This window comes from Symphalangus syndactylus, chromosome 6, assembly GCF_028878055.3.
Source record: "Symphalangus syndactylus isolate Jambi chromosome 6, NHGRI_mSymSyn1-v2.1_pri, whole genome shotgun sequence".
Lineage (NCBI taxonomy): Eukaryota > Metazoa > Chordata > Mammalia > Primates > Hylobatidae > Symphalangus > Symphalangus syndactylus.
This window is the reverse complement of record NC_072428.2, coordinates 138,496,787-138,785,144: the sequence shown is the minus strand read 5'-3', so window position 1 is coordinate 138,785,144 and position 288,358 is coordinate 138,496,787. Positions and strand designations below refer to the sequence as shown.

The 288,358-nt window shown below is 41.7% G+C and overlaps 2 protein-coding genes and 1 non-coding gene across 27 annotated transcripts; 1 reads left to right on the top strand and 2 right to left on the bottom strand.

Annotated features, from left to right (window-relative positions):
* Nucleotides 1–68,869: 68,869 nt before the first annotated feature.
* EZH2 (enhancer of zeste 2 polycomb repressive complex 2 subunit) lies at nucleotides 68,870–145,260 on the top strand. 22 transcript variants are annotated; one of them, XM_055284411.2, is made up of 20 exons: nucleotides 68,935–69,086; nucleotides 105,675–105,798; nucleotides 106,362–106,490; nucleotides 119,775–119,891; nucleotides 122,687–122,807; nucleotides 123,668–123,808; nucleotides 124,977–125,079; nucleotides 125,612–125,775; nucleotides 132,591–132,682; nucleotides 134,169–134,409; nucleotides 134,905–135,074; nucleotides 135,518–135,612; nucleotides 136,764–136,804; nucleotides 137,270–137,395; nucleotides 138,181–138,359; nucleotides 140,598–140,693; nucleotides 142,258–142,339; nucleotides 143,283–143,363; nucleotides 143,518–143,602; nucleotides 144,936–145,260. In XM_055284411.2, the coding sequence occupies exons 2-20, from the start codon at nucleotides 105,682–105,684 to the stop codon at nucleotides 144,994–144,996; spliced, it is 2,241 nt and encodes a 746-aa protein (XP_055140386.1). In that variant the 5' UTR covers nucleotides 68,935–69,086; nucleotides 105,675–105,681; the 3' UTR covers nucleotides 144,997–145,260. The 22 variants fall into 22 exon arrangements, with proteins under 22 accessions (XP_063497761.1, XP_063497770.1, XP_063497772.1 ...); XM_055284410.2 differs by having other exon boundaries at nucleotides 125,612–125,790; XM_055284413.2 differs by having other exon boundaries at nucleotides 68,943–69,086; nucleotides 106,362–106,463.
* On the bottom strand, nucleotides 131,208–131,269 carry LOC129485540 (U7 small nuclear RNA). Its single transcript, XR_008658684.1, has one exon. It is a non-coding gene; the product is annotated as a U7 small nuclear RNA (small nuclear RNA).
* Nucleotides 145,261–151,822: 6,562 nt separating the features above from the next.
* CUL1 (cullin 1) lies at nucleotides 151,823–254,664 on the bottom strand. Of its 4 annotated transcripts, none has more exons than XM_055284405.2 (22): nucleotides 254,445–254,664; nucleotides 223,057–223,357; nucleotides 199,062–199,236; nucleotides 196,036–196,203; nucleotides 193,839–193,889; nucleotides 193,555–193,645; nucleotides 192,701–192,864; nucleotides 186,471–186,633; nucleotides 185,459–185,589; nucleotides 168,932–169,039; nucleotides 168,745–168,851; nucleotides 166,209–166,257; nucleotides 165,694–165,825; nucleotides 164,129–164,246; nucleotides 162,977–163,053; nucleotides 162,362–162,493; nucleotides 160,047–160,139; nucleotides 155,015–155,062; nucleotides 154,854–154,936; nucleotides 154,197–154,302; nucleotides 153,488–153,601; nucleotides 151,823–152,353 (listed from the first exon to the last, which is right to left on the bottom strand). In XM_055284405.2, the coding sequence occupies exons 2-22, from the start codon at nucleotides 223,194–223,196 to the stop codon at nucleotides 152,273–152,275; spliced, it is 2,331 nt and encodes a 776-aa protein (XP_055140380.1). In that variant the 5' UTR covers nucleotides 223,197–223,357; nucleotides 254,445–254,664; the 3' UTR covers nucleotides 151,823–152,272. The 4 variants fall into 4 exon arrangements, with proteins under 4 accessions (XP_055140380.1, XP_055140382.1, XP_055140378.1 ...); XM_055284407.2 differs by having other exon boundaries at nucleotides 254,496–254,632; XM_055284403.2 differs by lacking the exon at nucleotides 254,445–254,664 and adding an exon at nucleotides 254,179–254,420.
* Between the last annotated feature and the right edge of the window lie 33,694 nt (nucleotides 254,665–288,358).

The following is a 288,358-nucleotide window of genomic DNA, read 5'->3' as shown; positions in this document are numbered from 1 at the left end:
GCAGCCTCTGCCTCCCGGGTTTAAGCGATTCTCCTGCCTCAGCCTCCCAAGGAGCTGGGATTACAGGCGCCCACCACCATGCCTGGCTAATTCTTGCATTTTTAGTAGACTCAGGGTTTCACCACGTTGGCCAGGCTGGTCTTGAACTCCTGACCTCAAGTGCCTGCCTGCTTCGGCCTCCCAAAGTGCTGGGAGCACAAGCGTGAGCCACTGTACCCGGCTTTTTTTTTTTTTTGAGACTGACTCTCTCTGTGCCCCAGGCTGGAGTGCAGTGGTGTGATCTTGGCTCACTGCAACCTCCGCCTCCCAGGTTCAAGCGATTCTCATACCTAAGCCTCTGAAGTAGTTGGGACTACAGGCGCCCAGAAGGCAGCGGTTTTGTTCATCAAGGTTGTGGTTCTAAATGACGCATCTTTAAGCCGCCTAGGCCCAATATCTTCCCTCTTTACTTCACACCACATCTTTCTACAGCCTCAGCCAAACCCTATCCGGGTTCCCTAAAGGTCTCTGAGCTTTCATCTCTCCCAAGAAGAGGCCCCAGGGCACACGCCAGCATGAGGTTCCCAAAAGCTGTCTATCGGATGTATCTTGTAGCATAGCGACTATAGGGGCTTGGCCCTTTGACAGTTTTCTCTCAAAACCAGTAGTTTTAAAAATATTTTTAGAATCGTTAAACTCACAGCCATTAAAAAAAAAAAAAACAAGATCATGTATTTTGCAGGAACACGGATGGAGCTGGAGTCTATTATCGTTAGCAAACTCACACAGGAACAGAAAACCAAATACCCCATACTCTCACTTATAAGTGGGAGCTAAATGATGAGAACTCATGAACACAAAGAAGGGAACAGCAAACACTGGGATCTACTTGAGGGTGGAGCGGGAGGTGGGAGGAGCAGAAAAGACAACTATTAGGTACTGGGCTTAATACCGGGGTGATGAAATAACCCGTACCACAAGCCCCTGTGACATGAGTTCATCTATGTAACAAACTCTCATATGAGGATATGTACCCCCGAATCCAAAATAAAAGTTTAAAACAACAACAAGATAAATCATCACAAACTTAAAAACATCATTAAACTCTTTGGGATTCTGATGAGTGTTGTGTCTATGTGTACAAAATCATACACATTCACATATGTGCAGACATCTTGTGTGTGGTTTTAGGGTGTGGTTCATGGACCACCTCCCCCAAACCTTGCCATAAACCCCAGATAAAGAAAATCTGGTGTACCAGGCTGGGCAACATATCAAGACCCCATCTCTATACAAAATTTAAAAATTAGCCTGGCCTGGTGTGTGCCTGGGGTCCCAGCTACTCCAGAGGCTGAAGTGGGAGAATCGCCTGAGCCCAGGGAGGTCGAGGCTGCAGTGAGCTATGACTGCACCACTGCAGTCCAGCCTGGGTGACAGAGCAAGATCCGTCACACACACACACACACACACGATTAAAAAAAAATCTGGTGTGGCTAACTGCAAAATACCATAAGTTTGTTGTCTTCTTTCATCCTTTTCTCTCTCTCTCTTTTTTTTTTTTTTTTTTGAGACAGAGCCTCCCTCTGTTGCCCAGGCTGGAATGCAGTGGTGCAGTATCAGCTCACTGCAACCTCCACCGCCCAGATTCGAGCAATTCTGCTGTCTCAGCCTCCTGAGTAGCTAGGATTACAGGCACTCGCCACCACACCCCGCTAATTTTTTTGTATTTTTAGTAGACGGGGTTTCACCACGTTGATCAGGCTGGTCTCAAACTCCTGACCTCAAATGATCCGCCTGCCTCAGCCTTCCAAAGTGCCGGGATTACAGGTGTGAGCCACTGGGCCCGGCCCTTTCATCCTTTTCTCTACCCCTTGGGAAGCAGTGCTCCTGCCTCCAAAGTTACCCCTCACCCCAGTCATTGAAATCCATAGTCTCTCAGATTAAACAGCCAACAATAGGAGACGTATGAAGTATATTTTTACCTAGCTATTTGAGAGATAGAAAGTTATATAGATTTAAAATTAAGGATTAAGAGTAGCACAATGGGGAGGCCGAGGCGGGTGGATCACCTGAGGTCAGTTGTTCAAGAACAGCCTGACCAATATGGTGAAACCTCATCTCTACTAAAAACACAAAAATTAGCCAGGCGTGGTGGCACACACCTGTAGTCCCAGCTACTCAGGAGGCTGAGACAGGAGAATTGCTTGAACCCGGGTGGCAGAGGTTGCAGTGAGCCAAGATCTCACCATTGCATTCCAGCCTGGATGACAGAGCGAGACTCCATCTCAAAAAAAAAGAGTAGCATAATGGAAAATTCATAAAATAGCCTAAGGGAAAAAGTTCAGTGAGAAAACAAAAACAAAACAAGACCATACTGTGCTTGAAACTGTGGGAGAGCTATACGGGAATAAGAGCAAAGAAAACTGAAAATCGGGCTGGGCGCGGTGGCTCACACCTGTAATCCCAGCACTTTGGGAGGCCAAGGCAGGTGGATCACATGAGGTCAGGAGTTCAAGCCCAGCATGGCCAACATGGCAAAACCCCATCTCTACTAAAAATACAAAAATTAGCCTGGTGTGGTGATAAGTGCCTGTAATCCTAGCTACTAGGGAGGCTGAGGCAGGAGAATCGCTTGAACCCAGGAGGTGGAGGTTGCGATGAGCCGAGATCGCGCCACTGCACTCCAGCCTGGGTGACAAGAGCGAGACTCCATCTCAAAAAAACAACAACAAAAAAAACAAAGAACCGGGCGTGGTGGCTCACGCCTGTAATCCGAGCACTTTGGGAGGCTGAGGCGGGTGGATCACCAGGTCAGGAGATCGAGACCACGGTGAAACCCCATCTCTACTAAAAATACAAAAAAATTAGCCAGGCACGGTGGCGGGCGCCTGTAGTCCCAGCTACTCGGGAGGCTGAGGCAGGAGAATGGCGTGAACTTGGGAGGCGGAGCTTGCAGTGAGCCGAGGTCGCGCCACTGCACTCTAGCCTGGGCAACAGAGCAAGACTCCGTCTCAAAAAAACAAAGAAAGCTCTGAAAATCAGAAGTTTGATGTTTAGGATAGTGTCTGCTTTCTCTTTGTGTATATATCCTCCAATACGAGATTGCGTTGTGGTGCGATTTGTGTCAGAATACTCAGTTTCCCCATTGCAGCCAACTCAGCCAATTAGAATAAAAGCAGCAGAGTGGACACATTCCCATAGAGCGTAAATAACGTTGTGTAAACACCTACATCTGATTGGAATAAAATTCCCAAACCATAAAGGAACCTGAAGAGGGACTTTGTTTAAGCACCCAGAGCGTCTCAGGCCTCTCCTACAAAGCTGAACCCGGGTGGTTCTTAACATGGCTTTCCAACTGGAAAAGGGGGAAAATTGACTTAAACACTTTCCCAGTGTTCCTTCCAAGTTAGTGAACCCTCCCCTTGGCACAGCTTGGATTTTGAAGATTGCACTTGTTATTCACAGACAAGGATGCTAAGGCAGTTGGACGTGGCACCAGAAGGGCAGCCTCGTGCCCAAGGTGGGTGATGGGACGCGGTCGCGTCCCACAGCTGGGAAGGGCCTGGCAGAATCTGTGGGCTTACACCACCCCTTTCTCCAGGAAGATGAGCACGTGGGGTTCCCTTCCCAGAGACTCCCCCTGGAACCTGCCATGCAGCTATGGAAGCAGCCCCAGGCAGCCGCAGGGGCCCAGGTGAAGAAGGCGGCAGGCGGGGAGAACAGAGCCATAAACCACATGGGAACAGGCGGCCTTTCTGTGTGGGCTTTGGCTCAGGCCCTGAGGGAGGGGATAGGCTGTGGCCACCGCTCCCCACAGCCCTGTGGCATTCTGCAAGGTGGCCACTCCGAACCCTGCAACAAGAAGGCTTTGTGTGTTTTGGTTTTGGCAGGTTGACTCGGCAGGGACTTCTTCCTTTTCAAAAATCTTATTTCTTTCTCTTCTGTACTTGTCTCTTTCTTTCTGCTCAGACCTGCTGCTTCATGCCTGACGCACCAGCTCCTCTGGTCTGGCTCCCCGCTTGCAGGCAGCAGCCACGGTGAGGGCCACAGGCGGGGAAGGGCCCAGGCCTGGCTTCCAGGGGCTGGTTTTGGACCCTAAGCTGCCATTGCTCACTGTGCGTGAGCCAGTTCTCTTTGGGTCTCATTTTCCTCCTCTGTAGAACAGGAATAAGAGTCCCACATAGGCCCAAGTGAGCCTGGAGAGGGAACACACATGGGGCCCAGCAGGTTATAAGTTGATGCCCATTGCGGTGCCCACTATTCCAACTCTTGGCTTGGCTATATGTATTTCTCTTTCTCTGTTACTCTTCAAAGCTTGCTGGAAAAGCACCTTGTTCGAAGGCTCTCAGTGAGTTTGTTCTCACTCTCTGTCTCTCTCTCTCTCTCTCTGTCTCTCTCTCTCTCTATATATATATATATAATTATTATTATTTTGAGATGGAGTCTCACTATGTTCCCCAGGCTGGCCTTGAACTCCTGGGCTCAAATGATCCTCTTGCCTTGGCCTCCAAAAGTGTTGGGATTATAGGCGGGAGCCGCGGTGCCCAGCCAGTGAGTACTACATTATTAAGAGTCTTCACTTGAAGTTTTGTTGCCTTTTTTTCTTTATGTAAAAACTGCGTTCCAAGAGCAATCCTTTATTGCTCTCTCAGGACATTCACAGGGTAGGTGAAGAGCAAGGCCTCAGGGCTGCAAGTGGAAGCACAAGAGTAGGTCCTAATCTCAGGCAAGAGAGGTCAGGAAGTCAGGTGTGCAGAGTCTGGTGCTGTGGAGCAGAGTTGGTAGATGAGATGCCCAGATTGGCCAGGGCTGGAGAAACTGACTTGAGAATACATTTGAGAATTCAGCAGCAGGCAGAGGTCTAAGGCCACCCTGCCTGGTACCTTGGGCTCTCGAATTGGGTACAAGGTCCTTATCTTTTCCTAAAATCCTCACAAGCAGAGTCAAATGATATTATTTAAAAACATTTTGTTTATACCAGAATAATTTACAATATAGAAAATATCATGCCTATGAAATAAAGAGCAAACAATAATAATGATCATTGTAATAGATAGCATTAATTTTAGCTACCACTGATCTGGGACTGTACTAAGTACAGTCGTTCAGCCTCCTAACCATTCCATGAGGTAGTACTATTATTACACCTATTTTAATAATGAAGAAACGAAGCCTCAAAAGAGTGACCTGGGCATGTTCATGGTGCTAATAACTGGCAGACATGGAATCTGATGAGCTGTAGCTTGGTCAGCTCCAGCTGCTGTAACAATCATTGACTGGGTGGCTTAGACAACAAACATTTATTTCTCACAGTTCTGAAGGCTGGCAAGTCCAAGTTCAAGGCACTGACTGATTTGGATCCTGGTGAGGACTCTATTCCTGGTTTGCTGACGGCCACCTCCTCCTTGTGTCCTCACACAGCAGAGAGATCATCTCTTTGTGCCTGTTCATAAAAGGGCACGATCTTCATTATGTGAGGGTCCACCCTCATGACCTAATCATCTCCCAAGGACCTCACCTGCAAATACCATCACATTGGGCATTAGGGGTTCAACGTACACATTTGGGGAGGACACAAACATTCGGTCCATAGGAAGGTGGCAGCAGGCTTTTGGTTTCAGCACGTCAATCTTCCCTAGGCACTTAGGATTTTTCTCCTCTATCTACATATGTGGCATTTGGACCAAGACACCTGCAGTTAAGTCATTGAATCCTGATAGCATCTATGAAATGTATTTCTCATTTAGTCAAGAATATCCATGGGGTCGGGGGAAGTGGGGGATGGTTAATGGGTACAAAAATATAGTTAGATAGAATGAGTAAGATCTAGTATTTGATAGCACAGCAGGGTGACTACAGCCAACAATATAATTTATTGTACATTGAAAATAACTAAAAGTATAATTGGCTCGTTTGTAGCATAAAGGATAAATGCTTGAGGTGGTGGATACCCTGTTTACCCTGATGTAATTTTTATGTAGTGTATGCCTGCATCAAAGTATCTCGGCCAGACACAGTGGCTCATGCCTGTAATCCCAGCATTTTAGGAGGCTGAGGTGGATGGATCACCTGAGGTCAGGAGTTCGAGACCAGCCTGGTCAACATGGCAAAACCCCGTCTCTACTAAATATACAAAAAATTAGCCGGGCATGGTGGTGGGTGCCTATAATCCCAGCAACTCGGGAGGCTGAGGCAGGAGAATCACTTGAACCCAAAAGGCGGAGATTGCAGTGAGCTGAGATCACATCATTGCACTCCAGCCTGGGCAACAAGAGTGAAACTCCATCTCAAAAAAAAAGAAGATATGTATCCCATAAATGTATACACAGAGTATACAGTAATTTATGTACCCACAAAAATTAAAAATTAAAAAAAGGAATCTCCATTGTATCTGCCTGCTGTGCACAGGAAGCTGCAGGCATGTGGCCTCACCCCTGCCTGAGTTGTTCTGTTTCTTACTCTCCTGGAGGAGAGAAATGGCTATGACACATTGCTCCAAGGAAAGAAATGCTAAAGCAGGTAATGTTGCCAGATCAGCTCTCTACCGCTTGATGAAATGACTATTTGTGGCCTTACAGAGACCATTGCTCACTGCTATACGAGTCTATCCTCCTCACCGCCTCCAGTCTTCTGCTAACCAACCTGCCAGGGATGAGCACATCCTGCAGAGCCTGAGACCAGCATAGGCCAGTGACATGGATTTCCTATCAGCAATTGACACCCCAAAATTGCATATGTTCTTTTCTCAGAAACATATTCTTGGCTGGGCATGGTGGCTCACAGCTATAACCCCAGCACTTTGGGAGGCTGAGGAGGGCGTAGTCCCAGCTACTCGAGAGGTTGAGGGAGGAGGATCACTTGAACCCGGGAGGTGGAGGCTGCAGTGAGCTGAGATCGTGCCACTGCACTCTGGCCTGGGTGACAGAGCGACTCCGTCTCAAAAAAAAAAATATATATATATGTATTATAGGCCAGGCACAGTGGCTCACATCTGTAATCCCAGAACTTTGAGAGGCTGAGATGGAAGAATCTCTTGAGGCTAGGAGTTCAAGACCAGGCTGGTCAGCATAGAGAGACCCCATTTCTTAAAAAAAACAAAAAACAGATAATATATGTATTATATACAATAAAACGTTACATTAAAAAGATATTTTAGGCCGGTGCAGTGGCTCACGCCTATAGTCCCAACACTTTGGGAGGCCGAGGTGGGTGGATCACGAGGTCAGGAGTTTGAGACCAGCCTGGACAACATAGTGAAACTCCATCTCTACTAAAAAAATACAAAAATTAGCTGGGCGTGGTGGCGGGCGCCTGTAATCCCAGCTGCTTGGGAGGCTGAGGCAGGAGAATCGATTGAGCCCAGGAGGCAGAGGTTGCAGTGAGCCAAGATTGTGCCATTGCACTCCAGCCTGGGTGAGAGAGCAAGACTCCGTCTCAAAAAAAAAAAAAAAAAAAAAAAAAGATATTTAAAAATTCCTTAAATCGATTTACTACCTCAATTTTATCTAACCTGTATGTTGTTTTGAAGAAAACAATTTTTTTCAATGTGATTTTACAGCGTACTTTGGTGTTACTTTGTGGTTCTTTAGAGAGAAACACAGTGTCAGGAAAATTGCATTATTTACTAGGCTACTTGAGGACAGAGGCTGTTTCTCTTGTGTTTTCCTTGCCAGTGTGCTTTGCCAATAGTGGCGGTCAGTAAATATTTGTTGACAATCTTCTTGTGAAAGTGACTGGTGTTTTGCTTCCATGTAAAGGATAGAAAGGGGATGAGAACCCAAGTGTTAGGACATGGATACCTGGATCTCTTTCTGAATTCAGGTTCTTAGGGATTAAAAGATGTGCATTTGAGTCAAACAAGTCCCTGAGTGCAATTATTTATATTGTTAAGTAACACACAAATATATAGATACAAAATCAAATAACCATTTTTTAATCATAGTGTTCAGTAACTACTAGTTTGAAAACTCATCAAAATGGTCAAAGTCATTACCAATTCTCAATCCTGCTGAGTTTCATCAGTATTCCTAGTAGCTTGGAATCTTTAAAAGGTTGGATACAGCAACTCGGAGGTAAAGAGATCGAGCATCTTCTGGTGTTCACGTGATTCCTGAAGTCAACCTAGATCTTGCTTATAGTTGATAACATGGGTCCTTGTTTTTATTTTTTTATTTTATTTTAATTTTTTATGATTTTGTTTTGACTTGAGACAGACTCTTGCTCTGTTGCCCAGAGTGGAGTGCAGTGGCATGATCTCGGCTCACTGCAACCTCTGCCTCCTGATTTCAAGTGATTCTCCTGCCTCAGCCTCCCGAGTAGCTGGGATTACAGACGTGTACCACCACACCTGGCTAATTTTTTGTATTTTTAGTAGAGACGGGGTTTCACCATGTTGGTCAGGCTGGTCTCGAACTCCTGACCTCAAGTGGTCCACCTACCTTGGCCTCCCAAAGTGCTGGCATTACAGGCGTGAGCTACCACACCCAGCTTAATTTTTATTTATTTTATTTATTTATTTTTTTTGAGATGGAGCCTACCTCTGTCACCCAGGCTGGAGTGCAGTAGCGTGATCTTGGCTTACTGCAACTTCCACCTGCCGGGTTCAAGCAGTTCTCCTGCCTCAGCCTCCTGAGTAGCTGGGACTACAGGTGCGTGCCACCACGTCCAGCTAATTTCTTAGTAGAGACAGGGTTTCACCATATTGGCCAGGCTAATCTCAAACTCCTGATTTCAGGTGATCCATCTGCCTTGGCCTGGGTGTCCTTGTTTTGTTTTGTTTTTTTTTGAGATGGAGTCTCACTCTATCGCCCAGGCTGGAGTGCAGTGGTGCAATCTCGGTTCACTGTAACCTCCGTCTCCCAGGTGCAAGCGATTCTCCTGCCTTAGCCTCCCTAGTAGCTGGGACTACAGTTGCCCACCACCATACCCAGCTAATTTTTGTATTTTTAGTAAAGACAGGGTTTCATCATGTTGACCAGGCTGGTCTTGAACTCCTGATCTCAAGTGATCCTCCCACCTCGGCCTCCCAAAGGGCTAGGATTACGGGCGTGAGCCACCATCCCAGCCTGGGTCCTTGTTTTTAAAACAAGCGACTCCTGTGTAGAAGGCATTGAGGCTAATGAAATGAATACAATTGCATACCCACTACTAAAGAAGTTATTATCTATTTGGGGATCTAAGACACATTTGCAAATTATTAGGAAACAGCAAAGGATATGCTAAATGGCAACACACAAAAAAGGAATAAACAAGACTCTTTCGTGGTTTCCAGAACAGAGGAGCAGACCCAAGGGTCCAGTCCCATGAAACCACAGAACAGAAAGGACCTGCCTATTGGTTAGAGCCAGAAGGGATAGACTCAGCTGGACACCCTCACAAGCAGCAGAAGAAAGTCAAACGGGGAGGTTTAGCAGTCAAGGAACCCTCTAAAGTAACTCAGTAGTTCTCTTGAGGTCTCTGGCAGGGTAACAAAGGCAGTGGCTTCCGTAAGGGCCGCCTTCAAATCTGGCATGGGCTCTGATCGAATTGCACTTGGGCACAGCAGCAGCAAGGGTTAGCTGAAGGAGTGGAAAGTTCTAGTCGAAGTCTGATATATTACTAACTTAAAAAAAAAAAAAGTCAGGCTTTACATGAACAGCAAATTCTTAATTTGCTCCTTCGAGCTTGTGCCTTTCCTAGATCTGGCCAAAGATAGTTGCTCTGATTAATTTTCCTTTCTCTTACAGGAGAATGTATGAACAAACAATATCAATTTCATGTTTCACACACTTTCCTAACCCATCTATTTGAAATATCATCTGAGTAGAGGTGAAATTTTATTACAATGAATATTAAGGAACTGTTTGTTATTGTCTTGAACTTACTATTGTTTGAGATATATAACTAGAAAACAAAGTGAACAAATGCAGAAGCAAGTTAGTTTTGTAGTAAAGTGCAAAGTCCCAGAAGCCCGACTGCCTGGATCAGAATCCTACTTTGCCACGTACTTGATGTGTGCCTGTGGGTCACTCCTCTACCTCAGTTTCCTCAGCGATAAAACAGGCATAATGGCACCTACCACATAGAGTTATCATCAGTAGGAAGTGTTATATTTTTGTTAGATACTAAATAAATAAACACAGCACGACTCATTCATTGAGGAATTGGTGCATTAAATATCCAAAGTAAATATTATCCATTTCAAAATAATCACTTGGAAAAATTATTCCAAGGATGTAGCCATTGATCAAAATGTATTCAAAATCTTGGGATACAAAGCTAACCAGGTGGCCTGCGTTGTAGTCCCAACTACTTTGAAGGTTGAGGTGGGGGGATCACTTGAACCCAGAAGTTCGAGGCTGCAGTGAGTCGAGATCGCATCACTGCACTCCAGCCTGGGCAACAGAATGAGATCCTGTCTCAAAACAAAGCAAAATAAAAACTTGGAGCCCAAGGCAGGAGGATCACTTGAGGCCAGAATTTTGAGATCCCTATATATACACATGTTATTTTGAGACGGAGTCTCGCTCTATCACCCAGGGTAGAGTGCAGTGGTATGATCTCAGCTCACTGCCACCTCCACCTCCTGGGTTCAAGCAATTCTCCTGCCTCAGTCTCCTGAGTAGCTGGGATTACAAGCGCGTGCCACCACGCCCAGCTAATTTTTGTATTTTTAGTAGAGGAGGGGTTTCACATATTGGCCAGGCTGGTCTCAAACACCTGACCTCATGATCCGCCCACCTTGGCCTCCCAACATGTTGGGATTACAGGCGTAAGCCACTGTGCCTGGCCACAAAAATATTTTTATTTTCTTTTTTTCCCCAGATACTTCAGAGATGGATACGAAAAATTTTTGTTTGTTTTTTGAGACGAAGTCTCGCTCTGTCACCCAGGCTGGAGTGCAGTGGCACAATCTCGGCTCATGGCAACCTCCGCCTCCCAGGTTCAAGTGATTCTTCTGCCTCAGCCTCTCAAGTAGCTAGGACTACAGGTGCGTGCCACCACGCCCAGCTAATTTTTGTATTTTTAGTAGAGATGGGGTTTCACGATATTGGCCAGGCTGGTCTCAAACTCCTGACCTCATGATCTGCCCTTCTCGACCTCTTTCCAAAGTGCTGGGATTACAGGCTTGAGCCACCATGCCTGGCCTCAAAAATACTTTTTAAAAATTAGCCAGGCACGGTGGCACGTGCCTGTAGTCCCAGTGACTTGGAAGGCTGAGGTGGAAGGATCATTTGAGCCCAGGAGTTCGAGGCTGCAGTGAGCCATGATCACATGCCACTGCACTCCAGGCTGGGTGACAGAGTGAGTTCACAACTCAAAGGTAAATACAATAAAATAATAAATAAAACCAAATGAGTTTGTCTTCAGAAGCTGTGGAATATTCTTTTTGGTATCTCTGGGGCAGCAAATTTTCCTCTTTTGAAGATAGATTTGCTTTTTAAAATGGTCCAGAGTCCATCAAAGTCAAGGATGTTGAATATGATAACGCAATGGGAAGCACTGTCTTGACAAAAATGAAGTGATGTAAAATAATACGACCCATTTTCTTGCATGGGTCACACTTCAACTTTGAAGGAGACTTTCAAAACAGAAGGGTTCCAAATGTGCTTCAGCAATGGCAGCACTTCTTGGTAAAGTGCATGTATTAGTTATTGATGGCTGCATAACTAACAAACTCAACACTTAACAACTAACTTTTATTTCCTCACACTAGCTGTGGGTCAGGAATCTGGCCACAGTTAGCTGGGTGCTCGGGCTCATTTAGCTGGGTGCTCAGGCTTGAAATGAAGGTGGTCCAGGGTTCTGGTCATCTCAAGGCTCAGTTGGGGAGAGACTGGCTGCAGGCTCTCTCACAGCGCTCAGGGCCTCCCTGGCTGTTGGCTGCATGTATAGCTCCTTGCCTCTGTAGGGCTGTTCAGTACGTGACAGCTGGCTTTACCCCGCAAAGGAGAGAGACACTTTACTTTTGTCTTATTCTATTCCTTAGAAATGAGTCAATAAGTTCAGATTACACTCAGGGAGAGGGAATTACACAAGCGCACAAAAAAATTAGTGCCAGGAGGCAGGATCCTTGCATAGTTCCCTGAAATGCAAGGGATGATAACATTCATTTCAACAAGATATCTTTCTCTCTCTCTCTCTATGGTTGTTTTTACATTTTTCACGTTCTGTAAGGATGCTACTTTTTTCCTTATACATATTATATACATAATATATATTATATATTATACACATATATTATTATATATGTGTATTATATAATAATACACATAATATAATTAATTATATCATATACATAATATTTAAATTACATTATACATAATATACAATATAATATATACATAATATATTATATATACAATATAATATATACATAATATATTATATATACAATATAATATATACATAATATATTATATATACAATATAATATATACATAATATATCATATATACAATATAATATATACATAATATATTATATACACAATATAATATATACATAATATATTATATATACAATATAATATATATTACATACATAATATATAATATATTATATACCATATACATAATATATTATATGTAATATATATTGTATTATATGCATAATATATAATATGTATTATATGCATAATATATAATATATATTATATGCATAATATAATTATGCATAATATATAATATACATAATATATTATATATTTTTGAGATGGAGTCTCATTCTGTCGCCCGGGTTGGAGTGCAGTGGTGCAATCTTGGCTCACTGCAACCTGCGCCTCCCAGGTCCAAGAAATTCTCCTGCCTCAGCCTCCCAGGTAGCTGGGATTGCAAGGTGCCTGTCACAACTCCTGGCTAATTTTTGTATTTTTAGTAGAGACGGAGTTTCGCTATGTTGGCTGGGCTGGTCTCGAACTCCTGACCTCGTGATCCGCCCGCCTTGGCCTTCCAAAGTGCTGGGATTACAGGCTTGAGCCACTGCACGCGGCTGAATTTTTGTATTTTTAGTAGGGACCAGGGTTTTACCATGTTGGCCAGGCTTGTCTCGAACTTCTGACCTCAAGTGATCCGCCCACCTCGGCATCCCAAAGTGCTGGTGTTACAGGCATGAGCCACCGCACTCAGCGATATATATTTGTTCATAAAAAATTATTTCACTCTAAAACCTGATCTTACTCATTGTCACTCTTGGGTTTGAGTCATAGGTTGAAATCATAAATGCAAAAGCTAAGTTCTGGTCCGTTTCCTTCACTGTGGACCTCATTTCTGATTATTTGTCACCTGAAGTGGATATTGAAGTGCCTATCACATTTAGCACATTGAACAAGATTCTGGTATTCTACCTTTGTAGACTACCAGCCGTTCTAGAATTTGGGGGCTTTTGTATCTCAAGGCTTTTATACGCAGGACTCAGGTATTAATAGTTTAAGAAGGCTGACAGACACGAAGTGCCCGTTTTCAGCAAGCTCTCAGCAGCTTGTGAATGCTCCTCAGGTCCTTATTAACAAATGATGCCCTTTTCTTCTGTCGAGATTTAGTAATGGCAGGGCCCTTTTGCCAATTTTTTCAAGGGCATTTTTTTTTTGGAGCAAATTTACAATAGAGGGTGCATATTTTTCAACAATGCGGCCAAGCTTATTTGCTAATGAAGAAAGCCAGTGTGTTGGACTTTTTTGATTGAATCTGAGTGTCAACTCTAACCAGCTGCTGGCTGACAACTGCAGACGGAATGGCTAGATGAATGCCAGCGAGGAAGCCTTGCCAGGGAGGTGAAACCGATGAACACCTCCATTCTTACCTGGTTATAAATTGGATATTGATCCGAATCTGTGAACCTATATATTCTTAATTTTTTTCTTATAGCTCTCAGATTTTAAAACCTATATATTTTATATGTGAAACAAATGAACAAGCTTATGCAAAAAATGTACATTATCTGCTCACTCACACCTACACAATTATTGAATTTATGGCAACAAACTGTTTATATCTTTTTTATTTTTCATTTTTGAGACAGGGGTTTTGCCATGTTGCCCAGGCTGGTCTCAAACTCCTGGACTCAAGCGATCCCCTCCCACTCCCAACTCGCCCTCCCAAACTGCTGGGATTACAGGCGTGAGCCACCAGGAGGTGGAGGTTTCCGTGAGCCGAAATCGCACCATTGCACTCCAGCCTGGCGACAAAGCAAGACTCTGTCTCGGGGTGGTGGGGGGGAAAGTATACATACATACATATATGTATGTATGTGTATATGTGTATGTATGAGTGTATATATATATACATACACACACATATATAGAAAATTAACCTTGATTATAAGGTTTATTAAAAGCCGAATACAATATTTAATACATTCAAAGGTAATTAAAACAAAATTATTCCTTTCGTGTAACTTTTCTTCCCAGGCATTTCGAAGGTTAATACTTAACGCTGCTGGGAAGTTAAGAAGCTTATAACCAATAGGCTTCCTTGAAAGTTATTCAAATCAGCTAAAAGCTACTTTTTCATTCAAACTGTCAACTAAAAGCTACTTTCATATGCATTTTGATTAATTTATGTAAACGTCGTCAACTGCTATTACTAGTGCAAAACATCAAGCTAGTCAAGCGTGGTTGTGGGGGGAGACAATGTTAAATCAACTTAACAATAACCCACAACACTCGGACCAACTGCATTAGCCATTGAATCTCTTGTTATTTATAGTGCCTAGTTGAGATCTTTTCTAGATAAGGAGACTTTTCAGAGTCTATGCCATGATCATAAAAAATAAAATGTGTAAAACTTTTTGATTAAACACAATGAAAACAAAACAAAAATGCTCTCTCTTAAGAGAGTTTGTAAGAATTATGTTAATCAACCAAGGTATTTCTGCATTTCATTTTAGCAAATGCATTGTGGGTAGCGCCTAGCTAAATATGAAAGTAAACCCGGCGCGTGGTTCGCAGCCACGCGGGCTCAGCGGAGTTGCGCTTTAGTCTCAGTGGACAGCTTCGCCAGACCTGGGAGCCCAAGACCTGCCGGACCGGGGCCGGGCAGGCCGCGGGTCAATGATCCAGGAAATCGAGTCACTCGCGTGCCTGTGGCTGAAGCGCGGCAGCTTGTCTTCTCCGTTTCGTATCAGTTTCAGGGCTGAGTGGCGGCGTCTGGACTTTGCGGACGCCGAGGGCTCAGAAGCTGGGCTCTGGGGAGGGAGAGGGCGCCGGCCGGCCTGTCCCTCTCCGGGGATTTGCAGGTACCACCTATCGGCTTTGTTTCATCATCAGGAGCCTCTTCGCCCAGAAATCCCGATCGTCTACACCCAGGTCTCTACTGATCAGAGATTGAAAGTGAGTCAACAGGAGTCCAACACGTGACCCCCATAAGTCTACCCTCTTCGCCCCAATACTTGTAGATACCACCCAGTAACACCCGTGTGTGCTAAAAATCCTATTCTGGGAGTTCTTCGGCAGTTTAAATCGCCCATGAATTACTCATATTTTCTCAATCCACCATGAGCCTGGCACATTTCTTTTCAGTAATTGATTGGGAAAGTGCAAGCCATTGGTGACCTTTAGAAGTTTTAAATGTTTAGAATGAAAGGGCTAAGGACAGAGGAGATTACCCAGACCTAAGTATTTTGCACCTTAAAAATGCTAGCAAAAATATGAATTTATATTCCTTCAGGGAGAAGATTTCGTCTGAGGATGTAGGCCGAACCTTGTGTTTTATACGTCATATGAATTACGCTCTGAAACTAAAATATGAAATAGATTCCATAATTAAGCCCTTTGGAATATCAGCCTCATCTGAATTATTTCTAAGGATATTTTTGCCTTTTTTGGTTTATTAAAAACTTTCTTTTGGGGAAACTTGTATAGATTTTCTGCACTTCCGCAAAATAAAGCATTTTATTCGAAATATTTCTTAGAGTTTTCCTAGAACTTACTCTTCTTTCTTCCTGTAAAGACAAACCTAGGAAATTGTTCAGAAAAAGGCCCAAGGTGATTTCCTAATTACCTATAGTGATTAATGAGAAAAACTTTGGATACTGAGGATTTCGGGGTTGAGTTGATAATTTCAGGAAAATGAAGAGAACCTCAAATTTAAGATATTAAAATGTTTAAAAATTGTCTTAGAGAAAATGATGGTACTAAAAGCTTTAAAATTTCTAAAAGATTAAGAGAGCTGACAGTGATTAAAAAAATACATTTAATCTAGGAAAGGCAGTAGATTAAGAAAGATATTAGGAATGTTGTCAAATGTTATCTCTTAAAGGTGGATAATTGCTCTAGTGACACTTATAACTTTGGGATTTTGTCTTATGATTATGGTGGCAATTACATAATAGTCATCATTCTAGATTGTATAAATTATACTTTTTACATTATTTCATTAGTGGTATCTTTTTCTTTAGAATTGATAGAATACATCAGCTTTTTATCTCCCTTTGTAATAGTTATTTAACCTAAAGGAGATCAGAATATGCCACGCCAAAATATGACACTTTGTCATCAGGATTATTTTGAGCTGAAGGCAATTGAGAATGAACATATAGAAAGAAACTTTCTCAGAGCTTCCCTTATCTGACTAAAAGCAGTGACTTCTGAGAAAGGAGGCTACTATAAATTCCCCCTCTGGGTTAGGTCTACTCATAAATGATTCATCAGGGAAGTTTTATGGCCCTGAAGGAGACCACCCATACCTGTCTAGACAAACAGTCTCACAAACTTTCTTATCTCCTGTTTCTTCTCCTGAAAACTCCTATTTGTATTTCCTAAGGAAACCCATTTGTTTTTCCCTCAATAGCCTTTCTCTCCCCTCTTTTTCCTCAACTAAGTTAGGTATATAAGCCCCAAATGCTAACCACCCCTTTGAGTTGCTCATCACTGAGCACTCCTGTGTGTATGTGTATTACACACATAAACTGCTTTTTTCCTTTTGTCAAAGGTACCTGTCTTTTGCAGCTTAATTTGCAAGCCTCCAGTTATTGAACATGAGAGTGTAGAGGAAAAGCATTTTCCTTTCCCTACAGGCCTAAAGGTAGCTACATGAAATATTAGAACAAGTACTGATTAAAGGCTGGGCGCGGTGGCTCAAGCCTGTAATCCCAGCACTTTGGGAGGCCAAGGCTGGCGGATCACGAGGTCAGGAGATCGAGACCATCCTAGCTAACGCGGTGAAACCCCATCTCTACTAAAAAGACAAAAAAATTAGCCGGGTGCGGTGGCGGATGCCTGTAGTCTCAGCTACTCAGGAGGCTGAGGCAGGAGAATGGCATGAACCCAGGAGGCGGAGCTTGCAGTGAGCCGAGATGGCGCCACTGCACTCCAGCCTGGGCGACAGAGCGAGATCTCCGTCTCAAAGAAAAAAAAAAAGAACAAGTACTGATTGAAAAGGTTAAGGGGTTGTGTGAGGGGAGGGGAGTTTTGTTGCCCAGGCTGGTCTCCAACTCCTGAGTTCAAGGGATCTGTCCGCCGCCACCTCTCAAAAGTGCCGGGATTACAGGCATGAGCTACTGTGCCGCCTCTTTACTGTTTTACTGGGGTGTACCTCCATGGATCTTCACTAGTATTATATCATTTCATCCTCAAAACAGCTCTATCAGGTAGTTAAATCAGATAAAGTAAATATCTTCCCAGCTTATGCCTATTATGGGCATGGTGGCTCACACCTATAATTCCAGCACTTTGGGAGACCAAGGTGGGAGAATCACTTGAGGCTAGGAGTTGGAGACCAGCCTGGGCAACATAGGGAGACACCCCCATCTCTAAAAAAATAATAAACGATATTAGCCGAGCGTATTGGTGCATGTCTGTGTGTGCCTGTGGCCTCAGCTACTTGGAGGCTGAGGTGGGAAGGATGCCTGAGCCGGGAGGTCGAGGCTGTGGTCAGTCATGATTGCACCGCTGCATGCCAGCCTGGGTGACAGTGCGAGAACGCTGTCTCAAAAATAAAAAATAAAAATAAAAGCAAAATAAATATCTTCCTCTAGGACCACAGCTGTAAAGAGTGGAGCAGATTCCCTCTCAGCTTAAAAGGCTAATGCTGATGTGCCTGCATGCTAGTGCTTGGCCCATGCATCTTTCTCTACCTCAGAGATATTATTGTAGGGGTCAAAGGTACCTAATCTAATGCCTGGGATATAGTACCTATGCTCACTAAGGTTCATTTGAATTTATTTATTTTTATTAATTAATTAATTAATTAATTATTTTTTTGACATGGAGTCTCGCTCTGTTGCCCAGCCTGGAGTGCAGTGGTGTAATCTCAGTCCACTGCAACCTCTGCCTCCCAGGTTCAAGCGATTCTCCTACCTCAGCCTCCCGAGTAGCTGGGATTACAGGCATGTGCCAACATGCCTGGCTAATTTTTGTATTTTTAGTAGAAACGGGGTTTCACCATGTTGGACAGGCTGGTCTCGAACTCCTGACCTCAGGTGATCCGCCCAGCTCAGCCTCCCAAAGTGCTGGGATCACAGGCGTGAGCCACCGCTCCCAGCCCATTTGAATTTATTAAGTAATGACCATTGAATTTGATTTTTCTGAGTTTTAGTTTTTTTTTTTTTTTTGAGATGGAGTCTTGCTCTGTTGCCCAGGCTGCAGTGCAGTGGAAGGATCTCGGCTCACTGCAACTTCTGCCTCCCAGGTTCAAGCGATTGTCCTGCCTCAGACTCTCGAGTAGCTGGGATTACAGGTGCCAGCCACTACGGCCAGCTAATTTTTTCGTATTTTTAGTAGAGATGGGGTTTCACCATGTTGGCCAGGCTGGTCTCGAACTCCTGACTTCGTAATTCGCCCACCTCGTGCTTCCAAAGTGCTGGGATTACAGTCGTGAGCCACAGCGCCCGGCCTGAGTTTTAGTTTTAAAACTGACCAACACTACATTTGTGTCCTCTTTTCAACTCCTATTATCCAAAGCATTTATGCTAGTAATACCTTCTTTTTCTTTTGGCTGTTTAGTTGAATATAACCAGCTTTGTTCACACCGCTAGAGAAAGACCTACAGTCAGCCCTCTGTTTCCATATCCGTGGGTTCTGCATTCATGGGTTCTTTTTTATTATTATTTTGAGACAGTCTTGCTCTGTCCCCCAGGCTGGAGTGCAGTGGTGTGATCATGGTTCACTGCAGCCTTGACCTCCTGGGCTGAAGCAATCCTCCCACCTCAGCCTCCTGAGAAGCTGGGACTACAGGCACATGCCACCATGCTCAACTTGCTTATTTATTTATTTAGAGACGGAGTCTCGCTCTGTTGCCCAGGCTGGAGTGCAGTGGCATGATCTCGGCTCACTGCAAGCTCCACCTCCCAGGTTCACGCCATTCTCCTGCCTCAGCCTCCCGAGTAGTTGGGACTATAGGTGCACGCCACCACGCCTGGCTAAGTTTTTGTATTTTTAGTAGAGACGGGGTTTCACCATGTTAGCCAGGATGGTCTCAATCTCCTGACCTCATGATCCGCCTGCCTTGGCCTCCCAAAGTGCTGGAATTACAGGCATGAGCCACCGCACCTGGCCATTTTTTTTGTTTTGTTTTGTTTTGTTTTTTAACTGAGGCTTGCTGTATTGCCCAGGCTGGAGTGCAGTAGTGCAGTCTTGGCTTACTGAAATCTCCACCCACCAGGTTCAAGCAATTCTCATGCCTCAGCCTCCTGAGTAGCTGGGATTATAGGCGCTCACCACCACGCCCGGCTAATTTTTGTATTATTAGTAGAGACAGGGTTTCACCATGTTGGTCAGGCTGGTCTCGAACTCCTGACCTCAAGTGGTCTACCCACCTAGGCCTCCCAAAGTGCTGGGATTACAGGAGTGAGCCACTGCGCCCGGCCTAATTTTTGTACTTTTTTTGTAGAGACAGGGTTTGCCATGTTGCCCAGGCTGGTCTCGAACTCCTGAGCTCAAGCAATTTGCTCACTTCGGCCTCCCAAAGTGCTGGGATTACAGGTGTGAGCCACTGTGCCCAGCCTAATTTTTTTTTTTTTTTTTTTAAAGAGACACTGGTTTCCCTGTGTTGCCCAGGCTGGTCTCAAACTCCTGGGCTCAAGGGAACTTCCTGCCTCAGCCTCCCAAAGTGCTGAGATTACAGGCATGAGCTGCTGTTCTGGGCCATTCGTGGGTTCTCCATCTGTGGATTCAACCAAATGCCCATCAAAAATATTTGGAAAGAATATTTTCCAAATGTTTACAATATTAACATTGTATTAGGTTATTATAAGTAATCTAGAGATGATTTCATGTATACAGGAGAATGTGCATAGGTTATATGCAAATATTACACCAATTTATATAAAGGACTTGAGCATCTGTGGGTTTTGGTGTCTGAGAGGGTCCTGGAACCAATCCCTTGAAGATACAGAGTAATAACTGTATTGTATTGGCCAGGTGGGTCACATGTAGGAATGAGTCAACTCAGGTTGTGGACACATAGTGGCGCTGGGAAGAAGGCAGCCTGTTTTGGCCCTGCTGTGGCTGTTCTGCCTCTGGCACCATCTTTCATACCAATGCATGGTGGCTGCAATTTAAATCCGATGTGGAAAATTCAAGTAGGGAATAAGAGCCAAGTGGTGCCGAAGGTTGGCCCTTGTAGGCCTGGAGGGCCTCAGGCTCAGTGTTGGCTCAGTGTTTCTTGGCTGCCCTTCTGTTGCTGGGCATCCCAGGGCCCACATGCCAGGGTACACAGGCGTTCTGAAAAAAGTGCAATTGCTGCTTCTGATTAGAAGAGCAATATATGATTATCGATAAAATTTGAATGTGCAGAAAAATAGCAAGAGGAAAATAAAAATTACTTGATACACTCATTACTCAGAGTAGTTATTTTCTTCCAGTTCATTGTCTTTGCATTTTTCTTTAGTTGCAATCACACTTAATAAAATTTTCTTACTTTGTTACATTTGCTTGAAATATATATAAATTAGCTGGGCGTGGTGGCTCACGCCTGTAATCCCAGCACTTTGGGAGGCTGAGGCGGGTGGATCACCTGAGGTCAGGAGTTCGAGGCCAGCCTGGTCAACATGGTGAAACCCCATCTCTACTAAAAATACAAAAATTTGCATGCCCGTAATCCCAGCTACTCGGGAGGCTGAGGCAGGAGAATTGCTTGAACCCAGGAGGTGGAGGTTGCAGTGAGACGAGATCATGCCATTGCACTCCAGCCTGGGCAACAAGAGCGAAACTCCATCTCAAAAACAAAAAACAAAAACAAAAACAAACGTTAAAGGCTGGGCACAGTGGCTCACGCCTGTAATCCCAGCACTTTGGGAGGCCGAGGTGAGTGGATCACTTGAGGTCAGGAGTTCCAGACCAGCCTGGCCAACATGGTGAAACCCTGTCTCTATTAAAAATACAAAAATTAGCTGGGCATGGTGGCAGGCACCTGTAGTCCCAGCTATGTGGGAGGCTGAGGCAGGAGAATTGCTCGAACCCAGGAGGCAGCAGGGGTTAGAGTAAGCTGAGATCGTGCCACTGCACTCCAGCCTGGGCAACAGAGCAAGACTCCATCTCAAAAAAAAAAAATAAATAAATAAATAAAGTTAAAGCGGGCACGCATGGTGGCTTATGCCTATAATGGTGGCTCACACCTGTAATCCCAGCACTCTAAGAGGCTGAGGTGGGAGGGTTGCTTGAGTTTAGGAGGTCAAGGCCAGCCTGTGTAACATAGTGAGATCCTGTCTAAGTTAAAGCACTTCCCCATACCTTTAAAATCTCTTCATGGGCATCATTTTCCTTGCTGTGGCCAGCCCGCCTTTTACTCAGTCATACCCCACTGGCAAACACACCAGTGACTTCCAGTTTTCACTGTTTTACCTAATGCCAACACGTACATCTGAGTTCATGACTCTCATCTGGGTTATTTCCTTAGTATTTTTGGAAGTGAAATCACCAGGTCTCAGCATACTCTTCAGGTTATCGTAACATCTTGCCAAGGACTTCTCAGAAAGACTGTGAGAATGAATAGAGGGTTCTTGACTAGTGCCTCACCTTAGTGAGGTTTTTGGGAATGACCACTTTTCTTTCTTTTTTTTTGAGACAGAGTTTCGCTTTTGTTGCACAGGCTGGAGTGCAGTGGCATGACCTTGGTTCACTGCAATCTCTGCCTCTCGGGTTCCAGTGATTCTCCTGCCTCAGCCTCCTGAGTAGCTGGGACTACAGGCGTCTGCCACCATGCCCAGCTATGTTTTTGTATTTTTAGTAGAGACTGGGTTTCACTATGTTGGCCAGGCTGGTCTCAAACTCCCAACCTCAGGTGATCCACCCGCCTTGGCCTCCCAAAGTGCTGGGATTACAGGCGTGAGCCACTGTGCCCAGCCATGACCATTTCTCTTTTTCTTAATCTTTGAACATTTGAAAGGTGGCAGTGGTTTCCTGTGGCCTTAATTTGCATTTTTAATTTAATTTAATTTTTTTAAAAAATTTTTTCTTTTTTCTTTTTCTTTTTTTCTTTTTTTAAAATTTTTTATAATTTAATTTTTTGAGGCAGGGTCTTGCTCTGTCACCCAGGCTGGAGTGCAGTGGCATGATCACAGGTCAATGCAGCCTCAACCTCCCAGGTTCAAGCGATCCTCCCACCAGTCTGTGGAGTAGCTGGGACTACAGGTGTATGCCAGCATGCCCAGCTCATTTAATTTGCGTTTGTTTGATTTGCAGTCAGCATGAACTTTTTCCATGTTTACTAAACATTTCCCCTTGAATGCTTTCCTTATTATTTGCATATGCTCTTATATATATATATATATTTTTTTTTTTTTTTTTTTTTTTTTTTCTTGAGATGGAGTCTCATGCTGTCACCCAGGCTGGAGTGCAGTGGCACGATCTCAGCTCGCTGGAACCTCCACCTCCCAGGTTCAAGCGATTCTCATGCCTCAGCCTCCAGAGTGGGATTACAAGCTCGCGCCACCACACCCAGATTTTTTTGGTATTTTTAGTAGGGGTTTCATCCTGTTTGTGAGGCTAGTCTCGAACTCCTGACCTCAAATGATCCACCTGTCTCGGCCTCCCAAAGTGCTGAGATTACAAGCATGAGCCACCACCCCCCGCCTCTCTAATATCAATTTTTGAATAACTAGCTGAATCTGTGGCATAGGCTGAAAATATTTCCCTAGTTTGTTGCTTGCCTTTAATTGTAGGATGTTTTAATATATAAACATTTTAGTTTTTAGCAGTCACATCATTTACTCTATGATTTCTTCCATTGTTTTTAAGTTTAGAACGTTCTTCCCATTGATAATTCAGTTAAATATTCCCTTACCTTTTTTTTTCTAGATTTGGCTCTTATTTTCACTTAACTGTTTAATAATTTAATTTTATTTCGGTGTGAGTGATAAGAAACCAGCTTCTTATCTTTCTGGCCTAGCCCTTTCCTCTTATCTTAATTAAGATTTCTAATTTCTACGGTATCTCTTAGCTTCAAAACATCTCCAAGTAGTGTTAAAAATAGTTAAATTTTACTACACTGTACGTTATTTTCTGAGAACAAATTATAGTCTTTCAAGAACTAACAGGCTAAATGACTTCAGTCAGTTCTTTTCACCTCTCTGGGCCTCAGAATCTGTAAAATGAGACTTGGAACAGATTCGCTTTTCTAGCAAGTATTCCAAGGAGCACAAGTTTGGTAGGGTTAAATGAGAAAAGAATTTTGTGGTCAACTCTGTTTGGGAAATTCTCAGTTATATTAAGTGTAAGAGGAATTTTCTTTTCATTTTATTTTACATTCAGTATTATCATTTATTCAAAAGCATTTATTGAATGCCTCCTAGGCCAGGCGTTGCTAGAGATAGAGCCCTGAGCGACAACATAGTCCTTGTCCATTGAGCAGGCCACGGATTTCAAGGATGTTATGAAAGAGGAAATCTGGGGTCAGGTGTGGTGGCTCACGCCTGTAATCCTAGCACTTTGGGAGGCCGATGTGGGTGGATCACCTGAGGTCAGGAGTTCAAGACCAGCCTGGCCAACATGGTGAAACCCGGTCTTTACTAAAAATACAAAAATTGTCTGGGTGTGGTGGCGGATGCCTGTAATCCCAGCTACTGGGGAGGCTGAGGCAAGAGAATCGCTTGAACCCAGGGGGCGGAGGTTGCAGTGAGCTGAGATCGCACCATTGTACTCCAGCCTGGGCAAAAAGAGTGAAACTCTGTCTCAAAAAAAAAAAAAAAAAAAAAAGGAAAATGGGAGTGCATGGCAGGGGGCATCCTCAAAGAAGTGCTGAGCCCCGCAGGATGAGGAGGAGTTGCCCAGGTTATGATCGAGAGTGGCAGAGAAAAAGAGCAAATGCCCCTACTGAGAGAGCATGGAACACTGGAGACACTGGGGACGTCCAGCCTGAAGCCAGATGGATAGGGAGCTCAGAGGCCTTTTTAGGGATTTTGAACTTTATTCTCAGGGAGACATGGAACTATTGAAGATTTTCATCAGGGGGAGTGATATTTCTGTTTTTCTGAGAGCTTCTGGCTGCTTTGTAGAGAAGAGGGAGAAGGAGGCAGAACCATTAGGAGGCCCAAGGTGTTTTAGGGGAGAGACGTCACGCTGGCAGTTCTGAGTAATGGAGTGAAAATGGGGCAAAAGTGGACAGAGTTCAGAACAGTTTTGGAGATGTAATTGCAAGAAGTAAGAGAAAACGAAAAATCAGAAACGACTCCCAGATTTCTGGCTTGTGCCATTGGGTGGATACCATTTCCTGGAGTATGGAAAAAGTGATATTGACATGGAGACTCTGAGGTGGAGGGCGGGATGTGTGGAGACCGATGAGCTCTGTTTTGGAGCTGATATTGTGAATCCCTAAAACAAATAGTATGTAGCATCTGTCACGTTTATTTGACCCATATGCATTTCTGTTTTTCAGACAATCTCTTGGGGCCAGGGTTCCACGGAACACATGTTGGTAAAGGCTAGTCTAGCTACTCTCAGAGGTCCTTCCCAGCTCAAATATTCTCTTTTCCCATAATGCTAATGAGAACCAGAAAGCGAACTGCATTGGCTGATGTTTTAAATAAACTTTTTAATTGAATTGTAAAAAAGACGTAGAAGATGCTCACATCCTAAGTGCAGAGCTTGATGTATTTTTACACAGTGTGCATACCCGTGTAACCACTGCCTAGAGCAACACAGCATACATTATTGCAGATGCCTCCCAGAGTGCTTGATTTTTAATTATGAAAAGCTTTGGAGGGATGGGCCATTTGGCTGAACCATCGCTTCCATTCTGTCTTCCGGGACAAGTTTGAGGATACAGTGGTACAGAGCAGCTCAGACTCTGAGTGCAGCAGGAGTCTGGTGCACTTGGCCTCTTTTTCTTGGAAAGGGCATTAAAAACTAATGGATGAGGTGAAGGACGTTCATCCAGAGTTGGCCTCACCTGCCAAGTGGCCTTTGTGTGAAGATCTCAGGAAGGAAGGGAAGGTCCCTCTTCCATTTGTCAAATAAGCCCCAGCAACTCTTGTTGCCTGAGGTTAACAATGACACGGTTTAGGGTCGACAGATATTGATAGGGTTAATGAGTGAATGACTATCAGAATCTCTGCTTCCTGCCCAGGTTCTAGTCTGCAGATGCCAATGCCTCTGAGAAAGCAGCGTTCACAGGCAGCTCAGTATCAAACTCCAAATGAGAGAGTAAATGAACACATGAATGAATTCATTTCCTGGATGGAAACGTTCCTCCCCTGCCTCTTTCTCTGATGACTCTTCTATCTGCCTGGCCCTAATTTAATTGTCTCCCCACTCCAAGAAGCTATCCCTGAGCCCAGATGGTGTCAGGCCCTCTCCTCATATGCTCTCCTACCACCTTATACTTCCTAATGCTTGCACCACTGCTGTTATCAACGGCTCGCTGCCCTATATGCACAGAAGCCAACAGCTAGACAGGAAAGGCGTTTTGTTTTGTTTTGTTTTTGTTTTAATTAATTAATTTTTTTTTTTTTTTTTTTTTTTAGACAAGAGTTTCGCTCTTGTCGCTCAGGCTGGAATGCAGTAGAGCGATCTCGGCTCACTGCAACCTTTGTCTCCCAGGTTCAAGAGATGCTCCTGCCTTAGCCTCCTGAATAGCTGAGATTACAGGCATGTGCCACCACACCCAGCTGATTTTTGTATTTTTAGTAGAGGAGGAGTTTCTCCATGTTGGCCAGGCTAATCTGGAACTCCTGACCTCAGGTGATCCACTCGCCTCTGCCTCCCAAAGTGCTGGGATTACAGGCATGAGCCACTGCGCCCGGCTGGACTTTTTTTTTTTTTTTTTTTGAAATGGGGGTCTCACTATATTGACCAGGCTGGTCTCCAACTTCTGGCCTCAAACGATCCTCCCATCTCGGCCTCCCAGAATGCTGGGATTACAGGCATGAGGCACGTGCCTGGCTGAGACAGGAAAGGCTTTATTGCAAAACCTGCCAGCAAGGAGATGGGAATTGGGCTTAAATCTGTCTCCCTGACTTGGGGTTTGGGGCAAGTTTATGGGCTCGGAGGGAGAGGGAAAGGATTTGGGAATGCTGGCTGGACAGGGTCCAGTTGGAAGGCTTCAAATTTGGCCATTTATGTTAAGGTATGTGGAGGCCAATTTTAGTCCCGGGTCGTCCGGCCACTGGACCCGTCGCTTCTGGAAGAGTTCCGGAGTTCGGGTTCCGGTCATCTCAGTCTTCTTGGTTCCGAAGCAAGGAATCGTAGGTTCCAGGTGTCGTTAGAGGGTCCAGCGTTTTCTATTGCGCCTGCCTGAGCTCCATGACGTGAGAGCTTTTTGGCTGTGTTGTACCTTCAAGGTAACTGACCATTTTGTTATCAACAGAGTAGGCCCAGTGTGGGCTGGTCTCAAGGTTACACAACCGTCAGCAAATAGAAGGCCCCTAGAGGTTGTCCCATGCCTGAGAGGAAGCCTAATGAGGAAGCCGCCCAGAGCAGGGCCACTGATCTTGGGCTTCCCGCGCTCAGGTCTTGGCTTCCTCTGTTGCTCACCAGCTTGTGCCTTTGGACAGGTTACTTACCTTCCCTGTGCCTCGGTTCCTTTATCAGCTGAATGAGGACGAGTACAGTACCTACCTGAGTCATGCATTAAAGGATATTATTAGGAGATTAAAGGAAAGGATATTAAAGGAGAGGATATTTATGAAAAGTGCTCAGTGCAGTGTCTGGGGCATGGGAGGTGCTCAAAAAACCCTTGCTGTGTGAGTGAACGTTGAGTTACTGTTAGACTGAGGGGAGGTGGAAGGTCCTATGGGGTCTGAAATAGGAGAGAGGTGGAAAAAGCAGGGGTTTGGGGGTGGGAAGGAGGGTGACAATGAAGGAGAGCCTGGGATAATGCCAGAGAAGGAGACTGCGACTTTTTTTTTTTTTTTTTTTTGAGACGGAGCCTTGCTCTGTCGCCCAGGCTGGAGTGCAGTGGCGCCATCTCCGCTCACTGCAAGCTCCGCCTCCCGGGTTCACGCCATTCTCCTGCCTCAGCCTCCCGTGTAGCTGGGACTACAGGCACCCGCCACCACGCCCGGCTAATTTTTTTGTCTTTTTAGTAGAGACGGGGTTTCACCGTGTTAGCCAGAATGGTCTCGATCTCCTGACCTCGTGATCCACCTGCCTAGGCCTCCCAAAGTGCTGGGATTACAGGCGTGAGCCACCGTGCCCAGCCAGGAGACTGCGACTTCTAATACACACTTTCATTTTAGGATAGGGCCTGACTTGCTTTTACCCATTAAAAAAATGCTTCTTAGCATTTGCCCAAGTTAGAATGAATCTGGCCTTGGAGATAAAGAAGCAATTGTTTTCATGTAGATGTCACGAAGTCTGTCTCTTCTTACTGCTAGTTCCTGCCTTGGGAATTTGGGCAGGGGGATCACCTAGGTTGGACTAGGCTTGGCTGCTGGTGCCTACCCTGTTGGATAACCTGGCGATGAGGAGAGAAGAAAGAGTGGGGCCCATCCCAGAGTGTTTACCTGTGGTCCCTGCAGATGTTCCCAGTGGGGGAAGTACTCATGGGCCATCACACCTTCTTCTCCAATTCCCTTTATATTTTTATTTATTTATTTATTTATTTTTGAAACGGAGTCTCGCTCTGTCACCCAGGCTGGAGTGCAGTGGTGCGATCTCAGCTCACTGCACCCTCTGCCTCCCAGGTTCAAGCGATTCTCCTGCCTCAGTTTCCCGAGTAGCTGGGATTACAGGTGTGCGCCACCTTGCCCGGCTAGTTTTTTGAATTTTTAGTAGAGATGGGGTTTCACTGTGTTAGCCAGGCTCAGGTGATCTGCCCGCCTCAGCCTCCCAAAGTGCTGGGATTATAGGCATGAGCCACCGTGCCCGGCCCAATTCCCTTTTTAAATTTAGATGTTTCTGGACTTAATCTCATTCTACCTGAAAATATTTTTAAGGGTGGGAGGTGGAAGCAGAAAGGGATTTACGGAAAAGATACATTTGGTCATTTATTTTCTGGCCTACTTAAGATGTGATTTTGAAGACAGCAGGAGGCCTATGATCTGTTGGCTCTCTAGATGGCTTCCAGCCCTGTGACTGTATGATCTAATAGAATTTATAGCATTAAATATTCCAGTAGTGACTTGCAAAGATTGCTTTGAAGGGATTACAGATGGTTCTGTAAGTATATACTTTTAGAAGAACATAATGCAATTTGCTTTCTAGCCCAAAGCCCTAAAAATAATTAGGTAGGAGTTCAGACAAGTGTTAAAAGACAGTTGTTTCTGGTGAATCCAAGTGGCTTTAAAAAAAATCAATTTCACTTCTCATCAGAGGAGGGCTTGCATTTTAGATTTCTCATGGTTTGTTGAATAGCGACACCCAATGAAAACACTGGCATTTAAAAAAAGTAAGCAATGAGAAAAATTAGTGTGATATTCCAAGCTCAAATTAAGTATAATAGAGTGAGGAGAAAGAATTTCAGAATGCTGGAATGAGTAATGTAACTGAGACCTAAGCACTCGCCTTTAGGGATTCTTACTTGGTCTGATTGTGACTTTAACATATGTCTTCCATCTGTCTCTGTCTGTTGCCCCTCATGCCTTGGAATAGTTCTGGCCCATCTGGTTTCCTTTCATGGGATCCGAGGGAGACTTTCTCAGTGAAGTGCGGGTCAGAGTTCAGTTTTGGCTGCACATAGAGAGGTGGAGATCACTCAAGGAGGAAGAGAAGGAACTAAGGACATGCCAGCAGTGAGGGTCCGGCTGCCAAGGGCTCTCGGGGGTGGGCCCCTGAAGATATTTGGCGGGCGAGAGGGAACCATTCAGGAGCTTTCTTTTCCACAACTTTTTATAATAAAAAGAGCAAAACGTTAACATAGAAAAACTAGAAAAAAACAATAGTATAAAGAGGGAGATAAACATCCCTTGTAATCTCATCTCTCATTGTGGGGTTTTCTGTTTTTCTTTTTGATTAGGGAGAGATGTGAAAGTGAAACTCTTAGAACAGTAACTTGTTAGATGGTAGTAGGTGTTATGGGACAGGGGGAAATTCAGTAAGGAGGCAGATTGGGAGTGTAGCAGGGCTCAGGGTGAAGTGGGTGATCAGGGAAAAGCCCACAGACTGGGGATTTTTAAATAAAGAACTGAGGCTGACTGGCCACAGTGGCTCATGCCTGTAATCCCAGCACTTTGGGAGGCTGAGGTGGGCAGATCACTTGAGGCCAGGAGTTCAAGACCAGCCTGGCCAACATGGCAAAACCCTGTCTCTACTAAAATTACAAAAGTTTGCTGGGTGTGGTGGCACATGCCTGTAATTCTAGCTACTTGGGAGGCTGAGGCACAAGAATCTCTTGAACCCAGGAGGTGGAGGTTGCAGTGAGCCAAGATTGCGCCACTGCACTCCAGCCTGGGCAACAAGAGCGAGACTCTGTCTCAAAAAAGAACGGAGGCTAGGTGCTGAGGCTCACGCCTGTAATTCCAGCACTTTGGGAGGCTGAGGCAGGGGGATCCCTTGAGCCCAGGAGTTAGAGATCAGCCTGGGCAACATAGGGAGACCTTGTCTCTACAGAAAATAATAATAAAAAAAAATTAGCCAGACATGGTGGTACTGACCTGTGGTCCTGGCTACTTGAGAAGCTGAGGCGGGAGGATTGCTTGATCTGGGAACTCAATCTGGGACCTGGAAGTTTTCTAGGGCCCAGTGTGCCAGAGGGCTTAGAGGAGAAAAGGGACTAAACAGAGGGCCTGGTCAGGAGATGGCAGATATAATCCAGAGGAGAGGCCACGAGGGCTCCGCCACTGGCTCTGGGAAGGTCAAAGCCCACACTCCTTTCTGGAGCTCACTGGGTGATAAGCTGCCTGCAGCGAGCAAAGGAAAGAGGACTTAAAAATGACTCCAGGCGTGCAAGCCTCAGAGTCAGGCAAGACCCGCACGGTAACCTGTAGGAAGAAGGGAACTATTTTTATAAGTTCAATCTGTAGCTTGTTGAATCTTTATAAAGTCCATATTTAGTTTGCAGTCTTTAAATTCTAATCACGGAGCTTATAGAAATGATAGAAATGAGTAGGATTTATGAGCATTTTGGACTTTCTTCTCATAGCAAAGATGGACTTTAATTGCTGTCAGCTTCAGGTTACTGCTTACCTTTTTCTCTGACAGCCATTTTCATTTGTCTTAGGATCTGCATTATATTATATATAATTGTGTAATGAAAGTGTCTTAAAGTTAAATAAAATAGCTTTTAAATGGCACTTACAAACAGTTTCTATTGAACCCCCAACCTAAATCATAAAAGCTTAAAACTCTTAAGAGCACTGTGTGAAGATAGTATATTGTGAAACATTTCAGATTGCACAGGATGTGTTTAAGAGGAAAAGGAAGGCCTATGGGCTTACGGAGGCTTAGGAATAGAAAGAATGATATTTATGTTTTAAAATTCTCTCTGTGTGCTTGTGTACATGTCTATATACAGAAATGCATAGAAGAAGGGAGGAGGCCCCACGGGGGGAGGGGAGGGAACATTCCCTTTTCTCCTGTATGTTCCTGTGTTGTTTGAATTTTAAAATGGAATATATTCAGGAATTACTTGTGAATCAAAATTAAAGAAAGATGGAGGCAAATCATCAAGGCCAACACAACTGGCACAAGCAGCCTGATCCTGGATGGACAGACACCCACACCTTTTGGAAAATGATATAGGTCAGCTCATCTTCTTAGGAACACCGTAGATAGCCTTTGCTTTTTTTGTTATCTTTTTTTTTTTGTTTGAGATGGAATTCTGCTATTGTTGTCCAGGCTGGAGTGCAATGGCACGATCTCGGCTCACCGCAACCTACACCTCCCAGGTTCAAGCGATTCTCCTGCTTCAGCCTCCCTAGTAGCTGGGATTACCGGCATGTGCCACCACGCCCAGCTAATTTTGTATTTTTAGTAGAGACGGGGTTTCTCCATGTTGGTCAGGCTGGTCTCGAACTCCTGACCTCAGGTGATCCACCTGCCTCAGCCTCCCAAAGTGCTGGGATTACAGGCGTGAGCCACTGTGCCTGGCTGCTCTTTTTTTTTTTTTTATCTTAAGTAAACTTTGTCTTTCTTCTTTTTTTTTTTTTTGAGATGGAGTCTTGCTCTGTCGCCCAGGCTAGAGTGCAGTGGCACAATCTCGGCTCACTGCAACCTCTGCCTCCCAGGTTCAAGCAATTCTCCCTGCTTTAGCCTCCAGCAGCTGGGATTACCAGCACGCACCACCATGCCTGGCTAATTTTTGTATATTTAATAGAGACGGGGTTTTACCATGTTGGCCAAGCTGGTCTTAAACTCCTGACCTCAGGTGATCCACCTGCCTCGGCCTCCCAAAGTGCTGGGATTACAGGCATGAGACACTATGCCTGGCCTGTCTTTATTTCGTTTGGCATTTTGAGGAGTAAAATCAGTGCTGCCTTCAAAGCTTCTTTGCAAGGACATAGCTGGGTGGCGCCAGGCTGTGCCGGGGTAGTGCTGGGCGAGCCGGCTGGGCTTTCCCACAGGCAGCACAGTGTGTGGTGGGTGCTTCCATTTGCTGCTGTTCTCACAGTGTAAGATCGCGTCCAGAGAGCGAGATACTAAACACCCAATGACACGGCGAATGAGCACCCTGCTCTTCCTAAGCTTTTTTGATAACAAAATTGAATAGACCCAAATATAACCTGGGTTTGATGGGTTTTTCCTGCCCCAGTTGTCTCATCAGCCCTCCCCATGGTCCCGTGATGCGTGCCCTGCTGCTCATTTGATGCAGTTGGGAAAGTCTCAGAGAGGTGATGGGGGGACACATCTTGTGTTACCAGGCTTCTATAGGTACATTCGTCACCTGGCGCTGCATAACAAAGTACCACAAACTGGATGGCTTCAAACAACAGAAATGTGTTGTCTCACAGTTTTGGAGGCCAGAAGTCCGAAATCAAGGTGTCAGCAGAGCCATGTTCCTGGCACTCCTTGATGTTCCTTGGCCAGCAGCTGCAGCGCTTGGATCTCTGCCACCCTTGCCACGTGGCCTGCTCCCTGTATTGGCCTCACACAGCTGCTTTCCTCTTCCAATAAGGACATCCATCACATTAGATTAGGGGCACATCATCCTGTGATATGATCCCATCTTAACTCTTTGCATCTGTCAAGACCCTGTTTCTAAACAGGCCACATTCATAGGCCCTGGGCATCAGGACTTCAACATATCTTTTCTGGGGGACACAATTCAACCCATAACAACAGGCCATGGCTGGAATTTGAGTTTTAATCTTTCCTTCCCAACAAACCAAACTTATGTGATTCACTTTCTCTCCTTACTCACTTTAAAAAATATTATAGTTAGCCCTTGGTAAATAACAGCATTAGGTGTGCCAGAAACTTTCTGAGAAGGGATAATCTACTGGGAGGACCTGGTACCCTGCTGGGGAGCAATCCTGGATAGTTACAGGAGAGAGAGATGTTCCTGCGGATTTACCATTTACCACGGGGTGACGTCCCAGCAGGAAGTGGTAGTACCACCCTACTGGCTGCTGTTAAAACAACTTGCTATTCATCTGCAGATTTTGCCAGCCCATGAAATTACAGTAGCCATGGCTGATGTCATTCAGAATTCCACAGGCTTGAAACCTCATAAATGTAGTGACTCTGTGTGTGTGTGTGTGTGTGTATGTTTGTGTGTGTGTACATGTGTGTTTGTGTGTGCTGTGTGTGGGCAGAGTGTATGCATGTGAGGCTGAGATTTAGGTGTGCTGATGACATCAGTTGACTGTCTTTTCAGGACTGAAATCAAACCAAAGTTTCTACAGATGTCCCTTGCTAAGGGACACCTTGTAACCTAAAGCCTGGACACTTGAACATTTAGCTAATTCTAGCTGGGGTTTTATGGAAGTGGTTTAAGTGAGTTTCTTCTTTTAGGGAGTAGTAGAACTAGGACTTGTTGTTTCACAGGCCTCTAATATGCCCACTGGACACAGGCTTTTTGGCTGTAAACTCTGAGTGCAGAAAGAAAGACAGAAAAAGCTAGATAAATGCTGAGCTATCACTGCCATCAGGAGCTTGGAGGGAGGAGGAAAAGGCTTACAGAGAGGAGGGAGGGAGAAGAGACAGGAGAGGGACAGACTGAGGGAGAGGCCTACGCCGACCTGAACTGGGAAGCACATAGACCAGGGTTCCCCAGGGATCTGACATCAAAAATAGAGTTTCAGTGAATTAAAAAGATTATCGTTTTAACAAAGGCCCAGGATACGATTAGAGATAGCATAAAAGCTGTTTCAGGAAAAGTTCAGAACTAATAGAAAAGATTCAGTTATGTGCTGTAAAGTTAATATAAATTATTTGCTCAAAAAGTGTATCATCTTAAACGGCACTTCCAGTAGCCTAAAACAATCTGCACACATAAAGATGTGTTTTCCATCAGACTGTACGTAGTGGTGGCATCTCTAATTACCTGGCAAGGAAAATGAGTGAAAACCACGGAATCCTTGGAGCTGCCTCCTCGTGACAGCCATGATGGTGTCTGTCGGGTCAGATTCACCAGATGACTTAGGAGAAAAGTGTATTTTTGTTTATTTATTTTTAACTTTTAATTTTTTCAAAGTGCATTCAGACTTTAATTGCTTTTTAATTGCGAGAGGAAAGAAACGTGTTTTTAGAAGTGAGGCTACTGCACTGATAGTAAGGCTTGGATATTAGACTCTCTAGTCTCAGGAAACTAATCAGCTACTTTCTGTCTCTTTACCTGATAAACTGATAAGACAAAAGTAAGTTCTAGAAGTGGAATTAAAGGAAAACTCATTAAGAAATTGCTTGAGAGTTACAGCTAGACATGCATAGAGGTCTAAAGCTGAAGTAGAATTTAACGGAATCCCAAAGCTCCAGGAACGACACTATCTACACAGGGTGTGAAACAGACACAAATGACACTGTCAGGGTTTCAGGATCGATTTAGACAGATTTCATTTTGCAGTGATGGTCATGAGGGCATTTTCAGAGCCAGCTTTAGTAAGTAGATAAGCCCTTTACAGATGAAGAGAAGAAACTTTTAAAATATGGCCAATATTATTATCATTAATATACTAATTCAATAATGAGAATTTTTTGAGTACTTGCTAAATGCTGTACACTGCTAAGCATGCATTTTCAGTACGTGTGATTTCTAGATGCTTGATTTTTAAATACTAATTTTCTTTCATTCAAAGATAAAGATTTTTTTCAGAAAGCCTATCTGATTTTATAATAGAAGGATTTATTTAGCAGAAATTCATATCAAGGAAACTAAAATATTCTAATCCGTCAGGTGAGATATGTCTATACTGAGAAGAAGATAATTAATATGCACCAAAGCAGCAAGAATGCTTGCTTGAAATCCAATAATTTTTTGATATCCAGTACATGAGCTTAAGTCACCAAATATTAAAAAAAATTTTTTTAAGTGTATTCTTTCTTAAGGAAACTCCTAAGAAATCTTTGCAAGGCAGAGACTATTTTAATCATCTTTGTGTCACCCATGGCACCCAGCTCAGAGCTTCGAATGTAAAACATGCTCAAAAAATATTCTTTGAAGGAATGTTTGATTTGGGAATCCAAACCTGACAGTGGCATTTATTTACCTGCAGTCATCAATGCTTGCTTTTTTAAAGTGGCAATTTTTTTCCTGCCCTCCGTGATAATTAATGCTCAGCTCAGACTGCAGGGTTTGAATGAAGAAATCTGAACAATAGCTAGACAAGACAAAGCCTGTGAAATCTTATGCAGGCTTCTCTATTAATGTGGTTTAGAATGATATGTTAGGAGCACTGTATACCAGAAGAATATTGATTGCATTTCAGATAATGCAATTTACAGTTAATAAGATGGTTAGGCTGGTCCAGGGAAATATTTGTTTTCTTCAACAATGTTAGGCAGAAAACATACATTTTAATAAATACTACATGAGAACAATCCTTCTGGGTGAATTTCAAGGAAACAAACAGACTACCATATGGCTACACATCAGTGGATTTTCACATTTCTAAAATCTGGATAAATGTATTATCAGTAATACTTTGCTTTACAAATAGATTTGTTTGAATTATTCTTGCTTTAGTACCAGAAACCTTTGCTGACATTTTGTATGTAACATTTAATATCTAAGGATGATAGTTCTAGGACAGAATATATAATGTGATCACATTTGTTTTTAAACACACACACACACACACACACACACACGAAAAACTCTGGAAGACTAGACCCCGGGTTTCATAGGGGTTATGGTGAAGAACAGAGCAGAGCGAGATTATAGGGTATTGTTACTTTCAGAGTTAAATATTTCTGTGACATTTTAATTTTTATAATAAGTATGTATTGTTTTTGAAATCAGAAAAAGATATTAATTTACGGGGCTGACACTGATGATGTTGACAGTCAAAATAGTATTGCAAAGAGCCTGAAAGTAATCTAGCTGCAGAATCATCTACCAAAACTGATTCCTGCCTGCATGTACAAGGTGGATGCTGCAGCATTGCTCAGAGTGGCCACAGATCTGCCACTCCTTGAGAGTCCATCATCAGAGGGAGAGAAAGAGGAAGTATGAAGGCGTATCTGTCTGCATAGACTGGGAAAATCTTGCAGAGGATGAGAACCCAGTAACTCTAAAGCCACTGGGGACTGTGGTTTTTCAATTTGGTACCATGTGCTTGGTCCACATGTTAAAAAAATGGTTAAAAGATCATATTTTTTAAAAAAGATTATATTTAGGTTCACAAGCCACAAGATAGCAAAAGAATCTGCTGGGATATTTTCTGTCTCCTCTCAGCGGCCTTCTTACACATAGATGTTGGTTGTATTCTTCCTCCGTCAGGGCTTCTAAACCCATCCATGGTGAAAGGCCAGTTTTGTTTTGCTTTTTATTTCTCCAAAGGCTTACAGACTGATACTTTAATACAATCAATAAAAATGAATTACTGGTAAAATGAAATTAAAAAACAACAGAAACATACAAAATTCAAGGTCCAATTTAAAAATTATTAGATGGAGCACAATACCATTGCTCTGTCAAATTGCTTTGAAACAGTGGTTAGTGGTTCTAAACCACGAAGAGGCAGGGAGGGCTCTTGATTTTGCCCCTCCACCTCCGAGGACATTTGACAATAGCAGAGACATTTTTGCTTGTCCCCCCTGGGGAGGGGGATGCTACTAGCATCTCGTGGGCAGAAGCCAGAGATGCTCAGAAGCATCCGACAGTGCAAAGGACGGCCCTCACAATAAAGAATTATTGGGCCCCAAATCAGTAGTGCCAAGGTTGAAAAATCCTGCCTTAAAAGTTTCTACATTGCTAATCTCAGTTTTTTGTATTTATCTCTTGGCAGAATGGTAACATTTTTGGACTGTGGTCCACAGACCACATTTTGAGATGACTGTCCTTACATACTTGAACTCTGACCCAGTAAGGTTGCCAGAAAAAACACAACTGGATTCTCTAATCCTTTAACTTTGTGAGGCTTCTGAATAAACAAAATAAGAATGAGCACAAGGGAATGGAGCTTAGTGATGTAATCAAATGAAACATAAATTATTCTCTGCAGCCTGCAGGACTGGGGCTTAAAGCCTAGCTTTGTTACTTCTTAGCTGTGTGAGCTTGGGAAAGCTATTTTTAAAAAATTTTTAAATTTGATTTTTTTTTTTTTTTTTGAGAAGAAGTCTTGCTCTGTCACCCAGGCTAGAGTGTAGTGGCATGATCTCGGCTCACTGCAATCTCCAACTCCCTGGTTCAAGTGATTCTCCTGCCTCAGCTTCCCAAGTAGCTGGGACTACAGGTGTGTGCCACCATGCCCCGCTAATTTTTGTATTTTTAGTAGAGATGGGATTTCATCATGATGGCCAGACTGGCCTCAAACTCCTGACCTCAGGTGATCCAACCACCTCAGCCTCCCAAAGTACTGGGATTATAAGTGTGAACCACCACACCTGGCCTGGTTTTTAAAAAAAATTTTTTGGTGGAGATGGTTGGGGGGAGGTGTCTCACTATGTTGCCCAGGCAGGTCTTGAACTCCTGACCTTAAATGATCCTCCCGCCTCAGCCTCCCAAAGTTCTGGGATTACAGGCATGAGTCATTGAGCAAGGCTGGGAAAGCTATTTAATATCTTCAGACTGTCATTTTCCCCTCTGTGGAGTGGGGATAATGCCCTCTTCATATGGCTGTGTGAGGATTAAGTGTGATTTTTGGTATGGAGAGCGCCTAACCCACAGAGACACCTGATAGTTGAACTTCTCCATCAAAGGTCACTGAGAGCCCCAGAGCGTTCTTCTCAGTCTTTTTATTTCTGCAGTGGAGCCTGAGGCAACACCCCTCACATTTCCTCCTCCTTCTCTGAAGAGTGAGGCTCACCAGGAACTTTGAACTGCCAGGTACCTGAGTAAAGGGCAGGTCCTAACTCTTCAGAGAAGATTCCAGGAAGCTGCTTTGTGAAGTGGAAAGTGTGATGCAAATGTTAGGAATCGCTTCTCTGGTTTCGCTGATATTGACTGGGCCCCTACTAGATGCCCTTAATATAAAGCAGTGGCAGGCTGGGCACAGTGGCTCACACCTGTAATTCCAGCACTTTAGGAGGCTGAGGTGGGTGGATCACCTAGGGTCAGGAGTTCAAGACCAGCCTGGCCAACATGGTGAAATCCCGTCTCTACTAAAAATACAAAAATTAGTGGGGCATGGTGACAGGCGCCTGTAGTCCCTGCTATTTGGGAGGCTGAGGCAGGAGAACTGCTTGAACCCGGGAGGCGGAGGTTGTAATGAGCCAAGATTGCGCCACTGCACTCCAGACTCTGTCTCAAAAAAAAAGAAAAAAAAAAAAGAAAAGAAAAGCAGAACTAGGCTCCCATTTGTTCACTGGTATTAAATAAAAATGATCAGGGAGGAAGGGAAAAGACGATTCACAAAGGAGCTTCTAGTCTGAGTTATAAGGTAGCCACAGCGCAGTCAGCTCAGGCATTGGCAGGAACTACTGGGGGGATGTCACCCAACAAATTCCACCTTCACCTTAAAAAGTAACTGTCCAGCTGGTCCTTGCCCTCCTGCCCAGACCCAGAGCAGCAGGGCCTATGCACCTGGCACCTGACTTGCTGCAGAGAACCACAACAGTGTGTTCCTGTTCTAGGAACTGGGAGAGGGGTGAAGGGTGGCTGTGGGCCCAGCTGGAATGCTGGCCTTGGTGGAGGAGGTGTAGAAATGCCTGGGCAAAGCCAGGGGCAGACCCTCCCATCAGCGGGGAAAGGCCCTTGGCAGGTGGCACTGGAGGGGGCCACGTGGTAGTGTGCCCAAACAGGGGCCCAATAAAGTCTTTACTTCCCTAGTTCTCTTTCTTGAGAATACTTCCCTCTGTGTCATAATTGGAATGTGTGAGTCATGCTCTAGATCTCTGAAAACTCAGTGCTCTCGGTTCGTCTGAGTCCGTAGCAGGTGCTGCAGGGGAGGCTGCGGGAAGCCGAGGACCTGCAGCCACCAGGGGCTAGAGCTTCCCTGGACAGCACCGAAGCTTGAAAGGCATTGCACCGAAGACAGGGCTGGGTGGGGAGAGGTATGGCTACAGAACACACCTGTTAACTACCGGTAGCTTTCTAGGGGCAGAATCTGTCTAAGCCCCCCAGGATTGCAGCCACCTCTCCCATCGCAGTCCTGCCACTGCTTCTGCTGCCAGGCAGGGTCTGGAGATATGGCTCTTGGTCACCTTTAGTACACAAGGTACGGGCAGGCCCTGATAATGAGGAGAATTAAGACAGTTTCTCTCCCACAGACACTCACAGCCTAGACGAGGAGATGAACCATCAACAAATAATTTAACAAGGATTTGGGAACAGAGTGGCAGAAGCTATTCCTCTGTCCAGGAACAAAGAATCGCTCCTTTCTGTTTCCATGTGGGCTCCTGACACAGATACTCAACAAGCAGAGCCAACATGATTGATCTTATGCCCTGATTATGTGGCATATGATTTATGATTGTTCATTTTAATTCATATTATCAGGTTTTGCTACTATGGCAGAACATAACGGTCTTAAACCCTGCATGTTAATCTCAGTTATCCAAGACTTCCCACGATACACTATAAAAATGTCTTTTTACCCCACACATGCTTGTGTCACTATCTTATATCTTATACGACGTGCCTTTCATTTCTAAAAGCAATTCATTCACATAAATGTTCCTGCAGATTGTTAAAGCCTTAGACTCTGGGACCAGGCATAATTGGAGAATGAATCAGATGTATGTTTCAAAGAAACAACCCCAACACATATCCAAACAACATTTAAGATTTCTTCCTATTTCACAGGAGATGACTTACGAGTGAATACTCACCCTTTTTTGGTATGTTAGTCTCATATTATCTTTTTCTATTAAACCAGGCATGGGTACACTTTCCAGGGCTGAGCTTTTTGCACATGAGCCCCGTGACTCAACTTTGCCATAACCAGGTATTTTGGGGGCTTTTAAAAGTATGAAGACATTGTTAAGATTAGTAAAAACAGAACCTTCAAAGTCATGAACACTGAAAGTACAGAAATAAATCATTTTAGCTTTTGATGGTTTGATGAAACTTTCTATTCACTGGCTTCATAATTCATAAGCATCAAAGTAAAGGAAATTGTGGTGACATGATTTTGCAGTCATAATTTCTGAGCCTCAGAAATGCATTCAGCTGAATTGAATGTAGTATCTTTCTTTTAATTTGAAATGGGTAAAATACAGATCCACAGTTTAAGAATCAAATTCAGTTGAACAATTGGAAAGAACCTTTGAGAAACTGTGTTCCAAACACATTTTACAGATGAATACTATCAGAATACAACCAGTTGATGATCAGGCAGGCCCCTTAACTTCCCCAGGGCTCAGCTTCCTGATCTGTAAAGTGAGGGGCTGGGCTGTATGAACCCCTAAATCCCCTTTCACCTCAAATGTATTTCAGGATTCTAGTAAAAAGGTGCTGAATGAATGAAGCTAATCCCGAGAGAGACTTGGATTTGCTTGAGATCAGACAGTTAGTCAGGGACAGACACACCTCCTCTGACTCCCGGCCATTGCTCTTTACAGAGAACAGGTTTAGGGTAAAGATCTTGAATTAAAAAAAAAATTACACAGAGATTAATGAACAGAACACCTGATTAAAAAAAAACAACACCACACAACTCTATATGAAAACCAAGTCACGCAAACTTCTGAGCAATATATTTCAGTAACCTGCACTTTTAAATCATAGACTGGCAGCTATGATTTAAGCACCCTTAAACATCCAGCTTGTGTCCCTGGCATGTCCAGGTGTGCACTGGAGGAATGTCAGCCAGTGTACCGGCTTCTGCTGCTACATCATGAACTTCTCCAAAACGGAGAGACAACAATTCATTATACCATGACCTCTCATTATAGATTGAAATGTATCTCCCAAAACGACATGTTGAGGCCCTGACCTCCACTACTGTATCTGTGAATGGGACCTTATTTGGAAATAGGGTCTTTGTGATATAATCAAGTTAAGATGAAGTCATTGAGGGGTGGGGGGGCTAATCCAGTATGACTGATGTCATTATAAGAAGAGGGAAATTTGGACACAGGGAGAAGATGGCCACATGAAGATTGAGGCAGAGATTGGAGTGATGCTGCCACAAACTAGGGAATGCCCGGGGCTACCAGAAGCTGCAAGAGACCAAAAAAGCGTCCTTCCCTAGAGCCTTCAGAAAGAGCATGGTCCTGCCAACACCTTGATTTTAGACTGTTAGCCTTTAGAACTGTAACACAATGAAATTGTGTTGTTTTAAGCCACACAGCGTGATACCTTGTTATAGCAGCTCCAGGAAACAAATACACCTCTCATGTCTCTGTTGGGTTGACTGGGCTCACTGAGTCCTTCTCACTCAGGGTCTTGCAGAGAGTGGCTGGAGCTGGCATCACCTGAAGGCTCAACTGGGCTGGATCCAAGATGGTGCACTCACATGGCTGCAATTGATGCCGTCACTGGCTAGGGGCTCAGCTAGGGTGTGGACCAGCACATGGCCTCTCTGTGGTGTGGAATTATCAAAGTATGGCAGTGTCACTCCAAAGAGGCAGGAAGTAGAGACTGCTGTGCCAGTAAGGCCCTGGCTGGGAATGGGTGCGGCATCTGTTCTGCTGTCTTCTATTAGTCAAACCCATTAAGGAGGTGTAGCAAGGTGAATGCAGAAAAGCATGTGGGTTGGGAGAAAGTGCTCAGCCATGATTGGAACATACAATCCAGCTCAACAATGTTTAATTGGATAAGTGAATGTGAACCTACTAGAAATCACGTAATTCACTGTTAAGCCAAAATATTAGTGGATTTAGAAAGTTATTTGAGATATTCGGAGCCATTGCTTCCCTCTGTTCTTTTTTTTTTTTTTTTTTTTTGAGATGGAGTCTCACTCTGTCACCCAAGCTGGAGTGCAGTGGCACAATCTAGGCTCACGGCAAGCTCTGCCTCCCAAGCTCAAGCAACTCTCCTGCCTCAGCCTCCTGAGTAACTGGGACTATAGGTGCACACCACCATGCCCTGCTAATTTTTGTATTTTTAGCAGAGATGGGATTTCACCATGTTGGCCAGGCTGGTCTTAAACTCCTCACCCACCTCTGTCTCCCAAAGTGCTGGGATTACAAGCGTGAGCCACCATGACTGGCCCCTCTGTTCATATTGATTAACAAGATTAGGTTGTAGGAAACATGATTCCTCAGGACAGTTACTGATATCCTGGGACCCAGAGGAGCTAGTGCAGCCCCCAAGGGTTCTATATGACAAGGAGGGCTTCTTCAAACCAGTTTTTCCCCCAGAGTCTTCATCACCCCTGAATCACAGCTCAGGAGACTGGAAGAGATACTTCCTCTCCCTGCTTGGAATCGTTTGTTACAACTGTTATACTATGTTCAGTGATCCCCCAGCTGATGGGGAAAGATTCTCCCTGAAGCGCCTAGCAATTCCTTAGTCAGCATGCCTTTGTTAAATGCCTTCTGGGGGTCAGCATTGTGTTGGCTGTTGATGCCTGCAGTCTTGAGAGATGGAGCTTTGAAAACTTCTGTATTCCCCCTCTTTCTTTCTCCTTTCTGAATTATAGGAGGTGTGGGAGCTCTGAGTCTTGGAGCCATCTGTGTCATGTCTCTGTCTTTAGATATTCTTTTTCCCACTGTGTGGGCCTGAGGAGGCCCCTGGAGCCTGCAGCAGTGAGGCCGGATCATTCTAGGCTATCTGCTTCCCTTTCCTCTGACAGGGTAGGTGAGCTTTTTATGAGATGGAAGGTCTCAGGTGGCGCTAGCACCTGGAAGGGCCACCCTTTGGAAGACAGATTCCTGCTACCTGTTTGGGGGAGGATGTTTAGAAGAAAGAAAGGCTGCTTAGAAGGGTGCCAGAAACAGGTGCTTAGAAGAGAGAATGGTGCAGCAACCATTTGGAGAGGGCTGCTTTTGGGTTCTTGTTCTGCTTGTGGGGTGGGGGTGGGGGATTGTGAGGCAGTGGCTTTTTTTTGTTGTTATTGTTGTTGTTTCTGAGCTGGAGTCTCACTCTGTCACCCAGGCTGGAGTGCAGTGGCATGATCTCGGCTCACTGCAATCTCCACCTTCCAGGTTCACGCAATTCTCCTGCCTTAGCCTCCTGAGTAGCTGGGATTACAGGTGCCTGCCACCCCGCCTGGCTAAATTTTGTACTTTTAGTAGAGACGGGGTTTCACTATGTTGGCCAGGCTGGTCTCGAACTCCTGATCTCAGGTGATCTGCCTGCCTCAGCCTCCCAAAGTGTTGGGATTACAGGCATGAGCCACAGCGCCCAGCCGGGGCAGTGGATTTCATACTGTACATGTTCAAGCCCTTAAAGACCTTTGGTGGCATCAGGGACCACCCAAAGGGAGGAGTGAGTTAAGAAGGGGGAGGAAACTTTGGACCCCTTATTTAATTTTTTTTAAAACAGACTTTATGTTTTTAGAGCCTTTTTAGGTTCACAGCAAAATTCAGTAGAAAGTAGAAGCTTCCCATATACTCCCTGCCCTTTGCCCCACTCCCCCAGCCTCCTACACCACCAACATCTTGCATCAGAGTGGTGCGTTTGTTACGACTGATGAAGATACATCACATGTCATTATCACCCACAGGCCATAGGTTAATTAGGGATCACTCTTGGTTGGAGTCATAGTAGTAGTTTCACTGCCTCAAAAATCCTCTGGGCTCTGTCCCTGCCTCCTCCCAGATCCTGGCACCTGCTGATCTTTTCACTGTCTCCTTAGTTTTGCCTTTTCCCTCACCACTTTTCGACCAGAGCTGATCTGTTTTCATGTTGGTCTTTTGTTTAAAAATTCATTCGAAGACTAAATTATACTACTTAAAAAGAAAGAAAGGAATAAGGATACAAGTTATCAGGCAGTCCCATTCCTTGTTAGCTGTGTGATCCTGGGAAGATCACTTCACCTCTCTGAAACTCAATTATTTCATCCATAGAATGGGAGGAATGATGGCTGTCTCGCGTCAGTACTGTTAAATATGGCAAGTATCTGACAAGCACCTGGCGAATAGCAGAGGCTCAACAAGGACAGTTTCCCTGCCTCTGCTCATCCTGCTCCTTCTCCCATTCAGTCACTGAGTTCAGCCCGTTTTGCCTCTAGAGTTTAGAATTTCTCTCTTCTCATCCTCATCACAACTCCTTTCTAGTTCAGGCTTGATCTTATTCAGAGTGTCTACAAACAATGATTATCCCACACATCTGTGCCAAACGCTCACCCTTAATGCAACACAATGTGTAGATACTGCTTGGCAATTTGGAGATGAGCATAGGTAGATTCCTAGGGGTTGGCCGGTGAGTTCTGCTGGCTGTTCCCCAGTGCTGCTCTCTGGGCTCTTTTCCTTCACTCTGACAAACTGCCAGGGGACTTGGGTGGTTCCTTTAAGGGGCTTTCATGGTGGTGGCAGGCTATCCATTTAGAATTCCACTTCCCAAATTCCTTATACACCAAACTATTACACAAGCTAGCACTAATCTCACAAGATACAGTGTAACAGCAAACAACCACACCACACACACATGAGACCTTAGCGGGGCAGCTTCCTGGATGGTGTCTCCTTAAATTCTCACCTTTGGGTGTCTTTTGAGTAAGCCCTTCCAAATAAAAGGCCCTCATCGTGTCTCTCATTGGGACTGCTCTGTCATCTCCGGAGTGGTCTCTAGCCCTGCCCCCAATCCGGGATTTGAGAAATAGGTCCTAAGATGAGCAGAACTGGGTAACTGACTGGAAGCTGGAGATGAAAGAAAATGTGAGAGTGAATCCCGGAAATGGTGGCAGTGTCACCAAGTAGAGCAGGGAACACAGGAGGACCCGCAGCCCACAGGTGCGGACCCCAGGCAGGCTGCCGGATATGTGCATATCAAGCTGAGTGAGTCCTTTGCGGGGGGGCTTGTTTTGATCCACCTGATTTTCCCAGTCTACCTCTTTGGAGACATCTGTTTCCTCTTATTTCCAAGGTCTGGGGAGGGAGCAAATCATTCTCACCCTATGTCCTGTCTACAAGACAATTCTTGTATGGCTTGGCATTTAGTGTGATGCTTTATGCTTTGTGATGTGATACATCTAGTGTGTAGAAACGTGAAATACTGGTTTATCCTTTAGCTGAACTGACTAATTGTGTTTTGATACTGTGTATTCATGCATATTACAAATTCACACACATGGCCGGGCGTGGTGGCTCATGGCTGTAATCCCAGCACTTTGGGAGGCTGAGGCAGGTGGATGGCTTGAGGTCAGGAGTTCAAGACCAGCCTGATCAATATGGCGAAACCCTGTCTCTACTAAAAATACAAAACTTAGCCAGGCATGGTGGTGCACGCCTGTAGTCCCAGCTACTCCGGAGGCTGAGGCAGGAGACTCACTTGAACCAGGGAGGCTGAGGTTGCGGTGAGCCAAGATGGTGCCATTGCACTCCAGCCTGGGTGATAGAGCGAGACTGTCTCAAAAAAAAAAAAAAAAAAAAGAGAGAGAGAAACGGACGGTGAGAGAGAAAGAATGCTAAAGCCAGCGTGGTAAAATGTTAACATTGGGGAATCTGGGTGAAGGATATATGGGAATTTTTTGTACCATTTTGCCAACTTTTTTTCTCAGTCTAGAACTTTTTCAAAGTTGAAAAGTAAAACAGAAATTAGTTTAATATATGCTATAGGACCCTTTAAGGACTGAAACGGGGTGGTGGAGTTCGGGTGTGTGTGTGTGTTGGTGTTGGAAGTGGGTAGGGAGCACTAAAAACTTGATGGCATCATCTCTAAGGAAATTGGTAATCACCCAACGTAATCGTAGACAGTCACCTCAACTTCTCAGTTGTTTTGAGAAACAATCTTTTTGCTTTTTCTAGATGCAAAGAGGTATAATTGAATAAGTCACAGCAGAAAATGAAAAGATTATCTGTTTTCTGTTACAGCGATTGTGAAATGCACATAAATCTCAGCCCAGAAGGAATTAATTTGACTAACGTAGATGTAAAATCAAAATTAATAGAACTATAATCCCTTTGGTGATCTGCATTTGTTCTGAATGATCTTATCAAACGTTCCTGGCGAGATAGGACACAATATTATTGCTAAGACACCAGGAGTGGTGAGGGCAGTAAGTCAGATGGAGAAAAGATACTAGATGTCATGTGCTTCCCTTGCTTAGAGAAAATGGATGAAGAGAGATTGAGATACCAACTGTAGAGCCTGGACTGCCGAACCAGGATCCTGACCTTAGGAGCCCCTTCGTGATATGAATACACCGGCTCAGACTCAGATGTGGCCAGAGCATGTGGTCCTGATTTGTATCAGGGCACTGGAGGCTTATGAATGATCCCCAGACTCAAAGGAAACAGAGCACCCTTAATTACTTAAGTCTTGTTGAAGTCCAGTACCATCTGCTCCAACAGGTAGGTTTCACCAGGAAGACAGTCAGGGAGGGTTACTTATGCAACAAGTATTTATTAAGTGCCTTCTATGTATAAGGCACAGTGCAGAACGATGGAAATAAAATGGAGAATAGGATCTATGCCATCGGAGGACTCATAGGCTGGAGACTTCTGACCAAGGAATTCCCATACAACCCAGTTTCTCCATGTGTAAAAGGGGAGATCTACCTCCCTCACATGCTAAACATGAGATTAAATGAATTGAGGCCTGGTGCGGTGGCTCAGGCCTGTGATCCCAGCACTTTGGGAGGCCAAGGTGGGCGGATCACCTGAGGTCAGGAGTTTGAGACCAGTATGGCCAACATGGTGAAACCCTGTCTTTACTAAAAATATAAAAAGTAGCCGGGCATGGTGGCACGGGCTTGTAGTCCCAGCTACTCAGGAGGCTGAGGCAGGAGAATTGCTTGAACCTGGGAGGCGGAGGTTGTAGTGAGCAGAGATTGCGCCATTGCATTCCAGCCTTGGCAACAGAGTGAGACTCTGTCTCAAAAATAAATAAATAAATAAATAAATAATTGATGTATGTAAAGCAAGCAGTAAACACTTGGCATATATCCAGTGCTCAGTAGTTGCTGGTTCCCCCTCTGTCTCTTCTCCAGGGTTCTCTCCTGCCTGAGCCGTCTTTGGTTACTCTGAATCTTGCCGGCTTTGGTCTGTCCCACCAGGATGGTTCCATGGACCCAACTCTTGACCCTCTGCTGTTGTTTTAACCCAGATACCCTAACAACGCCTGAACTTGTCCTTACAGTGCATCCCGCCCTTGTACCAAGACCTCTCACTATAGGGCTGACATTTATTTGGTTAGGAAAGCCATCTGGCTTTAAAATATGCATATATCTGGGCTGCAACAGTGATTTCAATTTGTAGATTTCACCATGGTTGTGCTATGAAGCAGTGTTCAGGTTTATTAATTTTATATGCATTGGAGTTTTTGAAATTGTTAGTTCGTATGTGTGGAAATAAATTTTCATGAAACAAACTACAAGTTCTGTTATACAGGACATCTTTAATACCACAGTAAAATAGCTTTTAGATTACTAGAATGTCAGGTTTCTGCTATAAATTTGTGTCACAAAAGGGAAAAAAGAAAGCAAGGATGAAATACAAAAAGAAAAAAATAGATGTGAAGTTACCGTAGTTTTGATTATGTTTAGAGGGCAATTTTTACTGTTTTCCCAGGGACCCAGACCTTTCTCCATCCTACGAAGAAGGCCTGTAAAGGTTGGGGCTATTTATCTCAATTCCACTGGTGCTCAGGAGCAACCTAGGCCAGCTGGAGTTGAGCTAGAGGCTGAGCCAGAAGGAAATAAGAGGCCAAAGTAAGGGCTGCAATTGCAGGTAGCCTCCAACAAGCACCTGGTTAGGTAACTGGGCTCAGACACGGAGGAAATAGGATCTCACAGCCTCCAGGTTGAAACCTTAGCCCAGACCCGCCCAAGATGGAACTCAGCTGAGGCTCTGCTTGCTAATGAGCCCTGCCTGCTCTGTGGACCAAGGGTGGAGGAATATTGATATTTCAGCTTGATGGTTTTCACTGAAATCACATCGATGGCTGTCTGCCTGAGAAAAGGCAGTTTAGGGTGCTCTTTTCTCCTTGGAGTTAATTTTCCCATCTGCCCCAGGCCAGAAAGCCACGGGAGATATTTCATAGCTGCTTACAGAATGATTCAGGTCTTCACAAAATCAAAACTATTAATAGTATAAAGTACAGAATTCAGCAGAAACCAAGAAAAGGAGCCATGGAGAATGTCTGTTGTTAGAGAAGAAATGTGAAGAGTTGAACCAGAAGCTTAGATATTTAAAAAGGCACAAAGTTGCACATGATGCTGCTTTACTGGACTGACAAGGAAATAAAATGGAAAAGCAAATTGTCCTACTTCAGTAAAAAAAAAATTATTTTTACATATTTCCCACAATTTTTGTTCTACTCCCTTTATATACTTCTTTCTCTGCCTAAGAATGAATTTTGAATCATCATTCTGCTGCCAGAAATTTGTCTCACATTACCAAGTGTGTTTGCAAAGTAAGGATACTGATTTCTGCAAATCACGCCTGAGAATCGATGTCATTATTTCATAATCAAAGTATGTGCACTATCTGTTTAGCAGATATAATTTGAGACATTGGCAATCTCTGATTTTACTTGTCAGAATATGGAGTTCGGACTTATTTCAGAACTTTGCATTTTCAAAATAGTTTATACTTCTAAAAGTAATCTTACCTTATTTAATAACTTAATATTATCTGCTGCCCTGCCCCCTTTTGATAACCCAAGTGAGATTATCACTAGATTGTCTCAGATCATACATTCTTTGTCAGCAGGGATTAGACCCCTGCAGTTTCCTGTATATAATATTTTGCAATTAGATGTTTGACATTGATAGTGCTTTGAAATAGGAACTCAGTTTTTAACTTTTGGTCTTTTTATTTCAACATAATGAACCATGAAAATAGTGAAAATTCAATTTTTCTTGTTATATGATTTTAGGCGTTGTCATTTTTTTCAGTTACAAGCTCAGTTACAGAGAGAAGGAATTATACTACCTCATACAGAATCAGCAACCAACAGACTCACAACACAACCAACTGGAAAAAGCAGAACAGCACCCAGAAGCTGTACACTGTGGAAGACCAGGTTGAAAGACTGAGCTGATAGCCGGGCGCGGTGGCTCACGCCTGTAATCCCAACACTTTGGGAGGCCGAGGCAGGCGGATCACGAGGTCAGGAGATCGAGACCATCCTGGCTAACATGGTGAAACCCTGTCTCTACTAAAAATACAAAAAATTAGCCAGGCGAGGTGGCGGGTGCCTGTAGTCCCAGCTACGCGGGAGGCTGAGGCAGGAGAATGGCGTGAACCTTGGGGGGCAGAGTCTGCAGTGAGCCGAGATCGTGCCACTGCACTCCAGCCTGGGTGAAAGAGTGAGACTCCATCTCAAAAAAAAAAAAAAAAAAAAAGACTGAGCTGACTTTAGGTCGGCCTTCTTCATGTGGTCACCCACAGATGGGTTTTAGGAGCTCTGGACATGCCCCAAAATTCCTTGTTGGAAAATTTGGGGGTGAATTAATGTCTGTTGCTTACTCAGATGCTCAAAGAAGCTCAGGTATCCCCACTCCCCTCAAAAAGGTAAAATCACAATTCTGTGTTTTCTGTTTTCCTGCTTCCATTAGATTGAGAAGGCAGAGTGTTTAAGGGCAGCTAAGGCAACGCACAGATGATGCTTGGGTACCTTAGAGTCATTTCCTCTCTTCTTTCTGCTAACAGAACCCTGACTTTGCTCAGGGCAACAGTGTGCCCAGCCTGAGGAGATCATTCATGATATTTCAAATCATGACAAGCTCATTCTCTTTCCTTGTAAATATCCCAGCTGCCCTTTAAGCTAGGATATGTGTTCCATGGACATGTGTTGCGTTTCTTGCCAATAAGATGCAGAGAAGTCTTCAGGGAGGCTTCTGCTTTCTTGATACATGATAAAGTAGGGGCTGACTCAGTCCCTTTCCCTTTTTTCTGCCTTGAATTTACATGTGATACTTGGAACTACAGCAGCCACCTTGCAACCATGAGCACACGCATGAGGATGATAAGCCAATATGCAAAATGAGAAGACAGAAAGAGCCTGAGTCTAATGAGTTTTTATGAAGCTGGCAGACCAATCCTGATATGGACTTTCTCTGAGTTTCTTGTTAAGTAAAGAGTAAACCATCCTTATGACTTAAGCTATGGTTAGTAGAGGGTTTCTGCTACTTGCAGCCAAATGTGGGCCTTAATGGATACAGTGAATAATCTTTTACGGCTTAAAATACAATAAATTGATTCTGTTAAAAATGTACCACTAGATGATGTTTTCAATGAATTCTGCCAACTATATTATTTTGCTAGTCTTCTAACTATGCCTGCAGGAAATGCAAGGGAAAAATCAGGATTGAATAGAGTGATCATCTGCATTTAAATGGTATTCCTCCTGATATAAAAAATAGTGGATTTTATCTTATTTTTGGTGTATAATACTCGATGAATGGAAATAGTTATATAGGCAGAGACTGCATCTCTACTTCCAACTGACATGGACATTGTTTCTATGCTTTTCTGCTCCAAAGATTTCTTTTTCTTTTTTTTTTTTTTTAAACTTTAATTTTAGGTTCAGGAGTATAGGTGCAGGTTTGTTATATAGGTAAACTCGTGTCATGGGGGTTTCTGGTACAGATTATTTTATCACTCAGGTTAGTAACCAAACAAGCATTTATAACTTGATAAAATTCTTGTACTATTTCATCATATTGCCTGCATACAGGTATAAAAGAGCAACCCATTTATTAAGGTTTAAAGTTTTTGGCCGGGCACGGTGGCTCAAACTTGTAACCCCAGCACTTTTGGGGGTGAAGGTGGGTAGATCTCTTGAGGTCAGGAGTTCTAGGCCAGCCTGGCCAACATGGTGGAACCCCATCTCTACCAAAAATACAAAAATTATCCAGGCGTAGTAGTGCACGCCTATAGTCCCAGCTACTTGGGAGGCTAAGTCAGGAGAATCGCTTGAACCTGGGAGGCAGAGGTTGCAGCAAGCCGAGATCATGCCACCGCACTCCCGCCTGGGCAACAGGGCAAGACTCTGTTTCAAAAAATAAAAATAAATAAATTGTTTTGTTTGCATTATATATATATATGTATATATACATGTTTATGTTTTTTGAGACAGAGTCTTGCTCTGTCACCCAGGCTGGGGTGCAATGGCACGACCTCGGCTCACTGCAAGCTCCGCCTCCAGGGTTCACACCATTCTCCTGCCTCAGCCTCCCGAGTAGCTGGGACTACAGGTGCCCACCACCACGCCTGGCTAATTTTTTGTATTTTTAGTAGAGACGGGGTTTCACCGTGTTAGCCAGGATGGTCTCAATCTCCTGACCTTGTGATCTGCCCACCTCGGCCTCCCAAAGTGCTGGGATTACAGGTGTGAGCCACCGTGCCCAGCTGTTTGCATTATATTTTTTTTGTGTTGTAAAAAAGCTGGCTGGGCATGGAGGCTCACATCTGTAATCCCAGCACTTTGGGAGGCTGAGGTGGGAGGATCGTTTTAGGCCAGGAGTTTGAGACCAGCCTGGGCAACATAATGAGACACTGTCTCTATGAGAAAAACAAAAAAGAAAAAAAAGGAAAAAAGCCCCTTTGGACACGTAAACCACTTGGAATTTTAAAATCAACTTCTATTGTATTCAAAGATAAACCATTTAAAAATATTGCGGGAAGGAAAAAGCCACTGAATTAAGTTAGCATATTCTCCTCCAATAAATTTAATTACGTGTATTTCTATAAATTTACATACTACTTTATATACATTTATGTATATATTTGTGGATTATTACTTTTATTTTTTAGAGACTGCGGTCTTTCTATGTTGCCTAGGCTGGTCTCAAACTCCTGACCTCAAATGATCCTCCTGCCTCAGTCTCCCAATGTGCTGGGATTACAGACATGAGTCGCTGTGGCCAGCCAGATTATTACTTTTTTAAAAACAGCTTTATCTATAGTATACCAAAGGTGACAGGGTTGGATATTTATCAGTTAGTACTGCTGTGTAACAAACCCCTCCAAAACTTAGTAGTTTAAACAGCAAAGGTGTTATCACTCGTGACTGCAATTCAGTTGGTCTAGCCTGGGCTTGACTGGGCATGACTCCACACTGAAGGTTGGTTCCAGGCCTGTCTCACTTTTCTTGGACCAGCAGGCTGGCTGGGACTTGTTTTTCTTATGGCAATGGCAGGGCTGTGAGAGGGTAAGAGGACAAGCCAAATGTGCAGATGCATTTCAAGCCTTTGCTTATATCATGTCCCCTGACATGCCATTGGCTAAACTGAGTCATAGGGCCAAGCCCAGCATTCATAGTGTGAGGAAATAGACCTCACTGCTGGGCGGGAGGGACTGCAAAGTTACACGGCCATGTTCACAGGAAGATCCAAGGGAGAACAGGTGAAAACTAGAATGCAGCGTAAGGGAAGAAACACTGGTAACAAAGGCCAGCTTGAGACATTGTTCCAGCTCAGTTTTTAGAAACTGACAGAGCTAAGAGTTAAAGAAACTATCTTAGGAAAGAGAGATGCCTGGTACTCCTGCCACAGAAGATAAAATTCTTCACACTGAACATGTTTAGGCAATGGTTAGAAGAATCACCTTGACAATGCTTTTAAAAAGATCACCATTCACTACTATTGTACTCATGTGCCTTTCTAGAGTGATCCTAGTATTTCTATGTAGTAAAGAAAATTGTTTTGTCATTGTTTTGCCTTTCTGTTAGGCCAGAATTGTACAGATACTGTTTTTACAAAATCCATAATATTTTTTTTTTTTTTTTTTGCGGAGTTTTTTGCTCTTGTTGCCCAGACTGTAGTGCAATGGCACGATCTCGGCTCACCGCAACCTCTGACTCCCAGATTCAAGTGATTCTCCTGCCTCAGCCTCCCGAGTAGCTGGGATTACAGGCATGCGCCACTGTGTCTGGCTAATTGTGTATTTTTAGCAGAGATGGGGTTTTTCCATGTTGGTCAGGCTGGTCTCGAGCTCCTGACCTAAGGTGATCCACCCACCTCAGCCTCCCAAAGCGCTGGGATTACAGGTGTGAGCCACTGCGCCCGGCCATAATATGTTAATGACCATTTTTTTTTTTTTTTTTTGAGATGGAGTCTTGCTCTGTCACCCAGGCTGGAGTGCAGTGGCACAGTCGCGGCTCACTACAACCTCTGCCTCCCGGGTTCAAGTGATTATCCTGCCTCAGCCTCCTGAGTAGCTGGGACTACAGGTGCCTGCCACCACACCTGGCTAATTTTTTGTATTTTTAGTAGAGACGGGGTTTCATCCTGTTAGCCAGGATTGTCTTGATCTCCTGACCTCAGGTGATCCGCCTGCATTGGCCTCCCAAAGTGCTGGGATTACAGGCGTGAGCCACTGTGCTTGGCCATGACCAATATTTTTAACAATTAGGAGCCAAAATAACAGCCATGTTCTTCACATGCAGTATTTCATATTAATCTTCACAGCAACTCTATGAAGTAGGAATTATGTATTATTATGTTTTACATTATTTCTGTTTTACAGATGAATTGAATCTTAGGTTAAGTAACCCACTAAAGATCACACTTAACAGTCAGGATTTGAACTTAGTTCATCTTGGGTGGGTTGGGTGGCTCATGCTTGTAAACCCAGCACTTTGGAGGCCCAGGCAGGAGGATTGTTTGAGCCCAGGAGTTTGAGGCCAGCCTGGGCAACATAGCAAGACCTCACCTTTCTTTAAAAAAAAAAAAAAAAAAAAAAAGAAGATGAATTTTGATCATCTCATTTAGGATTAGGACCCACATGCTTAACAGGACACACACTGCTTCTTGTATCCCCTATGTGAAAACAGTGCCCATGCTTTTGTTGTTCTAGTGCAATTTGGCACATGAAACCACAACCAAACTGAGACCATGAAATATACATGCTGTAAAATAAAATAAGTTACACATCTCTGTTTCAGCATTTTGGGTGTCGTATCACACCTGTAGTCACAGCTATTTGGGAGGCTGAGGTGGAAGGATCGCTTGAGCCCAGGAGTTTCAGGCTGCAGCGAGTTATGATCACATCACTGCACTCCAGCACGAGTGAGAGGGCCAGACCCTGCCTCTTAAAAAAACAAACAAAAAATAAATCATTATTACAACTCTTTTTCAGTGTTGGAATACAGAAAATAGCCCATCTAGATTGCTTTTGAGCACTCTCTCCTGCAGATCTTGGTTGATTGTTGGAAGAATGCATTTTATGGAACACATGTTAATTTTCTAAGGTTCTGAGCTCTCTTATTTACCAGGGCCAGCAATATCACTGGCCTCATTGGCTCCTTAAACCAGTTTGGCCTGGGCTAGCCATGCCCACGGTGGACTAGCGATCTGAACTCTTGTTCCACATGCCCTGCCACCCTGTTTTGGCAGGTCCCAGCCCCAGGACTCCTTTCCCCGTTGCTCAGGACCACGGAGGAGTGTGTAGGCAGCTGAGTCCCCACTGCTGCTTTAAAATGTCTATTTTTTCCTCTCTCATTCTTGATCATGTTCTGCCTACTTTTCTGAAACCTAGTGTTAACTCAACACACAGAGAAACATTTGAAGAAACTTCTCACAAGTCAAACCCAGAATTAACCCTTTAGCCTCCAGCCCCACTCTTTGTTTGCTCATGGATCTGAACAAAAGTAATCACTGGGTTTTAAAATGTTTTCAAGAGTCATGAATTACTGTCTTTCTCAGTTGTTTTAAGCTATAAAAATTAATTCCTTTAAAAAGGGTATTCTTAAAAATACTTTTGATATGAATGGTAACAGTAGAACACATGCATTTCACCTAAAAGAGTTTTCGTGTAACAGCAAGCCAACAATTATTCATTCAGCTAGCATGTGATTTTTTCTTCTTTAACAAGAGTGGTATGGTTTTGTGGGTGCTTTGGGGATGGCTAATAAAAATGAGAGGACATACCTGGTTGATCCTGACAGTAGCAAAAGAAGAAAATAATAAATTTTAAAAAGAAATAGGAGGATTGTCAAGGCCTTTGCTGGGGTAGGTAGGGGAGGTGGAATTCAAATTTTTGAGTAACTGACAATGGCACAAGCACTGACCACTCAGACTGGACACTGGTCATAAACAGCCTGTGTGGCTGTATTGGTGTCACCTTAACATTAGATGGGTCGACCTTCCTTTGGTGCCAGCACTAACTGGTTTCCAGCTCCATCACCCCAGCTCTGGCTATAAACTTCTGTTAGGCACTTTTTTTTTTTTTTGAGACAGAGTCTCGCTCTGTCGCCCAGGCTGGAGTGCAGTGGCATGATCTTGGCTCACTGCAAGCTCCGCCTCCCGGGTTCACACCATTCTCCTGCCTCAGCCTCCCTAGTAGCTGGGACTACAGGCGCCCGCCACCATGCCTGGCTAATTTTGTTCCCTTTTTTTTTTAAGTAAAGATGGGGTTTCACCGTGTTAGCCAGGATGGTCTCAATCTCCTGACCTCGTGATCCGCCCGCCTTGGCTTCCCAAAGTGCTGGGATTACAGGAGTAAGCCACTGCACCCAGCCAGCACTTTTGTGAACAAACGCTACTGTTGAAAGGAAAGGATTTGTCACCATTTGGGAGATTCAGTTCCTGAAGGCAATTTCAAAATATTTTCAAAGAGATTTTGAGCACTTTCTAGAAAAAGTTACCCCTTCTTAAAGTGTGCTGCTGATTGAGAACAGAAATTCCAGCATACTTAATCAAGGATGTCCATTGTTATTTTTATTTTTTTGAGACAGTCTCACTCTGTCACCCAGGCTGGAGTGCGGTGGCACAATCTTGGCTCATTGCAACCTCTGCCTCCCAGGCTCAAGCGATTCTTCTGCCTCAGCCTCCTGAGTAACTGGCATTACAGGCACCTGCCACCATGCCCAGCTAATTTTTGTATTTTTTAGTAAAGACGGGGTTTTGCCATGTTGGCCATGCTGGTCTCGAACTCCTGACCTCAGGTGATCTGCCCGCCTCGGCCACCCAAAGTGCTGGGATTACAGGTGTGAGCCACCACGCCCCACCAAGAATGTGCACTGTTATTTTGTCATACTTCCTGGTAATTGGTATATTTAGTGGTGGTTTCCATGAAGTGACTATCATTTTATTGCAATGTCAAGTCAGGTGGCAGTGTCTGACTTAGCTGGAGAACCTTAAACCTAGTGAGAAAAGGAGGTTACTATTAGAGCAGTAGGCGTAGAAGTATCACACTGTAAAGGAGAACGAGTTCGATTTGGAAAGAGCAACCAGATATCACAGTTTTGACAACCAGCACTAAGGAGCACCGTGCTGTTTGCCTTCTGCATGTTGGTCGCTGGATGGATGGAGTCCATAGGAACAGAAACAGGTTCCCTAAACAGAACTGTCCTGAGCTCACTCTATCTCAGTGCTGCTTCTGCCCTCCATGCTTGGGATATTTTTTTCATAGTGAATTTGCAAGTTTAGAAGGTGTCTCAAAATGGAGCTGAGTAGAGGACTTGGGAAGTAGGCTGGCTCTAGGGCTCGTAAATATGGTATGAGAATTCCACCAAGGAGAGAGGATTTCTGATTTTTCTTAATTATACTTTCCTGTATTATCTAAATGGTTTTTTGTTTTTGTTTTGAGACAGAGTTTCACACTGTCGCCCAGGCTGGAGTGCAATGGCACGATCTCCGCTCACTGTGACCTCTGCCTACCAGGTTCAAGCGATTCTCCTGCCTCAGCCTTCTGAGTAGCTGGGATTACAAGTGCCTGCCACTATGTCCGGCTAATTTTTTTTTGTATTTTTAGTAGAGATGGGGTTTCACTATGTTGGCCAGGCTGCTCTTGAACTCCTGACCTCGTGATCCACCTGCCTCGGCCTCCCAAAGTGCTGGGATTACAGGTGTGAGCCACCGTGCCCAGCTATGAATGTTTTATAATACATATACGTTTTATAATCTAAAATGTGGTATTTTAAAATGTTATGGTCTGTAACAATTAGTGAAGTACATTGTGCAGTTTTACTTTTTAAAATTACAGAAGCAATGCACACATTCTTATTGTAAAAGAGTCAGGGCAAGCCATAACGGCACAGAGCTGAATGGGAAGGTTCCCTCCTCACTGTCCTGTTGCTTCCCCGCCCAGAGGTGACACAGTTTTGTGCACATCCTTCCAGTCCCTTTCTATGTATTTTTCTTTGTATATATGTGCATGTATCCTTCTTATATTTACATAAATGTGGTAATATTATACATACCGTTTTATGAATTACATTTTTCATTTTATACCACATCTTACAGATCTTTTACTATCAGTATATACAGATTTACCTTATACTTTGTTCAAAAATTTAATAAATTTTATTCATTTGATCTCAATAGCTGCATAGTATTAAATATATAAACACATTTATAATATAGCTGTACCATAATTTATATAAATCCTGAATTACAGATATCAATTATATCCCGAATGATGGACACAAAGCCCTTTCCTGCTTTTTCTTAATGTTTCAGTGACTATCCTTATCCTTATGCGCATGTAGGATACGTTTTGTTGGAAAGGTTATCTAGCAATGGAGTCTCTAGCTCAGAGAGTGCGCACAAATTCAGTAACAGCAAACACTGCCCAACTGGATTCCTAAACACCGTGTCACTTTACACCCTCCACATGGATGAGTTCTGTTTCCTCAGATCCTAGTATTTTGCTGACATTGTATCTTGAAAAACAGCGAATTTATCAGGTGCGTTTGTCACATTTCTTGAATGCGCATGTCTTCCTTTTACAGAGAAAACATGTTTTAAAATCACACGGAGGCTGGGTGCAGTGGCTCACACCTGTAATCCCAGCACTTTGAGAGGCTGAGGCAGGCGGATCACCTGAGGTCAGGACTTTGACACCAGCCTGGCCAACATGGTGAAAGCCCGTCTCTACTAAAAAATACAAAAATTAGCTGGGCATGGTGGTGCGTGCCTGTAATCCTAGCTACTCAGGAGGCTGAGGCAGGAGAATCGCTTGAATCCGCAAGGCGGAGGTTGCAGTGAGCAGAGATAGCACCACTGTACTCTAGCCTGGGTGACAGAGTGAGACTCTGTCTCAAAAAAAAAAAATCTCATGGAAATGTCGCTTTTCAAATCTGAAAGCAAAGACACCAAAATGGTAAAAGTGGTTCTATTTGGGAGATGGGCTGTAAGCAATTTTCATTTCTTTTTTGATCTGAAAAAAAGGACAGTTAATGAAAAACAAGAATGTTACCATTCAAACATAGATGTTATAGAAAAAAAAATAGTGGTTATGGAAAAAAAAAAGAGAAAGAGAGAAAGAGAAAGATACCAAATAAGTCCCTGTGCATTTAGCCATTGAACTAGAACTGGAGAACTGGTTTGTTTATACTGCAAAGTAATGCTAGCTTGGGCTTTCAGGACACAAAAAACATTTATCCAGGATAGACGTTTGAGTAGATCTTTTAATATGTTATGAAAACACATATAATTATTACAATCTGAAAGTAGAAATGATTTAATACTTTAGAAAAAAATTAATAATCTATTTCCTGCTAGGATCCAGCCTACTTTAAAAGAACACTGGTTTGTAAAATAATACAAGGTGTGCCATATAAGAAAACTACTGGCAAAAACGAATGCCTTTTTACTGAGAAGTTTCTGCCAGTTCATTAACTATTACACACTATTTTCTTTTTCAGTCATAAGATGTAAAATATTGAGCAACTGATAATTCTTTTAAGATTATCCTAGGATAATCTTTGTATAAGAGTATTCACAAGTGAGTTTACAAGGTCAATTTCCTGTTCAATATTCTAAGTTCAGTAATTTTTTTTTTCCAAAAATTTCACAGGTCAGATTGTGTGACAACACTGCACAGTGAACCAGCTCTATCACTTGATATATTGCCCTTAGTTTAAAATGGCTGCTTTTAAAAACATATGGCTCCCAGCTGAAGTTTTATCACTGCTGTTTTTCTTCCCAGAAGATTCTATACCAATTTGATAAATTTCATCAGTGGGAAAATATTTTCTCAAGTTAGGATTGAATTTCTGTAATTGGAGATGTTTCTCACATGTAAAATACTGAATCAGAACATGTTCTTTTAATGTCAGGAACGTCTTTAGCCAGCAGTTATTAGTACACCAAGAATTGCAAAGCAACATGTTAATAGACTGTCATAGAACTTGTACAAAACTAGAGTTGCCTTGTCTTTCCAGCGGGTGTCCTGGGCCAACAGGCCAGATATCAGCAGCGAGTGTGTGCGACGGTGCTCTGCCTGCCGGCCCACGTGCCTAGGACACAAGGTGACAAGAGAACTTTGCAGCTCTACTCCCCAAGGACATGCAAGAGTTTGAGGAGGGCATCACCCTGGATTGGGAACAGTGGATAAGATCAAGTTCAGGAGCTTGACGACAGAAAGATCTTTTATCCAGAGAGTTAGATTTCCAAGCTCACTCACTCTATCCAGTAACCCCATTCCCACCAGGAATGCCTCTGTCAGAAATCTGATTTCTGTCCTGGTTTCAGGTTCCAGGTCACACAAGCTGCCTTGAGGTGCTAGGTAATGATGACTCTAGGGGTAAGGGAGTTAACTGCCCTGCCAATCGTGAAAGTGGGCTGCTGAAGGCACCCAGCTCACTCTGGTCTTGGGAGCAGGTCTAGGTTGTCCTATCGCTGACCTGGCCACCTTCTTACCTTGGCATAGCTAACTACTCCTCTGCTCCAAATCCCACATCCCTTCCTTGCTTTCCTCTTGCTTGCTTTCTTGAGGAATCCTCTACATCTCCATGACCTCCAACTCCCCATCTTTATTCCTGTAGCTGGGACTACAGGGCATAAAACAAAATAAGCACTAAGTAAATGTCTTTTGAATGAATAAACGAAGGGTCATGTATAGCCCAGACTTTCCAACATTTTTGCAAACATTTTAAACTGTTTTACGTTTGTCTAATTATACTGTTTTTTTTTGGGGGTAATGAGTTCTTTAAGCTAGTTACCAAGTCAAGTAATTCTGAACTGTTAACAGTAGACATTGCAGAGAATGCAAGAAGTGCTTTTTAGTTGAAACACGTTGGAAATCAGTGAAAAAGAAACTGGGTTCATTTTGTCCAGATAGTATATATTTTCAGATAATTTGAACACTTGATTCACTTCTCGACCTTTGCATTTTCAGCGTAAAGATCAATCCCTTGTCTTCATTTAACAGAATCTCTTTTCTTTTCCCTCCCTAACCCCTACCTCACTCTCTCTCTCTTTTTAGGTGCAGTGATCAAACATGCTTATAGTATTTATTTTTGTAGATACCTCCAAATTTTTTTTTTTTTAAGTTTGATCATGGCTCACTGCAGCCTCAACCTCCTGGGCTCAAGTGATCCTCCCACCTCAGCCTCCCACACAGCTGGTATTACAGGCACAACCCAGCATGCCCTGCTAATTCTTATATTTTTTGTACAGATGGGGTTCCACCATGTTGCCCATCCTGGTCTCGAACCCTAAGCTCAGGTGACCTACCCACCTCAGCCTCCCAAAGTGCTGGGATTACAGGTGCAAGCTACCACACCTGGACTGTTAAGAAACTTAGATAAACAAGATCATATGATAAATATTCTTTGTCTTCTTTCACTTAACATAATATTTATCAGATTCATTCACATTGTTGTATGCAGCTACAGATTCTCTGCATCATTGTAGGATATTCCAGTATGTAAATTAACCGCAATTTATTCATTCTACTTTTGACGGGCATTTGGATGGTTTCCAGTTTGTATTATGAACTTTTTTGTACATGTCGTTTGGTAAATGTATATACATACAAACATATACTTGCTAGAGCTACACCTAGAAGAATGGCTACGGTATGGAGTATTACATATTTGTTCAAGTTTCATAGATATTATCTCTTCTCAAATTTCCAAAGTGGCTGTACCAACTTGCGCTTCTATTAGCAGTGCATAAAAATTTTCATTGCTTCATATCCTTACCTACACTTGGTATCTTCTGTATTTTTTCATTTTAGCCATTGGGTGGGTATATAGTGGTATTCCATTATGGTTTTATTTGCATGTCTCTGATAACTAATGAAACTGGGCACCTTTTTATATGCTTATTGGACATCTGTATATCCACTTTTTTGGCTGCCAGTTTATTAAGGGTATCTCCCCTTTGGCCATTTCCTAACATTTTCTTTTTCAAATCGCCTTGTGGTTTATATGATCTGGATGACAAGTGTTTTGTTAGATAAGTGTATTGTGAATTTCTCCTATTCTTTGGCCTGCCGTTTGAATATCCTAATGGTGTCTTTTGACAAACGGAAGTCTTAAATTTAATACAGATCAATATATGATCAATGGATCAATATATCACTTATTTCCTTTATAGTGAGCACTTTTTTTTTTTTTTTTGAGACAGAGTCTTGTCCTGTTGCCCACACTGGAATGCATGGCACAATCTCGGCTCACTGCAACCTTTGCCTTCTGGGTTCAAGAGATTCTTGTACTTCAGCCTCCCGAGTAGTAGTGAGTTCAAGACCAACCTGGCCAACATGGTGAAACCCCGTCTCTACTAAAAATACAAAAATTAGCCATGCGTAGTGGCAGGCACCTGTAATCCCAGCTATTTGGGAGGCTGAGGCAGGAGAAATGCTTGAATCCAGGAGGCGGAGGTTGCAGTGGGCCAAGACCATGCCATTGCACTCCAGCCTGTGCAACAAGAGTGAAACTCCACTTCAAAAAAAAAAAAATAAATAAAATAAAAAGCCAGGTTTTGATATTTGGTAGTAAAGTTGCCCAGTTTCATTCTTCTTTAATTCTCTTGGCTCTTTTCGGCCTTGTGCATTTTGCATGTATTTTAGAATCAACTTGTCAATTTCTACACACAACACAGATGCAAACACACTCACAAATCCTGCTGGGATTTTAATTGGCATCGTGTTGAATCTGTGCATCTTCCAGATCATAAAAATGACATTCCCTCTATTTAGGGCTTTAAAAAAGTTTTCCTCAATATTGTTTTGTAATGTTTTGTGCATAGGTCTTACACATCTTTCATCAGATGACTAGATATTTGATATTTTCCCAAAGGTAAATGGTATGTATCACTTTAAAAGTTTAATTTCCTCTTTATTGTTAGTACACAGATATGGACTTTTTTGTAAACTAGGTTTGTATCCAGTGACCTTGTTAACTCCACTCATTAATTCTAATACTTCAAGATTACTTATACAATTGTGCAGTTTTGTTTCCAAGTCTTATCCTTTCCTAAAACCATTTTTTTTTTTTTTTTTTTTTTTTTGAGGCAGGCTTGTTCTCTTGCCCAGGCTAGAGTGCACTGGTGTGATCCCAGCTCTTTGCAACCTCTGCTGCCCAGGTTCAAGCAATTCTCGTACCTTAGCCTCTCGAGTAACTGGGACCACAGGCATGCGCCATCACACCTGGCTAATTTTTGTGTTTTTAGTAGAGACGGTGTCTCACCACGTTGCCCAGGCTGGTCTCGAACTCCTGAGCTCAGGCAATCAGCCCACCTCAGCCTCCCAAAGTGCTGGGATTACAGGCGTGAGCCACCACGCCCGGACTTTAAAAAAAAAAAGATGGGGTGTTTTGTTGCCCAAACTGGAGGGTAGCGGCTATTCACAGGCATAATCCCACTAGCAGTGATCAGCACAGGAGTTTTGACCTGGTCCATTTCCAACCTGGGTCGATTCACCCCTCCTTAGGCAACCTCGTGGTCTCTAGCTCCTGGAAGTTCACCATACTGATGCTCAACTTGGTGCAGACACCTGATCAACACAGCCCACTACAGCCCAGCACTCCTGGGCTCAAGTGATCCTCTACGTCCTCTCTTTGTACAGTATTTTTTAGTCTTTATTGAGCTTCTCCTTTGTTATAGCCCAGAATAATGGTAAGATTAATAAGTTCTTTGCTTCCCCAAATCCTCAATAGTCTTTTACAAGACAGATGTCACATCTGGAAAATGATACTCTGCCTAGGAGTTGTTTGTAACCATATTTTGGCTAAGTACTCCTCAGTTTCACACTTGAATTTGTTTAAAACAGCCAGGTAATTTCTAGATAGTCTAAAGGCTTTTATCTATTTTAGTCTACTTATTTTGTTTGATCAAATTTCTTTCTTAAACGTCTTAAAATGGTTAACATCTTGATCAGTTTAGCTGAAACTCTGTTTGGGAAAGTGAATAATACAATATGGCTGGAACTTAGGGTGGTGGAGCTATGAGATAAAGCTGAAACAGCAGCTTGTTACAGCCAGAGGAAGGGATACGGGAGCTGGGAGGTCACGATCTCCTCATTATGTAATTTTGGGGATAACATCCCATTCCTTTTGTGGCCATATCCTATTAGAAGCAAGTCACTAGGTCTAGCCCACAACAAGGGAGAAGATTACACAGGCAGTGAATACCAGGAGGTGGTGTTAATAATACGGGAACATTGGCCGGGTATGTTTGTTCACGCCTGTAATCCCAGCACTTTGGGAGGCTGAGGCGGGCAGATCCCCTGAGGTCAGGAGTTCGAGACCAGCCTGGCCAACATGGTGAAACCCCATCTCTACTAAAAGTACAAAAATTAGCCAGCATGGTGGTGCACGCCTGTAATCCCAGCTACTCAGGAGGCTGAGGTAGAACTGCTTGAGCCCAGGAGACAGAGGTTGCAGTGAGCCGAGATTGTGCCACTGTACTCCAGCCTGGCCAACAGAGCAAGACTCTCTCAAAAAAACCAAAAAATAAAAACAAAACCAAAAAGGAGCATTTTAGAGGCTGGCTACCACACCTTCCTTGGGTTTTCTAGAAGTGACTCTTTCAAGCTGGTTCCGAAAAGGATCAGGTTAATTTCAATCACAACCAAAAATTAAGTTATCTTTATTAAGGTTTCTCAACATGCCACACATCTCCTGGCCCCAGCCTGGGGTGTGTTCCAGGCTGTAGTATAATGCCACTCTGGCTTTTCATGAGAGCTCATCCCTTCTCAGGCTTCTTGTATTGAGAACTGATACTCCTTATATGCAGTCTTTCTTGTATCCTATATCCAATCTGTCAGGAAACTCTTGTTGCTTATACCTTCAAAATATATCCAGACTCTACTTCCCACCAGCTCACTGTTACCACTTTGGTCTGAGCCACAATCATTTCTTGCCTGGCTTATTACAACGGACTCATCACTGTCCTCTCTGATTTGGCCCCGGCTCCGCTTCAGGATCCTTTCAACACAGGAGCTAGAAGTATCTTGTTTAAATGATCAAATCGCCTTTCTGCTCAAAATCCTCTCATTTTGTAAAAGATAAAGATCTAACTATGGTCCACAAGGAGCTGAAAAATCTGCTTGTGTCTCCTCCATTCTTCAACATCATTTCCTACTTTTCTTCCCCTTCTCATCCTAGAGCACATCAGCCACGCTTCCGCCTCGGGCCCAGGCACTGACTGGCCTTTCTCTGCCTAGAACAGTCTTCTCTCAGTAAATGCTCCCTCAGCTCCTTCAAGTTTTTCTTCATATGTCACCTTCAAAATGAGGGCTTCCCTAACCAAGTGGTTTTTAAAAAATTGTTTTATTCCCAGGCTGGAGTGCAGTGGTCCCATCTTACTGCAACCTCCGCCTCCCAGGCTCAAGCGATCCTCCCACCTCAGCCTCCAGAGTAGCTGGGACTATAGGCACTTGCCACCATGACCGGCTAAGTTTTGTATTTTTGGAAGAGATGAGGTTTCGCTATGTTGCTCAGGCTGATCTAGAACTTGTGAACTCAAGTAATCCTCCCATCTCGGTTCCCAAAGTGCTGGGATTACAGGCGTGAATCACCACATCCAGCCCCAAGCTGTTTTAAAATTACAGCATTTGCACCCAATACTCCCCTCTTCCCATGCCTTATTTTTATCACCACCTCATGTTCGGTATAATTATCATTCACAGAGTAAGCACTCCATAAATGAGTGCTGTATAATGTGTGGGAAGTAAATCCCATTTTTGGGGTTGAAAGGGAGGTTCTGAGAAGTGAAAGGATGGAAAGGAAAGTTTGGTGACGCTGACAGCCTTAACTTTGCACTTCATCTTCTCCAGTTCCACCAGGACAACCCTGAGAATCAGCTGTGTGCCGGGAGCGCTAGGCCCTGGGGTTACGACTTTGGGGCTTAACTGTTTTTGATTTCATCTTTTAACTTTAATACTGAATCTTTGTTGTTCACACAGGACAGAACAATCTTTTTATTTTTATTTTTTTTTTGAGACGGAGTCTTGCTCTGTCCCCCAGGCTGGAGTGCAGTGGCACGATCTCGGCTCACTGCAAGCTCCGCCTCCCGGGTTCACGCCATTGTCCTGCCTCAGCCTCCCGAGTAGCTGAGACTACAGGCGCCCGCCAACACGTCTGGCTAACTTTTTTTTGTATTTTTAGTAGAGACGGGGTTTCACCGTGTTAGCCAGGATGGTCTCGATCTCCTGACCTTGTGATCCGCCCGCCTCGGCCTCCCAAAGTGCTGGGATTACAGGATTGAGCCACTGCGCCCGGCCGCAATCTTTACACAGAAATGAAAAAGCTTGGTGACCCTCAACCTCCACATCCACCTTTGTGTTTAGGCTGGCTTTCTGCTTCATCTAGGCCCCTTGAGTAACTGGCATTCACACACTTGCTTATGTTTACTATTCATTACACACATTAAAATTTTTTTTTCCCATTGAAATAGTCATAGAGGTCTGTTAAATAGGCCTGTATATTTTCTTGCTTTCCTGGGTTAGACATCTTCAGACAGTTTTTTTTTTTTTTTGGTAGGAAAAGCAAAATACTTCTTCCCCCTCCTAACTTTGCTGTATTTGTCATATATGCAAAGCAGTCGCAAGACATCATGAACCCCACATACAATGAATTCCTTCTGGAATATTTTCAAATTATCCCCTTTTTCTGCCATTACTGTGGCCTAAACTACCTTGCTTAAATGGACAATGTCATCACTGAATTAAGAAAATACTGTGATCCACTGGCATCCCTTTTCACCCTAGCCTTCATATTATATTAAATGTCTGTTATATATATTTAATATCATCCCACCTAGCTCTTTAATGGTTAGAGTCCAACCTACACACTCTTCCCAGTGGGAATGGTTGCTCTACAAAGTTCTTTGTACGTGTTTCTTTTTTTCCTAACATTCACTTGGTGCCAATAATTATATTTTGTCCAATCACTTTTTTTTTTTTTTTTTTTTAAGAGATAGGGTCTCACTCTGTTGCTCAGGCTGGAGCGCAGTGATGCGATCATAGCTCACTGTAGCCTTGAGATCCTGAGCTCAAGCAGTCCCCTCACCTCGGCCTCAGGGGCAGGGGGGACCATAGGTACTTCTGTGCCACCACACCCAGTTATTTTTTATATTTTTTGTAGAGATAGGGTCTTGCTATGTTGCCCAGGCTGGTCTTAGAGCTTCCCACCTCGACTTCTGAAAGTACTGGGATTACAGGTGTGAACCACTAAGCCTGGCCTGGAACACCTTGATCCATCCATTCCTTGATTCTTAACGTCCAAGCAATTTATATGACATTTCACACCATGTTGCATAGTTATATACTGCTTTGATTTGCTTTATGGTAGTCTCTAATTTCATTGATCTTCCTCTTAAAAAATGCCTTGTTTTAATATTTAATATTACAGGACTGATAAGTTCAGTAATTTGATAAGCAACTTAGGAATAAGTAGTTAATTTCTGAGGTTTAAATTGCTGGTTTTAAAAAACTGTAAATTGCTGGCCTAGACAGATGCATTTTATCTTGGAAAATGAATGTATTGGTGACTGTAAGTAATGACAGCTATAATTCGTTACGTTATTTTACAGTCACATCTCAGTTGCATAACCTATTTACTTTCTGCAGTCTTATTATCATTGATTCACAAGATAATTTTGCTTTTATCTGGGCACATGATTGCTTGTTTCTCCTTATCTTTTAGCTTCCCTTCATATATACTTTCCAACATTGGAGTGGTTCAGAATATATGTGAGGAATGGGATGGTGATTTAGGAAAGGCGGGAAAATTATGGGCTAAATCATCTGATGAAAAATTCTGGCCCGGTGCAGTGGCTCACGCCTGTAATCCCAGCACATTGGGAGACCGACGCGGGCGGATCACAAGGTCAGGAGATAGAGACCATCCTGGCTAACACGGTGAAACCCAGTCTCTACTAAAAACACAAAAAATTAGTCGGGTGTGGTGGCGGGCGCCTGTGGTCCCCAGCTACTCCGGAGGCTGAGGCAGGAGAATGGTGTGAACCCGGGAGGCGGGGCTTGCAGTGGGCTGAGATGGTGCCACTGCACTCCAGCCGGGGAGACAGTGTGAGACTCCGTCTCTTAAAAAAAAAAAAAAAATTCTGGCTAGTTATTAAAATCATTAAAAGTATTTCTTCAGATTTTTACCCCAACAGTTCATAGGTGACCTTTTTTCAGTTACCAGTCTGAACTCTCAATATGGAATCTCAGGTTACATGACAATGGTATTTTACCCCATAGATACATCCTAGTAAAAATAAATTCGGAATACTCTTAACTGCATTGCCACATGAAGCAATAGGAGAGATTGTATACTAAGCAGAATCCCTCTAATTCCTCTGGGTTGAGGCAGCTTGACCCCCCATAACCAAGCAAGATCAGTTTTTTTTTTTTTTTTTTTTTGAGACGGAGTCTCACTCTGTCGCCCAGGCTGGAGTGCAGTGGCAGGATCTCGGCTCACTGCGAGCTCCACCTCCTGGGTTCACGCCATTCTCCTGCCTCAGCCTCCCGAGTAGCTGGGACTACACGCGCCCGCCACCACACTCGGCTAATTTTTTGTATTTTTAGTAGAGACAGGGTTTCACCGTTGTTAGCCAGAATGGTCTCGATCTCCTGACCTTATGATCCGCCTGCCTCGGCCTCCTAAAGTGCTGGGATTACAGGCGTGAGCCACCGCGCCCGGCCCAAGATCATTTTTTAATCACTAAAAAATATTGCAAATATCCTCACACTTTGCAGAGGCGGCAAGTGAACAGTGCTCATCTTGTTAAACGATTTTTAACATTGACACTTGCTTGGAACTATAAACAGTGGAAGGGTCTGAAATGTCTGAAATGGCAGTAATGTCGCCCTTTCACAGGTTTCTAGGGCGATAAGCACTGCTAGCTCGGCCAGCCAAAGTCCAGCGGCGGGGGGAAAAACGTCGAGGCAGCAGCAGACATAATCAACAGGGCCCGGGTCGGCCGCGGTGGCTCACGCCTGTAATCCCAGCACTTTGGGAGGCCGAAGCGGGCGGATCACCTTAAGTCGGGAGTTCGAGACCAGCCTGACTAACATGGAAAAACCCCGTCTCTACTAAAAATACAAAATTAGCCAGGCGTGGTGGCGCATGCCTGTAATCCCAGCTACTCGGGAGGCTGAGGCATGAGAATCGCTTGAACCCGGAAGGCGGAGGTTGCGGTGAGTCGAGGTCTCGCCATTGCACCCCAGCCTGGACAACGAGAGCGAAACTCCGTCTCAGGAAAAAAAAAAAAAAAAAAAAAAAAAAAAAAAAAAAGAAGTAAGGGATCCGGCGGCAGCGCGCGGGCCGGGCGAGCGTCACCCCGCAAACGCGGCGCCGCAGCAGAGCCGACCTCCGGGGCCCGCGCCCTCCCCTCCCCAGGCACCACCAGGAGCGGCCAGCCCGGGACTCGGCTCCGCGCGCGGGGAAACGAGCGCGGCGGTTAAAACCGTTACCACCCCGGAGTTTTGAACTGGTTCAAACTTGGCTTCCAGCCCCCGCCCCGCCCCTCCCCCGCCCGGGAACTCTGCGGCGCCGGTTCCCGCCAAGAGCCGCCGGCGCGTCGTCCCGCCCTTCGGCCGGTTCCCGCCACCTATCCTCCCCGCCTCCCGTCCACGGCGGGCTCCGGGCCCCCGCGATGTCTCCCGGTCCCCGCCTGCCTGCACACCGCCTTCCCGAGAGGCGCCGTGTGTTCAGCGAAAGAACAAAGAGACGGCGGTGGCGCTTCCACACGGCCAGTCGCGTCCCTTAGAGCGAGCCCCGCCGCCGCCCGCGCGCGCACGCGCCGCCAGTGCCCGCCCGCCCGCGAGCCCTGAGCGCACTCTGCGTGGGGCTGGCTCGGCGCCTCCAAGCCCGGCGGGCCCTGTGATTGGACGGGCGCCCGCCTCGCGTCCCGCCAATCGGGGCGGCGCTTGATTGGGCTGGGGGGGCCAAATAAAAGCGATGGCGATTGGGCTGCCGCGTTTGGCGCTCGGTCCGGTCGCGTCCGACACCCGGTGGGACTCAGAAGGCAGTGGAGCCCCGGCGGCGGCGGCGGCGGCGCGCGGGGGCGACGCGCGGGAACAACGCGAGCCGGCGCGCGGGACGAAGGTAACGCGCCGCTGCGGGCGGCCCGGCCGGCGGGGCTCCGGGAGTGCGAACCGGGAGGCGGCGGCGCCAGGACCTCCCCGCCACTGCTGTGCCGGTCCCTAGTATCGCCGAGCGGGGCTCACCGGGGCGCCGCATTTGTAGGCGTGCGGGGGGTGGAGGGTGAGGGGAGACCCCCCTCTCCGGAAGAAGCTGTGAGCTTCGGGCTGGCCCGCGGGACCCTGCGAGTGGGGCAGCGCGGACCCCCGGAGCTGCGGGGCGGGGGGCGTGTGGGGGGCTCCTTTCCCGGTGCCTGCCCTGGCCGGGGCGTCGGGGCCGGGGTCGGGGCGTTCCGGTGCCCGGTCCAGGGTGGCAGCTCGAGCCTCAAGTCTCCTTTGTGTGGCGCGGCCGCGGCGGGAGCGCCCGGGTGGGACGGGACAGACACAAGTTGGTGGGACCCAGCCGCCGAGTCCGCACTCAGACAAAGGACGGACTGTGTCTCCGGAGGGCTCGGCGCGAGGGGAAGGGGCATGACACCCGGGCCCGCCGGCAGGCGGGAGAGGGGCGTGGGGAGGCGCGGGTCGCTGCCGGGGTGGGCAGGGCTCGGCCCCCGCCTCGCGCACGCCCCCGGTCCCGGGCGCGCCGACCCCGGGCTGGGGCCGCGGCGCCCGCGGGACGACGTTCGCGGCGGGGAACTCGGAGTAGCTTCGCCTCTGACGTTTCCCCAGGACGCACCCCGAAATCCCCCTGAGCTCCGGCGGTCGCGGGCTGCCCTCGCCGCCTGGTCTGGCTTTATGCTAAGTTTGAGGGAAGAGTCGAGCTGCTCTGCTCTCTATTGATTGTGTTTTTGGAGGGCGTCCTGTTGAATGCCCACTTCATTGTGTACATCGTCTTCCATTGCCCCCAAAAATCTGTGCCACAGGGTTACTTTTTGAAAGCGGGAGGAATCGAGAAGCACGATCTTTTGGAAAACTTGGTGAACGCCTAGTGAGTTGCCACTTTCTAAAGAATCGTAATCCTTAAACATTACAAGCTGTTTTGGCCAACTTGTGTGATACATTTGAGAATGGCGACAGGTGCTAACGAAATCAACTGTCATTCAGCCAGAGATTATTCCCCAAATCCCGACGGGTTGATTGAGGATGAGGTGGTAGAAGTAGGTGATCAAAATAGAATGGCTATGACAAATGTGTGATTATATGGTTAGCAGTTTCTTACTAATTGGTCTCGTTTTCTGTGAACAATAGCTTTGGTGATTCAGAAAAGACTGGATGGAGAAATGTTTGTTGCCTAAGAAATTTAACGTGTGCTGTCCACAGTTAAACTTCCTTTGTTTATCACACAGGATCTGTAACATTTAAATTCATTTGGAAGTAAAAATGTGTCTTTGCTATTTACTTAAAGCCTTGCTTTTTAGGGTTCAAGCAAGTTATTATTAGCTTAATTTTGTGGCGTTTTGATGTCACCATAAAACAGCATTTAATAAACCTTTGAAAAACACGAATGTTGTCACAGTTGAATGTAGTCTATACTTTTAGGGGTTTTGGAGTTTATTTTCTATTGCTCTTCATAAGCATTAGCAACTAATTCATATTTAGGAATACTGATCAAGTGTGTAATCCTAACTTGTTTATTTGTAATTTTATTTGCAGGAAAACAGAAGTATTTAAGATATATTTTAATTTTCTGTTCATGGTCTTTAAAGTTAGGAATAGGTAGGATTCTAGTCATAGATATAAAGCATCTTGTTCTCTCTTTTCGGAGGTGTGTTGGGTTATGTAATATTTAAGGTTTCCCGGAAACAGGAACATTGCATCTTAAATTCTCGTTTTTGTGGAAAGTGAATATATTCCAAGAAAACAAGTTAGAAAAACATAGGCGTTCTTCTGGTTGCACTGTCCTATATGATAAAGATCTAATGTGCGTCTGCTAACTTATGGTTTCATAAAAATGGAGACAAATAAATGCAGTATAAATTTATTACATATATTTTGGAGAGTGTTGACACCACTGTACAGGCATTCCAGGTGCTGGTCTAAGTGTTGAGACATTATAACAAAAAAGTAACGTTTATATTACTAATAATTCTGTATTTAAAAAATCCTATTAATAATCTTGTCCATTATGAGATAAGCTAGTTATGCAGATTTTTGGCAGAAATTCGGATATTTTAGGATTATATATATATATATATATATATTTATTTATTTTTTGAGACAGAGCCTTGCTCTGTCATCCAGGCTGGAGTGCAGTGGCTGGATCTGGGCTCACTACAATCTCTGCCTCCCGGGTTTAAGGAATTCCCCTGCCTCAGCCTCCCGAGTAGCTGGAACTACAGGCACGCACTACGACACCCGGCTAATTTTTGTATTTTTAGCAGAGACGGGGTTTCACCATGTTGGCCACGCTGGTCTCGAACTTCTGACCTGAAGTGATCTATTCGCCTCTGCCTCCCAAAGTGCTGATCCAGACGTGAGCCACCACGCCCAGCCTAGGATAAAAATTTCTAACTTTGGCCTTGAGTGTTCTGTATTTGATAATTACTATTTTGTACTTGCCATGAGATATTTTGAAAAACATCTCTTCGGGGAATTGGTTTAAAAATTCATATTAAATTATTTTCTGGTACAACTGAGAATGTATTTAGTCAATTTAAGTAGCAGTGACTTAAAAAAAACACACTTGTTGATCTAGTGTAGTTAGAAAAAGTTCTGATACTTTGATACCTAGCTTTGCCTTGCACAAATACATTTAAGTGAATGTCTTTATGTTGGCCATTTAAAAATTTTAGGCAAATTTCTCCAAGTCATACTGGAATTTTCCCAGGATAGCTTTCTTCTTTTGAGGTAGTGTGCTCAAAGATTCTGAATTTATTTCAGTATTACCCTTTACATGAGCAGTGATTGAGAAAGTTGATCTGCTTTTTAAAAACCAACAAGGACAAATCCTCCAATATAATGTATTCTGTGGTTAATTAGCAATGATTTATGGATTAGCCTTGAAGTCTTTGTATCAGTATAGATGACAAATTTTCTGTAAATCATGATAGATTCTATATGAGTAGGTGAAATCTTCGGGGGAGAGCATAAGTGAACAGCAGCAATTCATTAAATTCAGAGAAAGGTTCATGGTCAGATGATACATACTTTACCTTCTGGAGGTCTTCCCTGAATTCCCACTCTTGTGTTCCCACAAGGTTTTGATCATATTTTATTGTAGCATGACTCAGTTGTGTTGTAATCACTTGTTTATGCATCCCCCTCTTCCCTACACTCAAAGTGTCTCCTGGTAGAAGCTCTGTCTTATTTTTTCTTTGTATACCTAGTACCTGTGTTGGTAGTTGCTAGAGAATAGGGGTTTTAAATATAGTTGAATGAATTAAGGAAATATGAAAAATGTAGGGAAATAATTTGACAAAGGAACTTGCAAAGTGAACAGGATATATTACTGTTCATGTGAGGAACTTTGAAAGGTGTTTTTCTCCCTCTTTAATAGGGAATGATTACAAAGAAAAATAGTTGTCAAGGTGAACAAGTTCCAAGTTTTTCCTAGTTATAATCTGTAGTACTGAAAATTAGATATCCTTTAGATGCAACTATTACACTGGGGCAACTGGAGAGAACTTGATGAATCATCTGGATAGTTAGTAATAGTATCTGCTTAATTTGATTTAATGTTGATATTGATGATCTCTTTACAAAAATATAAGGAAGGGAAAGGGCGAGAGAGGGTAGTACATCTTTTAACTGAAAAGCTGTTTTGTTATAATTCATGAGTTCTTTGTTGGAGTAAATTGAGGTAGGTTTTGGAGCTAAAACTGAAGGATGTAGTGACAGTGTAATTGGATCATTTATTGGGATGCTTTTCATCATTCTTTTAAAATGATTTAAATACGGATTAGCAAACTTAGTGATACCTCAAAAGTTACAGCTGGTAAATTTCTAAGATGGTTGCACCATTCCGTATCTTGCCACTGTTCCACTACTTGGTATAAAAATATGACAAATTTGTGTTTAGATTATATGGTTAGCAGTTTCTTAATAATTGGTCTTGTTTTCCGTTAACGATAGCAAGACAGAACAAGATCATAGCTCACTGCATCCTTGAACTCCTGGGCTCAAGGAATCCTCCTGTCTCAGCCTCCTGAGTAACTGGTATTACCAGTGCACACCATCGTGCTGGCTAATTTAATTTTTTAATTTTTTGTAGAGATGGGATCCTGCTTTGTTGCCCACGTTGATCTCAAACTCCTGGCTCCAGGCAATCCTCCTGCCTTGGCCTCCTAAAGTACAGGGATGACAGGCTGAGCCATTGTGTCTGACCCAGATACTTTTTTTTTTTTTTTTTTTTTGAGACGGAGTCTCGAAAGTGATTCTTGTGCCTCAGTCTCCTGAGTAGCTGGGACTACAAGCGTGCGCCACCATGCTCGGCTAATTTATTTATTTTTTATTTTTTATTTTATTGAGATGCAGTCTCACTCTGTCACCCAGGCTGGAGTGCAGTGGCGCCATCTTGGCTCACTGCAACCTCCACCTCCTGGGTTCAAACGATTCTCCTGCCTCAGCCTCTCAAGTAGCTGGGATTACAGGCATGCACCACCATGCCTGGCTAATTTTTGTATTTTTAGTAGTGATGGGATTTCACCATGTTGGCCAGGCTGGTCTCGAACTCCTGACCTCAGGTGATTCACCTGCCCTGGCCTCCCAAAATACTAGGATTACAGGCGTGAGCCACTGTTCCCAGCCTCAGCTAATTTTGATATTTTTAGTAGAGACTGGTTTCACCGTGTTGGCCAGGCTGGTCTTGAACTCCTGACCTCAAGTGATTCACCTGCCTTGTCCTCCCAAAGTGGTGGGATTATAGGCGTGAGCCACCACTCCCTGCTGTGTTGTTTTTGTTTTTCTCACACTTGTTGCCCAGGCCGGAGTGCAGTGGCGCGATCTCGGCTCACTGCAACCTCTGCCTCCTGGGTTCAAGTGATTCTCCTACCTCAGCTTCTCGAGTAGCTGGGATTACAGGAGCGCACCACCACACCCGGCTAATTTTTGTATTTTTAGTTGAGATGGGGTTTCACCACGTTGGCCAGGCTAGTCTCGAACTCCTGACCTCAGATGATCTGCCCACCTTGGCCTCCCAAAGTGCTAGGGTTACAGGCGTGAGCCACTGCGTGCGCCTGGCCTGGATGCTTTTTAAACATTTTTAAATTAAAAAAGTTTTTTTGGAGACCGGGTCTTGTTATCACCCAGGCTGGAGTGCAGATGCATGATTTCAGTTCACTGCAACCTCTGACTCCTGGGCTCAAGCAATCCTTCCACCTCAGCCTCCCAAGTAGCTGGGACTACAAGTGCATGTCACCACGCCTGGCTAATTTTTGTATTTTTTGTAGAGATAGGGCTTTGCCATGTTGCCCAGGCTGCTCTTGAACTCCTGAACTCAAGAGATTTAATATTTGTAAAAACCACCCTGTGTCTATCAACAGGTGAATTAACAAAATGTGGTATATAAACCAATGAAAGCATGAAAGGAGTGAAATAAAGACATAAAAGGAGTGAAATTCTGATGTTTCAGAATTTCAAAAGGAAATTTCAAAATAAAAATAAAAAGATTTCAAAATAATTCAGACATAAAAGGAGTGAAATTCTGATACATGGATGGACCTGGAAGATATTATGCTGAGTGAAATAAGCCAGACACAACCTTTTGTACAAAAATACAAAATTGTATGATCTCATTTATATAAGGTAGTTAGAAGAGGCAACTCTGTGGAGACAGAAAGTAGAATAGAGGTTACCAGGGCTGTGAGGGGAGAGGTGAATGGGGAGTTTAATGAATACAGAGTTTCTGTTTGGAATGGTGAAAAAATTCTGGAGATGGATAATAGTGATGGTTGAACAATATTTTGAATATACTTAATGCTACAGAATTGTACACTTAAAAATGGTTAAAAATGGTAAATTTTACATGATATATGTCTGCATCTATATATATATATCTCTATATATCTATATATCTTACCAGAATACAAAATTTAATAACACACCCCGAAAACCTTTACAGATGAGGAAACTGAAGGAAACTGTCTACAGGGGAGGAGTTAAGAATTTGCCCAGGATTATTCAGCTGGGAATTTGCATTCGGGATCCAAACTTAGTTCTGTTTGACTCCATGTTATCTACTCCATATTACCTGTTCTGTGTTATCTGCTGGCTTTTTTGATGATTAAAGATATGTCAGCTCCAAGAAGAATGAGTTTATTTGAATCATTCAGAAAGTTACATTTAAAAGTACGTAATTGTAGTTTGATGGACGGTACAGTGTGAAACTCTAGACAGACTAAAGGTTAACTTTGAGGATTTCTTTCTCAGCCAGAGTGGTAATAGTACGCATTTGAGAGGGGAGGAGAGTAGAGTTCTAAGGATGTGGTCTTTGGAGACAGTTTCTTGGGTTCCAGTCCCTGAACTACCAATTTGTGTCTGGGGTGTTATCCTCTTGATGTCTGAGCATCCCTATCTGTAAATTGGTGAGGATAATGATAACATTTGATAAGGTGGTTGTGAGGATTAAAGGAATTGATACATGTGAAATCCTTAGAACTGTACCTGGCACAAAGTGTTTGATAAATGATTTTTAGTTATTGTGCCAATATTATTTTAAAGAGTTGATGTACTTTCTCATTAATGGAACCAAACACTTCTCAAGTTAAAACTATGTGCTTAGGACTGGTAAGTTACAAAAATGGTACCACACATGTTTTATCTATTTCAATTTAGAAATGTCTATTGATTAAATGTGTTCAGTTTAAACTACTGGAACAATGTAGACATTTATAAAATGAAAGCGTATTGATCCCTGTTATCTCATTCCCTACCTTTAACAGTTTGATGTATATTCTTCCCCAAATTTTCAAATATATTCATATATGAATATGTATTTTTACATGTTTTATAAAAATGGGACCAAGTTATTTGGTTCTAACATGGCTTTTTTAAAAGGTCAGTACAAAGATCTATTTTATTAAAAATTAATATTCTTTTAGGGCTCACTATATGCTTGGTACTCTTCTAAGTCATTATTTTATATAGATACTATAATATCGAGAGATGGAGAGATTAAGTAACAACTAGTTAGTGGTAGAGGAAGGATTTTAATTTGGGCACGTTAGCTTCAAAGTCCTGATCTCCCAGCCAGGGATCATTTTTTTGTAAGGCCTGCAAGCTGGGAACGTTAACATTTTAAAAAGAGTTGTAAAACACCACCCCACTTCCCTGAAGAATATATAAGGGAGACTAGATACTGCCTGCCAAGCCTAAAATACTTACCATGTGGCTCTTTACAGAGAAAGTTTGCTGCCCCTTGCTCTAAGCCATCCGGCTGTACCTCTTTGGTAAGTGGGATGCATAGTATTCCAGTTTATGAATGTGCATTATGCAGCAAACCAATCCATTGTGATTGACATTGTTTTCTCTCCTGTAAAGAAGTGAACATCCGTATGTATCTTTGAACATTTGTGTGACAATTTTTATATAGAGTTGGCTGTTTCAAGATTATGAACATTTCTAGTTTTAATAGGTGTTGTCAAGTTATATTAATTTTTAGTTAAAACAACTGTATTGAAGTATAATTTACATACAATAAAAAGCACACATTTGAAGGGTATGATTTGAGGAGTTTTGACAAATGTATGCACCTGCACTGCTGCCTCGATCAAGATCTATAATGGTTGCCATCATCTCAGAGTCCTTTCATGCTCCTTTACAGTCATTCTCTCAACTTTTTTTTTTTTTTCCCTCCAAGATGAAGTCTTGGTCTGTCACCCAGGCTGGAGTGCAATGGCAGGATCTCGGCTTACTGCAACCTCCGCCTCCAGGGTTCAAGCAATTCTCCTGCCTGAGTCTCCCGAGTAGCTGGGATTACAGGCATCTGCCACCACACCCAGCTAATTTTTGTAGTTTTAGGCGAGATCTCGGCTCACTGCAACCTTGACCTCCTAGGCTCAATCGAACCTCTCACCTCAGCCTCCCAAGTAGCTAGGACCACAGGCATGTACCACCATGCTCAGCTAACATTTATTATTAATATTTTTTTGTAGAGATGGGGTTTTCCTATGTCGCCCAGGATGGTTTCCAACTCCTGGGCTCAAATGATTCTACCTTGGCCTCCCAAAGTGTTGGGATTACAGGCATGAGCCATGGCACCTGACTTGTAGTAAACTCTCTGAATTAATATTCCATTGTAGGCATATGCTACAGTTTTTAAATTCATTTACCCATGGGTGGACATACAGGACTGTTGTCAGCTATTGATAAAGCTGCTATCACCATTTGTATGTCTTTCCTGGACATGTTTCAGTGGTAAATATTGATTTTACTTTGTAAGAAACCGTTAAACTCTTTTCCAAAATAGTTGTACCATTTTACATTGAAAGTTACAGTTGTAACTGTGCAGGAGTTACAGTTTCCTCACATTTTCATTGACACTTCGTGCTGCCAGTCTTTTAAATTTTGGCCATCAAATGAGTATTAAGTATCTCATTGTGGGTTTGTGTTTCTCAGATGATCAATGATGTTGGAACATCTTTTCATATGCTTATTGGCCATTTGTTTACTTTTTTTGGTTCAAGCCTTTTGTCCGTTTAAAAAATTGGATTGTTTGTCTGGTTGAGTGGTAAGAGGTCTTTATATGTTCTGGGTACATAGTCACATTATCTGTCAGATTGTGTTGCAAATATTTTATTGTTCATTTCTGTTTAATTTTGTGTATTTTTAATAATATAAAGATCAAGTTAAAACTTTAATATGGGAAGCATAATCAGATAAATAATGTGAAACAAATTGTCCTTAATTCACGAGTCATTTAATTAGTGTAACAAAATGTTATGCATTTGCAGAAACATGTAAACTAAAAGGATAGTATTAATATACTGTTAGGTGTATGGCATGATAATTTTTTTGAATTAAACTAGTTTTGAAAATGTATTTAGTAATTCTCTTCATTTTGCATAATTCAAACCTTTTCATTTATTAGTGAGTTAAACCTTAAATTTTTTCTTCAAAGGATAAATGAGAATATTAAAAGTAAAAAGTGACCTTGATCTTAGAATGTGGTATGTAGAAATGATGACTGCCAAACTTAGTCTGCCTACTTTGACAATCGAGTACATTTTTTTTTTTTTTTTTTTTTTTTTTTTTTGAGATGGAATCTTGCTGTGTCCCCCAGGCTGGAGTGCGGTGGCGCGATCTCTGCTCACTGCAAGCTCTGCTTCCCGGGTTCACACCGTTCTCCTGCCTCAGCCTCCCGTAAATTTTTTTATTATAGAAATGGATGGCTTTTCAGAGTATATATACTTGGTTTCTGTACACTATTTTATTTTTGTAAAGTACCAGTTCTTTTGCTCAACACCTGAATTGCCCCCACAATAAATTTTAAGTTTTTCTTCAATATTCAAGTAATACATAACTTTTCCTTTTCCTGTTTAACAGAGAAAAAATATATATAAAGCAAGCTGTTGGACCTCCATTGGGTGTTGTTTACCACCACTGTAGGTGATCGTGGCATTGTCCACCTCAATCTTCTCATGGCTGTGGATTCAAGTTAAGAAATTCCTGAAGGTAGCATTCCAGGTAGTCTGTAGAACAGCCCAGACTCTCTGAATTAGTATTATCCCTGAATTAGTATTATCCCTGATAGTTTTCTTTGCTTTTTTATTTGAGATGGGGTTTTGCTCTGTCACCCAGCCTGGATTTCAGTGGCACAATCTTTGCTCACTGCAACCTCCACCTCGCGGGTTGAAACAATCCTCCCACATCAGTCTCCTGAGTAGCTGGGACCACAGGCACATGCCACCATGCCCAGCTAATTTTTTGTATTTTTGTTAGAGACAGAGTTTCACCGTGTTGCCCAAGTTGGTCTCAGACTCCTGAGCTCAAGCGATCTTCCCATCTTGGCCTCCCAAAGTGCTGGGATTACAGGCATGAGCCGCTGTGCCTGGCTCTGGTAGTTTTCTTCTTATATCTTTCTCCTCTTGATCTCACTTTGTTTTCTTACTAGTCTACAGGACATTTCACGTGGAGATTCTGTGCCTGTCCTCTTTCTGGAATATCTTCCTTATTTTAGCATCTCAAGATGCTGTTTAGCTTCTGGCTTGAAACCACCCCTCTCCCATCCCATCCAAATTAAGCAGCTTCTTTCCTGCTTAGAAGTACCATAACATGTGTATTAATCTTCTATCTTTTTCTCTCTCCTTCCCTTCATTTTAAGCTCCTTTTTATTAATCTGTAGGGCAGAGCTTAGAAAAAGGTTTTTGTACATTGTAAATACTAATAAAATATTTGTGAAATTGATTTGGGACTTGGGAGACCTCTCTTCTGTAAGCAACTCAATAAATACTTATTTAAGTACCACCCTCACCCAGTGTGCTGTTAGCTGCTGTTATATTGATTACTATAAAATTTTAATGTATATCCTTGGTAGACTGTTGGTCAAAGTCAGAAAGCTTGAGAAACTGAGGCAAAAAAAAAAAATGAAGAGCATGAAATGATTCTGCAAACTGATCTTACGATGATCATTCTTTTTTTTTTTTTTTTGAGACAGAGTCTCACTCTGTCACCCAGGCTGGAGTGCAGTGGCACGATCTTGGCTCACTGCAGTCTCTGCCTCCCAGGTCCCAGCAATTCTCCTGCCTCAGCCTCTCAAGTAGCTGGGAATACAGGCACACGCCACTACGCCTGGCTAGTTTTTGTATTTTTAGTAGAGATGGGGTTTCACCATGTTGGTCAGACTGGTCTTGAACTCCTGACCTCAGGTGATCTGCCTGCCTTGGCCTCGAAAAGTGCTAGGATTACAGGCGTGAGCCACCATGCCCGGCCTCTTTTTTTCTTTTTTCTTTTTTCTTTTTTGTACACAGAGTTTCACTCTGTTGCCCAGGCTGGAGTGTAGTGGTGTGATCATAGCTCACTGCATCCTCACACTCCTGGGTTCAAGGGATCTTCCCAGCTCAGCCTCCCAAGTAGCTAGGACTATAGACATGAGACACGATGTCTGGCTAATTTTTTTAATTTTTTATTTTTTGTAGAGTTGGGGTCTTGTATGTTGCCCAGGGTGGCCTGCCACCTTGTCCTCCCAAAGCTGTGGGATTATAGGCTTGAATCAGATCCCAGTGATCTTTATCCCTCAGCTGCATTTATATGGGCTAAATTCATAATAGTATATCAAGATGTCTCCAGGAAGTTTAAAAAAAAAACGGTATCAAAAAGACAATATGTCATGACTGCTTTATCTATTTTAGTGCCTTAGTTTTTGATACTAAAGACTAGACTGGAGAAATGCTTTAACAAATCACAAAAATCTAAGAAAATAGACAGTTAATTATTTTTAGACAGTGGAAGAATTTCAATCATAATCAAAGCAGCTTTTGTATTTTTTGATGTCATAGCCTATAGTGAAATTTCGTACATTCTATTCGTAGATATACGAGTTCCTACCATATGCGTGCACATAATAGAACTAATTACTATTTGTTGAGAACCTGCCCTGTACCTAATATACATGTAGTTTCTAAATCAAACATTTTCCTTTTTTTAAAAATTGTAAAAAGCCCATGGTAAATTAATCACGTTTACCATTTAAAAATGTACAGTTCAGTAGTGTTAAATACATTCACATTGTTGCACAACAGATCTCTAGAACTTTTTCGTCTTGCAGCACTGAAATTCTGTACCCATTGAGCACTAATTCCCACTTCCCCCTCCCCGCAAATTCTTGGCAGCCACCTTTCTACTTTCTGTTTCTATGATTTTTGACTGTTTTAGATACTTATATGCATGGGATTAAACAGTATTTGCCCTTCGTGATTAGCTTATTTTGCTTAGCATAATGTCATTGAGGTTTGTCCATGTTGTAGCATGTGACAGGATTTTTTTCTTTTCTTTAAAGGCTGTATACTATTTCATTGTACGTATAGACTGCATTTTAAAATCCATTTATCTATTGGTGGACATTTGGGTTGCTTGGTGATTTGGTGATTCGCTATTCATGACTAGCCAAGAGTAATATGCAGTAAATGTCGGTATACAAATATCTCTTTGAGATCTTGCTTTGAATTCTTTTGGATATACGGTTGCCCATTGAACAACACAGGTTTGAACTATGTGGATCCATCTATTAGTGGATTTTTTTCAACCAGCCATAGATAGAAAATATACTATTTGGCTAGGCGCAGTGGCTGATGCCTGTAATCCCAGCACTTGGGAGGCCAGGATGGAAGGATCATTTGAGGCCAGGAGTTCGAGACCAGCCTGGACAACGTAGTGAGACCTCATCTTTACAAAAAATAAAAAAGCTAGCTAGGTGTGGTGGCATGCGCCTGTAGTTTCAGCTACTCAGGAGGCTGAGACGGGAGGATTGCTTGAGCCTGGGAGGTTGAGGCTGCAGTGAGCTGTTATTCATGCCATTGCACTCCAGCCAGGGCAACAGAACAAGACCCTGCTCAAAAAAAAAAAAAATACATTATTTGTGGGATGTGAAACTTGTGTATAGGGTGGGTGGGCTTTTTGTATATGCAGGTTCCATAGGTCAGATTTTGGGGTTTGAGTATGAGTGAATTTGGATGTATACAGGTGGTCCTGGAACCAGTCTTATTCTTCTTCTTTTTTTTTTTTTATTATTATTCGTCTTTTATTTTTTTGGAACCAGTCTTCTGCATATGCTGTGGGACGACTGTATATCCAGAATTGTGATTGCTGGATCATATGGTAGTTCTATTGTAATTTTTTGAGTAACCTCAGTACTGTTTTCCATAATGGCTGCACGATTTTTACAGTCCCACCCACAGTGCACAAAGGTTTCAATGTCTCTGCATCCTTGTCAACACTTGTTATTTTCTGTTTCTTTTGGTAGTGGCCAACATAATGGGTGTGAGGTGCTATCTCATTGTGGTTTTGATTTGCACTAACAATGTTGAGTATCCTTCATGTTTATTCACCCCAAATATTTTACTTTTGAATTTATTGAAAATCATGCATTTTAATTATGTAAAACTCAATACCATGCATCATTTGTTAAATGGGAAAAGGAAAATTTGTCCTTATGACTATTATAAAATATTCTAATAGGGTGAACCTTTTTTTTTTTCTTTTGAGACAGGGTCTTGCTTTGTCATCCAGGCTGGAATGCAGTGGCGCAATCTTGACTTACTGCAGCCTCTGCCTCCTGGGTTCAAGTGATTCTCCTGCCTCAGCCTCCTGAGTAGCTGGGATTACAGATATGCACCACCACACCTGGCTAATTTTTGCATTTTTGTAGAGTTGTGGTTTCACCATGTTGGCCAGGCTGGTAATAAGATGAACTTTATACTTTTTTTTTTTTTTTTTTTGAGACAGAGTCCCACTCTGTCACCTAGGTGCAGTGGCACGATGATGGCTCACTGCAGCCTTGACCTCCTGGGCTCAAGTGATCCTCCACCTCAGCCTCTCAAGTATCTGGGATTACAGGTATGCACCACCAGCCCCAGCTAATTTTTATATTTTTTGTAGAGATGGGGTTTCGCCATGTTACCTGGGCTGGTCTAGAACTCCTAGGCTCAAGTGATCTCCCACCTTGGAGTCCCCAGGTGCTGAGATTACAGGCATGAGCCACTGCATCGGGCCAGAACTTTATACTTACTAAACAGTATGCTGATCTACCATTAGATAGGAAAAAACTGCAATCCTTATTTGTAAAATTCTGATCTAAAACGTGTTATGCTAAAATTATTTAATAATGCAAGCAAAATTGGCAAATTTATTTGTAAATCCCATTTTGGGCTACTTCGAAAATTGTTTGTGGATCAGAAAAGGTTGGGAAATACTTTTCTAGAGTAATTGAGCAGGCCCTGTAGATGGCAGAAATGTTGCTTGAACTGGCATAGAGGAAGAAAGTGTTGAATTGCCCCACTTAATTCCTTAAGTAATTTTGCCTCTTTGGAGAATATTTGCCTGAAATAGAGAGCTCAAGTTATGCTATAAAGATTCTTTTTGAAAAATAGAGACAGGGTCTCACATTGCCCAGGCTGGTCTCAAACTCCTGGGCTCAAGTGACCCTTTCACCTTGGCCTCCCAGAGTGCAGGGATTACAGGCATGAGCCATCATGCCAGACCAAGAAGATATTTTGGAGGGCTACATCCCACCAATAGCTTGATGTTGTACAAAGAGTGGTAGGCTCTGTGTGAGGCTCTGCCATTACGCTAGTTCTATTTCCTTGGCAAGTAGCTTTTGTGGATCTCTCCTCTTCATGGTAAGATGAATGAGATGAACAAATAATGGAACAACTTGTGTTTATTGAGTATCTACCATGTATGTGCCTGCAGAGAGGATGTCTTCATTTTGTAGATGAAGTAATTAGTAAATAACTTGCCTAGGTTCCCTCAGCTAGTGGGCCCTTGAAGAATAGGCTTTTATGGCCAAATGCATTGGCTCACGCCAGTAATCCCAGCACTTTGAGCGGCCGAGGTGGGAGGATTGCTTGAGCCCAGGAGTTTGAGACCACCCTGGACAACAAAGTGAGGCCCCATTTCTACAAAAAAATAGCCGCATGTGGTGGCATTTGCCTGTAGTCCCAGCTACATGGGAGAGTGAGGTGAGAGGCTCACTTGAGCCCAGAAGGTAGAGGCTGCAGTGAGCCGTGTTTGCACCCCTGCACTCCAGCCTATGTGACAGGGTGAGACTGTGTTTCCAAAAAAAAAAAAAATAGGCTATTGCTGCCAATAGGGTTCTTTTTAGTGCAAATATTGGGATTCTAAGCACTTGGTTTCTGTTATCCAGGTAAATCTATTTCTCTGGAGAGTTTGATTACCATCACAGGTGATGGTAAGATTCTCCCTAGCTGGCATTTAATCCAGTGGTTATATGCATCTCTCCCAAATTCTTTATCAAGTTAATTCATAAAACATCTAATGCTGATTATAAGCCTATTATCTTGTTTGTGTCTCTGCATTATGGGCATAATAGCACCTAAAAGCTTTTGCTATAATGGACTATGATGTATCTGAATAAATTACCTTTATAAACATTCAAATCTAAATTGGCAAGTTCAGATTTACCCAATTTTTCTTATAGAATTTACCCTTGCAGTTAAAGAAATAATTGTTTTTTACCATTTGTCTGGTATGACTTGTTATTTATGAATAGCATATAACTGGCCAGCAGTACTATACACATTTTCTAGAAAAGAAAATTTCTTCAGATTTCTTATTGGGTGCCTTAGTCTTTTACCCATTAGGGCTATTCAAATAAAGAATGAGATATTCTCTTATTCTCTAGAAAGAGACATTCTATGCTAATGGAAATACCAACTTTTAAATCTAGACTACCAAAGAAAAAGTCATGTTTTTCTACCCTAGAGGCTATAGATTCTTAATGTCAGCCACTCATCTTGGCCCTCTCATTTTCTTCTTTTTCCCATATGGAAGTTCTGGGGTGATATAGTTTGGCTCTGTGGCCCCACCCAAATCACGTGTCAAATTGTAATCCCCAAAGTTGGAGGAGGGGTCTGGTGGGAAGTGATTGAATCAAGGGGGCAGACTTTTCCCTTGCTGTTCTCCTGACAGTGAGTTCTCGTGACAGTGAGTTCTCATGAGATCTGGTTTAAAAGTATGTAGCACCTCCCACTTTGCTCTCTCTTCCTCCTGCACCAGCCATGTATAATGTGTTGGCTTCCCCTTTGCTTTCTGCTGTGATTGTAAGTTTCCTGAGGTCTCCCCAGCCATGCTTCCTGTATAGCCTGCTGAACTGTAAGCAAATTAAACCTCTTTTCTTTATAAATTACCCACCCTCAGCTCTTTATAGCAATGTGAGAATGGACTAATACAGAAAATACATACCAGAGAAGTGGGGCATCGCAATAAAGATACCTGAAAATGTGGATGCACCTTTTGGACTGGGTAATGGGCAGAGGTTGAAACAGTTTGGAGGGCTCAGAACAAGACAGGAAGATAAGGGAATGTTTGGAACTTCCTAGAGGCTTGTTGAATGGTTTTGACCAAAATGCTGATAGTGATATGGACAGAGATGGCTAGGCTGATGAAGTCTCAGATGAAGATGAGGAACTTATTGGGGAACTGGAGTAAAAGTCACTTTTGCTATGTGTTAGCAAAGAGACTGGCAGCATTGTGCTCCTGCTCTAGGGATTTGTTGAACTTTAAACTTGAGATGTTTAGGGTATCTGGAGGAAGAAATTTCTAAAAGCAGCAGTGTGTTCAAGATGTGGCCTGGCTGCTTCTAAAAGCCTGTGCTTATTTGCATAAGCAAATAAATGACCTGAAACTGGAACTTAAAAGGGAAGCAGAACATAAAAGTTTAGAAGATTTGCAGCCTGCCATGTGGTAGAAAAGAAAATCTCACTTTCTGGGGAGAAATTCAAGCTGGCTGCAGAAATTTACATAAGAGGACCATACATGGGGTAAAATGCTTTTTCCTCCCCTAAAAGCCTTGGTATTAATCTGGAAATAGCAGGAAGGTAACTGTAGGAATTATATAATGGGTTTCCCTGTGCTTGGTCATTTCTCTGTATCATTTCCATAGGTCAGTGGAGACTCAGAAAACCAGTTTCTCTGGGCTTTTGATAAGTAATGTTATAGTAATCAACAGATGGTAACTTCCGGTAAAACAAATTGTCTTCATCTGTTTTGTGCTGGTATAATGGAATACCTGAGAGTGGGTAGTTTTTAAAATTATTTATTTATTTATTTTTGAGACAGAGTTTTGCTCTTTTTGCCCAGGCTGGACTACAATGGCGCAGTCTCGGCCCACTGCAACCTCCGCCTCCTGGGTTCAAGTGATTCTCCTGCCTCAGCCTCCCGAGCAGCTGGGATTACAGTTGCCCACCACCATGGCTAGCTAATTTTGTATTTTTATTAGAGACAGGATTTCACCATGTTGGCCAGGCTGGTGTTGAACTCCTGCCCTCAGGTTATCTGCCTGCCTCGGCTTCCCAAAGTGCTGGGATTACAGGCGTGAGCCACCACACCTGGCCAAGACTGGGTAATTTATAAAGAATAGAAGTTGGTGAGGTGCAGTGGCTCACGTCTGTAATCCCAGCACTTTGGGAGGCTGAGGCGGGTGGATCGCTTGAGGTTAGGAGTTCGAGACCAGCCTGGGCAACATGGTGAAACCCCATCTCTACCAAAAAATAAAAATTAGCCGGGTGTGTTGATGTGCACCTGTAGTCTCAGCTACTTGGGAGGCTGAGGTGGGAGAATCACTTGAACCCAGGAGGTGGAGGTTGCAGTGAGACAAAATCACGCCACTGCCCTCTAGCCCAGGCAACAGAGTGAGACCCTGTCTCACAAAAGGAATAAAAATACATATATATACACACATATGTATATACGTATACGTATATAAATACATATATACGTATATACGTGTGTGTGTATATATATATTTCTCACAGTTTTGGGGGCTGGGAAGTTTAAGATCAAGGTGCCTGCATCTCATGAAGGCCTTCTTACTGTGTCTTCATATGGCAGAAGATAGAAGGGCAAGCTGGGAACAACTCCCTCAGTCAGACTCTTGTATAAGGGCATTTACAAGGCAGGAACCGTCATGGTCGAATCACCTCTGAAAGGCTGCACCTCTTAATACAGTTACATTGACAACACCTGAGTTTTTGAGGGACACCTTCAGACCATAGCACAGATACTGACAAGTCTCATCAATTATTAAGTAAATAGTACTTGAAGGGTTTGAAATTTTGTAGTACCCCGGCAGTGTGTTTATATTTGTGATAAATTTTAAGTATAGGAAAATCATGGAAAGACTTACTGCTCTTAACTGTGCTACTTCGTTTACTTCTATCTTTCCCTAAACTACTGCTGTTCTTAGCAAGATCATGAACTGTGGGGCCGACATAAGCCAGAGGAGTTTCTGAAGAGTCTGCTTCAGTGAGGGGTTCTGTTGGTAGCCATAGAATAAAGAAATGGCGCTTTGCAGACATTGGTACTTCCTTGAAAGAACTGGCTGTGGCATATACAGAACTCAAAAATTGAAATTACTAGATAATGGTTACTTGGTTTAGGTTGCCTGCAAATTATGAGAGGCTCTGTAAATGCTTTGGGATTAGTAGTTTGAACCACCTAGTCCATTTTATGATTCTATCTTCAGAATATAGAAGGAATTGCATCTTATTTGGGGATTAGGATATGAAGTTAGTGTACAAGGCAAAATAGCATGTAGGCAAAGTTACCCATGCAGTGTTTGTGGGAAGATGCTTTACCACAAAGCAGTACCTTTTTAGGTTCAAGACCAGCCCATTTTTCCTCTAGAATGAGAACAGATCATTGCTCTTCTGTTGAGCACAGAGTTGTTGGTTTGTACTTAAAGGCAATCCTATTAGAATCACTCCTGAGTGGCTAAATATCCTCATTCTGAGAGACTTGGCCAGCAGGTTATGGGAACAGCAGATTCATGTCGCCTCTCTCGTGCTCGCTTAGGCATATGCTTAGTGTCTGGAATGGTGGGTAGAACCCTTGTATTTACTACCAAAATTGAGCTTTCTCTGACATTTTTGCTCAATGTATGTTAGATTTGTGTAAGTTAAATTAGATGTTGGCTTATGCGTGGTAAAAGATTTAAAATAGACTTCTTAGCAAAAAGAACGTCTGGTATCAGATTGACTTACCTCTTTGTTTTGTTTGCTTGTATTTAGTGGAGTGTTGAAATAACAGGTATCTCATGTCTCATCTTTGAATTATAATGAATTTCGTATCGTAGCTTTAGTTTCTGGTACTTTTTTTTTTTTTTTTTTTTTTTTTTTTTTTTTTTTTTGAGACAAATCTCGCTCTGTCACCCAGGCTGAAAAGCAGTGGCGCGATCTTGGCTTACCGCATCCTCCGCCTCCTAGGTTCAAGTGATTCTCCTGCCTCAGACTCCCAAATAGCTGGGATTACAGGCACCTGCCACCATACCCAGCTACTTTTTGTATTTTTGGTAGAGACGGGGTTTCACCATGTTGGCCAGGCTGATCTCCAACTCCTGACCTCAGGTGATTCACCCGCCTCAGCCTCCCAAAGTGCTAGGATTACAAGCGTGAGCCACTTTGCCCCAGCCTCTGGTACATAATTTTTTCCATTTTCCGTCCAACAGTGTTTCAGTAAACTGAGTATATACTCGATGAAATGAGAAGATTTAACTTATAAAATCGATTTAGTATAGTTTTCAAGAAAAACTTAAACCTTTTTTTTTTCTTTTTTTCTTTTTGAGACAGTCTCACTGTGATTGCCCAGGCTGGAGTGCAGTGGCACAATCTTGGCTCACTGAAGCCTTGGCCCCCTGGACTCAGGTGATTGATTCTCCCACCTCAGCCTCCAAAGTATCGGAGACTATAGGCATATGCCATCACACCTGGCTAATTTGTATTTCTAGTAGAGACAGGGTTTCACCATATTGCCCAGGCTGGTCTCAAACTCCTGGACTCAGGCAATCTGCCTGCCTTAGCCTCCCAAAGTGCTGGGATTACAGGTGTGAGCCATGGCCCCCAGCTGAAAACTTTAACCTTTAGATGTCAGTTCAGTTAGTGAGTCTGTTTTACCTGTTGTTCAAGCAAATTCTTTAAAACACTTAACAGTTCTTCAATTGGTTGAAATTTATATGGCCATTTCTTTTCTGAGCAGTACTTTCAGATGAACACCAGAATGCTGGTCTATGGACTTCAGTTTGAAATCAGTAGTTTACTCTCTTGCTGGAAGGAGGAAAGTGATCTTATTATTGTGGAAAATATATTACTGCAGAATCTACTCACTTTTGCTGCAACGGTCAAGTTAATGTTTTCTATCATTCAGCTAAGATTGCTAAATTAGTATAACTTCCCTTTGCCTCTGAACTTTTTAGCGCTACAGAAACCAGGACTACAAATACGTTCTTTACTTTTTTCTGTTATTTTCCCCTATCATGAGACTTCTTGAACGCAAATGCTGTTCATTATGCTTTCTCATCTGTAGTTGCACGTACATGTAATCCACTGTAGTGAAGGCACTGAAACCTGTTGTATTTTCCACGTTTCGATGGATCTCTCACAGGATTTAACACTTTTGGAATGCTCAGTAAATTATTATCGACTGCTTGATAATACCTCTTTGTTCCTGCCTTTCCCCAAGTCCTTCAACAGAAGTTTCTTCTAGCACTTTGCAGGTCAGTTGAGTGGAATATTTGGGTCCCCCACAGTAATGAGCTTGTGTGTGTTTTTGTCATTCTTTTTTCTTTTTTTGAAAAAAACAATAGAGTCATTTAAGGAAGCAAAAAGGTCCCTGGATCAATATTTTTATTTTACCTTTTATGGTGATAGGGTGTGGTGTGAGTATTTAGGGAGATGGTTGGTAGGATGGCGTTGTCTTAGGGTTGCAGGAGGGTCAGAAGGGTGACTGTAACTACTGATGATATCTTACAGTGGTGAAGGAGAAGATAAGTGAAAACAGAAGCAATTTGTTTAAACAAATTTTAGTAGGTATTTGTCTCTTAATTTGGCACTGACATATGACAGATTATTTCATTTAGATCTGTAGTTTGACAGGTATAATAAAGTACCCTTCATTAAATATTCTTCACATATACTCTTGTTTGCCTTTTTCTAGTTGCAAGAGTGGTGATTTCTACGTTTCGTTACAAATTTTAGAAATATATAATTTGAATATATTGTCTGTTCTAGGTTCTTTGTGAGTCAAGAAAAGGCAGGGTATTATGACTTCTGATTCGTATGATGTCTGGATATATTTAAGGGAGCAGTTCTCAAAGTGTGGCCTGGGATTATGGGATCAAAACTATTTTTTCTTTCTTTTTTTGGAGACAGGGTCTCACTCCGTCATCCAGGCTGGAGTGCAGTGGTGACATCTTGGCCCACTGCAACCTCTGCCTCCCAAATTCAAGTGATTCTCGTGTCTCAACCTCCCGGAAACTATTTTCATAATAATACTGAGTTGTTACTTGCTTTTTTTTTAAAAAAAAACAAACAAACCGTGTTGGACATTTGTACCCATGGTGCAAGAGCAATGAGTAAACACTGTTGGCACCTTAGCACTTGCAGTTAAAAAAGCCAGTTTTGTTTCAGAATGTCCTTGATGAAGTACTAAAAATGATTAGTTTTATTAAATCTTGATCCTTGCGTGCGTGCAATTGTAACATTCTGTGCAACAAGATGGGAATGTGTGTAAAGTGCTTTTGCATATTGAGGTATGTTGGGTTTTGAGCAAAAGCACTTACGTGGTAAAGTTGTGAGCTCCACTAGCCACTTTTTTCATGGAAATTTCATTTTTACTTAAAAGAGGGTCTGACAAACCATGATTATTCAGACTTAGGTATTTGGCAGACATTTTTTAAAATCAATGAAGTGAGACTGTCACTTCAAGGAAAACAACTGACCATATTTGTTGGCAGAGAGAACATTTGGGCTTTCAAGCAAAAATTAAAATTTTTGGAAAACTTTTGTCTGTTAGTGTGAGCATGACAGCTTCCCAGTACTTAAAGACTTTCTGATGAGATTAATGGGTTTAACAACATGATTTTTTGAAATATGCCAACTTCTGGAAAATCTGCGTAACTCAGTGGACCAGTACTTTTTAGATGAGGAATGATGATTTATAACATTGTGCCTGGTTTAAAGATTCATTTAAAGTGAATAGACTAATGAATGTTAATGTGGCAGAGTAGGAAAAGTTCACTGATAAAATTTCAGATTCCATGTTGCATCTAATCTTATAAGAAAGAAATTACCACTGCTAACCGAAGTATGGTGGTTATTTTGAGGAAAAGCACCTGTGAGATTGAGTTGTGAACTGAACTAGCCACTTTTTAATAGAACTGTTTTGGTGTAATATCAAAGCACGAGATCCACAATGACCTCAGAAGGCTATTCAAACACTGCCTTTTCTAAGCTAAGTATGTTTGAGATTGGATTTTCTTCATATACTTGAACCAAAACAACATATTGGAACAAATTGAATGCAGAAACAGTTACGAGAATCTGTTTCCTATTAGACAGATATTAAAGAAATTGGCAAAAATGTAAAACACCACTTACTAATTACATTTTTTTTTTTTTTAAATGAAAGAAGGCTATGTTGCTCAGGCTGGTATGAAACTCCTGGGCTCAAGTGGTCCTTTTGCCTCAGCCCCGCAAAGTGCTAGGATTACAGGCATGAGGAACCACGCTTGCCCTCACTAATTTTTTTGTAAAGGAAAGTAGTTTCTTTTTAAAAATGTATTATTTATATTAATAGGTACAGTTGGCCTTCCATATTTTCAGGTTCAGCTTCTGTGCATTCAACAACTGAAGATCAAAAAATACTTGTGGAAAAAAGCCAATAAAATGATAGAACAGGCCGGGCGCTGTGGCTCATGCCTGTAATCACAGCACTTTGGGAGGCCAATGCAGGTGGATCACCTGAGGTCAGGAGTTCGAGACCAGCCTGGCCAACATGGTGAAACCCTGTCTCTACTAAAAATACAAAAATTAGCTGGGCATGGTGGTGTGCGCCTGTAATCCCAGCTACTCAGGAGGCTGAGACAGGAGAATCCCTTGAACCCAGGAGGCGGAGGTTGCAGTGAGCCAAGATTGTGCCACTGCACTCTAGCGTGGGTGACAGAGTGAGACTCTGTCTCCAAAAAAAAAGATAATACAGTATAACAACAATTTATATAACATTTACGTTGTATCAGATGATCATAAGTAATCTAGAGCCAGATGATTTAAAGTATAAAGGAGAATGTGCATAGGTTATATGCAAATACTACGCCATTTTATATAAGAGATGAGCATCTGTGGATTTTGATATCCATGAAGTTCCTGGAACCAATACCCCCTACACCCCCATGGATACTGAAGGCTTACTATTACAGTTTTTAATAAAAATAAAAAACAGGCCAGGTGTAGTGGCTCACACCTGTAATCCCAGCACTTTGGGAGGCCAAGGCAGGCTGATTGAGCCCAGGAATTCAAGACCAGCCTGGGCAACATGGCGAAACCTTGTCTCTGTTAAAAATAGAAAAAAATAGCCAGACATGGTAGTTTGCACCTGTGGTCCCAGCTACCTGGGAAGTTGTGGTGAGATGATCACTTAAGCCCAGGAGGGCGAGGCTGCAGTGAGCCATGATTGCGCCAGTGCACTTCAGCCAGGGCCAGAGTGAGACCTTGTCTCAAAAAAAAAAAATAAAATAAAAGTAAATTGTAAAAAACTCTTTAGTTTTTCATTTCTATTATGTTAAATGTTAATAGCTATAACACATATAAACTAAACAGGTCATGAGACCAAAATGCTGAAGAATGGTGTTAATTGTGTTTTTACTTTGAACTACCGTTTTTGTTTTTCTATGCTAGCTAATTACTGTGTGAATAATTAACCTCAGTGAAGTTCTCTATTCTCTGTTGTGGCAGTGGCTGATTTAGGGCTCAATTATCTTTTGACCTGTTCTTCCTTCTCATATGATTGCATCTCGATTTTTAATTTTAGGCTTAGTTTTTAATTCTAAAATTAAAAATCTTTTTTTTTTTCTCCTCTTCCCACTGCTGTCAACCCAGTCAGGGCCCTTATCACTTTATTCTTGAATTACTTCAGTACTCCATTTTTTTTCTCATGTGGTGTTTTTCAAACTTGAGTGTCGATTGGAATCCCAGGGTTAATTCGACTTTAATTTTATGAATATGATTTCATATAAGTTCCTTATGATAAAACTAGAGCAGATTTACAAATTAAATATAGACCATCAAATTAGCTACACATATTTAACAATGAGATTTTGTTAGAACCAAATAGTCAATGTTAGAGCCTATAGAATGACATAGCCTCAGGATCAGCTTTATAATAAATCAGTTTTTTTAATTTGGCTTGATAATACTAACAGAATGGCTTATTTGCATAAATATGTTTTATAAAATGGTGTTAACTTTTAGTCTTTGTTCAGGATAATGAGACCTACTAGTTAACCAGAACGGGGCCAGCAAGCAACTCTTGAATGCTAGTTTTAATGGCTGATCAAAATTCTGTAAAGCTGTGTTGATCACTGAGGCTTTGCGGATATACTGATTCTGCATTAAGTGGATATTTAATCTAATTATTTCTGGAATCTTTACCAGAAAACATGTTCTTACCTAGTTTGCTCCTGGGTTTGCTGTTGGTGAACTGCCGTTGTTTGGTGGGATCTCTGTGTCCCATGGGCTTTGCCACACAGCTGGGGCTCTGAATGCTTCAGCTCACATTCCTTTGTGTGCCACCCTTGCCTTAACTCGCTTACCTGTATTGTTTTTTCTCCTATAGCACTCAACATCATCTTACATGTAAACATTTTACTTTGTTGTTGTTGTTGTTGTTGTTAGAGTCTTGCTCTGTTGCCCAGGCTGGTGCAGTGGCACATTGTTGGCTCACTGAAACCCCTGCTTCCCGGGCTCAAGTGATTCTCATGCCTCAGCCTCCTTAGTAGCCGGGACTACAGGTGTGCGCCACCACTCCTGGCTAATTTTTGTATTTTTAGTAGAGACGGGGTTTCACCATGTTGGCCAGGCTGGTCTTGAACTCCTGGTCTCAGGTCATCCACCTGCCTCAGCCTCCCAAAGTGCTGGGATCACAGGCATGAGCTACTGCACCTGACACTTTGTTTTTGACTGTTTCTATCTAACTAGATTTTAGGCTGTATAAGGTCACAGATTTTTTGTCTGTTAATTGCTAATTTTTTGTCTGTTAATTGCTAAGGATTGTTTCTATCCAACTAGATTTTAAGCTGTATAAGGTCACAGATTTTTTGTCTGTTAATTGCTAAGTCTTCAGTTTCTATTGTAGTCCCTGGCTTGTATTAGATGCTCAATAAATATTTGTTGACTTAATAAATGCATATTAACCCTTCTCCTTTTCTTTATTCAACTGCAAACTCAAATGCTCTTTTCTGAGTTTTGTGCTCCCACTGTGGGTAAAGACCACAGTTTTTCTCTTCATTTTAAACACCACTAAACTGGCCCTGAATTGTATAGAATCCTTTTGATTTGTTGTTTGATCAGTACAAGTTCAGTCAGTGGCACAGTTACTTCCCTTGATTCAGATTCTGTAGAAGCCTAAAAGTGTGTTATCTCTTCAAGTAGACATGTCATCATACAGGCTGCTATGGAGATCTTTTTTTTTTCCTTTTAAATTGTTTGTGTAATGTTTTCTGTTTTAAAACAGTGGAATTACCAGCCTGGGCACTATAGTGAGACACTTTCTCTACAAAAAATAAATTTTAAAAAATTAGCTGAGTGTGGTGGAGTGCACCTGTATTCCCCAGCTACTCGAGAGGCCGAGGTGGAAAGATTGCCTGAGCCCAGGAATTTGAGGCTTCAGTGAGTTGCGATTGCATCACTGCACTCCAGCCTGGACGACAGAGTGAGACCTTGTCCCTTCCAAAAAAATTGAAAAAGTAGAATTATATTTGGGAGTGTTTTTCCTCAAATTCCTTTGAAGTTAAGATTTATAAAAGTATGGGAGGCCAAGCTGGGATTATCATTTGGGCTCAGATGTTCCAGGCTTCAGTGAGCTATGGTCGGGCCACTGAACTCCAGCCTGGGCAACAGAGTGAGCCCTGCCTCAAAATAATAATAAAAATAATAATAATGGTACAAGCTCTCTTAATTACTACCTGTTTTTTTTTTTTTTTTTTTTTGGAGACAGAGTCTTGCTCTGTCACCCAGGCTGGAGTGCAGTGGCGCTATCTAGGCTCACTGCAAGCTCTGCCTCCCAGGTTCACGCCATTCTCCTGCCTCAGCCTCTTGAGTAGCTGGGACTACAGGTGCCCGCCACCACGCCCGGCTAATTTTTTGTATTTTTAGTAGAGATGGGGTTTCACCATGTTAGCAAGGATAGTCTCGATCTCCTGACCTCGTGATCCGCCCCCCTTGGGGGCTCCCAAAGTGCTGGGATTATAGGTGTGAGCCACCGTGCCTGGCCACTACCTGTTTTTTTTTAACCCTATGTTTTTAAATAATTCTAATCATCTATTCATATTTTTTGTTTTTCCTATTTAACATTTTATGTAACATTTTTAGATTTTAAAATTTGTTTCTGTTATCACTTCTAAAAGTGAATGTCATTTTTAAAAATGAATGCCTTTACCCTGGGTTGTTATGTAACCTAATTTGCTTTAACAAATAACTTTATTTTGGAATAATTATTTATTTATTTATTTATTTATTTGGGACAGAGTCTCGCTCTGTCGCCCTGGCTGGAGTGCAGAGGTGCGATCTCGGCTCACTGCAGCCTCCACCTCCTGGGTTCAAGCAATTCTCCTGCCTTAGCCTCCCAAGTAGCTGGGATTACAGGTGCTCGCCATCACGCCCAACTAATTTTTGTATTTTTAGTAGAGACTGGGTTTCACCATATTGGCCAGGCTGCTCTTGAACTTCTGACTTCCGTGATCCACCTGCCTCAGCCTCCCAAAGTGCTGGGATTACAAGCGTGAGCCACTGCACCTGGCCTATTTTGGAATAATTTTGGATTTATATAGCTATGGTATATTTGTTAAAACTAAGAAATCAGTATCAGTATGTTGTCATTAACTAAACTCAAGACTTTATTTGGATTTTGCCAGTTATTCCACTAATGTCTGTCTTTGGTTGGTTGGTTGGTTTCAGGATCCAATCCAAGATCCCACAGTTCATTTAGTTATCGTGTCTCTTAAGTTTTTCTGATCTGTGGTTGTTCTCAGCATTTCCTTATTTTTCATGACCACTTAATCGTTTTAAAGTGTATCGGTCAGATGTTTTGGAAGAATGTCCTTTGATTTCGGCTTATTGGATGTTTTCTTATCATTAGACTGAGGTTATGGATTGAGGTTTGGGGGAAGGATACCACAGAGTTGAAATCCCCATCTCATTTCATCACATTGGGGAGTACATAATGACAGCAGCTCATGTTAATGGTTATGGTTTTTTTTCACAGAAACATTACTGTTTCCCTTTCCAGACTCTTCTTTGGAAGTGAATCACTGAATCTAGCTCACGCTCAGGGGGAAGGAAATTGAATTCTACCTCCCAGAATGGGGACATACACTCATGTATCAGTTGGAATTCTTGTTAGGAAGAGTTGTTCCTTCTCCTCCATTTGTTTATTTAATCACTTATTTATATCATATACTCATGAATAATTATTTTATTCTGTTATAATACTGTTATGATTTATTCTGCTGCTCAAATTATTCCAGCTTTGGCCACTGAGGGTTTCTTCTGTTTGCTTCCAGTCTTGGACCTATCCCTGTCCTTTCATCTTTGGAGCATTTCCCTTCTGCTACTGGCTTGCCTTGTAGTTTCCCTGTCCCAACCCTAGAATCAGCTGTTTCTGCAGATCCTGCTTCCTTGTATTTATTGGAGGGTGGTATTTAGAAACAAAAGTCTTGGGTGCTGGGTATGCTTATTGCTCCTGGGGTATCACTGCTTCCAGGCCCTCTGTTGGACAGACCCTGGAAATGCACGTATTTCAGCTAACCCACATGTGCATACATTACCTATGTTTCTGTATATATCTGCATATATTTTAAAACACGTGAGTTCATATTGATATATCTGACTAATTCATCACCACCCCTTGCTTATTTGTAACTTCTTTCTGTGTGACATTGAGAAACTTGGCTCACATTATCTACACTTTATTTACTTATTTGTTTAACCCTAGTGTACATGTATTTTCAGAATTACAGACTGGTACCCTTATGAGAAACAAATTTACCAGCTAGAGTACAGTGTAGATTGTCCAAAGTTCTGTAGATTAGCTCCCCCCTACCTCCTGCTCCTTCCATGAAATTATCTCATAAAATTATAATACCGTTAGACTTGTTGTATAGTTTGCATTCTATCCTGAGATCCCCTGACATCCTGTTTTGTTTTTATTTGCATACAGTTTATCATTTTAAAAAAGTCTTTATATTGAGTTGTTAACTTTTTAATATAAATGTTCCTGGTATCACTCATCTGCCATTTATGTAGTTGATAGTCACTCCCTTTTTTTTTTTTTTTTGAGATGGAGTCTTGCTCTGTCGCCTAGGCTGGAGTGCAGTGGCGTGATCTCAGCTCACTGCAATCTCCGCCTCCTAGGTTCAAGCGATTCTTCTGCCTCAGCCTCCTGAGTAGCTGGGATTACAGGCATGCATCACCACGCCTGGCTAATTTTTGTATTTTTAGTAGAGGCGGGGTTTCACCATGTTGGGCAGGCTGGTCTTGAACTCCTGACCTCATGATCCAACTGCCTCTGCCTCCCAAAGTGCTGGGATTACAGGCAGGAGCCACAGCGCCTGGCTGATAGCCACTACTTTTTTAATGCTGATATAGTGCTTACTATCTGCCAGGCACTGTCTATGCACCGTAAATAAATTTACTTCTCATAAAGACTCTGAGGTTAGATAACTCTTGAATTAGCCTTTTTTCATGAGGAGAGTGAGGCACAAAGATGTGCAGTAACTTGGCCAACTTCACACCCAGCTGCTAAGTGGGAGAACTCGGATCTGAACCCTGGGAGTGAGCTTTGGAGTCCAAACTCTTGCTTTTTGTTTAATACTGTGTATAGGACTTAGAATTAATACGACTAACTCTTCTCTTATTAGTTAGGTTATTATTTGAATTTGGTTTGAAATGGAGAGTGCTGCTACCCCAATTCTTTGCCCCATGTCTGTAACAGGCATTATTAATCATGACAGCACTCTCTCTGCTGAGCTAGAACATGGCCTGGCCTAAGGCCAAGAATTCTTATGGACACAACCCTAAAAGTTGTTGTTCGAGATGAACTCTCCTTGCCATCTCTGATCTTGTCTGTTTGGAATCCTGATTCTAGTGCCCAGTACGTGGCACTGTGTGCCTGTTTCTCCTGGATTCCTCTCTCATGGTCTTCCTTTTTACAGGGATAGGTTTTCTATATTCCCCCTCAGGCATAGGGTCTGTTTGTCTTAAGTAATTAATTTTTATCACTTACCAATAGTTTAACATCTATATGTCTAAGTTCTCTTTATATTGTTTTTCTTATCCTTACCTACAAAATCTCATTTACCATTAATTTAAATTTCGGTATATTGAAACAATGGATTGTAACTTTAAAAATAAATGAAATTGCCAAATGATACTAACACTGCCTTCAAAGCATTTAAACATACAAACAGGCACTATTGAAGACTGGAGAGTTATCAAAATTGGCAATTTTTTGGCAGTCTTGCTGTGAAGTAAACATTTTTAAAAGGAAGGACATTGAGAATATTGTAATCATATTACTTACATCTTGTTGGGTTTGGATTTGACCTTACTTAGGCTGGTATTCAGTTAAGAGTCCAAGTTGCCGCTATTAATTTAGTTGAGAAGGATAAATAGTACATGTAGTTTATTGTTTTCTTTAGACAAATAGAAACAGAAACATTTATTTGGCCAGACCAAATAGGTGGTCATTCCCTTGATTTAGCAAATCCTTGAGGTAGAATTTTTATTTTTTTCTTTTGAGATGGAATCTCGCTCTGTCGCCCAGGCTGGAGTGCAGTGGCACGATCTCGGCTCATTGCAAGCTCTGCCTCCCGGGCTCACGCCATTCTCCTGCCTCAGCCTCCCGAGTAGCTGGAACTACAGGTGCCCGCCACCACGCCCAGCTAATTTTTTGTGTTTTTAGTAGAGACGGGGTTTCACTGTGTTAGCCAGGATGGTCTCAATCTCCTAACCTCGTGATCTGCCCATCTCGGCCTCCCAAAGTGCTGGGATTATTGGCGTGAGCCACTGCACCTCCCGGTAGAATTTTTAAAGAAGCATTTAAGGGCTCTGACAATACCTATGGGACTTTTTTCAAATTATTCAGTTATTGGCAGCTGGGTAAGGAGGGACAGGAACGTCTGATTTAGGTAAAGACCTCTCACAAGTGGAGTAGGGGCGTATCTGGTAGAGAACAGTGCTGATTCCTTGGACTTGTGTGGCCCGGCCACCTGAGAGGTAGGTAGGAGGGTGTGTCTTGGCCATGTCCTGGGGCCTCTGTAAACCTGAGAGGATGGAGGAAGCTCTACCTTTTCTGACGATGCTGTTGGTGATAATGAAGTAGGCTATGAGAGCCCGTCGTCCATTAATTCAGACGTTCCTGTACGGTTGGCCCTCTGTAAATGGGATTCCACATTTGTAGATTCAGCCAACTGTGGGTAAAAATATTTGAAAAGAAACAAAAGTGTGTGTACTGAACATGTACATATTTTTTCTTGCTGTTATTCCCTAAACATAATAGTTTAACAACTATTTATGTAGTATTTACATTGTATTAGGTATTTCGTAATCTAGAGACGGTTTTAAAGCAGGGGTCCCCAATCCCCAGGCCATGGACTGGTACTCGTCTGTGGCCCATTAGGAACTGGGCCGTACAGCAGGAGGTGAGCTCTGCCTCCCGTCAGATTGGCAGCAGCATTAGATTCTCACAGGAGTGTGAACCCTATTGTGAGCTGCACATGTGAGGGATCTAGGTTGCACACTCCTTAAAAGAATCTTTTTTTTTTTGGAGACGGAGTCTCGTCTCACTCTGTTGCCTAGGCTGGAGTACAGTGGTATGATCCTGGCTCACCTCAACCTCTGCCTCCTGGGTTCAAGTGATTCTCCTGCCTCAGCTTCCCAAGTAGCTGGGATTACAGGCGCCTGCCTCCACACCCAGCTAATTTTTGTATTTTTAGTAGAGACAGGGTTTCACCATGTTGGCCAGACTGGTTTCCAACTCCTGACCTTAAGTGATCTGCCCGCCTTGACCTCCCAAGGTGTTGGGATTACAGGTATAAGCCACCATGCCCGGCCATCCTTATGAGAATCTAACTAATGCCTGATGATCTGAGGTGGAACAGTTTCATCCTGAAACCATGTACCCTCTCCCCTCTTTGTGGAAAAACTGTCTTCCACAAAACCAGTCCCTGGTGCCAAAAAAGTTGGAGACTGCTGGTATAAAGTATATGGGAGAATGTGTATAGGTTATGTAATAGTGTACCATTTTATATCAGGGGCTTGAGCCTTTGTGGATTTTGGTATCTGTTGGGGGTCCTGGAACTAATCCTCCATGGATATGGAGGAACAACTGTGTATATGGTCTCAGTAATAAATATGTATCTTAGATACCGTCTGTATTAAGAAAAAAAAAAAAGATGGGGGGAATTTCCGGACTCGTATAACTGAATAGTTCCAAAATTTGTTTGGGAAGGTCTGCCTGACTTAGGGCTTAGGTCATGAGACTACAGTTCTTTCTTGGCTTTGACTTTTGTTTTTTGTGGTTGTCGACTCTGTTCTTTGTAGGCTCTTCTCAATGGTTGCAAGATGGCTTCCAACAAGTCCTTGGGCAAACATTTTTCCAGGTTTAGACCTAAGGGGAGAAGAGTGAGCATTCCTGTCCTAGCATTGCAGGAAACCTGAGATTTTCACTGTGACTGCACTGATTGTGGCCATGTATCTAACCCTGTACTGGTCACTATGTCTGGGGAGATGTACCTTGGTCAGGCCAGGGTCACAAGCAGCTTGAGTCAGCTTCCTCCAGTGTACTTGGTAGTTCTCAGAGAAGAGTTGGTGTGAAGTTCCCAAGAGAAGGGTGAATTGACCCTGGGTGGCAAAAACAACATAGCATGTACTCTAGTGGGATAAAGTAAGATGGTAAGGCATGGTGTTCAGGGTATTTCTGAGTTTGGTTTCATTCACAAAATAGATTGTGAACACTGTAATTGCCCTTAATTTTAGTTAACCTATGTAAATGTAAATCTGTGAGATGTCACTACATTCTACTTAAGCTTTGATGGGCTCCTGCCATATTCTGGTTTGGCTTTTGTATTAAAGAGCCATTGTTGTTTTGGTTTCACTGTATACAGGTAGACTTTTGTTTTAATGAATAGAGGTATAATCTGTTTGAATGGGAAAAGCTGCTTTTGTATTCTGGATAAAGTTCATACTAGTGGGATTTCACCTGTGAAACTAAACAAATCTTTGAGTTTAAAAACCATATGTATTTACACAGTGTCCATTCAGTAGAAGTCGTTTAAATAAAGACTTCTGCCAATATATGAATATTTAGAGCTGTATTTTATTATTTTACTTTTTTTGAGACAGGGTCTCGCTCTGTCACCTAGGCTGGAGTGCAGTGGTGTGAAGACCGTTCACTGCAGTCTCCACTTCACAGGCTCAAGAGATCCTCCCACCTCAGTTTCCTGAGTAGTTGGGACCACAGGTGTGCGCCACTACACCTGGCTTGCTTGCTTATTTATTGATTTGAGATGGGAGTCTCACTGTGTTGCCTAGGCTGGTCTTGAACTCCTGGGCTCAAACAATCCTCCAACCTTGGCCTCCCAAAATGCTGCATTTACAGGCTTGAACCACTGTACGTGGCCTTGAATCTGTGTTTTAATACTATGCTTACTTGGCTGTGGTGTTGTGAAAAGATGACTGAAAATGGAGTCAGAGGCCTGATTTGAGCCTGTCGTTTGTTGTGGGGGAAGGAGGTCAGGGGAGCTAACATCTAAAGGCTCACTGTATGCCAGGCGCAGAACCAAGTGTGTTTGCATGTATATTTCGTTTTTGTCGCCAGACTTTGAGGTAGGTTTTATGGATAAGGTCTTTAAGGCAATATCAGCTTCCTTTTTAAGAAGAAATTCCAGAAACTGAGTTTAGGCTCAAGATCTCTTACTGGTAGGGACAACTGAACCACAGGGTCCTAACTGACCCTGCGATTTATCTCCTTTTGGGGGGGTTTCTTGATAATAGGTGCACTTTACCTCATTTTTTGGCTCAAGCATGGATAGGCCACCCTTCCTTTTCATACCTGTAGCTAAACTTTACAAATGATATGCTGATAAGATACAAGCTACTCGTTATTCATGTGGGTTAACAGACCTGTTTGTTTGCTTGTTTTTAAGTCTATAGCTGCCCCACCCCCAATCTACAATTTCACTTTCTAAGGTTTTAGTTAGTCAAACCGCAGTCTGAAAATGTTACGATATTTTGAGAGAAAACTCTAGCTACATAACTTTTGTAACAATATATTGTTATAATTGTTCATTTTACCATTAATTATTGCTGTCAATCTCTTACTGTGCCTTATTTATAAATTAAACTTCATGGATGTGTACCGTATAGGAAAAAACATGGTGTATTTAGAGTTTAGTACTATCTGCAGCTTTAGGCATCCGCTGTGGGGTTGGCGGGGGGCGGTCTTGGGAGATAAGTGGGGACTACTGTACAATTATCAGGTGCACACAAGCTCTGGGATTTTACAAATGAGTAAAAGTGGTTCTTGCTATTGGAGCACTTACAGTGGGAGTAGAGTGAAATACATTAAAATGTGATTTTAATATGTTGTAAATGCTATGATGGTGGGAGTTTGTTTTGTATAAAACATCCTTTTAATTGGTACTTTAAATTTTAATATTCTTTCACAGATCTACCTATTTAGTCTTACAGTTTCAAAGAACTATCTGGACACTGTAGATTTGTCATGATATACTTTATTAGGTATGTTATTAATGGTAGAAACAGCATGGAAAGTCTTCCAGAATATTAGACAAGGATAGTTCTAGTACTAAAACATAAAATGCTAACTAATGTCTTCACCAAGACATAAAATATATATCTTAAAAAATAAATTGTAGGCCGGGTGCAGTGGCTCACACCTGTAATCCCAGCACTTTGGGAGGCTGAGGCAGGTGGATCACAAGGTCAGGAGATTGAGACCATCCTGGCTAACACGGTGAAACCCTGTCTTTACTAAAAATACAAAAAATTAGCCGGGCGTGGTGGCAGGCACCGGTAGTCCCACCTACTTGGGAGGCTGAGGCAGGAGAATGGCGTGAACCTGGGAGGCAGAGCTTGCAGTGAGCCGAGATTGCACCACCGCACTCCAGCTTGGGGGACAGAGTGAGACTCCATCTCAAAAAGAAAAAAAAATTGTAATAACACCCACATTATACATCAGTGAAAACTAAACACATTACTACCCTAGGCCTTATTGCACAGGGGTGCTACCTCCAAGGAGAAATTTGTCTAGGCAGCAGATGGACTAGAGGTAATTAGCCTATGAGCAAATGAGGCTACAGATCATTCCTTTTTGTCTGATTCCTTTTCTTTCTAGTTCCTAGGCACTTAGAAGTGCTAAGTGATCTTAAGTAATTTGCATAGAATTAGTTAAGTTCATCTGTTAACTAACTAGCAGATAGGAAGAAAACTATTGTCATGAAATTATTTAAAAAAAATAATGCTCCTGTTTCTTCCCATCTTTGATGTCCTTTGGTCCCACCTCACTGCCTTCCTAACACCATTTTCTGCTTTACCTCAAAGCTGAGGTCATCTTGAGTTTAGCCTTCTCAATCCGAGTGACTGTCAGCTTTACTCCACTTTAGCAACTCGCAGGCAAGGCCACACTTGGAAACTTTTCACTTGGAATAGTTCTTGGTGATTTCATCAGCCTTCTTTATGTCAAATATACTCAAATTCCTGCCCATTCTTATCTCTTCATTCCCTTCAGGTCCTCAGTCCTTTTAATTTGTGACTTTCACTCTCCAGGTCCATTCTTGTTAAATGTCTGCCAGCCAGACTTCAGTTGCCCCCTGTCCAGCTTTCTCTTGCTGAGACCTAAGATATCTTTAGGTTCTTTCTTTGCCTTTTGAAATCCAGCTCAGCCTTTTAAGATTGAGTTCCTTGTTACCTTTCCTGCCATCCTTCTGCAGTTCCTAATATTCTTTTCTTTCTCCCAAAGTGCTTTTGTATAAACAGTCAGCCTTCCATATCCGTGAGTTCCAAATCCATGGATCCTGAATTCATGGATTCAACCAGCTGCAGATAAAAAATATTCAGAAAAAAATAAAAGATGGTTGCATCTGTACTGAACATGCCTGTACGGTTTTCCTTGTCATTATTTTCTAAACAATACAGTATATAACAACTGTTTACATGGCATTTACATTGTATTAGGGATTATAAGTAATCTAGAGGTGATTTAAAGTATATGGGAGTCTCTTATATCCCAGGAAGCCAAGTGAAAAAAAAAAGTATATGGGAGGCTATGCATAGGTGATACGCAAATATTACACCACTTTATATCAGGGACTTTGGAGCATCTGTGGATTTTGGTATCCGAGGGGTGTCCTGGAACCAATTCCCCAGGGATACTGAAGTATGTCTGTCTATCTCATACTATATTTTTCCTTCTATCTTAGGTAGAATATCAGCTCCATAGGGGCAAGGATTTAATAATATTTGTATATTCATTTTATTCAAGTTAGTATACACTGCTTGGGTCATAATATTTATTACATGCTTGAGAAAATGAATTTCTTCGCCCCTTTATTACAGCTCTGAGTAAACAGCCATCTGCTTTCTCTGTCATCTGTTGGTGGTTGAGTATTTCTGTAGAAAGTTACCCATTGGCCTCAGGACTGTTACTCTAAATCTTCTTAAGCAGTTTTCTCTGTGCATGAAGTTTTTATGTAAACAAATAGATGAAGCCTGCCCTACTCATTTATTTGTTCAAGCCAGAAAGTCACCTTCTTCTTCACTTTCCATATTTAAATCATCATTTGGTAGAATTTTGGCCTAAGCAACTCTTGAATTCATGTACTTTTCCCTGTCATCGCCAGTGTGGTGTAGAAGCCTCTGTCAACCCCTTGTCAGGATGCTGTGCTGCAGCAGCATCTAACCTGGTTGCAGTTACTCGTTTACTCCCACACCGCACACCCTTTTACTTAAAACACTAAAAGTGGCTTCCCATTGTTCTTAAGATAAAGCACAAATTGTTATTGTGGCCTGTAAAGCTTTGCATATCCTGACAGAGAATGTCCTGCTAATAATTTGAAGGTACAGTATGATTTTAATACTTCAGGAGAAAATGTTCTAGGAAAAGACGCTTGTTTAGACTTAAGGTGAGGACTCTGCAGTATAAATTAGACATCTGGTGAACTATAAGCTGTCCCCGCATTTAAACATAATTGGTTCTGAGAGTCTGCAACTAAAGATAAGGCAGAAGAATTTACTTTACATTTCCTGCATTCCTCTTTTCGCTTGATAGCAGAAACCCCTCATGTTAATAAAGGTGGCACAAGAGGCAAAAATACAGACTTTATCACAGTGTTTAAGGAGAGGTGCATGGTTAAGTGTGTGGGGAGAGAGTACCTTTGTACATTTTATTATATGGTGAACTATATGTTTTCTACTTTTAGTAGTGTTTGTAAGTTTTACTTCTTCTTGGATTTACCTTTTTCAGTTATATTATTATTCCATTATGCCTTGCTCCTGTAACAGCTAATGTAATGATGAAAAACTTAGGATATGTCTTTATATTTTCTTCCTTCCACAAATGTGGATCTCATAGAGTTAAAAACTAGGTTGTGATACAGTATACCTAATTCCTATAATGGGATCATGTTCCTATAATATGGCTGCAATTTAGTGTAGAATTTTTGTAAATAAAAGTGTATTTTAAGTTTAACTTAAACTTTCAATGAAATGTTTTAAGGATTTAACCATGCAGCACAAATGAGCACCTTTCTGCAAATGCCAACAGTGTAATATGTGTCATTTCTTCACTGATTGTTAGTTTGCTGCAGATTAAAACACAGGTGATCATATTCAGGCTGGTTAGATTAGTGATTTTAATATGAAACCATTGCTTTTAGAATAATCATGGGCCAGACTGGGAAGAAATCTGAGAAGGGACCAGTTTGTTGGCGGAAGCGTGTAAAATCAGAGTACATGCGACTGAGACAGCTCAAGAGGTTCAGACGAGCTGATGAAGTAAAGGTATAATTTTATCTTTTGTGAAAATGAATATACAATTAAGGATAGGTTTTTTTTCCCCTCCTAAGTGCAATAAGTTTTTATTTAAAATAATTCTAGCCAAGTTTGTATTTACAATAAGATGAGTGAATACTTGGAAGCTTAGGTTCTTGATCTGTCTTAACATTATACCATGCACATTAATCAGTCTTTGTTTAGTATACTTTTATTTGCATATGCAGCTGCAGGACCTAAATATAAAGGGATGCGTTTCATGATTTTATGTTTCTAAAGTCATTGTGATTTAAAAAAATACACACACACACAGACACACACACACACAAAGTCAACAAAGAAAGGATGGCAATCGTTTGCTGTTCTCTAACCACTTGCAATAAAATAACAGATGTGGTGTTTTTGTATTATTTGAATATGGGAAACTATAGTGTAAAATCTATATGCACCTAAGAAAATGTTCTTGATATTTTTGAGGATACACTAGATTTTTAACCTGCTTTAAAGGTGTTATACATTTTCTAACAATGAACAATTTCTCCTTTCCTCTCCTTCATTTTTTTTTTTTAAAGAGTATGTTTAGTTCCAATCGTCAGAAAATTTTGGAAAGAACGGAAATCTTAAACCAAGAATGGAAACAGCGAAGGATACAGCCTGTGCACATCCTGACTTCTGTGAGCTCATTGCGCGGGACTAGGGAGGTTGGTTAACATAACATGTTGTAGTAATTATCATCACCTTTTGGTTTATGCTATTGAAACATTTGTTTGGTTATTGGGAGGAAATCATTGACCTCAGGGTGTCCATCTTTTTATTGCTATTTCTTTTTAATGTGCAACTGTTAATGGCTGCTGTAGATCACACTATTAGCTATTCCTATAACAGAGTTCTAAGTGTTTGGAATATACTTTGAACTAGTTAGATGCCTAGATTTTATAAGAATGTTGATTTAAAAAAAAAAAAGCTTTTAAATCAAATACTCTTTAATGTCCTCATCAGATCACTATTAAGAGCAAGGTTTTCTGACTCACTGTTGTAACCCCAATTTGAATTAGCCATGTGGTAAGAAATGTTTTCATATTCATGGACAAGAAAGCTTTTTATTATATGTTTTGTTCAGAGGCTAAGCCTCTCTATAAGAATTTTTAAATTTCGTGTTGAGAGATTGGAATTTCTTTTTTCTATAGTACTTTCTGAACGAGGTAGCTCTTAATTACTCCAAGAGTTTCCTATTTTCAAAGAAAGGCAGTAAATCTATGGTAGAATCTATAATTAAATATCCCGTTAAAACATGATTACAGCAAGATGAGAAGAAAATGGCAAAAGCCTAAATAGCTTAGGCATTTCTGTTTTTAAGTGCTTTTGTTGTATAGAAAGACATGGCATAGGATATTTAAAGGGGAGTCGAAGCAAAAGCGGAAAGAGTGAGTTGGAATTAAAATTACACTATGTAGTAGATTGTTTATCTGAATGTCTAAATGTGAGAAGCACCTAAACAATGGAATTTGTTTTAAGATAATTTTTCAACGAGTAGCCATTTTTAATATAACATTATTGTAACAAGCAACAATTTGCTATTGTATGAGGCCTTCTGGAGATTGTGTGACATACGAGCTTCAAAGACTTGTCAGTGATATCCCAGGAGCAACAGACATAATCCTAATGATGATTTCAGTGATATTCTGGTGGTCTCGATGGTGACACTTGGAATGATTCTTAGTCATTTATTCTTAGTCAATTATGTTAGGTGACACCTCTGTAAAGCTCTGACTTATAATTGTATAAATATTGATTATACACTGACACTTTCCTCCTCATCTGGTACAGGCCAGGGCCTAGATGTTAGAGGTCAGTGGCATGGGGGAAGGGGATTCTTTTCGATGCTCATCAGAACCTTCTTAAAGGGAATAAGGATGGGGCTTTTAAGTAATTGTTTTGAAAGTTTTTATCTGGTGACCTTTTAGAAATGTTGAATTGAAAGAAAAACCTCATTTTCTCTCTGGAGGAATAAATCATAGAAATTTGGAGAAATTAGGTAGATTCACATGGAAAACTTATTTTTGCCACCCATTATGAATCTCAGAATGCTACTGAAAGCCAAACTTAGGTTTATAATAAAAGTCAACAGCAATAATGAATTATGTCACTGTGCTAGGTACTTTATACACATTACCTCGTTTAATCTTCATGATAAGGAAGGAGTATTACACTTTTTTTTTTTTAACCCAGGCAAGGAAACTGAGCCTTAGAAGCATTTAGTCAGTTTGCCTGCTCTAAGGATCTGATGTGGGCCCAGAAGAGCACACTTTGCTCGGACACATGAAGTATTAGTGAAGTACATTATTGACATATAACTTGAATTGCTCATAGTATATTTGGCATTAAATTTAAGAGTATTGTTTGTTCAAGTGGATATTTACTAATTGAAATTTTCTTTTAATTTTGTCAAATGGAGACAAGTCATTGTATATAATAATGTTCGTGAGTTTATGTGAAAAATTGTGAGAAGAAATCAGCATTTTAATAAAACAAAATTGTTTTCTAAACTTAGTGCTTCCACAGTACCACACACACACAGATTGAGAATAAACATTTTCACAGAATATGGGGGAAAAGGAGGAAAATAATCCCCAGCCTTAGGAATTCAGTTTTTGTTGCATAGAACTCTGACCTGATTAAGGTCATTTGTTTTTTTTGTTGCTGGTGTTGGTAGCTGATCCTGCTTCAGATGATCCGTCTATTATTTCCCCTTTCCCCCTTTTTAAACCATCACCACTGACTTTTAGAAGCCAAAGTTTATATCGTTTGTGATAAGCTTCTTGGTGTTACACAATAAATCGTAAAGCTTTAGGGCTAAAAAGGACTGTAGTGGTCTCATGGTCCAACCTCCTGACTTTTCAGATGAGAATATATCCCTGTTTATTTTTTCTTTCGTTTAAGCATTTCCATCTACATATTATTTCTTTTATATATTTGAAAGATTCTAGTCTGAAGTAGGTCAGGCAGGAGAAAATAAAAGTGATTCTTGTTTGGCAAAGACTTTCCTAGTGGTAGGCTTGGCAGAATTTCAGACTGCAGTATTGATTCAAACACGTAAAGTCTATAGCATTCAACATTTGAAGTGCCATTATAGCATTGTTTTAATTAACTGCTTTCTTTTTATAAGCTAATTATATGGAAGTGCTGGTGTCTTCAACTTAAATCCTCTGCAGCATGACAAGTCAATGACAATTTTTAGTTCTTTTGTCAGGTCTTAAACTCTCGTTTGTAGTTGTAGAAGTGGATATACTCAGTTTGAAAAAGACTGATTTTCTCCAAGTTATTTTGGTAAAGAATGTCTGACAAAAGTTTACTGAAGTGAGTGCTTTAGATGCTGACTTCAGGTCAGGTTGCTCTGCATTTGAACCCAAAGACCACATCTTCTTACTGTGTGTGGTTTTGTTTTGTTTTTGTGACAGAGTCTTGCTCTGTTGCCTAGGCTGGAGTGCAGTGGTACAATCACAGCAGCCTTGACCTCCTGGGCTCAGGCGATCCTTTCACCTCAGCCTCCTGAGTAGCTAGGACTACAGTCACACGCCACCACATCGGGCTAATTTTTTTTTTTTTTTTTTGAGATGGAGTTTCGTTCTTGTTGCCCAGGCTGGAGTGCAATGGTGCAATCTCGGCTCACCGCAATCTCTGCCTCCCAGGTTCAAGTGATTCTCCTGCCTCAGCCTCCTGAGTAGCTGGGATTACAGGCATATGCCACCATGCCCGGCTAGTTTTTGTATTTTTAGTAGAGATGGGGTTTCATCATTTTGGTCAGGCTGGTCTCGAACTCCTGACCTCAGGTGATCCACCCACCTTGGCCTCCCAAAGTGTTTAGATTACAAGTGTGAGCCACCGAGCACATCTGGCTGATTTTTTGGTATTTTGTAGAGACAGGATCACACCATGTTTTCCAGGCTGGTCTCGAACTCCTGGGCTCAAGCAATCCATCTGCCTTGGCCTCCCAAAGTACTGGGATTACAGGTGTGAGTCACCATACCTGTCCCTTAATGTGTTTTTAAGATACTTTGGGGCAACTCTTTTTTTTGTTTTGTTTTTGAGATTACAGAACCTAAGCATTATTTTTCATAGAATTTTAATACAGAATGTGTTTACTTTTAAAAAACACTTCTGACTTTTTGAAGACAGTGACTGTATCTGTTTTACATTTCTTTTATTCTTAAGTTAATCTTTTAAAGAAGCATCCAGCTTCACACTGTCATTAATCAATGCATACAGGTGGAGGGATGTACATTTTATTCCCATAACATGTCGCTGTTCGTCAAGAAATTGTTTCTAGGTGACTTTCATAACTTTGTCTTGTCAACCAGTAATAACTATGTTCTGTAGGCCTTCATAGTGGTAGTTGTATTCTTTAGTGTGTCTCTTTTTCCGTTTTTAATGAAGAAACTGGTTTAAGAGTTAGTCTTGAGGTTCTCATTAATGTATTTCTTTTTCGTACATCTGCCCATTTCTTGCTGATAATCACAAGACACTTCTCCACTGACTTCATATCAAAATGTTTTCTACTGTATGTGTTATGACTGAAAGAGAGGTTTGCTTAGATAATGCCTGTCTTCTGGGCAAATGGTATGATTAGTTTAGGAATTTAATCCGTCTTGCCAATATACATTTCTAGATTCCCAGGAGAATATGATGTTCTTGTAAGAGTTCTGTATCTTGTTTACTAATGAAAAGAGAGAATATGGTGTATATTCTTGGGGCTTCAGAATGTCTAAAATAGAAGCAGCATCAGAAGGGGATCATGGTCCTCATATGGAGAATTTAAAAACTTTTGGACTTCTAAATAGTTACAGATTTGCGCTTCGTAGTAATATTTGAAATGATTGTAAGTTCATTCCTTAGCATTTGATATTAGCAGATTTTTTTGGGGGGGGAGAAGCTTCTATCAAAATGTGTAAATTATTTTGTATGTTGGCAGTTTGGACTTAACATTTTTGTTGAAGGAGAAGAAAAATACCTGGTTTACATGTAAACACTCGATTGCATTTTTTATTGATTTAGTGATGAAGTTCCTTCAGTTAATTGTAAATGAAAATTTAGTTACTGTTTACAAAGAAAAAATAATATCCTAGTGTATTTCATGTATAATTTAGTGTACTTTACTCAGATACATTCTTTGAGTGTAGTAACATGGTTTCTTTATACATTTCAGGATTATAGGCCCTATAGGTTTAGATTCTCATGAGCCTTTTGAGCAAATATGGCAGAAAGCTGGTCACTTTTCTCATGTCTTTGAATTAAGTGGATGGCTCTTCAAGTGTCTGTCTTACTCTTAGTCTGAACATATACACTCATTCTTATTGCCTCAAGGAAGTGGTCTCTGAGTTGCTTTCTGTGGCTCCTTGCCTCTCTTAATTATTATTGGTATTGGAGAGTTGAGTCTTGTTAGGTTAACTGTCAGTCGTTCCCACCTGTATAACTTGTAAATCCATGCAGCCTTTGCTTTATTTCTGGCTTTATTTAGGCTGAAATAGATGTAACATTTCTTAAATGATCATATAAGGATTTTTTTTTTCCTTTTGAACAGAAACTAATATAAGCATTTTATGCTTTTCCAAAGGGTTAGCTTTAAAAAAAAGAAAGGTCATTTGTGATATTTGAGTTTATATAGCATCATATATTAAATACATGCCATTTATTATGTTTATATTTTAAATTTGATTATACATCTTCAGTTTAAAAGGTGAATTTTAAAAAGTCACATTTAGGCAACTAATAAAACTAGCAGAAGTTGCTTTTCATTTGTAGTTTTTCTCCTAGAATATTGTATATATAGTTTGTGTTTTATAAATTATTGTTATAAAGGTTATGTATCTTCCCCAAATGCAAAACCGAGTTCTGACAACTATTTAAAAATAAAACAACAAATCCAAACAAACAAAAATGCTTGGTTAATCTGGAATATTAGAAATTGTTTTATTCTCTGAAGAAACAAGAAAACTGCATTAGACTGAGGACTTTTGCCATAATTTAGCTTTATAATAGGGATTGACTTAAATTTACTCCTTAGGATTCTGTCTTACCTTCTCTTGGCAGATTTTATGAAAGAATATCATTTGAGTAACATTTTGGGAAGGCTGGGCAGATTTCACAAGCTACCCAACAAGGCAGTTTTATACTAGCTAATGTGACTAACCTGTTGGGCTAATGAAACTAGTTTAAAAGTTTTATCTTTTTCTCTCCACTGAACAGATCATTGTAAAATGATTATTGTAAAAATTTAGATAACACAGAAATAGATAAAACAGAAAGCAAAAATCCCTGTAGTCCAACTGCTCTGGCTTTTATTCTTTCAGATTTCATTTTCTATATATACTAGAAGGTTAATAATATTTTGTTTTTAAAAATTATTGGCCAGATACACATCCTTTCCATTTTGGGCCATCACTTTACAACCTCTGTCCAAATTTTCATTCTTTTAAAAAATGTGTAGTGTTTGACATTATGGATATACCATAACTTGTAGCCCCATTCTTGATGGACATGTAGATTTTTAATTTTTACTTTTGCAATCAGTGCTGTACTGAACTTCATATACATCCTTGCATCTTTTGAATAATTCTGTAGAAGTTCCTAGAAATAGAATTATTAGATCAAGAGGATATGCATATTTAAAAATTTAGCAGGTATTACCAAGTGCACCCTCAAAAGTTTTACATTACACCGCCACCAGCTGTTTATGGAATGTCTGTTTACCGGTATTTTCAACACAATCTTACCAATCTTAATCTTCAGTCCAATAGGTAAAACATTGTTAGAATTGGTTATACCATGTCTTAATTATTCGGTGAAGTTAAATGTCAGTTACTGTTTGTTTATGTTTCTTTTGTGAATTGGCTGTTACAGTGTTGGATCTTGTACAATTAGGTTGGGCTTTTCTTATGATTCATAAGGACTTTTTGTATATTACAAATACTAGTTTTGGCTGGGTGCAGTGGCTCACGCCTGTAATCCCAGCACTTTGGGAGGCCAAGGTGGGCAGACCATTTGAGATCAGGAATTCTAGACCAGCCTGACCAACATGGTGAAAGCCCATCTTTACTAAAAATACAAAAAAATTAGCTGAGTGTGGTGGCGTGTGCCTGTAGTCCCAGCTACTTGGGAGGCTGAGGCAGGAGAATGCCTTGAACCGAGGAGGTGGAGGTTTCAGTGAGCCGAGATCACGAGATTCAATCTCAAAAAACAAAAAAAAAAACAAAAAAAAAATGGTTTTTTTGTCGTATGTTTTGCAGATTTCCCCCCCATTTTGATGTTATTTCTGGTATATCTTGGTTATATAGTTCTTTTTCTTTTAATTTTTGTCTTTCTTAAAGGTTCCAAAAGTCTTTCTTCACTCCAGGATTATAAATTATCTACCTATCTTTCCTTTAGTTCTCTGTTTTCATTTTTATATTCTAATATCATTTAACCCATCAGGAATTTCCTTTGGTGTAAAGAATGAGTAGGGAATTTGGTTTTTAATTTTGTTCTTTTTAGTTTCCTGGTTGTTTCAACACTGTTTACTGAGTAATTAATGAATAGTGAGGGGCAGTTGTAAACTTCTCGAAGATCAGCAGAATCAGCCTTCTTGGTTGGTGGTTCCCTGGGCAGTTCTACCACTCGAGCAAGACCTGAAGTGTTTCCCTTCAGAAACCACAGCCTGTGCCATCTTGCTCACTCCTTTTTTTCTTTTTTCTTTTCTTTTCCTTTCTTTTCTCTTTTTCTTTTTCTTTCTTTTCTCTTTTCTTTTCTTTTCTTTCTTTTTCTTTCTCTTTCTTTCCTTTTCTTTCCCTTTCTTTCCCTTTCTCTCTTTCTGTCTGTCCTTCTTTCTTTCTCTCTCTCTCTCTTTCTTTCTCTTTCTTTCTTTCTTTCTTTCTTTCTTTCTTTCTTTCTTTCTTTCTTTCTTTCTTCCCTTCCTTCCTTCCTTCCTTCCTTCTTTCTTTCTTTTTTTCTTTCTTTCTTTCTTTCTTTCTTTTTCTTTCTTTCGACAGAATTTTGCTCTGTTACCCATGCTGGAGTGCACTGGCGTCATCTTGGCTCACCTCAACCTCTGCCTTCTGGGTTCAAGCTATTCTTGCGCCTCAGCCTCCAGAGCAGCTGGGACTACAGGCATGCACCACCACACCTGGCTACTTTTTGTATTTTTAGTAAAGACAAGGTTTCACCATGTTGGCCAGGCTGGTCTTGAACTCCTGACCTCAAGTGATCCGCCCACCTTGGCCTCCCAAAGTGTTGGGATTACAGGCCTGAGCCACTGCGCCTGGTCTTGCCCACTCACTTGAACTTGAACCTCTACTACTTTGTCGTATTAAACCCAGATCCACTGATTTAAGCAAGGTTTCAAAACAATTTTACTGCCACAGCCTATATAAACTATAGATTTATTTAATACTCTCTGTTCCATTTTAGTTGTTTTTTTTCCCCCAATGACAGAAATTGTTCTGTTTTCTACTCACAGGACTGTTATTGAATTAGAAATTTGAGTTTACATGTGATGGATGAACATCACTGTTGTTACCTGCTTCATGTACTTTTTTGAGTGCTTACATCCTGTGATGATTATTCTATTTCTGATCTTCAGTACTTAGCAAAACTGGAGTTTTTCCGCAAAGCTGCAGATGAGGGAATGATTTACCTTAACATCCCGTCAGGATTTTAACCTAGGATTAACTAGGTTTGCATGTTTGTGATTCCTTTCATTCAGGGCCCGGCTACTGAAGGTAGGATGCAAGGAAGAGCTTTAAGGATCTAAATTTCCTCCCAGCCTGAGCAACATAGTGAGATCCCATCTCAATAAAAAATAAAAAAATGAGCCAGATATGGTGACATGTACTTGTAGTCCCAGCTACTCGGAAGGCTGAGGTGAGATAATCACTTGAGCCCAGGAGTTTGAGGCTGCAGTGAGCCATGATTGCACCACTGAACTCTAACCTTGGCAACAGAGCTAGACCCTGTCTCAAAAAAAAAAAAAAAAAAAAAAAAAAAAAAAGGAGTCTAAACTTCCCGATACTGTATTCCAAATGTCCTATGTTAAATGCTGCGTTATCATTCCCCGCCCTTTGGAATGTAGAAACCGTACTTACAGGATAAAAGTCAACTGAGAAGCAAATACCCTTGTGTTGTAGGGTAGAGGTTCTTCACCCAATCTGGAATTGGTCTGTAACAAATATTGAACAACACAAACTGAAATAATTTACAATCTGATATGAATTACTCTTTTTCATTCCTTAACTCCAACACTTGATTAGTTGCTTTCATTAAATACATCTGTGTCGATATCTTAACAGAGTTTTTTCTTCCGTTTTTATTTCTGCCTCTCTCCTGTTGGAGCGACTCATTTCTTTTCAAGTGTCATCTTCAATCTCCCTTCTCCTATTTTGCCTTCTCAACCTGATTATGAATTCACTTCCATTATTGAGCTTCTCTTTACTTTATCCAAATTTGCTATTTATCTCATTGCAGTTTTTCTTCAGTACTTACTTTGCATAAAAGTAGCCTGAACTTAAATTATATACACAGTCATTTTCACCAGAAGGGCTAGCTAATTTAAAACTTGGGCGTGTTATCTTTTCTTTCCTCAAATCCTGCAGAATATAGGGTAGTTTCAGAAATCACCCTCAGCTTTTCTCTAGACTTGGTGACAGCTGATGCTTTCTTCTGACTCTTCCTCTCCTGGAGTTGCGACCTTCCTGCACCTTCCTCGCTGTTGTCACATGGAAAGGCTACAGGATGTTAGACAATGTCAACAGTTTACTGTGTCTCTGGCATGAAATAAATGGACCAACCAGTATCTGAGAATATTTTTTACTTGGCTAATTGATTGTATATTTTCCCCTACTATATGGAAGTTGGACTTAGCCCTTCTCATGTTAAAGATTATTCAGAGGCAGGACGGCCATGGCTGTTGTCTTTGGGATGTCCTGCTGTAAAATGGGGAGTCATACCTACCTCACAGGGTAGTTGTGAAATTTAAAGAAGCTAACTTTGGTGAAGTCTCTAGCACAGTGATTGGCACATAGTAGGGTGTTTTAATTTCTTTCCCTTCCCTGCAGGCCATTCACCTGCTCTTCCCTCTACGATTTTCCATAACACAGTTTTTACTTGGAACCAGCCTTCTGCCAAGAGTCTCAGTTTGGTTGTGTACTCCTACAACTACTATTTTTGGCTTGACTTCCCTCTCCAGCTCCCAGTGGTCCAGCCACACAGTCGCCTATTGTACCAGCTGGTTGATGTAAGTCTATCCATCCTCAGAGGAACCTGGTTACTTACCAGTAAGCTGTGTTTCTCTGAAAATGTAGCATCCTTGGTAATGAATCTAGTCCCCCCCACCCCCCCTTTTTTTTAAACCATTGATGATGAATCATGTCTAACTTCCTTGTGTGATCCTCAAGTTGGACCTGGAATTAGAGAATCTAATTTGTTGATAAAGGTCTCCTAGTAAGTTCCTGAGTCCAGGACACATGGCTCTGACCAGGTGAAATGTGGAGACCCATGAGGTAAAAATTGTTTTCACTACTCTGAGTGACATGAGACTTAATTATGTAAACTGTCAAGGATGATACATTTTCAAAGAAAAATAAGTTGCTGGTAAGTAACTGGGATTTTTGAGTAATTTTTCTGTAAGTCAATAAATAAGAATCCCACGTTTGTTTTCACCAACAAATGCTTTTGCATTTGAATATTTCATAAATGAAAGGAATATGGTTATTAGTTACGGTTAATAGTTAAAGAATGGGATAGGTTTCTAGAGATACTAGAAATACAATGAGGTGGGGGGTAGACTGTCAGTTTTCTAAATAGGTGCACTCTTAGCTTTAAGCAGAAATTGAAGTCTCCATTAGAGAAAATCATCAAATGTAGTCTGTTCATTCCAGAAACATTTTTTGAGTGCCTACTGTTTTTTTGAGACACTGTGCTGAGTATCGTTTCAAGACAGAGGTGAAGCCACACTTGGCTCAGCTGCTTTTGCCCTCAGAGAGCTTATTTCTTGTCTCTTAGTGACTCTCGCATGACTCAGAACTGAGGCGATGGGATACTGGGGCATGACAGAGGTATGGGACTGGAAGTAGTACGTAGTGCTGCAGCCTGTGCCTTATTATTTTCTGTGCTTCCATAAGTTCTTTCTGTTAATGGGAAAAATCAGCTGACTTCATTCAGAATTTGCAGAGTATTTGCTGTATCACTAGAGCAACCATAGATGAAGCATAGCCAATCCTCCTTCTTTGTTGTAGTTGAAAACTCATTCTCTAACCCTTATGTGCGACTTGGAGTTAGGTGTTAAAGCAGGTGAATAAGTCAGAGTCGGAGAGGCAGCCCACTCTCCCTTAAGCTTTAAAAGCACTTCTTCCTTCAGAAGCCACAGGATTAATTTATTCCTGCCAAATGTAAAAAAAGTCGGAATTTTTTTTTTTTTTTTTTTTTAAAGAAATGAAAATTGTTTTGTACTTTAAGTCCCTGGATAGTATTTGATACTATCAGTATCAGTAATTATATTCAGTAATTGTAAGCACCTCCACCCCTAAATTTACCCAGTTAAGTGGAAAGAAGGAAAGAAGACTTGGTAGTATTAATAAGTTGTTGTTGGAGGAGATGCTCCTATTACATTGTCATATGTCTCTATTTTATTTTTTCATGGTTTTTTTTTTTTTTGAGGCGAGGTCTCCCGTCACCCAGGCTGGAGTGCAGTGGTGCTGATCACGGCTTACTGCAGCCTTTGCCTCCCAGGCTCAAGTGATCCTCCCACCTCAGCCCCTCAAGTAGCTGGGACTACAGGCACGTGCTACCTTGCTGGGCTAATTTTTTGTGTGTTTTTAGTAGAGACAGGGTTTCCCCATGTTGCCCAGGCTGGTCTTGAACTTCTGGGCTCAAGTGATCTGCCCGTCTTGGCCTGCCAAAGTGTTGAGATTATACGCTTGAGCCACTGTGCCCAGCCATGTCTCTGCATGGCTGTAATTGTTATTTTACCTCATGAGCATTGCAAGGGCAAGAACTACAGTGCAGTAATTAATTAAGCTCACGGGTGTTGCAGTCAGACTTTAAATCCAGGTTTTAATCCTGGTTTTGTAATTTGCTACCTTTCTGACTAGACAAATTATAAAACTTCTCTGAACCTCAGTGTCCTCATTTGTGAAGTTTTGATGCTAAAACTACACCATAAGGTTGTAATGAGGAATAATTAAAATAATGTATATAAGCACTTAGCACAGTGCCTGCAACATAGTACGTGCTCAATAAATGTTAACTGTTGTTTTTATTGGATTATCGGATGGATGGATGAAGGATTGTATCAGAGGCCAAATAGCAGGAAGGGGAAAGATTGTGGGCTCTGGAGTGTTAGTAAACTATTTACATTTACACCTTCTTGTTTACTTGAGTTATGAGCCTTATTAGTATTATTATCTTTATCTTTGCCTTTTTGGAAAGCAAATTAATAGACGAATCACTGTCACAGTTCTTCCTAACTACTCCATCTTTAAACCTTTACTTCCACTAAGGAAGGAATTATTTTTGTGCTGCAGTGACTGTGATGATTGAGAGATTATCCCACTGGCCTGATGCAACCCAATGCTGAGGGTCGGGTGTGGCCCATATGCCAGATTTCTACTCTGAATTTCACCACACCTAGTTCTGCTATTTTTAAGACATTTTAAATAAAAAATTTAAACATTTAATATGTATGTGTGTGTATATATATATATATGATTTTTTGGTTTCATTTTACTACACTTCTTTTTTGCTCTATTTTCATTGATTGTGGATTTTGAATGTATGTCTAGGATATTTTTTAGAAGGCTCTGGAGGACTTACACCTGGGCAGTAGTACTCTTTAAGGAATCTCAGATTCGTAGACAGGGTGGAAAGTGTTGTCGTTATTTGGGCACAGAGTTTTACCATATTTCAGAGAATCAAAGATGCAAAATTTTTCACATTTTAACATTGGAAACCAGCATGCATCTTAGAATCACTGTGATAAGAACGGATTATATCTTTGTTTAGTTGGCAGCATTTTTTCTTAGTGATACAGAAGATAATGATGTACCTTGAAATCGCTGTCATCATAGATTGTATGAAATATGGTGTTTCAAGGGACTATGTGCACTGACACATTTTAGCAATATGGTATCATGGCAATATAAGGAGCGGGCAGAGCAGGGGCTCCAGAGTCAGGCTTTTGGGGTTTACATTCTAGCCCGAGAACCATGCGCAACCTTGGGCAAGCTACTTATCCTTTCTTTTCTATAGTTTTCTCACCTATAAAATGGGGGCTAAGAATAGTACCCATCTTACACTGTTATGATGAGGATTAAATAGAAGACATGTAATGTGTTTAAAATAGCCTAGCACATAGAAAGTACTTAGTAATTAGCTAATGTTAATTCAGAGATTACAGTTTTGCAGAATAGATTTGAATTTACTTTGTTGTGACTGAAACACAAACCCATTACCCTTAGTATTTATGTATCATCTGATAATATCAGCAGTTGACACTTAGATTTTAAAAAAGGAAGATAAGGAAGATTAACCTAACAAGTTTTCTTATTCTTGTTAAGTGAGACTTAAGTGGCTTATTTGGTATATATATTACTATTCTGTGTGGTTGGAATGTAAGAGAAATGAAGGATGAGCTAGGAAATAAATGTGTAGCAAAAGCATGGAGCAGTTAATCAGATTGCTGAATCTCACATAAGTACAGTTTTTGATTCTTACTGATATTGGTAAGTATGGGAAGGGTTGGAGGTTTTGAAAATTTGGAAAATTTGAAGCATTTTTGCACCCTAAGTAAAAGAGAGAAGAGAGAATCCTATTTGGTTTATATGACCACTTTACTGTCCTAGGTAAGGACTTTTTTTTCAAAATTAAATATTTAGGTAGGCAGCATCTCTTTACAATATGATGGCTACAGCTTAAGGTTGTCCTTTTATTCTTAAGAGTCAATTTTATTTTTTCTGTTTTAGTGTTCGGTGACCAGTGACTTGGATTTTCCAACACAAGTCATCCCATTAAAGACTCTGAATGCAGTTGCTTCAGTACCCATAATGTATTCTTGGTCTCCCCTACAGCAGAATTTTATGGTATGTAAATAAGATATCTTCTGCTTATTTGATAATAACTTATTTGAAATAAAAGAGCATAGATAATTTTATTGTCAAGGTGAATCAAGACAGTATAAATTCTAAAAAGCTATCAAAATAACACTTGAAGTAATTTTTAAAAATTGATTAATATAGTTTTTTTAAGGCCTGTACAGTATTACTCCTTTCCTATACTCTCCAAAGGAAAAGTGTTAAGCAGTAACCATACTTAGAATTAAAAATATTTAAAAGATAGGCTGGGCATTGTGGCTCATGCCTGTAATCCCAGCACTTTGGGAGGCTGAGGCAGATGGATTACTTGAGTCTGGGAATTGGAGATCCACCTGGGCAATATGGCAAAACGCTGTCTCCTCAAAACAAAAATTAGCTGGGTGTGGCGCATGTCTGTAGTCCCAAGCTACTCAGGAGGCTGAGGTGGAAGGATGGCTTGAGGGAGGCGGAGGTTGTAGTGAGCTGGGGTTGTGCCATTGCACTCCAGCCTGGGTGACAGCCAGACCCTGTCTCAAAAAAACAAAAGGAATGAAGCTTGTAGTTCTTATCCTTAAAAAAGTCAGTGTCTTATAATCTAAGTCTGACTTTGAGTTTTTGTTAATTGAGAACTTATTATTTAAAACAATTTTAGGTAGCATTTTATTGTGATAGTGTACATTATGATGTAATATTCATAGGGCTTGTAAAACATGAGCTGAAACATATTTCCATTGCTAACTCGGACCCAGCAGCTTTTGTAATAAAATGCTAAAGAGAAACTGAAGCATGTGTTCTTGACTTGTATTGCTAAATAAAAAATATATAGTTGTATTACTTAATTGATATATAAAGTGGGAAGGCTAATAAAATGTTGATAGAAGTCCTTGGTGAACCTGCTTTAGGGAAGTTTTTAGTAACTTTTATACTTTGTACAGTAGAGTGTCAACTTCAGTTACTCTTCTGTAGTTGTATAAATTTGAGTGTAGTTTGAGAATTACATTGCATGACCTTGAGGGAAGTTTCACGTTTTCACAGACTGAAATTCTGGAAGAATATATTATTTAAATTTGTCATTAAATATAATTTATGAATCATCCATGGATTTTGCTGGTCTAGCCTGGGTGACAGAGCCAGACCCTGTCTGATTTTGGTGACCAAAGCAGATTAGGCACACAATCTTTATTATAACTAAGATATGTTTTGGAGAGCAGGATGATGTGGATATGATTGAAAAGACAAAATATCTAAGTGTCACTTAATTTTGGCTTAGATATAAAGAAATCAACCCCTAGTTTAAATGAGATTGGTGCAAGTGAAATGAGGTGAAAACAGGCCTCTAGTGTGTACATAAGCTTGAATTTGAATATATGAATACATTAAAATCTGCATTTTAATTATATGCTCCTTTTATCCCACTTTTTCTTTTCCTTGTCTGTCTACGGTACTGTTATCTTTATGAACTTGACAGTTGTCCTGAATTTGTTACCTAGGGATTATTTGAGATTTTTTTCCACATTTCCTGGCTGCTACTAGTCCTGTGTGTGGCCTTTCCCAGCGTGTTCTTCCCTGTGGGCCATGATCATAGTGCCGGGCCGAGTCTATGCCATCTCACCTTTTAAAGAGCCTCTGTGTCCTCCCAGTCAGGCATAGCCAGTTCATTCTGCTTATCAGAATTATCTTTCTAAAATTCTGTTTTCAACCAATACCCTTTTCAAAGGCCTCTTAAGACTTAGACTTGTCTTCACTTGGAATTAGTCTCTTTAAACATGTACTTCAGAACTGTCCAGTCTTTATCTATAACTACTGTCATTTTTATTCTTCATTGAAAATGCTCTTCCTCCTATGAATGTCAACTTTCTTTACCTTGTATTCTTAAGCATTCTATTCTGTCTTAACTTTTCTTTGATTGGCTCTTCTTTCTTCTCTGTTGTCTTCCAAAGCTTGATAAAAACTCATCTATCATCTTTACTAGCACTGTCAACTTTGATATTCATATCATTCATCTAAATATTGAAATATTTTATGTTTTTTGTAGAATGTTCTTATTTTACATATAAGTACATACCCTTTTGGCATAAACTTCAATGACTATCAATACTCTGTATCCCTAGAATTTTATTATATTGGATGTCTTAAATTTTTTTTTCATTTTACCTTAAACTATTATAAGTTAATGGCTGTTTTAATAACTGGATCATCAAGTGGAGTTTGGGAGTCTTACGGTAGTTTTTTGGTATGGGTCTTTATAATTGATCTTGATATACCATATTTCATCATCCTCTATTAACATCTAAAGTGTGCCTTAAAACCGATGATGGCTGGGCATGGTGGCTCATGGTGCCAGACACCTGTAATCCCAGCACTTTGGGAGCCGAGGCGGGTGGATCACTTGAGCTCAGGAGTTCGAGACCAGCCTGGGCAGCATAGTGAGACACTCGTCTCAATTAAAAAACAAAAACAAAAACAGAAAGACAAACGGATGATGTCTTCTCATAATCTAGAGCATCTTTTTCTTTCTTAGAGGTATGTAAAATAATGGTAAGTTTTAATGATTGATGACAGACTAAGTGCAGTATTTTTTCTTGAATTAAATTTTTTTTTCTGTCAACAGTTTTCTCAGATATGCTTATTGGTGAGAGGGGTCTTTCACTTTTTGATAAATTTTAGAGTTTGCTCTCTGACTAGTATTTTAAATCTGGAGAACTAGGTAAAGACATCTACATATGAAAAAAGGTTGTATTTTAGTTATTTCACATTTGATACTTACAGTAAACCTGCTTTTTAAATATATTTTTTTCTTTTAGGTGGAAGATGAAACTGTTTTACATAACATTCCTTATATGGGAGATGAAGTTTTAGACCAGGATGGTACTTTCATTGAAGAACTAATAAAAAATTATGATGGAAAAGTACACGGGGATAGAGGTGAGCCATATGCTTCTTCTCTTGGAAAAAGGGGCTAAAGAATTGAGAGACACTTTTGTTTATGAAGCATATAGGGCATGAGAAAAATTTTAATATTAAAATTAAGTTTTGCACTGAAGTATAAGGGACTGCACCTGGGCCCAGGCCTAAGATTTTCAGTATTTTCCCTAACTATTTTTGGGAAACTTAGTTAGGAGGATCATGTTTGCCACCTGATAATTATGCATAGTTGGTTATAACATAAATTGTAATGGCAATAACATGTAAATTAAATAGAACTTGAGTGTACGTAGATTTTAAGATTCTTTAGTAGTAAAATTAATTAGGATTGGGTCTCTGCTTCTGTGGTATATGGGGGTTCCAGCAGCCCCTACTGCTAAAAAATACCGTTCCTTTAGGGACTACAGTACCTGAAATTCAATCATTAGAGTCATGGTTTCAGTTTTTTTGTGTCCAGGAGGCCCTGTTAAAGTGTCTGAAAAGATAATATTTGTAATATCATCATCCATTGTCATTATCAGCAGAAAGCAGGGTCTGAAATGATCAGTTAAAGGACAGATCCATTGTTTGGGAGGAGGCTAAAGCCACAATCAGTTCCTAGAAGATTCAGTTTTCTACTAGAAACTTTTGGGGAGGGGCTATTCAACAGAAAGTAGCAGGTATTAAAGATAATTTTGCTTCCTAACTTTGCCTAACGCCAGTCTTGAAAATGATCTTATTTTTTCCTCCCCTCATTTCAATAATAATGTTTTAGTGATAGTTATTAGACTATGCCTGTTTTGTCCAAAGTAGAAAAAGGATACATAAACTTTTGACATTACTACTTCTCCTCTGTGTTTCTGACATTTGATGCATTTCAGAATGTGGGTTTATAAATGATGAAATTTTTGTGGAGTTGGTGAATGCCCTTGGTCAATATAATGATGATGATGATGATGATGATGGAGACGATCCTGAAGAAAGAGAAGAAAAGCAGAAAGATCTGGAGGATCACCGAGATGGTATGCCTGATTATTAGGATTCTGTGTAGCCATTACAGCTTTCTTTCAAAAACAGTAGAAAGAGTAGAAATAGGGCTTAGTTTCTTCTTTCTCTTTTTCTTTCTTTGTTAAATATCACATTGATAGCAGTATAATCAAAATTAGCATATTGTGGCCAGACAGGGTGGCTAACCCTGTAATCCTGGCACTTGGGAGGCTAAGGTGGGCAGATTGCTTGAGCCCGGGAGTTCAAGACCAGCCTGGGCAACATAGTGAGACCCCATCTCTACTAAAAAGTAAAAAAATGAGGCAGGGTGATTGCTTGAGCCCAGGAGGTGCAGGCTGCATTGAGCTGTGATTGTGTCACTGCACAGTCTGGCTGGGTGGCAGAGTGAGACCCTGCCTTAAAAAAGAAAAAAAAAAAGCATAATACTTGCAACATTATCTTCACTTGAGTATCTTTGTTTCGTTTGGCTAGCAAAGAACGTAATTTCTTGTGTGCTTCACTGGGCATCATTATAATATATAACATTGATATTCATTATGTACAAGTTGTGTACTAATCACTTCTTATGCACCAGCTCACTTAATCCTCATAATGGCTTCATGAGATGGATGTTATTATCAGATCCATTTTCTATTTGAGGGGATAGATTTAGAGAGGTTAAGTAACTTACAAGATTATGCTATTGGGAAGAAACAGTCAATAGTTGGTGTTCTCTGCTTGGCAAAGCTCATGCTAAGGCAGCATAGAATAATTTGGCGGGTGAAATAGCAATTTCTAAAAAGCATATTTCAAAAAGAGAAAATAACAAAAAGGTACCTTATTGACCTTATTGATCATCTAGTTCAGCTCCTTCATTTTATAGATGAGTAAACAGACCCAAGAGGTAAAGTGATCACTCTCAGTAACAAAATCAATTAGTAGCAGAGCTGGGAGTAGAACCTAGGTTTTCTGTTTCCCAGTGCTCTTAAAACTTTTCATATTTGAATTTGAATTTGAATTTTGTTTTTGACTGACTGGCATTCCACAGACATGTAAAGTATGTGAGAAGTAAGTAAAACACAAAATTGAGATGATTTCTTAGAAAATCAGCTTTGTTATAGAGACATAGTTGGGTGGAGAAAATGAAAGATCAAAAACTTGTTTACTTCCATTCTTTTTTTCCTTTCATATTCTCCCGTTTAGATAAAGAAAGCCGCCCACCTCGGAAATTTCCTTCTGATAAAATTTTTGAAGCCATTTCCTCAATGTTTCCAGATAAGGGCACAGCAGAAGAACTAAAGGAAAAGTAAGATTTGTTCCTTTGAGGCAATCTTGCCCTGTATGGTATGTAACTCACCATTTTGGTTTATTAAAAATGGAATCAATGTAGCGGATGAGCCACTACACTTTGTTTGCAATGTTTGCAAGATACTTGAAGCAACATGTATACTTGTGGTACTCTGCATTACAAAATATTTCCTGTAGATAGAATAAATACATATGTATAATTTATATATACACATAAACACACACATATACACATAACACTTACAGTAGTACATTTACAAGAAAATTATCTGGATACTGGTAGAAATTTGGTGTTTAGTTAAAACTAATATAATATCCTTTTCCATGATACATTTGAATCATATCGATGAATTTGATTCTTGATAACACCATGCACAATATTTAGTTGGCTCTTTATCTAAATGGAGCTATTCCTTTATGTTTTAGGCAAGATAAACATCAAAAGTAACACATGGAAACCTTTTAGAAACTGTTTTCAAAAAAGTGATTTTTGTTTCATGTTTACTTAAATTTTTCTTGGTTAATGTCAGATATAAAGAACTCACCGAACAGCAGCTCCCAGGCGCACTTCCTCCTGAATGTACCCCCAACATAGATGGACCAAACGCTAAATCTGTTCAGAGAGAGCAAAGCTTACACTCCTTTCATACGCTTTTCTGTAGGCGATGTTTTAAATATGACTGCTTCCTACATCGTAAGTGCAATTATTGTACGTTTTCATTTTCTATCTTTGTTGTGGAATGATGTTTTAAAGCAGCTTGGAGAGTGCTATCATTTATTACAACTAGAATTTATCATTTAATCTTGTAGTTACTTTGAAAAATATCTTTAGATCTCAGTATTGTTATTTTTACTTTGTTGCTTGAGGATTGCTCTGAAATCTTTTGCATGTATTTCATTTGGACTACTATTTTCCACTAATACGGAATTCAGGTCAGTGATTTTTTTTTTTTTCCGTAAGTGCTAACTAAGCAGTTGTTTTACAATAAAACTATTATTATGAACTGATAGCCCAGAGCAACATTGCTGATATTGATTAATAAATTGTGTTAAATAAGAAATTGGTCAAAAAAATGTTCAGGTAAGTGCTTGTCGATTTAATTTAATTTAATTTTATTTTATTTTATTTTAATTTAATTTAATTTTATTTTTTTGCCCTCTGGGTAAGTTGTTTTTTTAAAATGCCTGCATTTGAATACAAGTAAAACGTAAAATGTTCTTAGTGAAAATTTAAGTATGGTATATACAAAAGTACTTTTTTCCTCTGGCATTTCTAGGGAATGTGGTTTCTTAGTAAATTTTCCTGGTGATTGAAACTTTTAAGCACAGTTTAAAAGCATCAACTACTTTTGAGGCACGTATTTTGAAAATGTATTTAATACTTCCTAATTTTCCTAGAGTAGTTTGCTTATTATAGTTTGGTTTTTCCTATATCGTATTTTAGTACGTCTGTCTATGGCATGGTAATTTCTTTAGGGGCTTCGACCCATTGTAAAATCGTTTTCCCCTGTACTCAACGGCCCCACATTGCTTTGTTGTTTTGAGTTCCTGTGCCTACCATTGACAGATTTATTCCTCCTCATTCACCAATGATACGTCTTTACGTCTTTCTAAGCTTGCTCAAGCAGCTGTACCTCACCTCCTCCTAAGTGTTTGCTCTACTTGTTTTTGCTGCAGCTAATAATGTGTTGAGTGATGTATACACTGGTCTGGAAATGTTAAGTTTTGTTTTTGTGTGTGACGTATTAGTGCTTTAGTTATCTTAAAATAGAAAAATTTGAAGTAGATTTTTAGAATTATCATTATATTGTTACCTCCTTGCTCTTGTTCTGACTCCTCATTTAGTTTAAATTGATTCGGTAGTTTTAAAAATTCGTAGTAAGTCATCCATTTGTTGCTTCAGCCATTGGACAGTTAAGCCCTTGAAATAGTTGTCTTGAATTTCATTTTAATTCCCCTTTACACACCATCAATTTATGAATTACATCCAGTTTTTATTAAGAATATTGTACATTGTATGTAGATATCACTGTAGCAAAATAATGGAGTGGAAGCACTATTTTGGAGTCGCTGAAAGGTCCTTCCAATTTGTTGTTTATAGATGTAGCATTTAATAAAGTTTTTTGCTGTAAAAATGAACCATAGAAGTAGGACACTACTTTTAAACATTACAAGAGTTTTTTATTGTGCTATTCAGAGATGAGTAATTTTTTTTTTTTTTTTTTTTACTTGAATCTTGAACCTGTTACTTATCTCATTATTCTAGCTGGGGAGAAGAGAGGAATATTTTACTTTAATAAAGTTGGCTTTCATGGGGCTAATTGGCTGCCTCCTCGTAGTGTTTGGTGGCCATGGGTCCAACTGTGCTAGGCCCACTTTTACTTCTTTTTACAGTACAGCCAGTGTCTTCATCATTCAATCCTATTGAGTTCTGTAGGAACTTCATTGTTTTACATTAACTTGGACAAAATACCACAAATGGTATATCTTTCTTAGGTAAAATAAGTTACTAAATAAATCATTAAATATATACAATTATGCATTACTTATGGATGGAGATGCATTCTGAGAAATGTGTTGTTAGGTGATTTTGGCATTGTGTAAACACAGAGTGTACTTACACAAACCTAGATGGTACAGCCCGTGACACACCTAGGCCACACACCCCTGCAGCATGCCACTGTACTGGATACTGGAGGCAGTTGTGACACATTGGCAAGTATTTGTATATTTAAATCATAATAGACATAGAAAATATACAGTAAAAATGCAGTCTTATCTTATGGTGCCACTGTTGTATATGTGGTCCATCAGTAACTCAGATGTTATGCAGCACACGACTGTATTTTTTTTTTTTTGAGACGAAGTCTCGTTCTGTTGCTCAGGCTGGAGTGCAGTGGTGTGATTTCGGCTCACTGCACCCTGTGCCTGCTGGATTCAAAGGATTCTCCTGTCAGCCTCCTGAGTAGCTGGGATTACGGGCGCCCGCCACCACGTCCAGCTAATTTTTGTATTTTTAGTAGAGATGGGGTTTCACCATGTTGGCCAGGCTGGTCTTGAACTCCTGACCTCAAGTGATCCACCTGCCCTGGCCTCCCAAAGTGTTGGGATTGCAGGCGTGAGCCACCGCGCCTGGTCGATTGTATGTTGAATGTAGCATTTTGTGCTTTAGTTTTCTGGTCTCTATCTTGGGGATACGGTAGTACTTCCTTTACAGAGCTGTTGTGAGGATTAGATGAATTAATGTGGGGAAGATACTTAAAATGGTACCTGGCTCTTGTTAGCTGTTGTTATTTTTAAAATAGGTCATCATTCACATGGTTTACGTTTCCAAAACGTATTAATATGAAGATGTGCTGGGTGCGGTGGCTCATCCTTTTAATCCCAGTGCTTTGGGAGGCGGAGGTGGGAGGATTGCTTGAGTCCAAAAGTTTGAGGCTGCAGTGAGCTATGATCATGCCACTGTACTCCAGCTGGGTGACAAGAGTGAGACCCCATCTCTTAAAAAAAAAAAAGGTATGGAAATGTGTACATAAAGTCTCCCAATGACTTTCTTTTCCCCATCTTTCGAATTTTTACCTCACTCCTTCCACTTTTATTAGTAGTTAACCACTTTTATTAGTTCTCTTGTATTTTTTTTACAGTTTCTTTGACAAGTATAAAGATACTCTTTTTTTCTGACCATCTTATTTAAATGGTGCCATAGCATTCAGGCTTTTCCCTTTTTTTGGAATAAGGATAGGATTTAATATTGTAGCTATTAGCTTTATCTGTATAGCTGCATAGCCTGTGCTGTAGGAGGTTCCAGAACTTACTGGACTGGTCTCTAATGGTGACCATTTGGATTATTTTGAGCCTTATGCTGTAATGGTGCCACAGCAAATATCTGTACCCATTTCATGCAAGTTTAAGTTTACCTGATAAACTCTATTTAGGTATTGTCAAATGACCTGCCATATGGGGATGCAGCACTTTAAAGCCCTACCAGCAAAGTCAGAGAGCTCTGCCCATAGAAGGTGTTACCAAACTAATTTTTAAAATTGATTTTATAAGTGAAAAATGGCTTTTAGCATTATTTTTAAATTCTTGTTTTTATTTTTTAATCTCTGCTTCGCACAGGTGATAAGCATTGTTTTAATATCTGGGTTTTATTCCTTTGAATGAGGGTAGGATCTTCCTGTATGTTGAAGAGTGAACTATTTTTATTCTTTGTTTTTTTGATTTTGTGAGACAGGGGTCTTGCTCTGTCACCCAGGCTGGAGTGCAGTGGTGCAGTCTTGGCTCACTGTGACCTCTGCCTCCTGGGTTCAAGTGATTCTCCTGCCTCAGCCTTCTGAGTAGCTGGGATTACAGGTGCGCACCACCTTGCCTGGCTCATATTTGTATTTTTAGTAGAAACAGGGTTTCACCATGTTGGCCAGGCTGGTCTCAAACTCCTGACCTTAGGTAATCCACCCACCTCAGCCTCTCACAGTGCTAGAATTACTGATGTGAGCCACCGTGCCTGGCCTATTTTTATTCTTGGTCTCATAGGTCTTTTTGATGTCTTAGGAGCTTTTTATATAATCAGGGAATTTGGTTTTTTGAAATATGAGTTGCAATTTTTTTCAAGTTTATTTGGTAAAAGTCCCATAAGCAAAGTTTAAACTTTTTTTTTTTTTTTTTTTTTTTGAGACAGTCTTGCTCTGTCACTCAGGCTGGAGTGCAATGGTGTGATCTTGGCTTATTGCAGCCTTTGCCTCCTGGGTTCAAGCGATTCTTGTGCCTCAGCCTCTGGAGTAGCTGGGACTACAGGCATGTGCTACCACATCCAGCTAATTTTTGTATTTTTAGTAGAGATGTGGTTTTGCCATGTTGGCCAGGCTGGTCTCAAACTCCTGACCTCAAGTGATCTGCCCGCCTCAGCCTCTGAAAGTGCTGAGATTACAGGTGTGAGCCACTGCGCCTGGTCAGTTTAAACATTTTTTAAAAAGTAGTTGAATTTCATCAGTTAGCTTTCCCATTCCAAGATTATAAAGGGTTTCTTACTTTTTCTAGTATGTTTTAGGCTTCATTTTAAAAAACATATAAATCTTTGATCCATTTGGAATTTAATATGATGCGGATTATAAATCTGATCCTCCTCCTCACTTCCAAAGTTGCCTAGTTGTTTCATTTACTGAAAAGTTCATCTTTCACTACCTTGAGATATTTCCTTCGTTGCCTGTTGCCATATGTATTTGGGTTTCTCAACATTGTATTCCTTTAGTCTATTCATGAGGCGGTATTCAGAGATCTCCTGGCAATTCTTGTTTTTCTATATGAATTTATTTAGAGAGAGGTATACACACACACACACACACACACACACACACACACACACACAAGGTCTTGCTCTGTCACCCAGGCCGGAGTGGTGCAGTGGCACAATCATGGCTCACTGCAGCCTTGACTTCCTGAGCTCAAGCTATTCTCCTATCTCAGCTTCCTGTGTAGCTGGGACTACAAGCATGCACCACCATTGCTGGCTAGTTTTCGTTTTCTTTTTTTCTTTTCTTTTTTAGAGATAGGGTCTCACTATGTTGCCCAGGCTGGTCTTAAACTCCTGGCCTCAAGTGATGCTCCTACTTTGGGCTCCCAAAGTGCTGGAAGTACAGGCGTGAGCCACTGCACCTAGCCTGTATACATTTCAAAATCTGTTCATCTAGTTCTTTTTTAAAAAAATTAGTGGTATGTTTATTGGAATCCCATTAAATTTAGAAATTACCTAACTTCTTTTTAAAATATAAGGGTTAAGTCTAACTAGCTATACTATCACCTCTCTTTTTGTGTCCTTTAATTACCTCCCAAGTTTTCTTTATGTGACTCTTGTACATTTTTTGTTGAGTATTTCTAGGTATTAAACTTGCTGCTGCTGTTAGGCGTTTTCCACATTTTGTCTTCTGTTTTGTACCCTGCTACCTTACTGCATTGTCTTCATGTTTATCAGTTTCTCAGTACATTCTTAGGAGTTTTCCAGCTGTGTAATTATACTGTCTGTAGTTATTAATGGTTTTGCCTTCTATCCAGTCTTTATAACTGAAGCTTCTTTCTCTTTTCTACCTACCTTATTTATTTATTTTTTGGTTGGGCGGGGGCAGGGAGTGGGGAGGCTTTCTGATAACAACCGGAAAGCCTGCTAGACAAATTCTAAAAGAGCTGTAACTGTCTTTTCTAGCTACTTTAGCTTGTATTTTCAGTACAGTTTAAAAATTAGTAGTGCTGGTAGATAAGAGATAAATGTTCTGTCTCTTCTGGATGAGTTTTAGAAAATTATTCTTTACATCCAGGTTTTGAGATTTATTTGTATAAAGTTTACGTGTTCTCTAATGTTCGTTTTATTTTTGTTAATATTCTTGTTCTCTATATATTTCATGGTCACTTTTTTGTTAAGAAGTGGTTTTTATATTTTAAATTATGTATTTTTTTCTTCAGAGAACCAGCTACAATGTTAGTTTAACTCATAAACAGAAAAATAGTTGTATTAGGGCTCCTGAGCGAATGTAATCCAGCACCAGATTAGTATTGGTGTTAGGCTGTCTGGAGCCTAATTGCTCACACACTTCCAACAGAATCTGAGCCTTGAATTTTTCTTCTTTAAAAACACAACTTTGTCCTTTTTTTTTCCTTCCTTTTCTCATCAGTCTTTAAGTATAGCTTTTTACAAATATTTAAAAGATGATTTGTTTTGTGGAAATGTCACTTGTTTTTCTCCAAATTAATTTTCACCTTGTATAATTCTGAATAGTCCATTTCCAGCATTTCCCTTTTGTATATGAGGAAACAAGTTTTTGCAAGAAATTCTGTGAAGTTTGCACTGCTGTCAGTGTTCACACTTTTCGTGTAGCAGTGTATCCGCATTTGAATCTTTCTGTTGCATTATTTTGGAATTTTAGGTTTCAAATGGTGTGTCTTCCTAAAATCTGCTTTTTTGACATTGTAATTTTCTGTGGCAAGACACTATAAGCTCTCACCAGGTTCTTGGATTGGGTATGATTCACAGGAATTGAGTGTTAGTAATCTGGGGCTGTCCTCTTTATCATTAAAAATGAGTTTTTACAACTGGTGACAAGCTGATTGCTGACCTTTCTTTAGAAATCAAGAAATTGTATGTCAGAATTAAAAATAGGAAATCTGATTTAATTGTAGAGGGACTATCAACTGCTTAAACAGAGATAGTAAGATTCAATTTAAGTAAATGTTTATAACCGTAGTTATGTGCATCAGTTTTACTTGCAAGGAGAAAAATGAGAAATCACGACTCATTCCAGAATTTACTGTTTTTCCTTCCTGCTTAATGGTTGGAAGAGGAGGAATGGAGAATACATTGTGATCATTCAGTAAGAGCCTGAAGGAAAGTTGTATAAAGTAACGTAAACCACATATTAGCAAGATTATAATCCATTAATTGACTTTTCCAGTGAAACTGGAAAAGTGAAAAAGTAAGTATTTTATAGTTATATTAGATTCTTTGTTTCATTTATTTTGCAGCTTTTCATGCAACACCCAACACTTACAAGCGGAAGAACACAGAAACAGCTCTAGACAACAAACCTTGTGGACCACAGTGTTACCAGCATTTGGTAAGACTTAGTGCCTTATTATTGCAGAGGGTACTTGAGAGGACTTAATTTTGCACTTTGGTGGAGGTGATCAAGTCAGCGTTAATGTTGTCTGCACCCGTGCTGTTATGGGCCATATGATAGACAGAGCTTTCTCACCCATGCTGTTTCTTCCATAGCTCATGTACTGCACACTTTAGTCCTTCATTAATGTGGTATTATTCTTTTTAAAATCTGTGTTATCTCTTCAGCAACATTTCAAGGTCTTTAGGATCAAGGACTTTTATGCCTTCCACAAAGTCTATGAGAGTTGCAAGGCACAGATAGTCCACTTAGAAAGCAGGCATGCAGTATTCATACGCAGTAGATCCCAAGCCCCTCTGATAGCCATATCCCTCTGCTTGAGTTTTAGGTGCACTGTCATTTCAGCTATATGATAGGTTCCACAGATTTTTTTTTTAAATGATGGAGAAAAGGTAAGGGGTTAGGAAAATATGAGGTAGAAAAGTTGTTTTTTACGGGTACTCTCTTATTTTTACCATTTCCCCTCTTTGAACCAAGCCACTCCTACCTAGGAACTAAATGGGTATATATTGCCTGTTGGATTTTGGACAGAAGATTCATTGAATGGCACCTGCAGAAGGTATCCTATTTTTAAGCAATTTGGTTTTTGTAGAATGAAGTATAAAACTGTTGGCTGCTGTCAAACTTCTCCCTTCTATTTCCACTAAAAATAATGGAATTCTTGAGCACTTGTTTTATTATAATATTCTTTACAAGGCAGAATTTTGTTTGGCTCATCTAAAATGTTTCTGTGGTCTCTATAAACCATGCTCTTACCATTGTTTTATACTTTGAGACTGGATTATTGTACTTCATAATGCAAGATGTAACCCTCACAGTCTTATTCCTGAAGTTCCTTTCATGTCTTCCTGTGGCTGTGTATCCTTCACAGGAAAAAAAAAAATGTTGGATGTTTTAATAGTAAGACAGGAAGTGACAAAGTCAAGCATGTTTGTGTTTTGTGTTCTTGTATACTTTAAATATTAACACGAACAGGTATGCATTATCTTAAACTCTGCATAGGTAGTCTGACTCCGTACACATTAGGTATATGATTCTTTTGTAAAGATTCACTTTTAAATAGACTGTATGTCCATAGAGATAATTACCTTTATTACATGAAGTATATTTCATACTTTATCTTCTTATATTTTAACTTAATTATAACTAGTTAATATATTTTACAAATTCACAATATAGAACTGTCTTGCCTGATTTTTGTACCATTCTAGGAATATATAGAACCCGTATTTCTCTTTCTGAAATTTTCAGACTATCAAAAGCATATCAAAACAAGTATATTAGACATGCAAGTGATTATTTGTGATACATGGATAATGTGATAAATTTTTTGACTAACCTGGCTTATATAGTATTTTTTTTTCTCTTCCATCAAAATGAGTTTTAGAACTTTGCCCTGATGTTGACATTTTTCATTTCGTAGGAGGGAGCAAAGGAGTTTGCTGCTGCTCTCACCGCTGAGCGGATAAAGACCCCACCAAAACGCCCAGGAGGCCGCAGAAGAGGACGGCTTCCCAATAACAGTAGCAGGCCCAGCACCCCCACCATTAATGTGCTGGAATCAAAGGATACAGACAGTGATAGGGAAGCAGGGACTGAAACGGGGGGAGAGAACAATGATAAAGAAGAAGAAGAGAAGAAGGACGAAACTTCGAGCTCCTCTGGTAAGACATGTCTAATAACTGGGTTTTACTGTTCTGTGGAAGTTCATATTGTGAGGATTAAGGATGTATAATGCATTGAATAATTTTCTTAGTTGGTTAGTTTCAGTATAAAGACCAGAGTCTAAGACCAGAGTTATCTCAAGAATGTGTAGCTGCGTTGTTTGTTTCCTGCCTCCACCCCTACCCTAGCTTGTGGTGTTTGCCCTGCTTGGTGGTTTGAAAGTTGATGATGCACTTTATTCTCATTTTTTGTGCCATTTTCCTTTTTCGATCTTTCTCAGGTAGGGAATAATGAAATTTGGATCATTTGGTTTGATATTCTTGATGTTCTATGAGTAGTTTTGTTAGAAAATGTGAACTACTGATGTTAGTATTTTACCGATTGGATTTTAGTTGTCCTTATCTTTTTGCTTTTTTCTTAAGCACACCCTGAATTTTACTTCTTAATATTATTTCCAATCATTTCTTGACCAGTGCTTACATTTGGTTTTGTAGAAGCAAATTCTCGGTGTCAAACACCAATAAAGATGAAGCCAAATATTGAACCTCCTGAGAATGTGGAGTGGAGTGGTGCTGAAGCCTCAATGTTTAGAGTCCTCATTGGCACTTACTATGACAATTTCTGTGCCATTGCTAGGTTAATTGGGACCAAAACATGTAGACAGGTAAGATATCCGATAAAAATGTTGTTAAAAGAGCTTCAAACGTAGAGATAAAAATGTACTCATTGTCCAAACAAAGAAAATTGTTGGTTATTACTAAGCTCCTATTCATCTCCTAAAAATAATTTTTTTTTCTTCCCAAGAGGGAATTGAATGAAAATTATTCTCCAGGTATGTTACACAATTTCCCCACTGTAGACTTTTAAGGTTAGATAGGAGTAGATTTTAAAAGCTAGTAAGAATTTAAATTTAGCATCACAGTTCTTGACCAGAATATAATTACCGCTACCCCTAATGTGAGGGTAGGGACAGCGATGTGTGTTATATCCCCAGTATCTAGCAGTGTCACAGAAGAGACAAAGACATTTTTCTGGTATGCGTGAGTATAAGAATGGTTTGCCTAAATAAGACTGTCCTCATGGCTCTGTGACTGTGCCTCTTGTCAGGTGTATGAGTTTAGAGTCAAAGAATCTAGCATCATAGCTCCAGCGCCCGCTGAGGATGTGGATACTCCTCCAAGGAAAAAGAAGAGGAAACACCGGTGAGTCTGTCATGAAGCTGCTTAGAGAAGTCAACACAGATAGACACTGCAGGCAAGGCCCTTCCTAAGGGCCGTCGTTGGTTTCTACGTAGTCTGTTTTTAAAAAACCTTAAACTGCCATCAAAAACAGAACTATGGAATCTTATTTCCACTGAGAATTGCTAGTATTTTTCTATAAGAATACAGCAGCCTTGAGTATATTTGGTATGTTAAGAGTCATAAAAATTACGGTTACCAGACTGCATTTGGGTTAAGAAAAACATATTTAGTAGCTTTTGCAGTAAAGGTTACATAAGCAATTACTTTAACATCATGAAATGTTCTGTGTTTCTGATGTGAGCTCTGGGCCAGTTTTTAGAATTATCTTTTATTCCAGGAGCTTGAATTTCTAAGTTGTGTGGCATTGCATTCCGATACTCCTAATTGGGTACCCTAACTTTAAGCCTGTGTGAATGTTATTTTCACCTTAGTGAATGTTTTCAGGCTGATTTGATTTGTAAATGCAGAGCCAGAAAAATTGATGAATGGACTATCTGCTCTAATCTCCCCATACCTCCACCTCACATTTTTAAAAATGGGAAACATAATTGGGTAGGTAAGGGTACAGTTAGATTATGCTTCTTAAATTGTGTACAGGCTCATGTTACGTTTTGTTACTGTAACATTTTGTTACTTTAACAAAAATAAGTGTAGGGCCAACCCAATTTAGAGTTTTTTTAAAGTCAAGTTTTTATTTTTATTTTTATTTAGGCTTTAGGAGATGCTTCTGAAATTTTGGTTATTTCTGACCATGTAGTTCACTTGATTGGTTTATGATGCCTGAAATAAGAGGAAGTGATCAGTGTCATCCACATCAGAATAAATCAACAGGCAGACACACCTGCTGCTTGGTGCAGCATTGGGAGCTCAGAAGTTCTGACTAGGAGTCATGGATGAACACAGGAAATGACGTCTTGCCACACCTGGGGCAGCCTGAGCCATCAAGCTGTTTGAGTTGCTTCAAACTGATGGCAAATATAAACTGGGCAGGGCATGACTCTTGGCTTTAACGCATTCCTGTATTCATGGCACAGATAGATCCAGTTAAGCAGCTCTCTGTTGGATTTGTAGCTTCCCGCAGAAGTTTGGTTTAATTTTCTTTGTTTTTTCAGGTTGTGGGCTGCACACTGCAGAAAGATACAGCTGAAAAAGGGTTAGCATCTTTCCATTCCCCTCATTATTAGCTTAACAATGTCTGCTTTGTTTTCATTTGTTTTAGAATAGTAACTGGATTAGAGCTTGGGTTATTCTAATATAATTGCCTTCTGTATGTTAAACCAATTTGAATGGAGGATGTCTACTGATGAATCCCCAGTCAGTTCTCTTCTGTAAAGTGGAGGCTGACTGGAAGGTGTGAGTCCAAGTCAGTTGAAGGAGAAGTGCTTTGGGATGGGACTGAGATGTAGCCGTGCTGTAGATGGAACTCATAAGCACTTGGGGGTGGGAGAGTATTTTTGCCATCGTTTTGGAAACCGGAATATGTGTAATGTTATGCATTCAGTAAAGGCAGGCCAGCCACACTCCATAGGTAGTAGGGAAGAATGTACTCGTGTTAATTGTGTATGATCGTTTCCATCTCCCTGGATTCATTGGCCTGCATGATGTTATCTTTACTCAGACGGCTCCTCTAACCATGTTTACAACTATCAACCCTGTGATCATCCACGGCAGCCTTGTGACAGTTCGTGCCCTTGTGTGATAGCACAAAATTTTTGTGAAAAGTTTTGTCAATGTAGTTCAGAGTGTAAGTATTTGTTGCTTTGATGCAATTGCATGAGAACTAAATAGGTCTTTGGTTAGCAATTTAAAAAATCAAAAATAAGAACACGGGAGCACTCCCTTGTTTACTTGACGAAACTCATCAATTTGACAAGTATTTATTGAGCCCCATACCTGGCCCTGTGCCAGTGGCCAGTCAGTCGCCTGGGTGTTGTGTGTCTATGTGTGTGAGGCAGGCAAAGTTGTATTAAAGGAACCTGAATTTTATTTTTTTCTTCTTTGATCATTTAAATTAAGTTGTATTAAGGTTGGCACAGATTGTAAGAGGAATCTAGAAGGAGCTACCCAAATAATTTTTGGGCACCAGAAATTGTCAGAGTTAGGAGGGTTTTAGTCTTCAGATTAAAGGAATGTAGTGTAAACATAGTAGATTTTTATAATTGTTTAATGAGACTGCACATGAAGCTTGGGTATTAAGGGAGTGTTTAGAACCAGGGGCTATTAGAATGGTCAAGGACCATGGATATTGTTCCATCCAGACCCTTTATTCACACCTACTTTAAATATGTCCACTATTTAACAAATGAAAAATGGAAAAACAACTCAATGGTGGTCTTTTTCAGTGCAAACAGCTATAACTTCGCTGTTAATACTTCCATTTCCTTGTCTATATAGTAGGGTAATAAGGTGGTTGTGAGGGTTGAGAGTCAGTCACATGCCCAGTACAGCCCTTGCCATGTATCTTTCTGCAAGTTTTTGCATATGGTGATGATGGTGATGAGTGAAGAACCTCCAAATCTCTTTCTGAAGGTCAAAACCGCTTTCCGGGATGCCGCTGCAAAGCACAGTGCAACACCAAGCAGTGCCCGTGCTACCTGGCTGTCCGAGAGTGTGACCCTGACCTCTGTCTTACTTGTGGAGCCGCTGACCATTGGGACAGTAAAAATGTGTCCTGCAAGAACTGCAGTATTCAGCGGGGCTCCAAAAAGGTGAGCAACAAGTTGCTTCTGGAAGATTGTTTGTAGTTAGCTGTTTAGTGATGCAAATGTCAGGATTGTCTTAGATGATTTAGCTGGAGCAAAAAGTAAAAGTGATCCTTGAAAGGTGCAACTGATGAGAAAGTGTTGATGATTTTCTCTGGGTAATGCACCCTTGGGCAGTCTCTTCAGTTTTATATAGAGCACTGTACACTGATAGTAGGAGAAACCAGCACATTCTGAGAAGTAGCCATTCATGGTATCAGATTTAGGAATAAGAGGTATTTTTTCTAGCTGTTTAATAGATTATTTGAATTTCTCTTTTAGTTAATAGAACTAGTAGTTTATCTAGTATCCTTAATGCAAATAAATGGTGATTTCTATCAAAATATAGACTCATTCTCATCAAAGAGAATTTATAGATTCCTTGCTATGTAGAGTAAAAGACACAATTTCCCATGGCAGGTTTTTATAGACTTACTTCTGTTTGTTTAATAACCTTGAAAAAAACCCAGCTAGGAAATATATATTTTTAGTCTGGGGAATTGTATGTAGGTGATTTAACTCTATCAGCCAGGAAGTAATGATTGAGCAAAAGACACTTCAGCAGCATGTATTTGGGAAATTTTGTATCTTTTTTTTTTTTTTTTAGGGCAGATGATAAGTTCTTTCTTCAGTCAGTTCTTTTTATAATAATAGCTGACATTTATTAAGCATGTAAAAATAGCAGGCTTTTCTGAGTGCTTTAGTGGATTCGTTCATTGATTCTCCTAACCCTGTGAGTGAGGAATAAGTGCTAACCCCATTTTACGGGTAAGGAAACCCAAAGTCACAAGACTTGTAAAGGAGCAGGAGATCAAATCCTGCAGGCTCCCATTAACCTGCTCTTACGCTCTGTGTGTGTGTGTGTGTGTGTATGTGGGGTGTAGAGTAGACATATCTTTGTTGTTGGACCATTTATTTATAATTGAGAACACATTTCTTACCAGCAAGTCCCCTTCTACCAGAAATTCTGCTCCAGGCAAAACATTGAAGTTCTCTTGGTTTTGTTTGTGTCTTTGAACCAAAGTCTGTTTATGGCAGAGAGCTGTGCAGGGTGGTGGGTTTTTTATTTTTGTTTTTAGCTGTGACTTTTTTCTTTTCTGTTAGACATTTAGATCATTTTACTCTAGGCAGTTATATGTCCATTTAGGTCATTGGATCACAGTGACTCTGGTTCAGTTTCCGATGGCATACCCGCCCAGACCTAAAAATCTCAATTTCCCCCCCAAACAACTTACCATTGTACTCCTTCCTCACTTTGTTCAGAAAGTGGGCAATTCTATTCATACTGACATGTCCTCTTTGTAAGACATTTTTTAACTCTTAAAAATGTTAAACTATGTAAATACTTTTTACCAATTGGGTTTCATTTGCATAGCAGTATTTAGCTAATTTAGTTTCTGATCAGAAGGCTATTTGGGAAGTTCACCTGACAGGTGAGTGGTAAGATGGTCCAGAATAGGAACAGATAGGAAGCCTTTGTAAAGGTCACAAGAAAATTTTGGATGAAAGCATAATACTGAGCTGTGATGAAAAATTGGCGTATGGGAACACATCCCTAAATACATAATTGACAGCAGTGATCATCTTGACATTTCTGCTGAAAATAGCCTCCTGGACTGACAAGATCATGAGAACACCTCCCAGTAGTTTCTTGTGTTGTCCTGAGGAGGTGGGGCAGAAGAACAAATCCAAAGCCAAGCTGCTATGGGCTTGAGGGAACCAATGCCAGTGAAGAATCAGGGGGTGTCCTGGGGCTGAAAATGGAATAACTATTAATAGAATCACTTGGGGGAAGTAGAGGGAAAGGTATGGAGAGGAAGAGTGATTTGGTGGTGTCTTTATATTAAATTCAGGTTGAAAGTGAATTACTTGAGGAAATCAAGGGCTGAAGAAACAGGGAAGCCAAAAGTGCAGCAGGCCTAGAGCACCTTGTTGAACGATGGTCATTGCAGAGGACCAACACTACCTAAAGGTTTTCTGTAAGACAGAGATTCTTATCTGCTGTATAAGGAAAACATAATGTTCATAGTTAGCCATTCTCAGCAGCTTTCACATTGACTGAAGCTGTGTGCTGAATTACTGCCGTAGAACAAACAGGTCTGAGGATTTAAAGTGATAGCTTTTGTTTTCATTCTGTAGTCTCCTTTGTCCCCAGTCCATCTTCACCCTCCTTTTTTGATTATGTGATTGTGTTTTATTCTCTAGCATCTATTGCTGGCACCATCTGATGTGGCAGGCTGGGGGATTTTTATCAAAGATCCTGTGCAGAAAAATGAATTCATCTCAGAATACTGTGGAGAGGTAAGGCACTGATTACCTGTATTCAGGTGGCATTGTATATACTAACTTTTCTTTATTTTAGATTGATTTTATTAGGTAAGTCTGTGGGTTTGATTGGAAATGAATTGCCATAAACTGCGTTTTCACTCTAGACTTCTGCGTGTTTGTGGATTTGCATGCTTAGTAACTGGATTGTGCTGGGCACAGTGGCCAACTCCTGCGATCCCAGCACTTTGGGAGGCCGAGGCAGGTGGATCGCTTGAGCTCAGGAGTTGGAAACCAGCATGGGCAACATGGCAAGACCCCGTTGCTACAAAAAATGCCAAAATTAGCTGGGCATGGTGGTGCATACTTGTAGTCCCAGCTACTTGGGAGCTGAGGCAGGAAGATCGCTTGAGCCTGGGAGGTTGAGGCTACAGTGAGCCATGTTTGTGCCACTGCACTCCAGCCTGGGCGACAAAGTGAGACCCTGTCTCAGAGGGAAAAAACAAAACAAAACAGGATTGCTTGGTTCTAGCCACATTTAGCTTTTCTCATCTAGGGACAACAGGGAGAACAAGAGCTTTACCATAGAGTATCCTGCTTAATCCACAACCTAGCTGATAAGGACCTGGAAATAACGTCATTAGTTATTCACCTTTCAAATTGTTGAGTTACCAAAAAATCATAGGCCTAGCTTCAGTTTGGAACCACCTCACCCAAATAGTTTTTTTTTTTGAGACAGAGTTTCGCTCTTGTTGCCCAGGCTGGAGTGCAATGGCGTGATTTTGGCTCACCGCAACCTCCGCCTCCGGGGTTCAAGCGATTCTCCTGCCTCAGCCTCCCGAGTAGCTGGGATTACAGGCATGCGCCACCGCGCCCAGGTGATCTGCCTGCCTCGGCCTCCCAAAGTGCTGGGATTACAGGCGTGAGCCACTGCGGCTGGCTTTTTATTTTATTTTTTTATTTTATTTTTTTTTTAATTTATTTTTTTTTTTTTCCTTTTTTTTTTTTTATTATACTTTAGGGTTTTAGGGTACATGTGCACAATGTGCAGGTTTGTTACATATGTATCCATGTGCCATGTTGATTTCCTGCACCCATTAACTCGTCATTTAGCATTAGGTGTATCTCCTAATGCTGTCCCTCCCCCCTCCCCCCACCCCACAACAGTCCCTGGAGCGTGATGTTCCCCTTCCTGTGTCCATGAGTTCTCATTGTTCAATTCCCACCTATGAGTGAGAACATTTGGTGTTTGGTTTTTTGTCCTTGCGATAGTTTACTGAGAATGATGTTTTCCAGTTTCATCCATGTCCCTACAAAGGACACGAACTTTTTAAAAAAATTCAGCAAAAAGACTTTGGTTCCTCACTTTCTCCAAGGATAATTACTTCAGAATGTGGAAATATTTCTGAGTTGGGGTCCTTAGTATATACAGTTATTCTTTATCAGTGTGCAGACTGAATGGGAAGGAGAACTTGGCTGTAGTGACCCTTTTTGTTGCGTTTTCTCCAGAAGGTCCAGTATTCACTCTGCGCTTTTGTGTGTTCTGTCAGGCTTGATCACCTTTATCCAAAAGAATTTTCTCCCATGTCTTTCTTTTTAGATTATTTCTCAAGATGAAGCTGACAGAAGAGGGAAAGTGTATGATAAATACATGTGCAGCTTTCTGTTCAACTTGAACAATGGTATGTTTCAGAGCTGGGAGGCAGTGAGTTCCTCTGAGTTGCATGTGGCAGCCTTCTGCCGGCCGAGTGTTCAGAAACGAGGGTAGAGGTCAGTGAGGTGACCGGAAGGAGGATCTCCTTAGAGGCATGGGGGGCTGCTTGTTTGAAAGGAACTGGAGCAAGGAGTTCCTCAGGGAGCAGATAGACTAGATGTGCAGGAAACCGCCTCTGTGGAGGCCCGGCTGTCTGTGGGTGGCGCTATCCCAGCATCTGGCTGTGAAGGGGACGTTGTGCTCCTGCTGCTCACCTCACCTCTTGTGTTCAGGCAGCTCAGCACACCTCCTCCAGTCAGTGCCTCTGAGTGGGGAAGGAGGGGAGGAGCACTGCACTTGGAACCATCTTCCAGACTCCCCTGGATATTCTCAAAGGACTGAGAGGAAAGGCAGCTGCTTTCATAGCTGATGTTCTGGGGTAGAATGTAAGGCTGTGTAGGGATGTTTCTGGTGGGATTATGTGAAAATGGAGGTAGGCTTAACATGTAAGATATTCAGAGAAACTCTTAGTTGGAACAAGTAGAATAGGTTTTTTTCTGTGAATGCTTTATAGACATTATAATGAAAAAAACTAATTTTAAATGTGAAAATGCCTATGATGTTTGGAAGAATTTTGTCAGATTTTTTTTTTTTTTTGCTATGTTTTGCTCAGTAATATATGTTTATAGTTGATAATTAATAGCTTTTGAATCAGATACCATCTTGAATTATAGGTGATTAATTTTAACCTGGAACAATAGTGTGTTCTTCCAAATGTCATTTCTTACTGAGTGAAGTTGCTTGAATGATTTATTTGCTTTTGCAGGCAAACCCTGAAGAACTGTAACCAGTTGCATTTACAGAATCATAATAACTTGATTTACTTATAACTGAAATTATTCACTGGGCTGTGCTTATTTTTTTCTTTTTAGATTTTGTGGTGGATGCAACCCGCAAGGGTAATAAAATTCGTTTTGCAAATCATTCGGTAAATCCAAACTGCTATGCAAAAGGTAGGTACCTTTGACGTCAGAATCGGAACTCCCTTTTCGATCCTGTGATGATGGACTTGAATACTTCTGGGATAGTTGTTTGTTATGTGAACAAGTCAGTTAACCCCCCGTGGCCTGTCTTCATGCTCACTGACACCAGTGTGTCTCTTTCCAGTTATGATGGTTAACGGTGATCACAGGATAGGTATTTTTGCCAAGAGAGCCATCCAGACTGGCGAAGAGCTGTTTTTTGATTACAGGTTGGTAAAGTACATTTCTAGCATGATCTCTAAGGGCTTTTTCTACTGGATTGTGAACTCTGGACAAAGGAGGGTTTTTAGTTCTTTGCTTCTTTTGACGGGTCACTTTGCAATGAGCATTAGTGGGGAATTAGGTTACACTTTCCTGTTATGTATTCATTATCCATTTATTTATTATACAAGTCATGCTTATTTTAAAAATAGAGTAAAATCCATGCAGAAAGCCCCATTTCTCACCCTGCTGTTGACAGCTGGGTGAGTCCTAGACCTTCTCATACCGTGCCGCATGCTGCATGCTTGCTCATGGAGCGTTTTCCAGATGAGTGCAATCACACTGTCCTGTAGATTTTTCTGCAACATGGTTTTACTTGACAGTATACTATGTATATCTTTATGGATTAGATCTACTTAATTTATTGTTTGCTATAATACTTATTACACATATCATTACCATTTTGTAAGGTGCTATTGGCAAATCGCTGTCTGATCACCCTGTGGGGATGCCTGGGACATGTGGGCCACCGATGGTATCCGTGTGGTTAGGCATTAGGCTGCCAGTGAACACTGTCAAGCTCTGTGGAATACATCTAAGTCAGCCATTGAATACAGATTTAGGTGCAGTCAGATGACTGTCTACTTAATGAACTCCTGTGGACCCGTGTACATCCCATCCGGAAGCTGTCTTTGAGTACTGTGTTCTTGCATATTCAGGCTGGCCTTTAATGGCCGTTGCACAGCGAAGAGCTCTCAGTGAGGCAGACAGGGTCTGAGTGAAGGGCCCACTTTAGCAAAGGCCGCTGCCTTCACTCCAGGCTGGCTCTGAATGAAGAGTGTGGGGTGGAGCTTCCTTAGGATGACCCGGTGGCCTCACCCCCCATGGTGGGCTTCTTGTGCTCCTTTCTGGGTGTCTGCTGCACTCCAGTTCTCTCTTCACCTGGGGGAGCAACTGGCGGGCTGCTCTTTGGCCCTCTTTGCTATGGTCATCATTTTTTCCAGACCATGGTTCTATTTTGCCTTTCCAGCGTCAGGCCGAAACATCTGATGTGGACCAGGCTTCCTGGGGCCACTTGCTTCAGAGGCATAGGGGAGGGTGGTCAAGCTCTGGGAATGCTTGTAGACAGGTTTGTTCAGAACTTGGCAGCGTCTCAATTAAATGGCCAGCAACACAGACCTATGCATTGCCTTCTATGAATGTGCCCTTATGCAGGCAGCTGTGTAATTGGATGGGGTTTTTTAAGACATTTTAATGCACCCACTGTCTTCAGCAGGCTTTGTTGTGTTGTTGGATGGGTGGCCATCCAGCGGACATCTCATCTCCTTCCTGTTGTTTCAGATACAGCCAGGCTGATGCCCTGAAGTATGTCGGCATCGAAAGAGAAATGGAAATCCCTTGACATCTGCTACCTCCTCCCCCTCCTCTCTGAAACAGCTGCCTTAGCTTCAGGAACCTCGAGTACTGTGGGCAATTTAGAAAAAGAAAATGCAGTTTGAAATTCTGAATTTGCAAAGTACTGTAAGAATAATTTATAGTAATGAGTTTAAAAATCAACTTTTTATTGCCTTCTCACCAGCTGCAAAGTGTTTTGTACCAGTGAATTTTTGCAATAATGCAGTGTGGTACATTTTTCAACTCTGAATAAAGAATACTTGAACTTGTCCTTGTGGAGTCCTCTCTCATAGCGTGTCAGTCACTGCTTTTAGGACTGCTCAGCAAAAACCTTTTAAATTTTAACTCCGTGGGTTTTTAGTGTCTTTGTATGAATCTTGATTTAACTAATAAATACTGCCTGTTAATATGTGGAAGACATGAAGAACACTGCTGTGCATCCTGAGGGCTTACCCAGTAAAGGGCTTGATCTTATAGACAAGACAAGACCAGGGTGGGTACATTCCAGTCAGCTGTACAACCTGGAGAAAGTGAGTTAACCGCCAAGTCTGTTCCCCATATATAAACTGACAGAGTAGACAGGTTATTTTTAAGAACGTACCTAGTTCTAAACTCCATTAGTCTAGATAGAATTGTTTAGAAACACAATATAAGTTGGGATTCCTTGCCTACCTTATCACAAAAGGTGATAGGTATAACCAAACTGTAGTTTTATATCTTCTCAAAGGTAAAAATCACAAACTCTGAAAGTGTCAAGGAAACATGGGCCTTGCATGCCTCATGATAATGTGGTTGGTCTCAGCTTCTTGCACCCTCCCCAGCTACGTTCACCAGCATCATCATGGGAACGCTGACACCCGCTGCAAACCAGCCCGTACTGTCAGTTACTTGGTTGCCTTTTCTACAGTTGTTAGATTTTTATTTACAATGGGATTGATTGATTGATAGTATTAATGTGAAACCTAATTAAATTGACTCATCTTGCTTTCCAGTTCCACAGCATTTGCGGGATCAGGTCTCCAACACATCACTGCACAGGCGCAGCAACTCGAGTCCTAAAGTTAGTTTGCCACTTGATTTGGGATTGAGGAGATCCCCCCTCAGCCTCGTCCCATGGTTTCTTAATGACAGTGCTGATCTATTTTACATCTAAATAACTATCTCCACTCTCACCCAGAAAATGGTACCATCCACTTCAGAGCTTGTTGCCCTCGGTGCCCTCATGTTCCACTCGGCACTCAGCAGGACCCTGGGCAAACTGGGCAGCCATCGATCTCCTGAGGCGATTACTTCATTATTTGGGTTAGGTCATTCTCTAGATGGCTCAATGGCCTTGCCTAGGCACAGGCGAATGGAGCCCATCTGTTCTTCATCGCCTGTTCATGAGACCCCAAAGATTACTTGGGCTCAAAAGTACCTGCTGACATGGCTCATTCAGCTACAGCCCTCAACCCGTCCTCAGAGGAACAGCCGGGAAGCAGATCCTTGAGGCCTCCAGTGGGCTCAATGTACCAGAGCCCCAAATGCATAGGAAAGACAAAGTGGCATTGATTGAAAGCAGGAGTTTTTGAGCCCTGTCTGGTGTATTCTCAATACACAGCAAGCTTTTTATACCATGATCTGAAATGGCACTTCTCTAAAAGCCTCTTCAGTGACTTCCATGAACACAGATTTTCTGAACAGAAATCCTTGACGTAGTAACCCATTTGATATAACCTATCAGGCTTGTCTGGCCTGTGGACGGCCGGTTGCATACAGCCCAACACAAATTCGTAAACTTTCTTAAAACATTGAGGTTTTTTGTGATTTTTTTTTTTTTTTTTAAAGACAGGGTCTTGCTCTGTCACTACTCAGCCTGGAGTACAGTGGCGTGATCTTGGCTCACTGCAACCTCCGCCTCCCAGGTTCAAGCGAATCTCCTGCCTCAGCCTTACGAGTAGCTGGGATTATAGGCACGGGCCACCACGCCTGTCTAATTTTTGTGTTTTTAGTAGAGATGGGGTTTTGCCATGTTGGCCAGGCTGGTCTTGAACTCCTGACCTCAAATGAGCCACCCGCCTTGGCCTCCCAAAGTGCTGGGATTACAGGTGTGAGCTGCTCCGCCCATCTTTTTTTTTTTTTTTTTAAGCTCATCAGCTACTTAATACAAGGCTTGACATATACAATAAGCAGGACCTCACCCACAGACTAACTTCTGTGGGTAAAGTTAGAGGCACTTAGAAGCTGTGCTAGGTTTTCATTATTGTCTGGTTCATCCCATCTCCAGTCTCCACCGTATCCGTGACAGGTCCTCACTTCCACTTCTGCCCAAGATGTTCAGCAACTCCACCAAAAGTCAAATCAAATAATGTAAACCCACACATTTAAGCTTGTAGATAGCTCATCAAGACTGGATCCAAAATGTAAACATTTTGAAAACGGTATTCTGTTAAATAATTCCTAATGGAACTAGTTGAAATAAGTGCCTATCCGCCCAATCCCTTGATAGAAACAATTCCAGTGAGGGCTCCACATGGATACCTGGCATTAGAAGTGGCCCACACTCACCTGTTGCAGCAAGGGCATTGTTGGGGCTGCTCCTGGACAGGGTCATGAACTGGACAGATGAACGATGACGGTATGAAAAATGAGCCTGGGCAGCCAAGTGACTGTGATTCCTACAAACAAGAAGCTGTCTTCAGTAGAAGGGGGATTCAGTTCAAATAGCTGAAGGCCAGCAAGCATGTTTTCCAACTGGGGGTGGTAATTCTAAACTTCAAAGGAAAATTAGGTACCAATATTCATCAAGGAGCAGCATCTTAAAATGCTGTCAGTAAAGGTAAGTTACATTACAGGCACCTGTTGGTCCTGTAACCACTGTTTCTTACCCTTCAGATTCCTGTCATGTGCTGTGCCTGGCCAGCATTCCGAGTCTATACCCCATGCTTAACAGAGCCCAACCAGGAGACTTGCCCTCCCAGGCGCTGAGATCAAGGTCCTCCCTTCCCTTGTTCCCTTAGGCCACAGCGATACATACTTAGCCTGTGCATCTGGTCTTAGTGCACAGCCCAGCTCTGATTAAACCACAATGAATTTTTCTATAACCCAGGGGGTAAAATACTGACTTTATAAAATATGAGTTAAAGTTGTCAATAGATTAAACCTTTGTTGCTGTGATACTGTTTCCAACCTCTTTGGCCATGATTCCAAGATAATAAGCCTTGGTCTCAGTGGTAACAACCACACTGTAGAACCCCACTAGGATTTGGCAGCAAATAGCCCCAGATGTTTGGTGTTCTACAGAGAGGCTCCCCTATGCTTGAAGAAAGGGTAAAAGCAAGAGGGACAATGTGAGCACTCTGGGGCTGGATTAGTTCAGTGATACTGTGCTTGGTGGTTCTTTGCAAACTATTTTTCTTTTTTTGACATGGAGTCTTGCTCTGTCGCCCAGGCTGGAGTGCAGTGGCACGATCTCAGCTCACGGCAACCTCTGCCTCTCAGGTTCAAGCGATCCCCCTGCCTCAGCCTCCCAAGTGGCTGGGACCACAGGCGTGTGCTACCACAACTGGCTAATTTCTGTATTTTTAGTAGAGATGGGGTTTCACCATGTTGGCCAGGCTGGTCTTGAACTCCTGACCTCAAATGATCCGCCGCCCAGCCTCCCAAAGTGCTGGGATTACAGGCGTGAGCCAACGCGCCTGGCCACAATTTTCACAATTACAGCTAGTAACAAAAAGCCAATTGTGCCCATACAAGTATTTTGTCCAAGGAGAATAGGGCTTGAGAACTGGGAGGAATGTGACCTTCCACCTGGGTTCTAACCATGCTGCCCACATATAGGGACTGAACACCCAGGGTTTCCAGAAGCCTGGGACTCTCTGCCTCTAAGCGACTTATTAAGTTGTCCTGAAAAAGAAATGCCTCAGAGAATGTCTCCCTTTCCGTGTCTTACCAAAAGAAATGCAGTCAACCTATACACATAAGGGACATTTGGACCTAAACACAGGTCTTGAATTGCCTTTTCTTTCACACCAGTCAACACGATACACTTACCCAGTGCGAAGGGGAGCAGGTAAAGGCCAGGAATCTGAAGGTGTGGGGCGAACTCCTGACTCGCCCATCACTCAGCTCACCTTCGCTTACTGTGAGGAATTTCCATGGGACCAAGGTACTTACCCAAGTGCCTGCTTGATCCCGGAGGAACTGAAGAGACCAGCAAACTCATGACAATATTTCCTATCATTCGCAGGACTGAAATACACAGGCTCTTGAGGCAGGTCTGTGGTGTTCCTTTGCAGCATGCTTTTCTCACAGGCAGAACAATGGACTGGTTTGAGGAAAAGCAAGAGGTGAGCTTTACTCCCAGTCCGGCGCGACAGGGCAGTTGCCGGGCTGTCCTGTGGAGGGTGAGGTGGAGTTCGGAGCACCAGCTGCCTCCTGCCTGGCTTCTGTACTGGGACTCTTCACTAGATTGTCTGAAAAAGGGGATATACTAAAAAAAAGTGTGGGAACCATTAAGTGCTGGGTTTATTACCATTTTACTTTTTAACCTGTGTAACTTTTTTGTGACAGGGTTGCTTTGTTGCCCAGGCTGGAGTGCAGCGGTCTTGGCTCTCTGCAGCCTCAACCTCCTGGCCTCAAGTGATCCTCCTGCCTCAGCCTCATGAGTGATTAGAACCACAAATGTGTGCCACCAAGCCTGGCTAATTTTTGCAGAGACGGAGGCTCCCTATGTTGCACAAGGCTGAGCTCTCTCCAAGTGCTGGGCTTACAGCCGTGAGCTATCTTGTGCCTGGCCCTCCGTTTGTTTTTTTGTTGTTTGTTTTTTGAGACAGAGTCTTGCCCTGTCACCCAGGCTGGAATGCAATGGCGCGATCTCAGCTCACTGCAACCTCTGCCTCTAGGGTTCAAGTGATTCTCTTGCCTCAGCCTCCCAAGTAGCTAGGATTACAGGTACGCACCACCATGCCCGGTTAATTTTTTGTCTTTTTAGTAGAGATGGGGTTTCACCATGTTGGCAAGGCTGGCCTTGAACACCTGACATTGTGATCCACCCGCCTCGGCCTCCCAAATTGCTGGGATTACAGCCATGAGCCACCGTGCCTGGCCCCTATCTTTTTAAACTAACCCGTCAGGTGTCCGAGTTTCCTGAGAAACCCCAGGAACCTGTACTTATTTTGTTAGCTATGCCTTCCCTCCACCTGGCTAACTTGCACTTGGGCACAGGTATGGTGTGCTAAGGATGTTCAAGATTTATCACTTGCAAAACCTGTGAGGTACCTGAAGCTTCTATGAGGAAAACAAAGTTACTGGGAGCAAAGCAGCATCCCCGACCGTGGCTGGGGAGTGAGTGACACGGCAAAGGAGACAGAAGGAAGAAGCTACACTGAGGCGCAGGCAGGCGACATACAGGGTTCCTGGGGGGACTGCTCCCAGGGCTCTCATGATGTGGTTACATCTGTGCCAGGAGGAGAGGGTGGGGTGTGCATGCCCATGGCCCAGGACCTCCTCTCCTTGGGACACACTGGGGCAAACATTCCATTCTCAGGGAGGAGTAACTTTTTTTTTTCGAGACGGAGTTTCGCTCTTGTTGCCCAGGCTGGAGTCCAATGGTGCAATCCTGGCTCACCACCACCTCCGCCTCCCGGGTTCAAGCTATTCTCCTGCCTCAGCCTCCCAAGTAGCTGGGATTACCGGCATGCGCCACCATGCCTGGCTAATTTTTGTATTTTTAGTAGAGACGGGGTTTCTCCATGTTGGTCAGGCTGGTCTCGAACTTCCGACCTCAGGTGATCCGCCCACCTCAGCCTCCCAAAGTGGAATAACTCTTCTAACAGTCACGAACATGGTCCAATTTGCCAGCAGGTACCTGAAAAGCAAGAGAACCTTGGCTCCCTGACGTAGTGCTGGCGCGAGAGTGAGTCCAGGAAGCTTCACCAGTCAAAGCCAACATTTTGATTTCATAACCACCTGCTGCGACTAGAACAGAAGCGTGGACAAGCAGGCTCTGCCGTGTCCCGTGCCCACAACCGGAACAGAAGCGTGGACGAGCAGGCCATGCTGTGTCCCGAGCCCACAACCGGAACAGAAGCATGGACGAGCAGGCCATATTGTGTCCCCTGCCCACGACTAGAACAGAAGTGTGAACGAGCAGGCCCTGCTGTGTCCCGTGCACACGACCGGAACAGAAGTGTGGATGAGCAGGCTCTGCCGTGTCCCGTGCCCACAACCGGAACAGAAGCGTGGATGAGCAGGCTCTGCCGTGTCCCGTGCCCACAACCGGAACAGAAGCGTGGATGAGCAGGCCGTGCCGTGTCCCGTGCCCATGACCGGAACAGAATTGTGGACGAACAGGCCGTGCCGTGTCCCGTGCCCATGCTCTCCATGCCGACTCAAATTCAGGCAGCAGAGGCTGGTGACGACACCAGGGATCCTGGAGCCCGGCCACTCATCTTCAGTCCTACCTCCTCTACTCACTAGAGGCATCTTCCCTCATCTGGCCTCAGTTTCCCCACCTGCAGGAAGGAGGATACTATTTCACACATACGTTGTCAGGTAACTCATTTAGTCCTTACAAGTGTCAACGAGGATCAATGTGTGGTCACCGACTCTCACTGAATACAGTGACACAGTGCATTCAAGTCACCACAGAAGTCACAAAAATAAGCATGATTTTTTTTTTTAAAGAGGATTACACAGGGGCTTAACATTTTAAGATCTTAAAAACTTTTCAATCCAAAGAATACAGCCCTTTTAAACTACAGGAAGACACTAGGAATATAAATTTGCACAATCATTATATCTTTTATTTACATATAGAAATTAGTAAAACTTAAAACAAAACCAAATGCGACTTGTACAGAAATCCTTTAATTTTCTTTATTTTCACACATTAAAAAATGAAACACACTATACAAATGGTTTTCATAGCAGGTTACATGTGGGTCCATTCAGACTTGCTCTCAAAGTGCTGCCAACGTGACAAGTGCTGCCAAGATGACAGCTGCGAATCGGGGAGCCCGTGTATTGACTTAGATGCGGTAGCATGCAGCCCTCGGCATGGAGGGTCAGTCCCCGCTGTTCTTAAATTAGGGTAAATGGCGTTGGTGTCCGTATTTACAGACTTGAAATGTATCAATCCTGAGCAGTTCCGATGTAAATCCGAGACCAGCTGATGGGAGTCTTGGTCTCAGTTTTAAAAAGGGAGGTCCAATGGCGGCAGGCTGGCTGCTATGAACTTGTTTTCATTCTTTCCAACATGAACTATTTGTTGCGGGTCACACAGTCAGACCCTTCCAGAAGGGTTAAGCCAAGTAACTGTAGGTGTCCTTTTCACCATCCACTCGCTCCAAATATTCTTTCTCAATTAGAATGTCAATGCATTTCTGGGTGTTATTTTTAAAAAGGAAGAGGTAGTGAAAGAGAAGAAAAACACAAATTATCATCAGAACAGAGAGAGGCTGCCCCCACCACAAATCTCCCCTGATTCGGAGCTCAGCGGGGAGCAGTGTCCCCTGCCCCAGATCTGTCAGCATAGAGTTTTACTTCCTGGGCAGCTAAGCCTTCATGCATGGAGTTCCTTCAATTTCCATTTCCCTGACACTTGCTGAGGGTGACTCCAAGTCCCTCCTGCACCCGCCCTAGGAACTGGAGTCAGGTGCTTTGGGAGCCCCGTGGGCCAGTCTCCCTTTCTACCACCAAAGTCTGCTTGCCTCTGGGGTGGGACTCAGTCTCACAAGAAGAGGCCATGAACAGGGAACAGGGGACTGTGGAGAACTCCCTGAATAGCCATGAATGAACTGGCACCTGTGCCACCAAATGTAACCCAGGAGGAACACTGGGCCTCCTGCCTGTTGGGGGAGTCACCTGTCAATGCCACCCCTGAGGCTCTCCACTGGCTGTGACTTACCCAAGTGGTTTAGGAAAAGGAAAGTCTTGCTTAGTTACCATTTTAAACAAGCCCATCAGAAATAAGCAAAATGTCAATTAACAGTAGGCTACATAAAGGAAGGTGTGTTCCCATAACAGAACACCCACAAGAGCAACGAAAACGACCCAGTGCTTCTCGATACCGCAACGCAATGAATCTCCCGAAGATACTGCTGAGGAAATTCTTACCAGGCACGGGAGTGCGTGCTCTAGAATCTGTTTATGTATCACGCAAAAGCAGGCAAAACTGTTTTACGGTGTCAGAAGACATGACAGTGATTTTCTATGGGACACAGGTGCTGGCTGGGATGGGTGGGCTTCCGGGATGCTGGGCATGTTTTAATTCTTACCTGGGTGCCGATCACACAGTGTATTGACTGTGAAAGTCATCAAGCTGGCGCTTCATCATCTGTGCACTTCTTTGTATGTGTGTTTCAATAGAGTTAAACTGAAGCTGACTTTCTTTTATAGAAATCTACATACAAAGAAGCCAGCTCCCTTCTTCATGCCACAGCAATCAATCCACTTTTTGCTATATTTTTTATCTTCTAAATTAAGAAAGGAATGTGACTGCCATGTAAGTCCTGTACCTTGATCACAGGGACCCGAGGTTTGAACCTGGAGGACAGCTGAGTGAGGACCTCGCCAAGTAACTGCTGGTGTTTCAGAACCTTCCTCATCTTCATAATTCTCACGATGGCCGCCTATGCAACCAGATAAGGAAAAAGAGGTGCATTTAGAGCTGTGACAACGTCGTATTGATAGTTAAGGACAAGCTGCACAGAGGCTGCCGACGCCTATGCACAGGATCACAATTTCCTAACAGGTAACAAACGTCCTGCAGGTGAGACGGGAGAGGGAACCAATTCTACCTGCCTATGTTTCAACTCTAATGTGGCAAACATTACAATGTTTTGGTCTTTTGAGCAATTTTACCTCAATAATTTAACTCAACCATAAAGCATTAAAAAAAGGAGACAAAATTAAATCTTCAAGGCCATGGAAGCTGCCCATCCTCCCCAGTGAAGAACTCTCCTTCCCCTCATTTCAGCCAAACCTGCCACAATGTTTGCTTTCCAACATTTAGAGCAAGAGGACTGCCCTGTTTTGCCTGGTGACATAAAGGACTAATTCAGTTAACAAGGCCCTGGCTCTTGGCCTTGCCACCTTCTGCCATCACAGACCCATTCATCTGGCAATCACTCCTTCATCACCCCAGCCTACCCCCCATGGCCCGTCCTTGCGAGCCATCCCTGTGTGAGGGACAGCACACTCGGCACAGGCATACAGGTAAGTCACCTGAATCAGTAGTTTGCGGTCTTCCTCGATATTTTTGTGTGTGGTTTCTTGTTCCTGCTTCTGTTCGGTTTTCATTGGCACATTGATGTTAACCCTTAATTTCTTACTATCAAGAAAATTGAGGAAACCGATCACTATGATGTTAAAAGGTAGGCAATGAAGGCTGCTTTCTATTTTTCAACCTTTAAGAAGTGCCCTGCTTCCCTAGACAGAGGGGAGAGTGTTGATTTCTGTGAGCTCTCTGTGAAAATGTCCTCTACCCAGCACTGGGTAGAGTCCAATCATAGCGTAGTTTCCTATTTGGCCATTAACAGGGACATCCACGTTACAGAAAATCCAGGTCCTTAATCTGCTCTCCCAAATTTTGTCAAGTGAAATAAAATCAAGCCACTTGGACATAAAGATCCAAACTTTCTTGGTGAGCCATTTAAGGAGACTTATTTGCCAAATAAAGAAAAAACCCAGAAGCTCAGAGTTGGAGAAACATCAGGCTCGCTGAATGGAATCAAAGGCCTGCCTCACACTCCCAGCTAGTGCCTGTCGCTTCATACTGAGTCCCCGGTCTCCCTCGGTTTGTAACAATACTGAGATCCGTGCTAGGGCTCCCGGGGGATGTGTCTATGGTCTAGGGCCATCTATTTATTAGATTTTTCTTACTTTTTATAACCAAGATATAATTTTATTAAGGTATCTGGCTTCAATTCCACCTCATCAACATTTGCATTTTCATCTTCCAAGACCTGTAAGAAAACAATTGTTACTCTATGATCTCAAGAAAAGCCTTCCTCTAGCGTAAGATAAAAAGGGCACAAACCTACCAATAGCTTCGACTTTAATAAAATCTGCAAGACTTGCGCCAAAATGTCCTGCAATTAAAGAGAAAAAGAAGTTGTTAAAGGCAAAATTCATTTTTCTTTGCAATAACCACCACAGGCAACCTCAAAGTCCATTTTCCATTAAAAAAAAAATCACCCAAAAAGAAGAATATGCTGGAAGGAAAAAAAAAGTTGGTACTTCTTAGAAGTTCACTAAATTTGCTGCTTCCTTCCACCCTGACTTCTAGAAGTGAAATCAACCCCTTTCTGGCCTTGACCACCCAATAATAAAAATGAACAATTCTATTATACTTAAATCAGGCTGAGTAACCCTTATCTGAAATGCCTGGGACTAGAAGTGTTTGGATTTCGGAATACTGCACTGGATTTATGGATTCAGCAGCCCTGATTGGAAAATCCGAAATTTCAACTGCGCCATGAGCATTTTTTTTTTGAGCATCATGTTGGTGCTCAAAAATGTTTGGATTCTGGAGCATTCTGGAATCTGGATTTTTGGATTAGTGATGTTCAACCTGTATTGGAAACCATGCACAATGAAATCTTCAGGAACTCTTCACTTCTTAAGTGCCTGACAGCTCATCTTGGACACTGATCATCACAAAAGAAATATTAAAGAGCTGCCCAGCAGGACTGAAAATAATGCCCTGCTCATGAGAACGATGGGGCTCAGCGGCAGGCGACCTTGTCAACTTGGCTTTGATGCACTCAAGCACGTTGTGTGGCCTCTCACCTGTGAACAGCGGGTGTGGCAAACGCTTCCCAGCCCTCCTTCAGCCTCACAGCTTTATGATCCCATGAAATCCAAGGGGACCAGCTTGAGGACACTCACACAGTCACACGGACTCTTACAACCCATGGACAGTGGAGTCCTGTCATCATCATGGGTACCCATTCTGGTCTGAGGATACGTGGTTAAAGCTGTCAAAGCGAAAGGCCTCTAGCTCTAGTCTAGTAACTGACACAGAACTGCACAGCAGCCATTCGAATACTGCCCGCTGCATCTAGAGTAGGGTGCGGGGGTGCCCACCTCCTGAGCCAGGTCTGATTGGACAACATCTACTGTGGGCAGAAAGGAGAGAGCAGTGGCAGCCTCCTGAAGGAGTTCTAACACTGAGAACCACTCAGGAGACGGGCCTAGAATCCTGATCAGAAGCAGCCAAGCAAAGACTTGACAGTCACACCTGTTAGCCCTGTCCTTGGGGATCCGTCTACACAGCCCTCCCCACAGTCTAGGGGGCAACCAGGCCTCCAACCTACAAAGGCACAAACTCATTTTTTTATTAGAATCTGAGGATACATTTAGGAGTAATTCGAAGAATGACTATAAAATAGGCATTCAAAATGACTTTCCTAACTCATCCATAAGGCCAGGATTAGCCAGACACTAAAACCAAACGAACATCTTGAGAAAACAATAGAGCAATATCCCTTATGAATATAAATGCAAAACTCGAGAAAATTCCGGCAAGCTAAACCCAAAAACACAGAAAAAGGGATTATATACCATGACCAAGTGGGATTCACCCTAAGAACACCAGGGTAGTTCAACATCAGTGCAATATACCATATTAACAGACAAAAAAGCAGTTATTTCGACAGAGTAGAAAAAGCATTTTGACAAAATACAACACTCCTGCACGCTACAAAATTCAATAAACTAAGAATAAAAGGGAACCTCTTTAGCCTGATAAAGGATATCTAGTAAAAACTCACAGCTAACACCATCGCTGTTTAACATCGCAGTTAAACAGTAAAAGACTGGAAGCTTTCCCAGTAAGGGCAGTAACAAGACAAGGATGCTTGTTCTTACCACATCCATTCAACAGCATACCACAAATTCCAGCCAGAAGAATCAGGCAAAAACAAAGACAAACAAAAAAGAAATAAAAGGCAGCCAAATAGGAAAAGGAAGAAGCAAAACTGCCTGTATTTATAGATGATATGACGGTATATCAAAAAACTCTAAAGAATCCCCCCAAAAACTATTTGAGCTAATAAATTAGAGCTAATAAACATTTAGCAATGTTATAGGAAACACAATCAAAATACAATAATTAGTTGTAATTTTTTTTTGAGACAGAGTCTTGCTCTGTGGCCCAGGCTGGAGTGCAGTGGTACGATCTTGGCTCACTGCAAGCTGCGCCTCCCGGGTTCACGCCATTCTCCCACCTCAGCCTCCCAAGTAGCTGGGACTACAGGTGCCCGCCATCATGCCTGGCTAGTTTTGTTTTTGTATTTTTAGTAGAGACGGGGTTTCACCGTGTTAGCCAGGATGGTCTTGATCTCCTGACCTTGTGATCTGCCCGCCTTGGGCTCCCAAAGTGCTGGGATTACAGGCGTGAGCTACCATGCCTGGCCAATTAGTTGTACTTCTATACATTAGCAACGAGCAATCAGAAAGTGGAACAGGCTGGCATGGTGGCTCATGCCTGTGTAATCCCAGCACTTTGGGAGGCCAAGGTGAAAGCGTTACTGGAGCCCAGGAGTTCAAGACCAATCTGGGCAATACGGTGAAACACCATCTCTACAAAAAATACAAAAATTAGCTGGGCATGGTGGCAAGCACCTGTAGTGCCAGCTACTCAGGAGGCTGAGGAGAGAGGATCATTTGATACCACAGTGAGCTGTGACTGCACCACTGCACTCCAGCCTGAGCAAGAGTGAGATCCTGTCTCAAAAAAACAGAAAAAAGTGAAATTAAGAAAACAATTTCGCCAGGCACAGTGGCTCACGCCTGTAATCCCAGCACTTTGGGAGGCCAAGGCAGGCAGATCACTTGAGGTCAGGAGTTCGAGACCAGCCTGACCAACATGGTGAAACCCTGTCTGTACTAAAAATACAAAAAATTAGCCAGGCATGGTGGCACGCACCTGTAATCCCAGCTACTTGGGAGGCTGAGGTGGGAGAATTGCTGAAACCCAGGAGGTGGAGGTTGCAGTGAGCGAAGATTGCACCACTGCACTCCAGCCTAGGAGACAGAGCAAGACTCCGTCTCAATTAAAAAACTAAAAACCAATTCCATTTACAATAGCATCAAAAATAATAAACTAGGAATAAATTGAAAGTAGCAGAAGATGCATACACTGAAAACCATGAGACACAGTTGAAAGAAAAGACAACCTAAACAGATGAAAAGACATCCCATGTTCATGGAGTGGGAGACTTAAAATACTGCTGAGATGGCAATACTCCCCAAAGCAATCTCTAGATTCAATGCAATCCTTATCAAAATCTCAACTGCACTTTTTGTAGAAATAGACAAGCTGATCTTGAAATTCATAAGGTAACATAAGGGACCCAGAATAGCCAATATAATCTTGGGAGAAAATAAAACAAATTTAGGGGTCTCGATTTCAAGATTTACTGCAAAACAACAGTAATCCAGACAGTGTGATACTGGCATAGTAAAGATATACAGATCACTGGAAAAGAACTGAGAATCCAGAAATAAACCCATATATACCTATGGCCAATTGACTTTTGACAAGTTTGCCAGCACCAAACAATAGGGAAAGAACAGTCCTTGGCCTCAGACTAGGCAATGATTCCTTAAAAATGACACCAAAATCACAAACGACACAAAGAAAAAAATAGATAAAATAGGCTTCATCAAAATTAAAAATGTGTGTATATAAGAAAGTAAGAAGACAACCCACAGAATGGGAGAAAATATTTGTAAATTACATATTTGATAAGGATCTAGTATACAGAATATTAAAAGAATTCTTACAACTCAACAACAAAAAGACAAATAACCCAACTGAAAAATGGGTAAAGAATTTGATCAAACATTTCTCCAAAGAAGATATACAAATGGCAATAAACACAAAAAAGATTGTAAACATCATCAGTTGTTAGAGAAATGCAAGTCAAAAACTGCAAGATACTACTTCATATCCACTGGGATGGCTATAAGTTTTTTTAAAAATGAAAATAACAAATGTTGGTGAGGATATGGAGAAACTGAAAGCTTCATACACTGTTGGTGAGAATATGAAATGGCACAGCCACTATGGAACAGTCTGGCAGTTCCTCAAAAAATTCAGCTATTACATGACTCAGCAATTCTATACCTAGGTATATACCCAAGAAAACTGAAAACATGTATTCACACAGCAGCATTGTTCATAATTGGAAACAACTCAAATGTACATCAACTGATGAACAAATAAAATGTGGTCCTCTATACATTGGATTATTCTACCACAAAAAGAAATGAAGTAACAACACATGCTAGAACATGGGCAAACCTTGCAAACAGTATACACTGAGGGAAAGAAGGCAGGCACAGAAAGTCACATGTTATATGATTCCATTTATACGAAATGTCTGGAGTAGGCAAATTGATAGCAAACTAATGATTGTCAGGGGCTGGGAGCTAGTGGGTAGTTACTGTGCAGGTTTCTTTTTGGGGTGATAAAACATTCTGGAATTGGATAATGGTGGTAGTTCTATAAGCTTGTGAATATACTAAAAACCACTTTGTACACTTTAAAATGACTTTTATGTTATGTCAAATTTTATTATCTGAAATATATCTCAATAAAAAATATGGCTAGCAGGAAAAATAATACTAAAGTGGAAATTTAAGCTTAGTAAGAAAAGCCTAACTGGTTAAACAAATGAGAGAAAAGCATGGATGAGGAGTATGTGTGTGTGTGTTACACCGAGTTTTATTTTTAAGAGACAGGGTCTCTGTCACCCAGGCTGGAGTACAGTGGCATGATCATAGCTCACTGCAGCCTCGACCTCCCAGGCTCAAGTGATCCTCCCACCCCAGCCTCCCAAGCAGCTGGGACTGCAGGCATGTGCCACTATGCCTGGCTCAACAATGAGTTTTAACATTAAGCTTTTTGTAATGCGTATTAAAATCCTGGAATAATTTCATACTCATGAGGCAAACATCGATTTCAAATTAAAGATGCCCATATCCTCTCCCTTATCTTTGCTAATAATATCCATGAGAACAAGGAAATGGCAACTTGATAGTACAATGAGGCTGAGATGAGAATACCATTTTAATCTGAGTGCTGTCGGTCAGCTGCTGCACGGTGTAGGCATCTTCCGTGTTGTACTGAAGCAGGATAGCCATCTGGAATGTCGATGCCTTTGCGGCCCCCCATATAAAAGAAAAAGAAGGAAAATTTAAATGCATGGAAACACCTCCCAAAATATATAGCCCAAGTTTGAAGAACTTATTTAGGAAACAAATTCTTTAAACAAGTACAAAAAAAGCGCAGATCTATTAAAAAGGGAATATAAAACGTGGCAATGCCACTACAATGCAACATTTTCCCAAAGTCATTCATTTTCCATGTTTACAAACATTAAAATAACTTGAGGGCTTTTTAAAAAATGTATTGTCTATGTGGATATATACTACAGATATGTCTCCACTCATTTATACAGAAAATCACATATACACATACCTGGTATATATGGACATGTTAAGCATCAATCTCCAAATCTGTTTTTGGCACATGAGCTAAGGAAGATTATCTTTTGGCACATTATTGATGTAAAACAACACAAATATCAAATTATATTTGGTTTTCTAATCCCAAGTACTTTACTATGAAAGTATGAAAAAAGTAAGTAAAGTATGAAATGACAAGTGTACTAAATTTCTTTTTTTTTTTTTTGAGACAAAGTCTTGCTCTGTCACCCAGGCTAGAATGCAATGGCACAACCTCGGCTCACTGCAACTTCCGCCTCCCAGGTTCAAGGGATTCTCCTGCCTCGGCCTCCCGAGTAGCTGGGACTATAGGCATGTGCCACCACACCCAGCTAATTTTTGTATTTTAGTAGAGATGGGGTTTCACCATGCTGGCCAGGCTGGTCTCGAACTCCTGACCTTGTAATCTGCCCGCCTCGGCCTCCCAAAGTGCTAGGATTTCAGGCTGAGCCACTGCACCTGGCCCTAAATTATCTTCTAAAAGACAGGTAGCATGTGTTGGTTCCTGATTGCTGATTGTGTGTGCAAGCGAATGAACGCCCCCTGAGGACTCCTTCCTCTCTCCTCCCTCTTTTCTTGCATAATCGACAGCAACAAGTAATGACCCATGACTGTCAGTCACTGCTTGCCTAGGCAAGACCTTGGTCAATGGAAAGAGAAACAAAAACGCCACATGCCTGTTTCAGGGCAGCCCACAGACAACAGTGCTTCCAGGGCCTTGAACAGAGATACAAGGGAACGAGTGTGTTGCTAATGTTTTCTACTGGGCGCGCTCTGGGCTGCCTTAACACGGCAGACACACCCTAGGCAAAGCCTCCGCCCTGTCGAACACTGGACACTGAAATTCCAGGTACTGTAGTGGAACACGTGGATTCTTCCATGTATATTTGGGGATAAAGGAAACAAAATTTCAACTGTATAGTAAGAAATATTCAAGTTGATAAAGACCTCTGGAGCCAGCATAACAATACTATGCATTTTAAAAATTTTAAGTCACAGTAGATTTAAGAAAAGTTTAAATTAATGAGCAGCTTGAGTCTGCAGAACAACCCATTCTGAAGTTTCTTAATACTTAAACACAGACTTGCAATTTTTCTTAGAAACGCACTTGTGAAACCTTCTCAGAGACTAAAATATGCCATTACTTGTGAAGCCCACTCAGTACAAAAGTGGAAGTAGAAAGAGCTTGGACTTTTTTTTCTTTTTACTTTAAAAAATATCTAGAGATGGGGTCTTGCTATGTTGTCCAGGCTTGTCTCAAACTCCTAGCCTCAAGCGATTCTCTGGCCTCAGCCTCCCAAAGTTTTAGGATTACAAGCATGAGCCACCACACCAGCCAAGCCTGGACTTTAAGAGAAAAGACTTTAACTGAAATTTTGGCTCAGCTACATGTAAGCTAGGATTCAGAGAAATTCACTTAAATTAACCCAAGCCTCAGTTTTCTCCTCTACAAAATGGAAATATTCTTAGTTACATAGTTATAAATTAGGTTGTACTCAATATTGTTGTAAGCACCGAGTGTTATTAACGTGAAACTGCTTTGTCAAAGGTGGAGAGCTGATATAATTAAATGTATGCAACTCCAGCTTTTTAAGCCACTACCTGAACACTTTATGTGTGTCAGGCAGGAGCTGTGCCAAACACTTAATGGAAATGAAAACTGAGGCTCACAATCATTAAATAACTTGCTCCCTAGCCAGAAAGAATTGGAATTTGGCTCATCTAAGTCTTACAACTCCATGCTTTAAACTTGCCACTATTTCACCAGAAGCTGAATTCTAGATTCTGCTGCTGAGTCAGCTGATAATGATTTCTATAATTTGCCTTATGTTCATTTAGAATAGAAAAATTTTAAGATAAAAACGTGATCTTACCTGCAAAGTATATCTGTTTTTGAAGCAGTTAGTTACCAATTCTCCTTTAGACAACTGATATAACCACGTCAATTTTCGGCCACTGTGGCGGCTGGCGTAGAAAGCTGTGAATCGCTGATAACTACGTTCCAACTAGATAAAAGGACAGCATTATATGGAACACAGATCTCACCACGTCCTACAGGCAGCGTTTCTAAGTAAAGCACACTGTTCCAAGCTTACAGTACAAAGGCAGTGCTTATATAAAAGTAAAATACAAACGCCAGGTGTCTGCCTCTCTTGTAAAGCACTTTAAGCACTGGAAGGTACAATCTTAAAAAAGGTTTGTACTTCAAGACCAGCAGGTCCATCGAGGTGTTCATTACAGAACTAATTAGGTTCTACTTTACAAGATAAGGAGACATGTCTGTAGAGTTGGGACAGACAGCCCACCTTTAGACATGCAGACCTGCCCCACTGCACAGGGCTGTTCCCTAAGTGTTGCCCCCACAGTTTACCGTGATGCAGCCAGCCAGCAGGAAGGCCATCTGCAGGCCTGTCCCCTTCCACAGTGAAGGCTGCCCTGCCCCACCCTCTACTTAGCACTAATGGGATGGCAGACAAACCCATCCTTACCTCTGACGGCAAGGCAAACGTACAAGACTGCTGGAAGGGCCAGGACCCGGAGCTCAGCACTTGAATGCTGAAATCCACTGCAGGGCGGAAGAGAGGGGAGAGTGAACATTCTGGAATACACTAATTAGTTTATAAATTGAAAAATTCAATCATTTCAGATGAATGTGGATTGCTCTTTATTAAAAAGCACATTAAATAAAAATCTTGCTTGAATATAAAATTAAGAATTGAACACTTTATTCAATTAAAATTAGCAAAAAGTGCAAGAGCCAGATGTTCTTTTCTTCCAAAGAGTGAGAGTCTTCATTTTGCTTCCACCTCGGAAGTCTGCTGTCACACGCCTGCCCTGCTTCCCTTGCTTTCCTTTTCTGTCCTGAATCACTCAGTCCACTCAAGCCATGCCTGTGCTTGCCCGGCCCGGCAGCATCACAGCCCCAAACTCATGCAAACTCACAAGCAGGAGAAAACCGCTAACTTCATTACAGTGTATGTTTCACTTATTACTGTGAAAAGACACACATGGTCTATAAATTGTAACAGTAATTTCATCTTCACAGATAATTAAAAAGCCCACTGGCAAAACTGTCCAGTTTTACAATGGAATTGTCATTCTGATTTGGGAAAAATAAAATTCTCCATTTTTCATTTAAAAAGACAAAGATGATCAAAAGATGATGTAAGCATAAATCTGCCATCCTACTACTATGCAAGGCCTTAAAATACCAGCCCAGCTGCCTCTCCTGGAGAGCTGAATCACCTGCACCTGCCTGTACTGATCCCTAATCCCAATCTGAAGCCACAGGTCTTTAGCTTGACTGTTACCTATGCGGGCCAAGTGAACATTAAAATAAATGCTAGAATGGATCCAAGCTAAGGTTTACAAGACAAAACCATGCCTGTGAGTCCCTCCCCAGATCCCAACAGGTGGTGACCTTGCCCCAGTAGAGCTGACACCACTTCAGGGGTTGTCATCTCCTCATGTCACACGGGAGTCGGGGGAGGAGGGCTGGGTACTTGGGAGGAATCTCCCGCTTCTTAGTTCTTGAATTTCTTACAAAGCCCCTCCCATTCTCACCTAATATTTTGTCATTTCTTCATTTGCTACAGAGAACTCTGCCTGTAAACACAACATACAGACACGTGGATACTCACAGTCTAGGGGTTCTGAATTTGTCAAGTGCTTTTTGAATTGCTCGTTCAGATCTTTGCTCACGCCAATGTCTTGAAACATGCGCTGAAGTTTAGAGGTGTACTCGAACCCACAAGCTTGCTGAGAAGAACCCAGATGACTGTCTTATTAATTTGTACAAAAATATAAATGTATACAAGGGAATCTTAGAGAAATCAGAGTATACAATATGTACTTAATTATATGGAACTACTAGCAAAGCTAGTAACATTTTGCTATATTTTATAGTACAAATATGCAGGGATTAATATTAATACTCTGTCAAAAAACCCCACAATTCTAATGTTGCACAGTGAAGTCTTCGCACACACAATTCATTTGTGAGCATCTAAGAGCAAGGTGTCCTGATACTGGTAGAATACAATGATGAAATGATCTGTCTCTATCTCTTATCAGAAGCTGAACTGTGTGCCCCCAAACTGCCTATGTTGAAGCCCAAACCTCCAATGTGATGCTGTGTGGAGGTATGCGGTCTCGGGCATGGGGCCTCACAATGGGATTGGTGTGCTTGTAAGAGATGCACAAGAGCTCTGCACTCTCTGCCACGTGAAGCACTGCAAGAAGGTGGCTGCCTACAAAGCAGGAAGAGGGCCCGCACCAGGAACCGAATCAGCTGGCACCCTGATCTTGGACTTGCAGCCTCCAGAATTGTGAGAAACTATTTCTGTTGTTTAAGCTACCTGGTCTATGGTATTCTGTCATGGCCGCCCACGCTGACAAAGATACCTACATAATTTCGGGTCAAAGTAAAATATGCTCCAAGTCAGATAAGAGCACTCGCCAGCGCCGACACACAGGCGCGCAAAGGAGGTGGTGGAGGAAGAGCTGCACGACGGCAAAGTAACCAAGCCCAGAGCAAACAAAACCTCCACTCAGCTGCAGGCCAGCACAGTGTGAAAGTGTGAATGTGCTCCAAGGCTAAAGGTGTGGGAGGCAGCAGAGGCCCCACAGACGGTGAGCCGAGCCCAGCCAGGCCTGGGTAGGATGGAAGCCCCACAGTGGGGTGGGGAAGGGGTCAGGAAGGCACTGGGGCCCCACGAGAGTAGGGTGATAGTTGTGGGAGGCTTTCAGAAGAGCAGTGGCAGAGCTTCTTGTACAAACCACTGCACGAACTCCTCTGCCTGCCTCGTAACCTGGAGAGACTAAGAGCTTTTTTTTTTTTTTTTTTTTTTTCTTTTTTTTTTTTTTTTTTTGAGACAGAGTCTGTTGCCCAGACTGGAGTGTAGTGGCGCGATCTCGGCTCACTGCAACCTCCACCTCCTGGGTTCACGCCATTCTCCTGCCTCAGCCTCCCAAGTAGCTGGGACTACAGGCACCTGCCACCATGCCCGGCTAATGTTTTGTATTTTTAGTAGAGATGGGGTTTCTCCATGTTAGCCAGGATGGTCTCAATCTCCCGACCTTGTGATCTGCCCGCCTCGGCCTCCCAAAGGGCTGGGATTACAGGCGTGAGCCACCGCGCTCGGCCATAGAGCTGTTTTAATAATGACTCAGAAGCTGGGATTTTTCAGGAACAGATGAAACTCACCTTTAACTTGGAGATCATGCTGGCTTCGGCATCATCACTTGCACTGTTCTGGTGGACGAGCCTCTTGGCGAGCATCTTCGCATAGAACTTCTGAAATACGTCTTTGTCTTCTATGTACTTGAAGACAACCATCTGGCAAAGCCAACAAGACAACACACTTAACAAGCGCACACACAAGTTGACAGTGCAGAGCCGACTGTCACCGGCCACAAGCCAGGAGCCAAGATGTGCCCTTGGCTTTGGGCAGGTCTGTACGCCAACGTTTATGATGGCAAAAACTCCGCCCCAGAGTCTTGGAAGTTTTGTGAATCCCTTAATTCAGTGAGTTGGACTGACTATTAATCAGAAAAGTATGAATGCTAAAAGTAGTAACAATTTAGGAAGTAAAACCAGAGACTCAAAATAAAATCAATGATTATTACTTTTCACATTTCAGAGGCCCTCTATAAGTAACATTATAAACAGCTTGTGAAATACACAGCTCCTGGAAATGGGTATGATCATGAAGCACTTACCACTTGATTGAGTGTGTCTTCTAGTTCTGCCTCCTCTGGGTTCTTGGAACTGAAAATTTTAAAAAGATACCATGTTTTAAAACATCAGTACATTTAAACAAGCACCACTTAGTCAGAATGCAGGTTCAAGCATTCAAAAGATCCGTTCTCATCAGATTAGTGCAGAGGAAGAGGGAAGTGGGTGGAAAGGAAGAGGAAAGTGACTTTCTTTACCTACAGCAAATTGGCAGTCTCATACCATAACCCCAACACTGAAGAACAGATTATGAAGTAGTCACTTAGAATATCCAAGGTGAAAACCAACAGGAGATATTTATAAAACGTTTCCAAAAACATTCTGAAGAAGTTTGCCTTGAAGATAATCCACTTAAACTTCAGTAAAGGAAATTCACTTTACCAATTGCTTTCTAGTCTGCTGTAATTTAACTTTGGAGAAATAAAAAGGCACATAGATTCCCTTTCATGGCCCAGTCATTAAAGATGATGAAGGGGTTTAAATTCCTACTAAACTGCTGCTTTCTGTAGTTATATGTACAAGAGATGATTGTCCTTTAACAATTGATTCATTCTATGAACAATAATTCAAAGGTGAGTTAAAGGTAGATGCATTTTTGTACAGGTCTTTTCTACAAGACTGCTTTATAAACAAGACCCCCTAATTCATATAAAACGAATCAGCCACCACAGAAACTCTGAAGAGGTGTCTCCAACTTTAGAACAGTTGGTTCAGAAAACCCAACCCTATTCTTGGCACTCTTGGGTCAGGGGTGTTCCTCTTCCCTTGGAGCAGTTGACCTTAGTGCCTCCCTGACTCCACTCGCCCAACACACGCTCGTTAAAGAGATGCTGTGGAAATGTCTCTGCCATTCTGTCTGCATCAGTGGCCTTAACTAGTAATCAGTAGACTTGACGAGGGACATTTGTGAAAAGACAAAGGATAAAAAGGGTACTAAGGCCAGGCATGGTGGCTCACACCTGTAATCCCAGTACTTTGGGAGGCTAAGGCGGGTGGATCACTTGAGGTCAGGAGTTCGAGATGAGCCTGGCCAACATGGTGAAACCCTGTCTCTACTAAAAAAAAAAAAAAAAAATTAGCCGGGTGTGGTGGCATGCCTGTAGTCCCAGCTACTCAGGAGGCTACGGCATGAGAATTGCTTAAACTCAGGGGGCAGAGGTTGCAGTGAGCCGAGATTGTGCCACTGCACTCCAGCATGGGCAACAGAGTAAGACCAAGTCTCAAAAAAAAAAAAAAGAACACCAAGTGTCCTGTCAAACCAACTGAAGACCCAGTAGAGTATCTCCACAGTCATAATACACAGCTCCCCAGAATGAAACCAAGTCATCAGAGGCCTTCCCATTTAAAGCCCCCTCTCATTTCTGGAAAGGATCTGATCACAATTGTTAAATTACACATTAAACCAGGATTAAATATTCCTGTTTATTGCAAGAAACAGGAAAAAAAAGTCAAACACTCAGAGTTTCTCACTGGCCTTGGGTAAACTGCATTAAGAGAAAGCTATTGACCTTCATCAAATGTTTTCCCATCATTTACCAAAAAGGCCACATAGTTTTTACATGGTTCTCTGTTAATGTAGTAAATTACATCAGACTTGGTACTGCTGGGTTATCCTTACCTTCCTAGAAAGCTATACTATGTTTTGAAGAATTATTATTTAGTTCACTGGGAAATCTGGCTTGTTAATATTTTACTTAAGATTTCTACAACTCTGTTCTCAAGTGACACTTGTTTGTAGTATTTTCATTCTGGTATGTGTGGGTATTTCTCGGTGTTTTTTGTATTGGGGTTATGCTAGCCTTCAAGAGCTGTTTAAAATATAATTGATTAATATCAAAACCAGTATAATTTGGGCGTGTGGAAAACTATTGCAACAGAAAGCCAGAAGGAGATTAGCTTCCTTCATTAAAATATTTAAAACTTATTGCTATGATATTTGGAATAGAGCATTTCTAAACTGAAGGAAACTTAAAGTGAAAGAGAAGCTGAGAAAAACCGGAACACACAAACAAAAAGATCAGTGAGAACTTCAAAAAACACAACGCAGAGGAGAAAGCTATATATTATATTGCTTCCAGATCTTAATACACATAAACTGATAGAAAACATATCAATTGAGAAATAAGATTCAAAAGTAAAGAATATGAAACAGCAACAGAAACTCATCTAACAAAAATAAATTTAAAACTACACAGAATAACAAAGGTAATCTACGGCCATACCACTCTGAACTGAACGTGCCCGATCTCGTCTGATCTCAGAAGTGAACAGGGTGGGGCCTGGTTAGTACTTGGATGGAGAATAACCAAAGTCCCACAATACATTGAGACATTTCTGTTTTAAAAACAGCCAGTGGGAGGGAATGCAGATTTTCAACCAGAAAGATGATTGTGTTTAAGCATTTTCTCGTAAGGTACAAAAATTACAATGTATGTAAAATGTAATGTTAAGTTTTAATTCCTCATATAAAAGCTGAGATTTTAAACAGGCATACTAAGAAAACATAGGGTCATTTAATACCTTTTCTTCAACAAGGAGTCACAGTATCGAGCCAGCAACTCAGGGGATTTACTGGATGACTGGGCCATCTTGGTAACCGCGTTGTTGTTTATGAAGCGACCACAAGCCTGTGTTACACAGAATACAGTTAGAGACAAACGCCCCATCGATATATACTACAGGCAAGTCACAACCGTCACACACCTACCTTATCAAGAGCAGCCACAAAGCCAGCGTCATTGTTGAATGCAGACATCACCAGGGCGTTGTATTTTTTATGAACATCAAGCACTGTCTGTACATACATTTTGGGGTCCTTAAATGGGGGCAGAAAGAGAAACAAAAGTTGGTTATTGGGGATTGTGTATTAATGTATACAATGCATGTACTAGCATATAAAATATTCTAAAAGCTATAGATACCTTTTCAAAGTTAAGAGATAAGATTAAGAAATACTTTTGGTACCATCATTGAAACACATAGGACATTTTGTTTATATATATAAAAGAAAAAACAATCTATTCTCCACACTCAAAACTAAATATTGGTTCCGAGCTTGCATTAAAAACAGTGAAAACTCAGAGATCATGAAAACAGCATTTTCCAAGTGACAGTTCTGCTTTGCCAATTCCTCCTTGTTAAACAGTGGAACTCTGGACTCTGTTTCATCTGGAAAAGGCGTTTAGCTGCCGAGGTCGGTCATCAGCCCGGCTGGGCAGGCAACGCGAGGGAAAGCGGGGCTCAGGGCCGGAGTCTGACTGCGGCCCCCATCCACTGCAAACCAGAGGCGCGGATCCGCGTGGCGCTGCCGGGGGCCACGGCCTCATCGCAGGACGGGAAGAGGGACAGAGCGCGGCACAGGGCAGCAAAGGGGCCTCCCCGAAACAAGGAACAACACGGAAATGCAATGGGAAGGCTGGCCGCAGAGGCTCCTGTGGCCAAAGGAAGGTGGCGACAACGGACCGAGCTAAGTGCTAATGAGAAAAACAGCGCTACTGCTGGGCATGCAGTGCACGCCACCACCACCCTTCATGAGACAGCGACAGCCCACACTGGGAAGCAGGTGCTGTTTTCATCCCATTCTACAGATGTAGAAACTGTCACAGCTAAGTACACTGCCAGGAAATGGCGGCAGGCACAGGCTTGGCTCCGAGCTGCGCGGGAGCCCGGCTGGGAACGTTGGTGGGACGGAGCTCTGGGCCACCCCTAGCCAAGCACAGACCCAGGCGCGGCGGCAAGCCCATGTTTCCACATCACGATACATTAATCTGCAGGGCTCAGGTGCCAGAATTCAGCATTCCCAAATTCTACCTATTTTGCATTTTTTATAACATTTGATTTACTTGTTTTTAAATAATAATGAGTAACAGTAAGGATAAATGATTTTTCTGCAACAGGGTTACACTAAGAGTGCCAGAAGTTTCCTGTTAAAAAAAGCTCTATATAATAAATGCAAGGTTTATTATTATGATGAATATATTGTGGTAAGTTCAATAAGATATAAATATGGTCTCCACCTGACATAAACATTTGATAAGAAAAAACATTAAAAGGGAACTTAATGCAAAATAATTGCCAAATAAAAATCACTTAATATTGAAAGGCAGTATTGCAGATATTTAATATTTTAAAATTACCATCTGAAAAATGTTAAAACACACAGTGTTAACTGCACTACCAGATAGCCTTGCTCTTTGTTTCATAGCTATCCCAGACATAGGGAAACTTTTTCCACTTTGCCTGGATGGTCTTAATCTTCAGGGTGAACGAAAAGCACCTCCAAGTTGGGCCATATCTTACTTCATATAAGCTTGCTTCTTTTAAACAGTGAAAATATTTTCTGCTTGACCTAACTGTGGTTTTGCCACTGAAATAGATATTGCTTCTGCCAATTCAGATTTTAGATCACTTTCAGATTTCATGTCAAATTATTCCAGAACATTCACATATTCTTCTCTCTGCCTTCCTTCTGTTACAGTATTTACAAAGTGCTCCAGCCTACAGCGAGGATTCAAACACTGGAAAATGCTAGAAACGTTATTGGGTAGTTTTCGAATATGGTACATGCAGGATCTCTTAACAAGTTAAGAGCCCTACAAAGAACTGCGTGTCAAAACTGCCAATTTAAGGACTCAATTTGCTTCCAAAACTTGCTATTTTTTGGAAGACCCCTCACAGGATTTATATATAGTATGTTATGTATATACACATTAATACTTATTTTATTTGCAAGAATAACTTCACCCTTAGCAGCAGAGGGGCCACAGATCCACACTTAGAAGGCCTTGCCCACCTGGCAGCCTGACCACTTAGCCTGCACGGCTTCCCTGCCACACGCCTTCACCCTCATTCCCAAAAACGCCAGCCTCGACTTACTCCATGCTCTTGCTTGCAACTTGTCATGGCTGGACCCCTCTGAACCAGTGATGTCTCTATGTTGACTATAACGTTTCCAAATTATAATACTTTTCCGTATATTCTCAAAATTTTTTGGCCATTTTTCCTCAGATTTGGAATTTGGAAAAATACTGATTTCCCAAGGAATTCCAGGAATAACTTCTCACATGGAAAGCCAAATCTCCAGGAGTAAAGAAGTCTTCAGACTCCAGTTCCAAAATTCTTTCAACTACAGCAGTCTGGCTGGTGAGATGGGAGGACTTGAATGGAACCTACTAAGGGAAGAGTGTCGAAACACTGGCCTTGGCCGGGCGCGGTGGCTCACGCCTGTAATCCCAGAACTTGGGAGGCCGAGGCGGGCAGATCATGATGTCAGGAGTTCTAGACCAGCCTGGCCAACATGGTGAAACCCCATCTCTACTAAAAATACAAAAAAATCAGCTGAGGGTGGTGGCGGGTGCCTATAATCCTAGCTACTCAGGAGGCTGAGGCAGGAGAATCGCTTGAACTCGGGAGATGGAGTTGCAGTGAGCCGAGATCGCGCCACTGCACTCCAGCCCAGGTGACGGTGTGAGACTGTGTCTCAAAAAAAAAAAAAAAAAAAAAAATCTGGCCTTGAAAATGTGAATTTAGCATTTGAGGTTCAGAGAAAAGCCATTTAGGAACTGGTCAAGAGGCAGACAACACACTAGAATAATATACGGGAGGGAATTTAAAGGAAGTAGTTAGCAAATAGAGAAAAGATGTTGAAAAGGGGAGTAGATTTAGCATTCAGGAGGTAAACGATGAAGACAGGTTATAAAACAGAAAGGAGAGTGATCAGCTGGATCAAATGGATGATTTTTCAAGAAAACAAAGAACGAACGTTTGAGGTTTAAAAAATAAAGTAGTAATGGGTTTGATTCAGGACCCTCCATATATTCACGAGAGCTTTTCACATGTAAGAAACAGGACATCTCCCAGGGCTTGTCCCTAAGGGCGCATTCAACTCCTACATGATTTCAGTTGTTGTTATACCGAGGACGGAAACATTCACATCTACACCAAACTTCCCCCAGGTGAGCCCGTGTGGCCTGCCCTGGGCCATCATGGGATTCCCAAAGCCTTATGTCACGAATCTGCTCCCCGGTCCTATGTTCTCTGGAGCTCTTCTTGGTAAGTGCCACCACTCACCCAGCAGCTCGAGCCAGGCACCCAGGACTCAGTTCCTGCTTTCCGACTCATGAATCCTCTGAATCCACTCGATCCATACAACCCGTCCATTTCTTTTCAACATTTTATTGTGGAAAAAATTCAAATATATTCACAATTAGAAAGAGTAGTAAAACTTATCCCATGTACTCATCATCCAGTTTTTTTTTTTTTTTTTTTTGAGACAGAGTCTCGCTCTGTCGCCCAGGCTGGAGTGCAGTGGCGCAATCTCGGCTCACTGCAAGCTCCGCCTCCCGGGTTCACGCCATTCTCCTGCCTCAGCCTCTCCGAGTAGCTGGGACTACAGGCGCCTGCCACCACGCCTGGCTAATTTTTTGTATTTTTAGTAGAGACGGGGTTTCACCGTGGTCTCGATCTCCTGACCTCGTGATCCGCCCGTCTCGGCCTCCCAAAGTGCTGGGATTACAAGCGTGAGCCACTGCGCCCGGCCACATCATCCAGTTTTAACAAATGTTGAAACACAAAACCTGTCCATTACAAAGCCAGAGTCTCCGCATCATTCTCTCCATTCCCCCCACGACCAGCCCAGTCTCCAGTGGGCCACTATCACTATCTGAACCACGACAACAAACCTAACTAACCTAACTGGTATATTTGTGTGTTAGTCAAGGTTCCCTAGAGGGACAGAACTAATAGGAGATACATATATGGGAGTTTATTAAGTATTAACTTACACAATCACAAGGTCCTACAATAGGCTTTCTGCAAGCTCGAGGAGCAAGGAGAGCCAATCTGAGTCCCAAAACTGAAGAACCTGGAGTCTGATGTTCGAGGGCAGGAAGCATCCAGCATGGAGAAAGATGTAGGCTGGGAGGCTAGGCCAGTCTCGCCTTTTCATGCGTTTCTGCCTGCCTTATATTCGCTGGCAGCTAATTAGATTGTGCCCACCAGATTGAGGGTGGTCTGCCTTTCCCAGCCCACTGACTCAAATGTTAATCTCCTTTGGCAACACCCTCACAGACACACCCAGGATCAATACTTTGCATCCTTCAATCCAATCAACTTGACACTCAATATTAACCATCACAACTTGTAACCTTTTCACCCACTTTCTACATGGCAGCAAGCACATATATCCCGTCGATTCCATGACTGTGTCACTCTCCATTGGTTTCCTCTTGCGCCCTTAGGATTAAGCCAGTATCATCAACACAGCTTTCAAGGTCTTCCCTGGTCTGGCCAGTCCATGCTGCCTTCTTCGTTCTTAGAATGGGCTGTGTATATGCCCACTGAGGGGCTTCGTTCTGTCTGGGATCCCCCTATGCCTAGCTAGCTCTGACTCTTTTCTCCATCTCAAACACTTTTTTCAGGGACACTTTCTCTGAATTTCCAAGATAGGCCAAGGCTGCCCTGTTAGACTACCTAAACCCCATCCCAATACTAATCACACCTGCCAATTCCTTGCTAACGGCCTTTCTTGCTGGGCACATCTCAGTGTTGCCCACTGGGACCATGTCTGCCTGCTACCACTGCCGTACTTCTAAGTACCTAGTGAAGTGGCATGCATCAAATAATCTCCTAAATGGCTAAACCAAGAACATAATGATAATCATAACTGAATTACGACCTTTTATTCCATACATTTCCACTAAAAGGATAATTCTAAAGGCCAATTTCACGAAGAGAAAATACACGTTAAGAGTCTCACATGGCCGGGCACGGTGGCTCACAACTGTAATCCCAGCACTTTGGGAGGCCAAGGCGGGCGGATCACGAGGTCAGGAGATCGAGACCATCCTGGCTAACATGGTGAAGCCCCGCCTCTACTAAAAATACAAAAAAATTAGGCGGGCGAGGTGGCGGGCGCCTGTAGTCCCAGCTACGCGGGAGGCTGAGCCAAGAGAATGGCGTGAACCCCAGGGGGCGGAGCCTGCAGTGAGCCGAGATCATGCCACTGCACTCCAGCCTGGGTGAAAGAGCACGACTCCTTCTCAAAAAAAAAAAAAAAAAAAAAAAAAAAGACTCTCACATAACTTATCTCACTCTTTCTTAAAAAGGTAAACCGAATATGGCATACAAAGAGGTGTGAGGGCATCATCTCATGGAGAGTTGGTATATATTTACACACAATTTCTGGGGATCAGTTGTGGTTCTAAGTGATACTTTAGCACTCGAACACTTCCTAGTAACCCAGCACCATTCAAGAATATTGCTAAAGAGGAATATTGGGGTGCTACAGGCTCGAGGGGAGCATCCTTCACCATTTCATGTACATAAACTGGTGCTCTCCAGGCTGAGGGGACAGATCTGACAGTCTGTGGAAAGCTGCTCTTACCTACACTACCTCTGAGGGTACATTCAGCCTCCACATCTTTCATCCAGCCAGGGGCTAAAGAGAGCAGATCAATTACAAGAGCTTTAGGAGAGTTCCCTGAGGACAGGCAGTCAACAACAACAGATCAACCTCAGGACACCAGGACCTAGCTCAACACTGTCGACAGTCTTACCTCTAGATAATTTTTCCTTAAAAAGGGGAAAGAAATGAGGCCCCATTAAGTAACAAAAACATATCGTGCAGTTGTTTGGGGGCAGTGTCATTCTTCCCATTAGCATCAGCTTGGTCTTCAAGTAACATTATCTCCATGCAAAACATAGAGAAGCAAAGGCTTCAGAAAAAAAAGACAAACCACAGAGAGTATGTGTGCAGACCACGCACTTGGACCATTATCTGGGAAGGTGCTCAGTGGTGTCCCCACCACCCAGCATGGTTCTGAGGTGCCCACCACTGCCAGTCTGTGCGTGCTCATGGGAAAACATTAATTTTGATATTAATAGGCAAAAAAAAGGGGAGATAAATGTTAGACCTCAAAAATCATTTAGAAATAATCTTGCATTTTCTTAATAGGCCTTTTCTACTGTATCATCTAACCTCTTTCAATAAGCAGAAACCAACAGTTCTTCAGATGGAGCGTGGTTTAAAGTTTAAAATACTGAGACAAAAACACTAACAATTTAGTAAGTGCTCTCTTTTCTCATTCTTCTTCTTTTTTTTTTTTTTGAGACAGGGTCTTGTTCTGTCACCCTGGCTGGAGTGCAGTGGCATGATCTCAGCTCACTGCAACCTCTGCCTCCCTGGTTCAAGCGACTCTTCTGCCTCAGCCTCCCAAATAGCTGAGATTACAGGTGCATGCCATGACACCCAGCTAATTTCATCTTTAGTAGAGACGGGATTTCAACATGTTGGCCAGGCTGGTCTCAAACTCCTGACCTCAGGTGATCCACCCGACTCAGCCTCCCAAAATGCTGGGATTACAGGCGTCACCCACCATGCCTGACCTTCATTATTTTCATGGTGATGTCCTGGCAATGTTAAACAATCCCAGCAAGAAAATGCTCCTCACCCAAAGCCTCTATTGGTCTAAATTCTAAAATGTTGCTGCAGTTGCTCCTGGATTTTAGTCATATACATGTAGGATTGGAATGAGCACATTTTAAGTCTTCCCTTTACTATGCATCATATACTACATGAGAGTTAATTTGGAGAACTCTCCAACACGTGCAGACTCAGCTTAAACATTTGTTTGAAGAAGGAGTTCCTTTGGGTTCCCCAGGACTCACGTGATTACTAATAAACCACTGGTTGACATCTATGGACTACTTCATCCAACAACAGCAGAATATACTTTCTTCTCAAATCCGCCCACCTCAACCTCCCAAAGTGCTGGGATTACAGGCGTGAGCCACCATGCCCAACCTTTTCTCATTATTTTAACCGGCCTACCTGCTGCTTTTTGCTTCAATCATTAATATCTATCTTAGAATCATGGCCCTGCACCTCAGACCATAATTTTTAAATCTTTAATCTCATTGTCACCTTTGGATTCTGATCTACTATCTACACATTCCCGATCCCAGCGCCATAACTGTGTGGGTTTCATTTTGATTCTGGCCTTTGTTACGCCCCCTGGTTGTTCCCCTAGTCCTGGCTGACACCTACATTTTCCTTTAGTTCAAGGTGAGGCTGAAGTCCTTGTTTTCAGCCTTTCAGAATGTACCTGTAAATGTGGAGGCTGTAAGTGGACTAGATTTAGGGGCTGAGTGTTTAGAGACAAAAATGTTAAACTTTGAAAGCAGAACTAAGACTTGCCAGGAAAGACTGACTTCTCTGAAGAGAATGAAAAGATTCCCCAGGTAGAATGTTTCAGAAAGGAATAATTAAGTTAGTTCAGAAATAGTAGTAGTGTATAGGAAGATGAGTAGTAGGGCTGCCTGACTCAGTGAGGATGGACAGGAAAGAGAAGTTCATGGGCAGGGTCTCTAATTGGCCTTGAGCCAATCGAGGGTTACTTCAGTACTTATTTAAACTACAATTTAGTTGATGTGGGTATAAAGTCAAATTTGGGTAGGGATGTGCATCCATAGTGGATTTGCTTGTGAAATGATTAAAGTCTTCCCTACAATTAAGAGAAAGAAGGGTGTATGTTGGATATAAAAATGACAGCCTGGGCCAGGCGTGGTGGATCACACCTGTAATCTCAGCACTTTGGGAGGCCGAGGCGGGTGGATCACCTGAGGTCAGGAGTTTGAGACCTGCCTGGCCAACATGGTGAAACCCCCATCTCTACTAAAAATACAAAAATTAGCTAGGCATGGTGGCACATGCCTATAATCCCAGCTACTCAGGAGGCTGTGGCAGGAGAATCGCTTGAACCTGGGAGGCGGAGGTTGCAGTGAGCCGAGATCATGCCACTGCAATCCAGCCTGGGTGAAAGAGTGAGACTCCATCTCAAAAAAAAAAAAAAAAAAAAAAGAAAAAAGAAAAAAAGCCTGGTTATGTTAGACTCCAAAATGACAACTGTGTACATTTTCTTTTAGGGAAAATGATTATTCTCTTCGTCTCATGCCAAGACAAAATAAATCCAAACCATCCTTGTTTCTCTGAAGTTATGTACCTGTAATTCACAAATTTAGCTACATGCTATCTGAATCAATGTCTATTATCAGCATATATCAGTTTTTTGTGTAATTAAATGTCTGACTTACTATACAAAACCATGCTTCCTTTTGTCCTAAAGACACTCTTTCTGCTTTCCAACATCCACTTAATCAAAACCTGCACATTTGTTTCTTAAAAATTGTTTTAATATACGTTTCAATATGTTCAAAATGAGAAAACAATAGTAAAATCAACCTCCATAAACCCATTAGCCAGCTTTAAGGAATAGCTATGGTTCTAAGAGTCTATGAGTTTCTCATCTGACCCTCTTCCTGTGTGTGTAAGCCGATTTTATCAATGTGTATACTATCTCCTTTGAACAAACCAAGCCGGGTTACACTCCAAATGTAAGGTTATGTAGCTAATTTTATCAATGACTGGACAATGTTCTTTTCTTACCATCCAGAGAATGTTTGCATCAGGACTCAGTTGTTTCATCACGCACTTAACTACAGAAGAGAAAGGGGATCTTGGATGTCTAAACTAAACCCAAACTCAAATCTACCTGAAGTAGCTGGTAGTACATTCGTCTGTTCACTGGTCTAAGTTCACACATGACTGGGCTTTTATAATTATTTCTAACTCAACTTTCCAATCCAGATCACGGAACTTTTTCTGCTAAGGTACTAGGATCTACCCCTTAGTCTTCCATTGAAAAATAACTTGCCAGAGCTACCTAATTTCTGCCTATCAAATTCTCTATCTGACGTGCTGCCTTTTATAAGTATTATACCATCACCCCAATCCTGAAGCCAGCTACTGAGAGCAGCTTCTGAAAATTTCTCCTGTTTCAACACAGCATTTCTCTCAAAACTGCAAATAAAGTTCACATTTCTCCGCAGTCAGTGTCTGCAGCCCAACACCCTGATGTTAGACCCAGCAGCCCTGCCGGGTGTTGAAGTATCTAACAGACCCATCTCTGTTGGGCCATACTGCAACACCTGTTAGGCTGAGGACACTAAATCAAGATATGGTTTCAAAGAGGACTTGTGCTTTTTTGTTGCTACTTCTGCCCTGAAGACCAAGAGTAAGGAGATATTCTCTTACAGCCTGATTTATGTTCACTGATAAAACTGTCTTCGTGGGGGAATACAGTAACATCCAGACTGCTGAGCAATTGTGCTAAACATTCAAAATGGAATCAATTGTACAGTCAAGCATTAATTAACAAGAACTTACAAGTCTGCATTATTTGACCGTTCTCCTGAACTTTATTTTGGCATTATGCTATAAGCTGGTGTCATGGAAAATTATCAAACTACCGAAGGACTGGACATCCTATTTCCTTGTAAGTGTACTGCTGATGATGCTGTCCACGGCACTACCGTGCTTTTTAGGATGAGCCACTGGAGAAAGTATCCTCAGCTCTGACCACCAAGAAAAATCATTCTTCTGAGTTACTAGCCGATTGTACTCCACGGCACTGGCTGTCTTTAGTGGCAAGCTCTCTGTACTGACTACAATGATTTCGAGGCAAATCATGAACTAACTCTAACAAGAGTAATGGACTGCATTGCACACACTTTGAGAATTATATTAAGCTCTATTTTGTGTTTCACATCCTTATTTTGCTACTCTCCGATTTATTTAATTTATCCTATTTTATTTCACGTATTGTGTAAGCAGCCCCAAGTCCTTTTCGGAGCAATAGGAAGTATAACTAAGATGTAAGTATACCGCCACCCTGTTCTTAGCACGATAAGGTGTCATGCTAAGCTCTGAGGACACAAAACTGGATAGAGCCATCTCTGCTACAACAGAGGGACATTCACACGGACATCTAAAGCATAAAGCAGTGCACGTGTCACATAAACAGTCCAATGTGCCATTATTTCAAGGGGGAGATGCTACCATTCCAAGGTGATTGAGAACACTTTTGAGCTGGGTTTTGAGAGATAAATAGGTATTTCAGAGGTAGAAAAAAGAAGGCCTGTGTCTAAGAAGAGAAGACAGAAGAACTAGGAAAGCAGAGTGAGGCAAATTTACGCAATGGTGAGTTCCAGCTGAGACGACATGCAGCGGGGTCAAGAGTCGTGCAGCCGAGACGGCAGCCCTGCAGCAGATGGCCTTCGCCACTATCATCCACAGATCCTTGCTGAGTAAGAGGCTAGGCCCGAAACCACAGAGCATAAAACTATAATGAGGCGTGAGCTTCGCTCTCAAGGGTTGTACAACTTATGGTGCAGTGACAGGAAGCACAGGAAGTTATAAACACATGTACACTTATAATGAGAGTATTACAAATAGGGCTTAGGAGAGAAGAGTTAAGGTCAGCTCTTTCTAGAAGGGAGGATTTGAGCTGGCCTTAAAAGCAGGACTAAGACAAGCACAAGGTAAGGATGACTGTGTTATAAGTAGAGACATCAGCCAGAGTTTTGGGGCAGGGGAATGATATTATAATAGTTTCACTGGAAGACGGGGTTCTTGAAAATGTGGGCTAATTAGAGGACTTTGATTTAGTGTAATATTATGATTTATATTATCACAAGGAAGGGCTTTATTCTGCTTTGTTTAAAACAAAAGATGAAAAGAACACAGAGTAAAATTATAAATGTATTAAGTGGTATTTCTGAAAGATGAAACTGCTAATTATCATGAGGGATGAATGGGAATGGGAGAGGTGTGGGGCCATTTGGGAGGTGAAGTGATAGACGAAGCCCAGATTAAGATGGTAGCCTTGGGACTGGAGAGAAAATGCATAGAAAACAGTAAGAGCCAAGGGAGGAAGAATTCCCATGCTCCACTGACTCATCCCAGGAGACAGAGGAGGAGACAGCTCGCCACTGAGACAGGCAGGCTGCTTATTGCGTTGAGGAGGATTCTGAGGCTATGTCCAGACCCTGCGGGAAATTATACCCTATTCGATTACTAATGCTTATGATGAACAAAGCATGAGGGCAGGGTGACTCATGCTACACAGCTGCCACCTCTGTGCTAAGGAATGGAGAAGAGGTGAGTTTCAAATGAACCTGCAAGGTAGGCGCTAAACTAGGCAGTTGAGGTCATGGAGATGTGACAAGGACAAAGGCAAGGCATTCTAATTTAGAATTCTTGACATCATGTCTACTACAGGAATGCCCTAAATGCTTGCTGAAGAAATGAAACGATTTCAGTTTGATCTGCAAAATTTGTTTGCCTTTTGAGTTGAAACACCAACTACATTATGCAGCTAAAAATACGCCTCAATTTGGGATTATGTTTCAGTAAACCCATCATAAACTGAATGTGTGTGGGTTTTTTTTTGTTTTTTTTTTTTTTTTGAGATGGAGTCTCGCTCTGTCGCCCAGGCTGGAGTGCAGCAGTGCAATCTTGGCTCACTGCAACCTCCGCCTCCCAGGTTCAAGTGATTCTCCTGCCTCAGCCTCTGGAGTAGCTGGGATTACAGATGCCCGCCACCACGCCCGGCTAATTTTTGTATTTTTAGTAGAGACGGGGTTTCGCCATGTTGGCCAGGCTGGTCTTGAACTCTTGACCTCAGGTGATCTGCCCGCCTTGGCCTCCCAAAGTTCTGGGATTACAAGTGTGAGCCACTGAGCCTGGACCTGAATGTGTGACAATATTTTCAACGTATGATGAGTTTACTGAGAGTATCATAAATGCCTATTGCTTTCATGCCATTTTAAAGTCAAAAAAATCATTAAGGTAAGCCATTCTAAGTAGGAGACTATAGTTGCTTTGGTCAACCAAGAAAAATTAAGAGCCTAGCACAGGGCCAGGCACACACAGTGGGCATTGAATTCTTTTTAAAATGACCACGTGAAGGAATGGTCTCTGCTTTCAAGATGCTCCCTTCAAGCCTCACTAAGTGGATGGGGGCCATCGCCTTCTATATTTTAATATAGATTATTTTTTGATACATTCCCAACCTGTTCCTGGGCCAGCAATCATGCATGCGGTCACTTGCCTATTAAACAAGCCATTTCTCCTATTCCTTGCTCAGCTTGAAACCAGTTTTAAATCCCATCCTTGAATATTTGTGTGCAAGGTTCCCAAGGTCCTCCTGGTGCCCCAGTGCAATAGGCTAATTGATCGCCTCACATATCGGTTGAGCACAAATGCCCTCAATCACGAGGCTCTCTGAAGGCTGGAGAGAACACTTCTAAACAGAGCGGAATCCTGATGGACAGTCCCCTCCTCACTCCCAGGTTCGGAAGGCTCTCTCTCCAGTTTCACTTCACTGAGGGCTGCCAGCTTTTAGGTGGCGAGAGGGAGATGCCATGAGGGAAATTCCCCTAGAGCCAGTTTTCCCAGAAATAGCCTTTAATTTTTTTTTTTTTTTTTTTTTTTTTTTTTTTTTTTTTTTTTTTTTTTTTTTTTTTTTTTTGAGACGGAGTTTTGCTCTTGTTGCCCAGGCTGGAGTGCAATGGCACGATCTCGGCTCACCACAACCTCCGCCTCCCGGGTTCAAGTGATTCTCCTGCCTCAGCCCCCCAAGAAGCTGGGATTACAGGCACGCACCACCACGCCCGGCTAATTTTGTATTTTTAGTAGAGATGAGGTTTCTCCATGTTAGTCAGGCTGGTCTCGAACTCCCAACCTCAGGTGATCCGCCCACCTCGGCCTCCCAAAGTGCTGGGATTACAGGCGTGAGCCACTGCGCCCGGCCTGCCTTTAATTTTTAAATTGGTTTTAACTAGGGCAAAAAATGTCTTAAGAAAAATTCATAAGTAGGTTCTAAAACATCGAACGCAAAAAATATTTGACTTACATGATAAATTGGAAACCTCTTAAGAATTTCAGTCTAGGCTAGATATTAGCAGTAAAGCTGGTTTTCTAACCAAATTAGTGGTATAAAAGGACTAGCCAGATTGGAACAGCTTCAGTGTAACATATATAGTGTTCTAGTCCAGAGAAAGACACAGGACTGATATTACACGTTTTTGCACTTAAAAAAAATCACTTAGGTAGTGCCTTCTATGGCATTTAATATGCTAATTAAAAATGATTCTTGTACACTATGATTCAATTTAATTAGGCAAAATTTTTTAAACTTTAAAGATTGTGTTCTCAAGGTAATTAAATCCCACTTAAAATCATGTACAATAATTCTAACTTTTACTAACCTTTTTTTCCTCCTGATTTTTCATAATCAGTGGGATTTTGAAAATAATTATCGTTTGGGTTACAGTGTGTCTTTTACATTTACCACGTAAACGATAAAAACTAAAACCTATTTAAAGGTATTTGTTTTTCAGCAGCTGTGTTTCTTTCTTACAATAAGTAATCAAGCACCTACTGTGTGCCAGGCAATGGCCCGGGCACCCACGCTCCCCCCAAGCTTCAATTCTGTGGGCTTTCCCAGAGATGGCGAATGGAGGTGGCAAGCGTGAGCCCAGAGCAGGGAAGGGCACGAGGAACCTATGCACCAGTCAGACAGCATTCCAACAGAAGGAGTCAACGACAAGCTTACAAATAAGAATAAAACTGGATTTTAGGAAACACTCCTTTTGCAGAAAATTGGAAAAGTATTTGCTTTCCCGAACATTTTACTTCATAAGCACAAGAGTTTCATGAGTTCAATGTAGAAACAGTTCTTATGTAAATAATAAATAGAATCAGTAACTTACTAAAAAACTAATATTTGACTTTTGCGAGTGAAGGCAGATGCAACGTGGGTTTACTGAGCTATAACTCTTCTTCATGGGAGAAAATCTTGTTTTGGTTCTTAAATTCAGGTTAATCAGTGGCTTAGATTTAAGTAACACAAACATTGTTTAAAAGTTTGATTTCTCGTAAAATGTAACTGCTGGTAAAGACAGTTTATTTGTGCTGTCATTGCTGACAGATGAAGCTTCCTCAAACAGAGCAATGATTTTACATAGAAGGTATACTTTTGCTTTAACTGATCGAGTTAGGTAAATGTCAGATTTGAGACTCACTGACAAAGTCAATCAGGCAGCATTTATTCAGTGCCCAAAATATCAGGCAGCTGATTGTATCCAAGAAAGAAAACAATGGAACATGAGAATCATAGTTATTTCTCCAGTTTAGAACCTTACTTTGGTTTGGAAAAGATGAACATTAGAATTAACATCCCATCTTTCCTATAAAACGGAAGAAGTAATTTATAATGCTTTTTTTTCTTTCTTCCTTTTAAAGGAGACAGGGTCTCACTACATTGCCCTAGCTGGTCCCGAACCCCTGGGCTAAAGTGACCCTCCTGCCTCAGGCTTCTGAGTAGCTGGGACTATAGGTACACACCACTACACCCAGCTATCATGTTTATTTTAAATCTAACTATATTCACATAGAACACGAGTTCCCTAAGGCCAATCTCATACCTAGTATATAGCAATTTACATGAAAAAAACAAAAACTGCTTCATTAATCTATCCGATGAAATAACAGACTTCCCACTTAACTCATTTCAAGGAAAGTCAAGTCATTTACTTGGCTCTGCTGCCCATATAGGTAAATTGAGTTCTGAATCAACAACTGGGAAGGCACCTTATATTACTGAAAAAATGTCTTCACCAAATTGACCCCTTCTGAATCACAGGGGGGTGAGCGTTTTGTGTGTGTATGTGTGTGTGTGTGTATGTGTGTGTGTGTGTGTGTGTGAGAATCAGGCCCTTTAAAGGAACATTTAGCTTGGAAATAAAGTCATAAAAACTGAAGGGTAATTTTGAAATGAGTTTTTTAAATTAAAAAAATTGTGTGTACTCATAAGAACGTGCAGCAGTCATCACTGCTGAGCAATTATGTGCCCTGATTTAAGCACTTTACATGTGTTGTTTATTCACAAATATCCCATGGGATAGGCATTATCATTCTATTTAAAAAAATAAAAATAAAATAAAATGACAGAGACAGAAGTAACTCGCCAAGGGTGAGATAGCTGTCAATGGTGGAGCTGAGATCTGAGTGCAGGCAGCCTGGCCGGGCTCTGTAATCACCACACGGTAAAGACACTGTATGTGCCAACACTGAGGACTCCATACTTAAGTTTTTACTAAAACCTAGAGATCTTTTTCACAAAATCCATGGCTAAGCCAGTTCCCTCCCATCTTGTGAGCATAAAATTGTTTTAAAAACCTAAAGGAAAGCTTTATACTCAACCCTTTAATAATTCACAGAGGCAGCTGAGTGCCAGCAGCAACTCCCAAAATTAAACATGGAAAAGAAACCTTCCAAAGATAACAGAAAAATAAGGATTAAAAAAATACTATTTTTGATAATGCTATCAAAAATAATTAATCATTAAGCACAATAAAGTCAAAACAAGAGGCGCTTTCTGCATTCAGATGTAAGAACCAATGTGTTTTAGAAACTTTTCTTCTCGGCCAGGCGTGATGACTCACACCTGTAATCCCAGCACTTTGGGAGGCCAAGGTGGGCGAATCACCTGAGGTCCGGAGTTCGAGACCAGCCTGGCCAACGTGGCAAAACCACGTCTCTACTAAAAATACAAAAATTAGCTGGGAATGGTGGCGGGCGGCTGTAATCCCAGCTACTTGGGAGGCTGAGGCAGGAGAATCACTTGAACCCAGGAAGCGGAGGTTGCAGGGAGCCGAGATGGCACCACTGCACTCCAGCCTGGGCAAGAGAGCAAGACGCCTTCTCAAAAAAAAAAAAAAAAAGCTTTTCTTCTCTATTGTTCTCCCAGTTACAACTGAAGTTCACAATAGGAGCAAAACTGAAGGCAACTCATTTGTGTCTTAAAAACGCAATTATTTCCAATGTGAAATTATCACCTGAATTACAGATGACCTAGCAGGAATATTCTGTGTAGCCCTGGGGAAGCGGAGGGGTGTAGAGAAATGCTATAAACTGCAGGGCCTCTCCAGAATACAGCCCTGTGGTCTTCAGCCAGAGGCTACTATCCAGATCAAAGTTCCTGTAAGGCACAACCTGTGGACTGTGAGTGGCACAGTAACAGCTTCCAGGAGCCTTTTGTTTCTAGGGAAGCAACTTCTCCTAGTGAGTGCAAGGAATTTAACAGTGAGAAGGCATAAAAGGAAAAAAAAATAACATTATTAACGCCTAAAAAATGTGAGGGAAAAACTTACAGAGGTATTTACCAAACAAGGATGTTTGTGAACTATCTACTTCAAAAAGCCAAAACATGGTTCTCAGAGTTCTAATGAAAATGTTACCATTTAGATTTGGAAGTAGGGACACATAACACATGCTTGCAGTTCACATGTGTAAATAATCAGCCCGACTGATTTTCAATGAAATCTTACTTACATTTAAAGCAGCTTCTCCACACTTTTCAATGGCTGCAAGACCCTGATTATGAATGTGTGTCTCCAACAGTTTTTTCAATTCTCCTAGGCCATCCTGGATTCTAGATACAAGATTATACATGCGTCCCAAATCTGAAAGAGGAAGAAACACCTTTTATGCACTGAAACAAATTTTGCATATCGATTCTACTAATTATGTATTTATACTGAGTTGAAAAATACTCTGCAAAAGATAACCATGTTTTTAGACTTTAATAATCAATAGCATTTAATTATAACCAAATATTCTCTATTTGGTATATGTATATTTTGCTAAAAGTAACAATGAAATTATGCTATTGTAAATTTATTTTCCCCCTTACTATGAGAAACCACTAACAGAAGACTAAGCAAAAAAAAAAAATTTATCAGAAACAACTCTAATGCTTCCTAAAATTCTCAAGATTGAAATAGCATTTATGCCTGACACATAATAGGCACTCAAATATTTGTTTAAAAGTAATGAATATATTTAAGGAGAATATGGATTTCTACCTCAATTATAAAAACAAATGAGTCGAGAAAAGGTCTCCCAAATTCATTTAAGACATGTATATAGCATATGGTTACTTTATGAAGACCACAGAAGAAAAATCCAAACTTCAATTGTTTATTGAGCTCCTAACATGTCCCAGTAAAACATGGGAGTGGTTAAGGGAAATATAAGATGACAGTCTCCTCATCTCAGAGAATTTTCAAAGGAAGAACAGTCAAGAAAAAACTTAGGGTAGCATCATTTAATGCTAAAGTGTATGGAGCAAGTCATATTCTAAATATATTCCTCCCCCTAAGTCAAACCAAAATGCTCTGCAGAAGTCTGAAATCGGCACATAACGATGTACAAACACATGCATCTTTTTAAAACTGACTGACATGGGCAAGTAATGCCACTGACTCGAGAGTCTAGAATCTCAAGCAATATCAAAACTGCAGATAATAATAAATACCTACATTTTATGAGTCTTGTGGCTCACCTTCGTTTTTGTCAGCATCCAATAAATTCTGAAATTCTGTGTGGAAAATTTCCAAGTGTTTTTCAATGAGGACTTGTTCACATTTCCTTGCTAATTCATCTTGTGTGCTTTCATGAAGGTAAACCTGAACTCTTCGTTGTTCCTCAAGCAGACGAGCCTCTGCCTGGAGAAAATTAATTCAAGTGAATGGTTTTGATTCATTAGTAAAGAACTATTACAATTCTTTAATATGTAAATTAAAGGAAATTGAATAATGGCAAATTAAATTCACATGCCAGCTCTAATAAACTATGATTTAGAAAATAAGGGAGGGCTAGGCATGATGGCTCACGCCTGTAATCCCAGCACTTTGGGTGGCTGAGGTGGGAGGATTGCTCGAGGCCAGGATTTTGAGACCAGCCTGGGCAACACAGTGCGACCCTGTCTCTAAAAAAAAAAATTAGCCAGGTGTGGCACGCACCTGTAGTCCTTCCTAGCTACTCAGGAGGCTGAGGCGGGAGGACGGCTTGAGCCTAGGAGTTAAAGGATATAGTGAGCTATGATCATGCCACTGCATTTCAGCCTGGGCAACAGAGCAAGACTCTGTTTCTCAAAAAACAGAAAGAAAAAGGAAAAAGTTCTTTGATTTTACGGTAAACAGCAACCATATTTAAACAGCCACTGATGTCTGCCATTTTCTCTGTAATGCGTATTTCCATTTCAAACTTCCTTTTTAAGTGCCCTAACAACATCATCATTATTACCAGTTAACATGTCTTTACATCATTTTGATCCCTCAGAGAATGGTATTTTATCTTTTTGAGGTAATGTCTCTGCCACTCTAAGAAATGAATGCATCTTCTGTGTAGATACTAAGATGTGGTACTTTAGATTAAAAACTACTTGAAGCCAAGAGTCACACAAATATAAGCCCTGAAGTGATTGCATGGAAGTCAACATCAGAAATCAGACTTTTCAACAATTTAGAGAGAAACTACTATATTGTCAAAGCAAGGAAGAAATTTCAATAAATTATTCAGGTGATCTGAATAAAGATAATTATATTTTGAATTATAAAAATGCCAATACTCTCCAAAATGATTTTTGTTTTAAATATATTTTTTTCAGAGACAGGATCTTGGCTCTGTCTCCCAGGCTTAAGTGCAGTGGCACAATCATAGCTCACTGCAGCCTCAAATTCCTGGGCTCAAGTGATCCTCCTGCCTCAGCCTCCTGTGTAGCTGGGACTACAGGTACATGCCGCCATACCCGGCTAACTTTTTAATTTTTTCTAGAGACAAGGTCTCACTATGTTGCTCAGGCTGGCCTCAAACTCCTGGCTTCAAGCAATTCTCCTGCCTCGGCTTCCCAAAGTTCTGGGATTATAGGCTGTCCAGCTACCGTGCCTTGCCCAGATTTTCAAATTTGGTATAATTTTGGAGAAATCTGGAAAAATTCAACTGGTAATAAATCAATACTCAGGAGCCAAGAAAAAATAAAATGAAAAAATGATTAGGCGGGACTTGTACTATCAAGAACTAATAATAATGGGACAATTGTTTAAACCACGTAAGACAGAACCTTATTACACATTCTAAATAGCTAAATGTGAAAAATAAACTTGGAAAATATCTGTAGTATGTATCAAAAGGTCAATATTCTTAATACATAATGATCTCCAGCAAAGCAGTGAGTACATCCAAATAAAAACACAAGGAAGAAAAGACAACTCATAAATGAAGAAACAGAAAAAAGCTTGAAGTTAATACACTTCCAATAAGAGGTAGTTATTATATGTTCAGTTAATGAAATATCATTACCCACTAAAATAAACACCAACTACTAATAACAAATCATTAGTGAACAAGTTACAAAAAACCTATACCATGATTCCAATGTGGTTTATATAATCAGCAACAGTGCCCCAGGCTTGTAGGTTTATGTTATTTGTATTTTCCAAAAAGTCTACAGTTAATGTGTAATTTTGTTTTTCTGATTATAAAGCTATTTTAAAACAATAAATGCTGCTTTATATCTAATGTTCCACTAAGACTGATAACTCAAGAACCTAAAGCTGGTGGAATATAGAACATGCAAACCAAACAGCACCACTTTTTCTGTTTTAAGTTATAACTCTTTCTTGGAAGAACATAATCATCTCAGGCAGCAAAACATAGTTTTACCCCTTCTGAGATGAAAGATTAGGCTTTGATGCCATTCCTGATTCATCCTCTGAGAGGCACAGCTCTCCACCTCTTAGTCTACAGACCCTTCCTGCAAGGGCTGAGGGGGCAGGAGGAGTGAACAGGTACCTAGGTGATTACAGAAACATTCATGGCCGAGGGGCACCAGCTTATTTTATATATTGGCAAGGAAACCAAGGTCGTAGGTATTGTCATCAGGTTTCAGAAAGGACAGCCATTTAGGTTCTCTGTTGATTCCAAGTCAATTAGGCTCCTGATCATCACTGTACTTGGCAGACTGTTGTATTAGAACACCAAGGTCAAATTCAAATGACTAAATAGAAGTATGCAATTAAAGATGGTCTTTATTAATTCACTAGGATTGGTTCTCAGTAAAAACAAAAGGAAAATAAAAACCAAAAAAGACAAGCAAATTAATGAAGTATGGTATATTTTTAAAGTTTTTAAAAAATGACATTAGAAACCTAGAGTAGTCATACAGAGTTTCTGTAGCTCAGATCAGTCTCAATTGCATGAGACAGTCAAATCTTTTAGAAACACTAACATGGTTCACTCTTCAAAGCTATCCTTGGAAAGACAAGCCAAATATTCTTAGATATTTCCTGTAAACCACTCCTAATAGAGAAAAGTGAACACAGACCCAGGGAATTTGAACTGCTCTCAACTGGCTAGAATTTGCAGAGTATTTCTTGAAGGGTCATGTTTTATCTCATTGTTGTTCTATTTCCTGATAGAATGTTTGTTGTAATGTAAACATAATTGCTCCCTAAGTTATTGAGTTAAGATTTGCCACCCTTTATCCTGTGGTTTTGCATCCTCCCAGGCACACACTGGAGGTTTTGTGGGATGTGTATTTGTAATACCAAATACATTAGCCTTGCTCTTTGCCACACACCATTCTAAGCGCCTTTTAACAAATAAATACCTCATGTTAAAATTTGTAAATATTAAAGCTCACTTAATCCTCACTATTACCTATTATTATTATTCACATTTTACAAATAAGGAATTTGAGGAACAGAAGCATTAAGGTCATCCCCCTAATAAATGGTGGGGTGGGGATTTAAAACTAGACTCATAGCTCAGTTTGAGATGCAAGGCTATAGGATGAGGGCAGAATTACATGGTCAAATTCCAATTTTATGCTTACAGACTCTCTGCATTATCATCTTTCAGAATATGATGGAAGTCGTGTTTGGTGTGATCCAAGTGGATTTGGGCCAAACCTTTAACTCTTCTAGAAATGAATCCCCTCTATGGGAACCAGGATGTAGGAAGCACACTGCTTCCTTGAAGGCGGGGCTCATGCTGGATTGAACACATCAAGGCCATTGGAAATTCTTGCTCCTCAACTGTCTTTGGTGTCAGGCCTGGTTTTATTTTTATTCTTTTTTTTTTTTTTTTTTGAGACAGAGTCTCACTCTGTTGCCCAGGCTGGAGTGCAATGGCGTGATCTCGGCTCACTGCAACCTCCGCCTCCCAGGTTCAAGTGATTCTCCTGCCTCAGCTTCCCAAGTAGCTGGGATAACACGCGTCCGCCACTACGCTTGGCTAATTTTTGTATTTTTATTAGAGAGAGCATTTCACCATGCTGGCCAGGCTGGTCTCGAACTCCCAACCTCAGGCAATCTGTCTGCCTCGGCCTCCCAAAGTGCTGGGATTACAGGTGTGAGCCACCGCACCCAGGCTAGGCCTGGTTTTAAAAACAGATTTACCTGTTCTGGGAGTGCTTCAGTAGCTCTGCCCTAGAACACTGGTTTCCTTGCCCTAGAGCACTACTACTTCATCAGTGTGGACAAAGGAGATGACCACAATCCTCTAATAAATCCATAAAAAGAACAGGCTCGCACCACTGTCATGGATGTGCATCTGGGTAAGAGGTCTTTGGGATATATAGTTTTAAAAGAATCACCATGTACAGCAGAGTTTAATAAGAGAAGTGTTTAGGAATACAACACTGTCATATTAAACAATGAAATAACAGGCAATGTTAACATTTAAAACAGACTGTTTCAAAAGTTCATTTGTTAGGCAGTTGTTTGAAACTCTGGGTGAGCTGGTTAGGTTCCAGATCGGCATATGAAAGTCAATTTAGCCCACCATTATACACAAGGAACTATTAATATTCCAAGTATAATACCCTGAATAGTTCCATTTTTGTTAGATTTTGAGATAGCAGAAACTTGTCAAGGACTTTAAACTTCAAACTTCTAAGCCCATTTATAACCACTATCTCCTATAGGAAAACGCATTCAGGTCACCACAAACAAACCGGATAGGACTTTCTCTATGAGGTTAGAGCAGAGCTGTTGCTTTTAATTGATTTTATCTCAGCATATGGAAAAGAGATTCCGCAGTCCATTCATACTCCAAGTGAACAGGGAATAAAGGGCAAGCAGGTGTCAGGCTTGGAAAGATCCAGACTCCTGGAAATCTCCTAGTACAAGGATTCTCAACCGCTGGCTGTGGGCCAGTATGGGTCTGTGGCCTGTTAGGAACTGGGCTGCACAACAGGAGGTGACCAGCAGATGAGTGAGCATTACTACCTGAGCTCCGCCTCCTGTCAGATCAGGGGCAGCATTACATTCTCATAGGAGCTCGAACCCTACTGTGAACTACGCATGTGAGGGATCTATGTTGCACGCTCCTTTGATCTGAGGTGGAACAGTTTCGTCCCAAAACCATCCCCCTTCTTCCCTCAGCCGCCGTCTGTGATGCCAAAAGGGTTGGGGACCACTGTCCTAATACAGCTAGGTCAAGGGTCAGCAAACCGTAGCCTGCAGGCCAAATTCTGCCGGCCTGCCTTTTTCTGTAAATAAAGTTTTATTGGAACCCAGCCACACTCATTTGTGTACATATCCCACTGGCTGCTTTGTGCTGCAACGGCAGAGTGAACAGCTGCAAAAGAGATCATATAGCTCACAAGGCCTAAAGTATTTCCTTTCCAGCCCTTTACAAGATAAGTTTGCTGACTCCAGACCTAGGTCATTCCTTAGAGTCTAAATCCAGGATATCTATATTTCTTTTTCTTTTTTGAGATGGAATCTCACTCTGTCACCCAGGCTGGAGGGCAGTGGCACAATCTCGGCTCACTGCAACCTCCGCCTCCCAGGTTCAAGTGATTCTCCTGCTTCAGCCTCCTGAATGGCTGGGATTACAGGTGTGTGCCACCATGCCCAGATATATTTTTTTGTATTTTTAGTAGAAACGGGGTCCCACCATGTTGGTCAGGCTGGTCTCAAACTCCTGACCTCAGGTGATCCACCCGCCTTGGCCTCCCAAAGTGCCGGGATTACAGGCGTGAGCCACCGCGCCCAGCCAGGATATCTATATTTCTAAGAAAGAGAACAAAGAGTAATTCTACTAGATCTTTACTCTCAGCGGGCCATGGTTACTCACATCTGTAATCCCAGCACTTTGGGAGGCCCAGGTGGCAGGATCACTTGAGCCCAAGAGTTTGAGACCAACCTGGGCAACCTATCTCTACAAAAATAGCGAGACCCTATCTCTACAAAAATAAAACAATTAGCTGAGTGTGGTGGCTCACGCCTTTAATCCCATTACTTCTGGAGGCTGAAGAGGGAGGATAGCTGTCCTCTCATATTAGAATTTAAATTCTAGTTTCAGAAGAACCTTTCCTCTAATATAACACGAAAGCTATATAATAGATTCTTAGGGGTATTTTAGAAGCAAAAAATTAAAGTTTGCAAATCTGAAAATATTTGTCTCTTAAAATTTTCTCATTGACGTGACTGTGATGCCCATTATATATAAATCCACATTCTAGGATAAACAGTTAAAAAAAGTCATGTAGCTATTGTGGTTATATCCTTAGAACAGCAAGGAGAACTCTTAGTCATGATTACCAAATTAATTTATAGAAGCTCCTTGGAGAATTAGGAGAAGCACTTGCACCTGATAAAGACACTCTAGAAAAACAATGCCCAACAAATGACTTGTAAAGAAAGCTGTATATGCTAAAAAGAACTCACTTGAGTAGCAATGACTTTAACTTAAGTCTACTTAAAGTACTATATTTAAGCTTACCTTTTTCATATATTCAGTAACTGGGTTCTGCTGCAAGAATTCAGTACTCTCTCTGGTATAAAATCTCTCTGTGTCAGCCAAAAATTGAGATTCAAAGGATTCTTTATACACTGTTAACGTAGGGCCCTTTGCAAATGCATCATCTTCATTCAGCCCCAATTCCACTAGAAATGAATAGGAGCTATATTTCAATTACCCTATTTTTTTGGTTATATTTCACAGAATATACTTAGGTGTAGCATTCAGTTTAAGTTATGTTTAAAAGGTAAATGTGAAATGGCAGGACATAAGTAACTCTCACTCACTAGTATTAAAGTACACTCTTTCAATAAAATAAAAAAGGAAAAAAATCCAAGACGTATAAAAAGCAAGGAATTCTGACCCATGGCCAGGTATGCTTCAAAATTATGAAGTTCCTTTAGAGAACTTTTGTATTTCCAAAAGCAATAAAAATAACTGATTTTAAATTTGCAAAGAAATACAATGCTACCCAAGTTTTTAAGACATTGTATTACTTTATCAGTTTCTCAATCTCAATTTTTCAAGCTGATATAGATTTCTGGTTATCATTGAGCTCACACGCTAACATATCCAGTAATTCACTATGAGACCAGAAAAGAAAATAATTAAAATGTCTATTTCATCAAAATTTCCTTAAGGCACACGGATCAAACAGCTTTTATGATGGATAAAAACAAAGTCACACTGACTTAAAAACAAATGTAAGCACCTTTGTAAATACTAACAATATCCTTTATAATATTAAAATATTTAAAAAATGAAATCTGTTAGAGCATTGTTGTAATTGCCATTTGATGTGAAAACTTTGAATAAACTAAAGGGAAATTATTTACCGTAAGACTGTACAACTCCACTAATCAATCTTGTATTGATGGTTTCACCATTCCTTTCCTTTTCAATCAGCTTTAAAACAGCATTTGTTACCTTTAGAAAGGATGTAGAAAAATATTACACAGGTTATAGAATATGATATATATTACTATATATCCCTTAAACATTCACAGCCACTAAACAATGTAAGATGGGATAATCCAAAGGAGTGACGAGACAAAAGCTAAGCAACGAAACTGCGAAGGGATTTTAAAAGGAACACGCACACGCTCACACCAGTAGGTACCTGTTTATTCAGTGGCCTGAACAGACAGTCTCTCCAAGTCACCAATGCAAGCTGGAGAAAAAAAAGTACAAAATGTCTATACTTTTACTATGTTTTTCCAAGATTGAAGTCACAGGAAATAATCTAAATCTCAAATTACTTTACCAAAATTTCTAGATTACAAGTTGGTCAAAATCTGCTATCAGGACGAAATCAGAAAGCCACTCTCTAGAGTCAACAACTTCAAGAGGTATCCAAGTACACACATTTGTCAGTTCAACTTCTTTATTTATATTTTCTTTAACTGTTGTTGAAAACAGTATAGGAAAAGTTTAAAAACCGTAATGATTTTTAGGAGTCTGTGATGTTACTGTAGGGTACACATTTAGGTCAAGCAGGTTTCCAAAAGGAAAAGAACCAAGATCATCCTGATTCCTACACTAACAACTTTTGAGTCTCAAGAAAGCATTTTTATGTGAAAAAGAAAAAATCCCATTAACCATTCCACAATATACACATATTTCAAAAAGGCATGGTGTACACATTTTTGTCAGTTAAAAAAATAAATAAAATGTTAAAGGGGAAGCACAAAAACCCCAAATCAAACAATTAAATCTAGAAAGTTTTGTTAGAACTGGATTAACTACATAGCAAAGTATCATTATGAAGCAATAACAGTTTTGGTGTAGAAACTGGAGCTATACAGACAATAAAAACTTGTCATGCATCCGGGATACATTATGCTTTTCTTTTTTTCTTGAGACAGGATCTCACTCTGACCCTCAAGGTAGAGTGTCCAGTGGTACGACCATGCCTCACTGCACCCTCCACCTCCTGGGCTCAAGTGATCCTCCCACCTCAGCCTCATGTGTGGCTAGGACTGTAAGTGCATCACCATGCCTGGATATTTTTTTTGTAGGTCTCATTATGCTGCCCAGCCTGGTATCCTGCCTCGGTCTCCCAAAGTGCTAGGATTACAAGCATGAGCCACTGCAACCAGCATTGTTTTTCTTTTAAATTTGTCAAAAGTGAAGCTACAAAGTACTGCTATTATAGCAACATTCTTGGATATGGTGATTAACTCCTTTATGTAGAATCTGACATTTTAACAACACTAGTTTTAAAGGGCATTGTCTGTGTTGATCTGACTGCCTATGAACAGACTGTTCTGAGTCCTCCCTTAGTTGCTCTAGAACACTGGTTCTTAAACTGGAGCATGCATCAGAATTGTCTGGAGAGCTTGGTAAAACATTGCTGGGCCCCACCTCCAGAGTTTCTCTTTAAGTCTAGGATGAGGCCTGAGAATGTGCATTTCTAACAAGTCCCCAGGTGATGCTGACAGAGCAGGTTTGGGGACCTGATATGGTTTGGCTATGTCTCTACCCAAATCTCATCTTGAACTATAGCTCCCGTAGTTCCCACATGTTGCGGGAGGCACCCAGTGGGAGATAACTGAATCATGGGGGTGGTTCCCCCATACTGTTCTCATAGTAGTGAACAGTCTCAGTAGATCTGATGGTTTTATAAGGGGTTTCCGCTTTTGCTTGGCTCTCATTCTGTCTGGCCTGCCGCCATCTAAAATGTGCCTTCTGCCATGGTTGTGAGGCCTTCCCAGCCACGTGGAACTGTTGAGCCCATTACACTTCTTTTTCTTTATAAATTATCCAGTCTCAGGTAGGTCTTTATCAGCAGTATGAAAACAGACTAATACAGGACCACACTTTGAAAACCAATGGACAAAAAAAACCCCTTTCGTTGACTGAAGAAACATATATTAATGAGGGTGATTTAGTAATTAGTTAATTCAGGGTCCTCTCCGTGAAGCAGGGTTTCCCAGACTCTAAAGCATGGGAGGGCTAATCCTCAGGGCTCGCCCTCAGGTATGGCACCTGATTTGCCTGGGACTGCCAGGACTCAGGACTTTCAGTGCGAAAACTCAGGCAGTTCCAGGCAAACTGTGATGGTAGGGTCAGGTAATTAAAGAAGAAATTTCTAAAAAGCGAATGCAGAAATGGGCAAATTGTATTTAGAACTCCAATTTACCCATTCTTCTACTTTCTTGCTAAAAAATATTTAAGGGACATTTATTGATAAAACAATGAAAATTAGTTTACTATTCTGAAAAAAGCTTAATATTTGCCTAGATTCTCTTACTGAAAGACAATTTGCCATTAGAAAAAAAAACAAAAACAAATTTAAAACGTTTTAAAACTCTTACTGAATAGATTTCATATATTCCTTTTCGTCCTTCATCACATTCACGGCGAACCCAATGTCTATTGAGGTAGGCACAAATTCCATTCAGCACTTTGCTTGAAAATCGATAATCTTCCCATTGTTGAGTGTAGAATTTCAGTACACTCTCATCCATCAAATCTTCTCCATCCTAAAAACAAGTTAACTAAAGCTTTAAGATGACTAATTTGTCAAATTATAAATTAAAAATAAAAGTGAATAACATCTATTGTATTAAAATACATTGATACATGTGATTTTAGACGGCTTCTTTAAATTATTCTGTATACAAAAACATGCTAATAAATATAAACTCACAAGAATATAGTAAAATAATTCTTTCATCTCAAATTAAACTGGAACATTTTTCATGGTATTAAATATGCAAACACTCAAAAAAAGTACCCTGAACATTTGATATGCAGGTAATTCCTTTTTATTAAGAAATGTACCTCAAAATCATCTGTATCTTTGATATTTGTTTAAAAAAAAAATTGGCTGGGTACAGTGGCTCACACATGTAATCTCAGCACTTTGGGAGGCCGAGGTGGGCAGATCACTTGAGGTCAGGAGTTCAAGACCAGCCTGGCCAACATGGTGAAACCCTGTCTCTACTAAAAATACAAAAATTAGCCGGGGCACGGTGGCACATGCCTGTAGTCCCAGCTACTTGGGAGGCTGAGGCAGGGGATTCGCTTGAACCCAGGAGGCGGAGGTTGCAGTGAGCCAAGATCCCACCACTGAACTCTAGCCTGGGCGGCAGAGCAAGACTCCGCCCTCCCCCTTCCCCCCATAAAAAGAAATCAACATGTCCTACTTAGCAATTCAGACAATGAGGCTAATACTATTCAATTTTTAAATGCATCTTCTTCCTTCTTTAAATTTACTTAAAAACCATAAAAACACTTTTTTGTGGTAATCTGTAAAAATAAGGTAAGTACAATAGTGTAACAATATTTCTTCTTTAACCCCTAAAAAAGAAAATGTGCATTTACCAAAATTATTTTTATCCAGATTTCCACAACTTGAGTCACAAATTTTTATTTGAAGGAGACTAACTTGAAATTTTTTCTTAGGGATTAATGGCATCTACAAAGCAAGCCTTACCCTTTAAAAACGTTAATGGCACTGTATGGCAGCACTGCCATTTAGGTGTGTGCAGCAGAGAAGCACGAAAGAGGAAGGTGGGGGCAGAAGGGCTGCAGGAAGGGCTGGGGTGAGCCCACTGGCTTCTCTGAGCCTCAGTGTCTTCAATGAAAACTAAACGGCTACAACAGACTGGGAGCTCCACATGTATAAGGTACACAAGTGACCGAACAAGCCATGTAAAAACCTGATCATCTCTTGAGACAAGTAATTTTTTGTTCATTTAAATTTAAATAATATAAAATGAACTTTAAAATGTAAAGCTAAGCTATTTTGGATGATGGTACTTGACCTTTTTAAAATGCAAAAATATCACTGATGGCATGGTCATCAACATTTTTACTTGGCACAATATACTGTTTCTTACTTTAGTACTAAAGAATAATTAATTAATTACAACATTCACTTTATGATGTGTTGTGAATAAAAAGAACAGTGGCTTCAGCAAGACCTTAGAGACACCATTTGGGGAAGATGAAAATAATACACTAGTCACAACTTGTGGCCAGCCAACTACATACAGTCTGTTAGCAAGATGTTTTAAAGTTTTCAATTAGCTTGCAAAAATAAATTAGGTAAAACAATTTTGCAGCATGCAGAAATTTTTGCACATTGTGTAAATAAAAAATATTTAAAATATATACACAGAAGAGTTCCCGCAAATTTCCCTGGGTTCACAGTATAGATGTTTTCACTCTATGACACTATAGAACCAGATGAGGGACCCACTTGCTCATCTTGTGGCTAGATACAAGGAGTCACACTGCCTTTGCTACAAAGGATGAAGACCAAGGAAGAAAAAGGTGGGAGATGAAGGGGAAAAGACTCCACCACTGCCCAACCAAAGGCTTGGAGTGGGAGAGACCTATGCTAGAAGGAAATGGATATTCACAATGAAACTCATCCCAGTCACAAGCACAATTTCACAGCAGTTTTGAAATACACGTCATGGCTAGGCACTGTGGCTCACACCTGTAATCCCAACACTTCAGGAGGTGGAGGTGGAGGACTGCTTGAGCCCAGGAGTTGGAGAGCAGCCTGGGCAACATAAAGAGACCCTGATTCTACAAAAGATTTAAAAATTAGCTGGGAGGTGGGTATGGTGGTACATACCAGTAGTCCTAGCTACTCAGAAGGCTAAGGCGGGAGGATTGTTTGAGCCCAGGGGTTGGAGGCTGCAATGACCTATGATTGCACTATTGCACTCCAGCCTGGGTGACAGAACAAGACCCTGTCTTAAAAAAAAAAAAAAAGGAAAAGAAAAGAAAAAAAGTACTTCACAACCATGTGTAAAGAGCAAGATCACACTTGAAAAACATGGTTTCCAAGACTGAATAACCTTACAATTATTTCTACACCTTGATAGGGAACACCACATTGGGTTCACAGTAAAATGCAGATAACTGGAATACATATTTGCTTTAAATGAAAAAGTTCATCATTTCTAACAACCAAATCCAAAATGGTTGGTAATTTAAGGAAAGCACTATTATGCTAAAAGGTTATCAAAGCTTTCTAATTTTAAAAAACAGAATGAGCTGGGCACAGTGGTGAGCATTTGCAGAGTCTCAGCTACTCAGGAGGCCGAAGTGGAAGGATCACTTGAGCCCAGGAGATCAAAAATCCAGCCTGGGCAACATAGTGAGATCTCCATCTCGAAAAAACAAAACCCCAGAATATAGTTTATGGTGATTTCATATTCACAGTAGGTAAAAGACTATGCAATAGCAAAACACTGTCACCTACGTTAGTGTCTAAAACATTAACAGATGACAGTGAAAGATTTAACAAGTTAGAACCATTATTTCACTCTTTTTTTAATATCCTGTTATGAATACTCAGTATATATATAAAACAGCTTACCTTAAGAAGATTTGTCAAGTAATTCTTCAAAAATTCCTTAAGTCGTTTATATAATTCCAGGCCAACAAACTGAGCTCCTCCAGGTGTCTGCCCCTTTTTCGACTTAGAAGGAGGAACTCCAGCTCCTCGTGCTTGGTTTGACTGGTGAACACTAGTACAGTAGTTATAAACATGACTTGGAGAAAAGTTAAGGAAACCAACATATATCACAGACATTAACAGTCATTAACATAAACATATTTTCTTATATTTCATTACCAATGCATTCCCAATATATCAACCAAAACCTGTTAAAAACTAGAATGGAACAAAGATCCCATTCACACTATCCATAAAGCTAAAAGTCAACAAGCCCCATTCACAAGGTTGTTGGTAGGCCTTGAGAGCAACACCGCCAAGGTGGTGAAGGGAACATTCCAGGAGGGAGGTTGCCAATAAAAAAATCTGGACATTAGATTATCTAATGTGACTGACCTTGCGGAAAACTGTCCCAAAAGAAAAATGCAATTACTGACTCCAGGAAAAACAAAAAGCTAACAATAAGCACTGTCTATTATGATGCTCAGCTGTAACTTTTTCAGAGGCACAGATTCTAAATATTGAAATAACACAAACTTTACTTTAAAATGACTCAGAGAGCCAAGTCCTTATATTACAGCAGTCATAGACATCTAAAACTTATCAGTGAATGGCAGCAGTGTCCACACACTCCTGAGAAATACAGAGATGTATAAACCACAGCAGAGACAGCTGATTGCAAAACAGCCGCATCTGCAGGGGAAGTGCAGAGAATGAGAAGATGGGGACGGGCAGGGCAGAGAACCACCGTGTTCTGTTGTATCCTTTAAATATGATGAGCTTACCTGCAATGTATTATTAATTGAATAAAATGAATGGAAAGATACTTATACTCAGAAAGATCAACAAAACAGAACAAAACAATATTCTGGTATAATTAAGAATTTACTATATAAAGATACTTCAAGACAGCGGGTAAAAGATAGATTAATAAATGGCATGAGGGCAAGATATTACTAAAAATTCCATGTTATATTCCAAAATATATTACAAATGGATTAAGATTTAAAATATACAAGCTAAAACAGTAAAACCAAGAATATATATGTGAACACTTATCTGTTGTCAGGTTGGAGCGGCCCTTTCTAAGTAAGATCATACAAAAAAATGAATTCAGGCCAGGCACAGTGGCTCACGCCTGTAACCCCAGCACTTTGGGAGGCTGAGACGGGTGGATCACAAGGTCAGGAGATTGAGACCATCCTGGCTAACACGGTGAAACCCCGTCTCTACTAAAAACACACAAAAAATTAGCCGGGCGTGGTGGCAGGCGCCTGTAGTCCCAGCTACTCAGGAGGCTGAGGCAGGAGAATGGCATGAATCCAGGAGGTGGAGATTGCAGCGAGCTGAGATCGCGCCACTGCACTCCAGCCTGGGCGACACAGTGAGACTCTGTCTCAAAAAACAAATAAATAAATTCAAAATTGTAGATTAAGATTAAATACCTTAAACTATCTTTAATAAATTAAGGCAATTTAAAGCAATTTAAAAAATGAATCTCTATGGAAACATGACAAAATATACCACAGAAAATCTAAAAGGTAAAATAAATATATACTAATGCCCCCAAACCTAATAAAATACTCAACCAATCTAGGTAGTAATCGAAGAACTATATTTTAAAACAATGAAAAATTATTAACTATTTCAATTGTACAGGGAAAATCACAGATTACAATAAACAACTACTGTATACTCATGACCCCGTTTTGATAGATCTTACTGCATTCCCACACTTGTCTCATATTCCACCTACAGCCTCCCTCAACTTTTGAGAAAATATTACAGGTTATAAGTGAAGCACTATATTCTCCCTCTTTCATCCTACTCCTTCCTCTTACCCTAGCAAATAGCACCATGATTTGGTATATACCATTCCTATGTTTTTATATTTTGCTGTATAAATATGTATCAAATATATTTCACATGTTCTACATTTTGTTTTTTTGAAATGGAGTTTCACTCTTGTTGCCCAGACTGGAGTGCAATGGCGTGATCTCGGCTCACTACAACCTCTACCTCCGGGGTTCAAGCGATTCTCCTGCCTCAGCCTCCCGAGTAGTTGTGATTACGGGCAGGCGCCACTACGCCTGGCTACTTTTGTATGTTTAGTAGAGATGAGGTTTCTCCATGTAGGTCAGGCTGGTCTCAAACTCCCAACCTCAGGTTATCCGCCTGCCTTGGCCTCCCAAACTGCTGGGATTACAGGCGTGAGCCACCACACCTGGCCATGTTCTACATTTTTAAATTATACAAACTATAATATGTACATTTGCTCTGCCATTTGTTTTTGATGATATCTGACATAGCCACAGCTGTAATATACTGTGTAACACACATTTACAATACTTTATCAACTCTCTTGGTGGTGGACTTTGCTAATGGTCCTTTTGGCAGGTACCTATTTTTTGTGTATTTACAAAGCTGCAAAGAATAAAACTAGCAGGTCTCCTTGAGTAAATGTACAAGTTTCTTGGAGCACAGAAACACTAAGTGACAAAGTGACAAGAGAGGTATATATATATATATTTTTTTGAGACAGAGTCTCACTCTGTCTCCCAGGCTGGAGTGCAGTGATGCAATCTTGGCTCACTGCAACCTCTGCTTCCCGGGTTCAAGCGATTCTCCTGCCTCAGCCTCCAGAGTAGCTGGAATTACAGGCGCCTGCCACCATTCCTGGCTAATTTTTGTATTTTTAGTAGAGACAGGGTTTCACCATATTGGTCAGGCTGGTCTTGAACTCCTGACCTCAGGCAATCCATCTGCCTCAACCTCCCAAAGTTGCTAGGATGTGAGCCACCTTGCCGGGCCCTTTTAAACAATTTTTTGTAGAGATGGGATCTTGCTATGTTGCCCTGGCTGGTCCAAAATTCCTGGGCTCAAGCAATCCTCCTGCTTCGGCCTCCCAAAGTGGTGGGTTTAACTTTATTAAGAGTTGCCAACTTGGTGCTACAAAGCGGCTGTCCAGCAACCTGTAGTGCATGAGTTTTCATCAACCACAACCTTGGCCATGCATTCATACTGTGGTTTATCATGGTTTTAATATTCATTTCTAGGGCATAGACAGAGTTTTTTTTTTTTTTTTTTTTTTTTAAAGAGACAGGATCTCACTATGTTGCCCAGGCTGGAGAGCAGTGGCTATTCACAGACATGATCATAGCAGGCTACTGCCTCAAACTCTTGGTCTGAAGTGATCCTCCCACCTTAGCCTCCTGGGAAGGTGAAAATACAGGCACGTGTCACCACATTGGCTTGACTTAGCATAATTCTTAAGGGCCTTAGGATTTTCAGAATGCTAAGTGATCACTCATTTCAACAAAGTCACCAGCTACATTCACCCCTAAGAGAGTCAGCCTGTCCTTTGAAGCTTTGACACAAGCATTAACTTCTCTCTAGCTATGAAAGTCCCAGGTAGCATGGAATACTATGCAGCCATAAAAAAGGATGAGTTCATGTTCTTTACCAGGGACATGGATGAAGCTGGAAACCATCATTCTGAGCAAACTATCACAAGGACAGAAAACCAAACATTGCATGTTCTCACTCATAGGTCGGAATTGAACAATGAAGACACTTGGACACAGGGCAAGGAACATCACACACCAGGGCCTGTTGTGGGGCGGGGGGCTGGGGAAGGGATAGCATCCGGAGAAATACCTAATGTAAATGATGAGTTAATGGGTGCAGCAAACCAACATGGCACATGTATACCTATGTAACAAACCTGCAGGTTGTGCACATGTACCCTAGAACTTAAAATATAATTAAAAAAAAAAAAAAGTCCTAGGTGGCATCTCCTTCCAATAGAAGGATGTTTTGACTAAATTGAGTATCTGTTGTTTATGCAGCCACCTTCATCAATGATCCTAGATTTTCTGGCTAACTTGCTGTTCTCCATCAGCACTTGCTGCTTCACCTTGCACTACTGTTATAAAAGATGGCTTCTTTTCTTTAATCGCATGAACCAACCTCTGCTAGCTTCTAGCTTTTCTTCTGTGGCTTCCTCACTTCCCTCAGCCTTTACAGAATTGCAGAGTTAGGGCCTTGCTCTGGGTTAGGCACTGGCTTAAAGGAATGCTGTGGCTGGTTTGATCTTTTTTTTTTTTTTTTTTGAGACGGAGTCTTGCTCTGTCGCCCAGGCTGGAGTGCAGTGGCGCAATCTCGGCTCACTGCAAGCTCCGCCTCCTGGGTTCACGCCATTCTCCTGCCTCAGCCTCTCTGAGTAGCTGGGACTACAGGCGCCCGCCACCACGCCCGGCTAACTTTTTTGTATTTTTAGTAGAGACGGGGTTTCACCGTGGTCTCGATCTCCTGACCTCGTGATCTGCCCGCCTCGGCCTCCCAAAGTGCTGGGATTACAAGCGTGAGCCACCGCGCCCGGCCGGCTGGTTTGATCTTCTATCCAGACCACTCCAACTTTCTCCTTACCAGCAATGTGGCTGTTTCGCTTTCTTATCATTTGTGCATTCACTGGAGCAGCGCTTTTAATTTCCTCCAAGAACTTTTCCTTAGCATTCACAACTTGGCTAACTGTTTAGCACAAGAGACCTAGCTTTTGGCCTGTCTCAGCTTTCAACATGCCTTCCTCATTTGGCTTAATCGCTGCTAGCTTTTGATCTAAAAAGTGAGAGACATGCAACTCTTCATTTTACTTGAACACTCTGAAGCCATTGTGGGGGTTAGCAACTGGCCTCAATCCAATATTGTTGTGTCTCAGGGAGGAGGAAGGCCAAAGAGAGATGGGGGAAGGGCCAGTTGGTGGAGCAGACACATGCATTTATGGATTAAGTTTGCTGTTTTAGATGGGTGCAGTGTGTGGCGCCTCAAAGCCGTTCTTTTTATCATTAATTTTGCCAGAGGTGTCTCGGTTTTTTAAAGAACTATTTTGGGTTTTAATAATTTTCATTACTGTATCTTTATTTCATTTCTGTACCTTTTTACTTTTTTTTTTTGAAATGGAGTCTCGCTCTGTTGCCCAGGCTGGAGTGCAGTGGCGCGATCTTGGCTCACTGCAACCTCTGCCTCCCAGGTTCAAGCGATTCTCCTGCCTCAGCCTCCTGAGTAACTGAGATTACAGGCGTGCACCACCATGCCCGGCTAATTTTGTATTTTTAGTAGAGATGGAGTTTCTCCATGTTGGTCAGGCTGGTCTTGAACTTCTGACCTCAGGTGATCTGCCCACCTCTGCCTCCCAAGGTGCTGGGATTACAGGCGTGAGCCACCACGCCCAGCCTACTTCTTTCCTTACATATGCTTTTTCTCTATAAATCATTGTTTTGGTTAACTTTGTAATTTCTTTTTTTAAATAAGCATTTAAAATACTTACATAAAATGTTCATACTACATGGAAAGTATAGGAAAAACTTATACTAATACTAGAGTTTCTTCTATATGCCACTTGGCTGCATCACATAAATCTGATGTGTATATATTTTCCTTATCATTCAGTCATATTTTCTCTTTTCCACTGTTCGTTCTAAGAGTTAAACAGTTTAGATTTCCAAAATGTATTTGACCTTCAAAAAAATTCAATTTCATTTTAAAATTAAATTGCGGAAACATGAGAATGTTATCTTTTTGATAGTTTATTTAAAATGTGATGAGACTTGTTGCCAAGTATGTAATTTCTGCTGGGCCAGAACAGGGTGGCGATTATTTCACATGTGCCTAAAAATAATGTCCATCTCTAACTGTTGGATACAGGGACCCATTAGAGCCAGTCAACTCTATTTTTCAGATCTTCTATATTGTTTCTGATTTGTCTGCTTATTAATTACCAAGAAATTTTTAGTGAAATCTCCCAATGGTTTTATCAATTTATCTTATAATTCTCTAAAATATCTGCCATATTTTGAGGCAGTGTTAACTAATATACATATTTGAAATTATATTCCTGGTAACCTGCACCTTTTATCATTAGGAAGTAACCACGTTTATTCCTAACAATATTGCCTTAGAAACTTATTGTATCTGATATTATTATACCTATCTTTCGGTTAGAATTTTCCTTAAATGTCTTTGTTTCAGCCCTTTATTTTCAACCTTTGTTTCTGTGTCTTGGTGTGTCTACTGTAAACCACCATAGCATAATTGACTTTTTAAAAAAACTGAGTCTAATATTATCTGATAGACGAGTTTGGTTTTAGGTAAACTGTTTTATACTGTTATTTGGATTAATTTCTATGATCCTATTTTGTATTTTCTATTTTAACTCTGTTTCTATGTTTCTGGTTTTCTTCCCTTTCCCCTTCTACTGGAATGGTAGTTTACTTGTTCCCTTATATCTCGTTTTATTTTGGAGTTATACATTCTTGAAATGGTTAATTACCTTAAAGTATGACATACCCACTTTACCTTGCCAACAGTTCTGGAAGATTCTATCACTTCTTCAAATATTTCCGGTCCCCTTTCTATTTTCTTCTAGCTCTTCTATTACGTGTATGTGAGATATTTTCATGTTACCTTCTATACCTCAGTTGAAAATCTTCAATGATCTTCTATCACTTTATCTTTGTTCAAACTTTCTAATTTTTCCTGATCTGCCATCTGGTTAAGTGATTCTCTTTCAGTTGTGTCAAATTTACTGTTTAATTTTAATGACTTCATTTTACATTTATAGAATTTCTCTTTTAAAAACCTGTCTTGTTTTCCATAGTGTTTTTTGCTCCTTGATTCTAAAGACAACTTTCCCCACTCTCCTTATATCCAGAGCTCAGCTTAAATCCTTTAGTAGTTGCTTTCCTGGGAGAGTAGGTCGATGATTATTATTTTTTTCAGTTCACCTATACACTTAAGGGTATTTAGGCTTCTGTCTTCCAGGTTTCCATGGAAACGTCAGCTCTCAGCCCCTCCCAGCCAGGCGTAAGGCTTTGTTTCCTTTTCTGTGTGACCCCTACCGGCCAGCCTACCTTGCGCAAGTCCTTATGCTGCCACACAGAGGCTCACAATGGTTAGCGCCTTCATTTTCAGCTCTCTTCTCTTCTTCAGATGCCTGGGAATTCCCTCTTACTTTTGTGCAGAGCATTACACTTCGCTGTATTTCACACAGCACCCAGTTTTAGGTGCTTGGTTCCAGGATGTTTTAGGTTATTTAGTTCAGCCTCACTTCTGTTCCTTGGCAATCTATGGCTTCCCAGCTACGAAATTAACGAAGGTTTTTTAAAAAACAAACCCAATGATAGCTAAAGTGCAGGAAAATGGGAGCTTCCGTATGTTTAAGAGTGTACACAATTACACCGTTTCTGAAGTAAAATCTGGAAATATTCAAAAGCCTTCAACAAATGCATTCCTTTTGATACAGCAATTATATTTATAAGCATTTGTCACAGGGAAATCATCATGGAAGTGTACAAATACTTAGCTAGCAAACTATCACAGCATTGCTCCTAATGGCAAAAAAACTTATAACAAGTTATTTGTCAAACAAAGGGAATTAGTTAAACCCACTCTTGGATCCACCTGAAGACAGAGTACACAGCTTTTAACAATGTCATGGAATAGATGGTGGTTAAAAAGACTAATATATTTATCAAATTTCAGCTAAGACATCAATCGTAACATGTATCATTAAGTATATCTAAGAAAAGAAAATGCTGCCAACTAGAATGCATTTTCAGCAGATGGAATTTTTACTTTTACTTACTAAAGAATCACCTGTTTTAGACTTAAACAGATTTATCCTAACATTCTTGTAAGTGGATAAAGAAAAGCTAAATAGATTGGCTAGGATATTGCCAAAATGGTTTTACATAGAGTCCATTCTGAATCATTATGACTCTTACTAAGGCTGTCTGTGTTTTTCCACATAACGTTGTCCTCTGAGCCACTAAGTGTGTTAGCACTCCTTAGTAGTAGTCCAAGGCTAATTCTAGGATTTTCTCCTAATCTGCGCCCATCCATTTTCTAAGTCTGATCCTGAGCTTTCGTGATATCCAAAGGTTTATTCTTTCAGGGCAGATTCTTGCAATGGTCCTTAAATAATTTGCTGACAGAAAGAACAAGGCTGCACTCAAGTGTGCACTGATGCAATGATGATGACTAGGTCATCACTGATACCTGGCCAGCTACTGTACTATGTGCACTGACTTTGCGATGCACTCGAATCAATGAATCAATGTAGCAGTTGCTTCTAGAGAGCAGGGCTAGGGGTTTTAAACTTTGGGCCACAGAATCCTTTCATTCTCACCAAGTGTTCTTTGTGGAGGAAAGCTCAGTGCCCAGAACACTGCCCCTCCCCACCATTACTTCCTCCTCCAAGCCCACCCCTCAGAGAGGACCTCACACATACACAGGCAAGGGGCCTCACAAAACAGATTGAAAGGCACAATTGAAACAAAACGAACACCTCTTAAAAGCTGTTTTAAAGTTTCTACTCAGTTTAACATCACATTCATTCCCAAATTAGCATCACTCCTCACCATTATCTAGTCAGGAATGGAAAGCATTAGATGACAGTGGTTAGGAGACTTCCTGCTTATGACAATTTAGGTTCAATGTATATCTAAATTGAAGAGATGAAACAAGCAAAACAACTGAAGAACAAGCCAGAATGTTATGACCCAACCCTCCCCACCCATAGTGGGAACCATCTTTAACTGTTTCTAGAGTTAGTTCTTCATTTTTAGCTGGATATGTACATGTCTTTAAGTCATATGCTTGTTTTGTTCTTTGACCAATCAACGTTTGCGTAAATTATTGATTTCCTGCGAATAGAGAACACATCTCCTTTCTACCCCCTACCTCCAGTCCATCTTCATCCTAATAGTTACTGTGGAGCCTCTGAAACTTTCAATTACTTAAACCATGATTCCAATTTTAAAAGTACCAAAGTACCTAACCACAAGACAATGATCTTGAAGGCACCAGAGAACCACCAAAAGGAGGTGTATACTGAAAAGTGGCCTAAAAGTGGCCTAGTGTTGGAAGAACGGAATGGCACAGTCCAACATTGTTGATGTAAAAGAAACAGGAAAATGAGATCCACTCTCAAGACAAAAGACAATCAACAGAGACCAGCTGTAGTTGACCCAAATGTTGGAATTAGGAGACAAAGACTCTAAAGCAACTATTATAGTTATAATAAAAGATATAGAAAAATATGTTCATAAACAATGAAAATTGCAGCACAAAAACAGAAACCATGAAAAAGAACGTAAAAATTCTAGAACTGAAATACCAGGAAATCTAGAATAAATTACTCATTGGATGGTCTTGACAGCAAAATAAAGACAAGAGTCATGGGTTTGCAGAGAGACCAACAGAAACGATCAACTCTTCAGAGGAAAAAAGATTAAAACTTCTAGAAAACCAAAGGGGGAAAAATCTTGAAAGCAGACAGGGAAAAATAATGTAACACAGAAAAAGAATTCACACGACCAGTAACTTCTCATCAAAAACTACAAAGGCCAGAAGACAGTGCAATAACATGTTTAAGTGATGAAAGAAAAAAAAAATGCTGAAAGAAAAAAAGAAATCGATGTAATTCTATAGCCAGTGAAAATATCCTTCAAAGATGAAGGCAAAATAATGCTATTTTCAGGTAAAATAAAACTAAGGGAATTCATAGTACAGACCTGCATTTTGGGTGGAAGCAAACTGACACTACAATAGAATCCTGCATCTTTAGGAAGGAATGAAGAGCAGTAGAAACAGTAAATATCTGGGTAAATATACTTTTCTTAATTCTTTAAAATACAAAGGATGGTTTAAAACAAAAATTTATAATATCAGCTTGTGGGTTTAAAAACATATGTAGAGGTAATATAAAGGAGAGAGACAGGAGTAGTAAATGGAACTATACAACCACAATTCCTCTACATTTTCTATGATGTCATACAATCTTAACTCTAAGTAGAATGTTAACAAAGAAAAATGTGTATTATATCCTCAGAGCAATCTCTTTATTCCTTCTTCTCTCTTTCACACACACACACACACACACACACACACACACACACACACACACACTCTGCAGAAACAACCAACAAATATATTAAAAAGGAACTATAAAAAAATTTCAAATAATCCTAAATAAGAGTGGAAAGCAAGAACAAAGAAAATTTTTAAGGGGAGAAAAAAACAACATGGTAGGCCTAAAATTAATCTATTAATAATTATAACAAATGTTAATGGGCTAAAACTACAATTAAAAGACAGAGATGGTCAGAAGGGGCAAAGCAGCAAGACTGCTCTATATGTTGACATAAGAGACACGATTTAAATATAAAAATACATATAAGTTGAAAGCAAATGGACGGAAAAAGATTATCATGCAAACATTAAGCCCAGAAAGAGGCTAAAGAAGCTATAACTATCAGACAACAAATTACTACCAGGGATAAAAAGGGACACATTTCATAATAAATGTACTTAAAAGACATATTTGCAAATGGATTTTTGTCTAACAACAGAGTTTCAAAATATATGAAAAAAATGTGTTTTTTGAGATGGAGTCTTGCTCTGTCACCTAGGCTGGAGTGCAGTGGTGCAATCTCGGCTCACTGAAACTTCCACCTCCCGGGTTCAAGCGATTCTCCTGCCTCAGCCTCCAGAGTAACTACAGGCGCCTGCCACCATGACCCGCTAATTTTTGTATTTTTAGTAGAGAGAGGGTTTCATCATGTTGGCCAGGCTGGTTTTGAACTCCTGGCCTCAGGTGATCTGCCCACCTTGGCCTCCCAATGTGCTGGGATTACAGGTATGAGCCACCACATCCGGCCTAAAATATATGAACATTTGACAGAATTAAAGGGTAAAGGAGACAATTTCACAGTCATAGGATAAGATTCAACATTCCTCTCAGCAACTAGACCACAGAAAAAATATCAATCACAACTTGGATGATCTGTATGGGCAGCTGTAACATTCTACACCCAGTGGTATACTGGTAAATTGGCTCTCTGAGGGGGGAGAAAAGAAAAAAAGAAAAGCCCTGATTTGTAGCCTCTGTAGATGTCTATTGTATAAGGTTCCCACCATGGCAGATGCAAGCTACCAACAGGACGATATCACACAGGGAGATGGGGAGAGATGGGCACAATCATCTCCCGCAAGCTGATCTGATCCAGCTGCAGCACATCACCATCTACGGCCAACGGCTGCAGAACCCACATTCTTTTCAAGAGTACATAGTACGTTCACCAAGATAGGCTATTTTCTGGGCCATTAAACATGTTTCAATACATTTAAAAGGACTGAAATTATACAGTGTGTTCTCTGATCAAAATGGAATTATAATTAGGAATTAGTAACAATAAGCTACACGGGAAAATCCAATATTTCTAAACATCTTTCTATATAATTCAAAGGTCAAAGAAAGTGTTTTGAATTAAATAATGAAGATACAATATATCAAAATTTGTGGAATGAGGGTAAAAATCCTTACAAGGAAATTTATACTTTCAAATACTTATATCAAAAAAGGTAGAAAGAGTTGGGCATGATGGCTGATGCCTATAATCCCAGCACTTTGGGAGGCCGAGGCAGGTGGATCACTTGAGGTCAGGAGTTTGAGACTAGCCTGGCCAACATGGTAAGACACCCAGTCTCTACGAAAAATACAAAAATTAGCTGGGCGTGGTGGTGCATGTCTGTAATCCCAGCTACTCAGGAGGCTGAGGCAGGAGAATCGCTTGAACCCAGGAGGCAGAGACCGCAGTGAGCCAAGAACATGCACTGCACTCCAGCCTGGGCGACAGAGTGAGTGAGACTCCATCTCAAAGAAAAAAAAAAAAAAAAAACAGAAAAGGTAGAAAGATTTAAGAATTATTAAAATGGCAATACTCCCTGACATGGTTTGGCTGTGTCCCCACCCAAATAGCACCTTGAACTGTAATAATCTCCATGTGTCAAGGGCAAGATCAGGTGGAGATAACTGAATCATGAAAGCAGTTTCCCAGATAGTGTTCTCGTGGTAGTGAATAAGTCTCACAGAATCTGATGGTTTTATAAATGGGAGTTTCCCTACATAAGCTCTCTTGCCTACTGCCATGTAAGACGTGACTTTGCTTCTCCTTTGCCTTCTACCATGATTGTGAGGCCTCCCTAGCCATGTGGAACTGTGAGTCCATTAAACCTCTTTCCTTTATAAATTACCCAGTCTCGGGTATATCTTTATTAGCAGTATGAGAACAGACTAATATACTCCCCAAATTGATCCAAAGATTCAGTGTAATCCCTATCATAATCCCAGTTGGCTCCACTGTAGGAAGTAACAAGCTGATTCCAAAGTACATACAGAATTTCAAGAGACTCAAAAGAGCCAAAAGAATCTTCAAAAAGAACAACATTGTAGGACTCAAACATCACAATTTCAAAACTTACTACAAAATGACAGTAATAAACTCATGAGTCTGTGGACACCTGATTTTCAATAAGGGTGCACATCAAAACCACAATGAGATACTACTTCATTCCCACTAGGATGGCTAGAATCAAAAAGTCAGAAAATAACAAATGTTGAGCCGGATGTGGTGGCTCATGCCTGCAATCCCAGCACTATGGGGGGCCGAGGCAGGAGAATCACTTGAGGCCAGGAGTTTGAGACCAGCCTGGCCAACATGATGAAACCCTGTCTCTACTACAAACACCAAAATTAGCTGGGCATGGTGGTGCACACCTGTGGTTCCAGCTATTCAGAAGGCTGAGGCAGAAGAATCACTTGAACCTAAGAGGAGGAGGCTGTAGTGAGCTGAGATCTTGCCGCGCACTCCAGCCTGAATGACAGCAAGACTCTGTCTCAAAATAAATAAATAAATACAACACAACACAACACAACAAGTGTTGGCCAGAATGTGGAGAAACTGGAACCCTCATACACTGCTGGTGGGAAAGTAAAATAATGCAGCCACTTTGGAAAATAATTTGGTAGTTCTGCAAGTGGTTAAACACACAGTTACCATCTGACCCAGAAATTACACTTGTAGGCATCTAAGAAAAATGAAAACATATGTCTACATAGAAACCTGTACACAAATATTTACAGCAGCACTATTCGTAATAGTAAAAGGTGGAAATAACCCAACTGTCCATCACCTGATGAACGGATAAACAAAATGTGGTATATCCACAGAATGGAATCTTATTTTATCATAAAAATGAAGTACTGACATATGCTACAACATGGATGAAGTCTGAAAACATTATACTAAATGGAAGAAAGCCAGTCACGAAAGACCACATGTATTAGTCGGCTTAGGCTGCCATAATAAAATACCAGACTAGATGGCTTAAACAACAGGAATTTATTTTCTCACAGTTCTGGAGACTAGAGATCCGAGCTCAAGGTGCTGTCAGGGTTGGTTTCTGGTGAGGGCTCTCTTCCAGGGTTGCAGATGGCCGCCTCCTCATTGTGTCCTCACATGGCCTTTCCTCTGTGTATGTGGAGAGAGAGCTCTCTGGTGTCTCTTCCTCTTCTTATAAGGACACCAATCCTATCAGGGTAAGGCCCCACTGTCACGATTTTATTTAACCTTAATTATTCCCCCAAAGAGCCTTACCTCCAAATACCATCCAAATATACTGGGGGTTAGGGCTTCAAGATATGAATGGAGGAGGGGCACAATTAAGTCCATAACACCACATATCATATAGTTATATGTATACAAAATGTTCAGAATAGGTGAATTTATAGAGACAAAGTACATTAGTAGAAGGTAGGGGTAAGAAGGAAGTGACAACTAAAGGGCACAGGGTTTCTTTTTGAGATGATGAAAATCTTCTAAAATTGAATATGACAGTTGAACATTATCTGTAAATATACCAGAAACTATTGAAATGTACACTTTAAATGAGTGCACTGTATGCTATGTGAATTAGATCTCAAAGCCATTAAGGCCAGGCACAATGGCTCACACCTGTAATCCCAGCACTATGGGTGGCCGAGGTAGGTGGATTACTGGAGGTCAGGAGTTCAAGACCAGCCTGGCCAACATGGTGAAACCCTGTCTCTGTTAAAAATGCAAAAAAATTAGCTAGACGTGGTGGCGTGCGTCTGTAATCCCAGCTACTCAGGAGGCTGAGGCAGAAGAATCACTTGAACCTGCGAGGTGGAGGTTGCAGTAAGCCAAGGTTGCGCCATTGCACTCCAGCCTGGGCAAAAACAGCAAAACTCTGTCTCAAAAAAAAAAAGCCATTAAAAAATTCAATACCATTCCAATCAATCAACTTTTGGGGTACAAATTGACAAGAAGTTGACAGCCCATTGAGGAAAAGTTTTTTTCAACAAATGACACTGGAATAATTGGATATCCACACAGGGGAAATTTAACCTCAAGGCTTACTGTACACCATATACAAAAGTTAACTCCAGGTGGATCACAGGTCTAAAAGTAAATGCCCAAACCATAAAGTCTTATGAGGAAAACACAAAATATATTTGAGATCTAGGCAAAGGTTTCTTATGTCACAGAGGCAATAAATGCAAAATAAATAAATAAATAAATAAAACCAATAAATTAGGTTTCCCCAAAGTAAACATCTGCTCACCCAAAGACACCATTAAGAAAATGATTAGCAAGCCTCAGACTTGAAGAAAATATTAGCAAAATATATCTGACAAAACACTGGTATCCTTGACATATAAAGAACTAAAACTAACAAAAAGCAAAATATCCCAAAAATGGAAAAAACAGGAGGTGAAAGACTTGGACACTTTACAAAAGATGACATACAAATGGTGCATATAAAAAGGTGCTCAATGGACACGAAGTTTACATGGTAGCCCGAGAGGTGCCCCCAGTTTAGGGCACCTTCGCCTAAAGAACAGGATCAACTGTGCTTTGAATCCAGGCTGAATCAGCAGAAGCAGAAGTGAAGGCAGATCTTATATAGCTCTGATGACACACAGTCTTAGCTTCACAGTATTTTTATCTCAGCTTTAAATCAACTGAACTATATGGAGAAATGTTATCAGAAATGGAACGAGCAGGCTCTTCATGTGATCAGAAGCTGCCTGAGGGAGATGTGTCCAGGCCACCAGCCCCTCCTCACACCTCACTGCTATGAGACCTGAGGAAAAAGCGCTATTGGGATAATTCAAGTGTATTATCTGGAAGGGGAGAATTCCCCATGTTCAAGGAAGGACTGTAAAATGGATGTATTCCTGAATTCTGAGGTGTGCCATTTTCCTGAAGAATGAGCCCTGAAGGGCGCCTGTGTGAAAGGACAGGGCCAGAGCCTCCCGGCTGCTCTCTATGCCTGGGCTCCTGCTGCTCCCCCAACCCACTGCCCCCACAATGCCACACTCGCCACCTGTTGCCCCAACATGCACACAAATTAAGTGTTCACAAATCATTTACTTTAGAAGAGTAGAAAAACGAACTATGACTAATCTTTAGGAGAAAAATGGTCACATCTAAAGTTATTCTTAAAGGAAAATAAAACAGTATGAGGACAAGTTAAACATAGGAATTAAGATGAAATAAGAAAAAGCAAAAACATCAGAGATAAAAAATTAAAAGTCTACAAGGCAATAAAATAGAAGTTTCATTCAGCAGACAATAGATTAGGTATTTTATACTAAGGCAGCCACAGACTCTAACAAACCCATGCATTTGACTTTTAAAACTCTGAGGTTCTTTGGCCAGAAAGCAGGTGAGAACGTAAGCAGGTATCTGGGGCCTCCTCTACAGGCAGGTGGGGAAATGGTGTAAGGTGGTACAGGGGTTTACGTTCAAGAGCCAAGCCTGGTTCAGCCTCCAAAATAGGTCCTACAACTCTTCTGCTGTCCTAGAAACGTTGTCTGCCAAGGCATACTTCTGTACTGATGGACAGGGGCAAGTCACTGTGAAAGGGTCCTATTAGGTGCAAAGCTTCACATCTCACCTTTCAGCAAGCAGACACCCTCTGGGCACCTGCCCAGTGCCAGGCATCATGTGTGTGACTTAGGCCTCACCAACAGACTGCCTTCCCAGAGTTCAGCATCTACTACTAATGTAATATAAAGTGAGCAGCGGGGTGACGGAGCCAGTATTCTCAAATGTCTCTGTTACCCACAGCACCATGCCTTATTTCTGAAGTGAACACACCTGGGGAATCAATTCTGGACTTTTAGTTATTGCCAAACTTGAACCATTCTCATTAGCTAAAAGAAAAGCCAATTCAATCAAAGAAGCAAAACTAAACAGAACAGAATCATTTCCTACTACCACTTGTTTCCCAAATGCGACTTAAGAAGTGGAAATTTAAACAAGTAACTTCTATTAAAATCACATGGAAAGATGCACTAAAAGTTTTATTAAAAATACAGTACTTCCTAGGCTGGGTGTGGTGGCTCACCCATGTAATCCCAGCACTTTGGGAGGCCGAGGTGAACAGATTGCTTGAGGTCAGGAGCTTGAGACCAGCCTGGCTAACATGAAACCTCGTCTCTACTAAAAATACAAAAATTAGCCGGGCATGGTGGTGCGCACCTGTAATCCCAGCCACTCGGGAGGCTGAGGTATGAGAATCGCTTGAACCCAGGAGGTGGAGGTTGCAATGAGCCAAGATCGCACCACTGCACTCCAGCCTGGGCAACAGAGTGAGGCGCCCTCTGAAAATAAATAAATAAATATATATATACACACACACATATATAGTACTTCCTATCTTCACACATTAACAAGTTAACCTGTACCAAATGGCAGAACAGCAGGCTCACATACTATCCTGTATAATCCGTCCGTAGTTATAAAAGAATAAAGTCCTGTCCAGTCTGTGGGTACGTGCATTTCTGAAAAGAAATATCCCATATGAAGCAAATAAATTCACATCTAATAGCATACTTCAAAAGCAAAAACTAATTGCAATTGATTATAATGAACTAAAAAACGTGTTACATAATGTTCAAAGTACTCTGAGTATATATACTGTGAATCAAACTTTGAAAAATAGCTGAAGAACATGCCATATTTATACTAACTGCCCACCCCTACCAAAAAAAAAATCACTTGTGACGAGTATGCAACCTCATAATTTCTACAGGGTCTTACTTTAAGACAGATAAACAATTTCTCAATCCTAAGAATGATTTTAGTAGTACCAGATCAGTAGTAAAAGATAGCAAGAACTTTGCAAACTAGGCTTAACATTTGCAAAAGGCAAACTAATAAACTGCACTTTTAAATGCATGCTCTATATGAAAATCTAGAAGGCAAAGAAGAGCAATTTTTAAAAACTCATATATACGTCCACCACCTTATAAGGGACAGTTCCTTTCCATATGGTGTACATAAACTTTTTCAAAAGCAGGAGCGTGTGGTGATGGTTCACAATTCACATACCCACTTCATATCCTGCTTTCCCACAGCAATATATTATGAACATTATTCCATGTCAATAGTCTTCATTGCGTTTTTAGTAGCAGTTTATAATTATCCTTAATATTGAAGATTGAGGTTGTTTTCCATTGTTTCCTATTATTAAAATATGCTGAAGAGCCTTGCACATGCAATTTTGAATACAACTATTTCCTTAGGATAAAGTTGAAAAAATAAATTGCTGGGCCACAGTACATTTTTATGTCTCTAGAAAGGCCAGGCTTGTGTGGTTCATGCCTATAACCCCACAACTTCAGGAGGCCAAGGTGGGAGGATTGCTTGAAGCCAGGAGTTCAAGACTAGCCTGGGCAACATAACAAGACTCCATGTCTGCAAAAAATAAAAAATTAGGTGTGGTGGTGTGCGCCTGCAGTCCCAGCTACTCAGGAGGTTGAGGTGGGGTGGAGGGTGGAATCACTTGAGTCCAGGAGTTGGAGGCTGCACTGAGCTATGATTGTGCCATTGCACTCCAGCCTAGGTGAAAGGGCAAAACTCTATCTCAAAACAAAAAAATATATTTCTAAATTTCCCTCCAGAAAGATCATAGCAAACTAACATTTCTGCCTGCACTGTAGAGCTTGGTCTCCTTGCCAACACTGGCTGTAATAGTCATTTCTTAACAATGTTTTTCAACCCGATAGGTAAAAACAGGGTCTCACTGTGTTGCCTAGGCTGGACTGCAGTGGTGCGATCATGATTCACTGCAGCATCGACCTCCCAGGCGCAAGTGTTTCTCCTGCCTCAGCCTCCTGAGTAGTTGGGACTACAGGCATGCACTAGCACACCTGGCTTTTTTTTTTTTTTTTTTTTTTAAAAAGACAAGGTTTTGCTATGTTGCCCAGACTGGTCTCAAACTCCTGAGCTCAAGTGATCCACCTGCCCTGGCCTGCCAAATTCTGGGAATTAAAGGCATGAGCATGGCTGGCCTAATTCTTCATTTAACAGTTATAAGGTTGAACATTTTTCCATATGCTTACTATCTGCATTTCTTCTTTCTGTGAACCAGTATGTCCTTTTACAGACTTATGCTAAAAGTATGGATAAACATATGTATATACACACACACACACACACACAAGGGAAGGACAGATTACATCTGAAAAATATGAAAACTTTCTATGTTTAGGTTCATTTGACGTGAGCCATGCTCATTAGGTGAGCAGAATCAGATTAATGTAAGACTCCTAAATTAAGAGTGCAAGATGAAAAGTGTCCAAACACATTTGTTGGGATGGATGGTTATTCTAAAACAGACATGGATCATCATTAATCTACCTTGAAGACAGTTTGTTATTCCTTCTGTGTGATCTGCTGTTCTTTGAAATTTTGGTTTTCTATAAAGGAGAGAATTTTGCAGTGAGCAGGTGAAGCAGGAAGGCTGCCACCTGAACACTCCCCTGCAGTGCAGCTCCTATGGAAGAGAAGGCGATGGTCAAGAGTGTGGACCTGAAAAGAGTGGTGGCGGCAGCCAAGACGGGACTGCTCAACTGGCAGGTGCAGAGCTGCAGCAGGGACCAGCGTGTCCTGGCACGGTGTCCCTGCAAAGCACAGCCGCAGGCTCCAAGGGCTCAGCAGATTGACTTGGGTGAAAAAGTGCCCCATCCCCCAGCAATCACAAACCTTATCACTAAACATCAAAATAGACGATTAAATGTGAATTCTGAATGTGCTTATGTTATGACTTACTGAGAGCAACCAAGACCAATCTCATTCTCATTCTCAAATATGAATGAATGATTCTCAAATCAACCAATCTCATTCTCAAATATGAATGAGATTCTTAGGGTGCTAGTGGGGGAAAAGAACACTGGATAAAACAGGCTAAGGAACAGAACAAACTGATTCAGGCCACAGCAATGTACAGGAAGACAAATAGAAACTTCGAAGTTTATGAGCATTTATTCAGGTAGAGAGAAAAAAAAAAGACATCAACATGAAAGTTTAAACTGATTCCAAGGGAAGGTAAAATTATGAATCTGAGGTACCTGACCTGGAAACAAAACACAGGTAGGTCTGGGGCCCAGAACGATGAACAGAAACCTCCAACAGGTGACCTGACACCTGCACGAGCTAGGCCGGACCCTCATACTTCACTGCATCCCCTTAAATGCCTCTCCTCTAGCCAGGACCCATGTTTGTGTTCCAACCTAAGCACAACACCTGAAATATAGTGGTGTCAATAAATCGAATAAGAAATGCCAATACCTATTTCAAATTCAAAAGGAAAGAAACCTGGTATTATTTATCCACCTGCATAGAATTTTATTCTACGTATTTTATTGCAAAAGAAAAACAGGCCGGGTGTGGTGGTTCATACCTGTCACCCCAGCATTTTGGGAGGCCCAGGTGGGCGGATAACTTGAGTCCAGGAGTTTGAGACCAGCCTGGGCAACATGGTGAAACCCTGTATCTACAAAAAATACAAAAATTTGACAGATGTAGTGGTGTGCGCCTGTGGTCCCAGCTACTTGGAGGCTGAGGCGGGGTGATCACCTGACCCCAGCTCAAGGCTGTAGTGAGCCATGAACCCATGAGTGCACTCCAGCCTGGGCTGACAGAGTGAGACTCTGATTTACACACACACACACACACACACACACACACACACACACACACAGTTGCTGCATGGTAACTATACACGTGTAAGACATCACAGAAAACTAGAAGTGAATAGTTAGAAGTGCTTAACAGACAGACTCACAGTGGAGAGTGATGGCTCAAGCCTAAAACTTTAGGAGAAAAACCAAGTCTTTGAGAAATGGCTGAAAACCAAGTTAAATAAAGTGGATCTTTCTGTCTGCAGATGCTCTGGTCATTTTCTTTTTTTTTTTTTTTTTTTCTGGCTTTTCCAAAATTCCCTTCTTTCACCATTTTGAGTTGAAAAGTCAAGATAAATATTTATGCTGTATAATAACCCACCTCCCTGCTACAGCAACCACAAACGTCACAGGTTCCTAAAGGCTCCAAGAATATTTGTTTTACAGCAAGAAGTAGTTGCTTTTTCTAAAAAAAAACACTCAATTTTCTCCTCCAGGATACACAATGGGTAAAAATCTAGCTGTTAGCTACTAGCCAGAGTTATGGGAAGGAAAAGAATCCCTCCTTTTTCTCTCAACCAGTTTTCCTTTCTAACCCACTTCCTTTGCCAACTGCTGATGAGGCATGTCTAATTTTGCAGAGTGATACTAGAACAGTGAGAGGCACTGCCAGCTCCTTCTTCCCCGGTCCAAAGCACCTCCTTCCCTGAAACACAACCTTACAACTGCAAGTATTAGGTGTGACAGCGAACAAGCCTTTAGGAGATTATTTTAAAATGACCAAATGTACACCAGTAAGAGAAAACTTCTGAAAAACTGCTCTGTTAAGCACCCTGGGCTGGAACAAAACAGCAATAACAGCAACATATGCGCAATTCCAAAAAGTACTATGCATAAATGGCTTTAAGTGAAGATGGCTCTACAAAAACATGACAGATGACTCAAAATTCTTTCAGTTCTCACAATGATGCTGAAAAGGTATGTGAAGAGTTAGGGGGTAAAGTAGTATTTTATGATTTTCAACAATTAATAAACATAAGAATACACTCTACTGTTTCACTTCTATCCTAATATATTGAAGAGTTAATCAAAATACTTCTTCACAACTTCTCAAATAAAATATAGAAATGTAATACTCTGAGAAATGTGATCCATTCAAATATAGTAGCTGAAGACTACATAGAGTGTCTAAAGGCGATTCTAGATTCAGACTGCTGAGAACCTTAAGACCTGCCTCACCACCACCACTGGCTGCTATACAACCACGTTCCTGAAGCTTATCCACAGAGGAAGGTGACTACCACCAGCCTGCGGTGAGATAAGGCTTAATGAGGTGTGGATGGTTCCAAGCCCAAAGCCTGACACACAGGACTCAAACTGTAGCCATTATTTCATTATAATGTCTAAAGAATTAAAGAAAGATATTTTAGACTTGGTTTAGAGTCTCCAATTTTTTGTAAATATATGGAGCTATTATTTCTCAGACAAAACTGGAAAAAAAAACTGCCCAATTTGAGAGGCAGTCCTAAAAAAAATTAAAGTTGCAGGTACCAAAACAACTACAAATTATACGAATTTAATTATTTGTAGAATATAAGAATTCGGTAACTTCTGCTAGCATACAAAGTCTCACTGCCTTATGAGCAAAAATAACCCATCAGAAAAAGGACCAACCTGATTTAAAAAAGAAAGAACACATTAAGAAATTCCCAAGGCTGGGCGTGGTGGCTCACGCCTGTAATCTCAGCCTTTGGAAGGCCAAGCCAGGCGGAATGCTTGAGCCCAGAAGTTCGAGACCAGCCTGGGTAACTTGGTGAAACAGTCTCTAGAAAAAAAAAAAAAAAAAAAAAAATTAGCCGGGCATGGTGGTGTGTGCCTGTGGTCCCATCCACTTGAAGGCTGAGATGGGAGGATCCTTTAAGCCTAGGAGACAGAGGTTGCAGTGAGCCAAGATCATGACACTGCACTTAGCCTGGATGGCAGAGCGAGACTCTGTCCAAAAAAAAAAAAAGCATGACTTACAAGGCATATTAATTATATCTCAATAAGGTGGATTTTAAAAAGAAATTCTCCAGAGACAGATCAGCAATGACACCTCCTTGGGCTCTGGTGCAGTGCTCTCCTGCTTTCTGTACATCAGAAATCCCACCAGTGTCTTCCCTCACCAGTGGAACTACCACCTTCAGCTTTCTTACAAGAATTAAGAAAATGTCATACCTAGCAAGCCAGAACCCTGTTGGGGGCATGATATCCTCCCACTTGGCAAAGACTCTATCTTCTTTAAAAGCATCCTACCCATCACAGCACCCTGCAATCCCACTCCTACGTACACACCCTGGAGACCAGAAGTCACAGAGCCACTCAAAAACCCGCACGCAATGTTTACAGTGGTATTAGTAACAGTCAAAAGGTGGAAATAACCCAAATGTCCATCATTGATCAATGGGCAAACAAAATGTAGACTAGCTATACAACTGAGTCATAAAAAGGAATGACGTACACAGTGATTCGTGCTACAAGGATGAAGCCTCCAAGCATGCTCAGTCAAAGAAGCCACATAGGCAGCCCACAGATCGTATGACTCCATGTGTGCAAAATGTACAGAATGGGCAAATTCATAGAGACAAAGTAAATGAGTGGTTGCCAGGGCCTCGGGGGAAGAGGGCATGAGGAGTGACTGCTAATGGGTACAAGGTGTCGTTTTAGGGTGATTAAAATGTTCTAAAATTAGATAGTGGTGATAGGTGCAAAACTCTGTAAATATACTAAAAACCACTGCATTGTATACTTTTTAAAAGGTTGAATTTTATGGTACGTAATTACATCTCAATAAAGCTATTATTTTAAAAGTATTCTATATGTAAGTGTATATACATGTATAAATATGCAAACACACATTTTATGCTAATTCAGAGATTGACATAGTGTTATATCTACTTAATTTTTTTTTAGGATTCTAAAATATTAACATGCAAGAACATACTGGAATATCACAACAACTAGTTTGATAGTAACTGATATAGTCTAAAAATTTAAACCTGAAGCTCCATTGAATCAGCAACTTTAAAGTCCTAGAAACAGTGGCAATCTCTCTCTCCTGAGTGAGCTTAACTCTAATTTCAATGTCATATTTGTATGGAATCAAGAAAGCCTCCAAATTAGCTGGTGCATCTCCAACCACATGAATAGCGGGAGCCACATCTTTTCCACCCTCATCACCTTTGTAGCACACAGCACAGTCCCCCATGCACATCGTGGACCAAAAACTAAAAGAATAAAATTCTTTTTAAATACTGTACTTTAAAAAATAGGGCCACAGACTGGGCAACATAGCAAGACTCTGTCTCTATAAACAATAAAAAAAAATTGGCCAGGTGTGGTGGCACGTGTCTGCGCTCCCAGCTACTTGGGAGGCTGAGATGGGAGGATTGCTTGAGCCCAGGCAGTTGAGGCTGCGGTGAGCTGTGATCATACCACTGCACTCCAGCCTGGGTGACAGAGTGAGACCTTGTCTCAAAAACACACAAAAATAGGGCCATAACAGGAAAACTTTTGCTCGATGTTCTATCTCTTTAGATCAGGTAAATGAACTTTTCCTGTAAAAGGGCAGGTAGTAAATATTTTAGACTTCATGGACAAAACTGTTTCTGACACAACTACTTAACTCTGTTCCCATAACACAAGGCAGTCATAGACAATATATAAACAAATGGACGTAAAACAAACGATCAGCTGAGAACCTCAGGACCTTGCTTTAGACCAGCATTGCCCAACGGAACCTTCTACATGACAGAAATGTTTTATTTATTAATCACACAGCTAGTGTGCCTAAGGAACTTTAAAATATTTCAAATGTAAACAGCCACATGTGCCCAGTGGTGACTGTACTGCCCAGCGCTGCATTTGACTAAAAATGAACCAGTTCTACTCTGTTCAAAAACTTAAGGCTAAAAATGAACCCTGCGATTATTTTGCATGATGAACTGGGAGGAGAAAACAATATAAAATTCTAATAATTCATAAGTCATACTAGTAAATAATCAAAACTCTAAGCAAATCAACCTGCGCTAGGCAGGAGGATACGTGTAGAGCTCCATATATCTGGACTTGGCCATGCTCTGCCGCGTGTACACCTGCTGGATGCCGGCTCTGAGGTCGTCCCAGATCTGGTCCAGGCCAATCTGCTTCAGGCCGTGGGGGTTCTGGCTCCGGGTTGACGACATTGTGAGGGATGTTCTAAAGTCGTCCAGTGCAGCAATCCTTATTCAAAGTACAGCTAGTTCTCCATTAGATGAAAATATACAGTACCATTCCAAATTTATTCACAGCAGCTCAGAAAGGATGTCCTTTAAATGTAGAGAATGAAATCTCATTGCAGGCAAACCTGAGGAAAAAAATAAAGAGAATCAGTGGATTGTCTCTGGGGTACTGTAATAGGGTGAGACACACTGACAGAAACACTCAGTCTGCAGGCATTAGCAGGGCCCACTCTAGAGACCATTTCTCTTTCTATGTGGAAACACACTCATGTTAATCATATGGTCTGTGTACAAAAATATGCTTAGACATTTAGTTCAAAATCATTATGGTATTAGCACTCAAGAGAAAACCTGGGTAAAAGTTCACACAAGCACAACTATGTTGCCTTTCTTTGCCTTCTAAAGTTATCAAAAATATATATCACTTGACCTAGATGACAATTAGAAAGACAAACTCAAAGAAAAAAGGGCAAAGGATATGCTCAGGAAATTCCCAGGAACACAAACAGCGAATAAATAGGAAAAATCATTCAATCTCACAGGTTACCTATGACTTTTAGTAACTTTTCACTTAGAACTCAGCAAGAATGCAAATGTTGGTGAGGCTGCAACGAAAGGAAATAGGCACTCCCTTTTTAAGGAGGGAATCTGGCAAGAATTATCAAGATTCAAAATGTACTCTGAATTCAGACAGACCTGAGTTTGAAGCTCAGTGCCACATCTACTAGGTAGGTACATGTGGTACTGGGTGAGTTTCTTAACCTCTCTAAGCTCTAATTTCCTAGTCTGCAAAATGGAGGCCAATTGCTTTCCTCAAGTGGATATGTAGAGTTTAAATAAGATAATGTATTAGAAAATACCTAACACAGAGTAAATGCTTAACAATAGTAGTGGCTATTATTTCCAAGTATATGAAGCTAATGACAAAAACAATACATAATGCTTCAGCATCTTGGACACATAAATAAAGTAACTTAGGTATTCAATATTCTATCAAACCAGTACTTCTCAATGCACGGTATCACAGACATAATTTAAGGACTACCTATGTACATCACATCAAAACATAAAGGTTTTAAACAGGTATTTCTAGTGCAAATCAAGAAACACTGAATTATTTGAATGGTTTCATAAAGCAAATGTTATTGGGAAGTAAACGAGATCTGGAACAATGAGGCTAGGTTATTGAAGCCTGCAAACCTGTGTCCAAGTTACCTTGTCAAGTAATTCAGCTCATCCTATATCCTCAATGGCATTACAGAGCTCTGTGTAATCTAAGGCACATTTAGGGACCCTGTGAGGTCATGCTTAAGGAGTAAGTCTAAACCACTGAAACCTATTCTCTAATATTTATTTATATTCTGGGCTATGGGTCTTAATATTTTATCAACCTACAACATCATTCCTGATCCTGAAAGTATTTTATGTCTTAATTCAAATTGGTATGTTCAAATGTGGAATATAAAAATATTTAACACAAGGACTCCCTCAAGTTGTAAGAAACTAACAACTCATCAACCACTCTGAAAATGTTTCCTGTGTGTAGTTTCCACGTGCTTTCCTTTCATCGTCTACTTTGGGAGGGTCAACAGCACACTTAATAAGCATGTTTTGGACTGGTGGTGCCATCTGATAGCATCAACTGTTTGGACCCACCCTACTTTCCCCATCACTTAATTTTTCCCTAAGGGGAAATAATCACTTAAATTCCCCAAACTCATAGTCCAGTTAATTCTATCTTGGATGAGCTTTCTCATACCTCTCCAGATGCTCTTTTACTCCTTTTCCTTTTACTTCTCTTAAAATTTCTATCAGCAACTGAGAAAAATGTTCTACTCTGCCCCCCAAATGCCTTTCTCCATCAGTGTTGTCCGTGTCAGTGAGTGGCAACGCCACATGTATCCACAAGTCAGAAACCTGGGAATGAGTCTGATGCCACAGCCCTCATCTTTCACATCCAACTGCTACGGCCTTCACTTCAAATCCATTCGCTCATCTCCACTTCCTTCTCTAGTGACCATCCTTGCCATCTCTTACCTGGGCCACTATTTTAGTTGTCTAAACTAGATTCTAATATCTTGTGTCTGCTTGTATCATTCTTGACATGGCAGTCAGCTGTCTAAAATCGCTGTCATCCTAAGAACGGTATAATCCTAATTCTGAATAGGCTGTCACCCTAAGAGCAACAGGGAGCCAAGGCAGAGTTTGAAGAAGGGAAATCCTTAATATGGCACTATCAGATCCTTTTCTCTCTCTTCATTTGCCTCTTACAAAACCTCAACTCTCCCCCTCCCTCCCCTCAGGTTCAGCCACACAGATGTCCCCCCTGGCCACCCCAGTCTCCTTTCCCTGCCACAGGATCTCTGCATCTGCTGCTGCTTCTGCCTAGAGCGTTCTAGAGAGTTCCTCCCCTTCTTCAAGTTGCCTTCCAGTCATATTTTCAAAGGAGGCTTACTAGGAAGTCCCAGAAGACGTACAGGTTTGCTTTAAATGGGATTTTCCCTTCTTAACACTTACTCCAGGCCATAACCCTGCACTTGTTTCTTTACTGTAATTCCCTCACTTCACCGGGGTGCAAGCCCCACAGGCTCGTGAGAACCTCATACAGAGCCTGCCATGGCGCTCAATACATATTTTACATAAATAAATGAAGGAATAAATTAAGGAATTGAAAAGCTATATGTATTAAAAAGATTTAGGAATAAAATACAAGTATCATCAAGCATCTGAACTTGCTCAAAATCCCTCTTTAGAATCTCTACAAAATTCTATCTCGTTTCTTCTAAACTTTTTCCTTCAAATATTGGATTTTGGGCTAAAATTTATGTCTTGCTGTTTCATTTAGTCATGTTTTGTATTATTTTGGTCAATGCAAATTCATACATACCCCAACACAGTGTTTAAACAGGCTTACGAAAATTACAGAATTTTAATGACTACTTAGTTTTAACGAATATTTAGTAGGATGCTACCATATGCCAGGCACTGTCCTAGGCATTATTTACTCCTAATGGTAAACAGACATGGTCTACGCTCATAATGCTACGGTGACGGAATAAAGCGTGCTTATTTATTTATTTTTAAATAGGGTATCATTCTGTTGCCCAGGCTGGAGTGCAGTGGCGTGATCACGGCTCACTGCAGCCTCGACCCCCTGGGCTCAGGTGATCCTTCCACCTCAGCCTCTCAAGTAACTGGGACTACAGGTTAGGACAACCATGCCTGGCTAATTTAAAAAAAAATTTTTTTTTTTTGTAGAGATGGGGTTTCGTCATGTTGCTTTATGTGCTATGCATTTGTGTACCAAAAGCATTTGTTCTTAAGAGCCAATATAATCACTGGCAATTAGAGGTTAACCTTAATGATAGTTCTGACCCTTCCTCTTCAGATGAAGAAACTAATTCAAAGAAGCAATCAAACTTGGCAAGCTTCTAATACAAAGTAGCAGGACCACAAACTAGTACCCTCTAGTCTGAATTTTAGGTTCTTCCGTTTTTAAAGTGTCAAAACCGTAAAACCACTGTAAGTCATAGGAAAAAACAACCACCAATTGCCTATTTGTTAAATGAGGAAACCTCAACATCTCCAATTAAAAGAGCCGATAGCTTTGAAGAGTTAATAAGTCAGTCCTAATTGTATCAGCATTGATTCTACTCAAATATTTTGAAATTTATGAAAGCCCACTTTTTTTTTTTTAAAGCTTGACTTTCGAAAAACTAAGATAAACTGTGCAACGATCAGGACAATTTAAAAGATAAAGTCAAGATACCAGTTATCCTCTAGCAAAGTTAAAATATACCAAATAAAATAGTCAATGTGGATTTTTCTCCATAACACCTCCATTCTCCTGTCTCAGCATAAGCACATCAAATATGTTCTTTACATATTCTCTATTCTTTGTATTACATTTCTGATTCCAATTATGAATCTTACTCTATTAAAACGCACTGTTAATCTATGAGATCAAATACAACTTTTCATGTCACACTTGTCAAGTTTACTTGCTGTACACTTTTTGTGTCCAGATCTATGCATGGTAACTTTATGCCACATCACACCTCAGTTTATATTCCAAATATGCTGAAAAATTAGCAAAATCTTCTATTCGTGCTGCTATGTGATTTATTCTTCTCTATCCATTCCCTTTTTCTAGTTGTTCCCACTGAGTATCTAAAATTCATACATAGATGATCTGAGGTTTTCAAAAATTCATACTTCAGTGGGTGGGTTTAAAGAGGATGACCTAATCTTATATTTTTAATATCCCCTAAAGAGCCTCACCTATGTACTTAAAACATTAATAACTAATACAGCAAAGAAATCTAAAACAAAGTCTACAAGGAGATGTTAGAAGTAAGCACATGACGAAAATGTCTAAAAGGACAGATAGGTCACACACATGCTGGGCAGCAACAGAGACCTGTGAGGAGGTCCCAGGCAGGGCTCTCGGAGCAGATGCTGAGACCTGGCTTGGGTGGAAGATGCTTCTTAGAGATGGGCACCCAGGAGATGACAAGGAGGAAGCAGACGGGGCAGAGAAAAGATGAACTGTGATGTAGGCCCTATAAAGCCAGCATCACCCTGGCAGGGAACTCTGTAACAAGTGTTGCCAGAGGGTCTCACATGGGCTGCAGGCCAGGCCTTTAACTCCCACTGGGCTGAGAGGGGTGCAGCCTGGTCCAGGCAGCTCTGCAGCTGAGGCCCGATGGCAATAACACTGGGAGTCAAGTCCTTCCTTGAAGGGGCATCTGGGTGGGTCACCTGTGTATCTACCAGCCTGCTCCAATGGATACAAGAGGCTCAGGCAATGAAGTTTTCCAGTTTAGAGGGGTAGGGGTGTAGGGGTGTAGGGGGGTGTGTGTGCGTGTGTGTGTATACACGCGTGCACTGCATGCCCATGCTTAATCTATTGATGCATCACTCAAGTGTCTGGTGAACTGAACCGATTGTAAAACTTCCTGGGACAATAAAATAGAATATAGGTGCCCACAAAACACTAGCTTCTCTGTTAATGTTGAATTTTGATTTACAAACTATATATCCATATCTTATAATCAAGCCATCAAAAAATGTCACTCTTAAGCAGATTTCATTAAAGTCAGAGAGGATAAAATGGTTTTTAGGTAAGGGGTAAAAATATTTTCCTCATAAATCACGTCTCATAGCTAGAAAACCTAGGAGGTCCCCAAACCTAAAGATATTAAAAACAAACAAACAAACAAACAAAAAAAAATATACTTAGGAAATCAGGTAGTTTTCAAAAGTACTCAGGTATAGGAGATCCTTGGCATCGCAGGAGTTACTAATTGCAGTTATGAATGTCCACGCGTTTCGGGCGTGTACCCTGCAGATGTGCCACCTCCTGACTTGGACACACAGGTGGCCGGTGAGTGAAGCAGGCCGACAGCAGGCGCAGCCACAGGGCCCCTCACAACTTCAGTGTTCTCTAGACGGCCAATCCCCAGAGAGGGATTATCATTTTCTTGACAGGAAACCAAGGCACAAGATGCAATTAGTCAAGGACAAGAAGCAATGGCAGAGCCAGCTGTGCCTCCACACACACTAGCTGCTGGCTCCCGGAGCCCGCATGAGCTTTTACCACGCAGACACACACGCGCGCCACAGTTATACTTCACTGTCATCTAACCCTTGGAAAATAATGGAACACAACAGTCAAAATAAACAGGTCTAACAGAAGAAAAGCAGGCATATATTTAAGAACTTGTCTCACAGAAAAGACTGTTATTCCAAAGGAAGATGAAAGCCAACAGAATCAATATGAAACAAGCTCCCTGACAATTCCAACTGTGAACTAATCAAACAGGCTGTTTCTCAAGATTAACGGTGCATAAGATTCCTTCATCGAGTAGAAGTGTGAACTAACTAAATGACCTGCAAAACTCTTGAAAAATATATCTTCTTTGATATTAGTAATTCAGTTTCATCCATACATACTGGAAGGACTTTTGAAAAAGAGCACTTAACAACAGTCTTCCACTGAACACTAATTGGAACATCAACTGAACTGAACTGAACATCAAGGGATTACTAGCTTTAGTGAAGTTAAATACTTTGTTTGCTAGAAGACTTCAGAGGTCTTGATAAATGAACCTGTCTTACGAATTTCCATCAGAAAAACACAGTATAAAGCATCTTCCCTCAAACTTACTTGGCCATGAAATATTTTTTCCTGAACGTATCTTGAGACCAGTAGTAATTCAAGAAAACTCCAGTATTTCAACATGGCTTTAAGAAGAAAAAAAAAAAAAAAAAAAAAGATCTGTACTGACCCCTACTGACTTCTAGCTCTTTGGGGATCAATCACATACTGGTTTGGCAACTTTTTTCATTTAAAAATGATATACCTCACTTCACTTAATGAAATATATCTCTTTTTTTTTTTTTGGTGAGTCATATAGTCTATTATTTATCAATAACAGTACCTAACAAAAACCTTTGAAGTATTTACTTTTTAACAATTATAATACTGCAACAAGCAGCCTTATAAGTATTTACTTTTTGCTTACTTGAGAGATTGATAAACACCTGTATGTACCTATCTGATAAATATGATATTGACTATGATGCCATCTACCAAGACAGCAAACATCAGAGAGGAACAGGTCTACAGGAGGGCAGTTGTCCTTGGATGTGTGAACCTGAGGTTCTTGTGAATCATCCCAGGCAGCTGGACACACAGGGCCTCAGCACAGAAGAGAAGGTGGCCCTAGAGAGCTGATCTCTGGGGTTCACCACCTGATCCTGGGAACCACAATTCCTCAGGGGAATACGGCAGAGAGACGGCCCAAACTGAGTCCTGAGTAACATTTAAAAACTGACTAGATGATGAAGAACCCACAGTTTGTAACTGCAAAGTTACAGCCAGAAACAAAGAGAAGGAACCCAAGCCTGGAAGCCAAGAGAAGAAAAGGCAGCGGCTGCGTAAAACTGTGTGACCTTGTAAGTTCTTTCATCTCTCTTAACCCACCTCATGGGTTTGTGGTGAGGATTAAATAAGCCAACACTGTTTCAAAAATGCTAACTATTACTTTAGTAGAAATCTAACTGGAACGGGTGGGGAGGGACAGAAAAGACAGACGACCTTGAGCATGTGGGCTGTGAAGGAGTAAGAAAGCTGGAAAGGGCATGATTAGGGCATGATGCCAACCAGGCCCATGTGCCTCGTCCTCTTCCTGCCTCTGGCTGGGAAGAGAGTTCTCAATCAAGGGGCACTGTGGGAGTGCCACAGTCCAGCTGGGAAGGCTCAGCAGGGCCCCACCTGCAAATGACTAGAACAAAACACAGCTCAAGGAAACAAGGCTGAAGCCTGGGGTGGCCTGCAACCACCTCTGATAATAGGTTTCAGGAGTGGAGAGGAAGGTTCTGGGCTGTGCTCAGGTGTCCAATTAATTTCTGAACTCTGGTGGTTAGCAGATGACCACTGCAGGGAGAGAAATGGCTAGTGCAGAGAGGAACTCCAGAGTCTTTCTCTGGGTCTACGGCTGTCAACCCGCACGACGAGGAGGTGGATCCCTGCCTGCTTCCTGGAGGCCTGCAGGATGGGGGGGGACAGGAACAGCCACATCTGGAGAGGGCTTTAAGGGGTCTTGGTCTTTATGGAAGAGCAATGGGGTTGAAGCAGTGCGAGAAGTGGCTATGGAGGAGTTTCGCATTCATGGATGAGGACTCTAGAGAGGTCCAAGAAGAACTGAGGTGGGTAAAGAAGTGAGGGGAGTGGAGTGGGGAGTCCCAATCCGAGGATGTAGCAGGCAGCTGAGGGCATTCGTTAGTGCAGATGACAGAAAGATGACCTGATGGCCTGTGTTAGTCGGTGACCACAGGGAGAGCCACTGAGGATTCAAACCTCCAGCTTCAGGAGGGAAGAGCTTCTGCTTTGCAAGATTCAGCCATGGCCCCGAGACTGGACAGGGCCAAGCACTTCTTCATCACCTATCTAACCAATTATGCCTTATGTATTTTCCTAATCTATTACTCCTTTGATAATTCCTAAATATACAGTAGAGCGGAATATAACTTCTTAAAACTTTAAGAATTTTAAGCTTTTACTTGCAGTGTGGCACATAAGATATGAAACCAACAGTAAAACAATTTAGACTTAGAGAAACTCTTGTACATGAACGCCAGAAAATATGCATTTGCTGCACTGTTTATAATAGCAAAACACAAACAAACCTGGAAACAACCCACATGTCCACCAACAGGAGAATTCACAACTAAGCAGTAGGACAGTCACACAACAGACCACACAAAATGAGCCAACTTCAGCTACACGCTTCAACACAGGTGAATTTCAGGAGTCTTGAGTGAAAAAAAAAAAAAGTGACAAAGGAATATATACAGTATATCATTTTTATATCTAAGATTAATTTTAAAAGAGTACTTCTACGAAGAGAGAGGTTAGCTCTCCCCGACATGAATGGAAGGCGCCATAGTGAACCACACACACTTATCTTCTTAAAACACTGGCTACTGTGGTTTCATTGTACTTACGTTAAAAAAAAAATACTAGCTAGGGATACATATTTTTGTGATTGAAATGATATGATGCCTGGGATTTACCAGCTTTTTGCAAGAAAAGCTGAGAGACAGGTACACTGCAGTTTCTACTTTCCATAATAAAAAGCTAATAAAAAACTCAGCAAACCTATATAACATAAGTAAAAATAGAAAAGCAAAAGCATTTAGGATGAGGGGCAGGCAATTAAAATATTGTGGGGTAACGATGGGTTTGGGAAGAAGTGCTCAGGGAGCTTCCACAGCACTGGAAATATTCTATTTCTTAGGGGGGAACGGGTTGGCGGGTGTTCACTGCAGTAGTAAGCCTGCTTCTTAACATGGAACATGCTATGTTCTCTTGTGATCTATTTGTTACATACATAAGAAAACAATTTAGCAGGTTAAAGGATACTCTATGCCACTCAGAACTGAGACTGGAAAGTTCAAGCTCAGAAATTCTTGAATTCCATAAGAAGTTATTAAATTCTCTTAAAGTTTTAAATGAATGGAATGCCTGAAAAGAAAAGAGGCTAATACAGCCAACCTGAGTTTTAAGTGTACAGCCAAGATTAGGTAAAACTGCCTAGGCAAGAAAACCGAAGCTTCATATATACATGTTACATAAAGCTCTGTTGAGGATTTTAATAATACAGTTCTACAGTTTCAAGTTAATAATTTCAGGAGTAAGAAACCAGCAACAAGCCACCAGATCTGTTGTGGCACCTTCTACTTTGCCCAACCCTCGACGACAACTCCAAGCTGCTCCTCACTCCAGCTCTTCCTCCTCCTTCCGCTGGATCTTCCAAAGGCCACAGACTCACACGTTCAACACAGAACTCCTCTCTCCCTGCCATTCTTCCCAACTTAGCTGTCAGAAGCCTCAGCTGCCCAGCTTGGAATCCTAGGAGTTACGAAAGCACCACCCTCTCTTCTAACTGCCCAAACATCTAATCCTATCTATTTTCCTCATGTTGCGTGTAATCTCACTTTTCCTCCCCATTCCCTCTACCAAGACTTTCAACTGAGGGTCATGCTTAGTCTCTCGACTGGTCTCTCTCCCTTCAAACTCACTCCCCCTTCTGCACTTCCCATCGGCTTTGATTCCTCTCTATTCTTATCCCTGATGAAAAATCAGTTCTATGCATTCTATCTCCTTCCTATCCTACTTCTCTTTACACTCCTAACTGCCAGAGTCTAGGCATTATTACCTCCCATCTGGCTCATGAACTAAAGCGTCTTTACAGGCCTCATCCCCTCCAATCCATCCTCCATATTGTTGCCCCACAATTTCTGAAACACAAACAGGCACTCACTCTGTTAACTGAATGAACTGCAGGGACCTTCTTCTATATGCTACGTTTTATTTACCCACACCCATGGCACCTCCAGAACGTCCACTGAGTACAACTGTTCCATGTCAGCTTATTAACTATATAAAGAAAGGAGCTAATATTTACTGTAGCTGCTACACTAGACTCTTTTTTTTTTTTTTTGAGACAGAGTCTTGCTCTGTCGCCCAGGCTGGAGTGCAGTGGTGCAATCTCGGCTCACTGCAAGCTCCGCCTCCCGGGTTCACGCCATTCTCCTGCCTCAGCCTCCCGAGTAGCTGGGACTACAGGCGACCGCCACCACGCCCAGCTAATTTTTTGTATTTTTACTAGAGATGGGGTTTCACCATGTTAGCCAGGATGGTCTCGATCTCCTGACCTCGTGATCCGCCCGCCTAGGCCTCCCAAAGTGCTGGGTTTACAGGCATGAGCCACTGCACCCGGCCGACAGTAGCTAAGTTTTATCTCTACTTACTTAAAGCCATTCTAAACCTTTAAGTCCACTGGCTCTAAAGTCAGAGAAATAAAATAAACACATATCCAAATAAGAAATGGGTTCTGCTTCTCAAACAACTAATTCCAAGTCAAATTCTCAAGACTTGAATTTATCACATATGCTTGCATTGCCTTGTTCCTGTTGTTACCCAAAGCTAATAATTAAACATCTGGGGCATTAAAAGACCATGTTCACTCAATATAAATCTGTCACATGCTCCATTATTCTACCAGATATCTATCCCCCAAAAACAAAAAAATCATACATCCACCCAAAGACTTGTACATGAATGTTCACAGCACTTTATAATAGCCCCAAAGTGGAACACAAATGTCCACCAACAGGTGAATGGATAAAGCAAAATGTGAGGCACTCACACAATAATGCCAAGTAGTCAGACTATTTGGCAATAATAAAAAAAAAAAATCAAGTACTGATGCAGCGTGGATGAACCTCAAAAATATTAACACTGAATGAATGCCAGATGCAAAACACCACGTATCATATGACTCCATTTATTACATGAAATGTCCAGAATAGGCAAATCTATAGAGACAAAGTAGGTTAGTAGTTAGTTGCCGGGGGTTGGGGGGAGGGTGGGAATGGGGAGTGACGGCAAAGAGACACAAAGGATCTTTTCAGGTTGATGGAAATGTTCTAAAATTGCATTGTAGTGATGGCCACACAACTCTAACTTTACTAAACATCACTGAATTATACATTTTAAATGAGCGAATTTTATAGCATGTGCATTAAATCTCAATAAAGTTGATAAGAAAAAAAGAACAGACTTAAAGCATGCTAGCTTTAAGTTCAATCTTATGGTTCAAATTCAGTTCATTCACAGAAAGGAATGCATCCTCTGCAAGACGACCAGGTTCTGTGTACATATGGGTCTTGGTATCAGCACTAAAAGCAGTATTACTGAGTATTCTACCAGAAAGTTAGCTTTAAGAAATGCTATGTAAGACATTACCAATAGAGGGGTTTATACTCTCCTGCAACAATATATAAACAGGTGAAAACACAAATGTCAAAGTTTTGTCTGCAGGTATTGGAAGAGATGTCACATGGCATAGATGATTTGCTGCCATATTAAAGATACAGACAAAAATGGCAATACAAGTTAATAGGGGAAAGAAGTCATTTCAGGCTACAAGATCAGGAAGCCTTTACAGAATGTGTGCTTTGAGCATTTCTCAGAGGATGAGCAGGATTTGAACAGCAGTAGAGGTACAGGGAGGCTGATATCCAAGGGAAGACAAGCATGAGGCAGAAAACCGATCACAGGAGCCCGGTGAAGGATTTGGGCAAGTCACGAGAGGTGGGCGGCTGGGTCGGTGGGAAGAGGATGCAAGGCCTTTATTCTGTGAGGGTGACAGAGTTATGGAAGGTTTCGGAGAAGACAAGTGACATCGAGATAACGGCTCAACTTAGACCAACAGCAATGGAAAGACAGAAGCCCAAGACACAGGCGACACAAAGCAGTTATCGTGGTAACTGGTCAGACCAGATGGGGTGACACAGGTAAGAAAGAATTCAAGATGACAAAGTCTCGAATTTATACTATTGAACTTCCAACAATTTATTTCTGGATTCCAGAACTTGACAGACACTATTTTCAAAATTCAAAACAAGGCCGGGCATGGTAGCCTGTAATCCTAGCACTTTGGAAGGCTGAGGCAGGCAGATCACCTGAGGTCAGGAGTTCGAGACCAGCCTGGCCAACATGGTGAAACCCCATCTCTACTAAAAATATAAAAATTAGCTGGGCGTGGTGGTGTGTGCCTGTAATCCCAGCTACCCGGAAGGCTGAGGCAGAATTGCTGGAACCCTGGAGGTGCAGGCTGCAGTGAGCAGAGATCACCCCACTGCACTCCAGCCTGGGTGACAGAGCGAGACTCCATCTCAAAACAAAACAAAACAAAACAAAAACGAAAAACAAAATTCAAAACAACACAGCTATCGCTAAGAAATGTTCCATGGTAAGAAGAGGAATTTGCCAGATCTAATAACATGACAGATGCATTTACCCTTTGACCTAGCAATCCACTTCTAGGAATCTATTCCCAAAATGTGCAGCCAAAGCCACAAGAACTGGTAAATTCAAGTTTTGTCACTGCAAAGACTTGAAATCAACCCCAAATCCATCAGTAGGGGACAGGAAGACTAAGTTAGGACAATGGAGCACTGCGCAATGATAGAAACTGTTAAGAAAAAAAGAAAGGACCTCCACATACTGATAAGAAAGTAAATTCTTAGCGGATACTTAACTGAAAACAGGCACCTTTTTTGTGTGTGATGGGAGTAAGTACTAACACGTAAGTGTAGATATATTTTTCTCTTCAAGACGAAAAATTGGGAGGCTAAACTGAACATTAATAAAAATGGTTACCCATGGCGGAAGGAGAAAATAGTGTGGGAGATGGGTGGAAGTGAGACTACAGTGGGGTCCATGGGTGGATTTCAGGGGGCTTCTCAATGTAGATGGGGCAAAAAATTACATCTTTATTTTCACTAACCTCTGATGGAAATTTGACAATTCCTTTGATTATGAATGCAGGAAACAGATGCAGTACTTTTAACAAAGTGTCTAACTTTGTCAGCAAGAAATCACAAAGATTTTCATTATTCCATGCTAGACATGCCAGTATCATTTATGCTCATCAACACCTTGAAATTATAGTAGTTACATATAAAGTCTATAACTACTAGATCTTAAATAGGAAGATGTCTGCATGTGTTAGCATGTGGAATTCTCAGGAATGGACATGTTTGCTACACTTTTTATGATTAAAAAAAGCAAAAAAGTTGTACTGTAAAAGCTAGAAGAACATCTTGGAGCCATATGTGGCCTACAGGATCTCAAGCAATTATAGCCTCTGTCTTAGGTAATTATCCGGCAACAATGTAATTGTAAATAAATATGAACTCACAAGTATGAAATATCATGGCAGTTCTAGGTTACAGGATGATCAACCAGACATGTAAGTGTATTTATATGAAATTCCTTATATCACTAAATTGAACACTCAGTTTAAAAATTCTCATGCTGGCAAAACCCCAGGAGTAAAGGGAGTTAGAGAGGAACAACTCTATATAAGAAAGTGAGGATTAACAGAAATAGATAAGTTACGAGAAGAAGCCTGAAACTAGAAAGAAGATGAAGAGCTTAATTTTAGATAAGTTGAATGTGATTTTTTTTAAAGGCTGGCAGTTTAAAAATTGTAGCCCAAAGGAAATCACACCTGTAGAAATAAATTTAGTAACTGGCAAAAAAGTAAAATTGTTGGCAACACCACAAACAAAAATCTTCAAAGTGTGAAGAAAGAACTTAATAGAGATGAGGACTAAAACTTTGTGCTTAAAGGATGTGGGCAAAGTAGTCCCTTGCCTCCCACCCCTCCCAAAAAAGGAGAGAGAACGCTTGTAAGAGACAGAATATATACGTAAGAGAACCAGGAGGCCAGAAGGCAAGCCAAAGGAGGCTCATCCATGAAACTTCTAGTTCGACAGTGTTAAGGTTGAAGATAAATCAAGGAAAAGGTCTATTAGGAAAAAGTCACTGACTGTGGTAAGTGCCAGGAGACACGGCCTTCAAGAACGTAGCTCCGAACGAGTAGAAAGTGATGAAACCTGGCTGTAGCCAAGTAGAAATGGAAATGATTCGCTCAAAACGATGGTGAGAAGACAATGGTGGACTCTGTCGCTAGCAGAAATCAACAGATACCTGCCTCTCCCAACATCGCTGTCACAAGAGGATCCTCAGGACTGACTCAGAGAACGTGATGACTTATTACCCCATTCACCATGATACAATGATGGGTAGGAGTGAGACATGAATTTTCCTTTTAAATTCTAAAGGCAGTATACAAGCATAATTACAACAAACTTGCAAATGAACAGACATGACAAACATCATGTCTTCCAAAACCACATGCCTTATTCAAAAATAAGGTACAACTCGGGAGGCTGAGGCAGGAGGAGGGCTTGGGCCCACGAGTTCCAGGCTGCTGTGGACTGTGATCATGTGACCACATTCCATCCTGAGGGACAGGGCAAGACCCTGTCTCACACACACAAAACAAACAAACAAAAAACAAAGTACAACCAATGATGCTTACTTACAGCAGAAGTCTCACAACAGAACTTCTGTGCATGTCTCTCAGCTGGAGGTATGCAACCCTGGATTCAAAGTCTGGTATAAAGACGACCATGTTCTGCCCAGGTGTGTTCATGCTTTCCACTGCCCTCTAAAATGAGTCCCTTTGGCAACCTCAACAAGATGACACCCACTCAGATCACCACCAGATGGCAATGAGAAAATACCACACCAATCACTACAGAGAAGACAGACTCCAAACCAGCCAGCACTGCTATTCAGATTCTCTTAGAAGGGACATTGGTTCCTTCTACAAGGCCAATTCCAATTCTGTTCATTCATTTTTAAGTCTTCCTTAAAAAATTAAGCACCAAGGAGGGGGATGGGGAGATACTGGTCAAAGGTGCAAAGTTTCAGTTAGATAGCAGGAATAAGCTCAGGAGATCCAGCACCCAGCATGGTGACTCCAGTTAATAATAATGTACTGTATTTTGAAAACTGAAAATTGCTTAAAAGCAAAACAAAAGAGAGAAAAAACTGCTTATAGTACATCTTGAAAGTTCTTACCACAAAAAAAGTTAAGTATGTGAGGTGATGGATATAATTAACTTGATTTAATCATGTCATGATGTGCAACATGCATATATCAAAACATCAGGTTGCATGCTATATGTTTTGTCAATTATACCTTAATAAAGCTGGGAGTGGGAATTAAACACCAAAATACCGACTTCTCAGAATTGCTATAAAGAATAAATTAGTAGAGCCTCAAAGTTTTACTAAATAGATATAGCAGCCTTCTCGTGATCAATCTTTGTCCTTCTAATTATATAAATATACACACACGCAGCCAGGCGTGGTGACTCACGCCTGTAATCCCAGAACTTTGGGAGGCTGAGGCGGGTGGATGACCTGAGGTCAGGAGTTCAAGACCAGCCTGGCCAACATGGTGAAACCCCACCTCTACTAAAAATACAAAAATTTGCCTGGTGTGGTGGCGCACACCTGTAGTCACAGCTACTTGGGAGGCTGAAGCAGGAGAATCACTTGAACCCAGGAGGTGGAGGTTGCAGTGAGCCGAGATCGCGCCACTGCACTCCAGCCTAGGCGACAGAATGAGACTCCATCTCAAAAAATATATATAAAGTAAAATACACACACATGCTAATTTAATTCATTCCTTCAAATACACACATTTTATAATTACGAGAATTCTCAGATATCATTACATAGAAGTACAGAATTTTCTCCTATGAACATCTTAGGAATTAGAAAACAATTTTTTTTCTCTTAGAGTTGATACCTGAATAAATAATAGAGGAAGGTCCTTTTAAATCCTAAAAAATCCACATACAAGCACTAAATGCCTTAAATACTGCTCAATTCAGAAATGAATCTTAAGTCAACATCTATATTCTTCCTATTCTACTACATGACTTCCAAGTAAGATGCCACAAGCGTCACTGGTATAAATTGCTCTGGAAAACCTGAAAACTTACAGAAAATCACAATCACATTATATTTAACAGGTGTTATAAAGACTGCCCAGTTTGTCCAAATAAACTAGTTTTAACTGCTGAGGACTGAATTTCAGTTCTCAGTTTCAGCACAATGCTTTTATTCAATTACCTAGATTAAATCATGGTTACTCAATGGTCTAGACTGGTACTTGCGTGTATTTTGTTTCCAAGTATTTGCATTCACTTTAAGACAAGAAAAAAACGGTATTACATTTGATCATGATCATCTACATCACACATGCTTTTCAAACTGAGGGCTGCAATTCATTATTGTGTAGATCATGAAACCAACTTAGTAAAAGGGAACTGCAACTTTTAAAAAATCAAATAGAAAAAAAGAGCTCATAGAATGTAACAGGGTAAGTATTACTCAGTGCATTTTTTTTGCCCAGTTATGTCTGTGTGGGTGCTGGGTTATCCCACAAAAAAATACTGTACTAAAGAAATAATTCAAGAGGCACTGATTGACAGTACACAGTGACAAATTTCAAACAGCTAATATAGAAATGCGTGGCATGTCTGTGGAACTTCACAGTTCTGGCTCCACAAGTCACTGGCAGTGTGAGCTTGGTCAGATTCCTTAACTACTGCACCTGTATTTCATCATCTGTACTAGAGATAATACTCTAGTACCTGTTGTATAAGGTGGCTGTGAGGAATAAGTGAGTTATGAAAATAAAATGCTTAGCAGAGTCCCTGACACACGGTAAACATTTGCTACTACTCATGTTAACATTACTATAAAGGGTTTCTAATATCTATGCAATTCCTAACATAGTATTTAAATGTTAAACCACCCATGGTTATTTTTGAAGTCAAAATGAAGTAAATTAATGTTACCTGAAAACTCCACAATACCTTTGATAACCGATGACACCAGAGGTGGCACTTCTCCAAAATTCCCACCAAAATGTAACTTTCAGCACAGGGTGGAGGAATCCTTTGTATTGGGACAGACCTGGGGATCCAGCCCAAGCTGTGACAGAGTTAAATTTTCCTTGAAATATCACTCTATCTTAAAATTCACATGAATCTTTCATTCTACCATGAAAGACATGTTTAACAGAATACTTTAAAACACCAGCTTCACAGGACTTCCTAGCTTTCTTGCTAGTGAATGAATGGGATGCTGTTGTATGAAACCCACTGACTTTGGAAAAGCCGCTACTGAAGAGCTTTCACTGCACATCAGCATCCAAAAAGTTTCTCTTCTGTCTTGGCACCACTGTATTTTCAGAACCCAGCTTAACACAAATACAAAGACACAAACAGCAAGCCATTCTGCCCTCCTTTTAGAGGGCCTGTGGAAGTGGTGCTCCAGGGAAACATCCTCAGGCCACTAAGCGTGGAAGGCCAGATGTGCACCTCCTGGCGGGTCTCTCCCTCTTCCAGTGAGGCGTGCACATGAGGTCCACTTCCATAAAGGATGCCCTTAGTCAACCACAAACGCTATTAACTCCCATTTAGATGAACAATCTCAACTCACGGCTCCCACACTCCTCTTCAACTAATTTCCAAATTTCTCTCATGTGTGGTGAACTGTTTGCCCTGCAGTTGAGTGTGGGGCCTTGAATAAGTATCTGCTCAATAAGCAGATTTTGGAAGCTAGTGTATCGCTAAGTGAACATGAATCTATTCATCAATAAGACACCCCTTTTCATTATTTTTCTTTCGACTAAGGTAATTTAACCCCGAGTCGAAAATTCTGATCAGCAATTTTCCCTAGCTGAGCAAACTTTCAAATACACTTCCTGTTTCACTACAAACTGGTTCAAAAGGAGAAACGGTGCTGCCATGCTCTTTATTTGATTTAGGGCTTTTGTGTTTTTTTTTTTTTTTTTTTTTTTTCTTTTTTTTGAGACGGAGTCTCGCTCTGTCGCCCAGGCTGGAGTGCAGTGGCGCGATCTCGGCTCACTGCAAGCTCCGCCTCCTGGGTTCACGCCATTCTCCCGCCTCAGCCTCTCCGAGTAGCTGGGACTACAGGCGCCCGCCACCACGCCCGGCTAATTTTTTGTATTTTTAGTAGAGACGGGGTTTCACCGTGGTCTCGATCTCCTGACCTCGTGATCCGCCCGCCTCGGCCTCCCAAAGTGCTGGGATTACAAGCGTGAGCCACCGCGCCCGGCTGTGTTTTTTGTTTTAAAGACAATTTACCACTTTAACCGCTCTCCTGAAGGAACTGGGCACAGTTAAGCGAAACCTCTTTCCGGTAAGATGCTCCTGACACATGTCCCCTGTGGTCCCTGAACCACTCAAGGCTCACAGTGAGTGATGTCACCCACCGCACCTGTGGTTCCACCTGTCAGATTTGCACCCCCATTCTCTACACATATGTTCAATGCTGCATTTGCTAAAAAGCATCTTGTTGAAAATTTCCTTACTAGCTATTACAACATCAAGTACTAAGAACTTTTTGGTATTTTCCGAAATTATAGACACTGGGGAGACAGTATGAGGAGAAACATATATGCACAGAAGTGTACATTTAAATCAGTCAAGAATAAATAATTTGGAAAAACAGTTTCTCAATCATTTGAGTATGTCTTCTGAGCTCATAGAAATCTGCCACTCGATGACAACCTTCAATAAGAGGCAGGGTTCTTTTGGGGAGGGGACTTTTTAAATTTTGCTTCCCACCCTGTCTCAAAACAATCTGGCCATACCTATAATAAAGGAGAAAATGTGTGCTGGGCGCGATGGCTCCTGCCTGTAATCTCGGTACTTTGGGAGGCCGAGGCGGGCAGATCACCTGAGGTCAGGAGTTCGAGCCCAGCCTGACCAATATGGTGAAACCCATCTCTACTAAAAATACAAAAAAAATTAGCCGGGCATGGTGGTGGACGCCTTTAATCCCAGCTACTCGGGAGGCTGATGCAGGAGAATTGCTTGAAAACCAACCGGGAGGCGGGGGTTGCAGTGAGCTGAGATCACGCCATTGCACTCCAGCCTGGGAGACAACAGCGAAACCCCATCCAAAAAAAAAAGGAGAAAATGTGGTAAAACCTGTAGCATCAGCTTTACTTATGATTCTGAAACAGCAGTAAGCCTCTAGACATTTGCATTTGCTCATATTTTTTTTAAGATGGAGTCTCGCTCTGTCTGCCCAGGCTGGAGTGCAGTGAAGCGATCTCGGCTCGCCACAACCTCCGCCTCCCAGGTTCAAGTGATTCTCCTGCCTCAGCCTCCTCAGTAGCTGGGATTACAGGCCTGCGCCACGATGGCTGGCTAATTTTGTATTTTTAATAGAGACGGGGTTTCTACATGTTGGTCAGGCTGGTCTCGAACTCTGACCTCAGGTGATCCGCTCGCCTTGGCCTCCCAAAGTGCTGGGATTACAGGCGTGAGCCACCGCGCCCAGCCTGCTCGTATTTTTTATAGTAATGCCCCTAGTCAAGATGGACCTTTCTTTGTAGTTGCAAAATTTTCTAGTCAATTTCCCTCATGGTCTGTACAATTTGTACTTATTTGTCACACTAAGAGTGGTGGGTTTTGGGGGTTATTGCTAAGGGGCAGAGACACAAAAGCATCAACAATAACTTAAACCCATATTTTACTTATTTATTTTTGACACAGGGTTTCACTCTGTCACCCAGGCTGGAGTGAAATGGGGCCATCTCGGCTCACTGCAACATCTCCCTCTAGGGCTCAAGCGATCCTCCCACCTCAGCCTCCCAAGTAGCTGGGACCACAGGTATGGGCCACCACACCTGGCTAATCTTTTCATTTTTTGTACAAATGGGGTTTCGCTATGTTGCCCAGGCTGGTCTCGAACTTGTCAGCTCAAGCGATCTGGCCACCTCGGCCTTCTAAGTGTTGAGATTACAGGCGTGAGCCACCGCGCCTGGCAAAACCCATACCTCAAGTAGGCATAAAGAATATCCTGCATATTAAGACTGCTACTGATTTCTGTCACCACCCTAGCTGTGGCTGGGACAATCCCATAGTCTTCACTGCCCAGCCTAAGTTTCGTGTGGAAAGTCTCAACAATAGTCTGTCCATATTTTTTATTTCATATGATTTACATTAACTTGTGTATTTTCTCAAGCAAGCTTTTTAAGCTTATACTTCAAGTAGCTTATTTTGAAAACCATAAATCCATGTTCCCAGTTGAAAACATAGTTAATATTTTTAAAAAGGTAATGAACTAACGCTAACATCACAAAATCCAGATTTTCCCCATAGTTTTGTTATTGTCAAGAACTCATATGTAATAAACTTACTTTAGAGGACTTGAACCTCACAAACTTCATTCAATTTTCTAAAAAAAAAATGTACACATCAAAACTGCAAATAAACTTCTGAAAAATATAAATACAACGGAATAAAGAGATGCAACACTTTAGGACTATTTTCCTTTTTGCCAAATCACACACACAAAGCACAGAGTATGTATGCGCATCTATGCACTTTGGCCTGTACTCAATTGTCAGTAAAACAAACCCTCCTCTGCATTTTTGATGGGGAAAGTACTCTTTTTAATGTGAAACTGTAGTTTCATTCACTGCCGCCAAGAAAGGAATCAGAATGCTTTTTAGAATCACTTTTCCTGTAACTATTAAGGGAATCACTATCTTAGTTACACATACACGCTCAATTATATGTTTACCATAAAAAGCTATGTGAATACTCATCTTCCACAATATCCATATTTTTGAAACAAAACTTTAGTGTAATTTATGGTTTGCTGGTTATAATCAGTGAATTATTTAATCAGTCTTCCACAAGTTAGCCTTATCAATAGAAAAATTCCAACTTCTATAATTTATTATGGCAAAACCTCAAAGTTAACACAACTTCCACAAATTGGTTGCTTTGTTGAAATTTTGCTACACGTTGTTACTAGAAATCACATTCCCAGTTTGAAGAGCTGAGCTAGAGACAAATACCCAGAACCAACATCCAGCTACTTTCAAGTGACAATTGCAGCAGAGCCAGTTTTTTTAAAAAGCATGTTAGCATGATACACATAGCTAGATTTTCAGGATTTTTTTTAAGCTTATGAAGATGAGATAGGATGGTTGTGGCTAAGGGCTGACAAAGACGAAGAGCAGAGCCCACTCTATCAAATGCTGGCAGCCCAATACCTGCCCTGGAGAGCCTCTGTAATCAAGGAAGCCAGGCAAGTCCTGAACGAAGCAGCAATCAGCAGCGCACTGCATCACCAGGCGTGAGGGCAGAATGAAGCTGGTGACGGCAGGGCCAAAGAGGAAGGTATAAACACAGAGCGTTATGGGGGAGGAACTAGTAAGATTTGGTAGATCACTGAATATGGACAAACAAAAGAGGTAAAGTCTGAAATCTGTGTCTCTGACATAACGCTAGAAATAGAGATGTCGATATGGTCTAGGGAGCAAAAAAGAGATCAGTTTGGGGCAAGCCAAGTTGGAAGTAAGGGCAGGTTAGTCAAATGGAAAAGCCCTGAAGGCTATTAGCAGGACTGGAAGGCTCTCAGCTGAAGTTGCTGAGAATTGCTTAACCTGAAAAAACTGAGAAACCACAAAGTAAAATAGATTAGAAGAGAGGATCAAGTTAAAGCTATCTCCTGAATGCTCATGAAGAGTTACAAAAGATAAGATGAACTAGAACAGCAAGTATTCTGCACAGAACCCTAACCTCAGGAGGTCACCCAAGAAAAAAGAATGGTAACCTGGTCCACAAGTCTGGGAAATGGGCGATGTGGCCCCTACTCAGAAGGGGCCACTGGAGAACAGACCTGGTGATGCTTCCTAAACTCCTCTAACGCAAGACATCCTGAGAACAGCATTCACCCTCTGGAAACCATGAATCAGAAATGCAAGAGAACCAATCTAATGAATCAAACACAAATCTAAGAGTGCCTTCAAGAGAAGTATTGAGATGCTTTTAAAACTCAGGAAGTTTTAGATTTTTAAAGAAAAAATGTGAAACAACTTTGTAGTTAAACCATTATTTTACAGGTTTAAAAAGTGTTCTCCATGGAAACCGGGAAGGGAACAACACTCACTGGGGCCTGTCGGGGAAGGTGTGGGGACCAGCACCAGGGAAAAGAGCTAATGCATGCTGGGCTTAATACCTAGGTGATGGGCTGATCGGTGCAGCAGACCACCATGGCACACGTTTACCTATGTAACAAACCTGCACAGCTGCACATGCACCCTGGAACTTAAAAAAAATTATTATTTAAAAAATAAAAATAAAGTGTTCTCAACATATGACACCACCAGTAACATGTAAATGACACAGGCTTTGTGTTGTCTCCCATATGCCTTAAAATGTTTTTAATATAATTCTTCTGATAGTATTTAGGATTTAAACAAGGACTAGGGTGAAGCAAAAATTATTTCTAGACACTAAACGTATAACCATACTCATTAGGATCCTGGCCTCTCTGGCACTTCCCACACTGTGCTACAAAGAACTACGAATATTTCCAGGTGCTTGTTCCAAGAGAAAAAAATGAACACATCAATTCACTCCATATCAAATCTCTACTGTAAGGACTTAATTTTCCACATTCTATGATTTTAAAATCAGTATGTGTTCTACAAAACATGTTAATATGGTAGGGGAGTTTTCTTCCTTCAAAGGTAATTTCTTATTAAATTAGGAGTGTACTTTTTAATATATATGAATGAATGTATGTATACATATATACATACCCTATAAGATATATCTCCCTGTAACAGCAGCAAAACACATTAAGATTTTAAAGGCCCTTCAATATGCCACCTGGCATTTCCTACGTTTATTCACAGATCTTCCCTCCTATTCCCATACCTTCCATATCACAGAACACAGAGAGCCAAATATTGGTCTAAATAAAAGTGTTCTCAACATATGACACCACCATATTTTACTGAAAATGCAGTAAAACAAGTAGAGTGGTAAGGCAGAGCTCCATTATAAAAATAACAGTGACCAAAACAAACAAAACCTTCATAATGTCAAGAGAGAACACACACAATACGTTTCACCTGTAAAGCCCCAGCTAAACTGCAGACATTAAACACCCACCCCGCCCCCTGCTACCGCCCCCCGCCCCCAACACACACACCCTGTGTAGGGCAAAGTCCCCTATATATAGAACATGTAACAAAGGCACTACTGAAGAGCCAATTCCAGTATGTGTCTTCAGCATTCCTAACCCTTCTTCCCTTTGTGTGTTTTGGGTCCCTTGTTGGTAGGACCTACTCTGCACAGGTGCCCAAGTAGCCTTTCATCAACACATCAAATAGGAGACACGCTCATTTCAGTAGTCTCTACTTGATGATTGATGTAATATATTCCCATGCTGTGTGTCTAAGTCCACCCTCAACCAGGACTGCATTAGACAGCCTTCTGTGCCATGTTAGGTATCTGCAAGCAGCAGTAAGCTGAGGGCAAGCAGCTAGAGAGTCACAAAGCAAGCTCGGCACAATCTTTGGCTCATACCAAGCACTGAACACAAATTGAGTATCCCTTATCTGAAATGCTTGGGTCCAGAAGTCTTTTGAATTTCAGACTGTTTCATATTTTGGAATATTTGAGGTACCTTGGGGATGGGATCCAAATCTAAACGGGGAATTCAGATGTTTCGTATACACCTCATACACACAGCCTGAAGGTAATTTTATTTTCCCCTTGGGGACGCTGAATAACTGTTGTGCACCTGCATGTTGACTGTGGCCCATCACGTGAGGTCGGGGTGAAATGATCCACTTGTCACATCATGTTGGTAACTAAGGAAGTTTTATATTTTGGAGGATTTAGGATTTTCAAATTAGGGATGCTCAACCTAGACTAAGGGTTATTATTGCAGGTAAGATAGAATGGCAAGTAAACCTTTTAAAGATTTTAAATATTTAAGATGAGAGAAGTCAGAAGAATCAGTCTGGAATTTTCCTTCTCCACCATCCCCCACACCAAAGTCTCCAAGTTCCTACAGATAAACTTGAAGTTTAGGGAGGGGGAAATGGCCTAATCTCCGTGTCTAGTCCCTGAATTCCACTTGGGATCAAAGAGTCTGGTTTATTGACATCATCTAGGATTCCAAACCTTTCCTTCCAGTCTCACCAAAGCCTCCTTCCTGCCTTGAGAAAAGGAGGTCTGAACTGTCTGCCTTTTCCCCCGTTCTGACTTTCGGATGCCTATTAGACACACATAACTATTTTAGTTAGCATTTAATTAATTTCGACATAGCAAAGGCGCCCCCTCCCAGAATTAGGTGACACATTTCTGTGCAACTATTTTCTCATAATTACAACAGTATTCCTCATTTGTACTATTTAGCAAACATTTCTTAAATAATTGATAGTAGCCTCTGAATTTTCCAAGCTACTGCAGAAACTGGACCAAAATACTTTTTCTAATTTTTAGCAAATTCTTAAGTATAATGACATTAAGTTTAAACATTAATTTAAAACACACCTACTATCAGTAGGAGCTGTGAACTAAGCAAAAAAAGAAAGTTCACACTATTACTAAAAAAAAGAAACTTCCACACTGAAGACAATTCATTAGTACCTAATCTAGTGTTATAATAAACCATCAAAACATCAATCAGTTTCATGAGATTAGGACAGTTTCGTGGAGGGCATTAAATGAGGGGACTAAAGTATTTGAAGGATTAAGATATGGGGAAATAAATGAGAAGAAGATTAGTCCAGCAAAGGAGAACCTGACAGCTGGAAATACAGCCCAACGAAAGTCAGATATTGAACCCTGCGCATCAACACACCTGGAAAGGGGCTGCCAGTACAGCAAACACTAAGTGATTTCTGCATTAAACTAAGCAGAAATGTCTTCCTTGCAAGTAGCTCCCCCGTTTCTCCTGTTTTGGGATTTCTTGATTTTATAAATTAATCCACTGTATTATAAATATATGTGCACTGTAGAAAGTTGGAGGAAAAAAATAAAGAAAAACAAAAAATAACTAAAAATAACCTACTGCTAAGAGAAACTAAAAATAACTTCACTGCTCAGAGATAATCAATGTTAACATTTTGGTTTTCATCTTTTTAAAAAATGCAGATACTCACACACCAAAATAAAGTTTAGATATTACTTACATATGTTGTTTTATGTTGCATTTTATCATCAATACTAACTAAATGTTCATTAAATACAGTATTATGGAAGTTAAAGATTGATCTAAATGCTGAAATAATCATCCTTAACAACAGCAAAAAAATGAAAACAAATGCTTAAGAGGGTATTAGTTAAGTAACAGCACACCCTGGACAGAATATTAATCTATTAGTCATTCTTTTGCATTTTCTTAGACTAAATTCTTAGAAATGGAATAGCTATTTCAAAGCACATACATATTTTACAAGCTTTTGTTACATACTTTGCTTCCAAAAAATCATATTAAATTACACTCTTTCGGCCAGGCGCGGCGGCTCACGCTTGTAATCCCAGCACTTTGAGAGGCCGAGGCGGGCGGATCACGAGGTCAGGAGATCGAGACCACGGTGAAACCCTGTCTCTACTAAAAATACAAAAAAATCAGCCGGGCGTGGTGGCGGGCGCCTGTAGTCCCAGCTACTCGGAGAGGCTGAGGCAGGAGAAGGGCGTGAACCCGGGAGGCGGAGCTTGCAGTGAGCTGAGATCACGCCACTGCACTCTAGCCTGGGCAACAGAGCGAGACTCCATCTCAAATAAATAAATAAATAAATTACACTCTTTCTAGTAAGGTATGAGTGAGCTCATTTCTCCATACCTTCACCATAAGTAGTTTATTTTCTAATCTACGCCAATTAAAAAAAAAAAAACAACAGTATCTCACTGATTTGCATTTCTGGGAGTACTGCTAGTAAAGTTCAAAGTTTTTTCATGTTTCCTCCTCCTCTTTTTATAAATTACCAGTTTGCCCATTTTTTTCCACGGGGGTGGGGGGGGGCCTCTTTTGTTGGTGGTGTTCACATGCCCTCTTTTTACAGTAAGGAAAGTAAATTTGCTTGTAAGTTACAATATTTTTCTGTTTGCCAGTCACCTTTTAATTCTGTTTATGGAATTTTAACACAGAAGTTTTATTATTCTAAAGTACTCACATCTTTTCCTTTACAGTTCCTGTGCTTGGTGTTATATCTAGGTCTTCTCCATCTTGAGATCGCCATGCTGTTATTTTTTGGTTCTTAAATTTTTTCTTGAAAAGATATTTTAAAAGCACCCAAGTTTACCCCCCTAAAATGACAGCCATTTTTACTACTTTAAATACCCTCACGGCCGTGCGCAGTGGCTCACGCCTGTAATCCCAGCACTTTGGGAGGCTGAGGCAGGTGAATCACGAGGTCAGGAGTTTGAGACCAGCCTTGGCCAACATGGTGAAACCCCGTCCCTACTAAAAATACAAAAAATTAGCTGGGCGTAGTGGCAGGCACCTGTAATCCCAGCTACTCGGCAGGCTGAGGCAGGAGAAGCGCTTGAACCCAGGAAGTGGAGGTTGCAGTGAGCCGAGATCACGCCACTGCACTCCAGTGGGGGCGACAGAGTGAGACTCTTGTCTCAAAAAAAAAAAAAAAAAACTTCATTAGTACATACACACTTTATACATATTTTAAATGGCTGCACCCATTTCATACAATCTATTTTCCGAAGTATTTTCTGACACAGACCTTTAAAAAATTGCAGCTTGTTATATTTGAACAGTCTTGAATGGTTTTACAAATTTTTGCAAGGCCAATGAGTCATAACATCACACCCAATTTAACAATAGCCCCAAAGTTCCAGAACTGTTCGTGTCTATGCTATCAGTGCCCAATTACTCTCCCACAATGTTACTAAAAGACCAGGAAGAATAAGCTCATTCTTGATAGTGGATCACAGTTCTGCATAATGAATTCTGCCATAATGATCAGATATCAGTCCTTAAAGCATTTTCATTTTAATCTCTTCTAGTCTTCTTCCATCTTCATATAAACTAGTCAAACACTCAGGGAACATCTGGTTAAAAGCCGGAGCTCCGGAGTTATCCTGTCCCGTTTAACTCGGGCTTGACTACCTTCCTAGCCCTGACCTGCACCACTCAAAGTCTCAGCTCCTTCACCTATATTCCGTAAAGTGGGTTAAACCATAGTACCCACACTTCAGAGGGCACTGTAAAGATTTCCAGTGGAAGGATGTATGTGAATGTTGACGCATGCAGTACGCTAGGCACTGGGGACAGATGCATATCACAGTGTCCCTGTCCCAAAGGAGGTCAGTTTGGTGGGAGAAACCACCAAGTACAATCAAAAGGTTAAATACTGTGATAGTGACATAGGCAGGACAACATGGGAACCCAGAGAAGGCTCCTAACCCAGACCAGGACATCAGGGCCAGCTTTCCAGAGATGGTGATGTGTGAGCCGTCAGGTGATAGGAAAGGCAAAGAGTCAGATCCAGAATGGCACTGCAATAGCGCTGAAGCATGGAGTGAACACTAGGAAAGGCAGACCAGTGCTTACTTGGTCTAAGTTTCCCAAGGGAAAAAATTTAACTCTCAAACTTAGGCTTCACAACCCTGCTTTTCAAACATGAATACAATACTTAATGTTCTTTCAGACCGTTTTTCCAAAATCCTGTTAATGTTAAAAGCTGTGGCATTCCCATGGAATCCACATACTTTCGGGGCCTAAGGAAATCAACAGTGTCAATTAAAAACCATCTCATTTTACAAATGAGGAAATATATGCCCTGCAAAGGTAAGCTTGAACCAGACTCCATGTCTTCTCTCCCAAGCAAGATGTTCTATACCTAAGCAAAAATAAATGACTTAAATCTCTCTCTCCCTCACGGAATTTTTAGAAATGAAACACCTCCGTGAGTGAATAAAAAACTTAAGTCGTTAAATGTTATAATAATTCTGTTTATAGTGTGTTTACTAAATCTTCATATTATAAACAGGAAACTTCCTATAAACAGGAAATTATGTCCTCAGTAGTAAACATAACGCTTTTATCCAAATTGGATCTATTTTTCGTTTAATGCTCATTTCTTCATTTGGAAGCAAAACAAACACACTGATAAAGTACCAAATGTTTTTAAAAAGCAAGGCAACCTTAGAATTGGCCCTTAAAATGGTTAACACTCTTTTCTCCAGACATACCTAAAAGCCAAGTTCAAAATGAAGCTGACAGTCCCCCAAAGACATTTTATTCCAGAATGACTGAAGGTCACTGGCTTTAGGACCTACGGAGGGCTGAAACAGCAAAACAAACAAACAAAAAACCAAGTTCCTAAGTTTTTAAGGCCCTAATATTTTTAATTTGAAGAATGGCAAGTAACAACTCCTCAATTTATAGTACACTCATTTTAATTTTCCATGCTGAAAGACAGACACAACGCCTCTGGGTATACTGGGAATGACATTCTGATGAATGGCCCTCAGAGACCCAGGGATGGTTCGTCCCACAGCAACGTCCTATCCCACTCCAGCAGAACCGTGGGGCTTGCCTCATCTACAAGGAGGAGCCTTCACTACCAAACTGCTTCATTTCAAGGGCAAGGCTGGATACTCAACCTGGGGGGCAAAACCTGATCGTGTTTCCAAAAAAACACCAAACACAAAAAGTAAAAAAATCCACACCTTAAAACTAGTTTTAAGGGGGGAAAAAAGTTAAACTTTCACAACCTGTTTTCTTGGCACTCTCCCGGACTTCCACAGGTATAGAAAACCTGGGCATTTTTCTGTTAGGACCCTGTACTAGATACTGGGGTGTTTCGGGGAGAAGGGAAGTGAAGAGGGAAGGGGGAATAGAAAAGGAGGGATGAGAGAGACGATCAACTTTACTGGAGAAGTGTATAATAAAGCTTGCATTCTTAACCGGCTTAAGCGCAACTACTGTGTTTTCTGTAGCCAAAAATCAGGGCATGTTTTCAAACGTTAAGTTTAAGTTAGAATTATTCCAGAAAACTCATTCATTCAAAAAAAGCAACTGAGGCACCACCACAACCAAGTTCTGTTACTCTGGGGACGCAAAAACAAATAAGGAATATCCCCTGCGCTGGAGGAATTCACTATCGGAAATGTATGGGAAATAGGGCTGTAATGTAGTTAATTACAGCTAGAAGATAACATTCAGTAAGTGGCAAGAGTCTAATGAACTGTAATATCTAAGGAAACCATGCAGAATCAGCTCAGGCATGCGTGTCTGTCTTCTGATGTGGTACACACATTAGGAGTGGGGGGTGGGGCTGCCTATAAGAACCTGAGCATGTGGCTCTCAGGGAGGGAGGCTTTTATAAATTGGTGAAGAACCCTAGTATATCTAAAGTTGGTTTGTTTTTTGACAAAATCGTTTTTAAAAGATGAAGCCAATGAGAAAAAAAGTTTAACATATTTAGAAAGCAATTCAGCCACCCCTCTCAAGCTTAAGGAACACTCTCCTGCAACCTCCAAAAATGGGCATAATAGAGCTAAAGCGAGCCAGTCTTGTGTTTGCATGCTTTGGAATTTGAAATGCAACGCAACTATTTCGACTCACCATGGAAAACAACAAATAGAACCTTCAAGTAAAACATGTTTCAATATCCAAAAACAAACCTTCTTTAAACAAAGAAAAATCTCATCTCCAAATATTTTTTTCAAACAGAATGACTGGTTTTACATTTTAAACATCATTACATATTTTACTACATAATACACTCTCCAGGATTTCAGAAAATCGGGTACGTTTTCGAGTGCACCATGAAATGAAGTGTTAAACTTAAAACTGCACACACTTCTGCGAGGCGTTAAGATATGCTTAGGTCCTAGAAGCTCATGGCTTGAAGTAAAAAAGGAATCTAGTTCCTCTTCTGCCGCTTCGTTAAGTGCATTCCAAAAAGTGTGATCGTTTATTCCACTCAGAACTTTTGACGATTTTAATGCTACTACAGGAAGGAGCAATTACACAGAGCAAATAAATATTTAAGTAGACTGCAATTCAGTATTTGCGCACTTACCACTAACCCCTACTACGAACCAGAAGCAACCAAGAGTGACCCAATCAGAAAAGAGAATCCCCTTTTTGGCAAAGCCAGCCAGGGAGAAAACCTTAACTTTGGGGATTCATTTCAAGGAATGTCTACAAGCATTCCTCTCTTTCTTAATTATTTTATGTCTGCGCTACACAATACTGCACGGGTGGCAGAAACAGGAGTCTTTCAGATCTTGAGGGGAAAAAAAAGCGCACGACCCCCGAGTCTGGGGACCCCAAGTCCCAGCAGCCTGGCGGGCGCACGGCTAGCCTCAGGGTCAGGGCGCGCGCTCCCGTTGAGGCCGGGGGCGCGCCGAGGCCGCGGCGCAGGGCCCGGCCCGACTAACGAGTGCTAGGCGGGCGCCGGGGGGCTGTGTCCGGTTCGGCCGCCGGGCGAGCATCCCTGCGCGCATGCCCCGGCCCGCTCGCCCAGGAGAACGGGGCAAAAGGGCGACTGTTACCCAATAATAGCGCCCTGCACGTTCGCAACAATGCAGGCGGGGAACCCGAGAGCCGCGGGCAGGGAACCGGAAAGCGAGAGAGCCCGGCTCGGCGGCTGCTCCTGCGCGCGAGCCCAGAGCTCACAGGAGAGCACGCGTCGGCCGGAAAGCAGCGCCGGGAAGCAGCGTGGGCGCCACGGGGCAAGGGCACGGGTCCCGGCGTCCCGCGGAGGTCGCCTCACCAGGCGAGGCGCGGACGCCCGAGCCGCCCCGGGCCACACGTTGGCCCACCCTCCGAGGACCTAGCCCGGTCGCGGCGCGGAAAGGGGCCGGCGCCACCAGGCCGCCGCCTCCAGGCGCGATGAATCGGGCTTTTTCCCAGTGCGTAGTCCAGGCCTGGCCGCCCCGGCCCGTCCGGGGTGACTCAGGGCCCGGCCCCGCTCGCTCCTCTGCCACCTTCGGCGTCCTCCGCCCACGAGTCCCCCGGCCCGGCCGCCATTCTGCCCGGCCGCGTTTCGGCGGCTCAGGCCTCGTCAGGCGCCTGGGCTCGGCCGCCGCGGCCCGAGTCACTGCGACACCGCGGCTCGGGGCCGGGCCTGCGCCGCCGCCGCACCTCCTCTCGGCCCCGGCGGCTGCCGACACTCACCCGCATCTCTGTGGTGCCCCAAAGGCTCCCGCGACGCCTCCGCCTGGTCCCTGGGCCTGGGCCCCGGCGAAAGCCCCGTCCCGCCAAGGTCTAGCTGCGTCCCTCAGCCACCGGGGCTGCCCCGCCTGGAGCTGCGTGCGACACGGCGCCCGCCTCCTCCTCCTCCCCTGCCCGCCCGGCCCTCCTCCTCCCGCCGCCGCCGCCTGCACCACGCAACCTCCGCCCTCTCGCCTTCCCTCGGCGGCTCCCCGCCCTCTCGGCCTCACCGGCTCCGGCGACCGCGGGGGAGAAGCTGTTGGGGGAGGGCCGGAACGCACCGCCATCGGCGTCCGGGGCGGGGGAGCCGGGAAACCGTCGTCGCCATCGCCGTGCCAGCCCGAGGCGCGGGAGGAGTCCGGAAAGCTCCCGCCCGCCCGCCGCTGCCGGCGGCCCCGGGGGCGCCCCTTCCGCGGCCGAGGCCCCCGCTCGCGTGGGGAGCTTCTACCTGGGAGCCCGCGGCCCATGCCCCCGACACCCGAGACATCCCGACCCGGCGCGCCGGATTCTCTGCCAGGTTTTACAGCCTCCCTCGCCTTGGGACCGCCGCGGAGGACCCTTTCCCGCCACTTCGGACCTCGCGAACGGGGTTGAGCTGCTTGGGTCGGGGACACCACCAGCCTCTGGAGAAACAGCCCGAAGCACCCCGAAGAGGGGGTCCCAGTCCCCCTGCCCCTCCCCTGTGCGCACCCCCACCCCCAGCTGGCCTGGAACCTGACTCCCCACCTTTGTCGACCGGGACAGGGACTGGGGGATGCACCCCAGATCAGAAAGTCAGAGGTGGCCAGGTGGCCCTCCGAATCGGCGCAGACTTCCGAGGAACCTGCAGCCAATTCTCGACCCCCTTAACACCTGCAAGGCCTTAGGAATCGGCTCCGGAAAGCTCGAGCTTATCTGTGTGTTTCTATTTAAAAATCACTTCTAAGATAAAACCTAATTAGGCTTTCCCCTTCAGACTTTCACTAACTCGTGTTTGGCAAATTGTGACATTCACTCTACCCATCGTCTTTGTAAGGACAAATCAAGACTTAGAAGGCTTTGATTACACATACGGATAGCATGAGTTGTGATATAAAACAGTACTGTTTTCACGTGTAGTTCGAAGTCATCTCATTTGAAATTAACTGTCATAATTGACTACTTGGAATATTCAATCTAAATACTATCCGCTGCTGTGGTGACGGGGGGTGGAGGAAGCGTGGTGGAACCCCCACACCTAGTGAGGGGTGGCTGATTAATACCACGGCTCACAACAGAACAGCGGCTCATTCCATGAACAACCCCGGGGAATTTCGAATTCTATCATCTGGGCAAAAGATGTGATGAGTGTAACTTCCTGTTTTCTCCAAACTAAAACACTGTGCAGATTCCTGTACCACTCTGGGACAGAAATCCTCGGCCAGAGCAGAGGGCCGTCCCCAGAGTCCACACTGTTTCCTGCATAACGTGGGTTTATCTCAGAAGAAACATCCCACTGGTCTATGTGATCCCTCTATTGAAATGTGGTCTTTTATCTACATCTAAGTATCTCTAGAAGTAATGCATTTGTATGTACTTGTCACTCAAATATGTAATCCCTTGATTTGTGCGGGGTGTTGGGTGTTGTGAAAAATTCTTGGTTTATATCCTACACTTTTAAACTCGTCAAAACTTAGACGTATTTAACACCTTTTTTTGTGAGCACATGGTAAGGTTGGACGTAAAAATGGAAGGTTTATCCCTGTGGCCCATGTTTTCCAGTGTACCTATGCGGGTTTTTTAAAAAAAAAGTCCCAATATCTTCCTTTTAGTGGAAACTGCGTTTTTTAGACAACAACTTATCTTCCTATTCCCTAACCAGTCTTCTCCAATCTTACCATTCAATATAGCCTCCTTTTCTGTGACTTCCTCCAGCTGAATAGAAGGGCTGAGTGGGTCAACCTTCCCTGTATTGTTTGTTTCCTCCACCCTCTCTTTTTCCTTAATAGCAGTATTTGGTCCACCCACACCACCCTCCCTCTTCTCGCTGCCTCCATTCCTGGTTCTTAACTCCTTTCTATTCTTTACTCTCCACCTGCCTACACGATCATTCTTAGCAGCAAATTTATTCCATCGACTTTTATGTCCACTTAACATCCAGATTGCATTTACTTTGCGCAGATAACCTTGCCTCCTACCTTACAGGTCAAGGCCACCTGCTGCTCTCTTTCTACTTTAAAACATCCTTCCTCCATCTTTCCCCCCCAGCTCAGCAAAATTGATGTCCCTCTCAGATGACCCAGAGTTTAGAGGGATAGTTAATTTGATAGATGTCAGAATCAAAGTTCAGAACAGTCTCAACAGACTACATTAGGCCAAAAGCAATGAAATAAAATATAACTTTCAAATCTAAATATGATGTACTAGTTGGAAAAGCCCAAGTTTTAGATTTTAGCAGACCTTGGTTTATATCCAGTTACTCAAATTTGAGTCATATCCAGTAACTCAAATTACTACCTTTTGCTCTAGTAAGGTCAACTGTTAATTTGAGATAAAAATACCTACTTCATAAGAGTGCGAAGAGTAATTTCTTTATAATTCCCACATAATTCGTGGAACATTCACCAACCATTAGTTCCCCTCCCTCATCTTCCACAAAGTGGATGTCTCTGTTGCCCTTCATAACACATTCTTTAATTCATACAGACCTGTAAACAGACTCAAAATCCTGGCCCATTCACCTTGTATCCCAGAGCTGTCACCATCCTAGAGAAATCCTTTGCCTATTTTGGGTCAGTCATTATCATCATCATACCCGTTTTTTCAATGAAAAAACCTAAGGCTCAGAGATGTTAGGCAATTTGCTCCAAATCACTCAGCCTGATCAGTGGCTTAACCTGACCCGGTGACTCTCAATTCTGTGTATATCCACACCTTTACTAAGATATTCTCCCACACTTATGTTGGTCCTTTAACCTTCTAAGTGCTTTTTCTGGTTCTCATCTCTTCTTTATTCTTCCACTTGTGTCATGACTGATGGCAGATTATTCCTTCTAAACTGATAACCTTCATCATAATTTTGTCCTTTCAAGCTTCAGTGGTTCCATATTGTTTATAGTGTTCAATCCAAATTTGGACCTGGCACTTAAGGTTTACCAGATCTTGTCCTAACTTGCTTTTCCAAATTTATTTCCTGCCATTTCCCAGAAGGAACTCTCAATGCCATCCGGTCCTGTTGGTTGTACTCACTGGCCCACAGATGAGCTGTGAATCGCCATTTATGAGGGCCTCCTTCAATTGTTCCCTTAACAGATACCGTTCCCCACTTCTTTCCTCCATCTCCAAATCATGCTCAGTTTTCAAGATCCAGCTCACACCCCCTCCCAGGAAGCCCACCTTACACTTTCTACCCAAGCTTTGTGATCTCTCCCTGATTGCCTGTTCACATGTGCCTTTAAACTAGGTGGTCTGTGCTGTGGGGTGAGAGACAATTTCCTAACGTTCACCTGCCCCCTCAGCACTGTGCCTGAAGAACACTGAAGCAGATTCCAAGCAAATTTGCTTACTACTGAAATGAAAGGGTACAGGTGTTACTTTTAACCATATGAACTATTATTTCTAAGACACAGGTAAGTAACTAGCCATCCAGTGCAAAGTGAATTAACGGGACGGTTCTCAAACCTGGCTTTGCTTCAGAATCAGCTGAGGACTTTACTAATTCCGAGGGCCCTGTTCCAGATCTACTGAATCGCAAGTAGGTGGGAAGCAGCAGGGAGGGAACATGAAACTGCCAGAGTTTATATCCTGGCATTGCTGCTTATTATCTGGGGAACTTCGGGCAAGTTACTTAACCTCTCTGTGCCTCAGTTTCTTCATCTATGACAGGAATGATAATAATAGTAGCTTGGCCGGGCATGATGGCTCATGCCTGTAATCCCAGCACTTTGGGAGGCCAAGGCAGGTGGATCACTTGAGGTGACCAGCCTGGCCAACAAGGTGAAACCCTGTCTCTACTAAGAATACAAAAATTAGCCGGGTGTGGTGGCATGCACCTGTATTTCCAGCTACTCAGGAGGCTGAGGCAAGAGAATCGTTCGGACCCAGGAGACAGAGATTGCGGTAAGCAGAGACTGCACCACTGCACTCCAGCCTAGGGTGACAGACTGAGACTCTGCCTCAAAAAATTAATAATAATAGTATCTCATATAAGGTTGTAAGTTAAATCCTTAATAAATATTACCTATGACAATGATAATTTTTCAATTGAACTTGTTTATTTAATCCAAATCATGAAATACACATTACTTGTGATTCTTAAAAAAAATTAGTTCTGCTTACAAAAGTAGTTACATATATGCTATAACTATAGAGTCATTCCACTAGTTAGTATCCAAAGGAAGCAGGAAAGAAATGAAATAATTGAATGATTTCTTCTACCTAGAGTTTTAAATTCTTTTTGAAGAAGCAGGTGTTTAAGTCCCCTACTTTAATTTCTTTCTTACTTTCTGTCCTTTTTTTTGAGACAGGGTCTCACTTTGTCTCTCAGGCTGGAGTGCAGTGGCATGATCATGGCTCACTGCAGCCTCAACTTTTTGGACTCAGGTGATCCTCCCACCTCAGCCTCCCAAAGTGCTGGCATTACAGGCATTACTGTAACCTGGCCTAATCCCCTACTTTGGTTTCATTAGAAAGGATTTCATAGCTAATTTTGGTCCATCAAATGCCAAATAAACAAGATTGTAAAAATAGAGGTAACTAGGTGTAAAGTATGATGCAGAAATATACTTAGCAAAGTCACAAACTGTCTGAAGGGGAAACATAGTATTGGTAGACATCATCCTCTCGACTCTTGACTTATAAGTTGCCTATCTAAACAAATACACAAGGGCCTTGTTTTTATTGCCTGGAATTCCACCAAAGATTCTTAAGTATCATTTCTTAAAGATGCAAATGGCTCTAGGAGGTAGGAGGGCTTGATAGTCGTTCACATATTGGCATTAAGTAGTTCAATCAGGTTGCTTTTTTTTTTGAGACGGGTTTCCTTCTGTTGCCCAGGCTGGAATGCAGTAACATGATCACAGCTCACCACAGCCTCGACCTCCTGGATGCAAACAATCCTCCCATCTCAGCCTCCCCAGTAGCACCTGTCACCATCCCCAGCTAATTTTTTTACTTCTTTATAGCAATGGAATCTTGCTATGTTGCCCAGGCTGATCTTGAACTCCTGGGCTCAAGCAATCTTCCTGCCCTGACCTCCCAACATGCTGGGATTATCATACTTCACGTGGCCAGGTCGCCTTCCTTTAAACACAGATCGGTAGCACCTAAACACAGAAAGTTTGGGGCAAATCAAGTTTTGGAAAAACACTGAGTGCCTCAGGGAAGGCTGAAGGCCTTAGGCTAGAGGTTCTGGGAGGAGGAGCCTTGAGCAAAAGAAGAAAATGAAGAAAAGGAGAAGGAAGGATTTAAAAATTTAACCTGTCCAATTTCAGATCTTGCATATTGCCAGTTCTAGGCCTCTTATTTTGGAATCCAGAAAATACTGCTGTAAGATAGTCATGAATTAACCTTTTGAGTCTGACCTGGGAGACCTAAGCACCATCGTAACATTGTATCAGTTTGGATCAGATGAAATAGCAATGTATTTTCCAATTATTCAACCTAGTTTCTATGAGATATTATTCAGAGAAAGAAAAGTGTCCTAAAATATTGTTTTCATCTTCCTCCTCTTCTTTTTTTTTTGAAGACGGGGTCTGTGTCTGTCACCCATGCTGGAAGTGTGGTGGTCCGATCACAGCTCACTGTGGCCTTGACATCCCAGGCTGAAGTAATCCTCCCACCTCAGCCTCCTGTGTAGCTGAGACCACAGGCATGTGCCACCATGCCCAGCTTTTTTTTTTTCCCCTGCAGTGTTATTGCCCAGGCTACTTTTTTCCCTTTGTCATTGTATATTTCTGTGCTTTTTTTTTTTTTTTGAGACCGAGACTTGCTATGTTGCCCAGGCTACTTTTTTCCCTTTGTCATTGTGTATTTCTGTGTTTTTTTTTTTTTTTTTTTTTGAGACCGAGACTTGCTATGTTGCCCAGGCTGGTCTCGAACTCCTGGGTTCAAGTGACCCTACTGCTTTAGCCTCCTGAGTAGCGGGGACTACAATGCACCCCTGAGCCTGGCCTAGAATTGCTTTTTCCAGGAAGTTTTCTATGACCCTCCATATCTCAACCCACCCCATGCCTGCACCTGGATTAGTTGTCCTTCTTGGGTAATTCTTTTGTGCCATGTAGTTATTTTATTGCATTATGATTTTTCCTTTCTCTATCTCCTACTTCCTCACAGATTGTGAGCTCCTTGAATTCAGACGCTGTGTCTTTTGTCATTATATCTACAACATTTAGCACAGTGCGTGGCACATATTATACTGAAAGTGGTTAGAACCCAACTCATGCACTAATGGGATTGTTTGTACTATGAAATTCAGTCATTCCACTTTCCTGCTCAAAGACCTTTTGTAATTCTCTGCTTCCTAAAAGAATCTCAAACACCTCATTCCTAATACTGAAGCATTCTCTACACTTTGGCTCCAATGGATCAGTCCCTCTGGTTTCTTATACATATCATACCAGATCCAAACTAGATTCCTATGAATGCCTGATTAGGCTCCACACATTTACTCATCCAACTGTAACTTCCACAGAAATTGCTCTTCTCCAGTCACTGCTTACCCAAATATAACCCGTCCTTCTGGGCCTACCTTAAATGCAATCTCTTTAGTGAAACCTTTCCTGCCCTTCTACCTGATGTGAATTCCACTTCTCCCCTTGCACTGGTTAAGCTTCTTAAAGACATTGTTGAACAAGTTTGTATCTCTACAGGACTGTATTAAATTATGGAGGCTGGCAAGTCCAAAATCTGCAGGGTAGGTTGGCCAGCTGGACACTCACAGAAGAACCAATGTTGAGGTTCAAGTGTGAAGGCCATCAGGATGGCAGAATTTCTTCTTGCTCAAGAAATGTCAGTCTTTTGCTCTATTAAGGCCTTCAACCAATTTGATGAGGCCCACCCACATATGGATAGCAAGTTGCTCTATTCAACGTCCACCAATGAGGCCAGGCACGGTGGCTCCTGCCTATAATCCTAGCACTTTGGGAGGCTGAGGTGGGTGGATCACTTGAGGTCAGGACTTCGAGACTGGATTGGCCAACACGGTGAAACCCTGTCTCTACAAAAATACAAAAATAGCCAGGCATGGAGGCACACCCCTGTAATCCCATCCACTTGGGAGGGTGAGACAAGAGAATCATTTGAACTCGGGAGGCAGAGGTTGCAGTGAGTTGAGATGGTGACATTGCACTCTAGCCTGGATGACAGAGTGAGACTCTGTCTCAAAAAGAAAAAAGAAACAAAAATAAATAAAACAAAGTCCACCAATGACTGTTAATCTCATCCAAAAAACACCTTCACAGAAACATCCAGAATAATGTTTGACCAAATATCCAGGCACCATGGTTCAACCAAGTTGATGCATAAAATTAAACACCACGAGAACTAAGTGGGATACCCTGGATGTAGCAAATGGCATTTTATTTCTTTAAAAAGTAATTTATACTTGGCCGGGTGCAGTGGCTCACACCTGTAATCTCAGCACTTTGGGAGGCTGAGGTGGGCAGATCACTTGAGTCAGGAGTTTGAGACCAACCTGGGCAACATGGTGAAACCCTATCTCTACTAAAAATACAAAAATTAGGCAGGCGCGGTGGCGGGCACCTGTAATCCCAGCTACTCGGGAGGCTGAGGCAGGAGAATCGCTTCAACCCGGAAGGCGGAGGTGACAGTGAGCCAAGATCACACCACTGCACTCCAGCCAGGGTGATGAAGTGAGACTCTGTCTCAAAAAAAAAAAAAAAAGTAATTTATACTCATTGCCTCAAGTCTCCTACCTCCTAGTGACTCAGCCCATCTTTACCCACCTGCTAAGTTCAACAGTTCCTCTCCTGCATTTGATGTTCGTTCTACCTGCCCCTCTATCATGAAACCACTCATCCTTTGACTCCCAAACTCTTATGCCCTCATGGCTCTTCTAGCTGATAAATCTTTCTGCATCTGGCTCTCTTCTACCCTCCTCTTAAATTTGGGTTCCTGAAGGTTCCATTCTTGGCCATCTTTTCTTGCTACATCTTCTTCTTGTGTGATCTTGTCAGTTTCATGTGTCATCTATGTCAAGTTATCATCTCCGACTTTATTCAGGGACATTGCTAGGTTTCATGGTGCTTGAAGTTTATATAATTTAACACAGGAGTACTCTTTAAGAAAATGTCTATACTAGGATGACTAGCAATAACTTAGTTACACATGGAACTCTCCTAAATGTATCCCATGAAGCCCAACCTATATTGTATCTCAAACTTACCTTGCCCCTAAACAGGTCCCCCAAAATGCCTAGAGGACTCCAGTGCCACCTGACCTGGGGGGTAAGTGTGAAGAAGAAGATGTTAGAGTGGAAAGACTAAAGTCTTAGTCTTAATCACAGCAAAAATAACCTACTTTTGAAATTTTTATAAAAAAGAAACATGACAACATGAACATATTGCTAAGGCCCTTGCCAGATGTCTAGAAGACCCCATGTCGGTGAGGAGAGCTGAAGCTAACCTTTGCTACCTTCAGGAGTATTCGGTCCATCTCTGTCTTCAACCTGACCTCTCCCACACTTCAGGTCTGATTTTCTAGCTGCTTGCCAGACCCCCTCTACTTGAACATCCCTCATATTTCAAACCATTTGGCCTCAAATAAAGACCATTATTCCTTATTCTACCCCTGACCCATCTCATATCTTTTCCTTTGTTTTTCTGTCTCTGATATTGGCATCACCATCTGCCCAGTTATTCAAGTTAGCAGCCTCAGTTATTTTCCTGTTCTGCCCTTTCCCCGCTCTGTATCCATTTGTTTATTAGATCCCATCGAGTTTGTTCCTGTATTTGCTTTCATTTGGACTGCTGAAAGGGCCTCCTCGCTGTCTCCCTGCCTCTGGTCTCCTCCAATGCATCCTCCACACAGCTTGGAGCTATTTTTCTAAAATATGGTAATGACTTCCTCAAGAAGCAAGACAGCATGGGCTCTGGAGCTAGCACCCAGGTTTAAATCTTGGCTCTACTGCTTACTTCCTGTTTGACTTTGGACAAGTTATTTAACCTGTCTATGACTCAGTTTCCTACTTATAAAATGGGAATACTGGCCAGGGGCGGTGGCTCCCACAGTAATCCTAGCACTTTGGGAGGCCGAGGCAGGCAGATTGCCTGAGCTCAGGAGTTTGAGACCAGCCCGAGCAACATGGCAAAAACTTGTCTCTACTAAAAATACAAAAAAAACTAGCCGGGCATGGTGGTGGGCACCTGTAATGGGAGGCTGAGGCACGAGAATTGTTTGAACCCCGGAGGCAGAGGTTGCAGTGAGTCGAGATCGCACCACTGCACTCCAGCTTGGGTGACAGAGTGAGACTCTGTCTCAAAAACACAAAACAAGACAAAAAAACAGGGAATAGTTGACACTTCACAAGAGATTTTAACAAATAAATTACAGCATTTCTTGGTGTTGGATATTTGATACATAGAAAGCATTAGTCTGTTATTATCACTGTTAATACAGCATTCCTATCAAAAACTTTTGATGGGACCGGGCAGTGTCCCACATGTGTAATCCCAGCACTTTGGGAAGCCACCTAGCACTTTGGGAGACCAACACGGGAGGATCGCTTGAGGTCAGGTGTTTGAGACCAGCCTGGCTAACATGGTGAAACCCCGTTTCTTCTAAAAATACAAAAATTAGCCGGATGTGGTGGCACACGCCTGTAATCCCAGCTACTCCGGAGGCTAAGGCAGGAGAATTGCTTGAACCCGGGAGGGAGGTGAAGGTTGCAGTGAGCCAAGATCGCGCCGCTGCACTCCTGCCTGGGTGACAGAGTGAGACTCTGCCTCAAAAAAGCAAAACAAAACAAAACAAACTTTTGATGGTTTCACGTACTGGAACAAGACATTCAATAATCATCTTCACGTTGAGACCTCAGTCCCTTTTCCCAGTGTCTGTTCTTGCCACGTCTCTTCCTAGACCTTGTGCTGCAGACACACTTGAAACCAGGCAGATGCTCCCCAGGCCATTTGGGTGCTCCTGGTTTTCCTTTGTTGGAAATGTCCTCTTCCTTTTTCTTTCTGTGGAGAAATCTCAATCATTCCTCAGGTCCCTGATCCAACGTCATCTTCTCTCTGAAGTTTCCTCAGCCTCTTTGCCCTCACTGTATCCTGGTGTTTCTTAATAAACGCCGAGCAAAAGACCTCTGACAAACCCCTCCTCCTCCCGAACTTTCTTTTTTCAATTGCCAAAAATGGGTTTTAAGTGTTTGAGTCATGATTCTTGTATGCATGCTCTCATGTAATACTTGTAAAGTATATCTTGGATTATTCCAAGTTTTTATTGGCATAAATCAGAACATTCTAGTCAGGAATGATGAAGTGTGTTTTCCAGGTCATACTACATTCATGCCAGGAACATGGCATAGCCCATCAACACCATTTGTTTATATGATGTGTTTTAAAGAACAATTATAGTATTTAGATAATGTGCACAGAAAATTTAAGAAATTTCAATGGCTTTAGAGCTTTGTTTTCTTGGTCTGTAGGGTCAGTTGCTTTTGACTTCATATTCACTCTGGGAATGGAAAAATGGAGCTGGCAGGCTGAAATCATCGATTAATAGATAATAACTAGAAAGATATTATACCGCCACTTTATGGGAAAAGGTACTTTTTTGCCAGTTAATTTTTCTATGGGATGCCAAGGGAAGAGACCTCTTTAGAATTTGCCTAATTTCTCTGACCATTTTTAAAGAATAAAGGTGTTTTTCTTTTTTGCTTTTTCTTGAGACAGAGTCTCACTCTGTCACCCAGGCTAGAGTGCAGTGACGCAATCTCAGCTCCCTGCAACCTCTGCCTTCCAGTTTAAGCAATTCTCCTGCCTCAGCCTCCCAAGTAGCTGGGACTACAGGTACACACTACCATGCCTGGCTAATTTTTGTGTTTTTAGTACAGATGGGGTTTCACCATGTTGGCCGGGCTGGTCTTGAACTCCTGACCGCAGGTGATCTGCCCACCTTGGCCTCCCGAAGTTCTGGGATTACAGGCATGAGCCACCGCGCCCGACCTTAAAGAATATATGTTTAATTTACAGTTGAAATCTGGATTAATTTACAGTTGAAATCTGGCTAGTTCTGCTGACAGAGTAAGTTCAGAAATCAAACTCACTGAACAATGAGAGCTATACGTTATTTTTGCTGATAATGTCCCAGAAACTTAGTCAGTGCTATTAACCACAGCTACTCTGGTTTTGGCTCCTCTGAGGACTCCATCGGCCTACAAGTCTGTTTCTGTGACCTTAACAGTTAATCAAGAGAGAAATACCAACATGAAAACAAGAATTTCAAAGATTCCTCTTGCATGATTGGGTAGGAGAGCAGGAGAGACAACGTAGGTGGGAGGATGGCAACTAAATATTCGAGAGAAAAACTCAAATTTTCCTCCCAGTTGGGAAGCCAATCCGTCTTCCCCATTCTTCTTCTTCTTTTTTTTTGAGACAGAGTCTCACTCTGTCACTGAGGCTGGAGTGCAGTGGTGCAATCTCGGCTCACTGCAACCTCTGCCTCCTGGGTTCAAGCAATTCTTCTGCTTCAGCCTCCCGAGTAGCTGGGATTACAGGTGTGCGCCACCACGCTGGGCTAATTTTGGTATTTTTAGTAGAGATGGGGTTTCACCATGTTGCCCAGGATGGTCTCGATCTCCTGACCTTGTAATCTGCCTGCCTCGGCCTCCCAAAGTGCTGGGATTACAGGCGTGAGCCACGGCACCCAGCCCCTGATTCTTTTGTCAATGATATTTCCTTTTATTTTTCCCTACCTCTTTCCTTCCAACAGCTCTAACCTTTTACTAAAGGATTAGAAATGGGTAAATATTCAGTAATCTAATCCCTGGTTATTTTAAGACAGCCGACTTAATTGCCTTTGAAAGAAATGCTCCTTGGACAGTGCAAGGGCACTTGTATTTTGGAGGTACCGGCAAGACAACCTGGAAGAAACTGGTAACAGACAGAAATTTACTCGGAGCCACAGACGCCTAGGACACTTAAGTTTTCCTGATAGAATAAGATGAGTTGATGTAAAGAGTGAATATAAAACTCTAATGGTCAAAATAAAGTGATTTTTTTACATCCCAGGGTACACACATGTTTGAAAAATAGTCAAGCATTTACCGAGATGGGTTTCTTGAGTAAGCACTTCATAAACCACTTGCTAACTGACCTACTTTTTGTTTTTCTTCCCTGTAGTGAGAAAAAAAGCTTTTTAGCTTAGACAAGGGAAAGAAGGGTGGCTCTACCTTGCACAGAGCAACATATAATCCCATTGGATTTGTGCTACAGGTGTGCTTTTTCCAGCTCTGCTGTCAGTCTGAGGAAGACTGTGGGAAGAAGCAAGGCAGAGGCTCCCACGGGAAAAAGATTGACTCAGGTATCCCAGCCTGTGCCTGGACAGGTGGCAGAAGAGGGAAAGCACAGGCTCAGAGGCAGCCCAGCCTTTTCCGTCCTGCTGCCTCCAGGCTCTTCCAAAGGACTGGATGGGATCTTTCAGCACAGCCTCTGGCTAAACAATCTCATTCTTCTGAAAGCCCAGAGTTCATTCCTGCCAGAGTTACCTGCATCTTATTGTAATTATCATTTTGTACCTGCAAGCTATTTGGGAGCAGGGCTGTGTCCCCACACATTGTTCCCAGGAACCTTTCCAGGCTGGCTTCCCATCCTGCCCTCCCTCACTCCTTTATCTGTACTGGCCTATGCACAGCATACGTGTTCCTTACACTTTCCTTCCATGCAGCTTTTGCTAATTCTCTGCTGGATGTGCTTCTTACTCCCAGGTTCATCCATTGCAATCCTACTTAGCTTTCAAATCCTACTTCAGTTCTCATCTCATCAGACTTTGCAGAGTCCTTGGGCTGAAATAAATCTCGTTCTCCTTTGTGTTCTCATGGTTGTTTGCTTGGGCCTCTTTGGTACACATGGCTTCTTGTTTGTATTTCCACTGTGCCAAACTCTAGGCTCTTTGTCTTTTCATCCTGTTAATATGGTCTTTCGCAGAGTGAAAGATTTTAATTTTGACCATGTGCAGTTCACCACTTTTTATGCATTGTGCTTTTGCTGTCAAGTCTGAGAACTCTTCACCTAGCTCTAGGTAGGTCCTGAAAGTTTTCTTTTATGTGTTTTTCTAAATGTTTTAGAGTTTTATGTTTTACATTTAACTGTGGGATCCATTTTGAGTTAGTTTCTGCATGAGGTGTAAGGTTTAGGTCTAGGTTCATTTTTTTTCTATGGCTATCCGATTGCTCCAGCAATGTTTGCTGAAAAAGCTCTCCTTCCATTGGATTCTTTTTGTAATTTTGTCAAAAAATAGTGGTACATAAGCCTGCGTGTGGTGGCTCACACCTGTAATCCCAGCACTTTGGGAGACAGGTGGGTCACTTGAGGTCAGGAGTTTGAGACCAGCCTGATCAACATGGTGAAACCCCATCTCTTCTAAAAATATAAAAATTAGCCAGGTGTGGTGGCAGGCACCTGTAATCCCAGCTACTTGGGAGGCTTAGGTAGGAGAATCATTTAAACCCAGGAGGCAGAGGTTGCAGTGAGCTGAGATCGCGCCACTGCACTCCAGCCTGGGCGACAGAGCGAGATTCTGTCTCAAAAAAAAAAAAAAAAGGAAAAAGTAGTGGAGCATATTTGCAGTCTTCTATTTCTGGGTTTGCTATTCTATTCCACTGATTTCTGTGTCTAGATTCTAGGTGCTTTGAGGACTAGACATATGCTTTTCTTTTTACAGTGCCTTTGGTATTTTGCCTTGCAAATAGTACCATCTAACTGAGTGGCTGGCACATAGTCAGTGTTCAATAAATTTTTGTTGAAAGAAAGATTCAGTAACAAGTACCTTATAAATGTGAGTTAAATTATTACTGAATTAATTCTTAAAATTTTTTTTTTTGAGATGGAGTCTCGCTCTGTCGCCCAGGCTGGAGTGCAGTGGTGCGATCTCGGCTCACTGCAACCTCCACCTCCCAGGTTCAAGTGATTCCCCTGCTTCAGCCTCCCGAGTAGCTGGGGACTATAGGCGCCCGCCACCACACCCGGCTAATTTTTGTATTTTTAGTAGAGACGGGGTTTCACCGTATTAGCCAGGATGGTCTCAATCTCCTGACCTCGTGATCTGCCTGCCTTGGCCTCCCAAAGTGCTGGGATTACAGGCTTGAGCCAGCGCACCCTGCCAATTCTTAAAATTTTGAGAATCAGACCTCTGTGTCCTTGTAGTCTTAGCCTGGCGATAAGCTTTCCTTGGGCCTCTTGACACAGAAACTAGAGCCTGTCACGTCCTACACACTCTGGAGGCCTCTTGCCCTCCGGGAGTGTCACACACTCAGCAGCAGCTCCCTCTGCAAGTCTCACCGTCCCCCACACAGACCTTCTGCCCTGCTGGTGCCCCGACTCCCACTGCACATCCACACCTCTGGTTGTTGATCCCCACTGCCCTCTTGTGCTCTGGAGGGTGGCTTAGAGCTTGTGCAGCAACTCCAGACCAGCTCTGGCCTGGCAAAACCAGCGAACTCTGGTCTCCTGTAGGCCAAACCACACCTTCACCAGTGAGCTCTGAACTCCTTCAAGGTCTGTCCTTCCTTGGGGACCCTCCCTCGCCCTAGGGTAACAAATAGAGTTTGCTTCTGTCTTATAGTCAACCTTTAATTTTTTAAATTAAAAAATAATTTTAATTTTTAATTTTTTTAAGAGACAGAGTGTTGCTCTGTTGCCAAGACTGCAGTGCAGTAGCACGATCACGACTCACCGCAGTTTCGAACTCCTGGCAAGTGATCCTCCCACCTCAGCCTCCCGAGTAGCTGGGGTTATAGGTGTGCACCATCACACCTGGCTAATTATTTACATTTTTGTAAAGACGGGGTCCTGCTACATTGCCCAGGCTGGTCTTGAACTCTTGGCATCAAGTGATCCTCTCTCCTCAGCCTCCCAAAGCACTGAGATTACAGGTGTGAGCCACTGTTCCTGGCCTCTTTCATCATAATTAATAATGCTTTACATTCAACTTCCTGTCTAACCTACCCTGTGGTTTTTTTTTTTTATTGCTGCTTTTAATTTTTGTAGGTACATAGTAGGTGTTTATTTTTATAGGGTACATGAGATGTTTTGATACAGGCATGCAATGCATAATAATCACATCAGGGTAAATGGAATATTCATCACCTCAAGCATTTACCCTTTCTTTGTGCTACAGACAATCCAATTATACTCTTTTAGTTATTTTATTTTACTTTTTGAGATGGAGTCTCTCTCTGTCACCCAAGCTGGAGTGCAGTGGTGCGATCTCGGCTCACTGCAGCCTCCACCTTCCAGGTTCAAACAATTCTCCTGCCTCAGCTTCCCGAGTGGCTGGGATTACAGGTGTGCACCACCACACCCGGCTAATTTTTGTATTTTGAGTAGAGATGGGGTTTCACCATGTTGGCCAGGCTGGTCTTGAATTCCTGACCTCCAGTGATCTGCCTGCCTAGTTCTCCCAAAGTGCTGGGATTACAGGCATGAGCCACTGTGCCTGGCCCTCTTTTAGTTATTTATTTATTTATTTTTTTTGAGATGGAGTCTCACTCTTTCACCCAGGCTGGAGTGCAGTGGCACGATCTCTGCTCGCTGCAAGCTCTGCCTCCTGGGTTCACGCCATTCTCCTGCCTCAGCCTCCCCAGTAGCTGGGACCACAGGCGCCTGCCACCACGCCCGGCTAATTTTTTTTGTATTTTTAGTAGAGACGGGGTTTCACCATGTTAGCCAGGATGGTCTTGATCTCCTGACCTCGTGATCCTCCCGCCTCGGCCTCCCAAAGTGCTGGGATTATAGGCGTGAGCCACCATGCCCGGCCCTCTTTTAGTTATTTTAAAATGTACAATAAATTATTATTTTGCTATCAAATACTAAATCTTATTTGTTCTATCTAATTATATGTTTGTACCCATTAACCATTCCTCACTTCCTCTACCCTTACTACCCTTCCCAACCTCTGGTAACCATTGTTCTACTCTCTACCTCCATGAATTCAATTGTTTTAATTTTTAGCTGTCACAAATAAGTGAGAATATGCAAAGTCTATCTTTCTGTGCCTGGCTTATTTTACTTAACATAATGACCATCCACGTTCCATCCATGTTGCAAATGACAGGATCGCATTCTTTTTTGTAGCTGAATAGTACACCCTCATTTATATATACCACATTTTCTTTATCCATTTGTCTATTGATAGACAGATCAGTTGCTTCCAAATCTTGGCTATTGTGAATAGCACTGCAATAAACATGGGAATGAAGATATCTCTTCCATATACTGATTTCCTTTCTTTTGAGTGTATACCTAGCAGTGGGATTGTTAGATCATATGGTAGCTCGATTTTTAGCTTTTTGAGGAACCTCCAAACTGTTCTCCATAGTGGTTGAACTAATTTACATTCCCACCAACAGCGTATGAGGGTTCCCTTTTCTCTACATCCTCACCAGGATTTGTTATTGCCTGTCTTTTGGATAAAAGACATTTTAACTGGGGTGAGATGATATCTCACTGCAGTTTTGATTTGCATTTCTCTGATAATCAGTTGTGTTGAGCACCTTTTAATTTACCTATCTGCCATTTGTATGTCTTCTTTTGAGAAATGTCTATTAAAATCTTTACCAGTTTTTAAATTGGATTATTAGATTTTTTTATGAGTTGTTGAGTTTCTTATATATTATTGTTATTGATCCCTTGTGAGGTAGGTAGTTTGCAAATATTTTCTCCTATTCTGTGGGTTGTCCCTTCACTTTGTTGATTGGTTCCTTTGCTGTGCAGAAGCTTTTTAACTTGATGTGATCTCATTTGTCTATTTTTGTTTTGATTGTCTGTGTTTATGGGGTATTACTCAAGAAATCCTTGCCCAGTCCAATGTCCTGGAGAGTTTCCCCAATGTTTTCTTTTAGTAATATCATAGTTTGAAGTCTTAGATTTAAGTCTTTAATCCATTTGGTTTGATCTTTATATATGGCAGGAGATAGGGTTCTAGTTTCATTCTTTTGAATATGGATATCCAGTTTTCCCAGCACCATTTATTGAAGTCTGCCCTGTCCCCCAAAGTATGTTCTTGGCACTTTTGTGAAAAATGAGTTCACTGTAGATGTTTGGATTTGTTTCTGGGTTCTCTATTCTGCTCCACTGGTGTATGTGTCTGTTTTTATGCCAGTGCCGTGCTGTTTTGGTTACTATAGCTCTGTAGTATAGTTAGAAGTCAGGTAATGTGATTCCTCTAGTTTCATTTTTTTGCTCAGGATAGCTTTGGCTAGTCTGGGTCTTTTGTGGTTCCATATAAATTTTGGGATTGTTTTCTATTTCTGTGAAGAATGACATTGGTATTTGGATAGGGATTACACTGAATCTGCAGGTCGCTTTTGGTGGTATGAACATTTTAACAATATTGATTCTTCCAATCCATGAACACAGAATAGCTTTCCATTCTTTTTGTGTCCTCTTCAATTTCTTTCATCAATGTTATATAGTTTTCATTGTAGAGCTCTTTGACTTCTTTGGTAAAGTTAATGCCTAAGTGTTTTATTTTATTTGTATCTATTGTAAATGGGATTACTTTGATTTCTTTTTCATATTATTCACTACTAGTATATAGAAATGCTACTGATTTTTTTTGTTGATTTTGTATCCTTTAACTTTACTGAATTTGTTTATCACTTCCAATGGTTTTTTGGTGGAATCTTTAGTTTTTTTTTCTAAATCTAAGATTTTATCATCTGCAAACAAGAATAATTTGACTTCTTCCTTTCTAATTTGAATACGCTTTATTTCTTTCTCTTGTCTGATTGCTCTAGCTAGGACTTCCAGTATTATGTTGAACAGGTGAAAATGGGCATCTTTGTCATCTTACAGATCATAGAGGAAAAGCTTTCAGTATTTCCTCATTCAATATGATACTAGCTGTGGGTTTGTCTTATATGGCTTTTATTGTGTTGAGGTATGTTCTTTCTATACCCAGTTTTCTTTAGGGTTTTTATCATGAACGGATGTTGAATTTTATGAAATGCTTTTTCAGCATCAGTTGAAATGATCTCATGGTTTTTGTCCTTCATTCTATTGATGTGAGGTATCATATTGATTGATTTGCATATATAGAGTCATCCTTGTATCCCTGGGATAAGTCCCCCTTGGTCATGATGAATGATCTTTTTAATATGTTGTTGAGTTTGGTTTCCCAGTATTTTGTTAGGATTTTTGCATCAATATTCATCAGGGGTATTGGCTTGGAGTTTTCTTATTTTGATGTGTCTTTGATTTTGGTATCAGGGTAATACTGGCCTTGTAGAATGACTTTGGAAGTATTCTGTCCCCCTCTATTTTTTGGAATAGTTTGAGTAGGATTGGTATTAGTTCTTTTTGAAATGTTTGATAAAATTCAGTAGCGAAGCCATCAGGTCCCAAGGTTTTATTTGTTGGGAGACTTTTTATTATGGCTTTGATCTTGTTACTCATTATTGGTCTGTTCAGATTTTGGATTTCTTCATGGTTCAGTCTTGGTAGGTTGTATGTATCTAGGAATTTATTCACTTCTTCGAATGTGTTCAATTTTTTAGCATATGGTTGCTCACAATAGTCTCTAATGATTCTTTCAATTTCTGCAGTACCAGTTGTAATGTCTCCTTTTTCCTCTCTGATTTTATTTATTTAGGTCTTCTCTCCTTTTTTTCTTGGATAACTTGGCTAAAGATTTGTTGATTTTGTTTATCTTTTCAAAAAACCAACTTTTTATTTCATTGATCTTTTGTATTATTTTATTTCTGCTCTGACCTTTATTATGTTTTTCTTCTAATTTTAGGTTTGGTTTGCTCTTCTTTTTCTAGTTCTTTTTCTTTCTTTCTTTTTTTTTTTTTTTTTTGAGAAAGTGTCTTGCTCTGTTGCCTAGGCTGGAGTGCAGTGGTGCTATCTCAGTTCACTATGACCTCTGCCTCCCAGGGTCAAGCCATCCTCCCACTTCAGCCTCCTGAGTTGCTGAGATTGCAGGCATGTGCCACCATGCCTGGCTAATTTTTGTGTTTTTAGTAGAAATGCGGTTTCGCCTGTTGGCCAGGCTGGTCTTGAACTCCTGGCCTCAAGTGATCCTCCTGTATCAGCCTCCCAAAATGCTGGGATTACAGGCATGAGCCACTGTGCCCAGCCTCTAGTTATTTTAGATGTATCGTTAGCTTGTTAATTTAATATTCTACATTTAAGATGTAGGTGCTTATTGCTATAAACCTTCTTCTTAGTACTGCTTTTGCTATATCCCATAGGTTTTGGTATGTTGTGTATTCATTTTCATTTGTTTCAAGAAATTTTTCTATTTCTTTCTTAATTTCTTAATTGAACCACTGGTCATTCATGAACATATTGTTTAATTTCCATGTATTTGTATAGTTTTCAAAATTCCTCATTACTGATTTCTAGTTTTATTACATTGTGTGTGATTAGAGAAGATACTTGATACAATTTCCATCTTTTTGAATTTTTAGAGACTTGTTTTGTGGCCTCACATATGGTCTATCCTTGAGAATGATCCATGTGCTGAGGAGAATGTGTATTCTGCAGCTATTGGATGAAGTGTTCTGTAAATATCTGTTAGGCTCATTTTGTCTGTACTGTAGATTAAGTATGATGTTTTGTTGTTGCTTTTCTCTCTTGAAGTCTCCTGCTATTATTGTATTGAAGTCTGTCTCTTTAGCTTTAATAATATTTGTTTATCTATCTGCGTGTTCGAGTGTTGGGTGCATATATATTTACAATCGTTACATCCTCTTGCTGATTTGACCCCTTTATCGTTATACAGTGACCTTCTTTGTCTCTTCTCATAATTTTTGTCTTGAAGTCTATTTTGTTGGATATAAGTATAGCTACTCTTGGTCTTTTTTGGTTTCCATTTGCATGGAATATCATTTTCCATCTCTTTATTTTCAGTCTATGTGTCTTCATAGGTGAAGTGTGTTTCTTGTAGGCAACAGACTGTTAGATCTTGTTTTTTATCCGTTCAGCTACTCTATGTCTTTTGATTAGATAGTTTAGTTCATTCACATTCAATGTTATTGATAAGTAAGAACATACTTCTGCCATTTTGTTGTTTTCTGGTCTTCTCTTCCTTTTTCCTTCCTTCCTGTTTTCCTGTTAGTGAAGGTGATTTTCTCTGGTGGTATATATGAATTTCTTGGTTTTTAGTTTTTGTGTATCAGTTGTATGTTTTTGGTTTGAGGTTACCTTACCATGAAGCTTTCAAATAACATCTTATAACTTATTATTTTAAACTGATGACAGCTTAACACTTATTTGCATAAACAGAAAAACAAGCAAAGAGAAAACTAATAAAAACTCTAACTTTGCTCTCCTGCGTTTTAACTTTGTTGTTTCTATTTATATCTTGTTGTACTGTCTATGCCTTGAAAAGATGTTTTAGTTATTATTTCTGATCAGTTCATCTTTTAGTCTTTCTACTCAAGATATGAGTAGTGTACACACTGCAGTTACAGTGCTATAATTTTCTATGTTCTTCTGTGTAGTTACTATTCCCAGTGAGTTTTGGACCTTCAGATGATTTCTCATTGTTCATTAATGTGCTTTTCTTTCAGATTGAAAAACTTCCTTCAGCATTTCTTGGCTGGGTGTGGTGATTCACACCTTTAATCCCAGCACTTTGGGAGACCGAGATGGGCAGATCATCTGAGGTCAGGAGTTTGAGACCAGCCTGGCCAACGTGTTGAAAGCCTGTCTCTACTACAAAACTTACCTGGGCATGGTGACAGGCATCTGTAATCCCAACTGCTTGGGAGCCTGAGGCAGGAGAATCACTTGAACCTGGGAGGCAGAGGTTGCAGTGAGCTGAGATCACGCCACTGCACTCTAGCCTGGGTGACAGAGTGAGACTCGGTCTCAACAAACAAACAAACAAACAAAAAACCTCACAACAACAAACAAACAACAACAAAAAAAAACAAAAAAATTTCCTTCAGCATTTCTTGTAGGACAGGTCTGGTGTTGCTGAAATTCCTCAGCTTTTGTTTCTCTGGGAAGGTCTTTATTTCTCCTTCATGCTTGAAGGATATTTTCACTCAATATACTATTCTTGGATGAAAGTTTTATTTTTTCAGCGCTTTAAAGAAGTCAAGTCACTCTCTCCTGGCCTGTAATGTTCCACTGAGAAATATGCTGATGGCCATATGTATGTTATTTGTTGTTATTTGTTTCTTTTATCTTGCTGCTTTTACGTTTCTTCCTTCCTTCCTTCCTTCCTTCCTTCCTTCCTTCCTTCTTTTTTTTTTTTGAGATGGTGTTTCACTCTTGTTGCTCAGGCTGGAGTGCAATGGCATGATCTCAGCTCACTGCTACCTCTGCCTCCTGGGTTCAAGCAATTCTCCTGCCTCAGCTTCCCAAGTAGCTGGGGTTACAGGCACCTGCCACCACGTCCGGCTAATTTTTTGTATTTTTAGTAGAGATGGGATTTCACCATGTTGACCAGGTTGGTCTCAAACTCCTGACCTCAGGTGATCCACCCACATCAGCCTCCCAAAGTGCTGGGATTACAGGCATGAGCCACTGCGCCCGGCCTCAGGTTCCTTTCTTTATCCTTGACCTTTGGGAGTTTAATTATTAAATGCCTTGAGGTAGTCTTATTTGGGTTAAATCTTCTTGATGTTCTATAACCTTCTTATAGTTAAATATTGATGTCTTTCTCTGGGTTTGAGAAGTTATCTGATATTATCCCTTTGAATAAACTTTCTACCCCTATCTGTCTACTCCCTCTTTAAGGCCAATAACTCTTAGATTTGCTCTTTTGAGGTGATTTTCTATATCTTCTAGACATGCTTCATTCTTTTTTCTTTTGACTTGACTGTGTATTTTCTTTCTTTCTTTTTTTTTTTTGAGACAGATTTTCGCTCTTGTCCCCCAGGGCTGGAGTGCCATGGCATGATCGATCTCAGCTCACTGCAACCTCTGCCTCCCAGGTTCAAGCGATTCTCCTGCTCCAGCCTCCCAACTCCCAAGTAGCTGGGATTACAGGCATGCACCACCAGCCTGACTCATTTTTTCATATTTTTAGTAGAGACAGGGTTTCACCATGTCAGTCAGGCTGGTCTTGAACACCTGACATCAGGTGATCCACACGCCTCAGTCTCCCAAAGTGCTGGGATTACAGGTATGAGCCACCCTGCCTGGCCCTAGACTGTGTATTTTCAAATAGCCTGTCTTCAAGCTTACTACCTCTTTCTTCTGCTTGATCAATTCTGCTGCTAGGAGACTCTGATGCATTCTTTATATGTCAATTGCATTTTTCAAGTCTAGAATTTCTGCTTGATTATTTTCAATTATTTCAACCTCTTTGTTAAGTTTATCGGATAGGATTCTGAATTTCTTCTTTGTGTTATCTTGAATCTCACTGAATGTCCTTAAAACAGTTATTTTGAATTCTCTGTCTGAAAGGTCACATATATGTCTCTCCACGATTGGTCACTGGTGCCTTATTTAGTTCATTTGGTGAGGTCATGTTTTCCGGGATGGTCTTCCGGGATGGTCTTAATTCTTGTGGATGTTCATCAGTGTCCGGGCATTTAAGAGTTAGGTATTTATTGTAGTCTTTGCAGTCTTGGCTTGTTTGTACCTGTCCTTCTCAGGAAGGCTTTCCAGACATTTGAAGGGACTTGGGTATTGTGATCTAAGTTTTTGTCGCTGCGGCCATATCTGCATTAGGGAGCACCCCAAGCCCAATAATGCTGAGGCTTTTGCAGACTTGTAGAGGTACCTACCACCTTGGTGGTCTTGGGTAAGATCAGGAAAAATTCTCTGGATTACCAGGCAGAGATTCTTGTTTTCTTCCCTTGCTTTATCCCAAACAAATAGAGTCCCTCACTCTGTGCTGAGCTGCTGGAGCTGGCAGAGGGTGACACAGTGCCTTTGTGGCCAGCCTAATGCAGATATGGCTTCAATGTTCGAAAATTAGAACTGTGCTGGGTCAGACTGGGTCTCGCCCAGGGTCTGCAGTATCCACTGCCTGGCTACCAACTATGCTTGCCCAAGGCCCTACGGCTCTACAACCAGTAGGTGGTGAAGCCAGCCAGGCTTGTGTCCTTCCCTCCAAGGTGGCAAGTTCCTCTCACTCCTGGGTGAGTCCAGAGATGCCATCTTACAGCCAGGGCCTGGCATCAGAAACAAGAATCTACTTGGTGTTCTATTCTGCTGTGGCTGAGCTGGCACCGAAGAACAAGACAGAGTTCTTCCTACTCTTCCCTCCTCTTTACACTAGCAGAGGAGTCTCTCCTTGTGGCCACCCCTGTCCGAGGCCTGTGGTGAGTACTGCCTGGCTACTATCGATTTTCATTCAAGGTCCAAGGAGTCTTCAGTCAGCCTTTGAGGACTGCTGTCAGGCATGGGACTCTCCCTTCAGGGCAATGGTCTTCCTTAAATGCCATCTAAGAGCTAAGGCCTGGAATCAGGGATCCCAAGAGCTCACTTGGTGCTCTACCCCATTGTGGCTGAGCTGGTACCTAAACTGCAAGATAAAGTCCCCCTTACTCTTCTCTCTCCTTTCTCAGGCATGAGGAGTCCCCATAGCCACCAAAGCTGGTGTATGCTGGATCACACCTGAAGCCAGCATGTCTCCGAGTCTCACCCTCACTGCTGATTATTTGAGGCCCAAGACCTCTTTGGTCAGCAATTGATGAATCCTGCCGGGACTGAGCAGGATTCTAGGTTTGGGAAGTTCTTTGATATTTGCCTTTGAATAAACCTTCTACCCCTATCTATCTCTCTACTTCCTCTTTAAGGCCAGTAACTGTTAGATTTGCTCTTCTGAGGCGATTCTTCAAGGTAGTGGGTTCCCCTCTGGCACAGGGTGTGTTTAGAAATGTCCTCTAGGAGTTAGAACCTGGAATGGGGGCCTCAGGACTCTGCCGGGTGCCCTATCCTGCTGAGCTGGTCTCCAAGTAGCAAGACAAAGTCTTCTTTACTCTTCCCCCGCCTCAAGCAGAAGGAAGGAGTCCCTCTCGGAGCTGTGAGTTGTGCTGCCTGGGGTTGTGGGAGGGGCAATGCAAGCACTCCCTTGGCTTGTCCCAACTGGTGTCTTACTAGGTTGCATGCCCCCCAAGTCTACTGGCCCCAAGCCCCACACAGCACCAGGACTTGTCCAGGAATTGCAGTTCTTGTGGCCTAGACTGCCTTTCAAGTTTATTTAGAACACCAGAGCACTTTTGCCTGCAGTGGTGGGCCTTGCCAGAACTCAGGTTCCAGCTGCTGGGATGTGCAATTCCCCTCTGGCTAGGGCTGGCCTAACTGCTCCCCCTGCGAGCACCAGCTGAGTTCAGCCCTGTATTGCCTTCTGCTGTACCAAGTTCCAATGCAAAGTCCCACAATCACTGTGCTCTCCCTCCCCCAAACACAGAGGATTGTGTCTCCATGCCCTGTGGCCACTGCCAGGGGGTGGGGGAGGAGTGATGTCAGCAATTCAAGGCTCTCTTTCCTACCCTCTTCAGTGTCTCTTTCAGGGCTGTGAAGTTCAAACCAGGTACTGTGATCACTCACCTGATTTTTGGTTCTTATGAAGGTGCTTTTTTGTGTGGATAGTTGTTTGATTTGGTGTTCCTGTGGGGAGGATGATCAGTAGAGGTTTCTATTTGGCCATTTTGCTCCACTTCTTCTCCATTGTGTCACTTCTGTCTCCTGAGTGTTCCCAGAATGCTAGGCTTGGTTAGCCCCCACAGTTATCTGTTAGGGTCCCTGGGATATTCGGTCTCCTTTCTTCACCTATACAGCAATGCTCCAAGGCACATCTCTGAGAACTGTGATTGACATATTGGTATGAATTACATTATCCTGTTACAGTGGAAAGATCTAGGACTTTGCAATAAAAAGTCCAGAGGTTTTTTCTGGCCCCTACTGTTGAGTGATATTTTCAACACTGTCTGGGCCATCTTGGTCAAGTCACTATCCATTGAGACCTCAAAGGAGAATGATTATGAGGATCCTACATAAGAGTTTTGATGTGCTGATCAAAGCGAGATAAGCCATATGAAATGTTTTGGACCAGTATTATGTTCCAAAAAAGAGTAATTACTTTTATTTAACCTTAAGACAAATTATGGAATGCAAGACCACGACTCCTCCTGATTACCTTTCAAATATTCAGAACAGTGGAGAATTTCTTCTGAAATCAAACCACAGAGGCCAACCCCTTGGCACAACACTGGACCCAGGCATATAAGAAGACCTTAACATGTATACTCCCAAGAGCAGTAAAATAATAACTCTCTACTTTATTTTAAAGACAAGCAAAGGGAGGTTAAATATAATGGAATTATTATAGAAGAAAAACTGCTGTGTTCACATGCTTTACTTAAGATTTCTAGCTGTTTAGATAGATGAAATAGTTAAGGATATAGGTGTGTGAAAGAACAGGGTTAAATCAAGTCTTTTTAGCCAAAACATTTGAGTATAGAATAATTATTGTAATAAAAGCATGATGTCAAATCAGATCTCAGCAAGCAATTTTTTGAAACTGATGATTCATATTAATGTCAAAGAAGAATAAAAAGAAAGAAAGTTACAGAAAAGGTTTCTCAAGAATTTCTGAGTTTCTGAGGCAACTTTAGCCCAGCTTTAAAGCTCCCAATATTTATATTTTGCACAAATTTAATAGGCAGGATGTTCAAGTGCTAGTGAACAATATAAAAAAAACCCCTCCAAACTGCAAATACCATATGATATTCAATATTTTAGGATGATTTTAACAATCATTACATAAGGTATATTAAAAGTATTTTCAACAGGATTATTTGAAAATAGTACTTTGTTGAGAGATGATTTTCTTTTTTGAGATAGAGTTTTGCTCTTTTTGCCCAGTACAAAGGAGTACAATGTACGTTGGAGTACAATGGCACAATCTTGGCTCACTGCAACCTCCACCTCCTGGGTTCAAGCAATTCTCTTGCCTCAGCCTCCCAAGTAGCTGGGATTGCAGTCATGTGCCACCACGCCTGACTAATTTTGTATTTTTAGTAGAGATGGGGTTTCACCATGTTGGCCAGGCTGGTCTCAAACTCCTGACCTCAGGTGATCTGCCTGCCTCAGTCTCCCAAAGTGCTGGGATTACAGGCGTGAGCCACCACAGCTAGCCAAGAGATGAATTTTCTAAACCTATCAATTTTTAAAATTGATTTGTATTGACAAAAAAACTAAGAATACTAAGAGTTTTTCTTATTTGTCTAGTTTTAATGTCAGCAGTGATGTGGGCTCTGCCAAAATCAGGTGTTATCATTTAAAAACATGATTTGTAGATGCAAAATTATATAATATTGTATCTGCTGCATATCACTTCCATCTACCCAATGGAGACCTCAGTCTTTGAGTTACAGTAGTCCTCGGAATTAATGTTCTTTATGATGGCTTTAATATATGTACACAGTATTTTTCTTCTTTTAAGACAGGGTCTCACTCTGATGCCCAGGCTAGAGTGCGGTGGTGTTATCTTGGCTCACTGCAACCTCCACCTCCTGGGCTTAAGAAGCAATCCTCCCACCTCAGCCTCCCAAGTAGCTGGGACTATAAGCACATGGCACCATGCCCAGCTAATTTTTGTATTTTTTTTTTTTTTTTGTACAGACCGGGTGTTGCCATGTTGCCCAGGCTGCACAATATTTTTATACTCCACCATTTAAGAGGTGGAACCAAATTCCTCTTACCTTGAAAGTACACTAGACTTAGTGACTTGCTTCAAATAAGTAGAATAAAATGGAAGCAGGGATGTGAACCTTGGGGCACTTGGGAGAACATGCTGCCAAAAGGCAGTGTCGTTTCTTCTTTGCTCACTTTCCCTGGGATTTCTTTCTCTGAGGGAAGTTAGCTGCCATGTTGTGAGGAGGTCCCCATGTGGTGAGAAACCAAGGCCTACAGTCATGTGAGGGTGATAGATTCAGGAGGCAGATAAGGGAGCCTGCACAGAGTCTTGCCTGGGCATGCCCACAACAGACTGGAGGCCCACTTGCACTGGGGGAATGGGGTGGAGCCACCAGGAATTCATGCCTTATGCAGAGGAAGGAGCCTGGCCTCTTCAGCTTGTGTGTGGTGGCCTGGTATTCAGTCCGTGATGTGGCAGCCTGTTGGCAGGATCCCCTCTTTCTTTGCTGAGAGCTTTCTTTTCACCAAATAAATCTGCCTTCCTTAACCTTCGATGTTCCACATGCCTAATTTTTCCTGGTTCTGAGACAAGAACCCAGATTTTAGCTGAACTAAGGAGCGAAAAAATCCTGCATCAAAGGCACCATATTAGAAGTGGATCCTCCAGCCCCAGTCGAGCCTTCAGATGACTATAGCCCCTGCTGATCTCCTGCCCAAAACTGTAACAGAGACTATGAGGCAAAACCACTCAGCTCAGCCACGTCCAAATTCCCAACCTACAGAAAACGTGAGATCATAAATATTTGCTGCTTTAAGCCACCAAGTTCTGGGGTAATTTGTTACATAGCAATAGATAACTAATACAGTCTTGGAAGTAACAAATATCTTTTCTGCGTCCACCAGGAGAAGATCACCCAGGGTAAAGCACCTTTCCATTAATATGCTACTGGAATATTTGAGAAGACTATAGAATTCATCAGGCTTCTAATACCACATGGAACTGGATCAGGGCTAGAGGGAACATTTGAGGCCAGCCAATCCAAGAAAGGCTCTCTTCCTTTCCCCCGCTGTATCAGTTTTCTACTGCTACTGTAACAAATTACCATGCATGTAGTGGCTTTAGACAACACAACTGTATTATTTTACTGTTCTGGAGGTCAGAAATCCACACTCTATCTGCAGGGCTATGATCTTTCTGAGGGCTTCAAGGGAGAATCCATTTCCTTGTCTTTTCCAACTTCTAGGGTCTGCCCACACTCCTTGGCTCGCTGCCCTACATCACTTTGACCTTTGCTTCCAATATCACATCTTTTTTGACCCTCACCCTCCTGCTGTCCACTTAGAAGGACGCTTTATGATTATTTGGGCCCACCCAGGCAATCTGGAATAATCTCAAGAGTGAAGATTCTTAGCTTAATCATATTTGTAAAGTCCCTTTTGCCATGTAAGGTAACATATTCCCAGGTCCAGGGATCAGCCATGGACATCTCTGAGTGGCCACTTTTCTGCTACCATGCTTACCATTACTCACAGTTCAAAACGCAGAGCCAACTGGCTCTCTGCTGTCTTCTGTTTGCAGAGCAGCACCACACCACCAACCCCTCTTTACTCTATCTGAGGGGCCTTCTGATTTCCTGTTTTCCCACATGCTCATCTTCTTTGGAGAGGGCCCTTCATATTTCCTCGTTTTAACTGAAACCTGAATCTTCCCTAAGAACACTGCTTCCACTACAGTTCTCTGAGAGCTGAGTTTTCAAACTCATATGCTGTGCTGACCACAGGACAGGAAGGATTTCTGTATCATCCTAATTTTGGATTGTCATTTCCAAGGCAATCATCTTTGCCCCTCATTCATGTCTTCTTCATTTAAGAATTATACTACCTTCCTCGCTTACCACTGACATTTATCAACTACATCTATTATTTTTTGCCTCTTTCCAAAACTCAACATTTCTCTTCATCCTGCTATTTTCCTAGGGGACTGCAGAGTGTATGAAGATGATTCATCTCGTGCAGTGTCCCGAGCTCCTCTCAGCCTCAGCTCCAGTGACTTTACCTCCATGCTTATGATCATACTCGGAACCTTTCTTCATCATTGTCTAAAAGTCTTCCTCCTCTGAAAGTTTAAAGGGCAGGATTCCATTCTCTCATCACAACTTTCCTATCATTCCAGCCATCCCATTCCTCATTCCTACAATACCCCATCACCACTAGCAATGACTCTAATACGTAATATGTTTGTAATAGTTTAAAAAATTATTCCCTCCTCAAAAGAGTTAAGCATAGAATGACCGTATGGTCTAGCAATTCGTCTTCTGGGTACATACTCAAAAGAACTGGAAGCTGGGATCTGAACAGGTATTTGCACACCCAAGAAGCAGCATAATTTACAACCGCCAACAGAAAAAGCAACCCAAGTGTCTGTCAACAGCTGAATGGATTAACAAAATGCAGCCTACCTATACAATGGAATATGAGTCAGCCTTACAAAGGAAGGAAATTCTGATGCGTGCTACAACATAGATGAATCTTTAGGTTTAGGATATTATGTTAAATGAAATAAGCCAGATATAAAAGGACTAATACAGTATGATTTCACTTATACAAGGAATCTAGAATAGGCAAATTCATAGAAACAGAAAATAGAGGGCCAGGCGCAGTGGCTCACACCTGTAATCCTAGCACTTTTGGAGACTGAGGCAGGCAGATCACTTGAGGTCAGGAGTTCAAGACCAGCCTGGCCAACATTGTGAAACCCCGTCTCTACTAAAAATACAAAAATTAGCCAGGTGTGGTGGTGCGTGCCTGTAATCCCAGCTACTCGGAAGGCTGAGGTGGCAGGATCACTTAAACCTGTTAGGCAGAGGTTGCAATGAGCTGAGATGGTGCCACTGTACTCCAGCCTGGGCAACAGAGTGAGACTCTGTCAAAAAAAAAAAAAAAATAATAATAATAAAAAAGGTAATAGAATGGTGGTGCCAGGGGTTGGGGAAAGGGGGAGAATTGGGAGTTAGTATTTAATGAGTATGGCGTTTCAGTCTGGGAAGATGCAACAGTTCTGGACATGGATGGTGGTAATGGTTGAACAACAGTGTGAATATGCTTAATGCCACTGAACTGTATATCTAAAAATAACTAAAATGGTAAATTTTATGTTATATATTTTACCACAATAAAAAACTATCCCCATTTTTCAGGTGAGAAAATCAAGGCTCAGAGAGGCTAAATATCTTGCCCAAGATCCAGTGAAGGTCATTTAATTTGCCAGTGTTTCCAAGTGGGAAATCAAGGCTCAGAGAGGTTAAATATCTAGCCAAAGAGCGGATGAAGGTCATCTACTTTGCCAGGGTCAATGTTGGAGCTAGGATTTGGACCTGAGCAGTTCGACTCCAGAGCTCACGCTCTTAATCACTGTCCCATTAAGAATTACCAACACTCTGACTCTCACTTGTTTCTCATTGTATCACCACTTTTCCAGTCTGCCTCTGCCCCTTGAAATTCTTAAATACCTCCACACCTCCAGCTATCCAGGCAAATGGGCTCCCATAGCCTGGAGTCAGCCCCAGTTCTTATAGGTGCGGGTGCTGGCTGTGGGCCGTGAACACTGAAATGGTGAAGGATCTGGGGGACTTGGCGGAGCATCGTGGGCACCTGCCTCGCCTGTACGTCTTTGGACTGCTCTAGTTTCCCCTCCCCAGGGCGGCCTGTCCAAACCCTGCCACTCTTCTCAAAGCAGCCTTCTTCTCCTGCCACTTTTCTCTCAGTAGATGATCTTTTACTTCCTTGGGAAAACTGAAGCTTCCAGTTTTGCCTCAGACATGTCTGTCTTCCTGTCCACTGATAATTCCTCCATCTGGGCTCCAGCTCTCATTCCCTTTCATCTCCATGCAGCTCCCATTCCACCCACAGTCCCCCTATTTTCTATGATCAACATTTTGCTATCTGTTGTTTCTGCCTTTTTGTAAACGTGTATAAATGTACCATCTTAAAAACAAATAAACAAAAAGTCTGCCAGACGCGGTGGCTCATGCCTGTAATCCCAGCATTTTGGGAGGCCAAGGTAGGTGGATCATTTGAGGTCAGTAGTTCGAGACCAGCCTGGCCAACATGGTGAAACTCCAGCTCTACTAAAAATACAAATTTTTAGTAGAAAAATGTGGGTGTGGTGGCGCATTCCTGTAATGCCAGCTACTCAGGAGGCTGAGGTAGGAGAATCGCTTGAACCCAGGAGGCAGAGGTTGCAGTGAGCCAAGATTGCGCCACTGCACGCCAGCCTGGGCAATGAATGAGATGCTCTCTCAAAGAATAATAATAGTAAATAAACAAATAAACAAAAAGTCAAAACCCCAAAAAGACAAATAGAAGAACCTACCTTGGCCCTGTGTTCTTCCTAGCTATTGTCTGCTTCAGAGCCACTGTCTCCCACGTACTCCTCAACCCTCCTCAGTTCAGTTTCTACCCCATCACTTCACTAAAACTGGTCTTCCTAACGTTCCCCTGAATCATAACATAACAACATAACATAACATAACATAACATAACATAACATAACATAACAACATAACATAACATAACATAACATAACATAACATAACATAACACTAACATAACATAACAAATGTAACATATTTGTATTAGCCCATTTTCACACTGCTGTAAAGGAAAACCCAAGGCTGGGTAATTTATAAAGAGGTTTATTTGACTCGTAGTTCCTCATGGCTGGGGAGGCCTCAGGAAACTTATAATCAATGTCAGAAGGGGAAGCAAGCACCTTCTTCACAAGGCGGCAGGAGAGAGAGAGTGAGCAAAGGGGGAAGCCCTTTATAAAACCATTAGATCTCATGAGAACTCCCTCACTATCATGAGAACAGCATGAACAGCATGGGGGAAACCACACCCATGATCCAATCACCTCCTACCAGGTCCCTTCTCCGCACATGGGTATTAGAATTTGAAATGAGATTTGGGTGGGGACACAGAGCCGAATTATATCAATAACGTAACATATATAACATAGCATACATAACATACCATAACACATAAACATGACATCTTAATTACCTAGAGGAGACTTCTCAGTCCAAACACTAGCTGATCTTTCTGAAGCTTTTCAGTTTCCCTTTGCCTCCTTCTTTAAATTCTTTCTTCCCTTCATCTTGGCAACACCATTCTTTCCTAAATCTCTGTATCCTCCAACTGCTCCTTAATACTTACTGTTTTCAGCTGTGCATGGTGGCTCATGCCTGTAATCTGAGCACTTTGGGAGGCCAAGGCAGGCAGGTCACCTGAGGTCAGTTTGAGACCAGCCTAGCTAACATGGTGAAACCCTGTCTCTACTAAAAATACAAAATTAGCCGGGCGTGGTGGCACATACCTGTAATCCCAGCTACTCAGGAGGCTGAGGCAGGAGAATTGCTTGAACCTGGGAGACAGAGGTGGCAGTGAGCTGAGATTGCGCTGTTGCACTCCAGCCTGGGCAACAAGAGCCAAACTCCATCTCAAAACAACAACAACAACAAAAACAACTTAGTGTTTTCCAGGATTGTCTCTTCTGTTTGCCCTCATGTTGAGGGGCTCCCAGCATGGCTTGAACTTACTACCTATGTGTGAATGAGTCTTGAATCTACTTTTCTTCCACTGGCCTCTCTTCCAAGTTCCTACTCACATCTCTAAACGTCTTCTTGGAATCTCCACCCAGTTGTTCCCCAAGGATTTCAAGCTCTCTCGCTTTGCCATCCTGATAAAAGAGCCAACCAGCCACTGTGATTCCTTTGTAGCCTCATCTTTCTTTCCCTGGCTTTTAAATGTTGGTGTTTCTCAGAAGGCCTGGTCTTAGCTTTCCCTTTTCTCACCTATGTTCTTTTGATTACATGCAGATGACTCACAAACTTATATCATTAACCTAAGACTTTTTCAAAGCTCTGGACCAGGGGTGTCCCATCTTTTGGCTTCCCTGGGCCACACTGGAAGAAGAAGAATTGTCTTGAGTCACATATAAAATACACTAACTATAACAATAGCTGATGAGCTAAAAAAAAAAAAAAAAAGAAATACTATCTCATAGTGTTTTAAGAAGTTTACAAATTTGTGTTGGGCCACATTCAAAGCCGTCGTGGGCCACATGTGGCATGTGGGCTGTGGATTGGACAAGCTTGCTCTAGACCACTGTACCCAGCAATCTCCTTGATTGTTCTTCTTAGGTATCTCAAAGGCTCCTAAACCCAACAGACACAGAGTAGACTCATGATTTCACCCTACAAATCCTATTCTTCAGAATTCATTATTTGAACCGCTGGTTTTGCCATTCGGTCAGTTGCTTAACAACTTTTGTTGCTTCCCCTCTGTAAGGTCACTTCATAGGAATTTATCAACCCATAAGTCTTACCTTTAAGTATTGTTTACCTTAAAAAGACAGCTTTCTTGGAGTATAATTTAGGTGCAATAAAATTTAACAATTTTAAGTGTAAAGTTGAATGAATTTTGACGAATGTACACAGTTACATAGCCACTACCACATTCAAGATATAGAATCTGGGCCAGGGGTGGTGGCCCACGCCTGTAATCCCAGCACTTTGGGAGGCCAAAGTGGGTGGATCACTTGAGCTCAGGAGTTCGAGATCAGCCTGGCCAACATGGTGAAACCCTGTCTCTACTAAAAACAGAAAAATTAGCCAGGCATGGTGGCACGCATCTGTAATCCCAGCTACTCAGGTGGTCGAGGCAGGAGAATCACTTGAACCCAGGAGGTGGAGGTTGCAGTGAGCTGAGAACGGGTCATCATACTCCAGCCTGGGTGACAGAGCAAGACTCCATCTCAAAAAAAAAAAAAAAAAAAAAAAAAAAGGTATAGAATCTTTCCATCTTTCCGTCACTCCAAAAAGTTCCCTTATGCCCCTTTTCAGTCATTCTTCTCCCCCATCCCAGCTGCTTCTGGCAACCACTGACTTTTTTTTTTTTTCGGTAGAATTTCAAATAAACAGAATGACATAGTATGTAGTCTTTCGTGGCTGGCTTCTTTTACTTGGCATAACGCTTCTGAGATTCGTGTTGTTGCACATGTGAGTTCATTCCTCTTTACTGCTGAGTGGTATTCTATTGTGGAGATATACCACAGCTTGCTTATCTGTTCACTAGTTGTTGGACATTTGGGTTGTTTTCGGTCTGCAGCCATTATGAATAAAGCTAACCACAGGTCTTTGTGTGGACATGTGTTTTCATTTCTCTTGAGTGAATCTTATGAGTGGAATTGCTGGGTCTTATGGTAAGAGTATGTGAAACTGCCAAACTGTTTTCCAAAGCAGTTGTACCATTCTACATTCCCATAGACAATGTGTGAGAGTCCCAGCTGTTCTATATCCTTACCAATACTTGATGTGGTCAGTCTTTTAAATGTGAGCATC

What these genes read in the sequence shown, in the direction of transcription:
- EZH2 (XM_063641687.1), top strand. Translation starts at nt 105,682, where the DNA reads ATGGGCCAGACTGGGAAGAAATCTGAGAAGGGACCAGTTTGTTGGCGG. An exon ending in AAAGATACAGCTGAAAAAGG is followed by an intron (nt 136,805 to 137,269) that starts GTTAGCATCTTT and finishes ATCTTTACTCAG; the next exon opens with ACGGCTCCTCTAACCATGTT. An exon ending in TCTGTTCAACTTGAACAATG is followed by an intron (nt 142,340 to 143,282) that starts GTATGTTTCAGA and finishes TTTTCTTTTTAG; the next exon opens with ATTTTGTGGTGGATGCAACC.
- CUL1 (XM_055284405.2), bottom strand. Translation starts at nt 223,196, where the DNA reads ATGTCGTCAACCCGGAGCCAGAACCCCCACGGCCTGAAGCAGATTGGC. An exon ending in TTGTGGCTGCTCTTGATAAG is followed by an intron (nt 168,852 to 168,931) that starts GTAGGTGTGTGA and finishes TGTGTAACACAG; the next exon opens with GCTTGTGGTCGCTTCATAAA. An exon ending in GCATGATCTCCAAGTTAAAG is followed by an intron (nt 164,247 to 165,693) that starts GTGAGTTTCATC and finishes GGTTCTTCTCAG; the next exon opens with CAAGCTTGTGGGTTCGAGTA.